The following is a 271,715-nucleotide window of genomic DNA, read 5'->3' on the forward strand; positions in this document are numbered from 1 at the left end:
ATGAGACCAGCTTAACACACGCTGCTCCCATTTAGTTCGTCCCATTCAAAGCTCGCGAACATCGCAAACATGTGCCTGTTTACACTTTTAAAAAGTCTTGCCCACACCGAGCATAGTAGAGCCTTTTGAAACAGACTGACCGTTTAAAGGCGGCAGACTACCCAGAACATGTTTCCATTGAGGAAGTTAAGAACTCGCCAACTGAATGTAGAACAACCTCGAGAAAAGAAAAGGCGGCCGTAACTCCCCTTGTTTCACAATTTGAAAAACATTAAACATTGAAGCAGAAAGAGCAGGTGTTAAGGTGATCTCTGCCCCTTTGAGGCTTTCTAGGGTCTGCAGCATGACCGACTCTTGTCCCCGCAAAACACCACTTTGCGTCTCAACCACGAGAGCAAACATGCCTGCTGTCAAGTGGGCGCACCGTAAATGAAATACCTTTGTCGTGAAGTTGGAAATACGTAGGTCAAACAGAGAAATGTTTGAATGATAGGCTACGGCAGCACTAATACAAGTTCTAGAAAGGCAGAGACTGCAGTCGAGATTGCACGTGCACGTCAAATTTTGGCGCATGCTCTGTTGTTGCTATAAGTCGGAATAAGTCGGTGCAAGGAAAGAGTTGCGTGAGTGTAGCATCCATATGATGAGAACCTAAAGAACCGTACTATTTGAACCCCACTCCGCACTTAGGCACTGCGACAGCACCTTGTGAATATTCTCTGTTTTTCTCTGCATAAATTTGTTGAAAGTGGCCCTTCATGGGTGTTGTCGTTTTCGTCCCTATTACGTAGATATGCTAAACCAACCTGCCCAAATTTTCATCCTAACTGCCCGAAAAGTATACATGAGACATCAATCGGCTAAAATGAACGTCACGATATGTCTTCTAATCAAGGCGGTCTGTCTCGGGTAGTGCCATTCAGTTACAAGTAAAAATAAAGATTACCTGCAGGAACCAAAAGAAAATTCTGATATTTTCGAAAGTTCTGCAGGACGCAGGCCTTACTCGATGGTTCAAGCTTATGAGAGTGGCTTTTACTGAAACATGACTTTTTCCCCAAATTTTCGCACTCCAATGTGCAAGTGCCGGCTTTACAGAAGTACGTACGGTATAAGCGTACGACGTGGACGCAAGGCGAATACGCATCAATAAAATGACCTCTAATTGTCATCATTTAGAAAGCGTCTTTTTTTGACGTTCTGAGATTCGATGCATTAGGAACACACCTATGCGTTCCAGCTGCTGTCAACGTAGTATGAAGTCGAAGACAATGGAAAAGCTCCGTCGAGGAGTGAACGAGGAAAAATAGACGGAGAATGTTCATTTCAGCTGTGACAATAATGCTTCCAAACGCATGCGACGAAAACAATGACCGGAGGGACAACCCAGCTGCAGAGAAGGAATGTCACAGCAGTATGTCTTTAAAACGGTCATGATATGCCAAGGACTGCATGCAAGCCGTGAGAATGACGCACGTCTCACTTGGGCACATCTGCTCGTCGGAAAATCAGAATCAGAGTTTGCACTTTGAACGCCGAAATGACATTTTTCACATATGTAAATAGTGTGCGGATACACTTTATTCGCTTGAAAATCGTTCGTAAAAAGCAGCCACCTCACGAAATTTTCCCAGCTGCTCATGGCGAATATGTCGTAGCTGCGACTTCTGTGCTCGCCGCACTGAAGCAAATGATTTTATCTTCTTCTGGTGTGACACTTTACATTTGCCGCCAGAGCAACTGGAATATATTTGCAAACACCGAGGGTAGAGAAGTCGCAGTGCCTAGTCTTGTCTAAAGAGGTCAAATTACGAAGATGGCATGATGAAAAAATAGTAACAACAATAATAGTTGCAGTTCATCAGATTCATTTGACTTGTCGACGTAATTTGGACTGGACCTGTGGTCATCGGCTTGTGGACTAGTCGTTCTGCTGGTCCTGTCGGAGAACAAAAAAAAAAGAAATAATCAAAACTAAAATACAAGAAGAAGCGTATCAAATACGCACACACAAACATGTCCCCGTTAATTACAGGCTTTTAAGTTCATTCTCATCAAACGCGACTTCGGAAAAAGTTATTTTTACAGGAACTACATATATCTACCGGTGTAAGATGCGTTCGCAACGATACTCACAGCCCGAAGATTTGCGCGTGTAGGTCTCCCAAGTCATCTGGCACCTGGAATAATCAAGCGCTAGCCCTTCCACAATACACGCCTGTTGGTGTTCTGCGGTGACCTTGAACGTTTAAGAGCAAAGCTAACGGAACATAGTGCAGTCCAAAACCGAGCACTTTCAACGGACCTCCACACCGCTTCTCCGCAAAGCCAGCCCGCCAGTTGAAAACGCTAACTGCGCTCACCGACCCCACGCGGCGCTGCGTGCGCCGGCGGCCGTCGCTTGCTTCGCAGCCGGTTTTTCCACCGTCCTCCGCTTCTGTCTGCACACCCTGGTCACAGCGCCGGCGTCGCTCTCTTTCCCGCCATTTCTTGTTTATGTTTTACTGTCTCTCTCTCTTTTCCTGATTGGGCAGAGCAACCCGCTGCGCCTCCTCTCCCGTCGCGACGGGTGCTCTTGGCCTCCTGGAGCAGAAATGCGAGCGACGCCGCGAATGTACGCCTGGAACGTTGCAAGAACTACCGGCATCTGATGCCGTGACGTCACGCGGAGCGGCGGAAGTGACGCGTTACGCCCCACCCATGCGCGTGCGCCGCTGCGCACTAGGGGCGCCCGCCGCCGTCCGCGTTTTGGGGATTCTTTGTGCCATACTTCGCATTCCAAGCCCGCGGGAGCAGCTGCCGCCTGTGCCGGAGCGTGTGCGAGGAGCGCCGGGCCGTGCGCGCTTCGCTTGTGTGCGTGGAATTTTCTTGACGTCGTAACGCCGCCGCGGCCGCTCGCCTTCCCCTTGCCTGAACCGTCGACCGGCCGTCCGTCCCAGTTTTCTTGTGGCCGTCGATTTCTTCTTCTACGGCCGCCGCCGCCGCATCTGAAAGAGAAGTTTGTGTGTGTGTGTGTGCGGGGGCCACCGTTGACGAAAGCAAAAGCGATAAAAAGGGAGAGAGAGAGCTCTTCTGGTGTGTGTACGCGCGTTTTCTCCGCCACTGGGAAAAAAAAAGAAGTTAGCTCTGGACGGACCGCTGGACTTTACGTGATCCGTCGACGACAACTCTCCACGTTTTTGAATTGAGTGCTGACGCTGCTTTTCGTTCCTTCAGTTCCAAATCGCTCTGACCCCACTCCGTGGCCGATTGTTGTTCAGTGCTCAGTGGCCGGCTGGCTTTATTTTCCCCCTGTGTTCATCGTTCTCCGTCGTGAGTTTTGTGTTCTACTGGATCTACCTTCCGAGGAAAACACCTCGACTGTTGTCATCACAGGCGTCACTTTGGTGTGCTGCCACCTTCTGTATTCTTCATTTCGCCGCGTCGTACAGTGAAGGACCGGTCCTCCTCTGGTTACCGGAGTTGACGCCTGCTATAAGTGAGGTGAGTCCTCAACGTTTCTCTTTCTTTTTCTCCAAATCCCGCTTGCAAACTTGGGGCATCCACACCCGCTGTTAACAGTTCAGTTGGACTTCGCCTTGACCGAGTACTTCGCGTTCTAGTGACCGTTGCAGACATTCGTACGACTCAGTAAAAGACTGGGAAGTCTTTCTCGTTTGTTGGCCATCGTCTGCTAAAAAAGCGCGGTCTGTGGCGTCTGCTAGCGGCGCAGCCATCGCTGGGAGGTTCGCGCCGGAGTCTGCGCAGACTGAAAGGCTTGCAAGGTTCGAGCGTGTTGCCGTCGTCGGCTGTTTATTTTTGTCGCTTGCCCCCCCCTCCCCCCTCCCTCTGCGATTGGTTGTCGCTTGTTCGCCCGCGCGCGCTCGCGGTTACAATGGTGCGATAACCACTCGGCCATCGTGACATCACCCGCCCGTAGCTTGCCAGCAACGGGGCGGCACAGTGCGAAGAACAGTTTGCGCGATACGGTAATCGGGTGAGGGTTGGCGAGTCGCGGGATTGCGGTGGAAAGAGAGAGAAGACCTTGACTAGAGTTCCGGTTCCTCGTGCCTCCAGTCGTCGTAGCACCCCGCTGCTAATCTGAGAGAGAGGGTTCTTTTATTTTGCAACGCAAGTCTGGGGCGAGGGATATAGCTTCTGCTACTGCCAGTAAGCTGTGCTTCGGGTCGACCACAAGATTTGAACTGCACGTGATCAGCGCGGAGCGTCCGCTCAACGGGACGTAACCCAACGGTCTCCAACATTAACCCTGACGATTACGGTACACCGTCGCGCAAAGGGCCCTCAGAGGCTGGAGTTTCAAAGCGTCACTTTTGCCCTCGGATCATCAGCTTGAGGAAGCTTGCCCAGCCATGTTGACCTAGTAGCGATCGCATTCAGGGCCGGGATATTGTAACGATTTTATTCCAATTCGTTACCTGTTCGCGTTTCGTCTATGGTCCCTACGACGATCTACCTACGTTATCACCGCGATCGTACAGTTGTGAGCGCTTGATAAAAAACGAATGTAACCGATCTAAAGGAATCGCTGCAGTCTGTCGGCCCGGGCTGCTACGGAGAGTGCAATGTTTTACGGTTTGATCGCAACACAAACGTTGTAGTACACAGAAGATGTTGTCATGGGACCCCCTCAAGGTAGCCGATTATCTATGGGATAAAACGGCCTTCCTGGGCCCGTTCTACGCAACGTTTCTCGGGGCCCTCAGCCTTGCGCGGGATTTTTCACCGTAATTTTTCACGCTGACCGTGAAACTTCAGCCCTACGGTGCCGTTGTGGTATTCACCGTCGTACACTCAGGACGGATGTGGTCGCATCGTTGTGTACATTGTTTTTCGTGTTTTTCTATACAGTCGCTCCCGACCGTACACAAAAGCTACTGTTGGGGTCTTGACCTGCTAGACTCATATGTGTCGCCGCGGCGTCGTCTCTCGGTCGGGTTGTTTGTTGACCCGTTGCCTGGCAACCGTGGGCGATGACTATCTGCGCCGCCAGCCCGCCCGACGTGCTGTCTTTATGGCTCCCCCAACGTTCGTTGGCGGCTAGGCTGGAAGTGAGGGTCCGAGAGAGAGGAGGGAGGGAAGGGGGGGGGAGGACGAGTCTGCTGCCGTCTGCACCCACGCAAGCCAACTGCCTCGGCAGCTGCGCTGGCGAGGTTGCGAGAAAGCGCCTCTCTGCTGGCCGCACTACTCTGTGCGGGACACGCTCGCTTTAGCCACGGTATTTTTGTTTTTGTGTGCACATTTCTCTTGCAGTGCGCGTTGGATCTCCCTCGTTGCCTCTGTTTGCTTTTGAGTTGGTCTAACCCCCCCCCCCTTCTTTTTTCTCTCTTTCTTTTTTCTGCGGGTTCGTGTTCCCGGTTGCTTGAACCCGCGCAGACGACCTGTGGAAGACGGCAAGAAAGGCTTTCGGGAGTGCGCTTGTGATGTCCTTGTGAGCAGTGGGTATCGGGGTTATCCAGTGATGACGTGCTGTTTTATTGCTCGTGGAATTATCGCCCGTGGATATCTTTTTCAGCTAGCGTGGAGTTGTTTGGTGTTCCATTCGTGGTCACTTGTCACAAGCGCTACGTCTGTTTCAGTTAGGAGCTGAGGTAGTCTTGGCGGGATACGTGTTCGTCAAGCCATCTGTGTCCCCTTCGACAAACGTTCGGGTATACCGTTCTACACCAATCTTTCTGCATTCTCTGACCGTCGGAATGGAGTTGCCGCTTTCGGGAGTCGAATGCGCGACGTCGTGTCACGTAGTCAGGAGCCAGCAGCTAATGGATTGTTGTAACAGGTTTAGTGTTTCTTCAGTAGGACCCTCCTACATTACGCTGTTATTCATTTTTTCTTTTGTTTTGCATGCGAATATTTCACTGGTTGGGGTCTCGTTGACTGTAGTGCGCCAGCCGCGCTGATTCAGTGGCAGTGGCGTCCCATTGCCGAGTATGAGGTCCCGGGTTCTATACCCCACCGGTAAGCGGATTTGCGAGGAATGGCAGAGTAACGCTCGAGTTTAACCCCGAATGCTCCAGCCTGGACGTCCCTTAATGCCGGACTAGAAAGATAGTTAGTTCTGGTATTATTATAATACACTAACCGCATATATTGAAAGAGAACAGGAACGAATACCCTTTGCGCGTAATTACATGGAAGTGTGACGTGTATTAGCTACGCTGCCGGTTTATAAGTATTTAACAGCGCTAAGTGTTACGTTCTTGATTATGAATTAAGCCGCTCTTGGAAGTATAGATTAGCCTGGAATCCGAACAATGCATTGGAGCAGTTTCGAAATTGTTCGCGTTCGAATAGATTCTGATAGTACTTCGCAATGTTTTAAGCTTTTATCACCGGAGGTCGCAACAGACGTGCAGCATGACATCGTCTGCTTGTTCGGTTCGTTGCTTAGCGGGATGGGGGATCCTTCCAGGCTGCCGCCTTGAAATTCATAAGTCACCTGACCTTGCAAACTTCCTCTTTAAGAGAGAAACAAACGCATTTTCTTTACTGTTCCGATAGTCAGCCAAAGGCGAACAACTCTAAAGGCCGAACACCTTTTTTTTTAAAAACCCTGCCTCGTTCCTCTTTTTTTGCAGCTGCCATTGAAAACGGTTGCTGCACCTATGTCAAGTGTCGCTTTGCAAACACCCGCTACTGGAGGGGGCCTGACCTCCCTATACCAGCAGATAGTGTGCAATAGAAATTGTCGTGTTTATGATAGATAGGTCTGTATTGTCCCCGCTGAAGCAAACTGTGGCGAACACAGCGGGCTTACAATACGTTCCTGGAAGCCAACACAGATGGCGGAGAGTAAGGACCTTCGCACCTTCGTTATGTAATTATTCTTGGATTTCTTTTATTTTTAAATTTGCCGCGATGGTCCGATATCGTCTGGCTTTAGTTTCTAATGACTACCAGCGCTTGAACCAGAGCTGGCCGTAGCCACCGAGGCATTTAAAGTTTTCTTTGTATTTCATTTATTGAGATGATTGACAGCTTTTATTGGTGCGAAGGCATCGTTAGTCAAAGAGTGCCACGAATGCGACAGGCCGTAACAGAAAATACCATTATGCCAATATTAAGGTGGTGGTCCTGTGAATAGACGATTCTGGTTTTATGACACCATCACACGCGGATGATGCGCTTAAACTATAATTTTGTTATTACACTTGCCTTCTCTATCACATTTTGGTTTATGTGTATATCTAGATTTCTGTCTGCACTGTGTCCCACTCTAGCTGCTTGTATGTCTTCTAGTGTCTGCTGCCTGTGCGCTAGCGCAGACACGGAAGCGGGGGTTGGTAAAGTTTCATTATCCACGTCTTCGCTACACATTGTAAACCTCACGTACATGTTGTGCGAAACTCAAGGGTGCTACTAAAACAAGAAAAGTATGGCTTCGCATGGCCCATATTCGGTGGGGATTTCATGAACGTGTGACGTAGTACCTGACCTACTGTGTATGTTAAATCGTACAACAGGTGACGACGTGTCATTCACAGAGGGTGATTAGCTGTGGTTAAGCCCGTGGATGCGATTGCAGCTGCTTCTCAGTGCATACAGTTCCTGCAGCATGCAGTTCTTGCATATAAGGAAACCGAGTGCTCCCACCTCGGTGGGAAACTCTCGTGCACACCTCTAATGAGGAGGCGAGGTTGGGTGCTCTATGGCAAGACTATTATTATTACTTCCGTTTCGCGTCCAAGTGCTGCATCGACCATATGCGAGTATCGCCATTAAGGCACTTGATCAGATTAAATGTGAACCTGTGGCAGTCGCTCTCCGGATGTAATGGCATTAAGGAAACTTTGAGGCATTTGTCCATTAATGTCATTAACCTTGCCTCTAGGTGCGACTCTCCTTCAAAGCGAAGGCACGTCCTTTGGTGCGCGTGGTCATTTAATTGTGTCGCCGCGCTATGCTTAGCAAACGGGGAGCTGTTTCGAGAAGGCCGCATGAGCTGTCGGCCGCGTTCGCATAGCGATATGGCGTCATATGGAGGGTGCCATTAGTGAACGTATTCTGCGAAACTCATTTGTCGTGCATTTTTAAAAAATCTGAAGTGTCGTAATTCTGTTGTGATATGCTGTTTTATGCAGAACACTTTTGATATATGCATGTGCCGTGTGTTTCAGCGAATAGTGAAAAATTCTCAAACGTTGTCTATGGCAGATAGCACAGTTCTGGTTCACGAGGTGGCCTGCTCGAAGCGGCGGACACTACATGCAAAAAAAAATGACATGCATAATTATTGCGACTCGAGCTCGTAGACGTGAGGCGGACGAGGAGGAGACGAAAAGCTTTATGCAATATTTACATATAGCCGATAATAGCGGGCAATAGCATACAAGTAGCGAAGCCGAAGAGCTCGCCACACCGACGGAGCGGCTGGGGACAACTCTTCCCCTAACAATGGGCCGACTCTGCCTTAAATCCCTTTGGGAGTCCCATACTCAGCAGGCCGAGGAAGGTCCGATGCGGACGTTCAACCACGTCGCTTCCCTCTTTCGTCGAAGCAGGAGATGTCCAAGCTGCATCAAACCGGTCTCCACGGCAAGGGTCAGAAGTTCTGTGGAATTCTGAAGGCTGCCAGTGGATTCGTCGCGGTGCCCTCAGTGTCCCCGGACAACAACTCAGCTCGACCCACGGAAAGGGTTCGGCAGTTTCCTGGAACTTTGGCGGTTGTCACCATGGGCAACCTCTTCAGAAGAACGAGGTGGGCAGGGGGGAAGCGCCCGTTGCCTCCATGTAGGCGCGCAGTGTAGCACAACAATAACCGACCAATTTTATTAAAAATCGCTAATTAACTTTCAAAACTAATTACCTTACGGCCCGTATTGCAAAATGCAAAGTATAGCCGTGGAGTTCGCAAGGCGGAACCACTAGGAACGAATTCTCAGGATGGCACGAGTTTCGAGATCTCAATTTGCGACCCCTGCGGACAGATGTATTGGCGTTCCAGTTACTTTTGTGCTTGAATGCATAAAACGACGTCTTGTTCGGAAAGTCTGCGGCTACCCTTTACGCACGTCCTCGATAAGTCTTTTAGTAGAGAGTTCTCCGCGGCGATCGTATCGCCAACGCCAACCGCTTGGGCGCCATCTGGTATGTGGAAATCAAAGCACTTTCGCGGCAGCGCCTTTTATTTAGCGTGACAGCCTCATAGCAGACGACTGATGGCGGCGATGACGACAGGAACGTCTTTGTCCTCACGGAGAGCTGACACTAAAGGAAAGCAGATTTTATCACATATGTTTTGCCGTTGCGACGAAGAGCAAATAACAAGGCCGAATTCGTATCGAAGGAAGCGACCTCGGCGCCGTCGCCATGTTATTACGCTAGCCACGCAGTGCCCGCCACGCTGGATCCGAAAGGTAGCTATTCAGCGTTCTGCGCATGCGCATTTTGAACCCGTTATTTGTACTTAGGCTAATTTGTTTCGCCACACCAAGCAAGCAGCATGTTAACTGACCACCGGCAGGGTCCATGTGACGGCGGCAGCACAATAAATAAAAAAAAAAACATATTAAACTGAAACCACCGGAAGGCAGCCTAAAAGGTTTAAGTGACATTATTGATTGTTACTGAAGCACACATTACGCTTGTCGCATTTGTCTGAGAGGCCATGCAAGCTTGGTAATGTTGGACAGAATGCTGCTTCACTATACGGAAGTCTTTGCAGATGCCACTTAATATCAAATCTAAATTATATTACACTTCTTTCTGGATCGGCGCGCATTATTTTGCGTCGACACCAACCAAGGGCGGTTATTTTCTTTTTTTCTTGTATACAATGATTTCCTGTTTGAAAGAAATATAAACAAACACCGATGCGTTGCCAGTGAAGCGCTGTGGGAAGACTCTGGTCACCGCTTTCCTCCCGATCGTTCCGACCTGGAAAAACCTCGCTGACGCACCGGCACCTAAGTCGCCGCGCACGTGTATACGCTTTTTTTTTTTCATTAGATCGAGCAAAGCCCGGCCTCCGAGATTCAAGATGTTTCGATCTCGAAGGCCACTCGAGGGAATGGGCAGGCGGTACGCGAGCTCTCGCGCTTACCGACCGCTGCGTTTCGCCGACGTGATCGGTGTGGGCGAGCCGTCGTGGCTGCCGCCGGCGCCGGGCACGCTCAGCGCCATCTTTGATTGAAGGAGAGTGAGAAGGCGAGCGTCCCTGTCGTCGTCGGGCGTCTGCTTGCTGCGCATGACAAAAAAAGGAGGGCCGCTTTTGCCGGGACAAGAAAGAGAGGGGCGAAGAGAAAGGGGGCGGGGGGGGGGGGGGTGTTCGCGACACTTGTTGGAAGCGGATCCCGGAGTCGGACGTCCCGCCAGAGGTTGAGGAGGAGGAGGCTCTCGGCTGGCGCGCGGCGCGCTCCCGGTGCACTGCATGGGGTGCTGCTTTCGCCAACCCTTCTTTCTCTCTCTCTCTCTCTTTTGGTTCTTTCTCGAAGCGCGGGTCATTCCCTCTCCGTTTACTCTTTTCCAGCACTTCGTCTAGCCTGGGCTCTCTTGCACGGACGGGGGGGTGCGCTGCTTCCGACCGGGCCGTTCTTCTTTCATTGTCTCTAACTGTATTTAATTAAACACGCCGCGGTAGCCAGTGGCTATGGCGCTGCCGAGGTCGTGGGTTCGATGTAGGCGGAATGCAATAACGCTCGTTGTACTTGGATTTGAGTGCACGTTAAGCGAACCCCAGGTGGTCAAAATTATTCCGAAGTTCCCCACTACGGCGAGCTTCGTATTCATGTCGTGGTTGTGGCACCGGAAACCCCAGACTTTAATGAATTTTGAACTCTTCTTTAAAGAGAGGGTGGTGCATGTATGTGGCGCCAGTTACGCTCTTTCATTGGCATGATATTTATGCGCATCATTGTCACAACACGAACAGCGATAAACAGAAAAAAAAAAACACAGTATCATCGCTTCTAACGCTCGCGTACAGAACCTATAGAGTGTTCCCACTACATAAATGTTTATAAAATTGGATAATTGCAAATGAGGCATCGGGTGCCCCATTCCAAGCACGACACTTGTGTACATGGGCACAGGAACCACAAAAACACAAGGGAACAGGCATACGGCTGCTTTGCTGGGTTGCTAATTCGAACGGGTCGAATCGTCGGTCTTCAAAGCTGGGAATCAATAGGGAACAGCTTCGTTGTGCTGGCATGACGTGCCCGATGGAACGTCGTGCATGAATGTATTTTAACGTTTCTTGCGCCCCCTTTACCGTATGACAATGCACGGTGCCGAGTTAGTTTACTCATGCCGAGCTGCCGTCCCCTGGCGAGGAGTCACATGACAAGAATATTTTTCTGCAATGATATGTTGGTTGGCGGCATGGTGAATTACTGAAAGCAATAGTGCATGGAAAATGACAATATATATACCTGCCATGTGTCACGAGGCGAGTAAAGGATTTTTTTTTTTTGGCCCTCACCCTACCGCTGTCATTCTTTAGTTTGACGGTCGCCATAAAGTATTGCTTGGGCTCGACATGTTGGTAGTGTTTCGCTTGTCTATTTTTTTAAGCATAGGCATACACGGGTTTTATGAGACATGTTTTTCTGTCCATTAAAGGGAGACTTGAACATTATCGGCGTCCGCCAAAGCCTATTTGTTCTCTTTGAATCCCGTTGCGGGCAACCTAGGTGTTACTGCCAAGCGCCAAAATTGTTTCAGGAAGTTACTGCTTCCGAACGGAAAGAAAGTCGTTTTCCTTAGCCATTCCGAATCGTGATCTGTTCTCAAGGACGTTCTTGATAAGCGTTCCAATCTGTTCTTTCCTTTTTTTTTTTTTCGTAGCAGCTTGCATCAAAAGTAAGAATAGAGTTATATTTTCGTGCGTGTAGCCTGCGTGTTGTGGCCCTTACAAGAATTGTAAAGCATTTTGTTGTCATTCTAATGGCATTTCGTTGCCTTCAGTATGCATTCTGCTGGAGCGTAATTGAATATTAAGCATGAAGGCAGCTCGCGACATTACGAAGCGACTCTGGTGGTGTGAGGAGAGCAAAGTTCGCGAAATCGTAGAATAGAGAGAGAGTGAGCTCTAGGGCCACGTCAGCTCGGGGCTTTTGACCTTATGTATCAAGCATCGTGTTCTATTGTTTTCGCTTCTGTGGAGAGACTTCGTGTGGAGAGACAATCCGCGATTCTGCGTATGTCACGTGTCGACCGCGTGATCCGGGCGTGATATGAAGACAGTGTCAAAGCAAAATGCAATTGACTCTCGGGGAGAGACAGAGAGAGCAAGAAAGAAGCGAACCAGTACAGGTGTCACACATGCTGCACGAAACTGTAACCTTGTCGGCACTGCGTTGGTTTCCCGAGTCTCTCTTTAATTTCTACTTTGTATCCATAGCAGTAGAAGCAGTCGCGCGAGAGGGTGCGGTACAAAGTTGTGTACAGTGAACATGTATTATAGCCCACCGCTGCCAACATATTGAAGCAGCTGCATCACATGAGTTATATGTGACAACTCGTGGGACGTTGTGGTACCTGGTACGTCACTTTGTTGACGTTGTGGTACTTGGCACGTGACTTTGTTGACGTTGTGGTACTTGTACCGAATAGCACTCACTCAGTGTGTGGGTTGGCGGGCAAGGGCCGGGTGCTGTAGGCAAGCTCAGGAAAGAGCAGGGAAAAATATACATATATAAATTTAACTTAGACTCTCGCAAAAGCACATCGTGAACTTTATTTGGTCTGATGAAAGTTTATTACAGGATGTACAGTAGACACAGCAGGAAATGTTTAGAATTGGAACAACCAATTCGTAAAGGGAACGTCTACGAAAAATGCTTCTTTTCCTCCACCTTGACATTTCTGCAGTTCTTGCAGTAGTTCTTGAAGCCGTGTGAGAAATCGTGTTTATTTCAAGTGGCCCGCGACACTTCGTTTGAGCGCCACTCGACGCAAAGGTAAAACGCAATATTGGTGGCGCATTTCAGGAGATTGTGTGAGGAATGCAACTGTTCCTGCTGCTGCAGTAACGGTAATTACCCAGATGGCTCGTGTGTGAGTGCTGGATGAGTGGGCGATTACTGCACACGTTTCGAATAGAACACGTGGGCTTGCAGCAGCTTCGCCTCGTAGTTCCGGCGAGTTTTCCGGCTTGTGCGCGCGTTGCACGGACATTTTCTCGCATCGTGAGTTGCTGTGCTCTTTAGCTTCTCGTTGAGCCTCTGTGCTTCCTTTAATGACGTTGTCTATGAGGTTGCTTATCAAGCTGTTTTTGGTGCACTTGCTCGTGACAGGGCACAACGACGCAACGCTCTTAGGAGCGTCTCTTTTCGAGCATTCTGAATCATCGATGTACGGTCGGTAAAACGTGCCAAAGCCACGGTCTGATTATGAGGCACGGCGTTGAGGTGTAGTCCGGATGAATTTTTACCACGTGATGTTCTTTATCGTGGGCCCTATGAACGGTGCACGAGCGGTCTTTCTTTTCCTTTTCTTTTTGCATTTCGCCCTCACTGAAATGCTGTCGCCGCGGTCGGGATTCGATCCCGCGACCTCCTGCTCGGCATGCGCAGCGCGATGGAGTAAGCCACCGTGGCGGTTGCGTTCAGTTGGTAGCGCAATTTTTTTTAAGGCCGCGGTTCTCATTAGCAGAGGATTCCATCAGAATTTCAGTGGGCTAGACCAGAGGTCGCTGCCTTTCGTCGTCGGCAACATTAATTAAAGTACTTTGTAATCGACATCGGCTGTGTCTGTTAAAGTTCTGATTGCTCTGCTTCCTAGATACGCTCTACACTCGAGGAATGAGAAAATCGTCCACCCACGGCAAAAAAAGAAAAAAAGCTGATTCAACACAGTTGGTAGAATGAACGTTAAGCCAGGCTTTCTTGAAAGGTTTAATTCAATTTACTCAAATTACGGGCGCAGCCTTATTTCCAGGTACCGTGCGAGGAACCGTTCACGTTTTTTCTCACATCGCGTCAGAAGCTTCTTCACCTTGCGCCCATTGGTGCACTGTAGATCGCAACTCCGTTTGACGTCATCAGAAACTGCACACACTTTTTCACTTCGACATAGAAAGATTTATAGCCTAATCAAACGGAGCGCAACCACTTAAATAAAGCACAGACACCGGGTGCACATTTGTGAACAAACAGGTCGAGTTGCAAGCGAGAAGGCCGCGCGACGATAGTTTGGTATTTCGTTTTATTCTTCGCTGTTCACCGCCTGCCACAGTCATCATTGCAAATTAAGTTTCCTAAACTTGGCCACGTTTATAACATTCTTGCCTACAGCGGGATTTCACGCCAGTAGAAACAATGCTGTGCCGCTTACGCTTGGACGTCGCATTCACCAATGCATATACGGTTTTGATTGGAATGACTGATAGCGCCAACTGTAATGCCTGCGGTGCCGAGGAAACTATAGAACATCTACTGTGCTACTGCCCATCTTTTCAAAACGAAAGACATGACCTCTGCACAGCTCTCAATCAGCTAGATAGAACACCGTTCACCTTGAAGAAGATCTTGGGACCATGGCCTCGCATATCGCAGCTACAAAAGGCCACAAAAGCTCTGCTGCGATATTTGAAGGCTACTGGTTTGAGTCAGCGTTTGTGATCCGAACTGAGTGACCGAACGATATACCCAGTAGACTTTCTCTTCTTCTTTTAATCTTCCTTTCCCTTTCCCCAGTGTAGGGTAGCCAACCGGGCTCAGTCCTGGTTAACCTCCCTACCTTTCCTTTATCATTTGCTCTCTCTCACGCCAGTAGAGTTTCAGGGAAAGGGGGAAAATATGTGTATTCCGCCTAGAATGCGACGGCAGAGACACACGGCGGCATATTAGTGACGTCACGCCCGACACCCAAAATGCAAGACCACTCCTTTACATCCTTCGCTCTCTCTCTCTCTCTCTCTCTCTCTCAGTTTCAGGTTAACGCCGCGGCGGCCATGATTTAGGGGCGCGACGCCGCGGTCGTTACACACGGGAGGGCCCGCGAGTGTCTTTACTCCTGCTGCCAGCGTTCCTAACCAGCCCTTAAATCTCTGCTAATTGGTGCCCGGTGTCAGTAATCGTTTGTCTCCTTCGTTGCTTTTCCTCCCTCCATCCTCTTCCTTCACGTCTTTTTTTTTTGTGCGCCGGCATTTTTCATTGACCTTTGTTCGTTGGTGTCAATGCGAGACAGAGTGGTGCCGTTCTCGGAGGCCGTGCAAATAACGCGGGCCGATCCTGACACCGGCACAGGATGTGCGCCCTCAAAATCGTATAGGTACATACTGAACGCACGAAAGCAACGTTCGCACGCACACGCGCAATCATGGCCAATTGTTGCATTTATAACGCTATATATTGTTTGAAAAATGATCTATTTGAAAAGTCGGGAAGCCGTTTGAATTCAGAAGGACGAAGTTTAGCCAAGTCCATGCAGGGAGCCGTCGTTCCCGTGCTGACTGAACCGCTATACTTTTACCTACGGCCGCAGACACTTAAGGATTCCACATGTCAACATAATAATAATATTAATACAGAAAAGAAAGAAACATCGCTTGGAAGGCTTCCTAAATAGGTAACAGCGCCACTGCTCACTCTAGTAATATTTGATGGAAGCTCTGCAGATGCTGGTGCCGATGCACAATATGCATCCTGCCAAGGATGTTTGAAAACTCGTTCGGGACCCGCGGGTCGGTGCCGATACATGCGGTCGCATTAAAGCCGCTATGGTATATTACGAATATTGGCATCCTGTTGCGACCTAGATAGCCTAACCGGTGATGTTCGCGTGTGTTTTTGTTGTGCGAGAAGAGAACATTGCGAGGGGTAGTGTGAAGAGAGAGAGGGACAAACCACATTTATTGAGCTGTTAAGTATATCCTTATTTCATGGAGCCATGTGCCGTCTTGGCGGAGCATCACGTGGTGCTGAGCGGAGACAGAGTTTGTGACGATGTTGGGCGCGCGGACGCTTTTTCGGCGTCAGCGAAAGCTCGGGCAGCCCGCTCACGCGCCGACGACGCTTTTTGGAGCTGCCGCTGATGTGCGCCATTAGTACTGGCGCAGTGGGCGGATCCCGTCCGTGTTCGCGGCACCGCGCTCATGGCGGAGAGAGAGAGAAAAAAGCGAAAGTGGAAAGAAGGATTCGAGGAAGTAATTTCGGCGCCCGTTGCAACAAACGCTTGAGTCATGACGGCGGTGGTCGGTGGGGCTCCGCTTTCTTTTTGGAAAAATGGAAAGAGAGTGAAAGGTTTGAAAGGAAAAGCAACGAAAGCGGGTCAAAGAAAGAAAGAATTGGCAGAAAACCGTCGCGGGAGGACGGCCGGTCGCCAGCGAAGCAGGCGCGGATACGGCGGGCGAGAATGTGACTGAAGCGAAGGGTTGGTGGCGTTGAGAGAGGGAGAGAATCAGCCAAATGAAAGGGGAGACGAAGAAACATAGACAAACGACTCTCTTAAACCCTTCCGCTCGCTCTCGTGGGCGCTCGGGCTTGCAGAGCACCCTGCCCCGCTGGTGTGAATGTCGCGTGTGTGTTCGTTCCGTTTCGGAGAGAACCTTCTTTCGGACGCCCGAGTCAGGGAAAAGCGCGTAGGTTTCTTCTGTCCCATACGCGTGGTTGCACCGACTTTCTCTCTCTCTCTCTTTCTTTTATATGAACGTCGTCGACCTTGAAACCGTTGAAAAATGTGGTGGCCAGCCACAAAGCGGCGCGACATAATTAGCTATATAAACAGCTTTCATACGCCCAGTTTCGGTGTCACGTGGGTGGCAGGACGTCGCGACTGACGTTTTGGCACTCGCTGCGGCTCTCCCTGTCGTCCGCGGGGTCCGATGTAGCTGCCCGTGACCGCGACACCAGATGGTGGTAAAGTACGGGACTTCCTACACTGCATGTCTTCTCAGCAATTTGAATACAGTTCGTATGCAATAAAATTTAATGCATAGTTGCGCTGTAGCGAAGGCACTGCTGTGGCTCGCGTTGTAGCTGAACGCAGGTCAGCTGACGTTAAGCAGGAATGGGAGGGAGCTAAGACATGGTCGTGTATCACCTCAGCCGGTGCATTTGCAGATTAAAAAAAAAGCGTCCCGATGTTTGTCGTTGCACTTGTCCTCTGTGGCGTGCAGCGGTGCGGTGTTACACTAGCATGTTTTTTTTTTCTCACGGCCTGCTTGGTTCAAAACAAACGATCGCATGTCCGTTGCGCGATCTGTTCTGGTGGTCAATTTGCTGCTGTAGGGCAAGCTGCTTTTGCCCACAGACGTCCAGTATACATTGGCGAGCGCGGTTCGTTGGGACCCGCACTTTTGTTTCTTCAAGCTGAGAAGCTTTCTTCCTGAGAGACATGTAACGGTTTCATTTGTAGCTTCGGGGCATCCTGTTTCTCGCGGATAATGATTTTCTTCCGCTTCACGAAACGTTCCTACTTGATGTGAAAGCGTATCTAGTCTGCGCAAGATGCTAGCAAATGTTTGCTCGCCTTATCACTAATTGTCTTGCGTAGACGGTAGACGATGACGAAACGTCCACTAGTCCTCTGCTATAGTTGTCCTTCGTAGAGGGAAGACACTAACGAAACGTCTGTTCTTGACCTACTAGTCTTCCATAAACAGAAGACACTATCGAGACCTCTACTAGACTTACGGCTAGTTGTCTTCCATAGACAGAAAACACTGACGAAACGAAGCATCTACTAATCTGCTACTAGTAGACTTCCCTCTACTCGTCAAGATTGTCTGCGTCGCTCAGCGCTGCAAGCAAGCCCGCCTTTACTCGAAGTAGCACCAACTAAAGCCAGTTCTGATAGCCCTACTCAAAGCTTCCTCCAAGTTTCCCGTTTCCACGAAAACTGAGTTTCTTTCGTTCTTGCGGTGAGCGCACTTTTGCGGTTAGCGCGTATTCCCCCCCCCCCCCCCCACTCGCCCAGTTGACGGGCGTCCGTGCATTCCACGCGTACCCGAGAGCACCGAGTCTAGGCGGTTGTGTTGAGTGGTCTGCGTTGGCGTTCCCGATAGATTGCACGCGTACACGCGCCGGATAGGGCTTCCGCCTGTTCCATTGTTCGCGGGCTCCCCTCTTTGAGCACCGAGGCAATCGTCGCGAACGCCCCTCGCTCTCTGCCGAACGCGGCCGCCATTGTCTGTCGTCGAGCTGCAGAATCGCCCCGGGCAATATGCCGCCGCGTCCTCGCACCACTTATCGCGCTGATGGCTCGAGTTATTGTTTATAGTATCTGCATTATCGGGCTGCCACCTCCGTTTCGTTCTATTCTTTTTGTCATCGCTACATTATCGGGACTTTTCGGGAGAGAGAGAAGTACGAGAGAGGAAAGGCAGGGAGGTTAACCAGACGCACGTCCGGTTTGCTACCCTGCGCTTTAGGAAGGGGTATAGTGATGAAAAGGGAGACAGGAGAGAGAAAGCACGGTTTCGCTCAAATGTGGAGGTTCGCGCCGAGCCTACAAATGGTCACCAGGACCTGTTGACTTGAAGTACTGCAGTAACGCTTTCGTGGCTTTCTGTGCCATCGAGGCGTACTGCCATGGTCCAAGGATCTTCATTTCCGAAAATGGTCTAGAGTTCAGCTGGTTCAATGCTGCCCGGAGATCATCACGCTCGGCGTCGTGCTGGTGACAGAGACATGCGTTCAGTCGTTTCTATGGTTCCACAAGAGTTGCACATGGGCGTATCCCCCATTCCAATGCGGGACAAGTAGGCCTTCGTAAATGCCACCCCGAGCCAGAGGCGGCGCAAAACTGCAGCCTCAGAGCGGGAAACTTTTGATGACACTTGTAGCTCTAGGAATGGATCAAGTCTATGAAGATGACACTTTGTGAGGTCGAGGGAAGACCAATATTTGTTCCTTCGTAGCTTTAGCCACGGAATGAAGCTTTCTTGCAGCGTCGCTTAAGGCTCATTCACGCTAGGCCAACACGACAACGATTTCGGTCTGCCGGTTGTCGCCGACACCGTTTTTTTTCCTTTGTGTCGGCGCCTTTGTCACGCTTTACCGACGCCGACAAGCTGCCGACGGTCGGCGGAGAGAGGCGCAGACACGAGGGAAAAAAAACCTGTCCCCGACAGTCGGCAGACCGAAGTCGGTGCTGTGTTGGCCTAGTGTGAATGAGCCTTTTTGGGTAAGGGGATTGCAACTGCTCGGGCTTCTACATGGGCGGACCGGGCGGCTTCGCCAGCGAGGTCATTACCAGCAATACTTGTGTGTCCAAGTGGTCACTAAAATACAGTTTCATTGCCTTTAGCGATAGCCTTATGGTGCTCCTCTCTGATATGCCAGCTGCTCATGAATCCTGCTATATAGGGCAAAATGCAGACTCCGAAGTGCTGCCTTAGAGTCGCAAAAGATCACCCATTTCCGATATGCGTCGTCGAGATATTTTGCAGCAGCACGCAGGACAGCAAGCTCTGCTGCCGTTGATGTCATGTGTAACAGTTGGAATTTCGTTGTAGTTTTCGTAGCCGGAACGATCGGCCAGAGGGGTCAGAGAACTTCGAGCCGCTCCCGCTTTCCAGCAACGAATCGCTTCAGCTTTGTGGAGCTGACAGTATAGGTAGGGTGGTTGGTCACCCTAGTATAGCCACCCTAGTATAGGTCCCTGCGGACAGACCAGCGGCGGCGCCATTGTGTGACACGTTTGTCGAAGAGTTTGGGTATGCCGCTTGGCCGCGGACCACGACGACGGGACCAACAAATCCGTGGCAAAGTGCGTGGCTAGGCCGCTGGCTAGCCGCCCAAGCAGCGTGTCAAACGAAACAACTAATCGCCGGACTATTCCAGTGACGAGGCACACCAGCTTTTGAACTCTGCTGTCAGCTAAAGCCCCCTCCGTGCCCGTTTTCACCGCAAAAGGGGCGGCGCTTGGATGGTTGGGCTTTAGTGTGAACGGGTTGCCCCCTCCTGTCTCTGGGTCATTGGACCGTGTTTTGCTGAGAGCACTTGTCACATCGTGTTCAGTAAATAAAGGCGCCGGTGGGATTGTGCGTACCCTCACCCTGCAGGTCTTCGGCGACTTCGCACGTTCCGATTAGAGGAAGGTGTGACCGTCGGTTTTTTTCTAGCCTAGGGGTCTAGTGCGGATATTTCATTTCATTTATTACACCCTCAAGGCTTGTGAAGGCTTCACTGAGAAGAGTGGGTTACAGGTAAATTCAAACAGCAAGTATTACAAGAGAAAAAATACTACATATAAATGCAATTTGACAAATGATTGAGTAGGAATGTAGTGAGCAATTACAAAAGCTATTAAAGAACGACAAGATATACAAGTACATGAAAACGCATTCTAGCAAGTATTGTTGGTTAAGGCATCACGAAACAAGAAATATCGCTGATGGATACAATGTTTGCGGGAAGGTGGTTCCACTCTAGTAACGTCTGAGGTACGAATGACTGGACCTTCCCAAATAAGCGAACTTTCTCGGCTCCTTTCGTGTGCTTCCATTCATTCGCGCTTGTCTGTTGAGACGTAACCTTCTCCCGTCTTCCTCATGTAATTATTTGAACTGAACCCTAGTGCTCTTCGTTCTCGATGCGAACCTGCCACAACGTCCCCTACATGGATGAGACGGATGACGGCATGGGCCTGCTACCTCCTTTTGATATGCCCGACTCCAGCTCCGAGCTGCTCGTTAGCCATAAACCAGGTTTATCCCATACTTCACAGAGTTTGGGGTCCGTTGCTGGGATATAACATCGCGCGTCGTTTCTAGCTGTCATAAGATAAATCAGCAAAGAAAGAGACCTAGGTATGCATGCTAGTTTACGGGTGGCTATACACGTATGGAACATTTGCGACAGGAACAAGTTCAGCAAAAAAATGAAAAGGCCAGACGGAGTACTCGATTCCCACCCATTTGTAAAGCTTCCGAAACTAGATCTCGTCACCTTAAACCGTCTTTTCGGTGCACCGGACGCTAAGCTTTGAAATGCCCACTCTTCGTCATTTTTTTTTCATTTCTCGTGGAGGAACGTTGGAACGTGTATTTTTTCCAAACTTCCGTAACGAACGTCGTTCGTTCGGTTCCCGCGAGGTTAAGGGTTAGGACAGGCGACGAACCACCAACCTGCTTGGCGTTGAACCGGAATATTTCATTCTCCGGCGGACCTCTCCCATTGATCGTCGAGCGAGATACAGATCAATGGGTAGCTTTCTCTCGCCGCGAGTACGGCGATGTGACAAAGTGTCGCCGTACAGTCGTCGCCGAATGAATAAGAAAGCTCTCGTTCTGTCTGACCTGCCACGCTTCCCTTCCAATGCAGTTTTCCCATCGGACAAGCTCTTGTTTGGCGAGAATCTTTAATCGGGCGTATCTCACGCTCTTCAGCGCAACCGTCGCCGAAAAGCTCTCCCACCAATAGATCCTTTCTTTCACGCCCTGACCAGTGAAGCGTCCAAGACTGCCCACGTTCTCGAAACTCCTTTTTTTTTTTCGAAGACCCGAAGCGCAAGCTGGCATTCATTACTGTCCGAGTCCGATGAAGAGAAGACAGCCCCTCGGAAGTGGTCAGTGATGAAATAATAGCTTCACAGGGCGCTGTAGAGTTATAGGTTCGAAACAAAGTGCGAGAAAGACAAGGAAGAAAAACGAAGCTGCTGAGTGAGTCAGCGAGAGATAGATTCCGGTCTAAGATCGTCAATCCCCCCCCCCCCCCTAAACCTGTCCGCTGCTCGTCGGTTCCCATTGATCGGCAACCTTCCAACTGCTGCTGCAGCTTCTTTCGCTTCGGCTCTTGACTACGGTAACAGTGTTCCATCGTGGGAACCCTGTAACCTGGCGTCACTGACGGGTTCCTCAAAGCGGCTTAGAAGAAAAATTGCTTCACCGCCGTGGTCAAGACACAACCGGGAATAAAATAGTAATGTAAAAAGAAGAAAAAGAAAGGATGTGGACCTCGATTGGGATCTGGACGGGCAGAAGCCTTTCAGTATAATAAGAAGCAGAAAGAAACCTATCCGGCCCCAATAATAGAGAGATGAGTGCTGCTCCATTGGAAACAGGTATTACTTGCGCGGCCAGAAAACTCGCGCTCGCGGGAAAACGACTTAATAAGGGAAGAAGAGAATGGATCCTGTGAAGCGCACGGGGATATGTATATCGTATATGTATAAAAAGAAAAGCTCTACTAGCCCCGGATGGGACAGAAACGCTGTAAAGAGGAGAGAGCTTTTAAGAAACGTGCGTAGACGTATGTAAAGCAGCTCAAGCCAGAGGCCGGGCGGACGGATGGCGCCCGGCAGTCGCCCCACCACCACCGCCCGCCGCCGCCGCCGCTTCTATAGCAGTTCGAAGCGTAAACAGGTTTCTGCTAGGGCGTGTAGTAGTACGCTGTCCGAGCCGGTTTCGGGAGCAAACCTACTACCCTTCCCCCCACCACCCCTCCCGTCTCCTCCACTCGTCCATGCTTGCAGTCGTTCCTGTCCTCCTCCTCCTTCTTCACCACCTCCTCAACCTCTCCCCTTCGCTCAGTCCCCGGCGCTCTTTTGGTCCAGGTGCGCGCGCGACGGCTGCGCTGCGTTCGCGCTACGACCGCGGAGAGCGGGCGACGCGAACGCGATGGGAGCGAACGAAGGAGAAGAAAAAATTAAACCAGCCACCCTCTCCCCCGCGCGAGATGGAGTAGACGAGATACTTACTCCCTCGGAGTAGAAACGGGCCCCGTTTCTCGGGAGTGTCTGTTCGATCTTCCGCTCTTGTTTCCCTGCGGCACGCGACGACGAGCCCCCGCGGATCTCGGGGTTCTTGCGCCAACGCCGGGACTCTCTTCGCGTGGGCTCGGAAGGACTCTTGCTCTCGCTGTAAGGGCCCGGTGATGCTCGCGCGCACCTAGGGTTGCATGGCTTTGGCTTTCGTAAGATGTGCGCCACCGGAAACGTGCTCCCTGGAATACCTGCCCGCAGCAGTTGATTTCCTGTGTGATAAAGTGACCTGCCTTCTTATCATAGCAGTTTCGAAAGAACGCTTTTGCTTGTGCCGATGCTTCGTTCTCGATTAAACATTGCGAAGAAATCGCGTTTCGTAGTCTGCATTGTTGAAAAAAACGCTTGGCGTATTCGCTTGCCTGCTTGTCCCGAAAGAATAAAAAGGGCCGTCTTCGGTGATTATTTCTGCTCGGAATTCATTCACTGTGACAGCAACAGGCTCTAAAAGTGGATTTCGCCAACTTCTCAATAGCAACATTTTCCTTGCTATGCACACGACGTTGTACTCGTTCACTATGCCTAGCTTCTGTTGTGGCCTCCGTGATAGATGCGCATCGGCCCCACCACTCTGCTGTGTAGACCGTGCAATTTGGCGAGAGCGAAAAGTTGCGCGACAGCGTCGTGGATAAAGTGACAAGAACAAGTATTATTACCTGATATCACTTAAGCACTGCCAAGATGTCAGTTTGCACAATAAACGCCACGAAAATCATCGAGATAAAACAGTTTGGCCAGGGCTCTCTTCTATGGTATAGGCTACAGCCAGAGGAACGAATGCCGAGACGTCTGGTTATCTCTGCTTAACAAAACGAAGAACTCGTTAATCTTTTCCTGTTTTAATCGCTCTCTGCCATATTTTCATGATTTATTTCTCTGTAATACAACAACAGCCATTCAGGTACCCTAAAGCCAAATTACTGTAGAATAAGTTCATTATCTGAGATAGCCTTTACCACACTTATTTGTTTCCCTGTTTTACTTTGTAAACATATTTATCTTATTTTTCGTGTGCAAGGCTTAGTACCGTAGTACATATTACTTTATAATCTGCTTCCTTGGTATTTCCTTTTCTTGTTCCGTAATAACTTTTTTGGCATATCACCCAAACTGGTATTTGCCATTTATGAAATAATCATGATCGTCATCATATTGGTCGACGTTCCGTGTTTTGTGAATATATTGTGCAAACGGTAAATTTATAGAGCCCTGACTGCCTCATAAAGGTACGGAGGTTCTGGTGCCAAATTACTTCACGTGCGTGCATGAAAAAATTTCCAAGAGCACGGGTGTCGGGCACGCATCTTCGGTTGGGGTACGCAACAGTAAACCGTACATTTTCCGGGAGTAATTTGCGTAAAGTGCTGCGAGGGAGATAGTTAAGGCTCGCACGACGTGGTGTCTTGGAACCTTTCAAAGCGGTGTAGTTTTTTTCCTTTTTTTATACCGGGCATGATCCACACGTGCGAGTCATCGCTTCGCAGAAACGTCACGCAAACGCACTTGTTAGATTTTTAATACACCTCCAGGGAAGGGAGACCGATAGCAATGTCGTCAACGTAAACGAGGCTTAAGGACTGTGTGAGTCACAGAAAGTTATTAACTGCAACGCACTAGCAACCTGGAAAGATTTCACGCGTTCAAAGGAACATACGGGATCCCAAGGCACGTGGCGTTATTATTTTCGGGGAATATTTTGTTTTTAGTTCAACTGCGTGACCGCAGATTCTGCCATGGAAGCTTTAAGCGAAAATATGTGGTAGTTTTAACCGGCAACGTTCAACACTGGTCATGATGCATATAACTCCTGGGTACCGAGGCCGACCGGAAGTGGTTCGAAGAAATAAGTATTGTAGGAAATACGTAGCGTGCCAGTATGTTTGCTAGGATTTGGAGTTTAGACCTTCAATAACTACAAAATATTTGTAGCTGAAAATTTCGTCACAGTGAAAGTCGGAAATATCAAGACTCGTCAGTACTCCTAAGATGAGTCAGTACTCCTAAGTGCTTCAGGCACCCAGGCGTTTCAAGAAGGCGCGCGTCTCCCGAACGCCGGATCGGGTTTCGCACCTCCGCTAAACGCCGCTCACGTGACCTCGCCTCGACGGACCATTGTGTGCTAAGTGGACAATTCATAGCCTCGTTGTTCTATGCTCTAGGCTGGCCACCATTGCCTTTTTAGACAATGTGCTTCGCTTCACCGGCACTTGGAACATCTCGTAGGCCTGGCCAGAGTGAGAAATTCCACAGCTCCGTTCAGTGCAGGGAAGGCTAGCGTTCTGGTTTCGCTGAGGCGACGATGCAGTTTGCGCTACACTGCAGCGAGTTTGTGAGTTTCAGTATAGAGAAGCCTGCGGGGGAGGGGGTGCGCTAGGAGTAGACAAAGAAAGGAACCCACCCACTGCCCCCCCCACCCCTACATACCTTTCCTCAAGGACAGTCTTTCTATTTCGCCACGTAAGTAAACCGTTTAGTTTTGTTCAACTGGGGCTTACGCCGGCCCGGTTCTTCCGTTGGGATATCCGAGGCCATTCTCCTGCTTTCGGCATATACCACGCCGTAGCAGTCCCTAACCTAACCCAACCCGGCATCACATGCGTCAAGAATCTCACTGCCACATATGCCAGCGCGTATTTGCATTAGCGTTAGTGGTGCCACCTATCGAATAAACGACGGCGTTGAAAGGGAAAACGCCATTGATACACAAATGCTGTCAGACGCCGGGTGCAGTGCGGACTGACGTTCCGGTTTCACTCAACCGCAGTCACGCGACCGCCAAGGGAGCCGTGAGAAGCGTGCCTGCCTTCTTTCAAACTTTCTCTCCTAAAAGCGCTCTGCATTCCCTTTTCTGGCAGGGCCTTTTTTTTGCAGAGCCAGATACGAGTAGAGCAAGGTTTGTATACGTCCTCCCGTTGAGCGGGAACCGTCTTGCATTGTTGAGAGGGTTTCTAATGTTACCACCAGCGTTTCCTCAAACAAAAAAGGGAAAGCCAGTGGGGACCGCGGTCGAATGGGCCACGCCTGCGTCTTGACCACGCCTGCTTCTGTGTTTTCATGCGTTTCGTTAGAAGGGAGGCTGGAGGACTTGCTCATATGGCGTGTTGACAATTGTTGTGAGGGTGCCGCCGACGGGCCCCACAGAACGACGTGTTTACAACGCTTTCATGTAGTCTATCCCCAAGACACCCCTTTAGGGACTCGTGGCGTGTACGTTTCCTTAATCGGGAGTACGAGGAGCTGTTGAGTAGGGACGGTCAGTTATCCTTTTCTACTTCCCAGTGAGTATGAGAAGTTCATATAAAGAGTGTTTGTTACGCTGTGGTTCACCCTCCACCCGTGCCGTTTCTTTTCTTGTTTCTCTCCCCATTTCCTAGATGGCCACTTTGGTTGTGGGGGAAAACATGGACTCCTTAAAAGGGGATGTTGTTATTGTTCAACCCCGCTCCGTCTCACGAGAGCTCGAGTTTCGTTGTAAATGCTTATTCTCCCTCCTCATCCTTTTCTTTGATCGAGGTCGACTGCTTCTTATTTGAATGGAGGTAGGGTAGTTACGACTCTCAGTCCACTTCTTCCCAGAAACCTGTTGACATGCAAATACGGACCTAATTTTTTTTTGCCTGTGGGAACGGAACATGAACCGGGGTGCTTGAGACGCCCGGGATTCTTTCGATGGCGTGCGACTCCTCGAGGCGCGCTCCCCACTACTTGAATGAAAGGAGAAAAGAATTACATAAAAAGAGGATAGAACGAATGGATGAAAGGGGTAACACGTGCCTGAAGCTCGCTTAATGAACTCAAGCGCTCGAGCTAATGATGACAGCCTGTGCCACGAGTGCGGCCGTGCGCCCAAATCGTACTTCCAGAAATCAACTCCTCGGCCGTCGTGTACCACGTCGGCGGCTTCTTTGAGAGCGAAGTTCGAGTAATGCTGGATAGATCGATTATCGCTTCCCGAATTAACGTGTCTTTTGTAGCCATATTAATCTAATTTTTGCTTGACGTTAAGCACGATGCCGACGCGGCTTTGAACCATATAAGATTGCGTTTTTTCGAATGGGTGCCAGTACACGGGATTGTTGAGGCGTCCAAAAGTAACTGAACCTCGCCATCTTCAAGAACAGTACTAATATCTATCGGCATAAGACATAACAAACATATTTTTATCAACTTCGTTTCTTGTACTGCAAGTAGAATCTATTACATGCTGGCGTGATCCTATGACTGAATAATATAATCGTGTATATACCGAAGATTATCCTCTGATACACTGATTTCATAAAGGGTGCCAGCCAACCACTTGACTCTATGCTTAGCGTGTTCTTTTCCTGTAATTGACGCACGAATGGTGCATCCACTTACCTTTGCTAATCATTCTTAGATGTTCGACTGACCCCAACGAATCTCTAAAATCTAGGCACATTTGTCGAATAATTCTTGAAATTGCTTACTCGACCTGATAGCTCTATTTCTTTGAGAACAGTTGGTAGTTTATTTACTCACGTGTTCATATTCAGCATCCTTGGTTTACCAACCTTGAAAGTTAATCTTTCAAAACAGATTTAGCACATGTTGGATTTCGGTATTCAACGTAAGCGTGGTATCTACTCATCTTCAGTGACGAGAATGCAGCATCGTCTATTGTTAACGAACTGTTTCATATCCCATGACCCTCTGCGTCGCCTCATTGCAGTATAGACCAGAAACTCCTTTATTGCGATAGCAATTGTATGCACACCGGGCGAATCGTTGAAAGAAAGAAAGCGTGAACATGGGAACGCGTGGCTCGCGAGGAGCACATTCACTAGCGGCAGTGGCGCCGCGGGCGAAGTAGCGCATGCGCAGTGAGCCCGAAGCCCACGCCAGCGCTTTTGTTTCCGCGCTGACCACTTGCCTGGTAGCGCCGGCACTCCGCTTTGCTCCTCACCCTTTTCGCCATACCCTCCTCCGCTTTCCGCCTCCTGGTTACGCTGCAGCCTGCTCTCGGCTTTCCCCCTTGTCCTAAACTTAAACTCATAAACACTTCTTAATGTTCGTAATAAGTGCTTACAGTTATGTATATATGTTTTGTTTCGCTTAACTAAACATTATTTGTAGCTAAATTTTCTGTGTTTAGCACTATTTACCTATATGTTCTTGTCTGATCATTGATTTTATAGAAGGTCTCACTCTGTCTTGTGACTTTGAGACCTCCTTCTGTATTTATATGTCATATGCAATCTATATTACATGTACTTCGGTAATAAAATCTTGAGTCTTTCATACCTCCCTCCCCCCCTCCCCCGCCCCCGCTGCGCTCGGCGTTCCCTTCATCTTTCGCTGTGCTCGTTCGCTTGGTTACGCCAAGGCCTACGCTGGAACTCGCCGCAGGAACGGACGCCTAAGAGCTGCGCTCTAAAATAGAGACGACTGGGCAAGTTTTAATGGAACGGCAAGATATTCACCCTACCAGAACCGTAGGAACGCCCATCTTGAAGAAGAGCAGGGGTTCAAAACGGATGGGAGCGTTAACTTGCTAGCTGTGTAGCCAAGCAAGAGATGATTAGGGTATCGGTGGCAAGGACGCATTTGAGAGATTGGGATGAGATCGTCACAGCTAGGCATCGGTAACTTACGAGATAAAGTAATGATAGCCAGAGCGCTATGTTATACTATACGATAATACATAAATAGATCACGCGTGTTAAAGGACGTCTTGTCTTCATCTTGATTCAAAGGGGATGCCATAAGCGATCATCATCGCACTTAGGCGCTCCCTTTAGAAGTGGGCTCTAGTGTACACAGAAAGTCAATCGACTTAATACAGAAAACGTATGAACGGCACTCGTCGAACATCAGTATTCGAGGCGTATTGAAAAGGCTACTGACTGAAAGATATTCTGCGACAGGGCGGCACTGGAGCCGTTTAGCAGTTGCAGGACGTAAAAAAAAAGTGCCCCGACGTGCTCCCGTGCTGCACCTGCTGCGGTGACATCAGCCTCGAGTGCAAAGCGAGGACAACTTCGTATCGTTCGGGACGTGCTTGGCATCCCCGTAGAGCCCTCCGGCCGGTGTCACGTACTCGGCTGCCAGACACGTTTCCAGGATAGAGCAAGAGACCTTATGGCGTGCGTATTCTGCTGGATGCGCCGAGAAAAGCGTGTAATATGCGCCGCTCGGTGCGGTGCTGTCTTTGACAGAGGATTAAGCACTCGAGCCCGACACCGGCAGTGTTCTACGCGAAGTCGAGGTGTATGTTGGCCCTAGGAGGAAAGCATATCTCTAATAAAACATAAATTAATCTAGAGATGAACCAGGATTAGTGGGCATTTAAACAGGTGGCAGACATTGCGAATTCGTGCTTTCTTTTCTTTTTTTCGCATAAAGGCGGAACAAAAGCTTTGAAGGGTAGAAGCTGCATCGAAGGGTTTTATACCAGGGGCATTGCGTCCAGAACTAACCTGAGATCTCGGACAGAGGTCTTCCTCCGGCAATGAATTTGTATTTGACCGCTGTTGCTGAGGACGAATTTGCGCTTATTCGAAATTCGACTCGTACTGACGTTCCCTCTCCAGTTCGCCAAAACGAATGCGCGACCGACCACTGCCTGTCCAAAAGATAATCAAAAACCGACCTCACAGCTTCTAGGTTAGCCTCACGAGGCAGTCTACATCCGCTCTGCACTTTTTGAGCATCTCTCGCCAGTGCGAGACGCATTTGAATACGTGACGCTGTTGTGGCGTTCCCATGTGTTGACCGACTCTTCCCTTTCTCACTCTCTCGTTCTACTCCGTCTCCCCTCCTTGTGTAGTGTAGCGAACCGGGTGCTCTTGGTGTTAGTGCCAGTTACCTTCTCTCATGTATTGTTTAAATTCAAAGGTAGGAGGGGGGGGTGCGATCGTTTACGTTCACACTTATCTCGAGTAGCAAAGATCGTGACGTCACACAACGCACGCGCACGCATTGGTACGGCAATCTGTCATGATGGTGCCACATTGAGCAAGCGACCTGGCAGCGGCAACTTTGAACTTTCCTTCTCGATATTCGACTCCCGAATGACAGCCGAGAACGTGCTCTGTTTTCTAGCGCCCGTCAGAACACAAAAAGAAAAAAAAATTAAAGGGAGAGCCTTAGAAAAGGAAACAAAAAACTACAACAAAAAAATAATACGAAGGATAGGTCGGTCGAGGAAAGTGGAGCGGCGCGGGACCTTGGACTGTCCGTTACGTCATCGAACGAGACATCTCCGCTTGTACGCTCGCTGAAAAGACTCCCGTTTAGCGAAACTGTTCGCATCAACGAAACTTTGACATGACCTCCGCACGTGTTTGTCCTGCTGCATTTGCTTTTTTTCCCTCTTCTACACGCGTTTTTTTTTTTTTACTTCCAAGCTCTCCCGCCTGTAGTTCGTTTTGTCTCGTTATTTCTTGTTCCGTCAGTCACACCTCGAGTTCATCCTCTTTTTGTTTCTGGCCGTATCCGTTGTCCATTGTTTTGCGAGGCAGATAACGGGACATCCCAACAGTGTCAAAAAAAGACGAAAAAGAAACCAAGACACCGGGCGTTAAGCCACGTTCGTTCCGGCGGTGCCGCCGACGTGAACCGGACGGTGGCGCTGCGTAGGGCTTCCCGCCACCCGCGCGTGCAGGGTGAAGCCAGGGGGCGCTGCGACGCTTAGCTGCCTCCGACGCCGCCATTGTCGCTGCGGCGGCCCTGAATCTGTAGCGCGGGCGACGACGCGTCGGCCGTGTCAAGCGCATTGTTCGCGCCGCGCTCTCTAACCTCAACCCTAAAAAAAAAAAAAAAAGACGAAACAAACAGACACAACTCACGAGGCGACGAAGCGAGAGAAATGGACAGAATGGAAGAAAGCAAAAAAGGATGGGAGCGGGGTGAAAAAAAAAAGAGCAGTCCTTTGTTTTAAGCGCGCCCGCTCAGTGGACATCGTGCGCGGGGCATGTCCGTTGTGTTGGCGGGGTAAGCTTCCCGCGGCGCATAAGCACAACTCCTTGGCAGCGAATGCCTTTAGAAACCTTACGTTAGATTGAGTAATTTATTAATCTTTTTTTCAATTTAATTGTTATGAAGCAGACGTAAAAAAATTCGTTAGCGTGTAAGCATATGCCGAGTTAGCTCAGTGGCTGGGCCGTTCTGTTGCTGACCATGACGTCGCTTGTTCGGTTTCCGCAGCTGCATTTCGACGGGCGCGACATGCGTAAATGTTTCGTGTACTTTAGGCGCAAAGTGAAGAACCTCAGGTAGGTAGTTGCATCTATTCCGGAGCCCTCCGCCAAAGCACCTTTCGTAGCCCCAGGGTTACTTTGGGTCGTGAAATCCAATCAATCAATCAATCAATCAACACATCAATCAATCAATCAACACATCAATCAACTGAATGCCAGAGGAGCTTTTCCTTTGGGCTTATTTCTTCGATATGCCCGTTGACGTCAACCTACCTATATTTATGATGTAGAGGCTGACCCGCTGGGGTCTATTTATCATTTCAGGTTCCACTGATAGAGTTATTTACGTGAGGGTAGTGTGCTTGTTGTGTCGAATTAAAATCTCGTTTCTCTGGATACCTTCAGGCGCGTGCTATTTAAATGTTGTCGACTATTTGGTTACATGGTTTGCACACGGCATTCTGCGCGGCCTCGCTTATCGCTAAAGTTTTCTTTGCCACTTTTGTCAATATCCTTATCGTGTCCACTTGTAAGAGTGTTGATTAGCTGTAATGATAACGGAGCACTTCTTGCACGGTATGTGGCTTTTTACCTATGCTTGCGGGAACTCACGGCACCAAGCCGCGCCACGGTGACTCAAGTGGCTATGGCGCACCGTAACTGCCGACGTGGTCGTGTGATCGAATCCCTGCTGACGTGGGATGCCGGAACGCCCATCTTCTCAGATACACGTGTGCGTTAGCGAACCACGAATGGTGACAACGGATCGCCCGCTGCGCAGTCTTTAACACTTTTTGATTAGTGAACCCACAATTCAATGACAAAATTAAGACTTCAAGGATCAGCGTGAGCGGTCAGAATGATTAGTGGCTGGCATGATGTTGTGAATAGGCTTGCCTTTTTCTTTTCTCTGTTCTGTTTCCATTCGTGCGCTTATAAAAATTTTGTGCGCTGCACCTCTTTTCATTTCGTCATTAAACTCTGTGTACATGATTTCTGTAGCATGTGTACAATTTCCAATAGTTTTTGTTTTTATAACATGGGCCGATGCTAGAATAGGCGCAACCAAAAGCATGGTTGGGCCGATTATGATAACTGCACGATAGACTCTCGTACGTACTTTAAAGTAGTTTACCTAGCACGCTCAGACCCCAGAGTCCTTGTAATCAAATGCGTGTGTTATAGGCTGATTCCCGATAACGTGATTCTATTAAAGTTCCTCGTGTGTATTATGATGACCTGTGAACTTCTTTCTTTGTATGCTTACGTGTTTACTGTTTTGTTCTGGAAACGCACAAGCCAAGTTATCATTGTGTTTCAAACTCGGGACCTTTCCCCCCCTCCTCCTTACAGCCAACGACATCCATTTAGACACTGTCGACGTATGTACCCTCTCTCCAATCTACCTTCAGTACAGTCTTTGTTTCTTTATGTGCCATCTCTTTTATCGTTTTGTGACGCTGGGGGTGAACTGCGCTCTGAGTTGCTTCACCCTCTTGTCTTGGGAAACGGTGTAAGGTGTCCTTGCGACTTTAGCTCCCTTGCGCAAGAACTGCTCTATATTTCTCGCACGCGACTTCTCGACACAGACACACACGGGGCGGTACAGCAGGGCACCGTGCACATTGTACGCTGAAAACGGACAGCGAGCGTGTTTCGACATCCAACGTGAACTCGAAGGCTCCACGCGTTTATACACTTGTCGCAGCGAGGACCAACGCGAGCGGACGCGTTGGGATACGATGTAAGGGGGGGGGGCTAAGGGCAACTGCTCGATGAAAGCACGCAGATATTCAAGGGACACTAAAGTGAAAAATGATTTCTTCTGCGTCAGTAAATTACCGTTCTACGACACCAAAAACACCACTCTTACAACGATAAGACGTTTGGTAAGCCAGAAAAAGCGTAAGAACGAAATAGGGGTGGCGACGCCTACTTAAGTTCCCGCACCTGGGGAGCTGTGACGTCTTGGAATTTGATGGCATCTTCTGGGACCTACTAATTATATATAGCGGTATAGATTGACTACATTGTGTTCTAAAGGAACCAAATATTAAACATGGGAAGTTTCGGGAACCTTTATTCAGCCAACGCGGCCCAAATGCGAAAGCATACTTTGGAATCCCTGACGTCACACTGACGTACCGGCGCTGGGGTTTCGGCACGAAATTCAAACACTGATACTTGGACCTTCATTTTCTCCTGTAATAATCAAACTATATTTTTTTAAGTGACTACCTCCGGTGTTCTCAAACAATGCTTCATTAGTCTAAACTGATTTATTGTTTCGCTTTAGTGTCCCTTTAAGAATACGATTTAGCTTGAACCCAATTGCGACGCGGCCTATCCAAGTACATGAAAAACGCAAAAACAATTTGCTGAGATAACCCCTGGCCTGATTTTAATGAAATTTGTTGCATTTGAGAGAGAAAGTTAGGTTCTAGTAACTGTTCTGAGCGGAATTTCGATTGAGGGCCTGAATTTTGTTTAAATAATTTTCAAAAATTCGCAAGTTCGGAAAAAAATAGAAACACGAAGTTTACAAAATTCATAGCTCTGCATCAAGAACAGATATCGCGGTTCTGTAACCGGTATCCATTAGATCATTCAAAGCGGGCAGGTTCAATATGTCAATTTACATCTTACGTGAAATTATGTAGTGTACAAGGGTTCTGCAGAAGCTGTATTTCTATATTACAAGTTTTTTTTAGATTCGTGTGCAACATATCCGTTTTGTCCGCTTTAGATGTACTATTACATGAAATTCACAGAATTATGATATCATTTTTCACTGTTGACTTCCAAAGTTGTACACTTGATAGTTTCGTTTTCTGAAAATTTTTAATTTTTGCCAATTTTGAATAAAAAAATTGACATCCTAATAAGAAATTCGAAACCAACCGTCACTAGACTTTAAGTTTTTCTTTTAACTGCAACAAAGCTCGCGAAATTTGGTGCAGTGGCTGCCGAGAAAAACTAATTCTCCTTTTACATGTATTTAGATAGGAGCACCCGACTTAAGGCTTCCTCTTAAGACTATGCACGATCTATTTAAATGAAAGCATCACTTAAAAACATGTGCTATAGAAGACCAGCCGCCACGTTCAGTGCTTTGAACGCTTCCTTGTATACACTGACGTATTCGGCATTTATACACTAGGTGCTCCACTGGCGTATGTAATGGCCCGGCACGATGGCTCAGTGGCTACGGCGCGTACTGTTGAGCAGGAGGTCGCGCGTTCGAGTCCCACCTGAGGCCGGTGGTACGCAGTGACACTCATCTACTTGGAATCTTAGACTTGGATGCACGCTGAAGAGCTTCAGCAGAAATAATCATCAGCGCTCCACTGCGGCGTCCCTCACAACCGCCGAGTGACGTTGCAAATGCAAAATGCAGCCTGTCTTCACGTTTAGTATATGTGTGCATTATTTCATTCCTGTACCGTCCTCATCTGTGCGCGTCCTGTGCATTGCGGCTTCCAGTCGCGACCTCGTAAGACCAAGAATACAAAACCGCGAAAATCTGTAAGGTGCGACTTCTCCGAAACACACGACAAAAATGCGAAAATGGCACACGGAGCCCGACAGTGTGCAAAGAAATCGTCAGCTATCGGGATTCCTGCGGTCTACCGGCCTTCACGATAGAGTTTAAGAAGGTCGCCCCCTACCGCTCTGTAGTGTACGCGGTTTGTTCATGATCGTCTATTCCTCTCTCTCCCCCTTTGGCTCTCTTTCTCCTCCTATCGCCCTACTTCCCCCGTGCAGGTTAGGCAACCGGAACTACATCTGGTTAACCTCCCTGCCTTTCTTTGCATTCTCTCTCTCTCTTTCTCAGCCATCGGGTTCCGGCTTGATCAGTATTAATTTCTGTTAGATTTTGTTTCCGTCTCGTGCTTGTCAAATATTTCTGCGGTTTTCCACGAATGCTTTTCGGTTGTGGCTGTGGCTGTATTCCTTTCGTTTTCTTTTATGCAAATGCGCGGTTTCCTTCGATAAGCTTTGTCGGAAGTGCGCTTCCTTTTTGTCTTTGTGCCATGTCATGTATTTTCAGCGTGAAAGTCGCGACACTCACACTGTCTTGTTTCTTTCTTGTTGCTGCCTTTGTGAACCGGTACTAGCTCTGCAGGAGGCACATATGACGCAAGAAAGGCTTCAGACAAGATTTCGCAAACCACTGCAAACACTAAGCATAACTCGCTATCACGTTCCAGTGACAGTCATGGATAATCTGCGCGATGAACTTTTTAGGCCTGCGGCGTTCAAAATGGAGCTAGCCAATCTTCGAGCGTTATCAGTTCATGGCGCTTTTTCTTTCGGCGACAGTCCGCACAGTTCCGGCGCAACACGTGCTCGCTCGTAAAACCGCACGGCGCGCTTCACGCCAAGTTTCGTTTTTTACCGACCCGCTTCTTGTTCCGCGGGGAAATCAAAGCCCAACCGGACGGGTTTTCGGTGCGAGAAAATTGGGCTGATTGTCTTTTTTTTTTGTCCTTCTTGTTGATACCGCTAGTCGTGGTCGCCCCATATGCTCGCGCGAGCGTGAAATGCGCGATTGGAAGATATCTGCGGGAGCCCCGTAAATGTGTATATGTACGGCTGGTTGCCAGACGCAAAAGCTTCGTCGTATGTACAAGACGCGAGAAAAAAAAGCACCGTTTGTTGGTGGCTGGCGCCGTTATGCACGAGAAAGGAGGAGGGGGAGTTGCTTTTGCCTAATTGGCCTGGTTCTGTTGGCTTGCTTCGGTTAAAGCGGAGCCCGCGGCGAGACCTTCAGATGAGGCGAAGTTACCACGCAACTTGCCGGCCGCCATTTCTGGGTGCTCAGAATTAAGAATCCGGGTCTGAAAAACTATATATACGTGTCGTTTGTGCGCACCTCCTAGCGAGTGAGTACTTTGTCCTCACAGGGTGCCTCTGAAGTTTTGCGTAGGGTCTGAATTTCGCGTAGGGTCCGTCGTGGATTGCTTCCTTTGAGGACTGCAATGGAGGTTCTTCGGGGCTCACAATACTGGGCCAGGTGGCAGCGCTTCGTGCCCAAAGCAAGAGCTTGCGAAGATGCTAGCCTCCGCTGTCGCGTTAGAGCAGGATTAGCCTATACGCACGGACTTGCTCTGTTTTGTTGTTGTTTTGAAGTTCGAACAATTTGATTTCGTGCATTGCGCGTGATGTGATGAATTGGTGACACCGATGATGTGGGACACTTCGTGTGGTTGTGTCCGCCGTTCGAAATCGAAAAGAAGGGGTTACTTCCCGGCGCACAGAAGTGGGGTCTTCCGCACGGGAGCTTTCAAGACTGGTATTGTTTCCAGAAGGGCCGGGAGTAGTAAGCGAGAGAGCCTGTTGACTTGATTTCCTCCGGATCAGTCGAGTTGACGGACGTTTGGCGATACACCCGCGGTAATACCACGCGCGCGCGAGAGAGAGAGAGAGAGAGAGAGAGAGAGAGAGAGAGAGAGAGAATATTTAATGGCAGAAAGGTGGAGAGGTCGGCCTGAGTGAAGTGCCTCTAGCCTGCTACTCCACGCTGGGGAAGGAGTTTGGGGAATAACAGAGGTAGGATGTGAAAAGGAAGAAGGGTGGCGGTATGCTGAGTATGATGAGGGCTGCACAGCATGCTGTTTCTGTGCAATGCGCACATGTACACTTCACACCAGAGCACAGTCATCTTCGCGAGCAGAGGTAGAAGTTACTGCAGTGTACCGCCAGAGTTTCTCATCTGGGCAAGTGAGCCAGGCTAACCCCGGCTGCTCCAACACCTGGGCACCCCCGTGGTAGGCTGTTGCGTTGAAGTGTCGCCGAAGGAAATCAAACTTTTACAATGACCTCCTTTAGCGGCCTCTTTTTGTTTTGTTTCAATAGTTATCTGCTTCTTCTTCACACACAAAGGGAGAAGAGGGAAAGGGCGGGGCTTTAGTATTCACGAAAGCAAAGTTATTACGCTAGAACTGCTCGTGTAGGAGCAGCGACCACCAGCCAGTTACGCACGTTGGACAAATCATTATCCGAGGGGGCACGGCCAACGTCAAACAGCTCTTGCGAACGAAAACCAATGTAAATTTGGTCCCAGTGTTATAGTATAGGTTCTAGTTGTCTGGCTACCTAGAGACGCTATCGAAGAGCACCCCGCAAAAAAAAAAGTAAAGAAAGAAAAGAAAGAACTGGTTCAATAACACTGCGTCGCGATCAAACTAGAGGCGGCTCCACGATTCTCTTGCCTCGCATGTTTAGTCACGCGCGATTTACTGGCCGGCCCATTTCTATTTTGTTAGAAGCGGTGCAAAATGCGCCTGGCAGGTCCGCCAGCAATAACCTAACCTACCTAGATCTCACGTGGAGCGTCCGTTGCAGGCGCTGTTCTATTACTATCAGCATCCATCCATTTTCATTCGCGGAAGAAGCCAGCCAACGTTTAACGCAAAACCCGGTCCTTTTTTTAAAAACGGAGAACCTACCATTAAGTGCCAAATTGTGGGCGCCTTAACCAGAAAGAAGAAAAGGGAGCAGCAAAAAGGTTTACTTTTTAATGAAGAAGCGTCGTTTTAATGTTCCTGCTACACGCCTAGCGGTCAATGCCTCCCCTGGTTATACTCAGCCGTGGGATATTTCTGGTTTGGCTGTATTACCATTTATGGAATACCCGAAACGTTAAGACGTCCACAGCGGCGCTGGTGGCGTCATCTTGCAATGTTTAACTCAACCAGAGTGCACAATGCCACTGTAATGACAGGCTATGCGCGACTTATCGGATAGCGTCTATGAAGGCGTCAGCAGCAACAATATGTATTGCCCCGCGAAAATGCTCGCTTCCTCTGTCTCGGCCGATTTGGATTAATTCGTTTCGCCTCGGTCATTCGGTGAGTCGATCAATGCAAGAACAAATCAGGAAGACAGTCACTCAACTTATTGCCTGTTTCCACTTCCTCACCCTTCGCATCTCCTTACGCGTGTTGCGCCGTTATTGTGTGCCCTAATCTTTTACGTGGAAAGAAGAGAAAACCGTAAGTTTTATAGTAGTCGTACTCGCCTTGCTAAACACGACGCTATTAATAAAGGGAAAATCAGACATCCACCCAATCGTAGCTATTGCTACAAAGGAAACCCCCTGACGGGCTCCTCGAAAGAAAAGCCTCGCAATCGAAGAAAAAATCCGTCCTGGTCCGGGACTCGAACCCGAAACCACCGCCTTTCCGGGGCAGCCGCTTTATCATCTGAGCTAACCAGGCTGCTAGCAGATGACAGGGCGAAGTCGAATTTGTCAACAAATCGAAGCAAAGGCAAGAGTTTGACGTTAAAGTTCTGCGGGAACCCGCAAGGTACAGAGAAGTAATTTCCCGTTATTAATTACTTCTCTCCACCTTGCGGGCTTCCGCAGAACTATTACGTTAAATGCGACGCGTTCGCTTTGCGAAAACTCTGTCCTACAATGCCCGCCCGACGGCTCGTGTCAGATTGGGCCCGGAGGGCGTCTAAAGACGAACCCGCAACCCGGCACTGATAAGAAGTCCACTTCGATAGTGAGGCTCGATCCTCTCTCGACGGCGGAGGCTGCGAGATAAAGCGGCACCGTCGCTGCGCGAGAAGTTGTCGAAACCCGTGTACTTTCTTATCTGGAGCTTATAGCCTGCAGCTAGCCTGCAACGAGCGGCCGCTGTTTTGCGAGGAATTACGCGGTGCACCGATGCGAGTGGGAAGTCTCTAGCGCCACACCTGCTGCCTCTATACGCTGAATTTTAATTGGTTGCGTACTACGCCACGAAATGTTTGTTGTGGGCCTGTGCTGCCCGAGTCGTTCCTCTTTTTATTTTCATTATACCATGGCAACATTTCTTTATACGTTCCCCCCCTCCCCCCCCCGCCCTCGTGAATCTGACCTCGAAGTTGTGCTAGCGTAACATGGCGTGGAGTAGGCCATCTATCGAAATGTGGTTCACTTCCGGAGTTATATCACGACGCAATTTTATGGAAAGGCGCGCACAGAGCATTGCCAGCGTCTAAATAATAAATCCTCGCTTTTAGTTGCGCTGGGTTCGGAACAGCTGTTATACCGGTGCCGCCCCACATTTCCTCAGTCATTGTCGAATGCACCGAGACGACCGGAGAATCGTGTACTAGAGCGTACATACACTACTGGAACACCGGTCCCCACCAATTATCGGCCCAGAATGCAGCGAAATAACTTTTGTGCTTAGGATTGTTTTGAGCTCATTGACGACGAGGACAGGTGAGTGGACACACGCAGTCGCATGTGCTCGTCATCAGTGCGCTTAAAACAATGTTAAGCATGTTTTACCAACAAGACTATAGTAAACACTTGTTGTCTTTTGTGCTTTTTGAAGACGACTCGCATTTGTGGGCGCCTTGATTGCCTGGTGCTGTCGGCGCACGTGCGCACATTCGCCGCGTTCCTTTCGCTCTCTAACTTCTTCATATTCCCGCATTCCCCAGCCAGAGAGTTCTTTTTGTAAAAATTTTCGCCTTCTTTTATTTTCTCTCTTCCCTGTGCGAGTACATGCGATTAGACATTGAAATCCGTGATGTCGTACTAATACAGTCGCTGCTGTTGGGGGCGATGGCTCTAGGGGATTGCGACAGATATAGGAAGTAAGGGTAGTAGTTTTAGTGGCCATATCAACTTGTAAACATTCGCTTACTAATTAAATTAACCATCATGGCGTCACGCGCGCGCATGAGCGGCAAGAACACAGCGCGCACATAGGTATGAGCCGTCTGCAGATCCCTTTCGAGACCGTGCGCGTGCAACTGCGCGCTGCCATGCAAAGTGCGCACTTGCTGGCGGAGTCGAAGCCTCATCCCTACCTCCCCGCTTTCCTCCCTTCCGCGCGAGAGATTGAGCCGCGATCGTCAACTCCCCTTGCGCCCGGTCCCAGAATACGCAGTTGCTGCCGGAGCGCAACGCATCTGCCCCTCCCTTGCTTCCCATCCCCGCGCGGCCTTTCGCGCGACGGAAGACGGCGCGTTTGCTCCCCGCCTTCCTTCTTCGCGCGCGCCAGATTGAGCCGCGATCGTCGGCTCCCCTGGCCTGCTTTGACTCGCACATACAGCATACGGCGCGCGGCGACGGTGTTGCAGCCCCTTGGACTTTTGTACGGAACCTCACGGCAACGGCGAAGGCGCCAACGCGCCTGGCGTGTCCATATAATTGCCATTGCAAAAAAAGAGTCATTGCAATCCAAGCGGCGCGTTCAGTGTGTCATCGCGCAGTGCAGCGTTACACACACGGTCGTGCAGGCTCGAAGGGCGCACTGTTTACGTGCTTCGAATGTGTTATATACAGACCGTTTGGAGTGCAGTATACCTCGCTCATCGCTCCATGACTCGCTGCCAAGGCGAGCGACTTTTGTCCGGGCAGGCTCCGGTCTTGTGAGCAGCGACCGCCGCGGAATCGCTGTCACCTCCTCCCTCCCTCTCCCACCCTCCAAGCCGTCTCTCGCCGCAGATCGCCTTGCCGCCTTCGTTCGTGGTAATGCGTGTCGCAACCTCGGCCAACATCGTCTATAACGGGCGCTGTCCTCTGCCACGAAGCGATGGCCCGAGGCGACGGCCTCTCGCGGTAGCGTGTGTTTATCTGCGTCTCTCTCTCTCTCTCTCTCCATGGGTTTCTGTGTGCACACGCCCGCCTCTACGTTTGTGTTTACGTGTGTGGCAGCATGTCATGCGTTTATATGCGTGCTCGCGTGTAGGCATGCAACGAGGGTTGAAAGCTTACCGCGAAACCATCGTTAACGAAAGATGTCGCGAGTGATGAAAATTATACATGAGCAATTTTACTTCTTTCGAAAAGGAAAACCCAACATTCGGTATCGCTGTGACCAGGCGAAAAGGCGTGTACCTGTCTACACTCCCGGTTGTTTACGAATTTGGACCCGTCCTACGGTCTTACGAGTGTTGCGTCACGTTTTACGAAAAATGCATTCTGTTCGCTAGAAATCTCGAAAGGTAATGTACAAGGAAAAAGTTGTGGCGGTACTTCGGCCGGTAGCGTGGTGGCAGCGCAGGTCGTCATATGTGGGGGCCACTTGCTTCCGAACAAGTTTATGAAATAAAACTCCTAAAGCAGGCTAAATAGGCAAATCCAAAGCTGCTGAAGAAGTAACACAATATGTTGCTTGTCAGTCTCTGCTGCTCCAAGATTGCGGCTGCGTCTATGCTGCCTCTAAATCTAAATCATCGTTGATAAAAGTACGCATGTCAGCCCACGCAGCAGATGTGTGCGCTGGCATTTAGTTCCTCTCCTCCGTCAGCATATCTTCAGACCCCAGCCGTGTCTGCAGGACGTTTACAAATGCGGAAGTTCACAAGCTTACTGGTATGCAAACGTTACATTTGCTGGCCGACAGTACCACTGTCTTTCGAAAGCTTTTTCAGTGCGAGACGTCAGTGTTTTCTGAGGTGTATTCGTTTTCCGTGGGCAGAACAGCTCCTCTGTGCTCATAGGTTTTCGATCAATCCTTACTACAGATTCGACATTACTCAGCGCCTTGGGTAATGGTGTTCGCGGCTCTCTCAAAGACGTACGTCATCATTTGTGTTGCCGCACCTGCAAAGAGGATTGTGATCACAGAGAATGTGATGTTGGCAATGTCAAGTTGCTAACAATGCGAGTGTTTCCGCAGGTTCATCGAACCCCGTGGGCATTAAGAATTCAGCAAAGGAAGTTAACCTCATAGGAATCAGAAGTGCTAGAATTTTCCGTCAGACCGCGTTTTTTTTAACCTTTACTGGCAGATGCATATTTCAAAACGTTGCGTCGTAGGGATTGCGTTATAACTTATAAGAGTCGGATGCCTTAGAAAGGTTCGTCACCAGCAGCACTATTCCAGTGCTGTTTTAATTGAGATAGCGAGTTAATACTTCGTGCCTGCACTTCGTGCAACTTCTTGTGTGAAGCTTCTTTTATGTCATATGTTCCTCCGAGACGTCACCTGATCTTAGGTTTTACATGAGGTTGCAACTAATACCTAACGTTTGCTCTGGATTGTGGCATCGTGTCGTGAATCAGTTGTGAAGTTGTGTGTGCCGTACCTGTAAACACGGGGGGAAAAATGCCGGAGGGGTGAGGTTGTACCTAATCTTGGCGGCAAGAGCCCTCATTCGCGAACTGCATGCCAGATGGCGCCACAATAACGCCGCCGCAGCAAACCAAGAATCTTCACCTTGCTAGCGCAAGTTCGCCAAGGTGCACGCAAAGCGACGACTGATGACAAAAAGCTTGGTCTCTCATAGATTATAACATACGCTTTGCATATACATGTACTTTTTTTTTCTCTCAGTAAGACCACCTTCAGTGCGTTTCTCTTCGGACAATCTTAAACGGACTGGACTGTGGACCTTTCTATCAGTCTAAAGCAATGGTACCAAATGGCAAGAAAAGAAACTGTTTTTTTTTTGCGCACTAGTGCGATTCTTTAACTGCACTGACCTGCTTGATCTTTTGTATTCCGTGCGTACATCCCCATTCTATTACCCAATTCCCATTACTCCCAGTTTTGGGTAGCACACCCGACACTCGTTCGATTGACGTCCCTGTGCGTATGCGCATGTCCAACGTGTACAGTAACCCGCCGTGGTTGCTCAGTGGCTATGGTGTTAGGCTGCTGAGCACGAGGTCGCGGGATCGAATCCCGGCCTCGGCGGCCGCATTTCGATGGGGGCGAAATGCGAAAACACCCGTGTACTTAGATTTAGGTGCACGTTAAAGAGCCCCAGGTGGTCGAAATTTCCGGAGTCCTCCACTACGGCGTGCCTCATAATCAGAAAGTGGTTTTGGCACGTAAAACCCCATAATTTAATTTTTTAATTAACGTGTACAGTACTGGAGATCGTGAACAACTAAATGCCGAACCTTATCGTTCATTATGCAGTTTCTACGGTATGATAGATTACGGGGTTTTGCGGGCCAGAACCACGAGCTGATTATGAGGCACGCCGTTGTAGGGGACTCCGGAAATTTGGACCACGTGAGGTTCTTTAACGTGCACCCAAATCTATGTACACGGATGTTTTCGCATTTCGCCCCCATCGAAATGCGGCCGCCGTGGCCGGGATTCCATCCCGCGACCTTGCGCTTAGCAGCCCAACACCATAGCCACCGAGACACCGCGGCGGGTCCCTACGGTATGATAGTAAACCTGTTTGCGTCAGGACCCACATCGTGCTTCCGTTACGATTCGGTCTAGCCTGTAACTCACCTAATTCAACTTCATGCTCTTCACGCAATAGTGTCATTGTTGGAAAGAAACAAAAGAAGGAAATTAGAATGTTTCCAATGAGCCGTTGTTCGCCTCTCTATAGAATGTCGCGCGTGCGGGAGCGTCGCGGAATCGGGCTTTCGTCGAAGATGCGTCAATGCATTTTGCGAGCGACGTTTGATTACGCAATGAGATGCATCTTTTGTATTGAAAATGCGCGCGAAAGAAAGCGAGAAAGTGCGGCCTCGGGAAGGAACGGGCGTTGGAAATGCGGGAACCGAAGGATACTGATATGGCTATATATCTCGTAATTACGAAGTAGAACGAAAAAAAGAAAAAAGAATAGAGAATACCTAGGGACAAGTTCGCTGTGCTTCCTTGAATCTCGGCGATAAGAATGCGCATTGAGCAACACATCCACGCGCTATTGTGTTCTGTTACACAGAAAAAAAAAACTGCCCACATATAATGCAAGGCACTCTTTTTCTTCGTCAAATCTTGCATTTACGCTAATCCCCTGTGTGAACCCCGACGCTCAGAAAAATGCTCGCCCGTCATAGCTTTGCAGCTCGCAGAAGTTAGGAGCAATCCATTATACGTCGTTCGAACGTCAGTTCTTGCATTGCCACATTTTTCTTTTCCTTATTATTTCTTGTGTCGTCATTGTGGCTGCCGGGGGGTGATAAGAAGCAAGAAAAAACAGTTCGATCTACGTTCGCATTGTTCCTACAATCGACGTCATTACGATGTTCGTCGCCACTTGCCTTGTGACGCTCGCGTTAACCTCTTCTCGAGCTTTCCTTTTTTTTTTTCTCTCGCGTTCTTTTTTCTTTAAACGTGAGGGCGGTGAGCTTTGTGTGTATACCAAATGTCAACGCCTCTGTATGCACCGCCGTGGACAGAGCGCTGATACCGAAACTTTAATTACGTCGCACGGCAAGGCGATCGCGCAGACGCGAAAAAAGAAAAAGAAAAAAAAGAGGCCATGAACAGCGTTCCGTGTCAGTTTGCTTCCGTCACTGCATTAGCAGTTTGCTTCCGTCAACGCACTTCCGGTGCCAGTTCTCGAGAAGGTCTTGCGTCGGTTCGAATTTGCATTTAAGGTTTGAAATGTCGTAGGCGCAGCAAATCACTGAGATGACAGCAACGAAAGTTACAATTATAGCACCGACCATCGACTGTACGAAAGGTCGTACCGTGGCTTGAAGACAAGGATGGCGCGAGACACCCTCTGCGCATTCGCAGAGAGCCGACGATTGCGTCCCCCTTTTAGTTCCTCTTCTATTCGTGGGTTACCTAACAGTTCGAATCGTGAATCATAGCAAATTCGCTCATAATTATGTCGTTCTGATTCCCTCCTTCCTTCTTTCTCTCTTTCCTTCTTTCCTTCCTTCTTTGTTTCTTTCTTTCTTTTGCATATGAAAGTGATGTTTGCGAGCGAATACGGTGACAGCTGCTCCTTGCCTTAAAAGCAGGAAGGGTTGTTCACGCGTACTCTTACACCCGTAATGCATATGTGCAGTAGTTTGTGCTGAAGAGCGAGTTTGTTGCGGTGAACGCTGGCGCGACGGCGTTCCAACCTCAACAGCCAGAACAACACAGCAACGTCAGAAAGACACTCTGCAAACCAACAGTCCATGCAAAGACGGTGATTCATGTACGAGACTGCCGCATACAATGCAACAGCGTGCAGGCACTTACAAAAAACTACGGGTATGCGAATACTGGTTTTTGAGACCGAATCGAATAGTTGCCCGAAGAGAATAGAATCGAAAATCGAGTACTTTTCGAATAGTTTTCATGTATCGAACAGCCGTTGTTACAACTAATCTAAAACGGTGTTCACATCCCAGTAATCTTATTAGCAAGTTTCTGTCATTACATAGTAGGTTATGAAGCGTTGTTTATTAAAAGCACAAACGGAGCATTAGGAGCAAACAAGTAGTTTCTTCTCATGCCCAGGGCTCTTCAGACAGTGCGAATGATCGCTGTGCAGCCTGCATAGTATGGCTACCTAAGTGACAAGGCCTGCCCGCTCCACTAGACGCAAGTTCTCATGGTTTATATCTATACTATGCCCGCTATATTATTTTGGTGCAGTTGACATTTTGAAATATTCGAACGGTATTCGAAAAAATATTCGCATTTATGGTTAGTGACTATTAGATTCCAAGACTGAATCGAATAGGACACTATTCGATTGGTTATTCGAAAGTTTCGGATATTCGCACACTCCTACAAAACACACGCCCGCACACCAGCCCGCACACCTACGTACACATGCATTCGCATGAACAACGAACTTCTTTACGTAGACATGTGTAGAATTCCCTCATTCGTTTTCTGTGATGTAGTTATTCCTTTTTCTTTAGAGAGAACTGCGGACATGATTTTCAGAGGGCGATCTGCCCTAATTATCAAGTGATAGTGTTTGTTTTTGAACCTGCATTAACAAAAAGGACGTCTGGGATTCGGCGTGTCTGGACCGTTATAAAGCGCGAACAAAGGGTTCAAGGCCCGCTTTAGCCGCTCAAGCAATGCGAAAGTGAATACCCAAATTGCTTTCAAAAAGGCCTTAGTGGCTAAACACACAATCCCCGCGTCAAAGTTCTCAGTGCCACTAAACGTCAGTCGAAAGCGTTACCAGCTACATATTAAGACGCTAGATTCGAGTTCGCACGTGAGGAGTAATATTTGCTTCAATACGAAGTCAAGTGTTATCTACCATATCTGGCATGGCGCGCTTCGGCCATACCTGGCCCTTGCGCCATTAAACATCAAACATCAATCAATGTGCCATATCGCTCACGGCCAACGTTGCCGCCGAATAGTACCCTAATGGCACCAGAACCACGGACCACCATGACAGCCGGCTCAAGATGGAAAGGGGGGAGTCGTAGGGAAGGCAGTTCTTCCCTTTCCAGCGTACAACGGGGGTGTGTCAGCGATCCTTACAGGAACCGAAAACGCATACGCGACTTCGCTCCCCCCGACACACGCTCATCACCCTTTAGAAGAACACGAACGCTTCTTGGCCAGCTTTTTAAAGCCATGCACCACGTAAGCCGGCCCGCCGAACCATCGACGCTGTTGCATATGTCATCCTAGAAATACAGCCCGGCAGGGAACACTTGTTTGCCGTAAACCTCACCCGCTTAAAAGACCCTCGAAGTCACTGCCACCTCTCGCGCTTCATCTCTTTGCCAGCCATCATACCAGTTGGCCCTCGCAGAAGAAGCTGTATAGTATGCAAAGATGAATAAAAGAAAAAGCGAGAGAAATATTGAGAAAGCGATAAAGAGCATGGTCTTCAGCTCCCTCAACCCGTGTTGTGGCAAGCCCAGACCGGGAACGGAGCCAAGGTCTGAACCTCGCCACCCGAAAATAACTCGTTGCCTGGCCGTCACTCGACTGGCAAAAGAACTGCAACGAAGCCCTTCTACCCTCGGTCTTCCTGTCCCTAGGCCTTGCCGTCTGCATGTCCCTGGCGCTCTGGGCGCGTCGTCTGCTTCGCTTGCGCACCCGTGCGTCTGCTCCTTCGTGTGTGTTTATTGTGTTTATTTTTTGGAGCCATCTTTCATTGCACATTCGGAGGCCATTGCATGGTCTGAATGCAGCGTTTCTCAGATGCAGCTTGCGTGTTGGAGAGGGAAAAAGGGGAAGGTTGCTGTGTTCGCCGGTATACGCTGTCCTTCCTCTGCCTTACGCGCGACGTGAGACTCCCGCAGTGTCTTATCGTCTGTCTATCTTCGTTCTCGTTGACGTCACTGGACCCCGTGTGGGATAGCAGCGTCTTCAGCTGTCTTTTTTTTTAAGGTCTGTTCCTTTTCCCTCCCTCCTGGCTTGATGTTGTGCATGTCTGACGTGCACAAAAGCTGTCAGTTGTGTGCGTAGGCACTTTGGGCTCGTCTCGGGCATCGTTTCCGCGTAGTCCACGCGTTGTCGTTTCATGAGTTAACATATTTCTGAGAAAAGCGTCGAGCGGGTCTCGGGTCGACCCGTGTGGCAGAAGGCAAACCCGATGAGGAGATGGTGGCGTTCTGGAAACCATGAAACAAGCTACTCGCTTGAACCGACTCTTACAACGTGTAAGCTCCCCCCGCTCCACCCACCTCCTTTATCTAGGCGGGGGAGGGTGTGGAGCACTTATGTTGGTACTCGGTTAACAATATAAGAATTGAGTATAAGCTCCTACAAAACCACACTGCACCTCGCATCGTCGCCTGCGAAAGCAACGAGCCCTACTGGAACCGCTCCAAAGCATAGGATTCGTCAACATGAACTCGATGCAAATGGGTAGCTGACCAGGTCCGACCCGACCACATTTATAGGCATCTTGCCAAGTAGGTCGGGCGAGTCAACCCACCCTTGTAGGCGATTGACCAAACTCGCTTCAACGCCCCGCTCGGACAGCCCCGCTAGTGTTTACATGAACCCATGACCGGTTTCCGGCCCGACAAGCCGATTCGAACTGGCATTTTGTGTTCGTGTAAATGTAGCCATACAGTTCCCGACACACTCCAATACTGAAGGGCCGGTCTTCCAATCCGCCGCGACGTCGCGGAAATCAGCGAACCTAATTGGCTGGTGCACCTACATCTTTTTGCATTGGACAGAAGTGTATTTGCATTCCCCCTGCTTTCCGTGGTTATCACCGAGATTGTATAGGCACCGCTTTCGTTCAGTCCTTGGTAGTGGGGTTGTTGTTACCTCTCAAGACGCGCGTTATGGAACAGGCCCGATCGAGCTCGAACCGACTGCGGCAAAGTGCATTGACCTCTCTCCCTCGTATCCAGCGCGCTGGAAAGCCACAAGCGAACAGTGTGCACAAGTTCGCTTCGGCGGGGCGACCGACACCTGGCTCCGACTCGTGCCCACAGCTGCGCATCAACAACACCGCTCGCTGCCGATGCCTGTGCTGTTAGTGGCGGTTCGGGCGTGCTCTGCAATCCACGTACACGTCATCGCTGGCGCTGAAGCTCTCTCTCCCTTCTCTTTCATCTCTCTCCGTCTCCTGCTCGGCTTGTTGTTGGCTTCCCCCAAAGAGCTTCCTAGAATAATTACTATAGCAGGATACAACTTGATAAAAAAAACTGCAGTTGGCAACTAAGACACACGGACCGCGTGGGCTTGTGTTACTCCGCCAGCCAACCACAGAAGCAAACAAAATCGTTGTCATGCGACCTTTTCAAAATGGCGTCGTACGATACCTCCGGAGCTTATAGGCGGAAGCGATGACGTGTGCAACAGACAGAGTGTATGGAGTCTGAGCATTTCGCCCTTCAAAATTCCGCGGTACAGTTCATTTCACTGTTGAGCCGTTTTACTGATGAAACTTCTCTGCCCACAGAACTGAAACTTGACAATAAATACTCGCAGCGAAGCAAGCGTTTTATATCAGTTTAATAAAGAATTCAGCTTTCGCCGTTCCACTATAATAGACGAGTGAAAACGTATAAAATTACGCTCTAATAATTTTATTTTTGTGTTTACCGCTTTATTGGGGTAACAGGGAAAGTTTCAAGTACGAACTATTTGCAGCCTCGCGGAGTAACAGTGGCTAGCAGTTATAAGGGAGTAGGTGGGGCTTCACTGCAGACTTAAGTTGTATCCGACTATAGAAAGAACTCTGGATGCTAAATTGTGTCTTATGTGCGCGAGCTGTTAGTACGGTGAATCAGCCAGCGTGGAAATGATGTGTATGGTACACATAGATTTGCCCCAAACATTGTACTTCTGGCTTCGAACGGCTTTGTTGCTTAGCAAGTTGATAGAATGTAAGACAGACGGACAGACGTACAGACAGACGCACAGACGGACGTACAGACAGACGTAGAGACAGACAGACGGACGGACGGACGGACCAACAAAAATACGTTTACTGCCCGTGATTCCTGTGGTATGACGAGAGATGGCAGCGCACGAGTTCTCTCTGGTGGTATTCGTCAATTTATCGAATTCTTTCATTAGGCGCTGACAAACGCAGACGGTTTTCCTCGAGCGTCATCTGGCCCGCCATTGAGGTGCCACGCCAGCGACGGCGCTTCTCAGCTTGTTCATCATCATTTTCTTCAGCGCAACGCTAAACCTTGCTATCACTTTCAATACTTCGCCTTCGGGCGAAACGGCCAATTTTCTTCATATTTTTTCATCCTCATTATCCGTTCTTACGGAATATTTCTTAGCTTGAGATGCGCTATTGCAATTGTGTTCCCATACCTAAAGGTCCTTGAGGCGCAGTTCAGTGTCTAAAGCACTTGCTCGTATGAGAGCCCTTGAACGTACATGTCTGACACTGTGTTGTGGAACAAAGCAACGCATGAGTAATCGCCGTGCCTTTCGGAACGCCGCTGTTTTCCTTCTTTTTTTTTTAATATGTAAGCCCTTCTCCGGAATGACGCGCGACTCTAAAAATATTGGCTTGGTTGGAACGCGACCGAAAAAAACAGCTGCAGACCCCGACGCCCGCTATTGTCTGCCGCGCAAATTTTTCGCGTTGTGCTTTTGAGTCAGATTTTTATTGCGCCCCTATTTTTTTTTCTTGTGCTTCTTCTTTCTTAACTCGCCCCTTACATCCACTACCTTTTTGTTCATTGTTTTATTTTCATTTTTAAATATTTCAGAAGTCATGCCTGATGGCAATCTACGTGAATGCGACGCAAGTTCAGCGTTACGGGGAACTATGACACGCTTAATAAGTTCGTGTAGGCTTATTGTGATGATCTACGGACGCTCAGGGCAATCCGGTGCACCGTGGATGATTCACTAATCTTCTCAAGTCACTGTTGTTGTATGCTAAAGTACGATACTGACTTTTATAATTTCAGATTTGCCGCAATCTTTTGCGAATACATAATCTATTGCACATTTAACCCTTGCGCTTGTTATTGCGTATGCGGCTTAATCTACATCACGAAACAAGAGATTCGTAATTTTTGTGATGCTCGTTCGAACGCGATGTGTTGACACGGTTTCATAAACTGTAAAATAACTTGTGTAAGGTTATCAAACAACTTTCGCCTTTTTATTTCGGGCATTGCAGTGCTCCCTCAGGTAGGCTGCTTGCATCACAGCCGTCAGGTTTTCGGTTCCAAGCCAAATAATAAGACCTTTTTTTCTATTTTACGTTAATTCAGCTTCCATGCCGGAGGTCTAGAAAAAATCTGTAAAAAAGGAAGGAAAGGGGGGGGGTACACGCAAATAAATGCTACTGCATTTAATGTTGCATTTAAAATGTATTTCCATGCGATTGTTTGGCGTCACAGTGGAGGTAAAACTTCTTTGAAAAAATTCAGCAGAGACACTTGAAGACTGCTTACCTGTGGGAATGCGAAAGCATTATAATCGCTTAGGTGAAATAATTTCGATGCATGTTTTCGACATGCATTGAAGTTCTTTCTGCTGAATCAGTGCGTGTGTGTGTGAGACTTGTGTAATGATGAACGTAGTAGGCGCAACTTTAGTCAACCATAACCATGGAGCCACCTTGGCGTCGGGGAGACCTGCTCGTCTCACAACCCGGAGGCCCGGGTTCGATTCCCACCCAGACCGAAGTTTACCTAATTTTCTTTTCGAAGGCATTAATTTACTTTGTTTACAGAACCTGCCTGACAAATTTGACGTCAACCCGAGCATTTTTCACGTGTTTTTACTCTTCGCGCCGTCGGCCATTTTTGGTACCATCTTTCGGTCACGCCGACGACAACGGCGGACTTTCGCGTAACGGGGCATATAATGCTTTCGCATTAAAAGGACCTGCTATGAAGGATATGAATGCCTGAACTTCGATGTTAGGCATCTATACACAAAATTAGGGAATGTCAAAGAACCCGAGGTGGTTGAAATTATTCACGAGTCCCTCACTACGGGTTGCCTCATGATCAGATCGTGGTTTAATTAGGGAAATTGAGGAGCGGAATGTAGTTGGGGCGACAGGAAAATGCTCTGGCATTTAAGACTATTTTGTGTGTACTGGCTGATCGTAGAAGCGCGTTCTAGAAACCATAAAGACTGTTCAGTGGATTGGATTAGTGCACAGTCCACTTGTGTTCGGCCGCGCATGCGAGTGCTTGCACGTATGCCACAAATATAATCACCACCATCATCATCGCGTTTCCGTGGCACACAGGTGACCAGGGGTGCGGCCCTGGGTACTGTAGGATTCCGCCATGTTGTGGTATTCGAAACCTTGTCAGCTCTTATTGGCTTACAAGGCTGCTACAGTCTCTCTCATTGGCTCGCAAAATGCCATCATGGCGGAATTCGACAACGTGGGGGAGTCTGACAGTGTTTGAATAGGACTCCTGAAAAAAAAAAACCTCTCCTTTCAGGTCCGGGACGACTCGGCCGTTGTGCCCCTCCCCCCCCCCCCACCCTCACCCATCGTCCTTTTCGTTTTCGGTGTCGTCGCTGACTTCTTGATGTGTTTAGATTATTGCCAACCATGTGCGCGTCGTATACCTGCCATCGCAGCAAATCTCTGTCAAGCAGCTACACAACATCAAAGCGGGACACAGTATGTGTGTGTGTGGGTGTATGGTTTTTCTTGCTGGTTCATTCTCCGGGAACTCGTCTCGTTTTGGACGGAACCGCATGTCGAACTTACCCTTCTGAGAAACTGGCTACAGGCATACCTAGGAAAAAAAAATCAAGGGCGCTGCAGCGGGCTCAGAAACGTTTCATAAAGTCGAGAGGGCGAGCCGAGCCGTGTATAAAGCGATTGCAAATCCGAGCAGTGTATTCTTTTTAAAAGCTGTTCGGATTCACTCAGAGTCACAAGAGCCATAAAACCCGAGCACTTGGCATTCAAATGAGCACCGCCGTTTTGCGAAAGCAAATGTGTGTATACAAAACTGGGGAGCCGCAGGTAACAGACAAGGAAAGAAAAAAGAACTAACGGAAATCCGAAGAGGACAGCTTACGCAGGGCAAGCCTTGTTGGCAGTGCCTAAGAAAAAAAAACACGATTCGTGCACGGAGTGAGCGTCGACAAGTTATCTCGGCCTCCTGTTTGCTTTACGAGTGCCGCGACGTTTACATATACGCGTGTATATGTTGGATGCTTTGTATACATGCGCACTCGGTGGGAATCAAGCGTCACATGATCTCGGCGCGTTTCTCATCTTTCTAGTCACTCGAGCGGGCCGCGTCCTGACGTCGGTACTCGTCGAGACTGCCGTGCCTGATCTCGCTCGCATTTAAATTTGGGCATATCTCGCAAAGGGGGATGACACAACCTGGAATATGCACCGACTTGGGCTTTAAGAGCATGATGCGCGACCACCTCGGAGGTGCAGTTACACTTCGTTACATTTTGTATGTCCCTTTTTTTTCTCGTTCCTTCTTTTTGTGTCACATGGAATCTTTGAACCCGTGTGCGCTTGCTATTCATTTTATTTGTTTATTTCTGGTATACTTACGATACACCATAGCCAGCCTTTCAATAAGCACCAGTGCTTTAGCGTTGGACTGGACCGTCTGCTCGCTATGAGAGGGCAAATACGATCTTGTGTACGCTGCGTATCAGCCTTTATGAAAGAAAAGGAAAAATCTTGGCTTGTTCCACTGAGTGCGAGTCTAATTGCACCGCACCCAAGCGTCACTTCTTTTCTGAGGGCTGACTTGCACAGTCACACTGAATGGCACCGCACATTTCCAAAGAGAGTTTCGCATAAAAAGAAAATATATCTCTTGAAGCTTTCGAGTCGTCACTTACAAATGGGACGGGCCTTCTACAAACCGAATCTGTCGAACCAACTTGGAGAATTAAAAGCCGAACTTTGGTTGTCCGTTTTGAACCATGTCCACGTGCAAAAGAAGAAAACGCGTCCCGCTTGCTCGTGTTACTCTTCTCCCGTACGGGCTGTCAGCATAAAATGAAGGTTGTTGAGGTTGTTGTGCAGTGTCCAGTCTGTAGTGTTATATGACGCTACAAAAGAACTAAATGACATTTATATACACGGGAGAGACAGAGCTAAACGAGGTGACACATAGACTGAGTCGTTTCTTGGAGCAGACGACACAGCATTCGTGTCGTCTGCCAGTTCATTGCGTCGTGGCTTTTCTTTATGGGAGCGCAGTTTAGAGCTCTATGGTGAGACGTAGAACGTAACGAAGCTGCTGGTAATATTGGGGCACACCTCGACTAAGGACACGCTGATCGAACAAGCAATGAGTCCAGCGACGTGCCGTACTACCTGCGCGGACGAGACTGTCGTCGTCATTTTCTCGTGTGCAGTGCGAGTTCTCGGTCGTCCTCGTCGTGCACTTTCTGCCTTCGCTGTGCTTCGTTTCACCTTCCGTGCCTACTACATCAGAGAAGTGTTGAAACGTGGGAAAAAAAAAGCGTCGTGGTAGATCCGGTACGTTCATAAGTTCTCGCCCGAGCGGAGCGGAGTGTCGAGACACGATGTACCAGGCGGTCGCCATTTTTTGTTTGTTTGTTTGTTGTTCTTGTTGTCGCTGCTGCTGCCTGCCACGGATAGTAAGATACGCTAAAGAAAGTGCATGACATCAGAGGCGGAGGAGCTGGCTTCTGCGGAAGCGCTCCGCACCGATGCCCACCGACATTCGAGACACACCGCACCCCTTCGCGCCTCAGCCGTAGACGACACGCGGGCTTGGCCCTGCCCCCCCCCCCCTCCTCCGCACATCCTCCTCCCTATCCACCTCCCATATGCCAGCAAAAATGATGAAACACAGGCGACGTGCCAACAACTCAGGCAGCCCCGAGCTAGCCTACGCCGCTGCTTGGCGAACTGGCACATTACCACCGTGCTCGCATGGCGTGGTGGAGCGCGTGTTTTGTTTTTCCTCTTTATTTTTTAGGCTGTTGCGTTCCCGGGGGCGGCTTTGCCTTCTCGCTTTTCGAAAGGGTTGCGCCGAGAAGATCGAGTAGACCCCGGTTATACGTGGCGTCGTGGAGTCGGCTATCTCGCTCTTCCACGTTCCCCGCGCGAGTCGAAATTCAAATTGCACGCCCAGTGCAAAGCGGAAGGTTAGCGACGGAGACATTTGTCGCCGCACCGAGTGCGTCGGATCGCCGCACACCGGAAAACGAAAGCGACATTCAGGTTACACCCGCGCTCAATGCTGCTCTCCTTGTACTATGTAGCGGATGTAAAAAAAAAAAAAAAGTTGAAGCGGGTGGTGGCAGTGACGGAGGGTGGTCCCGCTCGAGCTTTCGAAACTGCGGGCAGTATCTCGTGTCCGCTTTCCAAGCGCTACCACTCGGTCTCTTTTTGGTTCGGTGTTTGATGTTTGGTAAGGTTAGCCGCGCCGTAACTAATCAGTCGGCCCTGGGAGGGAGCAGGTACGTTTTTTTTTTCGTTCCGCCACGAATCGGATATGCTTAGGATATTTGACTTATTCAAAAAAGAAATCGTTATATATTCTTAGCCAAATTATGTTGGTGAGGCAACATTTGAAAATTATGTTTTTTTTTCTAACGAAACGACACTTCTTGTTTTGAAATTCGAAAACCAACCGCGACATGCATGACGTTGCCTGCGGTGTTGCGCATTTCACTGATTGATTGATTGATCGAGCGATCGATCCCCAGAGTAATTCTCAGGTCAGGGGAGATATTATAGCAGTGGAGGACTCTGGATTAAATTTGACTATCAGAGGTCCTTGAGCGCGTACCTCGAGCACAGACGCTTAAGCATATGGAATGATTGCGGCGCCGCGACGGCCATTGGCAAGTGCTGACTCAGCAGCAGAACATACATAGTGACTGAGTTCCGACACGTGAACAAAGAGCGCTTCGTGTGGTTTGGCATTACGTATCGTGTTCCTGCGTGTCTCTGTTAAAAAACCTATATTTTAGTGTCTCTGTTCCTTCTGGCGCACCCTATTCTTTGTGGTTGCTTTAGTTTAGTTTTTGCGGCGTGTCATTTTTTTTTCCTGTTTAATCGTTGAAGTCATTAGGGTATCGTCAAATGTATTGCTCGGCCGGGCCGTTTTTAGTAGTGACGTGACACTTCGCACTACTACTTACCATGTTTCTTTTTTTATTTTACGTTGAATGACAGTACAAATTCTCGAAACCTTCGTGAAAAATAGTGACCATCGCCAGAACACTTTAGATATGTTATTGGGACACTTCTTTCCACGAGCCAGTTCTCTCAGTACCCGCACGAAGCGGGACCGTCATGACGTCACAGTACGGTGACCGGCTCCTTGCTTGTGGTCACCGTGGCTGCCAGACTAGTGGGCAGCCACAGTAAACTTGCGCAGCACTCTTGTTTGTTTTGTTTGATTTGATTTTAACCGAGGAGCACCATCGTCAATTGCTTCAGAAGTTTAAACTAATAAAGGCGTGTAAGAAGTGGTAAAGAAAGCCGTAAGATCGTCCAAAGTCACTAGCACTACTCACTAGGACTGAAAGAAGAACTGTACTAGCCGCCGTTCCCATGGCAACTGAAGGATCGCAGCGCGAGAGTGCCCTCTAGTAATTTTTATAGGAAGGTTGGTCGCACGTGAGACACTCCGACGGACGAACCGAGTCGTGCCCTTATCTCGCTCTCGGGGGTAGGGGGGAGGGGAGGGCATACGTTCGGTTCCCACTGTGACCCGATGGGCCTCGAGTGAGTACTCGTGTGTATGTTACACGCGTCGCTTCGCTTCGCCGGTTTCGCTTGGGCAACGTCCCTTGCCAGTTCACTTGCCCCGCTCTCGTGCGGGCAAAAGCAGCAGCAGGCTCTGTAGCAGTCTCCGTAGCAGCTTATACCTTATCTTCTCGCGTAACTGGCGTTACGTGGCATAGCCAAGCTGCCGCCGATCGTAGCACGCCACGCGCGAAGGTAACACCCCTGCGGCGGTGGCGTCGGCGGCGTCGTACGTGGTCGTGCGGGAGCGCTGCTTTCGCTTAACCAAACGCAAGATACGTTTGGTTTAGTGTATTGGTTAAAAAAAAGATGCAGCAAGGAGATGAGGCGGGGTGGTCACGAGATAGAGCTGATATTAAGTATAGGCGAGATGGCGATACAGTAGCGCGGAAGTAGCTCGCACAGGCCGGCGACTGTCGTTACCACGATTTAAAGATGTCGCTAGAAATAACCGCCACCATCATCGTCACCGTGGAGCGGTTGATGCCGCTTTCTTATCCGTAACCTTTTCCAGGAAGCATTCTGGAAAGAAAATTCACCGACGATTTACGATACTTCCTAATGCGAAATTCCAGCGCAGCTTTGTACGTGTTTTCATTTCGCGATATATTGAGGCAAAAAATTTGACAGAGACGTGTAGCAGAGTCGCGATCGTCGAAAAAATTCTGATCTGCGCGTCGGTTTTTTTACATGACTCGTTGAAGGTTCCAGTGCAGTCGACGGTGCTGCTTGGCCTCCAGAAAGTACTGCACAATTCGCGTCGCGCATACAATCAGATTGCATGGCAATCGAAACAAGCGCGAACGAGACCAAACCAAGCAAAACCAAACAAGCTCGACCGAGATCCGACGTGAGCAGACGATACTGAGACGTAACTGAGACTTGTCACGAGTACGCATCCAGCGGTTGGGCAGGTCCGCATGACACCAGCTTCCCGCGCGCACGTCACGGGAGGAGCCGCTCTCATTGGTCTTCGCCGTTCGCGGCTCGCGTCTTTCATACCACGCTGCGCGTTCGCTCTTTCATCTTACGCTCGTTTCTCTTGGTTACGCCGCCGATACCGCCGATGCTCGCCGCAGAAACGGGCGACAAAGAGCTGCGCTTTAAAATAATCAGAATTGCTGTACCGAAATAAAATGAGCGCTCAATGCGGCAAAGTGCCGGCGTGTCTCGGGAGAGGGAGCATGCGCCTCGACTCCCCCCGCCTCCACCACTTCAAGCGACAGAGTTCGCAAGTTCACAACTTCTTTATTGCACGAAGGGTTACACATTGTGTATTGTATAAGGCGCCGGAAACAATAGACGTGGCAACCAGTTTTCACCTTCGGCGCCCTGCCATCGAGGGCACAACTTCCATCCAACCGTCTCTCTCTCTCATCTTGGTCTCGGGTGTCGAGTGAGTCCAGCGCCGCACCGAGTAGCGCCACCCAACTACACGGAACGGCGGTTTGACAGAGCCGTCTCGTGGGGGGGAGGCGCTCGCCTCGGCTCTCTCTCGAGTCTTAAACTGGGTCAAGGGTTTCCGGCTGTTTCGCTCCGGTCCGCTGCGCCGCCGATCGCCACCGCCGCCGCGGACGGCGACGCCTCCCAACCGAGGCGCGCGCGTATTAGATGGACGCGTTTAGAGCAGGGCTACGCTTCGGTGTTGCTCTTGTGCGTAGTTTTTGTTTCTTTGTTGGTTTTCTTTTCTGCTCGGCGTCGTCGAGGGTCACTCGCCCGGTGGCGACGTCCCCTTCCCGCGAGGCTGGGAGAGAGGGCGTCGCGGCAAAGCCTTGCCGTCGTCTCGGCAGTGGGGAAGAGCCGAGATCTCGGAGGACGGTTACGGGGCTGTTGAGAAAGCGCGATTCGCTTGCGTGCTCCGTTGTTACGATTGATGATTCGTATCTCTATTTGCCCTATAATGATCTGCGAAGGCATTACGTTGCATAGGGCCTGCAAGTACAGACACCAATATTTTAAAAATACGAAAAAAGGAACGTGACAAGCAAGATGTATCGGGGATGTAATGCGAAACCCTGAATTTCAGGTAACATCATCACCACCACCGTTATGATATTGTCAGCCTATTTTAAGTCCGGTGCTGGAGGAAGGACTTTCCCAACGATGTCTAATTGCGCGGTCTTCCTTTTGCCGACTCGCATCGCACGTGTACGAATGTTATAATTTCACTGCACCACTAAACGATCTGCTGTCCTTGACTGCGCCTCTTACCTAGGCACCCGTACTTATTTTTTTAAATGGGTGGTGTCCAAATCCATGCTCCCAGGTACAGCGGTCTTTCAGTAACAGGGCGGATCTCGAACGCTGAGCTTTACTGACTGCAGGAGCCGGAACCAATTGGACAGCCGGAGAAACGTCATGGCCGCCATATTGTAGACATCTGTAGATAGACGGTATTTGCTGGGTTCACTACCTGACCTGCCCAACTCCAGTGCGTCGTCTTAATCTCTAGCGAAATGTCAGCTGCACCCGTTTGCCCTCTCGTCCACGCTTCATTCACACTTCTGTGTGTTCCTGACAGTTAACGTTACGCCTGGTCGCGGGATCGAATCCCGGCGACGGCGGCCGTATTTCGATGGAGGCGAAATGCGAAAACACCCGTGTACTTAGATTTAGGTGCACGTTAAACCCCAGGTGGTCGAAATTTCCGGAGTCCTCCACTACGGCGTGCCTCGTAATCAGAAAGTGGTTTTGGCACGTAAAACCCCATAATTAAAAGAAAAGAAACGTTACGCCTCTCATGTTTCATTCTGTTCCCTCGTCTCGCGTTCCTTAGCGTTTTCTCGAGATTACTTGGTGTCCTCCAAGTGTTCCCGATTCACATATAGATTGACACGACACAGGAATGACAGGTGACGCCCAAGACCTCACGCCCACGACATGTTTCCGGCTACCGCGATCGCTTCCGCCGCACGCAGTCAGCAAAAGCACGGCCTCCGAGATCTGCATTTTTGACGCAGATGGGGCCATCGCTGGGGCGTGGATTTTATACACCACCCACCGGTGAGTCTCCGGGAGACGCTTTCGTCCGGCCGTTCAGATAAGCGAGCTGATTATGATAATGAACGGCACACCGCACCGTCGCTTTAGTTGCATGGCTGGCTGGATTGAGCTGTGCGTCTCAGCGTTTCTTTTTCCCACCGAATCTCACGCCTTTTCGTTTGGGCGCGATAGGAGCAAGGGCTTATATATATAGCAGGTGCGAACACGTGCTTCGAGAGCACTCTAATTCGTGCTCATCGCTGTCATCGCGTTTTTTTTTTTTTACCTCTTTCTTCAGCAGTTCGAGACTGACTGCAGAGAAAAGACAGAAAGGAAAAAGAGAATTAAGCGAGGGACACCGCGAAATTAGTGCTTAATCACGCCTGCCTGTGTGGCTAGAGTTACGCAGCGACGCTTCGAGCGGTGTGGTCAGTGAGCAGCCCGTCCAGCGCTGAGGGAGAGCCGAGGATAAGCTAAGCGTTCGGCGTCATTTACGTAAACCGGATGCACGCGTGCACACGCATATTCGCGTCATGCCTTGGGAGGCTGCGGGGAAGAGCTTTAATTGCGCGCGGCTAAGCCGGAAAGTGGTGATTAGCAGCGCGGCAGACCCTGCAGCCCAGCTCCCCGCTTGAAGCAATTATGAGCGACCCGTGCGGCGACGGACGAAGGGTGATAAAGTCCCCCTCCACCCTCCACCCCCCACCCCCCCCACACCCCGAATTCTCCCTGCGCGCATCACGCGATGTTGAAGTCACGTTATCAGCTGCTTCAACGGCGATGTCCGCAACTTTCGTTGGCTCAGAGATTCGTTACCAAACCGGATCTCGGAGGTTATGTTGTAGTTCCTCCCCTCCCGTTCTCGATCCTCCCTGCTTGCAACATGGATGTGTAAGTCACATTATGGAGCCTCTCACCGCCGAAATAGAGAACTTACGTTGCCTCTGAGATCTTTTACCGAACTGAAACAGGTAATGTGATTTGTTCTTTTTAAAGTTGCAAATCTCTACAAATCATTGCATAGTGTCCGCGCGTGTACTATGCGTGACAAGCGTGCGTAGTTGTTGCTTAAGTTGAAATAGTTCAGCTCAAAGCAAAGCGCAGAAATATCACTAGTGCGGAAGTCTGACACGTTACAGGTCGTCATACATCATCATCATCACCATCATCATTACCCGTAACTCGGTACACTTTACGACGAAGGTATACTGATACGTATGCGGGCCAGAGATGTCCGACCCTGTCAGGCGTTTCCGCCACTGACCGGCATTAAACGAATGCCGCTACCGCGAATTTTTGTCGCCATTCGTTAGGCATTCCTTCCGAATTATCAAAGTGATCGATCGAGCACAAATTTATCCGTGCTACGTGTCTGGTGTCCTGTCCAGCTCCATTGTTTTTTCACCGTTATCTAATCTTGAATGTCGTCTATCGGTGCTTAATCACTGATTCATTCTTTTGTATCGTCTCTAAAGCTTTAGCAACAAGACTGTATTAATCGGATGCTCTGATATTAGAAGACAGCCCTCATTAGGCGGTTCGCTAGCTTTGTAGCCGTTGAAGAGACATCTAATTGCTTTCAACTTGCTTAGCAACTTATTACTGATAAGGACGGCGGCGATCCTCCGGTTCGTTCGTTCGTAGTAGCCATGGTGCGTGGTGACGTCACTAACATATTCGAGACGTTTTCATCGCTTAAAGCAATAAAAGAATTCTCAGATGAAGGCAGGCAGATGGCAGGACAGAAAGTATGCTAATTGTCAGGCCGCATGATCATTGTGTACACTTTCTCAGTGCCGCGAGTTTCCCGCGTGTTATGTGTATCGGGAGGGGTCCACTCCTCTACGCGTCCGAGCGGCAACCGCTTGGGTTTTCTTGTCGTTTCTGAGTGCCGAGACAAGCCCGCGTGGTGTCGAGTGGCGACTCGCAGTGAGCGCCGTTGAGGCGTAGTACGCATGCGCAGAACGCATTCGGAGTACACCGTGTTGTAAACGCCGAGTTCGGCTGCCGCCGACGGTCATAATTTCTTACCACGCAGACAAACATTGAGCGGGACTGCGGTACCCGGTGTTGCGGCATCGGCTCCCGAGTCCCTTGCTGGCGAGAGACGAGGCCGATGTTTGAGGTGGCCTGGCTAGAAATTCTGCGTACCTAGCGCTTTTCGCTGAGGCCGTCACTGACTGCGTGGAAATAGGATAGGGAAACATATTTCTTATTTTTATTTTGTTTTGTTTTTTTACGCACCAGAACCACGATCTGATAATGCGGCACGTCGTACTGCAGGGATGCGGATTAATTTTGATCACGTGGGGTTGTTTAACGTGCATCTAAATCTGAGTACACGGGTGCCTTTGCATTTCGCCTCCATCGAATTGCGGCCGCCGTGGCCGGGATTTGATCCCGCGACCTCGTGCTTAGAAACGCAACAACAGAGCCACTACGCAACCACGGCGGGTGAAAGGAAACATAGTTGCAGAAACAAGGAAAACAGTTTCGTTTTTCAAAAAGTACATTTACTTTTAAGAGTAAGCCCATCCCTTTGGGTTGTAGCATACCGAATGTTTACCTCTGATTGGCAATTGCATCTCTGTGATGGACCAATGGCCCTACCGCCTTCTTTCTTTGTCTGTTTGAGCTATATTAATCCTATCGATATCGTGTCCCTCAGTCTGGGCTGAGATTAGAATAGCTGATAAATTAATGAGGCTGCGTACAATTATACTTTAAAGGGAGTCTGAGCTGTAATCAGGTTCGCTGATAGATCAGTGATGCTCCGTACAGTAGGTAAGTAGTCTGGGCTCTAAAAGTCATTGGGGCAGTCGAAGAGTGAGACACTGCTTGCTCTATCGTTCCAGTTGTAATTGGTTTGTTTTATCAGTCATGTTTCGGCATAGAGATGTTTACCTATGAACATATTCTTTCGTCTGATCATCGCTGCCGATCATCACACGAGAGGCTTCACGTTCTAGCAAAGAACGGAGAAGCAAGAAGAATCGACGACAAGACTTCACACTGGTTAAGTTCCAAAGACTAATTTCCAACTAGCCTAGCTCTCTGCCTTGATAACTGACGTAACTAAGTACGGAGGTGATGGAAGTTACGACTGGAGAGTGACTTCAGCTCAAGCTTCACCGTGCATACTACCAGCGGATGTGCTCTCAGAAAATTTTCATTCGTGCGTCAGCACTTGCTGTCTTATCATGGTCTCTGTCTTATCATGTCTTATCAGTCCGCTGCAAGTGCTACATTGCAGCCAACTGATGCAAGCATTGCTGATGTACGGAAACGTCCGTTTTTCTCGTGAAATCGTAAGCAAGGATATCGCGCTTACCCTTGCTCTTCTCTTTCTCAAAGCTTGCGGCAAGATGGAACTGTTGTCCGACACGTTCATTTTAACCCTCAGCACTGTTACTTTCCTGGTTTGTTAAGAAAGAACTGCAAATACGGTATCTTCTGCGCCCGTCGCGGTAATGTTTAAAACATGGCGGCTATGTCACTTCCGGCATATGTACTACGGCAATGCATGGCCTTCGAGATTGGCTGCCATTAATCGCTCGGGGTGACATCAGAGACGATGCGGGCAAAGGGAACTTTGCTGTTTTCTTTCAATATTATTAACACTTGCTTGGAAAACGAGGCGAGTAACAGTGCCGAGCGTCATATTCGGCGATGTAGACCAGAACATTCGATGTGGCTGAAAAATTTGAGGAAGCACAGAGCAGCCGTCTGTCTGAAATCTCTTTTTGTGCGTGATTTCAAGAGAAACATTCGCGTATTTATGCAATGTTCCTGCTGGGACGCTTTCGAAGATGGTTCGCATCGACGTTGACATTTGTCGATCATCTCCAATCTGCGTGCACAAAAAGCTGCACTCTCGAAATTATCACTCGCAGAACACCGCGATTCGCTGCTTGACGCTTTCGGCCCGTTCGAAGTTGAAAAGGGCATCCCGCCGGTCGCGGAGATATCAATTTATGCCTTGGGACAGTCGTTTCTGGAGAACCGACCGAGAAAAAAAATGGTGGTGGCGGAATCTCGGAAGCCATAACTTGAGATAACGTCAGCGTTGTATTGCTCTTGCGGAGAAGATAAGCCGGGACACCATTACCTGGAATTCACTTACCTCACGTCTCCTAAGCCGTCGCGCGCAGCTTTATCGCGGTTTCTTATCCTTCCAGAGGTGCGCGGAGTGATTCACACGTCTGTGTAGTTTCGGGTGCCGGTGAGTGGCGGTGACGCCCTCCTTTGGCATGTAGCCTCTCGCGCCGCACCATGCCTACACACGCAAACACACACGCACACGAACGGACGCATGAACAGACGCTCTTATACGTGTCACGCAAACGTGATCCTTGCAGTCGTTAGTCGCACTTCTGTACCTTTGTGTTATCTGGGATACATCGTTGTTAAGTGCTTGTGTGCACACACGCTGCACATCGTGTGTCGACCGTGACCCCAAGGGAGCGCAAACAATCACGCAGGACACCTGGGTCGCCATCTTTCGTATGAAAGACCGCGCAACTAAGGAGCACGCACCACGTTGAACGCCGAAGCTGACCTTTGACATCTAAAGTCCTAGTTTGCACAATGGAATTTCGCCGTGTTGATCCAGCGTTATCCGTGTCAGCCAGTGCAATGCAATCGGAGCCGAGAGTGAGCCAATAAGAGTTGACAATATGGTGAATTTTGCGATATGGCGGAAACGACATCGGCCACAGTGGCGCCCGTTCATGGTCGGACATTGGATTGCCTTGGACCAGTTGTTTCCTGCAGTGGCTAGACTTGTGTGGGGCAGGCAGCTGCCATGCGACACACGCACAAGAATGAGCTGAGGGGTCTTCTTGTTAACCCAGAGTGCTGAATAGAGCTTTAGAAGTAGCGCCCCCCTAGCAGCTTTGAGCTCTCAAAAACAAAACCCCGTTGGTACGACTTTCCGTACTTTTTTTAATCCATTGCATTAGTTTGTATGCCTTGTCGATAGCATCCCCAAACGTAAGGTCCCCTATCTCTGAAATTCCCTATTGTTCGGTGTACCGTCATCAACGAGACGGTCTTTACTCGTTCGTGCGTTTCATATAACACTGCTAAGTCTATCTATCTATCTATCTATCTATCTATCTATCTATCTATCTATCTATCTATCTATCTATCTATCTATCTATCTATCTATCTATCTATCTATCTATCTATCTATCTATCTATCTATCTATCTATCTATCTATCTATCTTATCTATCTATCTATCTATCTATCTGCACACATTTGCGTGCCTTTCCTGCGCTGATGCGGCTTAACCAGCAACACGTGGTGACGCTCCCTCCTAGTCATCGACACGGTGGCGGCCTGGCAACCTTGGGCAGCGTGGCGCCACTCTCCATTCGCGCACGTATGTCGCAAGAGCTGTCGCGTCGCGCCCACCGGCTCGTCATTGTCGTAACACACTCGAGAACAGGCGCAACTAGGGAAGGAGGTGGGGGAGCACGGTGTCGAAAGCTGCAGCGCCGGGTCCAAGGCTCCGGCTAGCACTGACGTGACGGGCTGTAAAGAAGGAAAAGTACGCCGCCTGCACGCAAGGCCGCTAAAGGCCAACTCTATTGTTTCGTACGTCTTTGCTTCGAAGCCTAGTATTGTCCATTTCGCGAATCTGACCTTTCCCCCCTTTTTGGTGTCTCAATTCCTTGGCTATTACTTTTTTTTTCCTTTTCTTTGAAGTGTTGCTTTGCTATAACTTAGAACTTGAAACAGGGGGTCTCTTCATAGACCTGCTTTATGATATCACCGCCGCCTTGATAGGCGACAGCAATGATCATTTCCCGTCAACAAGCAAACTAGGGCTTGGCGGTGAAGCGGGCGTCGATTTATAGGAAGTTAGCAGAACATTTGGCTTCGGGTACCATATCATATGCAATGTCTCTCGCATCCCGTCCTCATCTCGCTTGTCATATTCATATATTCGTGAAAAAAGTGAAGGTCTGGGTAGAAAAAGATAGTGCTAGTGTAGAAGGAGGGCGGTAACGCTAGTGGTACACACCTCCACCCACCGCCTCCTTATGTGTCCCAATACAAATGAGTTTATTCGCGGCGACAGCCGCTGAGCTTCAAGGGTTACGCTGTGCAAGGCAAGCACTTGCTTTATCGCTTTAGTCAGGCCATTGATTTACCGCCCTTTTTTTAGTATCTACGTGTCCGAACGTCGTATTGAATGTTCGAGGCTATTTAGAGTGGGCAAACGACGCGCTCATTTGTATTTGTTGCACAAAACGTCGGGTCCTTTTAGGAGGGGATGTCCCGTTTCAAGTTGGCATCCGACTCGCTACTCTCGCCGACTCGTTACACCACTCTCACGAAATCGGGGAATTCCAAGCGAACGCCTAGATGAGGTAGAACGAAAGAAAGAACGCGAGAGAACGAAAAAAATAAGAAGGCTCGAGTCATTTCTCTGTTTGGCCGAGAGTAACGTGGGGGGAGAGAGGAGGGGGTGCTCACTTTAACAAACGACTCCACGCACAAATCTAACGGGCCCGGCCCGAGCTACCGAGCGACCGTACGGGCAACGTTGCGCAAGGGTGAGCGTAATTGATTGCCGGGTACAGGTCGCCCCTCGCGCGAACGCGCTATCCCCGGCCGAGCCAACGCTCTGCACTTGTAACGCTTTATAACTTCTGAAGTCCGCTCGCGTGCGCGCGCACACACACACACACGCGTGCCTTGCGACACCGTCGCGAGCCCATCGGTGGTGCCGGACCAGCGTCCGGCGACGCTGCCGTAGCACCCCCAATCTTCCTTTCCTCGGCACCACGACGACGCCAGCCCGGAGGAGGAAGAAAAAGAGCGGGAGAAGGGCGACTTCGCTAGGCAGCGCTGGCTGGCGTCGTCTTGTCCCGACGCTCCCAGGCGCCTGACTGCCCGGGACCCGCCGGACCGAGCGGTGCGACGCGGATTGATGCCGCATCGATTTGCCATTAGCCGCCGCCGCGGCCCGCTCGCTCAAGGCGGCGCGGTGCCTTCTTCTCTCGTTCACCGCCCGGCGCGGTGACGGCGCTCGACGCTACCGCCGACGCCAACTCGGCCTTTCCGCCGCCACTCGCCGGGGCTTTTTTCCTTTTTCCACACCCGCCGAACCCAGCGTCCCGCTTTTCACTTTCCCGGGTTCCCCCCCCCTTCCCTCGCTTCTCGACGCTCCCCTTCTTTCCCGATTTCTCCCGGCGAAGGGAGCTGGCGCTTCCTTTCCGCGTTTCCTCCACCGCGTCCTTTTCCTCCCTTCGGTTCGGTCCGGAATGGGACGGTACGTTTCGTGGAGGGAAGAAACTTTCACCCTTTTCTTTAATTTTTCCCTCTTCCCTTTAACTCCCTATTTGCTCCTTCGTGGGCCGTGTATGTGGACAGCCTTCATCCTTTTTTTTTTTCGTATCCGCTGCTTGCTGCTTCGCCTGTGTCGTTTTTCTTTTCTCGGGGACGCATTGCTTGCCGTCGTTCCCATCTTCGCGCCAGTCTTGCGCGGTCGTGGTCGTTTCTTGTATTGTAGCGATTTACTACCGACAGCCTGTTGGTGCTCGCGAAGCGAAGCTGCATTGGTCCGTGCGTCGATCGCCGGGAAGCGCTTAATTCGGAGCCACTCTATCGTGTTATTGTAAGCGCTGCTAGAGTGATCCGTCCTTATGCGGTGACCTTTTGTTACTCTCATGTGGAACTCAATCTACGATGAATAACGGACACGCTGGCTGAGGAACACAGCTTTAACCTCAACGCGTAATGCAACGCAACCTCCTACGCCTGGCTATTCTAAACAGCCTGCTTCTGGATTCGCTTGCTGTTGCACCTAATGAATAACCATAGTCTCTGACGGTGCGGCACTTCTTTCGGCGGTTAGCGTTTTCCCGCTTTTCTTTCTCTGTCTCTCTGTTTCGCTCGCGTTTTTCCGAATAAATTTACACACCTTGCCAGTCGAGAACTTCACTAGTTGCACGGTAAGTTCCTGTCTTTGTTATTTTATTTACTTTATTTTTATTCATCATAGACGAATGTCTCATCGTGTGGCGGTTGTAAGGGGCCCATGTTCGCCGTCGGCCTGCACGGACTTCGCATTCTTCGCTTTCCTTGTAGATCAGTAGAGCGGTCGAAATGAGTCGATCACGACATTCGCAATTCATTCCTCCGCTGTAGCGTCGTTACATTTCCAGTTGTTACTCTGCACGGCTCCAGCGGTGATCGCCCGGTAGAGGCCTCCCAGCGTCGACTACTTCTCACCCGGCCGTCGACGTCTAGCGAAGAGAATAAGTCGTTAAACGTTCTCTCTCGGTCCTGCGGCCATTGTTTCTCGAGCCAGTCCTTTCCTCTTCTTTGGTTCTTCAGTCGCACCCACTGGCCTGCTGCAGAGGTGGTCACGAGGCCTTTCGGCTTCTGGTTTAGTCGCGAGCGACTTGGAAAATCGGGTGACGGGGCCAGACACAAAGACCTCTGCGGGAACCCGACAACTGTCCGTATGCCCGCCCTGTCCAGAAGGTCGACCTCTGGTCTACGGCGGCGATCCTGTAGCACGCATACTTTGTCCTCGGCACCCTCTTTCAACCTGCGCTGCCTATGGCCCCAACATCCCTCCAACCTACCCACCCCTCACAACAATATAAAAGGTCGGTGCAGTTCCATTGAGACGGGCGCCCGGCAAGGTCGTTGTGAGTGTTGTGACCGCAGACCGGAGGTGTTTTGAAAGGAAAAGATTCGAAAGGAAAGCACGTGGGGCTTCCAAACACACACACACACACACACACACACACACACACACACACACACACACACACACACACACACATATATATATATATATATATATATATATATATATATATATATATATATATATATATATATAATGCTTGCAATTGTGGGAAGGAGCCGATCTGTTTATTCGAGGTGGCACATGCAACTTGAGTTCAACTTTTCAGGTAAGGTTGCGCGTTAGTTTTCTTTTTCTGCCGTTGCTACTTGTTGGTCTGTCTCAATTTCTTCTTCAGGCTCAACGCATCTTGCTCAGAGGCTGTGAGCGTGTTAGGATTGAACGAAACGAAGGAAACGCGCCAGACCGAGTGAAGTCTACCAAGAAATGAAAAGTGTAGCAAAAATAAAGTGTCTCGAACGGAAATAAAAGCAAGGAACGAAAGAAAAAGAAACCAAGCCCGGTGGGGTGAAAACGGCACACCGCATACAGGACGCCAGCTTCTGGCATAGACGAAAGGCCGACCCGCGATGGCTGAATGGGAAAACTCGCTTCTTCCTTCACCCCTGTTGAATTTTTTTGTGCATTTGCGTGCGAAGCTAAGGAAGAACGTATAAGAACGTCTGCACAGGGCTGCGTCTTGAAGCGAAGTTGGAAGTTGCACGCGACTGCATCTACCTGCGCGCTAGTTTCGTGCGTCCTTGGGAGGCATGACAATGCATTTTTTTCCCGTGTCGATTTTTTTTTGGTATCGTAAAAAAAGGCAGGTAGGGTATGAGAAAGTCCAGACGATCTCTTGTCTGGCAGTTTCCCACGTTTCTTTTTTTGTTCGTTAAGCCTCCGACCAGGCCTCGCCAGAGCGACTTACATAAAATTTTGCGGTATTATTAATCGCGGATGCGGTCGGCAATTAGCACTACCTGATGAACGGCGGGGAAAAAAGGAGTACAGTAACTGGAGTTGTATATCAACGCATCGATGCTATATGTGCGGAGTTCCTATAGGAAATCATTACAGGGCGGGGCTTTCCTACTGACTGGCTCCAAATCTGCAATTATTACACTCCCTATAAAGTCAGTAATTTAGAAGCTAATTAGTAATGACTTGTTAATTTGTAATTAGCGATTATCGTGCAAATCTTGGTGACCGCCACTGTTATCAAGCTTGTACTCAGCAGAAGTTCGTGTTTCGAATATCTAGCAAGTCATCATCGTTTGCTGACTGACTTCATGCAAATCATGACATAACAACATGCCCCCCCCCCCCCCCCCCCCGATAAGGCCATTACTGTATCGGGTATTTAATGAACGCTTCATAATTTATATTGCGCTTGACGAGTATCGCGCTACCTTTCGTTAACGACCGCCGTTGCTGCCAAGCTTGGCAGGCAAAAACAAAGAAAAATTATCGCCTTATCTCGTGCCGGCTGTATGTTTAATTAATTACCCGAGGCAGTCGTCACAGAAACACGCGGTGTGTACACACACACATGCGCACACAGGCCACACGCAGTGTTACTCGCTTCAGTGGGGCCTCCGTTCGCTAAACCTCCTCCGTGGCACCGAAGCTGCCTGCCCTGTTGATCGGCGGCGTTGCCCGGCAGCCCCCCGCACAGAGCGCGACGGGCCGTGGATCGATTGGCGGTGCGCTATTTCGCGTAATGCGGCCGGCGCCTTTGGACATTACCGCCCTCGTCTTGTTCGACTGGAGGCCGGCCGATTAGACCGAGCGGAAACCCTGATTTATCGGAGAACCCGCCGAGGAACCGGGCCGCATCGCCCGAATGCGACTGGGGACGAAAGACTGCGTGTGCGCAGACGGTGGCTGCGATTGACAAAGAGAGAGAGAGAGAGAGCCCGAATGAACTAGATGTGAACTAGATGCGCGCGTAACTGACGTTCAGGTTGGCCGGTTAGGGATTCCTATAGAGCATGGTTACGGCACGCTTTTATTAACAACGTGAGGGATGTGGAAAGTAAAAAAAAGAGTTCTAAGCAGCTAAATGGAAAACGTTGCTACAAAAATAAAAACGGTGATAGCTGTTGTGATGACGTCAGCAACGATTACGACGGCACGGTGGAAACGGCGATGACGGGACGATGATGGCGTGACAACTATGACGACACGACGGTGAGGACACGACGACTTGCCCGTTGTTGGTCCCTTGGTCTTTTCTTCCAGTGTACAGTTTCGCATCTCGGACCGTGCACGAGATGCGGACCTCTCCATGTTAACGGTATAAATCGTTTCCAATCAATCAGTCAATCGATCAGTCAATCGATCAATCAATCGATCAATCAATCAATCAATCAAACCTGCTGCTCGCCGTTCTTTCTATTGAAAAACAACACATCGGCACCATACGGAGGCTGCCGAATTCCAAGGCTGTTTGACAATCGTCTGCTTGCGATATGGCATACCTAATCCCAATTTGGGGAGCCTAACGCATATGCCGATGTGGCTAAGCATAACTATTTCTCCAAAACGTCTCCTTTTTTGCCACCAGCACGGAACGGCTTAATTACGCGCATTTCTGGTGTGCTTTCGTTCAATCAGCGCGCGTCGAAGAACGCTCGGTGTACTTTGAACCGAATACTCCCGAGCTTCGCTCGGCGCCTTTTTGGCGTAGGTAGTACTGCAGAGGCTTCAGACGATTAAATCTCTCGCCATTTATCGGCCGTTTCAGAGGTGCGAGACTCCCTTGGGAAAGGAGCGAACCGTAAAAAACGGGAAGATGAGGAAGGGGAGGGGGGAAGTGAGGGAGGCGGGATCAGAGAGGGTGAAGAGGGAAGGAACTGACTATTGGTAAGCTTTCGCCTATTCCGCCGAAGAGAGTTCAGAGTGCTAGAAATGCCCGGGAGATGTGGCTGCACAGAAGGAGCAGAAGAAAGAAAGAAAGAAAGAAAGAAAGAAAGAAAGAAAGGAAATAAAGGACGAGCAGCCGAGTGGGAGAGCTTGAGCGTAATCGAGCGAGCCCACTTCGCAGCTGCTGGAGAAACGGGATTCAGCCGGGCCTCCCTTTATGTACCCTCCGCATCGCTCGCTGCTCCGATTGCATCTTGTCGATTTTCGCGGCCAAATGGATTCGCGGTGGCATGCGGTGGGCTGCGCTGTCGGCTTTGACTTCGGCGCGGATCAACGGATCGGTTTGTCTTTTGTCTTTTCGCTCCTTTCGCGCGCCTCATCGGTCGGTGCTAGATTAGCCCCTTCCGTATACGCTTTGCCCAAAGCCTTCGATGGTTTCTTTGATATTTCTTTGCTTTATTGTGTATGCGTGGGTGCTGCGTGCCAGAAACGCTGCTTAAGAACACAAAGAATAAAAATATGAAGTACAGCCACATTATCCGTATATTACACTTCTGAAGTCACACAAGCAGTCCATCCTTCCCATAGGCATGAAGATTAGTAGACTGGGAAGAACCCATAAAGGAAAAGCGAGCGGTGATCTCAAGTTTTAATTCGCGCACCAGCCAGTTCTGACGTGATATATTTTGGTAGCCTTACGATGATGACACGACATTACGATTTCAGCAAGAAAGCATTACACTTTCGACAGTAACAGCAGTGACGACAATAACAACTCTCGCCAACCTCTCCTGTCCAGAAAGCATCCCAGTTAAGCGACACCAACTCCGTGACGTCACACTGACGGTCTAAGGCGCCGCACACAAAGGAACATCGACACACGTAGACACTGAGTGCCGTTTCGTGCTGCCATGTGTAGCTCTGCGTGCGCTGGTTTTATAGACCATCGCGAACTACCAGCAAATTAAGCCATGACAGTGAGGTCACCAGCACCCCCTGTCGGGGAGCGGAATTCAAAAGCACAAAGCTTGATCCTTCAGTCTTTTATCTAATATATTGCACTTGATAATTTACCATTACGACCGTCTTCGCTGAACAACTTACTGTACCAGCACCGTACGAACGAGGTCCTGCTTTCAGGAGCTCCACCGACTTCATCTTTGACTTCGATCGTTGAACGTCGCTGTCTGTTTCTGCTTACTTGTAATAAGACTGTACATTTCTACCACTAGTCACTGGACGCAGTGTCATTCCTTGCGGCCGTGAGCCCCTACCCGACCACTATATATATATATATATATATATATATATACTGCGCTAGTACCCAGACATGGCAGCCACGATGACGTCAGTGCGTTGTGTTATCGCATGCACATCGTTTTATTTATTGATGGTGACTGTTTTTCACCGGTTTATCATTGTTATCGCTTTGTTCGTTCGACACAAGATGGGCCCATCGTGCTGTCATTCATGCTGTCAGGCTTCTTGATTACACGCCCTGTCGACGTGCTTGTACGTAAAGATGGCGGCCGCGATGACGTCTGTGCTAACTATATATATATATATATATATATATATATATATATATATATATATATATATATATATATATATATATATGCCACTTTCGTGCACTCGAAATTCTCGTTTTCTTCAGTCTTTTCGTGACAGAACACGTACATTGTTCAGGGGGGCTCTCATATCAGTGAGCGATGCCGAAATGGCGTGCCGGGCATCCCGGGCCCGGCCGCGCGGCGCTTCCGTCTGCCGCCGCTTAAAGCCACGCCTGCTCGCTTCGACAGCGCAAGGGTTCCCGACTTCACAGAGAGTGTCGTTGACTGCCTGGGCCAGCTGGCTTTGAATGTTTCTTGGCGTGTCTCCTGGACTTGCGGCTGCGCGATGCTGGGAGCATTACAGAGGAAAGCAGCCGAGGCGGCCCTTGCCGTATCTTAATCAAGATCGCCACGTACCCTTCCCCCCTTTCCCATCTTGCGACTTCCTCGACCTCTTACTCAAGAACTCCTCCGTGTAAATCTGCGCCGTTTCGCATGCTAGTTGCGACGTTTAAAGGGCCACTCAGTGGGAATGCTCGGTTAAGCTGCAGTAAGTTGGGCCGTAAAAGTGTTCGATCATTGAACTGTACCGGTACTAGCATATGAGCCGGAAACTTCGAAGTATAAAAAAAGGCTGAGGAGAGGTGAAGGACCCCGCAGCGCGCCATGGAACGCAAGATGATAGGCGTAACATTCGAGAGACAGGAAGACACCGGTGTTGATTGGAAAGCTAAACGCGGTCAGCCGTTGCTCTGCCTGAGATTACGAGGAAGTAATGGAACTAGGCGTGCCATGTAATGCGCAGACTCGATAATCCGTGGCCGATGAGAGTTGCGGATTGGGTGCCAAAAGAAACGAAGCGCAGTCGAGCTCGCGATAGAGTTCTAGGTGGCGTGATGAAAGTAGGAAATTCGCGGCCATCGGATGGGCTGTCAGCTGGCAAGGGGTAATTGGAGATAGTTTGGAGAAGGGCCTCGTCGTGCAGTGAACGCAAAGAGCTGATAAATGATCAGTAAGTTGCGCTGGTATCTCAAAAATGGCCACTGTTACCGCGATCAACGATTACAACTTTGTAAGCGAGAAAAAGAGGCGAGAACGAGACACGGCTCTATAGCGACGTCGCTCTGAAGTTGCCGCAGCATATCGCCGTTAGTTCGTGCATTCATAGCGACGTAATAGGCTTAGTTTGTAGGGGCACGACTATCGCCTCCAGAGCCGGTGTAGATGACGGCTCACGCGCATGTACTCGAGAAAAAGAACACCCTAGCACGCTGGACCTGAGCGGCCGCTATCGCCACCACGTGGCACCATGGCTAACCAGCCTAAGTTAAACAGGGGCCTTAGCTTAGCTTAGCTTTAAGTACACGTTAAAAAATCCCAGGTGGTCGAACTTTCCGGAGTCCCCCATTACGGCGTGCCTCATAATCAGATCGTGGTTTTGGCACGTAAAACCCCATAATTTAACTTTCTTTAAAGAAACCCAGCTAGTCAAAATTAATCTGGAGCCTTCCAGTGGCGTCATCTATCATATCACCATAGTTGATTTGGGATGTTAATCAGAATGAATGAACGAATCAGTGACATTGGTTACTCAATCAATAAGCTAAGGCGCCTCGCATATTGAACGAGGCCTCGCAGAAACTGAAATTAGCGGTTACGCCTCCACCACCACCACCATCTGAGTTACTGGGGCGAATCTCGAAGGCTACGCTTCTGCTGGCTGCATGCGCCGGAAGCGATCGCAGGATCTCGAAACACGTCATGGGCGTCCTGTTTTGGACAACAATGAAGCTTTTCTTGAAAAGCTGGTGGCGTCCTCTGTGAGCCTGCTGCGGCCCCAGTAAGTGAGCTCTCAGCTACAGGGATCGTTTAAGTCCACCTATTCTCTCTCGTCTTACACACTCAAACACATGCACGCATACGCACACAAAACGTGTATTACACACACTCGCGCTCGCACGCATGTACGCGTGCTGGGAAAACTAACATGGTGGTGTGGTTAGGCATTCGCGCCCACCGTCACACGGCGTAGCGAGCGTAACCAGGATGTAGCGTGCTACACTAAAATGACTGCAGCCTACGCAAGCGATCGTTCGGGCAATTACCACGTTAATTTACCTATGTACCGGAAATGCGTTTCAGTGCTTGTAGTGACTACCCACCGATATTTGCTGTTCCTTCCTTAACTCACTCGACTCATACATACATATCTTGCTTCTTGTTTGATGATTATTATTTTTTTAGGACGCCGCAGTTCTGAGCTCTTTTGGCGTGCGTTTCGCTTCCTGTGTCTTTATATTTGTTTTCGCTAGCTAACTTCCTGTTTCCGATTTCTTTAAGTTTTTAGTAATCATTTTTCAAGTGAGCCATAGGTTTAACGTTCCAAGATTTGTATAAAGCGGCGCTTCTAAGCAGCACAGCTTAGAACATAGTCATGAAAAAAAGAAAGCGGCATGCCATGTTGAAAATTTCGCAATTTCGACTGCATTTAGAAGTTTACTTGCGATAGCGCCTGATAGTTTCCCATTATCTGTAATTGCAGCGCTGTTATTGTTATTCGGTGAGTAGCAACGTGCACGTCACACTTATTTTCGAAAACGTTCATTTGCTGACGGATCTGAGCGCTTCCGCCTGCCTTCCTTCTCTTGCGGCATTGTTGTTATAGTATAGGCCTTAGAAAACAACGGTTTAATTTTCCTCAGCCATTGGCTAGACCATCAAAAGAGAAGGATATTGAACTGTATTTCTAAAAGTCGATCGTTTAGACGTGGGGCAGTGATGAATCTGCCATGATTTGCGTTGTTCTGTAGGTATTGAGCTAAAGCCACGGTTATCCCATTTCGCCCGGTCGATAAGTCTGCTTACCAAGATATCCTGTTTTCAATCTTAATGAACGAAAATTGCACCATCGCGAAGAGGGAATGGAGTCTTTATTTCGATTTTTTTAGAGGCTAGAAAACTATTACCGCTTGTCGTCCACAGTTTCCTTCCGCGACCTGCGGCATTGCTTAATTGCTTGGGTCGCCTCAGAAGATCGTTGTTAAACTTCACCCACGATAAAGCTGAATCGCCATAAAGTGACATTTAATTGTCGTGGTACGCAACTGAGCATGTGTGGGACGGCGGCTTATGCGTAAGCGCATTGCAGATCATGCGGTGAAACATATAATACTGCGCCGGATTGCGTCATCTTCTGCTCTGCGATTTCCTGCTACCTGTCCGCTTCCTCGAGGCACGGCCACCTGTTACCGCGCAGGTGGATCGCTTGCAGGGGCCCGCGGGAGCGCTAATAATACACTGACGGCGTGGCGGGTGCAGTGAGCTCAATCAACCACGCTTTCGGGCAGTTTTAGCGCGCCGCTTTCCGCGAAGGGCCACCGCGAGAAGAGCTTCCGCGAAGCGCTGTCTGTGCGCACGTGGTGGTGAACGTTGCGCAGTCGCAGTGGGCGCTGAACAGTTCAGCTCGGCTCACCGTATGAGGGCGGTTAGGCGCACCGTGTGTACTGCTGTACGCTATGTTCCTTTCTGGGCTATGTGTATAAAGAATGGGTGGATTCGGTGGAGATTCAGTGGCAAATGAAAGAGAAATGCGTTAGATGATCGTAATACATTAAAACGCTGATTTTTATTATTTAGAAAGCGTAATTAGTAACGCGACAAGAACGTCCGAGGCCGCAAACATCAAGGCTAAGCAGGTGCATGTACTATTCATCATTTCCCCTGCGTCTGCTCGATCGTAGCGCCAGCGTTTCCTCGAGTAGATACCGTTGAAAAACTATATGATTGTTTCGTGGCCTTCTATATCCCACACCGTTTACCATCTCGGAGACCACGATACACCTTCGAGCGTGGCGTTCCGATCGCGATCGAGATGCCCGGCTCCAGCGAGGATCCCTGGCGCCCGCCTGATAGCGATGAAGCGTGCTCCTCTATAATAGCACCGTAGGGTTTCTCACTATATCACCTATAGGGAACTCTGGCGCTGCTGCGCTGTGATATGCATGGGAACGCCAGTATATTGTGACTTCGGTTTGGCATCGTTCTCGGAGAGCCAGGACACCTTGAAGACGCACCTGGCAAGCACCGTTCCGTCTCTCACAATGATTCATTTTCTACTAAAACAGCACGTAAAAAGCTGTTTTAGATTTATCATTACACAGAAACATGTTTTTGTTTAACTATGAGAGCTTATTGCATGTACAATTACATGATTCGTAAAGAGTATCAGCGGGCCGCTAAAGTTGGAGGCCAGACGACAAGATTCGCGCCCACTTTGAAACAGTTTGTCGTCTGTTCTTGCTTTTCTTCGCTTGGTCATGCATTATAGGAGAGTAAAGATGTAGTATGCGTGAATGGAAACATTTTATGAAGATTTTACTTTAACAACGCGTTATTTGTGTAGCCATATCCACGTTTTAGACGAAGCCTCTTACAACACCAGCCAACACGAGCCTCGCAGACACATATACCGTCATTCGCGTGACGGCACAGCGCCCCTCAGGAAACTCCCATAGACGGTGGCGCCAGATTTCCCTCTAGGTGTTATAGTGAGAAGCTCTATGAATAGCACGGACGAAAACGACGCCGACCGACACGGCGCCGCAAACGACCGACACGGCGCCGCAAACTGACGTCCCGCCGGCGTCACCGAAGCTCGCTCGGTTGCCCTACGCTCTGGCGCGTCTCACCGCCGCCGAACTCAGCGCGGGTCACCCGCTCTGCCATCATCGCCGCGGACCCTGGAGACGCGCCACGCGTTGCCCCACGTCGCGGACAGGCATCCGCGCGAGCGAACGAACCTAGGAAGCGCTCGGGTAGCTAGCGACGCTCGGCCAGCTAGCAACGAATGAAATAGCGGGGCGAAGCGAAAACAAAGAAAGCGCTAAACGAGAGAGGCAGGCCCGAGAGAGAAGGGGAAGAGGAGGAAGGGGAGAGAGCGGTACACGCGCGCGCGCTCTGCTCTGGGCGACGCTAGTCGCGGAGCCGATTCGCGGAAGACCGGAAATGAATGTACCGGTGCATGGCTAAAACCAGTTCTATCGGGTTACAACGCCACGGCTGCCGCCGCCGGCGTGCCAACGCCGCGCGTGCGATCCGTCTTGCGTCCCAGTGCTTGCGTGCGTGCTGCACGGACCTATCAGCGCTCTCGATGTTAGCGGTGCAAAAGTTTAGGTGAGGAGGAAAAGAAACCGGCAGACGGTAAAAGCGCCAGTCAACGCCCACCTAACGAATTTTCGCTCTGGGTCAGTAAAAACTCAATAGCCTTGTGTCAATGGAAACTCAACAGGCTCTCATTAAAGAGTCAATGAGAAATAATCGGTAGGTTTTGCACGGGATCACGTGCCGCGCGGTCACCCGGTAGCAAGTGTCGGTGCAGCGACGACGCCGCATGCAGCTTACGCGACTGTTTCCTGTCCCGCTGTGTGTGGTTAACGCGTCCCCCCATTTTTTTGTTCTTTCGTGAGTTTCTGTTGAAAGGCAGTGAAAATTAGGTGGACGATTGGTGCCGCTCCCTCTGAGCTCACCGAGCAGTGTGGGTGTCGGTAGGACGCGCCGTTTAAAGCTAACCAAAAACTGCTTTAATAGACGAAGTGATGCTGCCAAGTGTTCCACGTTGTGTAAGTGGTATAAAACGGGGATGCGTACGTGCGTGTATTCATACATACATACATACATACATACATACATACATACATACATACATACATACATACATACATAGACGCACGTGCAGTGCATACGTACGAAAGCGGTAACGCTATGCATGAGCCGTTGCACGTATCGCTGTTTGCGTAGCGCACAACGCTTGAGTGCAGTGGGGTCGTGCGGGGGCCCGAGAGCCTGCGTGCCCCAAACTCCTCAGTCTTACAAATAAAGTTTTTATGATGATGGTAACTGTCGTACCCGTGCAAGTCTTGTGTTGATAACCACGGGAACTGACAAACCGTTTGAGATTTTATGTAAATGTTTCCATGCTATGCGGCTCTCTTCAGCTCGGAAGTGCATTTTCGTACGGCACGTTCGTCTCCCTTTTACAGCGTCATCAGAAGAATGAATGAATGAATGAATGAATGAATGAATTTATTTCCATAAACATATACAAGTTTATGGAGGATATAAGGAAGAAAGTTGCAAAAAAGTAACTTGACTAGTCCTTAAACCTTCTCGTGAAAGCAGCAGCAGAAACCAACACAGGGCAAAAACGGATCCGCTTCACCTACATGGAGCGCAATTCCGACGTATTTCCGGCGCGACGTCGCACAGCGCTGCGCGTCCATTCATTTCGCACGTGCGGTTATCACGGTCGCTATATTAAGTGTTTCATGTGGTTATCATTGAAAGCACCTGATCCATGGTACCAGTTCCGGCCACAATAGACATCGTGTGTGGGGCTGCGCGAAATGTGCGCGCCGACGCCGAGCGACGCCTGCCTATACGCCGGAAATACGCTCTATGTGGTTGCGGCTCTGCTAAAATTTTCTAGACGACCTGAAGAATTGCGACATAATGCCTCAACTCTCACGTTGCGTAAAATGATGCAATCTAGGTGAATGTACTTGTAATTGTAGCGCGGTCAACTGTACGGCGGGTCGTTTCAGTGACATTTATATCAGGACATAATCGTGCGATGGAGATTAGATAACATGGTTAGGGACGAGCGCTGACCCTCCTTATCTGCTTCTCCGCTGTCCTCTTGTTATCTGGTGCCGTGTGTGTGCCTGTTTTTTTTACGAGAATATTGTGCACACGGAAGCCTTTGGATCGTGCATTTAATATCCTGTTCGGCACAACTGCCTACTTTTCACTTGGCACGGTTCTTTAGTGAGACAAGTTATAGCGCTGCCATACACAGTCTGTTACACCATCACAGTTTCCCACGTGGTGTCACAGTCTCGGACACATTGTCACAGGAAAGGGAGGATTTCACGCACAGTGGCTTCGTCTCGACACTCGACAAAGATTGAACATGCTGCACCAAATGCTGGCATCCTTCAATTAAGCTGCCTCAAACTTTTAGACTAAACCCGTACGAATTCCTCGGGAAAGAAGGTTCCGCGGTACGGATACCACACCCGGAACGACCGTTTTTTCGGGTTGGCCGCTCTATACCAGCTAGGCAGTGGCATATTGCCGACGGAGTTAGCTCGTAGTCACTACGGACATTGAGCAAAAATCCATGGGCACTTTGCTGGGCTAAACTGCGATAGGCGAAAGCCTATCTATGACTGTCTCTGTTGCTGTTGTATGAACCGTTCTGCGAACTGACGTCGCCGTGGCCGCGAGCATGGGATGCATTGCAGAAGGGTTGAAATCCGGGCCAGTTGGTACATAGTTGAAAGAAAAGACCAGTCACAAAACACAAAGGACAAGAGGAGAGGTTCACACCACAACGACTGGACTATCAACTGAGCTTTATTAGAAACGTCGTAGTCCCAGCAATGGTGTGCAATCAGCAATGGGATGCAATCACAGCCATATGGCTGCAAGGTTTGTTGCCGATGTGCGCGCATCCCCACGCGCATGTCCGCGTTCTCCCACGCGCCCACTCGCACAGCGCTACTGGCATGGCGCCTCCTCTCCTTGCTTCCCTCGCCGGTGGCGCCTCCTCTCCTTGCTCCCCTCGCCGGTGGCGCCTCCTCTCCTTGCTCCCCTCGCCGGTGACCACCGCTTTCCTGCGTCCACCACGGAGTGCGCCCGGACACTCACGAGCCACTAAAGCCTTACGCCTTAAAAATTATGCAGGTCCAACGCATACACGCGAGAAGCGAAGCTTGCCTGTGTTAAACTCCCCCACAGCTACAGTTGTGTCTAATTTCATCGTATTTAGCGTGTGGCATCATGCAATGTTTATATGCTATCGACCGCAAAGGTCATTATTCTAATCTCACGCAAATTTTGCTTTTGACGCACTACACCGCTCAAAAACTATGCCGAAATGAAAATGCCAAGTCAGACGGATGCACAGTGCGATACGAGTGCACAGCGATGGCAGGAGGGCGAAGGCGGTGCGTGGCGTGTAAGGATGGAAGATGCAAATGAGACAAAGGCAGGGAGGTTAACCAGAGTTAAAGCCTCCGGTTGGCCTGTCGGCTAAGATCAAAGTCTCGTAACTAGGGAAGAATGGCGATGGCATGTATACGCACAGCGAATGACATATACATTGCTGCATTTGAGGTTTATGTAACCCTTCAGCTAAAACTGGACATGTATATGTTCATTCTGGAAAATCATCCACAAATGGGCACACGTACACCCAGCTGTGGGCGCATAGCGAATGGCTGAATCAATAAAAAAGTGACGTAAATCGAATAATCCACCGAATATGAGGCGCTATTTCATTAATAAAGTCTGCGTGCCTTTGAGATACACATAAGCCGACATTACGTGTTCAGGCTTTATTACGAAATCGTGCTTTTATTACGCACAACGGAGACGCCCTCACTGGCAGTACTTTGTCGATCAGTGCACACGCGTTATATGTAACCCCATTCGCTAGTAGTTGCATTCGGCGCACATATACACTTCGAGTATATATATATATATATATATATATATATATATATATATATATATATATATATATATATATATATATATATATATCCGCAAGAATATCCGCGGAGATGGTGACCATTGAACGCAGCCATGTCTAACCCGGGAGGGTAACCAAAAATTTGCGTTGCGCTGAAAAAAAAAAGAACAAAAGAAAACACACAATAGCATACAACACGCATCCGTTGTGTGCCTACGCTTTCTTTTCTTGTCTTTCTTGTGCGATACTCTTTTTATTTGCAGGCTAAGTAGGCGACGAGCTGTACACGTGTGCTCTAATGGTTCTCGGTGTGCAAACAGCATGGGTAATGGTCGCGTATGGGCCTGCGGAGGGAGGAGTGCCTGTAAGATTAATTTTATTTCCTTTTCTTTTTATGAACCAGCCCGGCTCGCCGTCCTGCATTTCCTGTTTCGAACGCGGACTCGGGTGGTTTACCTGGCTCACGGGCCGGCGTATAGCTCGCCTCTTGCAAGAAAGTGGGTCTCGTGCAAGCTTACCGAGGCGTGTGCATACGGGGCCTCGTCAGTTTTGCCTTATGATCGTTCCTATTGTTTTCTTTTTTGCCACAGCCCCTTCTACAGTGCGCGCGTTGTTTCCTTTCTTTCTTATTTTTTTTTATTTTGCGGCAGCGCGGCGGCGGAACTGGGCCTTCGCGAGATTAGGCGTAATTAGGGTTACGCAAGCTGCTTTCGTAAGTTTTGCGCAGCCATCGCTGGCCACCGCGGCTGGTTACGTATACCTGTTTACAACGTTAGCTTGTGCGTGTTTACACAACAAACGAGATTTCGTATTTGAAAGAAATTGAAGGCTCTCCGACCAGAACTGCGACTGAAAGGGTGCGCCATAGTAGTGTCGGGTACCTCTGCGACGTGCGTGCTCGTCAATCGTCCCACGATGACGGAACTTTGCCTGCAACCTACGTGCCTTGGTGAAGCCCATCGGCTCGCTGCGGCGCGGTATAGTGACGCCATCTGGCATGCACTCGGTGAACGAAGGCTGTTGCCTCCGAGATGTCAGTGCGCAGCAATGCGTACTTTTTTCCCCGCAGCCTAATTATTTCTCGCATGATTAGACGCATAAAATACAGTAGGCTTCAGACAAGATGACAAGACACCGTTGCAAACACTGAGTATACACTGTCGCAAGTAAGACGTCAGTTGAGCGCGCATCTCGGAGCCACATATGACGCGCGAGAGGCCTCGGACAAAAGGCTTCACGAACCAGGGATACACAATGCGTAACTTGCTAGCGCAATAAGTGCAGGAAAGGGCATTTACGCCGGTCCAGCTACAATAGCCTGTATGCATAGCGGCGCCGAATAAGCGGTGATACACGTTACTTGGTGTTCGCAGCTCGATTATTGGCGTGCTACAAGTGCACATGCATCGGCAGACGTACTGGACGTTGTCTAAAGGACCAGTTACACACCAGCGTAACGCACGCGCACCTGCGCGTCAGACACAGCGTCTTCACGGGCTTGAACAACGGACTCGCCGCCACTTACGTCGGCTGCGTCAGTTCGCCTCCGTGACGTCACTGGGCCTGACGCGCGCGCACACGCTATGCTGGAGTGTATGTAGCTTGTCCTTAAAGTACAAAACCAAAGAGAGGGATATTATTTGCTGTTACCTGCTAGAATTCGCCGCTGAATGCAGCGTGTGTTGTGCCCCGTCAGACGTTGGATTTTCGTTCCCGTTTAGAAGCGAAACAAGAATAGTAGGAAGCGGTCGTTTTCTTCCTCTCCACTCAATGCCCATGTTTAACTCAATGCCTCATCGACGGAGTGGCTGCAAGAATCTGGTGCTTCGACCTTGCGCTTGTCACGAAAGCTGAAATAGAAAGAACGAAATGTAGAAGACCAAACGATAGGGGCCCTGCTCGGCAGCCGTCACGCGCTGAGGGATGTGGTGGCAATACAAGACGACGCCGTAATCGAAACGAAACGAAAGTTGGTCAACCTGCAGAAGACGTAGACGACACAACGCTTGTATCGTCCGCTAGCTCTCTCGTCCGTCTCCTCTTCGCGGTTTTCATTGCGGATGTTACCCACTAACCTCAGGCAACGAATTACGGATCATCGTATTTCTTTGGCACAGGTATTCTGAAAAATGCGTGCTCACCTAACATTCAACATTCAGTACGCCGTTGTCGTCGGACCAACTACCGCTCTTTTTATTTGAATTTACGTATTTCCTTTGAGGGAGCCTATATACAAGGTGTCCCACGTAACTCGTGCCAAAATTTAAATATATCCGAGCCCCACGTAGATGGACAGAGCCAAGGTAATGTTGTTTGCGGTCGCTTGGAGCAAGTCAGGCTATATTTTTTTTATTTCGCCTGATTACATAATTTGTTATTATAAGTTAACTTTTCAGATATTCTAATCCAAGCGAAACTGTCAACCACAAAATTGTTGGTCGTCCCAAAAATTACTGATCCACCTTTCTGTTGCAGTTTACATGCTACATGAGTTATTTCCATCCTGAAATAATCCCAGGAAAGCCCGCGAGAAGTGCCGGCACTTTTCTGTTTTCTGTCTGTCTGTCTAGATAGAAACAGATGCATACACAGCCCCCGAAAATTATGTGAAGTACTAAAAGAATGCGAACGCATTAAATGTAGTTAGATGGGGGCAAAATGCGAAAACACCCGTTGTACTTAGATTTATGTGCCCGTTAAAGCACCCCAGGTAGTCCTAATTATTCCGCAGTCCCACACTACGGCGTGCCTCCAATAAGATCGTGGTTTGGACACGTAAAACCCCATAACCTTTTTTTAAAATGTAGTTAGATGTGTGTCCTATAGCCTGTTTTACTGAAGCGTTTAGGTGCCGCCATCTTGGGCTGTTAACGCTGCTGTTTTCTGTCTTTAACGACGAAGTGCGCGCTACTACACTCGGTTCGCAAGCATGAAAATAGTTGTACAAATGCGGTCAGCGTTTCATGGCAGTCTTACGTCCCTATATGTCTCATAGAACATAGAAATTGTTTGTGCAACAGGCCAAGATGGCGGCGCCCATGAATCCTGGATAAAATCGTCTATACTTCTCTGTGCATACACCTTTCTCAGCACCGTCCTTTCATCGACAGGCATCACGCATGGCCTGTTGCCCTCGTGACATCGCTGCGTCGACGCCTCAACAGAGCATCCGCCTGATTTGGTGTTTGCTCTAACACTGTAGCGACCCGTGCGGTGTATCAAGAATAACGTCGCATGAGATTCCGCACGTTCCAATGGGATGGAAATAATCACAATTGTTCGCCTCACGTTTTGGTGTCTAGCATGTGATTACCCGTTTCACTGGACCTTCGCTTCACGGATATTCCAGCAACTGCGTTTGGATGGGCGGTTCTTTCTTTCTTCTTGCTCTTTTCTCGTTCCTGGTCCGCCTGTTATGCGCTCAGCAGCTGGTCACGTTGTGTTAGCTTCCGTCGCCCCCGACGCAACAGTCATTCAACCCCCACCACGAAGATGCCATTTGGGGATCGCCATTTACGTCTCACATGCTGCGGCCGCTTCTAACTCTTTTCGTTGTGTTCTCATTCTTCTTTCGGCATATCGCGAACGCGTTAGTCGCCGAGCTAGATCTTTACTCCGGATAATTTATCGCATCCGGCTGTTTACGGACGCGCCTGAACTCACCGTGCCCGAGAGGTTCGGAGAAGCAATAAAGAAATAAAAATAAAAACGAAGGGAATAATAAAAAATATCTCGGTGAGGCGCTTTCTCGTGGTCTGTATTTTTGTCCTTCTGGCGTTTTTTTTCTCTCTCTCTATCTCATTTTGTCTCTTTTGTGTACTGCAACGATGATGTGTCGTCCGTGCAAAACGCACGCGATCACACACACACAAAAGGGGGACGAAATCGCAGCGAAAATAACGTGAGAAAGAAAATGAAAACAGAAAGGAATCGCCATTACCCAGGCGAAACCACTCCTACAAAAGTAAAAGAAAAACAATAAAGTAGCGTGCAATAAAATAAGCAGTGACGAGGCCATCAGGCCAGGCTTCGTCGTTCACTGGCTCGTCACAGTTGCGTGCAGTGAGCCTTAACCGGGACGCCGCACGTGGAGTTGTATCGGCACCGTTCTCTTGGGGACTGCTTTTACGCTCGAGCCGCCCATCTCCGCAAGCCGCACCGCACACGCGCGGTCTAGCGAAAAGTTGCACATATCGGACAACTGGAACACAAATTTCTGTTTACACTGTACACACAATGTAACCCGTACACAGTGTAAACTGAAATTTGTGCACTCGTGCACAAATTTTTCACAAGTGTTCGTTATGTGCAATTTTTCTCACGGCCGCACGCGTGCGGTGAGGCTTGCGTCGATGGGAGGTTCGAGAGTTCGTGAACAGGTATTTAGAGCGTTTGAAATCAGGTGGTCTCGTTCGAGGCTTGTGAAGCCACAGAAACTGGGAAATTACGAGGCCTCACCATTTTCCCGAGGCATGCATAATGCCGTTCAGGAAGCAGCAGGGCGTACGAAGTGAATCTTTGCTTATAAGGACCTAAGATTACTGCTATAAGGACCTAAGATTCCACGTTGCTAAATGGTGTGTCGTAGACTAGGGCGACGCATGGACGATCGATCAGGCCATCAAGCAGATGCCAGTAGAACGAGTCATTTGCGGAAACAACCTTCTAGAAAGTGACCACCTGATGAAGCCAAGGAAATAATATAGAGCGGGAATTTGTTACCGGTTTAGTAAAGTGAAATTTCTAGTCAATTCTCAATTAGAGTTACATTTTTTCGATAAGCTTACTGTTTTTATGAAGGAAAAAGGAAGCGAAAGTGGAATTCCGCATTCATGTTTTCACTAATCTATTAACCAAAAATGTATAACCATTTTCTTCTTCCTCGGCCATAATCCGCTTTCACCCTCATTCAGAAGTGATTCTACATTTGAACGATATTAATAAGAACGAACTTGTACATGCTTCCTTCCAGTTTCATTTCTATTTCCTGTGCTTGAAGCATTCGACGGTTATTCGCGAAATTTCGCTTTTATTCATAATGTATTCTACATCTCAAATAAAAATGGAACGTTCATTTCCAATATGCCTTCCTTGACTTCATTATCTGTTTGCTTTGTATGGATCTTCTAGAGGTTTCCCGAACCTTACAAACCCATTTTTGGCACGACCGCTCTCTGCATAATCGGTTTACATGTGTTGTCGATTTTGATCTACTCATTTTCTTTCTTTAAAAATGTTTACCTAAGGTATATCTCGACGGAATGCTAATGTGTAACGCTCTTTTCTTTCCTTCTTTGGCAGATACGGCATCGTGGACACAGCGGAAAAGCAGGCGTTGCTGGTTCGTTGAAACGTACGTATTAATCGATATTCCCTCCATGTCTCTCTATAGTAATTTATAAAAGCGAGATCTGCGACCATGTCGTCAACAGCTTCAAGATATAAAAAGATGTTATAGATATTCAAGATATTATAAAGTGTGTGTGCGGGAGGATAGAAACGAAGAGAGCAAAGTTTCACAGCACATCATCGGGTCCCTGAAGCGTGGCAACTGGAAAACGTAACCTTCCGAATATGTCTATGCAGGTACAGCTTTATCACTACTATGCCTTTCTTACTCTGTCTGCACAGCGCATCTTTGGAGCCGGAATACGTTTACATCCGCACGTAATTTCGGCGCTAAACGTAAACAGGGAAAATGAAACCGTTCTTCCATTCTAATGATCAAGCTATTACGACGAAATTAGCGGAAACGGTGTGCTTTCTGAAAGAGTACTTTTATCACTTCAAGCCTATTCTGAATCGTGTCTTGGTGGGCCCCTTGAATGTGAGCTGTCGTATTCATTTGGCTTGTTGCCACAGCAGCGACTGCACCGAATCTCCCTGTCGGCGGCGAATGAAGGAGATCGAGAGAGAGAGAGAAAGCGGGCGAAGGCCTTCGGCGAAGAAGCCGTCGCCGCGTTGCCCGGTCTGGCGCGCGGTGTCCGGAAATGCTTTTGCATCGAGCGTGAGCGTGAAAGGAGTACCCCCCCCCCCCCACTCCTCCTCCCGCGTATCTTCCCCAGCGGTTGCCTAGTGGAAGCGAGTCGTGCAATTCTCCCCGACTGACTCTCTCGCTAGCGAGGCTCGACGCCGCCGCCGCCGCCGGGGTTTGACCTTCAATACGGCTAAAACAGAGGGAGGGGGTGGGAGAGAGAGAGAGTCTAGTGGCAGGGCCCGTCTTTGCGGCCACACGCGTCTATTCGTCGTTGCATTCAAAGCCCGCCGTTTTTTTTTTCGCTTATCCGATAAGGAGTTATCGTACAGTCTGAGCGCACCCAGCAATAGAGAGTAGGGTGTTGTTTTTTTTTTTTTTAGCGTGTCCGGTATTTTCGGTAGACGCAATGGCGTTTGCGCGACACTGGATTAATGGGTGCTGGCAGTGACATCTTGTGACGCTTCGTCTAACCACGGTGCCTTATTGAAACGCTTTCGTGCTCCATGAGTGTTGACGAAAAAAAATTAATAAGACAACGTATTCACGATTACGCCGCACTTGATTGATTGATTGATTGATTGAAGCCTTTATTAGGAAGGATGGCCTTTGGACTAAGATAGGGGTGAGGGATTAAGTGAGAGGAAGGATACCCGCCTCTTTAGCGAAGGCAAGCAAAGCGGCGGCGTCTCCTTGCGGTGCGACCCGGTCGTCGTATGACGCCATCATTATAAGGTCGGGTGTGCTTGTCCCTGAAGCTGGCTGTGGTAGAACAGGACCAGATCAGATGCTTGAGGTAAACGTTGATCGCAGGGCACTTGGGGAATCCCACTTGTGCTCCTCTCCACTTGCTCAGAACGTCCGGTGTAAGGGATGCCTTAGCTATTTTTCTGTTGATAAGAACCTGGGCTGCTCTGGGGAGTGTGAAAGAGTGGAATGGTGCTAGGAATGAACTCCCGTAGTGTGGAGCCTTGTCGTGCCCGAGTGGGTGCAATATGGTGATCTGGTGCAGCGACGGATGACTGCAATAACAGCTCTGTGTTTGTCTCGTTGACAAATGCGCCACCAGGTGGGGCCCCGCTGCTTGTGTTTACGCCTCCGGTCATCACCCGGACCAACTAAAACTTTCTTGGCAGTTTTAGCTCGTCCGTAAACTTCTTACCGTTTTCGCATCGCCTGGTTATACCGCGGAACCGTGGGCGACAACGCTGGTGGCGACATCTTGTGACGCAGAGTTTAACCAGTTTAACCAGAGTTTAACGCACAACAGATACTGCAGTGACCCTACCTCATCCTGCTTATAACTGCCGGCGTAAAACATGGGCAGTTAGAACTTATGAACACCGGCGCGGAGTGCCATCTAGGAGGCCATACATGAAGACTGCCTACAAAGTAACAAACCGCGTGTCAACAGGGACCTTGGCTGCGTGCCTCTTCCCTCTGGCTTATGCATGTTTACGCTCTCGTGCTCGTACGTGCGCTCTCCGCACGTGCTTCAAACGCGCCGTGCTAGCGCGGCGACGACGCGGGCATTGTTATAGCGTTGACGGTGACGGGTGACGCGTCGCCACCGTCGGTGACCCTAAGCGCACTGCGCGTTTACGGACGCTCCTTTTTTTTTCAATTCGTTTTATTCGCTCCCTGTCGTTGCTAGTTTGCTTCCGCCCTCCTTTAACAACGTTGGAGCTTCGTTTTTCTCGTGTTGCGCGTATCGCACTATATACGTTGAGGGCTGCACAGGCCTTCGAAGCCGCGGTCATTTCTAAAGCTCCATTCGCAGGAGTAAACTCCTTTCGTCGTATTTAAAGAAAGGCTAGGGAGCGATATTTAAATCAGTTGCGGCTGGCTTTGAATGCGTACCGCGAAGAAAACAACGCTGGAGTGCCGGCTCCTGTGTTTCAAATTTCGAGACGAACCCTCAAGGACTTGTACGTCAGTGTGACATTGAGAATTTCAAAGTATTTATGCGTGTAAATCGTGTGTTTTGGCGCTACCCGAGATATCGAAATCAACCATTGGTTGAGTCTTATCTTTCCTCATAATGCAACGTAGTTGTTACGTGTCAGTACTTAATTAACTATAGACTGCGAACGAAGCAGATAAGGGTAAGTAAGCTATTGCCACTGTATATGTATATAGCGATGATACACAAAGCAGCGGAAAGTCAGGATGGAGTCCGCACAGTGCAATGTGAAGGATCAGGGAAAAAGAAGAGAGAGAGAGCGAGAGAATACATTTATTTCTTGCAATGCTTGGTCGGCATCGTAGTTCGACAGCGCATTCAGATGATAACAATGCTTTGATCTGGGCGATTTCATCTTGTTGACATCGTTCTAATAGCGCGGGGGACACAAAGGGAAGAGGAACACACATGAGAGGACTGTCGCTGATGGTCTGTTCACGCCTGTTTTTGGGGGGGTGGGTGGGGTGGGTGTGGGAAGAAATAGCCAGGAAAGGACAGGAATTATTAAAATCCAATTTCTCGTGACAGTGAAGCAAAGAGGAAACAAACGGATTGAAAAGAAGTAAAAAAAAAAAGTAGGCGAATTGTGTACGCCGACGAGCAAGCGCTAAAAGTGAACGGCATTTCGCTGCGACCGGAAGTTAGGCGAGTTACGAGGGCTCAACAACCGGAACTTCTGTTCCCCAGCCACTCAATGGGCCGGGGGCGCTTTTCTCGCTCGAGGATCTCGAACGTATGTACCTACGTGCTTTAACGTTTTCTATATGTATAACTTTCAGTTGCTGCATGCAACTTCTTTCGATACTTTTGCTCTTTCTTTTGCTTGTCTTGCCGGGTTTCTACTTTAGTTTCATGCAGTCGAACCATAAGTGTTTGGTGTCCGCGTGCCTTTGGGTGCCAAGCTTTCCTGCAAAGCACCGATGCTGAAACTGCGTTCCCCCTTTCCTCCCTTTCTCCTCCCCCCTCTCTCTCTCATATATATATATATATATATATATATATATATATATATATATATATATATATATATATATATATATATAATTTCGAATACTCCTCGCTCACTTCCGGTCGCTGTGAACGCCGGAAGTGAACCCAATAGCCCAGCGCGAAAAAAAAGGCCACCGGCTATAGACGCGCCATCATGCCCGTCGTGACGGATTGGGAGAGCTTATACGGATGCACCTAAGAAAAAAAAAAGAAAGAAGCATTTAGAACCCGAGCACACATTCGTATCGTTTATATTTATTTATGTTCTTGCGTAGGGGTGAAACGCGCAAACCCTGTGGATAAAGCATTCGCTGCCGGATCACAAAGGAAACAGCAGAAGGCTTTTTAGATTCAACGTCGAACTGCGTTATGCTGCTACTGCTGCCCTATCAAAAAAAGTGATACACGTTAACGACTCTTTTTACTGGTGCTGAACTGCGGCGCGCAGCAGTTCCTACAGCACACTGTATTATTCAGCCAAGGTCAGGTGGCCGCCGCCACGTATTCATGGAATGATTGTCATTCATGTATTTGTTTAGCTGTTCACACGTTCCCTCTTACAGTTCTGTGAAACCTAAAATGTTATATCGCAGTTTAGTGCGCTGCGATATGTTGGTGACCTGTAAATGTAACGGGTTAACTCGCATAGAAGCCTGTTTGTGCCGTCGGTGAAAAATGCGTTGACTCCCTGTGCCCTAAGGGTCGTAGGTTCGATTAGCGGATACGTTATAGGGGCTCCAGTCAATCAAAAGAATCGTAACCGCCCAAGTCAAGCGTCTTTCCGAGGTCATGGGTTCGAATCCGTACGCGGTAGTCACATCTCGATGCTGCTAGTTACACAAAACGGTCGAACGTGTACTTAGATTTAGGTGTGCGTTAGAGTCACCCAAGGTGTCGAAATTAATGTGGAGTCCTCCACTTCGGCGTGCCTCATAATCGGATCGTTGTTCTGGCACACGAAATGCCAGAATTTAATTTTGTTTTCGTACCACAGATGTTGTTTCGGAACTTTAAACGAATGTTATTCTTAAATCAAATATTCGTGATCTCTGTTTGCGCATTCAACAAATTTGTTGTTTATATTTAGATACCGGTTGACGCTATATTTCTTTTTTCTGTGCAAGCATATTGCAATACATTAAGGTCACTCTCCCAATGGCTAGACATACTTATATAGTACGCATAAATTAAAAAAAAATGACCGTCCAAGCATTCCGTACACATGGTTAACCAGCGAAGCTGAAACTTGCGGTCCCGGTGTTTATCACTGGGTTAATACCGACGGTTCATTAAACCACGGCTTGGTAGGCTGCCGGTTCCTCGGTACGCAGTTGCTGCTAGCACTCGGATGCACGAGCCTGTTCTTGCAGCCGGCCTGCAGCATCGGCACGGCGTAGACGAGCTCGTTCCCGATTCTGCTCGCGTTGCTGATCGAAAGCTGCCTGCTCCTCAGGAGTACGTATGACGCGTGGCCCTACCCATTTCATAGTCATAGAGAAACTGAGTAATACTTGTTGGGGGGCTAGTTGGTGCATATTTCCAGAAGAGGGTTGTAGCGCCGAAAAGGACAACACATAGAGAAACTCCTGCGCGCGATCTCGGCTGCGACGGAGAGCAACGACGTCACTTACTGGCGCAGCCAAATGCGTGCCTCTTTCTTTTTTTTTTTTTCGCGCATGCGCATGTGGCTGCGCCGGAGCAGTTTTCGGCGTACAGGTGACAGACGGACGGAGGCATCGGCTAGCCATATACAGCTTCGCTGTAAGAATAAAAGCAGCTGCATTGACATTGGTCACGCGCGCATGTTTAATGCGCAACCACTTTCTTTGCCAACCGAAGGAAAAGAAAAGCGAAGATTTGATCCAGTGGGCGTGACATCGTCTTATCAGCAAAATTGTGCAAATTCTTTGGGCTCTTTGTGATAAACGTAGGCAACTTGCAAACTGCAGAAGTCGTTACGCTGAGACGACAGGCTATTTTTTTTTTTCGCTTCCCGATCGAAGGGCGATCGCACGCTCCCCGATTTCGAGAATGCGACCCCGCGTCCCCGAGATTGTTGCCGCTAGGGGGCGGAGTGATCGCTTTGTTTGCCTTTCAGGCACACACGGCCGCTCTGCAAGATGGCTGTACGGCCGCAGAAAAGGCTCATTAAGGCCTCTCTTTCTTTTTCTCAACTGTCCCCGCACGCGCCACCAACTTCCGTAGCCCGCGAAGTGATTAGCCTGCGCCTAACGTGCAGCAAAATAACATCTAGCCTACGCAGACAACGACCAGAGGTAGACCGGAATCGTCTGCAACTACGTCCTTCTGCTACTTCAATCAGCGAGCGACGGGGCGTGATTGGTTGAGCGGCGGGGAACGTGCTTAGAGCGCCATCTAGGGGACGCTGTTGCGGGCGGGCGGCGATCGAGCAAAATGGGTGGCATACAGCTGATTCGAAACGTGTGGAGATGTATCTGCGCTCAGCACACAAATGACCGGGGACGGTTTTTTTTCCCCTGTGATCTTTTTGTTTTGTTTTGTTTAGCCGGCGACGAATTCGAAATCAATGTGCAAATGACTCGAAGGGGGTTGGAAAGTGGCGGTTCGTTTCGATTCTCATGGCGCTACTAGGCACGCCCCTCTGGGGAATAGTGGGGTTCCGGACAATTAGTGCAGAGCGGGCGCTCTCGCTCGAAACATCCTTTCTTCTGAGCCGCCTCGAAATTCTGTGTTTACAGAAGCACGCGGCCAGCTTCTTTCTTTCCGTTTAGCTCTTTGATTTGCCTCACGTCCCCTTGCCATTGTTTCATTGTTAATGACACGTAGGCGTTCTGGCAAAAATAAATAAATAAATGAACGTGTGTTTCGTTGCATGCGTCCTTGTCATATTGGACGAACACTCTGACTGCTCGCAAAAGAAATCAAATCTCCGCACATATTCTGGTAAGGAACGCCATCTTCTAACCGCGATGCGTTCTAACAAATATAGGTCTATGACAGTTCAGTTGAAACTCACGTTTTTCGTGAACCTGGCCAAGCAGAGGGCCCATGTCTGTGTAGAAAGTTACTGATTACTTCTGTCACTGACGTTCGCACGATTTTCCATGCGCACCAATGTTCTATCGCTGACTCGTAGGCATGCTAATAAAGACCGCCGCAGGATTTTCGTGTTTGTTACGGTTTTGTTACTTCTGCCTGTTCGCTTTTACGTTTGTCCTTTTATATTTTTTGTCGCCCTATCTCTCAGTTTTTTATAGTCACGCATGTGCATTCTTGTGGTAAAGAAGAAAGTCAGCGGCCGTCTTCGTGTGTTCATTGGTATAGATATGGTCTGCGTCGACGTTCACGCTATAACGCTTAGGATCAGGCAACAAGACGTGGTCGACCTCATCGCACGCGTAACTTCTTCACGCGGGTGATGAAGGCAACCCTGCGCTATTGTCCCTGCCTAAGAGCCGAACCAGACGGAGAGCCATCGAAAGGAAGAGTCGCCAAAATGGCTTCAATATACGATATGTTTGCTGAGAACTGCGACATTATGGCACTGGCGCAGACGACGTGCGGTGAAACTTTTTGGGTCTCAATTCACTCCTCTGATAATCCGTAGCCTTCGGCTAAAACAAATGAATGCGTAGCTTTAAAGGAATAATTTTCCACTTGGGATTGGTCTTGTCTTGATATATAGCGTCCCGTTATCATATCTGCATGTTACTTCGCCAAACAACTTTCATCCTCCTGTGCCCTCTCTCCGTCGTTCCTCCAAACACCCCTTCCCCAGCATGCAGTGGCAGGCTAAATAGATATCACTGAGACCGAGCTCTCCACTTTTCTTTCATTAATGTTTCTCACTATTTTCAGTACCGAAGAACACCTTCGCAGAGAAAGGGTTCGTACTGACTGACACTCATTCGCTCGCTCACTCACTCACTCACTCACTCACTCACTCACTCACTCACTCACTCACTCACTCACTCACTCACTCACTCACTCACTCACTCACTCACTCACTCACTCACTCACAAACAGCACGCGTGTACACCGATTCATGCACACAAACACTTACACACAATTACACAAACTCGCACAGACAGGCCCGAGCTCACGCACATAAGCCAGTCGAGGTACATATATTCACGCACAAACACAGACGCGCACAGACACGCAAACACAGGCACTCGTGCGCAAGCAGTGGAAGCTGAAGAAAAAAAGAAAAGAAAGGCCTAAGCACGCGGCTACACGCACCAACCACGGCCTCAGCTCCGTGGCTACTTTGCCAGAAGAGTTGCCGGGTGTAAGAGACGCGCTGTCTCGGCAAAGCCTTGACGAATATAGCCGCACCCGCCGCCACGCCACGAGCACTCGTATAGGTTGCTGGGTGGAGTGGAGTCGGAGAAGTGGGGTGGTAGCACTGGGGGGTGGGGGGAGGGGGCAAAGTAGCGCGGCTGATGTGGTAACCTGTCGTGGCTTGCCTTTCTTGCTGCAGACCGGAGGCTGTTACCCGCGGCGACCTGTAACCCCTCGCTGGAGCACCGCTGTCTTTCACTTTTAGCACCGGGAGGAGTTTGATTGTTTGTTCTTTTGTTTCGTTTTCCTCGCGTTCTTCATTGCCTGTTTGTTTGTTTGTTTTCTTGTTTTTTTTTTCTTGGGGGGGAGGGGTCTCGGTTCGCTTTTCTTCTCGTTCCGTTTGGGGCGTGAGCGAGGGAGCAAAAGGAGAATGAAACACAGCGTTATATTTGTGCGTGCGTGTTTGCCGTCCGCATGGTACCGTCCTCCTGCGCTGTTCCGGTCAAAGGTGTTGCTTTACCAACTAGCTCGGATGCAGATCTTAGTGAAATGGAGTACATATGAAGCTTTCTTTTTGTTGTTGTTGTTGCGCCTGATGTGTGCATTTTGGGCGAACCGGTCCCAGCAGCCTCTTTGATGTTTCTTTTCTTTCTGGGTCGTTTCTTGCCTTCAGATGTCGCACACAGAATTCCGGGCGACGGAATGTACCATCCGTTGTATTCCTTCCTAAACACGGAAAAGAGAGCCTTGCTCTTCAGAGTACGTCAATAACCAGACCACCCGTCCCCCTCCAAAAAACATAATAATAATAATAATAATAATAATAATAATAATAATAACTTTACAAGACAAACGAACTTATTGCTTCGTGTCCTAAGTGGTCAAAATTAGCCCGATGCCTTGCTCTGATAGGTCATCTTGGCACTGCAACAGCACTGATCACGAACGTAGCCACCTTCTCTGATAGTATAGGCTCTAAATGGGGGCTGATCTGTGATTTTGATATCGGTTGCTCAATCAATCAGCCAATCACTGTATTCTCTTCCTGCCGGTGTTTCTTTTTTTTTTTTTCGTCAGGAAATTTCGTAATACCCCAACTTGCCCGCTCGTCAACATCGTGTGTAGGTGGTTGGGCGAAGGGGGGGGGGGGGGGGGCGGGTTGGTAGGGTTGTATCAAAACACCGTCGAAGGTCTTTGCTTGAGAAGCTTCGAGACACCCACTCTCGCCTCGTCTTTCTTGCAGCTATTTCTGTTTAGCCTTGTTTGAAGCGTGCCGTCTGTGTCTGTGTGTGTGAGAGAGAGTGAGTGAGCGAGCGAGCGCCTGGAGGCTCAGTACTCGGTGCAGTTTTTTTTTTTTTTTTTTTTTTTTGCTACGCGCTTTTCAAAGCTGCTCACGCTGGTTTCGTTTCGCCGAGCACCTCTCGCCTACTGCCGGCGTGCAGCTCGAAATAGGCTCTGCCCGTCTGACTGCTCGCTTGTGGCGACCAAAAAACTTTAAGCGCGGCTCGCGGCCTCGCAAGTGATTGTGCTTGGCTGCTTGATGTGGAGCTGCGTCCGGTTTACCTTTTACCATCTTAAGTTTTCGCTTTCTTTCCTCCCTGTATTAGTGCGCGCGGCGCGTCTGTGCCCGAGTGTGCTTGTGTGCGCGCGTGTGTGTGTCTGCATGTGCCGTTTGTGTGTGCGAACGTGCGTGCGTGCTTGTGTTTTCGCTGCCCTCAATTATTGGTTTTAGGCGGCAACGGCAACTGAGATTGCGCTGATCAGATGCGCGTGTAGTCTAAATAGCCGTGGGGGATGCTTATTTTTCTCTTAACCTTGTATGCGTTCTTCTCTCTTCTTTTTACCTCCCGGTTGGGACGCAACGCATGAGAAAAATCGCTTACGAAAATAGACCTCGAGTGATTAGATCAACACGACTGCGCAGAGCAACCATAAGCAGCGCCTCTGTCGAAACCGGCTTCTCCTTTTTTTTATTTATTTGCCCTTGCGAGATATGACTGAGACAGAAGAAAGGAGGCAGGAGACTTCAGCTTTTTTCACCGAGCTAACATTGGTATATAAAAAAAGAAACATCGCTTTATCGACACGTACAGAGACGTCTGTAGAAGTCATTGTAGTTAATACAAAATCGCTAATATAAACCTTTTTTTTTTTTTTTTTTGCAGTGTGAGCGTTACGTTTCAACGGAGAAAGAAAATAAAAGAAAACCTGTCTATCTTCATTCCGTTTTCTTTGAACAAAATATTCGAATACCCTAAATGCCCATGTAGATATTACATAGAAGGGCCCAATGAATTGATGCTAATTTGCGCACGTATTCAAACTGATAACGCAAATTACGCTCTCATAGGTCACTTCAAGGAGCCAGCTGCCTAGCATTAGCCGATCGTATTCTACGCGCGCAAATTCTCCCAATCTCATCGAAGCACTTAATCTTATGGCTGCGTTCACCTTACCAGCCATTATATTAGTATTAGAACAACGCACCTCTTGCGAGCTCTGTGTGTTACATGACCTGCCCAACCCCGCTTCCTTCTCCTAATCACGCCTAGAAGCTATATATCCGTTTCCAATTGAATACATACAGACGTCTTCCTGTCTCTTAAACTTAGCTCTGCAATTTTTTTTTCGGTTAATCGCTGCGATTCTCAGCTGACCTTGAGCGCACTACACGCGCGAGTAAAACCTACGCGCGGCGCTCATAGCTCGTAGGCTTTTTAGTAGGCTTTGCTGCATTCATCGGCTCAGAAGGCAGTGAAGGCACTTTTGTGTTTTCTCAGAACTTCTGGTTTGCTCGAGCGACTTTAACTGAAGTGCTGTCCGTACACTTACCTACACCTTCTCTCTCCCTTCTTTCTCTTCCCCTTCTCCCTTCCCCCAGTGTAGGGTAGCCAACCAGACTATTGACTGGTTAACATCCCTGCCTTCCTGTATTCTTCTCTCTCTCTCTTGCTGCATTTGCGCGTCGTAACCAGAAGCGAACGCCCCCTGGCGTTTTCAACTCGTTGCCTCACTCACCGCGATAGCAGCGCGCATTACTCGCCCGCCGAATAGCGTACTATTGGCGGGTCAGGCGTGCGCCTATGGGCGCGCACCTGACCTTTTTATTCATGGCCAGCGGCCGGGTGTGAGCGTCTCATCGTGTAGGGCGTTATATATATATGTGCGTCTCCTTACCGCATAAACTCGCGTAGTACCCGCACTTCTTTATTTATACCCCCGCCCGATATGTTACGTGTAATGAGGAAGTGGCGACTTCAGCGTGAATAAAAAAGAGAGCATGGTTTTGGCTTGTTTGGCTTTCGGATACAGAATTGTCGACAGAATCCACCTGATTTTCTTTTTCAATTTTTTCCCCACTTATTTCTTCTTCTGCAGAAAGATTCGCAGACTGTTGCACAGAACGGCCTAGGACGACGTTGATGGCATCAAGCTAGCAAGAGTTGAAATACGAATACGAATAAAGCATGCGCGACGTGCGCGAAATTACTTTCAAGTCTATAACACCTCTCTGATTTACAAGCTCCGCGATTTCCGCTCCAGAATAGCAAAAAAGAAAACGAAAATCGCGGTCTTCCATTTCTGCAGTATCAACGGTTTCCCACCAGATCAGTCAATACAGGATATTTAGATACTGCTTAACCAGTCCGAACTGATCGAGTCTTGTTATACGGTGTCCCTTCAACGACCTGTGAGCGGCCTTTTCTGATTCTGGGACTGAAAACGACAACCATTCCACTCTGTGAAGAAGGAATGGCAGCGAAAGCTGGCGACAGTCAAAGCTCTCAAACGACAAGCAAAGGGCTTTCGCTGCCATTCCATCTTCGCATAGTGGAATGGCTGCCCGAGTTCGCGATTGTCGTTTTCGTTCAGCATCGCGGGAACGTTGTTCTTCGATGGTCGTTTCGTGTCGGCGCCGTTTACATTCTCCTTGCTGTTCCTTCCGGCGCTCCTCGTACGCACGTTGTTCTTCGGGTGCACGAACTACACGTGTCCGCCCCGTCGATAACGCAGCTGTTGGATGGCTCGCACTCCCTTAATCAATGGCTCATACCCCCGTAGACGCGTGCTTCTAATTACGACGACTGAAGAGAATTCGGCGCTCGAATGATGAGCGGCAACGGAGCCAGCTGTAGGGGGAAGACGACGACAAACGCGCAAGCAGTGGCACTAGCGCGTTTGCCCAGTTGGCGCCGTGAATTTTTGTCATTTTTAAAAATTTTTATTCATTCAAATAACCTTATTGTGTGCCCTGCGATTTGGTGGGGTGGGCCTGGACCCCGCCTAAGTTTAAGCCAAGTGTTGTCGGCCCTTGGCGGCTCTTGTACGAAACATTTTTTTTTTTTCGAAAACATCTGTTCTTACCCGTGTGCCGGGAATAGTTCAAGGGCGCGTTACGGTTTCCCGAGCCAACAGGGCCATGTGCCATTGAGCTTGGACCCTTTCTGCACTGTCACCAGGATCGGCCCAGGTGCTGATTTTTTCTGTTGCCGGACGCCCGAAAAAAACTACGGAACGTTAGTCATATACAGCTTTCGCTGTAATTTTTTTTTTCGTTCGAGTAGGTGATGCGGCTTTCTCGCGAGCCTATGCGGTACATTCTCGCGCGCACGGCGGGTCCCTCGCGGGACTCGAAATCCGCGTGTCTCGCGAGTGGGCGGCTGTATACATTCGTCTGCATCTCTCGCCGTTGCGGGCTTCCCCTCCCCCCTCTCCGATTTTAAAGGTCAACGCCATCACCTGCAGTGTTTGCGCTTCCCTGATTTGCAAGAAGAAAAAAAGTTGGAGTGAACGAAAACAAAACGCCAAGAAGGCGTGGAGAATGGCTGTCTTCACGGTATACAAATATAACTTCCAGCAGGTGGGAGGAGGGTCTGTGAACTCGAGCGAACGCTGCGAGCATATTGTTCAAAAAAATCTAACCACGCGGAGGCGGTCCAGCGTTTTATTTATCATCCCTTCTACTTGTTGAATCTCTTAAGCCAAAAACCCGTATTTTTCTCTTTGCCTTTTTTTTCTCGAGGGAATGAGTCTCGACGTGCTTCTATACATTGCCGCTCAATGCGAGCTCGAACTAGAGGGCTTTGAAAAGGGTCGCCAGAGTGGTCTCTGAAGGACGGTGTAAATTTGATCGCCGTGTGCCCGATGTAGAGAGTAGAATCTTGAATGGCCGTGGATGGTCGGGCCTTAGATTAATTTCATGTATTGCTCCTAGCTTATAGATATGCCACTTAACTATAGTTTATTCTCCTAAGGTCAAACTTGCAATTCTGCTTTGATTAATCGAATAAATATTTTTTTCTTTTCTTTTTCGTCTTAGTGAACGGCAGTGTCATTCAACTCGGTGGCTGCTTTCTCTTGGTCGCATTTGCATCTGAAACTCATGCATGGTTTTATTTTGCAAAGGCAAGAACGTACCAAAGTATAAAACGAACCAGTGCCACAGCAGACCGACGTGGTAGCAAGAAAGGTCCCCGTATACACCTGTGCCAAACTTAAAATACGGACACTTCTCACGTAAGAGAGACAAAGAGCAAATGCTAAAGGAACGTAAAATTCGTATAGTATCCAAGGTGACCGTTGTTATACTTAATCGTTGTTGTCGTTGATGATCGTTCAAGAAGGCATTGCCATTTGATGCATATACTGTCGTTATTCTTCAAGTTACAGTTATACGATTAAGAGCGATTCTTTTAACGTCTTAAGATCTCGTCAGCGCGGCCGTTACAAGGTGCTTGCGCACTAGCTTCTCTGACTGGTTCCGACTCCGCCCGCTCTCCCAGCTTCCCACAGCACCGCCTCCCCCGCCGAGACGTCCCCCCACAGCAAGCCCAACCAAAGTCGTAAATTTGAGGAGGATCTTGGGGTACGGGGAAGCCGTCGGCGGAGGGAAGCGCCGTTCCGTTCCTACGGCAGAGCATCTGGAGTATCTCAGTTCACGATACAAACTAAAGAACCAGACAAACACAATAACAGAACACCAGTAAGTACAAATGTTTCAACAGTGACGTTTCTTGCGAAGGAAAGAGCAGATGTACCAAGGTGTCGTACACACCGTCAACTTTAGAAGCCTCTAATACATATCAGGACCAATGTTGTTTATACGCTAAATTTGCCTAAACTTATTCCTCGCCCTCATACATGTCTGATACACAGACTTCGATAAGGCGTCGCCTTCACGCGCAAATACTTCCACATCATTGGACGGACAGACTCCCCTGATTGTTCAGTGTGTGGCGTTGTAGAGACTATAGACCATGTGCTCGTTATGTGCCCTGAGTATGCGCGCGAAAGACTGGCAATGGCAGCTACCTTGAGACATTTATACGATAGACCACTGTCGGAGGACCTCTTGCTAGGCGCATGGCCACAGAGTTGGCAGACGATAGAGACAATGCGTGCTCTTTCACGTTTCTTAGGCGACACGGGCCTGGACTCACGCTTGTGGTAACATTTATGCAATGTGTCCTTCACCTCGTTTCTCCCATTATCATCCCCCATTGTGATCCTTTTTCTTCCCCTCTTCCCCTTGCCTTACGTAAAGTAGCACGCCAGATGCTCCATTTTCCGGCCGACCTCTCTACATTTTCCAATCATTAAAATACTTCTTGCTTAAACTTCGTCCCTCCGGCTTCAAATGGCTTTGCGAGTTTGCAAATTTATTGTGTTCAAAGAAATATTGCGTTATAGAAGCAACATAATTTGCAATGGCTATGCGGGTTCGCAGAAACTTATGGAGTGGACGTGTTTAGAAAAAATAAAATCAGAGCCGCTTTTCTTGAAAAAAGATGGTTGAACGCGAAGCTTTCCCTGAATGCGAACTGAATCAAAGGCCAAAGCCAACGACCATGCATCGAACCCCAAAAATGCTGAGTAATCCGATGCTATGCATATGTGATTGGATTGCTTGTTTAGGATGGTATTTTTTTAACGTTGAAGTTGAATGAAGACAGTTCGTTAAGTTGTATAGCCTTTATTTTAGATCATGTAGCCATTGATCAGACGCACACACACACTTTCATGGACGATTTACGGACCCGCCGTGGTCGCTCAGTGGATATGGTGTTAGACTACTGAGCACGATGTCGCGGGATGGAACCCATGGCGGCCGCGTTTCGATGGGGGCGAAATGCGAAAGCACCCGTGTACCTAGATTTAAGTGCACGTTAAAGAACCCCAGGTGGTCGAAATTTCCGGAGTCCTCCACTGCGGCGCGCCTCATAATCAGAAAGTGGTTTTGGCACGTAAAACCCCTTAATTAAATTTTTTTAGCGGTCTATTTACGGGCACGATCCCGCTCGCGCTTACGTTCGCGTACGGCAGCCTCTTCTGCCGCGCGCTGCACCCACGGCCTACCCATGGTGACGGCTGGGAGTGCATTAAGTGAAGCGCGTAATGCGATGCAGATATATACAGTTCGTCTGGGTTGCGTGGCATTCAACCATTTTTCTTTAAGAAACGGGCTTTGATTTTTCTTTTCAGATCCTTTGACGAGCCCGTGTTCACGTGCATTTGCTGTCTCCGATAAGCAGGGAGGCTCAGTTAATCGCGACAGGGTTGGTGTCGGGCCTAGCAGACGTAACTTGCGCTTCCAGTGAACTTTGTGCGCATGCGCTACTCTAGCTGAGCTCGTCGCTTCGCACCGTTATCAGGCGCTGACGGGCCGGCCAGTCGACGCTGGCGCAGTACTGCGAATGTGAACTGTAGTGTTCTACGCAAGTGTGTTAGTTGGCTTTCCCGCAGTGCGTTTTCCGCGCTCACGGACGAATCAGTGAGACATAGAAAGCTTCGCTTTTAAAAGAAAAAGTACGCTATTGCTTCTAAATTTAGAACGTTAGGCAAAGTGCAAGTAAGTATAACCCCGCAACAATGCGTGCTATGACATGCACAAAGATGAAACAAATTCGTGTAAGTATAACCAGGATTCCTCTGGAAGTTGAACGAGAACGTCTTGTCTGCGTCAGTGCAGTAAGCGCTCTCTTGAGCAGCCACAAGTCCCCTTGCCGAACCGTTGGTCCCCCCGTGACATTACTCGTTCGACCGATGTTCATTACCTCTTTTGATACGTACACTAGAGCTGATTTTTTTTTATTCGCATTAGCTTATAGACGGGGAAAATGAGCGGATAGTTTCGCAATAGTCCGCGATCAATCGACGTACAAAGCAGTACTCGAAACGGCTGTCGCACGGGCGTCCGGGCCATCGCGTCTTGCCGGTATACGCTTCACACACATCCACACCGAAGACCCGTTGCGTCCACGTCGGCCGAACGGCCGGGGGTAATTTCCGGCACCGTTGACGGGACCGATATTGAGCGGCCAGCGCGCACGCCCATTGAGCAAACACGCTCCATCGCAGCCAAAGCTTGGTCCTTTTGTGTGCGCCGTTTCGACGGTGACGCAATCCCGTTCGCCGCAGCCCCGTGCACGCTTGAAGAATGCGCCAGAGCCGTGGCCCACGTCATGGCGTGCGAGAATGGAGCAGGGCCCGTCGGACGTGCCAGGAACAGGCAGCGTGGTCGTGGAGCTGGCAACCCTGTGGTGACGTAGACGGCTTTGTTGGGAGCGTGGCTCTGAGGGAACTGTTGCGCCACTTTCGGTGTAATAGGCCTTTTTTTCGTATTTCCTTGGCGAGTGCGAGGTGCGACTGCGATATGCGTCGACAGCGAGTCCGTTTGCGCGATGAGGATCGGCAACTTGGACAGGCGCGAGTTTTCCGTAATCAAGAATGCTCGGTTTTGCGGTCGTGCCCCGCGAAACACTGAGATCTGCTTTGAGAGTCCTTACCTCGTGCATAGCAACCTGATTTGTTTTCAGAATCTTGAGAACTCTGCTTACGTTGAGCATTTGCTTTCAGCACTATTTGAAAACGGTGTGACATTCATCGGTGAACGTACATTGCTGCTCTTTTTAATGCACAGTGAGCATGAACTTCTGCTACTTAACGTGGGTGCATGTGGGACGCTTCTTCTGGTTAGCTTTATTTAATTGTTTTTATTACATGTGCGCCGTTTTGTGGGCTTAGTATGTTTGTGCTAGTGACGTAGGGGGGTGCTGTACGGGAAAGGGGTAGCTATAGCTCTAATGCTAGCCTACCTTCCCGTTCGTGTACATTTCTTAAACAACGAGACCAACGGCGTCAAGACCTTGCAGACCAGTCGCCATTCTAGTCGCAGTTTTGCACTGCTTCGCTTTTTGCCCTTGCACGAGAGCTCGGCAGAGTTTCGCTTCTGCTACAATGCTGTACTTTTATATAATGGGGCGGGTACATCTTGGTTTATGTATTGCGTACGGGCACCTTACCACAGTTGCATGTACTCCAACATTCCCAGACAGGCTGTGATTCTCTTCATTTTAAACGAATGATCATTCGTGGCGTACCTTTACCTTACTGTTGTTCGAAGGACTGCAAAGCCTGCTGCTGCTCGTCTGCCCAAGGACAATTGACTCGAAGGCGGCATTGCACTCACAGTTGCACTGAGCTTGCATCGCCCGCCGTAAGGTCTAGAAGGACGTTTTGGCTCACTGTGATGTTGTTGTACTCATGCCAGGACATCGTCCTGTTCAGCAACGCCAGAGATGAATTACAATAAATGCTTGAGTACCTGAGCAGAGAAATTGCATGAGTATGGTTGAAGATCAATATGCAGAAGACAAAGGTGATGTTCTATAGCCTTGCAAGGAAACAAAATTTCATGATCGCCGATCAGACTCTATAGTTTGTACAGGACTACGTTTATCGGCGTCAATTACTCACAGGGGGCCCTGACCGTGAGAAGGGAATTTACAGAAGATTGAAAATAGATTGGGCTGCATGCGGCAGATATTAACATATCCTAACTTGGAGCTTACCACTGTCGTTGCAAAGAAAAGTGTACAATCATTGTATTGCATCGGTGGGAACATATAGGCCGGAAACTTGGAGTATAACAAAGAAGCTCGAGAACAAGTTAATGACCCCGCAGAGAGGGGGGGAACGAAACACGTTAAGCGTAACGTTAAGAGACAGGAAGAGAGCGTTATGGATAAGACACCAAACGTGGATAGCCAATATTCTAGTTGACAGTAAGATTAAAAGAATGGAGCCGGGCAAGTCATGTAATGCGTGGAGTGCATGGATAACCGATAGGCATCAGATTTGCAGAATAGGTGGCGATGGAATGAAATTCCTTTGAAGACGAAAGAAAATTAGGTGAGGTGATAAAAGTAGGAAGTTTGTTTGGCTCAAGTTGGCATCGGCTAGCGCAAGGCAGGGACAATTGGAGATCGCTGGGAGAGGCCTTCGTCCTGCAGTGGACATAAAGATATGATGATGGCGATGATGTGATGTTGATGATGTTGAGGGCGGGAGGCGCTCTGCAAGTCGCATTTCTCTTTTCGTTGAACTCATGCGAGAATTATCCGGGGTCACGCTGCCTTACCAACGCTGACCGATGGCTGGCAGCGACACGGTAAAGATGACTGTCTTCTTTGCAATGCGGTGCTCTTCCAGGCACTGTGACATTACACGCAATCTTGGCGTTTTGAGCCAATCATATGAGCTATAGCCGACTCCTCAGCCAATCAGAACTGACAATATGGCGGCATTTGACGCCCTCTGGTGCTAGTCTTTGAGAGCTTCAGTGGGACGGCTAGCTCGGATGCTATGGTTGCGACCCCAACATGGCGTGCCCAACGCGGGATGCCAGGGGCCAGCTTGTCCCGGCGTCCGTGGTCGGTCAGTTTGTCGTCTTATTGCGACTCTCCTGTTGGCGCGAAGCCATTCTGACTGTCGCGTACGGCTGTGTCTGGCACGCAACTCCCGGATGTGCATCGGCGCGATTGTAGACGCAACTGATTACGCGGTATTTACGAGATACATATCGTGCGCTACGTCTTGCACACCATTGTTTATGTCGCGGTCTTATCTACACGCCCGGACACCTACTCAATACTCGAACGTAGCAACCCGTAAAAGGAGACTTGATCGTAGTAACTCTGCGCCGGACAGATGCACCCGACGACCTTCTCCATCTGGTAGTGGCAGGTTCCCATTTAATAAAGGAAAGACTTGGATCACATACACACAGACATTCATATAGTGGAAACGTTCTTTTTCAGCATTACCATTTTTTTTCAGTTGCACTATTTTTCCTCAAGCAAACATTTGACATACGCTTAAGGTCGGCAGGCTAAAGCCAAGCGCGCATTCTTGTATGGGCACAATACGCGCGCTGGAGAAGGTCGTCGTCTGCACGGTCGAAACGGGAAAGACGTGCAAGAAAGGAATGGACAGGTGGAAGTCGGCCTTATTTCCCGACTCCTCCCGGAACTTGGAAGTCTTAAGAGGCGGCCGGATATGGGCCTCGGGTCACGGGCAAGACTCCAACGCTGCATTACTGAAGCATATCGTGCACTCTTTGTCATAATATGAAATAAAAATTCACAAGTGCAGGGAGAAGGAAACCGGTGTGTCGCAGCCGAAATCGTTCTCCACGGCTCTTTGCTGCATAGTGCAGTGAGTGGGGTTCACGGCCGCTTTCTGCTACCTTCCCTGCCCCTCGCGATAACCTGCGGGACCTTTTCCTCGCGGCTTTCGGCGCTGATCACGACTGCTCGTCGTCGCCGGTGTGCGGAGTGAGTGCCCTGATGCCGCACCTCTTTGACAGGCCGGAAAGCCGTGCTTTTCCCCTGATCCTCCCCCCCCCCCCTTCTGCCACCCCTTATTTTTTTTTCTCTCTCTTTCTTTCGCCGCATTTCCTTTCACCGATTTCGGGAACGCCAGGTGGTTTCCGAATGCCCCGGATTCTCTGCTCTTTGCGGCCCTGCCGCTCTGCCTAGGCCGGCGTGCCGTAGTTTGCCGTCCCGTCTCCGCTCACCCTCGCCTTACACGGGCCCCAAGCTAATCGCGTACCCAGATACTCCTTTCCCCTAGAACCGTTGTGAAGCTTGCTTCCGCCGCTTTGGATGTCCCCCCCCCCCTCCCCGCCCCCATTCTCTTTTGTTCCTTCCGACCATTCTGTTCCCCCTCCTTCTCCCTCGTTTACTCTCTTCAAACACCCTCTCTGATCGCCGCAAGCGACCGTATCTGCTTTCACAGACCCCTTCCCCTCTTCATATTTCCCTCTCCACTTTGAGCCCGGTGATCGCGGTGCGCCCCTGGCCACCGTTTTCCTCTCAGCTTCCCTTGTCTCCCTTCGAACGAGAGAGAGAGAGAAAAAAGGAGGCGCGCCGCTCGCGATATCCGAATTTTTGGACGCGCGGAATCCGCGTTTTTGGCGTGCCCCGCGATTTTGCGCCGTGCTATCCCTCCTCCTCCCCCCCCCCCCCATTGGCCGTGAATGGGAAGCGGGTGGAGCCGCGCTCGCGCGTTTGAGACCGCTGGCGTGCCATATGGCCGGCCTGTGGCTGGTGGCGCGTACGTCCTGTGTGCGCGCTGTTGTGTACACCAGCCGCGGCGCGATCCCGTGCGTGCGTGCCTCTTCTTGGGAGTGGGCCTTTCCCTCGGGGAATTTCCCTGGATGCCCTCGTTTTTTGTCGTTTGGCATCTCTCCGCTTCGTGTGTAGTACATTTCTTACACGCGGCTGTTTGTGTCGTTCGGGCAGCTGGCGGCGACCTGTTGTGGAGACGCGTTCTTGTTATCGTTCGCCCCCCCCCCCCCTCCCTTGGGCGCTGCGTTTGCGCTGGCGATGGTTTTTAGCGTTAATACCAGCGTTGCTCGGGAATGTTTCCTTTTCTTTTCGTTGCCACGAGACTTAATCAGCGTGTTCTTTCCGGGGTCGCGTACAACTGGGTCGTCGCCGAGGGTTCAAGGTTGCCTCCCCGTGGGTCGGGTTCGCGGACTCTGCTAATGGGGTGTACACGCGTGACGACGTTCGGACTCTGGTTGAGCTATGGCGGGAATGCGGAGCTCTCGTTCGACGTGTCGAGCGCTTCTGGCTTCCTGCAACACTAAGCTGCGCATTGCACTGAAGCCGTTTCCTGGTTTTGCCTGAGGAATCCCGCGAACGCGGTTGCACCTCTCTCTCTTCCTCTCACCGCTTAACTATACTGGAACAACCTAGTAGAAGAATGATAACTCTGTCTAGTTTGTTCCTTCAGTGTGCAAAGCATTCGAGATTGGGTAGTTTCGGAGTGGGCTAGTCATTTAGCAACCTTAAGATATGTGTCATAACTCGGAACTTATCGTCGCTACACTGCATTGCTTGTAACTAACTAGACTAACGACTGCGTTGCTTTCTAAGTTCGTCCCTGCTGCTGTAGTTAAATCCTTCCGTGTGGACATCGATACTACCTTAACTTTTGTCTCTCCCACTAGATATCGCGAGCGCAAGTTGCTCTGAAAGTGCTACCTGCGGCGATCGATATCGCAGGCTACGCATTGCAGGTAGTGCTGCGCACTTTCATTTTCGTTAATTGTGAAACTTCTAGATCCGGGTCTCGGTGTGCTCGCTACAGCTACCACTGTCAGGCTTCCTCTATATTTGGCTTAATGAGATGTCCGTCAAATGTCTCCCATCTAGGAAGTTCTCTTTGTTGCAAGTTGCAGTTGGAAAACAGAGAGGAGAAGTGCAGTCGCAATCGTTACTTTGACTGCCACAATGGCCATCTGGCGTTATCAATAAACCGCACGTGCCTGTGCGTCAAAATTGTATCCGCATCTGTTCTACTTGCAATGCGGCAGCATGCTCTCGTGTTTGGCTCCAAGCGCTCCTGTGTCAGAGCACGTTTACTCATCCATTGCACATGATGTAAAGGATTGTTGAGAATAGATTCTCCGACGTTTTTCATTGTTGCGATGAAAAAAGAAAAAAATGTTGCAAGGAAACGACTCTTCATAGGCTCTTCGCCAATTGGCCCTCGCAGCAAACGTCAACTAACCTATCTCCCGGTTATTCCAAAACTATCACCGGTTTTCCCGTGAAAAAAAAATGCCTTTACTGTGGTCACTCCGCAAATGATCAACGTATTACGATTTCTTTTCCGAATGTCCCGTCTGTGCCCAACACTTCCTGTTTAGAGTCAAGCGTAGCCATTTCCAAAGGTCTCATACCAAGTCTGTAGGACAGCATCGCGTTGGAGCAACAACGCCGCTTTAGTAGCGGTTCTATATGCCGCGGCTTCCAACCCCCGTCGCGCAAGCGTCTACACAACTGCACGCTACGCACTGGTGCCGAGTCCTATCGAGCAGCTGTTCAGTATATATTCTCTTTTGACTCCCCCCCTCCTCCAAACGTGTGACGTCATCCGTGTCAGACATGAAAAAAAATAACGACAAAGAGACTGCGCATGAACCGTAAGCCAGCAAGAGTCGCAGCGCGTGGAATGTGAAGCAGCTGTTTTCACGTACACTGCGAAGGGGACGCGTTAGGAGACGACGCCGCTATTCTGCAGGGCGGCTCAAATCAACCCCTACTCCCTCCCCGAACCGTTAGAATACCAACCCTCCTCACTGGAGCGTATGCACGCCTTATGCTTGCATAGCAAGGACCTTTCTTTCTTGAAAACACACACACGCACGCACGAAATAAAGAAAATGCGCGCGTACTATCGCGTTTTAAAAAGGAAGCCGGGCTGAACGGCTCAGCCGGGTAACGTAAGCCGTATCAAGCGGAAACGCGCGTGGCGAAATCGACGATGTTTACTTTAGGGAGATTCCCTCCCTCACTCCCCCATCTTGACATTCCTCGTCTCCTTTCCCTAGCGCAGCGGGGCGCTTTTGTTTCGCTCCTGTCTTCTATTTTATCGCCCTTTATTTTCGTCCGCACGCGACTCGGTGCTGCGTCCGGAGTAACGAAAGCCCCGCGCAAGGCTGGACGTCGCAGCCAGCGGTTGTGAAGGGAGGGCCCCGTTCGGGATGTCAAGTCCCGCCACCTGGCGGGAAAGGGAGCCTATATTGGTGTGGATGTCAGGGGCGAGGGAGAGCGCGCATTCGCACGTTCCGGAAAAGAGGGAGGAGGCGAGTCGACGCGCACGAAAATAGAGAGCACGTAAGCTCTGTTGGAAATGGGGACAAGTTCATGTCAACCCCCTTCCCCTCGCCGAAACTCCCAAGCTACGCCGGTCTGCTTTTGGACAATGAGGGCATGTGAAGGGGCATCACAGAATGGACATTCTTTGCCCACGAACCTCTCCCCTCCTTTCTGCAACACCCCTCCTTCCCGCCCCCCTTATGAAACTTTGCATGAGGCATCGGAGTCAGTCAGTCTTGTCTGTGTAGCACAATGGCGCCTCGGTGAAAGAGAGGACTTGCGGAATGGTGATTGTGGGTGGGGATTTCGTGCCGTACTGGGAGGGGGGGGGGGGGGGGGAGATGGACCCGCGGTGCTTTTAGAACGGCATACTCCCCTCTTCCCTGTTCCCCTAGTCTTTCTCCAGTAGTTTTGTGTTACGTTGCGTGGAACCCAGGTGCGGAGTCACCTTTACGACTTATGTGTCCGTTGTATGCGACTGGTCTTTCGGTTTAAGTAACATCCCAAATAGCGGCACATGGTTGTAGCTTTATTCGGAACGACGCTTTGTAGGCACATGAAGCTTGGTTCGGTGTAAGTCTACGGGCTTGGGAGCTTTTTCAGGAAGCTCATTGAGGCGCTGTTGCAGTGACAGGCCAGCCGAGAGACGACATACTGTAGGAATGTGTTTTTTTCTACGATTGATGGTTGCAAGGTGATTAAGCACAAACATCGCGATGCACGGCAAAAACTTAAGGCCGATCAGGGAAAGAATTGCAAGCTCTTAATATAAGGGAGTTTTAGAAATAGGGGGACCGTAAGTTAGGGTACCCAATCCGCAGGACGTAGGAAAGAACGCAAGGAGATCACGAAAGAACGCAAATGGCCGAAAGTTAACTTACGCCACTTAGGCTGTGGGGAGTACAGCCCCGTTTTTGGGTATGCTAAGCTTCTTGGACACTTTATTTACAACGCTCTATATTGTTGACCGAGCTATGACAGCAAGTTCGCGCTCTGTTCGTCATTGTGTTTTACAAAAAAAAAGGTAATTAAGGGAGGGAGACATCGGGCTCCTTGGATTCGTTACCATATTTGGCGCTTTTATTCCCTTTACCCCTTTCCCCAGCACAGGGTAGCCGCCGGTACTTACACTGGCTAACCTCCCTGTCTTTCCTCCTCTTTGTCTCTGTCTCTCTCTTGGCGCTAAGCATGGGAAAAATAAAGAAAACATTAATAAATAAATATATAAATAATAATTAGCGCACTGTCGATCGAACGTTTTCTTGTTCGGAGTTGAAGAGGTCGTGTCTCATTCTCTCTTGTGATGTTTTTTGACTGGCTAGATTTGTCAAGCTTCACAGCAGCGCATCAACTTTGGCACCTGCCCTCTCAATCTTAACCTTTAGTTTCGTTTGGAAGTTAACAGTGCAATATATATTGCGCAGAGCTGTGGCACGTGCTATCAATTGCGAGTTAGTTTTCTTGGGAAATGTTTCAAGAAATAGCAAAAACACAAATACATAGAAAACAGCGACGCTGAAACGAGAAAAAGAAGGGGAAAGGAGGGGATGAGTTATAATGATATCAATCTTTGCTGTTCTCACCTGAACTGCGCCTGAACCGAAGATTCTCGAATTCTACTTCTAGCTTGAATATAGGTATGTTGATAGTGTTACAAATGCCATAAGCTGTCGGCAGCGCTTACATAGGAACACGAGCAGAGGTTAGGGGCTTGCGAATGTCCACTGTCGCTGACGTCGATGTCAGGCCGATGCCAAGGCGCTTGCGTCTGCTGCTTGTAAGAACTCTCTGCTAAAATATATTTAGCCCTTCCACATACGAGTCGCAGCTTTACTGAAGAACGGAACCCCAAAGACGTCAGCGGTGGCAGCAGCACCGGTAGTGCCATCTTGTGGCGGTTTGTTTAACCACACGGTGTCAAAAACATTTTCGTGTTTCATTGTGTTGTCGTCGGAGTAAAAAAAAACTAGCCAGTCTAAGATCATGATTTTGTTTCTGTCGACGCTTTAAGGGAACAGCGCTGAGGCTGCTGCTGCTGACGTATAGCTCTCCCGTTCCCGTGGTGCGTGAGGTCTGCGTATGTTGAAATGTTGAAATTTATAAGGCATAATGTAAAAAAAAAACAAGATTAAAATACCACTAATATAGCGCAAGCAATGCACGTACAGGTAAATGATTTCACGTCCACAATCTATAGGACAACTTTGGAAAGTAGATTGTTCCAAATGTTACTTGTGGGAGAAGAAAAGAAGGTATTTTACTTGACCGCTGCTGTGAAACGTCGGTGGTGACATGAATGTTAACATGTGAGGGAAGATTGTCATCCACCCGGATGTAGCATGAAGCTTCAAAGTGAACCCATTCGGGTTTCTCAGCAGGAAAAGTTTCGAGGTTAAGGAAAAATTCGTCTTGGTCCGGGATTCCGACCCGGGAGCAACGCCTTTCCAGGGCGGTCGCCTTCCCATGATTGTTAACACCGGTAGGCCAGCAGATCGCAGCGAGAGGGCGATTTAACTATTTCCGTACTGCGCCCATTGGGCATCGTTAGCCCCCCTAACGATGGTTTTAGACGCCGGTTTCGAGACTTTCCGCGCCGCCCACACACACACTGTGCTATTGGACGTGAAAGAGGAGTGCTATTCTTTTTGTTTTCTAACAAGCTCGCTTATTCACTCCTGGCGGGGATTTTTGAATGTGCTCCAAAGGTTTTTGCGATCGTCAAAGCAGAAAGAAAAATGGCCGCCCGCTATCGATGTTTCGAAACGCCCCATTCGAGACCTTCGGCGAAGCTGACGGACACACTGCGCCATTGGACGTGAAGGAGGACAACTATATTTCTATTTTCTAAGCAGCCCGCCTTTTCCCCGCAAGACGTTAATTTCTTAACGCGCTCCAAATTTTCGCGATCGTCAAAGTAGAAAGCAAGATGGCCGCCTCTGGGAGCGGCGCGCGTGCTTCGAAAGATCGCAGCTCTGGCGATTCCACTGCGTTTGCAGCTGGCCTTATCGATGGTACGAGCAGCAGTGAGTATGAGGATGCGGTCTTCTCGTCGTACTTTGACTCTAAGAGCGATGACGATGCAAAACAGTCCGGAACATCGGCGCCCGCAGCCCGGCACGCCAAACGGTAGAGCCTGAACTTAAATTGTTGTTGTGGAATACATGTTGAATGAATTTTTTTTTTCGGATATAGTGCCTATTAGACGTCATTATGTTCTTTATAGCTCATAATGCTTGTTACATTTTTTTCTTAGTAGATACAAGCGTGTCTTTAAAAGTTTGTTCAATTTTATCCCGCAATCTTGATTCTGTTTATATCTTTTTATGACATGCATCTCGTTAATAAAAATTTTATGCGGGCAAGTGCATTCATTCTGTTTTCTGTTTCTCTATTACGTGAAATACTGAGTGTAGTAGTTCGTTGAGAAAGAAAATCTGGCATAACCCTACAAAAATGCCTATTTTGCCATGGTACGGAAAGAGTAAATCGACAACTCGAAGCCCGAGGGCACGTGCTGACGCGGGTACACGTGTAAAAAGGTTCATGAAAGGGAAAATTGTTATCCACCTGAATGTAGCACTAAGCTACAAAGAACCAGGGCAAAATGTTTCAACTTGGAAGCTTTTCCTTCGGAGAAACCCGTACGGGTTTCCTTCGTAGCTTTGGGTTACATTCGGGTGGATGACAGTTTTCCCGTTCGTGAACATTTCTCCACCTTGCGGGGGATTCCGCAGAACTGATTTTCCATATGTTTGCATGCGAGTCCTGTTTTTATTTTTCTTCGCCGAAACACTATACGCGTGTGCTATAAATGCTTCCAACGCTCTCAAGCTGAATAAAGCGCCCACAGATGTCGCCACCACCCGTTGCTACTGCCGCACGCCTCTTCGGTAACCCGGCATTCCGGTAACCCGCTAACACGTTTAGGGACAAGGAAAAGAAAGAAAAAAAAGAAATCCTCTCCATTGTCACTCTGCCAAAGAGTGTAACATCAGTAGCGCCATTTTCCGCGTCACTCTGTCCGCTCCATTGGAACATATCAAAACGCTTCGTTGCGTCCGAAGCTAGCCGCTTTGTGTGACTCTTCTTTTTTAGCGTAACGGTGTCCCGTCCTCCCATCTCTCTTCGCCATCAGTTCCGTTCACGGTTCCGCTCCCAGCTCGTCGGGACGCATTGTTGCCTGAGGCGTTGAGTGGCGGGCGCACGCTATTGCACTGGAGACAAGAGTGCTTGTGTCTCGTGAATGGCGCGGGGTAGAGGGGGAGGGGTTGGAGGAAGGGAACAAGCGCGACGCCGTCAGGCAGTGTCAGAATGCAAGCTGACGGCCCTTTGTGAGAGAAAGCGCGTGATGGTCACTGTCGAAACAATGCCAGGGCCTGGGGAGGGGGGCGGCATGTAACGGCGCATTGATCGCCGTACATTGAAGAGCACGTTCCTTTTTTTTTGGGGGGGGGGGGGGGGGGGGGGCTCAGCTTCCCCACTGTGCATTTTTACACTTGCGACACCTACGAAGCCTCTTTTAAATGACACTTACGAAGAATGTTGAGTCAGTAGTCATAAAGTTATACAGGTACAGCGCTCATGTTTTAATTTTTGGGAGGCGGTTCTGAAATGACTCGGAAGGGATGCGTACAAGTTGTCTTTATTGTCATTCTCTGCAACTCGTAATCTCGTGAAATGTGCATGTTTATGCACTACAACGTTCACGAGCTATGCGGAAATGCGTGCAGCTGTTCACACGAATGCACATTGTGATATGTTGGATGCAGCGATGTCACTGAAACAAAGGTGATGCTTGATGCTCGTCGTGAGAAGAACGGTGACGACAGGTGCGTGCAGAGCAAGTACGATGCGAAATACGGTGGTAAGAAAAGGGATGCGAGAAAAAAAAAGAGGTATCCTGACCCAATGGTTAGAGGTGTGTGTTGTTGGGCCCGGCGGAGACCGAGGTTCGATCCCACCTTCCTTTCCCAAGCCCAACCAAACGAAGAGACAGACAGCAAAGCAAAAGAAAGCTTAGGGTAAATTATGTTTAACTGAATTGCAAAAAATAAAAAAAAGGATAAAGGAAAATTAGCTATAGTTTCGTACGCTTTCATTTCCCCTTTAACATTATTATTTATTCATTTAAGTTAAACATAATTGACCCCGTACTGCTATTTCTTTTGTCCTGCCAAGTTGCAGCAGGCGAGCTGTGCCTGCGGCTGCTCGTATGTGTTATGGCTATTTCGCTTATGAGGGTCCTAAGTGCACGCCGAGGTTACATGTATGAAGGTGAGCAGGCCACCGTACCTAGGGAGCCCCGTTTGAGGGCGGTGACAGCCTTTGTAAATGTACTTGCTGTCGCCAGCTAAATTGGCGGGTTAAACTTTCCGACGAATTATACGATGTGGGAGACAAAATGGCGAAATACCAGTCGAGAGACCACGTTTCCCGCAACCTTTGGGGACGTGAAACTAAACTTAAAAAACAAAAAACTTTGGCTTCAGCATCCGGAGACATGCAGCGTGTAGGAGCGCAGTACATGGCATGTCTGCATTTTAGTTAAGCAGGCTAGTAAGCACCGTCTTCATTGCAGCACACTTCGAGAAACACACTTAATGTATTACGTGCAAGGTAGAAGGCAACGACATGCTGTTATGCAGTTCGCCTTCTTGGCGCGAGCTAATACTACCACGAGCACGCCACCGTGCCTTATTACTTGTTGCTGTATACGTGTCGCACGATATGTAAAAGAAGAAAAAAAAAGTTTGATGCGTTAAAATAAAAGAAAAAGGGAACTAGTATAATAAATATGCATGCAGGTTTCGTGTGCGCATTGGTACAAAATTAAAGAAATTTAATAGATCGTGTGCCAACATGGGTACATCAGAGCGTGACAAAAAGAAGAGTAGGAATGCGCCGCGACTTCTAGTGAGATTGGGATCCACAATGGCTACTCGCCAAATTTGGCGGTAAAGAAAGGTCAAACTTTTGCTGTTGTCACTACCCTAAAACAGCGCTTGCGTGTAGGCTCCCTAACCGCACCAAAGGCGGTTGGCCCTCCAGTGAGTGGGATAAACGGCCTTTAACATTTTTAAATAGAAGAATGCCCCGGTCTGTATTTTGCGCCAATCGGCGGCCTCTTCCACGCTAAGTTGTGGATGAGGCGGCGGGTATTTCCTGCGGACTCCGCGTTGATGAGCAAGGATATATTTGGCATTTAAATTGATGGGATCTTGTGAAGGATCGTTTGAGTGGTTGGGCTTAGGAGAGGACGCCATCGCTCGGTTAGTAGACCCTCGAGCTACTGTATAGTTATACGATGAAATCGGTACCGACGATTTCGTCGTATAACTTTGCCATGCATCGCGACGACGGGGTTGATGCCTCGAATAGTGGACGCGTTTATTGGTGCAAGTCCATGACGAAAGGAAAGAAAATAGAAAAGAGAGAGAAGTGACAGAATCCTTAGATGTAAACACTTTCCTGTAGCGTATATACAGCCTAAATTTACGGACAGAACAAAGAGAAGCAACACGACAGACACGGCTGTTCATGGTTATGTTCATAGCGATCGCTGGACTTCCGCGACGGGTGTGTTTAGAAGTTACACGTAACCAACCAAGAGCACTCGCGTGTGTGTATATATAAACGAAACGCAAGCACTACTATGTACACGCCATTACAGTGCGGCGTGAACGCCTGTGTCGCCGTGTTCACGTAACGTTACCCAACCGGAAATGGCTTCGGCAGCAGCTGTCCTCCCATCGGAGCTCCCACAAGGTGCCGGGCTCCCAATTGACCCCCCGAAGTTTCCCGCGAGAACCTCAGTAGGAACGAGGAGATGGAGAAAGAGACTGTGCGCGAATTTTTTTACCCTTTAACTTCTCATCTGGCAACAGCGAAATCGCATTGAGCTTCGTAGGGCGTTTATTCTTTTATATTTTTCATTGCATCGAAGGTGGCCTTCCGTATCATCGCCAACCTTTCGACGTTTCTTGCATTCTCGCTTTGCTATATAGCTTGGGCTGTAGCTACTCTCCACGTAGTTAGCTTCCCGTCACGATGATCGGTGCAGGGAAGAAATCTTTGGTCCCGTGCCCGCCCCCCTCCTTTTTTTCCCCTTCCGTTTTCTTCATTGCGTTACGAAGTGTACTCTCCAGGCCTTGAAAACTAAACGGGGAGCCCCCGATCCAAGGCTGGTTCCGGCGCAACTTCCGGTCGGGCGCCACCGGAAGTGAGGAAGAAAGGAGGGCCGCCAGGTTGCACGAGTCTTCGTCAGGTCCCGCGCGCGGGATTCGACAACCTGCCGAACAGATTCTTTCCGGCGTCGTCTCCGTGCTCTTCCACATTGTTGTTTTCTTATTTCTCTTGTCACACGCTAGGGAAGGTGTTCTTCCCCCCTCCCCGCCCCCTTCCCCCACTGAACCCACACGCACACACCTTTTCATCCTTAAACGTCGTAAGTATCGCAAGTGCTCCTTCTATATATGAAACGAATAAAACATATCTAGAGTGGGAAGAAGGTTTGAGGCGGGAAACCGGTTCAGCGAGCCTTAGGGAAAGGGAAAGGTGGAGGATGTGAAACAGACAGCCGCCTAGCGGACCGTCGGTGAGAAAAGGGGTATCCTGGGAAGACAGGAAGTTGGAATAACGGGAGAAAGGTGTTTGGGGGGGGGGGGGGGGAAGGGGGGTACCGTGGTGGGTGGAAAACCCTTCGCTCGCTTGCCCGCTTTCGCATCCCGAACGGCGCATGACCGTGATCAAGCGACCCTGCCACGTACGATGTGCGTGTGTTGCGTGCTACTACGGAGTTTTACTACGGAAAGAGTACTACGCGTTCATTGATGTAGTCGTGAAGGCGATAGTGGTGCTGTGGGGTAGTACCCTCCCTTTCCTTTTTCTGCCCCTTCTTCGTCGTCATTTCTCTTTTGCTTCTCCATTTTTAATAGTTTCGCTTCTCTGTATTACACCGGCGGCTAGCTGCGTCACGGTGAATGGGAAATACTCGGGGCGCCGTACAGTGGCGTTCCAGACGTTCCCCGAACGCCGAGCTCTCGCGTTTCTCGCGTTCGTCGCGCGTTCAGCCAGTTGGCGACTTGTCTGTGCTGGACGCGGGTACCTTTGGATTTGGGATCACCCCTTGCAGTTTACGTCAGTTCTTTTTGCGAACTGTAACTGAGCGAAGTTTGATACGTTCTTGTGAAAGTGCCATCCGCGGTGACGCAGTGCTTCGAACAGTATTCGAAGAAGAGCGTTTCCCCGGTGACGGCTGCAGGGGTCACGAATACCCTGCCGTCCATCAAGTGTTGTTCTCGACGGATTTGATGCTTTTCTGGCGTGAGTACTCTGTGATCTACCAGTGGCGTGCCCGACTTTTTTGAAGGCCATTGCCTTCAAAAAGTGAATACTGAATGAATACTTGTAATGAATACTTGTAATGAAAAATGGAGAAGATAAGACGGAATGATGTTGGAATTATGTCGGTGTTACGAAGGTTACTGTTGTAATTCTTCTGAATACTTGTAATGGGAATGACGCTTAAACACCTCAAATAGTGAGGAATGACATTGGGACGATGCCGGAGTTACAAAGGCCCCTGTTTTGAAAATTCTCGAAAGTTTGTTGCGGAAATGATGTCGCTACGATGGAAATTGTGGATTGATGTATTGGTTACAAAGGTCACACTCGAAAATTTTTGAATTATTTCTAATCACAATGGTGTTGGAGTGGCAAAAATAATGGCGCGATGTTTGAGTGATGGAATTAGAGGCTTCACCATTTGAGTGCGATAGAGGGTGAGGGCTGGCGTGTGACTTATTCATTTTCTTTATATTAATCGTTGTTTTTGATGCCGAGTGAATGAAAGTGGTGGCTTGGAAAGATTGTCTTGCTAATCTGAACCGCTTTTTCTTTTTTCATCTATATTTTTGTATCACTCTGACTTTGCGCCCCAGCGATTCACAAAGTAGCTTGCGTAACATTTATTCGCACGAAACTACAATACGCGTCGGCCAACTAGAACGCCCGTCGAGGTTACATAATAAGCTACCTTGAAGCCATACCGAATCGCATCGCACGCTTCCTCACGTCGCTGTACGATCATCATCACAGTGCTGTTGACATTAAACAATTGCTCGACGTCCCGCCCTTCTGGCTCACCATCGCCGGATTGATCGAGCTTGCTTGTTTGATTGTGTACATTACGAATTGCCGCACTTGCGTGATTCTGATCACTTGTCTACAACATGCACAGATCTTAGCGGCGTTACGGTTTTCTGTTGCAATATACGGCGTCTACGTGGCAATACAAATGCGTTTTATCTCTCTGTCTGCTGCCATCGACGACTGGAGCGAACCCGATGGCGCTTTTAAGGAACTCAACCCCGAAAAATTACAAACATTTGCTCAATATAAACACTTCAAATGCTAACGTCATGCACCAGATGTGTACTCTGCATGACGTTGTTCATTTCTAGTGTTCTGCGTGCTGTAAACACTTACTTGCTCGTATCGGGTTCTTGAATCCTTCGTGGCTATATTTGATCCTAATGCGTTCTTTCCTCCCCCTCCCCCCCTTCCTATATTTATGACCATTGTGGGGCCGTTGAGGGTTAGGTAAATATGGAAGTTATGATGAAGATTAAGATCTGTTCTAGCGCAGCGCCAAATCTTGAATAAAGGTTGTTCGTGTTGTTGTCCTGCCACTACACGTTGCGTCGTGTATGCTTTACGTGCGTGTGCCTATCCCGTTCTGCGCAGGCACACGAGCGACCAGTAGCGCTGGCAGTGTTGTGACAACGGGCGCATCGGCAGCTGCTTTGGCCGTCCATGCCTTTGCCCTGAGGACTGCAGCTGCTGCCTCGTCGAGGTCTGGGCGGCGGACACGGCAACTTCCACGGTTTCCCTGTAGACCTGCAGGTGAGAAGAAGCTGCGTAGTTGCCTAGCTCCGTTCGCTGTGTGTATAGATAGGCAACTGCCTGAATACAGTTAGCAACTGTGTAGCGTGAATCTAGTTTGCTACCCGCTCCATCTGACCGAATTCATATACACAGCTCGCAACCACGCAAGCACGACAATGGTGGACAAAAGGAGCAGTGTCTTTTCCAGTTGTGTCCGTCTAATCGAGTCAATCCTTGTACCTTTCAGAGGACCACAGAAGCTTCCCGAACTCCTCAGACGTGCTCTGTTGGCGATTTCATGTTTGATTTACGGACGCCGCCATCTTGTCATTCTGCAACTGGCGCCGAAGCCAAATTAACACGGTCGTGAGACACCGAACCGACCAGTACAAACGTACACGTCTTCGTGCATACGAATCGACTGTATATATAGTATCGTGCATTTGGTTGTTACGGATGGAAAACCGCAACGATGACAGCCCATGATGGCGGCATGCTCAAATGCTTTCGTGATATAGTAACTATAGAGACAGCTGTCGCAATTCTGTCTATGGCTTCGGATCGTGCGTACACCTCGCTGGCCATGCGCGAAGCTCGAGCCAGTAGCATCGGGCCTGGGATGGTTTTGATTCTTTGCATTCCATGTCAGCGGTCAGCCCTTTTGCGACGAGGGGCTGCGGCCGCAGTGGCGCCATTCGCGCGTATACTTATCGGAGGGAAGCATATTCTATCGTAGGCCGTTGTTTTCCGAATGTAATTGTCGCCACCATTCCCCACGTATTAGAGATGTGGAAACTAATGTAAATGTAGACCTTGTGGTTGTCGTTGCTAGTACAGCGGTACACGTTGCCTTTGTGGGATAACAGATTACTCAGGCAGCACAATCTTTTTTTGTTTCTGCGGCGCACAGGTGTGGGTGTGCATGTGAGTGTTTGAAATGCGTGGTACGTTAGCTTTTGTAGCCGGTTGTAGCGCGTCCTTTGATTCAATCGCGCAGCTTGTCGCAGTCCGCCGCACAGACCCTTGCAAACGACGCAAGGGTCTGTTCCCGTCGAGCGTTCGAAGAGGCCACCGCAGCACAACCGAATATCTCCTTTTTCATTTCTTTTTTTTTTTTCGACTTCTCTCAGAGAGATAGACATATTGGCAGCGGCCTCACGTACATTGGTAGTGTGCACATTGAAAGCGTCTTCGTAGCGGTGCCCACGACCTGGCTCTTTTTCGTGGCATCGACCCGACGGGTTCCGGCAGGGCGATCCCTAGGAAAAAAGAATTTAAGAGAAAAGAAAGAAAGAAAAGTTCGAACAGACTCCCCGCTGTGCCTGTGCGCCATTGTGCAAGACTCGAGAGAAGGCAACGTTTTCTTCTTCCTCTCGCTTTCTCTTTTCTTTTTTCTTCTCGCTCCTTTTAAATTGGCAATAAGCCGCCGGCGTGCGTCAAGCGGAACCATCGGCGGTGCGGACAAACTTGACCGAGCGTATGCATGCATATGCGACTAGTCGACTGGAACAACAAGCTTTCTCAAAAGGCCACGCCGTTTGCCTAGCCAGTGCATCGGCGCGTTGAGGCGTATGGCGAGAAGTTGCGGTGGCGTTGTGAGGTCGAAAGGGCCTTGCAGCGCGGTTGGACGTGAGACCTTTGTGCGGTCCCGGACGTTTTCTTTGGTGCTTGAGCCACGACTCCGCGCGCGAACAGGCAGGATGGTTCGGGTCTGCCGTTTCAGTTAGATTCGGTTGTGCGGATGAAGATCGAGGTGTAGTATGCAATACCTTTTCGCACCCGTAGCCAAATTAGCGGGTTCTAGTTCGAACGCATATCAATACACGAGGCGAGGCTCTTTGAAGAGTTGCCATAGAAATCCTGTTGTATGTCTTTTGCTTTCCAATATACTTTCTGCTGCGATGTAGTTGCGTATCATGCGTGAAAATTGTTATCGAAATTTTATTGCCTCTGAGGTTACATTTTGTTGCCTTCAATATACTATTTGTAGAGATAAAGCTGAATATGTTGCGGGATTTTTTACAAGGAAAAGTAGACGGTCGCGCCCGCCTTTGTATTTTTAATGCATTCCGTGAACAAACGATCAACAGTTGTCTCGTGAGCCATCAAATCTACGCGCGTTGTAATTTAAAACCCAGTAGTGTAGGTAAGCGCACAGTTCGAGTAATAAACGTACAAGTGTGGATCGAACACGTAAGAGAAGGAAATGAAGATACATATATTAACTGCAATTTTGAATATAACTCGTACCATATCGCCGGAAGCACGTTCCACACTTTACACCGCATCATTTTGAGTCAGCAAGCACTGATATTGTAAAGGAGGGAAAGATATATATATATATATATATATATATATATATATAAATAAATATCTAATTGTGAGCAAGGATTTATCCTGAGAATTCCTGCGACGAAGTCTCAAGCGTTGTCAAACTGGCATCGAAACAAACAGGTTCACTTTCAATGTTGCGGGACGTTTCAATGACCTTCAAAAGTGAGGGAGACAAACTGTGCTGGCCCAATAATCAAAGTAGTGCAGTTGCAGTTTACGCCGCCGTTGTACCTCTCCGCTATCCAAATATGCACGTAGTGCTAATATTGGTGCGCTAAATAAACGACATCAGTTTCGTAACTATATTTGTCCGGTGAACGACCTGCAACAATCAGGCCGCTTAAAGAAACGTGAGCCAGACGCAATTAATTTTATAACGGCATAGCGTGGACACTACTTCCATATTGTATAGCTTATGAGTGGGCGTGACAAACGTTCCTTCCTTTTTTTTCGCACCGATGCCGCGCTATATCGCAGTTCTTTTTCCGTGGCGTCTGAAAAGACCATTGACACCGAGGTCGTCTTACCATGCTGGACGTCCCGTCGTTTATACGTTGTCCGCCTACCCGCGCGCCCCTGGCGAGAAGCTCCAAAGCCGGGTGGAAAGGGGAAATAATGAGAGAGGGTCAATTGCGACGATGAGAGAGAAAGGGAATCTGTGAAACCAGCTCGCCCTGAACACGGGACCATGTACAAACGTTCCCGCTGAAGTAACACTGCGAACTGTGACCTTAGGAGCAAGCGCTGACGCCTCTTTCATAAAATCGTTTTTTTTTTTCTTGACGTTATCTTATATTACTTCCCTCCAGCCATTTTTCTTTAAATCATTGTTCCTTCCGGCATGCACGTTGATCAGTTCGCTCATCTAATTGCGTGCATCTTGAAAGGGCTGTCACGTTACGAGGTGAGCCCTTATGTAATTTCTTGAAATTTCGTTGTCCTTCTTGATAGTTTGTTGCTTTGCTGTAGATTTTCAGTCGAATCCAACTCAATTACAACTTTGTAATGGCGATTGGAACGGGTCGCTTTTTTAATAGAGACAGAGAGAACAAGTACATAAAATATTTTTTTTGCTGAACACTGCCCAACAAATACAATTTAACTGAAGCTTCCCCTTCGTGGTATACAAAAGAAGCGCCTAGTATTCGGTACGTGTAATGCCGTGGGTGTCTAGGTGTTTCTTATTGTTTCTTCGAACCATGCCCATCATTTTATTTCCTTTGCATAGTACTTCTTTCACCTGCTTGTGCCTAAGTGTTTGACAAAGCTGCTTTGCACATAGTCATCAAAGTGGTGACGGAGGTGGGGCCGGTCAAGCTCATTAATCGGCGGCCGTCACCTTCGTCACAAGTTGTACACAGTATACATTTGAGATAAATGCCGCCAAAGTGAAACAAACGGAACGGTGACGACTTAGCCTGCGCGAACGGGGAGAGAAGGTAAAGGGGATAAGTACAAAAAAATACAAAAAAGCCAGAGGGCGGTAAATTAGTCGCCCTGTGACAAATTTTCCGGGCGACGGATTGCAAGAAGTGCACTGTAACTTCGCGTATAAGGTTCGAGCGTTCCCGGATTAGGCGTGCGCGCGCTTGTTGCGTAATTTTGTGTGCGTTGGCGGCATCGAAATCGCTTCGTGAACCTTAATTCGGCGTTCTCTTTCTCTCTCTCTTTTCACGTGGGAGGAGGAATATTAAAGTTTGAAGCTAAGCTTTCGTACAATGGGGTGTAGCGCGCACGCCATTGCAGAAGAGTCCCCCCGCTCCCGCCGTTGGTGGCAACGGCCGAATTATGTTTCATTTATTTTATTTTAATAACTTTCTTTTCACCATTGGGCTGTACGTAATTGCTTAACAGGCGTGGGCAGTCGAGATAGGAGTTTCGTAACGCGCGGTGTTGCGAGGGAAAAACAATTTGCAGGGCGCGTAAATTCGGCCTTTAAGAGCGGAGCGCGATAGCATTCGAAGATCCCCGACTGCTTCTCACGCTTCCCGGCAACTGCAGTTTATGTAACCGTAATGTTTACCGGGAAATGATGGCGGCGAACGCTTTGCACGAAGGCGAGCCTTCTGGTAAAAACGCGGCCTCTTGCATGGACTGGGGATGCGCAGAGGCGTGCGCCATCTGGAGGTGTTGCAAGGAACCGGGCGCGCCGCACTGTGAATGGTGTAGAAACGCTGGCAAAAGGGGTTTGTGTTTGAGTTTCCGCGTAAGGGAATTATGTTTTCTCGTACATTCAAATTACAATCCGACGCTATCATGTCTGTAGGTTGTGTGTAAGTCGTACTGTACGATATTTCCGACGCATTTTACTTTGAGAAAATCAATTAGTTCAGTAACTTCTTTGCGTTATACGGAGGAGGGCCTGCTTGGCTGGGTATGCGTGGATCGGAATACTCTTTCGTGGAAATACGGTCGACGCGGGACGTGGGACGCCGACGTCCTAGTTTAGGCGACACGAGGCCCTTAACGTTAAAAACTAGGAAATGTCGCTTCTGCGAAATCGACTTCTCGAAGTGGTGGCTGTGACGTATGGAAGACCAAATCGCTCGCAGCGTTTGTCGTACGCGCATACGCTAATTTGCGTGCCCTTTGATGCATCGTTGCTGAGCGTGTCCTATACGTTTTGTTCACTCGATGTTCTCTCAACATCTGCGAGCGTCAAAATGCTCGTTCGTGGTGTTCCGCTGTACCTACATTAAATGAAACAGTCGCGAACGCGGGAAAGGAAATAGAAAAAAGAAGAAACGATCTCGTGTTCTGTACGAATACTTTCGAAACGAGAATATGTTTTCGCGATTCTCGAGTGTTTTCTATAGCCTCTCCCGTCGCACTGCAGCATAGATTAGATGAGATTTGGGTGCGAGATCAGGCGGCTCGGTTGGAAGAACTTACTTCCTCCTATTCTATTTCACTTCCAAATGGGTAAGGCGGTGCGAATGTCCAAAGTTACCTGAAGAAAAGAAAACGCTGTTGGAAACGGAAGAAATGAGAAAGAAACAAATATTAGGCAGGCGTTTACGGGGGTGAGGTCGTTGCCGTAGTTTCTGTGGTCAACGACCCGTCTCAACACGGGACACCGCACCTCTCTCGTCAGCCTCGCGTATCAATAAGATGACGAACGTACGCTCCCACTTGGCTGAGGCCGGTCAGTTAACGCCGAATTTAAAGGTTCTTTGTTCCTTTGTTTTGTTTCCTTTTTCTTGTTTTTTCACACGACTTCTCGAAGTTTATTGCCCGCAGCAACGGCGCTAGTATGCAGACAAAGCTTCCGGTATACTCTAAAAAAATGATTTTTCTTTTCGCTGGCCTCGGCTCGCTATAGACGCAGGCGTTGTTGGCACCGCGGGCCTGCTTCTCGCTGCTGTATACCGCCTCCCACGTTTGACGATCCCTGACACCGCGTAGGCGTCGCTGGGTGCCGTGTTGCGATGTTCCCGGTAGCTCGCGTCTCGTCTCGACAGGCGAAAAGGGAGCGCCTTATACACACACACGCTGACCGTTGCCATATAGCCTCACATCACGTGCGCGTCACCCCCACACACGCATGCGCCCGCATGGACGAGCGGCGAATCTCGCCAGCGAATGCGAAGCGCGATATTGGAACGAGCCCTCTTTTGTTTCTTTCTCTCTGGCCGACCTTTGATTTTTTCTTTTTTAATTTTGTTCTGCACCGTTCTTGGCAGCAGGCGCGGCGACGTCGCGCTATGCTATTGACAGTACCTTCCGGCATCTTGCCGTTGACTAAACTCTATAGTCTCTCTCTCTCTCTTTTCTTTTCTTTTTTCCCGCGCACCTCTTCTTTGCTTGTTTTCGGCCCCGTGCGCCCGTGGAGACGAACGCGAGCGTCGTCACCGTGAATGAATCGACCTTAATAACCGCGCGCCCCGAAAGGCGCGCTATATTGATGCAGGTCCGTAGATGAGACAGGTGACGACACCGCTCTTTCAATGTATATTACGCGCCTGCGCGGTTCGTTTCTCTGCGTTTGCATGTGGCGTGTCGAGAATGAGCTTGCTCCTCCTTTTTTTTTTTTTTCATCTCGATCGCTTCAGCGCTTAAGAAAGAAGAGTACAGGCAATGGCGCTTGCGCACCTTTCGGGGCGGCCCTGTGTGACGCGTTCAATTAGACGGGCGCGCGTACCCTGTCGTGGTTACACTGAGGCGTCCGTGTAGCTGGGTCTCATTTATAAAGGGGCTTCATTTGGGGCCAGACGCTTAGTGCTTCGTGGTGGTTTTGCTTCGCTGGAACTGTTGGCGCCAAACACTCATTGCCGGCCTGATGAAGCAGGGAGTTATAATTTGCGATCAGGGGGGCTTGGGACTGATTACGAATCTATAGCGGTTTGGCGCGTTTGTGCTTTGTTGTTAAGCGCGCGCTTACAAGAGAGCATGCGCGCGTCCGCGTGTCGTGCGATAAAGCGCCGTGCGATAACAGTGGCGAAGAAGGGTGTCTCAGAAGCCGTAGATCGAACGAGCACAGGCAGCTGCCTGTAGGAGGGCAGACATGATCAATCTGCATAAGGTGGCGATGGTCCCACTCGAAAGGTTGCCTGCCACGTGGTATAGTGCGAGATGAGGGTGGAAGCCTGCTAACGAGAAAGTGTCAGGTTGCATCACACCTGTGGCAGGTAGACAAGTTGTGCTCCGAATGAATTTGTTACGCGCGGTGATTGGATACGTTGACGTCACCGCGTGGCCGCCGTGTTCGGTTGTCAGCACGGTGAGAAGCAGCGTTCGTGACGTCACACTAGACCTACCCGTTGGAAGGAAACGCTTGACGATGATGGAAGGCTGAAAGAGACGCGAAATATATGCGGCTCTTCTGTGTCGCGGGCGGCAGGGATGGACATATGTACAAGTAACGAAATACCACTTCCGGAGTAAATGAATACCCGAGGCATACATACGTCGAGAACAGCGTCGGGGGCACCATGTGGAGGCGCCGAATTTAACCAGAGTGCACAAAGCTGTTATTCCAATGATGGGCTGACTGCACCTTAGCTGGCACCATACCGTAGCTGATGATGCCTCATCAGGCAACGTTTCGACGATGCGACTTGTATTCGTCAAAGCGTCGAGGCCTTGGATCCAGACAGGATCGGCGTTGAATTTGACCCGTATTGATCGTTTCCAGCCAATTCAAGACGCTGTGTTGCAGGGACGGGAGATTTGCTCTGCACAGCTGCGGCTAGATCGGAGGGATCGAGTGGGTCCAAAAAAAATCGGGCAATGAGAGATCGGTCGGCGACTGCGTGCATTTGTTCAAGCAGAATGTCGTCGTTCCAATTGTACGATATTTTGACCGTGTGATGGTAGGCTGCACTTAGAAGTCAATGTTTACGGTGAGTAAACTTGAGTTTGTAGTTGACGTGCGTCATGTCCTCATTTCGCGCCGCCTATTCCCCTTCTACTATAGGTGTATTCTTTTGAAATCAGTATCGCCTTGAACTAGACTCACATTACATATCGTAAAGCCGTTGGTTCCAGTGCGACAACCGTGTAAGGAAGCTCAGAAAATTGGGCACCTTACGATAAAGTTGCAAATACTTGGCCGGTATACTTAAAAAAAACACAACGAAGGCAGTACCCTGTGATTAACTGTGAATTAGCACGATCTGCTTTGTTCTCATCCATGGATGTGATCTAGAGGTGTCTCTCTAGAGGTATCTAGAGGTGTTCTCTTCTATGGATGTGTTCTAGAGGTTTCTCTCTAGAGGTGTCTAGAGGTGTTCTATTCTATGGATGTGTTCTAGAGGTGTCTAGAGGTGTTCTCTTCCATGGATCTGTTCCAGAGGTGTCTGAAGCTGTATGCATCCGTCGCACGCGTAGGACCGAACCCTAGCAACGCGCGCGGCGGCGGCGCCAGCGAAACAATGGCACGGCGCAGACACTGACGAGCCTTGACTCTTTAGCGGCGTGTATTGGGTTTAGGAGAGCTTTTCGCTCGACACCGTACTGGAGGGAGGAGGGGGTGTGGGTAGAAAGGGAGGGAAGCGGTAAACGGGCGGAAGGGGGGCAGGGGGAGGAGGGGTGTCTATTGATTTGCCCGTCTCTCTTTCCTGTCCCACTCTTCACAATGGCCGGATGCGGCGATCCTCGTCTCCTGCTTCTGTTTTACGCCTATACATCCGCGCATGTGCTCGCACAAAGCGCCTAGCTGCGCAAACCTATGCGTGTTGTCAGCACGCGCTCGCGTCAGCGTGGGCACGCAGGAAAGGGTATAAATAGGGGAGGAGAAGCGTGGCGGGATAACACTTGTCAAGCGAGATAAAGAAAAAAAGACACCGTGCAGACCCAACGCACATTCTGCAATCTACGCGAGGCGAAGCTTTCGTGTGTCGGTTAATTATGAAAATTCCGCAAAACTGTGCCATCTTCTGCAACGGGTCCTGTTCCGTATATCGTAGCGATCACGTGCCTGTCCGGCCAATCGGCGAGGCGCGGAGACACCCCCAAGATACGAGACCCCAAGAACGCGCAAATAACGTGGCCTTCGTGATCGGCCCTGCCCTCGAGCCACCAAAACTTTTGAGTTTGTACAGAGTGTCCGCAAAAGCTTTTAACGTTGGTGAAGACCGCAACGCGTGGACTGAAGCTGTAGAGGTTTTTTTGTCACGTTGTAGCGAGGGTGCGGAAGTAAACTCTGGCATAGGTGTGAGCCACGAATCTAGCTAGCCCTTTTTGAACGCTCAATTACAATACACTCCCAATATCGTTTCACATACGTTACGCTAGGTAAGACTGGAACATATTTGCGTTATAGTTCCGCTTACTAAGCGAAACCTATGTGGAGCGAATGTTGTTGTTGACTCCTCCTTTCGTGGGGCATGCCACTGCTATACTATACTTAGCACTCCAGATTCAGTTCCGCGTAAGTTACACTGAAAAGAACGCATCTCGCTCTATATATAAGTTACACTAATATGTGGAGCATCTTTGTAAAAAATGTTTACTTGCAGTTGAAACTTATGTAGAACGAGATTAAGTGTGTGGCGGGCGCGCGCAGTCGTATGGGTCGTCGAATCTGCAGAACTCGCGTGTTCCAAGTCGGCGCTGGCTATGCACGTATCAATGTGTGCTACGGAATAATCCACTGGCGTTCGCGTACATTCTAGAATGTACGGTAGTACTCGCGTTGCGCATGCACTCCGATTACGCAATGATCTTTCGCTATAAAATCGGGGGACAACGTTCGAGAGGAGCGATAACTAAATAACAGCGACAATCCGGCGAAAAAAAGAAAACGGTCACCGGCAGAAAACAGTAAGAATGCGTGACAATAGGCGTGACATTATTACTCTTCTTCAGACAATTACGTGCGCAATTCACGAAATGCCAACGTTTCTGCATACGCTCCCGCCTATAACGCTCCCCTTTTGTTGCCGTTGCGAAACGAAACGCCGGTGGCTTCTATACGGATACGGATTGGAATACGGATATGAATACGGATAGGAATACGGGTGCGATTACGGATACGATTACGGATACGAATGCGTATACGAACGTTTCGCTCGCGAGGTTTTGTAAGCGTACACGAAAGGAAATCGCTCAGCTCTGCGTTTTACAACGCGAGGCATACCACAAGATAAGCGCACATACAGTTAAGAACTGATCCGAGGCGGTCATTGAAATGTAATGCTTTAGCAGTCCACTTATGCCGGCCTGTACGTCTATATAGGCTGCTCTTGGGCGTGCGTCGTCGGAAGTGTGTGTGGGCGTCCTGATGGGCAAACCAGCACCGGCGTTTCTTTTTTTTTTCGGGGTGGGTGGGGGGGGGCGTCTCTTCGCCGCCTCCGCCGCCGCACGTTTGTCGTTTCGCGCGACCTAAACCCCGCAATTTTCTGTTGCCACGTGGGCGTCGCGTGCCTTCTTGGCTTGGCCGGCCTCACCCTGCAGGCGTGTCACCTGTCCGCCTTTGTTGCGCCGCACTTGCTCGAATCTATAGGCCTCCCGAAACCCGGGGACGTCGACGCGACCGCATTTTAGTGCGGAAGCGCAATCCAGTATCGCATCGAACGGTTAAGGTTGTACATCGATGCTTGTGACCTATACGTTTGAGGATCCTAAAACAACCGCACCCTCAAACCGCCGTCTCGAATCAAAGCCGACTTCTAACTTAGGTGCGGAACAGCTCGTTAAAATAAAGAAAGTATTAGATTAGGTACGATTTCTTTTCGTAATGTTTCGTGTCTTCACTCCGATCTTTATCCACCCACTCCCACTCCTGTTTCCCCCTATCATTTCTCTTTTTCTTTAACCTCTTTTTCGTTTGCGTCGTTCCTTTACAAAGCGCAGCCGTAACGACTCCGTATCTTTCTCGGACCGCGCGCCGACATTTCAGGCCACGCCAAGACCTCACGACGCTTAGAGCGTATAGAAAGCTAGCGAGTGCCCTCAACGAAAGGCCTGGCTGCTGTCTCTTCGCTGGAGTACATATATATAGAGAGAGACGTATGCGTGCAGGGTGTGTACATGTAGGTATCTGTATATGTGTAGGCGTAGAATGTACGGCAGAATAAGGTGCTATATATCTTCGAGGCGTGCCCCCTCTCTGGTCTGACAATTGCTTTTCTCGCCGCGCGCTGTGCACGTCTTTTTTATTGCTTGCCGTATAAGTATTGTGTATGGTGGTCGTGCTCGCATCCTCATTTAGGCACATCTCTTTCGCGGTGTGTGCGTGATATCGCTCGCTGCTCCAGATTTTTATACCGGACCGGATGCTACTACTATATCGTGGAATGAACTTGGCGCAGATGTAGTCGAATAAAACGAGTTGGAAAAATTCATGGGTCTCGTGTAGAACTGTGATGTGCTTTTGATGTGCTTTCTATTTTATGCGCTAAACGCTTTTTCTTACGTTCCATTTTCTTGCCGAACATGTATGCATATAGTTACCCTGTTGGTGCGTTTTCCTTGACAAGTATACGACTTCGATATGTTGTTATGTATTCACATCTATTTCTTGTATCGTTTGTGCACACACACACACGTGTGTATGTGTGCATCCTTTCGGTTGACGTCATCGTAGTCGCCATCTTAGGGTACTAGAACGCCGACAAGCTGCGTAAGCAAGAGACGTGATAGTACGCAAGGCGTGTCTTGCACCGAGCAACATATCGGTAATAAGTATAATCCGGGGAGAAACACTCTATGTAAAAAAAAAGCAAAGCGATTTATGCGTGATCGCAAGATGCGCTGACTTCACCGTGGCCGCTATTTCCGAGTTACTAGCATGGCGAGAAGCTGCGCCCGGGACGTCGCATGAAAACTATTCGTAAGAAAAGTCATACTGTCATATTGGAAAACAGCGCAAAAGGAAGCAGGTAAAAAAAAAGAAAAGCAAGCCCGAATGCAGGTAAGGCGAGCCATAAAGAACGCCGGCTTTGGCTTTAATTTGTTCACTACTTCCCTCGACCTGCGCATCACCTCGCAACTGCGGACGTCGCATGCGCTTTCGCAGCTTTATTCGTCGTTCCTGTATACGCCGGCTCCGCGTGATTTATCGGGACCACCTTCCGGGCGGGTGCAGGCGAGGAGGCGCTCTCGCACAACGTCGGCAGTTTTAACGCGACAGCGTTAAGGGCACCGCGCCGCAAAATATCCGGCGTCGGCGTCGGACGTTGCTTGGCGTAAAATTATTCCGAAACACAGCCACACAGGCCCTCCGCGTGGCGCAGATGCGGTACTGAACTGATTGAACTCCTCAAAGTAAAATATGTCAGAAAAATCGTTAAGTACGACCTAAACACAACCTTCAGACATGATGACGTAGGTCTTTAATTTAAACATACAAGAAAACGTAAGTCTGTTAGGCAGAAGCTCAAACGCAAACCCCTTTTCCGAGCGCTGCGCCCCGCTCGATTCCTTGCACCACCATCGCGTTCGGCTCCGTGCATCCGCAAGGAAGCTGCGGTTGCCGGGAAGCGTGACAAGCAGTAAGGGATCTTTGAAATCTATCGGCGTTCCACTCTTAAAGGCGAAGCTTAAGCGTCCCCCAAATTTTGTTGCAAGAATCGCGCAAATCGCACCCACATTCGCGCGTCGAGGGAAACGGGGAGGCAGTATAACAACGACCGAGGCGCGTGCCCGTCTCATCCGTGTATCGCCGCGCACCGATTTGGGGCTGTCGAAAACACCCATATACAACGCTTTCGCGGTGGATGGAGTTGCAACTTCGGTGGATGGAGAGACGCGTCGCCGTCATAAAGAAAAACGTCTCCTCCCTCTTTCTGTCTCTCTCTTATTTAACGACTCCAGAGGCGTCGACCGGATATCGTCGCACTCGCGTGAGGAGCCAATGTAGGTAGGAAAAAAGAAAAACGAAAGTATGAAAGAAACATGTTGAAATCTGGGCCGCGCTCGAGGGCGCGTTCTGGAAAGGGTGCTATAACGTGTATTCTCCATCCCGGCGAGTGTTTTTGCCTCTCTTGTGTTGTTGTCGGTGATGTATAGTTATAATGTGCCTCGCCGCAGAAGGGAAGGGGTGAGGGGGTAGTGGCGAGGGGAAAGGAAGGAGTTGTTAAAGGTGTAGCGGCTGCTACGGTGGACAAATTTTACGAGCACTAGCTTTCGCTCGACGCGTGTCATTTGTATTTAAGAGTTTGTGGCCACGGTGGCGAGGGAATGTTCTTGCGATGCTGCTGGTTGTGGGGCGGAGCGGTGAGGAGGAGGAGAGACAGGAAGGGTGTATCGTTGCAGGGAGGGAAGTCGGGAGTCATTTTACGTGGGTATGAATCCCGTGGCGCCCGCCGCTGCTGCCGCAACTGTCTGCTCACGAGTCACTTCGCTGCTTCTCGCCGTCGCCATAGTCACGACCGCAGAATACTCGAGCAAACGACCAGTGAATCCTCCGACAACTTTTGGAGAAAGGGCGGCTCGCCTCGGCTGTCGTCACATATAGGCGTGACAAGGGGGGGGGGGGGAGGGGAGGGAGGGGAGGAGTAGGCAAGGGGTGTTATACGTCCGCCGGCACTACATGCGTCATCTGGCGTAATGATTGTTGTCGTCCGTGGTGCAGTTTACTATACTTAGCACCGTCGTAAACGAGCAATATTTGACGAAGTGCACCACTAGGCGGCGGCGCCATGTTTAGCTGGCTGCGTTTACTGTGCGACATATCTTTGTCTCTCTTCTGCAGCTGGTTTTAATTGTATTTTGGAAATAATTTTTTGCTCATACACGCCTTTAATTATGGGGAACCGGTAGCCGTGACGTTTCACGTCTAGTAAGAAGCGTCGTGCGTCCATTGAGAAAGGAGGGAATGCTCTGGGTTTGCGTGCACAACGCATAACCTGGTATGGAATGCCTATTCTTGGCGAAGCCATCGTAGTGCAACTACCTAGAACAGACACACGAAGGACAAGACCGGGTGGTGTTGTCCGGTCTTGTCCTTTGCTCTGTCTGTTTCATCTGCGCTGCCATGCCTTCACCAAGAATCAACCAACTTGCCCAACAACGAGTCATCTTGAATTGTCGTTGGGTAGACCGGCCTCAGAAAGGGCAGGCGCAGGAGAGTCGCGCAAGCAGAAAGTCAGCTGGGACAGCTGCGAACGGCTGCGAACATGAAAACCGGCACAGTTCCTTTAGAATCGTTGCAACGTTGCTTTATGGCAATGTTGTCATCTTTTCATCCCCATCGTCCCAAAGTGTCCTTTCTAATGCAGTGGAACAGTGTCTATTTGGAAGACGCTGCGCGGTACAGGCTCGCTGTCCATGATGCTGAAAGTTGCGCGCATTTAAAAAAAAATAAAGAAAAGCTGTTAATCTGTATCTCTTTTCAGTTAAGAATTCTCGCATACGTAACTAGCCTTCGCCACTATAGAGAGATTAACTGCCGCTTCCCTCGCTTCAAATAATAATAAAATATGGCGCTCCGCACAACGGCCAACTTTACTCGATGCTCTTGCGCAGAAAGCGTTCAGACTGCGATGACAGGACCAACTTTAGGCGATTAGTATTGTGCAGTGTGTGTGTGTGTGTGTGTGTGTGTGTGTGTGTGTGTGTGTGTGTGTGTGTACCGCGATTGCCCGACGGCTTCATTTCGCGTTGTCACGATCCGAAAAACATGCTCGACGCACCAAGTTGAAAACGTCTTTCTCGTCGTCGTGCTTAGAAGCGTGCGGATTCCATTAAGTGAAACGAGTGTTCGCTGATGATGTATTAAGCGAGAAACCCTTCCCTCTGGTGCCGTTCGTTGCCTCAGCGAGCAATTCATTTCTCGTCGCTGAAACAGCTTGTTTATGAACGCTTGGTATAGGCCGTCCCATAAATAACGAAGCTTTCAACGCTTTCCCCCTCGCCCTTCGCAGTTTTCTCAGTTTCTTTTTCTTTCCGCTTTTAGCCGCTTCATTAATTCAACTACCTTTAATGCGAGGCTTAACGGTGCGGCGTGCTTAAAAAAGAAAAGCCGCAGTGTCCAAGATGGAATAGCACCATGCAGCTTTTTGTGGGGTCTTGGCGTTGCTGCTATAAGAGCCGGTACCCCTTGTTCTTACTTTTGGAGGCACTTTTCTTCTTCACAAACACGGAAGCTTCTAAAGCGAATCTTAAAGAAAATGCTAAATACACGTTGCACAGCGTGAGAACAAATACAATTGTGCTCATCTCATTTAACTGCGTAGTATTCAGGGTGTCCTAAGTATCGTGCATCAAGATTTAAAGAATATGCAAATGCCGCGTAGCTGGACAGAACCGAGGTAATGTTGTTTGCAGTCGCTTAGAGACACTCAGATTATTTCTTGCATTCCTCCTAACTATATAGTTAGTCTTAATTAATCAACTTCTCAAATTGCAGGTGAGCAAATTGTAAAGCAACATGAAAAACTTCCGATAGAGCTTTATGTTGCTCAGTGCGTGCTACGTAAAAGTGTTTTTCCGAGCCTGAAAGAAGCCCGCAAATACACGCAAAATTGCCTCGCGACTGGCCGCTCGAGGCGCTTTGCGTGTATTCGCGGGCTTCCTTCGCACTAGGAAAAACACTTTTATGCCGTACGTATTATCGAGCAACAGAAAGCTATATCGGGCAATTTTCTTGTTGCTCTACAGTTTTCTTATTGACACTTTTCACCTAATTATAATATTGGAGAAGTTGATTAATTAACGAAGACTAATTGTGTAATTAGGCATAATACAAAAAAAGTAATCAGAGTATTTCCAAGCAACGTCAAACGACAACATCATCTTGGTCATGTCCAGCTCCGTGGCATTTGCATTCTTTCAAAATATAGGTGCATGCTAGTTGGCATACCCTGTGTAATTAACCGGATCACGAAAGATTTGCGTTACCTGGCGCTCTTTGGCCATACTTGGCCTTTGCGCCATAAAACCCCATGCAGCATCACGTTCGAGTCGCATAGCTTCCGACATGTGCGTTGCATTTGCATATGTTTCGTAGCTCCAGCTTTTATTGTTCGCTTCTTGCATCGCTTCCCATCTCTTTTAAAGGTACTATACGTCATCGTTTGAGAATTGTACTCCAGTTTTCTTTCTTTTTATGCAAGCTTGTCGCACAGCTTCCTGTTTTATTGAAGGCCTACGTTATATATTGTGAGTGAGTGCTGCGAAGCACCTGCTATCGTGGGAAAAATATGCAAATGCCACGTAGTGATAACTAAGTATTTCACTGCATTCACTGTAACAGCCGATATGAGAATAGTTACGATTCGGCTAATCCACGTCGGCGTATGTAACGCAGCCCTCATGTACAGCAGATTTCACTTTTTATTAGCGCTGCAGCGTTAAGGGCCTCACGTCGCAGAAAATATGGCGTCGGCGTCCTGCGTCGATCCTTTCGCGAAAAGATCATTCCGGCCCAGGCATACCCAACCACGTGGGCCCTCCGTGTAGTGCAGAGACGTTAACGAACTAAATGAATTTCCCGAAGTAAACTGCGTCAGAAAAATTGTAAATTATGACTTGCACACAACCTACAGAAAGGATAGCGTCGGAATGTAATCTGAATATACGAGGGAAAAAAAGCGCAAGTTTGTTACGCGCAAACTCATACACAAACCATTTTGCCAGAGTTTCTACAATTCATAGGGCGGCGCGCCGGGTTCCTTGCAACACATCCAGATGGCGCTTGCCACCCAGAGGCCGCGTTTCTACCAGAAAGCTCGCCTTCGTGCGTAGCATTCGCCGCCAGCGTTTCCCGGTAAACATTACGGTTAGATAAGCTGCAGTTGCCAGAAAGCGTGAGATGTAGTCAGGAATCTTTGAATACTGTCGTGTTCTACTCTTAAAGACGAAGCGTCCTCCAATTTTTTGGCTTCTCTATTGCCTTCAACAAACGTTAAGAAGAGCTTCCTGAAAGCTACCGGATTTCAGTTTATACTTTTTGTAAGGGAAGGCACATCGAGCAAAGCTAGCGCGAGACACTTCCAACGGAATTTTTTCTCTAATCATCGAGCTCACCACAACGCAATTGAAATCACAAATGAGTTAGAACCAGGCGAAGACTGCACATGTTTTATTCTGCGAAACTCTAGAAATATTTTTTTTTTTGTTGTGACTCCAACCAATGTAAATTCGCGAGCTTTGCTTTTTGCGATATGCTCGTTTTTGATAGTTCGAACTTCATGTTGCAAGATGCTGAGGTGTTGCAAGGGATCGTAATGCTACAAGTCAATAGTGACGCATACATCATAATGCTCAGCGCACTTAGAAGAAGAAAAAAATACGTGTAATAAGAAATCTGAAGAGACATCTAGAGACGCTTTCGTTGTGCCTGGGCGATACCGAGGATCGTCGCACGCACTTTGTGCTAGCGACGCCAATACATCCATAGGTCGCGGCGGAGGGCGCCCCCTGGTAGCGGTGATGTATGTACGCCGCCAAGAGCGCCGGAGTCGGCAAACTCATCTGTCAAGACGAGGGCGCGAACGACGTTATTATCGGGTCGTGGCATCGCTCCAGCTGGTTGCTGCTGCTGCTGCTGCTGCTGCTGCTGCTGCTGCTGCTGCGGCTGGAGCAAAAAAAATATATGAGGGCGGCTCCCAGTGGGGCTGTCGTCGGTCCCCCCTCCACGCGTCTCGTATATTGCGGGAGCGGCAGGAGTGGCGCGTGGCGCCATCTGCTCGCCGATGCCGCGGCATTCTTCGCCGGCTTTGGTGACCGGACAGAGAGGGATGCAGCGTACTGTCGTTTTCCACGTTTAAGACGCCTTCTTTTCTTTTCTTTTCTTTTCTTTTTTATAGCTTGCCATATCACTGTGTACTGTGTGGAAAGGTTGAGCGTTGATCGTGCGCCGTTTATCTGATGTCCTCTCTTGCCTCGTTCCTGTTCTCTTACTTTTTGTTTGCTTGTTCAGCCGCGCTTGCGTTGCTTCGCAACGTTAAGCACTTGCATGACATTGGACGGTGTTTTAAAAAGAAGCACAGAATACAGAAAAAAACATGGCACGTACTAAGGACACCATCGTCTTTCCTATCCTGTCGTCTATCATGCCTTCTTATAAGGTGTTTCTTCTCTTTCATTTCCTAAGCTCTGAATATGTATCAAATATTTTTTGTAGAGGTGGTGATCCCCAGGCCAAGTGGCACCTTACTTATGATGCGGATTTTCCTGGAAAGTTCGACCTATACCGTCCTTACTAATGCATAATGGCACCATCTTTGGCAGGCTGCTGTGTTCATTTTCATTCCCCCAAACCATGGCCTCTGAGATTGCGGGCAATCTCGGATTCCGTGCCTAGAACATACAGCATCACACCAAAGCAACTAGAGGGAACTATGGCGCCGCAATAGATCCGCTACCATAGGAGTAATAGTTGGTGCGTGGTTTTGTCTAATCTAGTAATCTTCGTGCTTGTTGCTTAAAACGATCTTGGTTGGTGCTCGGTGAGAATTGCCGTTCTAAATTTCCAAGCACTCGTTAATTTTCAAAGCACAGCATTGCAGTTAATCTCTGCCCCCACATGCGAAATCTTTGCGAATTGTCGGACTCGCAACGCAATAATACATTGAATAGATAGCACAAGGATCCATGATGTCATGCAAGCTACGTTACCCGGCTACCATACAACCTAATGAGCATGCTCCCGAGTAATCCGCGGTCACTTTGACGTCACCGCTTTCGTCACACCGGGCTTGGCAATGGAAATTTCAGTCGAAATAGCATGACGTCTTAAAGCAGAGTGCAGAGGCCTCCTTTCCTGGGAGGCGTTGGCCAGTCCGGCAGTGTTGGAGAGTGTGTGACGGAAGTCACATGCTATCTTTCGCAAAGGAGCACGGGGATTGGTGGTCCGAGCATCCGTGTTTCCATAGAAACGGCGCCCGTGAAGCTCTCGCTGCTCTCGACTTGCCTCCGAAAACTAAGAGAAGTTTCCCGCACTGACCTTTCTCGAAGCACGTTCCCGTTCGCGAGACCTGCTGTGTTTTGAGGGCGGTGTGCGAGCTTGAAAATTGTGTTTTGAATCAGCGATGCTGTGAGTGTCAGCCGGCAACACACTTTCTCACGCAATCACGACGAGGGCCTCTTTCGACTTCAACGTGCCACAGAAAAAGCACAGGGGTGCGTCTGCTTCTACTAGAACAGTTACAGGATTTTCTCAGGTTTCGTTCGAATGCACGTCAGCAGCGGACACGGCCTTCGGCTCGTCTCAATGCAAGTTCGAAACTTCCGCCCCTCTCTTCCTTCGAGCTCATTGGAGACGCACAGGGAAATCACGTCAAGATGGCGTCACTTCCGACTTCAAGAAATGTTACGTCAAAGCCTCTTCTGTTTTGTTTTTTTCCTCCACGGTTGGAGGTTGCTAATCGGCCAAGTCACGAAGTCGTGTCGAAGCCGAATATGGACGAATCTTGGGCAAATACTGCCCATGGCCGTCATGTTACTTCAGCCGCCATACTTACGACTTCCGCTTGCACTATAGCGCGAGATTTCGTTCTATAAAACTGCCTACCGCTCGTCTACAGCGGCTGCACGGTCGGCAACGGAGCAACGTCTGCGCGTTTGCTGTGCGTCGCGCTTTGGTGTACGGGACCTAGCGCGCAGAGGGTTCCGACGTCCTCGCCGAGCGCGGTTCCGAAAATATACAGCAGGCCTCGGCACGCGGCCGAAGCAAACGCGTGTGCGCGCGTCGTTGCACCTGGGACGGCAGACTTGTCCCTCGCGTCTCGTTATTACTGTGCAGTGTTGTGGAAGCTGCGAGGTGGACCAGGGCTGTGGTCGTCGTTGTTGTTTACCGACTGCGAAAATATAGTCGATAGCCGCGGCGTCTGCTTAACGCTGTCACGAACCGCCGCGAGGGAAGCACGTCGCCGGTGTAAATCGCACGGCCAACGCCTACGTCACTGCCCTGTCACATTTTAAGCGGCAGCGCACGCTGTTCTAGATGCTATGTTCGTTTGTACGCGGAACGTTTGGGAGCGCTTCAGCCACGGCGCGCAAGCGGGCATGTCACGTGCTATTTTTTTTTATCTCGCGGGCATCTGCAGTAAGCGGAAAAACGCTAATACCTAATAGATAGAAAGTTAGAAACTGTAGGCGTAGCAACTACGTATATAGGAAAAAATTACAGAACACAACCGACCCTACGCTACTTCTTAGTTGACTTCCTTTTTGAAGTGTTACATACCTTCAGCTGAAGTGTTCCGGACACTCTTCAGCTTATCGACTAAGTATTGATCTTGTGCTCCGAGCAATGTTACGTCAGTGTGTCCCCCAACAATCGTGTTAATTTTACCAAAACTGCTTGGGCGTGTACCCCCCCCCCCCCCCCACCTCCATTGCGGACAGTCATCTGTTATTTTCTGCGCTGGAACGGACGGAAACGCGGCCGTGCTGTTTCTTGACGTCACGCTTTGTACCTTAGGTAAGTGCCCAATGACCTCTCTCTCTCTCTCTCTCTCTCTCTCTCTCTCTCCCAGCCATCTACTTAACCACCAATCCCCTCATTGGCGCGCCCTGAGTGTAGATTGGACAGTCGCTGGGCGGTTTCATCAAGAGAGTCTGTCTTTCCGAGAGCGTGGGGGTGGTTTGCATGATGACCAGACGGCTCGGCGGCTCGCGGTCGGGGGTCACGTGCGAATACGTCACTCTTTGCGAGAACGCCGCCGCCTCGGCAGGCTCGCCGAGCGGGTTTGCTGGGGTCCCTCGGCGATAAAACAAACAGCCCCGGAAACGCGGAGCGCTGGAGCGCAAACGTTCGCACGGGAGGCAGGAAAGCTGCGGGGAAGAGCAAACAGGCAAGCGACTGGGCTGAAGCCCGCAAGAGGTCAAACAAACACTGTGGAAACAAAACGGGCGCTGTCCTGCGCAGTTTAAAATACGAACGAAATAATGTTTGGGCGAGCGTTTTTAATGGACTTTACAATGTGTATAAGTGTGTGTGTGTGTGTGTGTGTGTGTGTGTGTGCTTGTGTGTGTGTGTGTGTTTAGTAACGGTTCCCGCGCGCGGTTTGGTAACGGTTACTAGAGGTTTTCGGCGTGTCCGGTGTTCCGGTAAAAGCAGGTGGATGGGCGTTTTACCTGAGGGGCGGAGGCGTGAACGCGAGCTTTCTGCACGGTGCGGCCACCTGGTGGTGCAGAGCTCAATCAGACACAGAGCTAACTAATATTGCAGTAGCCAAGTGCATTTTACTTCGCTGCTGGCGTAAATTTTCGGCAATGGCCCAATCCTGTTGCCGAAAATTCACATAGCAGCAAAGTAAAATGCATTTGGTCACTGCAATGTTATCTGTGTCTGTCTGGTTCAACTCTACACCACCAGGTGGCCGCACCCTACAGGAAGCTCGCGTTTGCGCCTCCACCCCTCCGGTAAAACGCCCAGTCCGCCTGCCTTTACCGACACACCGGACAGACTAACCCCCTATTCAGAAATGCAACCTAAGTTGAAGCCCGTGCTTGAATTGATCTAAGTGACGCCTATCGTGAACGCGCCGTAGGAAACGCAGTGAGTGTCTTTGGGCACGTTAACGCCAGGCGTCATCTAAATCAAGTCTAGGATGGGCTTCGACTTAAGTTGCATTTCTGAATACGGGGGTAAGACTCTCTAATAGAGACTTTTAGCCTGTCCGCTATTCCGGTAAACGGGAGCGGTTTGGGCGGATTGCCGTATTTGCGGCGGCGTAAACGTGAGCAGCCAGAGCGGTGCTGCCGCCTGGTAGCGTAGAGTCCAACCAGACAAACACAGAGCTAAAACTGCAGTAACCCACTATATCCTGCTTCGCTACTGGTGCAAATTTGTGGCAGCAGCGTAATCGTGAACACGATTACGCCACTGTCGAAAATTTACACCAGCAGCTAAGCAGAGTATAGTAATTAGCTTTGTGTTTGTGTGGTTGAGCTTTGCGCCACCAGCTGGCGCCACCAATCTGGCCGCTCACGTTTACGCCCCCGCTAAACCAGCAAACCGCCCGCGCTTGCCGGAATACCGGACGCCCTAAAAGTCTCTAATAGAGACCTTTAGCTTGTACGCTATTCCGGTAAACGGGAGCGGTTTGGGCGGATTACCGGATGGTCGGGGCGTAAACGTGAGCGGTGAAGCCGCCTGGTGTTGTAGAGCTCAACCGGACAAACGCATGGCTAAAACTGCAGTAACTCACCATATCCTGCTTCGCCACTCGTGCAAATTTTTGGCAGCGGCGTAATTGTGAACACGATTACGCCACTGTCGAAAATTTACGCCAGCAGCTAAGCAGAATATAGTAATTAGCTCTGTTTGTGTGGTTGAGCTTTGCGCCACCAATCTGGCCGCTCACCTTGACGCCCCCGCTAAACCGGAAAACCGCCCGCGCTTGCCCGAATACCGGACACGCTAAAAGTCTCTAATATCGGTAGTTACCGTTTCCACTCGGTTCATAGCCGGAGCTGTGAAGTCGTCTTGAAACTGGGTAGCGTATAGCTCGACCCGATGCGCGCATGTTGAAGTGCGCGCGATTTTTCTTGCGAAATTTCGCGACACAGCTCTTCATGTGCGCCACTGAAAAGGTTAGGCGACTGATTCGAGCGTTTGTCTGGTCTTGATTGCTGCTCCTACCGGTAAGCGAAACCGTGAATCCGGTTCGTCGAAAAGATACTATAGTAAATTATTTTGCGGCGCCGCGTAGCCCGCTAGTACATTTTGTTGAGTTTTATGGTCGCGTTCCTTAAGTTGAAGAAAATGAAACGTGGACAGTTGTAAACGTTTAGTTCTTTTGTGACCTTTGCGCCTTGTCTAGGGAAGACTTGTAAACAAGGAGATTTAGGTGCGCGTTAAAGAACACCAGGTGGTCCAAATTTCCGGTCCCCCATCTACGGCGTGCCTCGTATCAGAGCGTCGTTTTGGCACGTAAAACCCCACAATTTAGTTTTAACTTTTTAACTTGTAAACAAAGCTGGCAGTTCCCTGCTGTGCGCGCAGAATTCTACACGACTCTTCCACCAATATGGCTCTGTTCCAATGCTCAGGCGCGTGCAAAAAGTGTGCACCTACATCTTTCCCTCTCCTGTGTTTTCCCTTTTTTTAATTTTCCGTTTCCCCCGACGTATGCTAACCAGCTGTGTACCTGCCTTGTTATCGTCATTGTCTTCGGTTCTCTATCTTTTCTTTTTGTTAATCTAGGAAACACATGTTATGTTCTATGGAATGTATATTCACTAAGTTTCCTTCGGCGCCATTTTCGTAGAAAAACGGGCTATTCTTTTTTTCTATGCCTTCGTCTGGGACCCTTTTCCATTAGGTCAGCGAAGAATAGCTAACCGGATGCACTTCGCATTAAACTTTTTTCGATGTCTCTGTTTTTGTATCCTACATACACATCGTTTACGTAATCACCAGCCAGTGTCGCGTAATCCTCACCAACCTCCTTTTCTCGCCGCATTTTTCTCTCTACTGCTCATGTGCACTTTGCTCAACAATAAATGTCAATGTTCACTTTCTGCTGCCTTGGGCACCAGTTCCACAGAAACCCGCCGTGGTCGCTCAGTGGCTATGGTGTTGGGCTGCTGAGCACGAGTTCGCGGGATCGAATCCCGGCCACGGTGGCCGCATTTCGGTGGGGGCGAAATGCGAAAACACCCGGGTACTTAGATTTAGGTGCACGTTAAAGAACCCCAGGTGGTCGAAATTTCCGGAGTCCTCCACTACGGCGTGCCTCATAATCAGAAAGTGGTTTTGGCACGTTAAACCTCATAATTTAATTTAATGTAAGTTCCACAGGAAGCTATTCCATGTTCTACATTTCCTTTTCCCCTCCCCTACCGTGGACGCCAACAGCGACCGTGCTCGTGGCTAACCTCCTCGCATTTCCCTCTTTCTCACTTTCTCTCTCGCTCTCACTGCGTGGCAGAAGTGTTGATCACTTTCGAATGACTTGTCTCTTCACTTTCCGTAGCTTTCGACCTTACGAAAGTTCCTATGATGTACCGCGTTGTTTCTGTTCTTCTTTTGTGTGTGTGTGTGCGCGCGTCGAGGCGCAGTTGAATATCGCGTATTCCTTTTTTACCAGGACAGCGTCATTTCCGTAGGAGGGGGCTATTGACTGCCAAGGACCTTTCCGGAAGGTCCCAGCGCGCGCATTTCGCGTAGAAAGAGGCATCGGGCCTTCTAAGCGGCGGGCCGCTTTTGCCGTCCATAGAGGCAGGCGCTTGTTTTGACCTCAACGGCGCGGCGCGTTGAACGCACGCCCGCTCCTTGGCCCTGCTGCTGCTGGCCCTCGCCAAATCCGCTGACTACGCGGCGAGGGTGGAAGCTTGCGAGCGCGCGCATCAGCGATAACAAACAGAAAATAAACGAAACAAAAATAGCGCGCGGAAAAGAAGAAAAAAAAAGATAAGTAGCAACTCGCTGACCCGCGCAGCGATAAGCCGACACGCCATCTCCCATACTTTCGAGCTCGAGCGAGCTGCGCGCGAGTTCTTTTCTGGTTGCGCCTCGATACTTGGTCGGTACGACGCAAAGTATTCCGCGCTTGTTTTGCGAAGAGAGAGAGAGAGAGAAATAGAGGAAAGCGGCGAGGACCGTGACTTCGAGAACGCTGTTCCTTCGTCGACGCAGGGCATGTAAGGTTGTGTGCGGGACCGCCTGGCTACACTGTGTTGTATCGCGCTGTGACACGCATTGACGGGATAATCTGCGCTGGCAGCAAGTTTCTTGTTTTTTGTATTTTTTTTGTTTCTTTGGACGGGGACGCCGCGAGCAGTGCAGCGGTCGTTCATTGCAAGATTTGTCTGCGTGCGCTTTCTGGCAGTAGAGAGAGAAAGAAAGTCGAAGACAGGGAGGTTAACCAAAGATTATCTCCGGTTGGCTACCCTGTACTGGGGGAGGGGCGATAGGTGGGAGAGAGAAAAGGATAAAAGAAATGAAAAAAAAATCTGGCGGTAGGTGGGAAAATAAGCCTAGTAGGAAGAAAAGAACAGTTAGATTGCTGGTGGCGAGGAGGAGGGGGGGGGGGCTTGAAGAAAAGAGTTTCGCAACGATTGCTTAATGTCTTGTCTTGCCGGCATTCGCTTCTCCGTTACGGCTTAGCCGAACAGCATCACAAAGTTGTACTTGTAAACTCGGTATGTTTTGTACAGGACCTTTTAAGAATGTTTATGAAAAGGAATGGAGACTCACCAAATCGAACATCGCGGATTGGTCGGGGTGATATGCTTTGACGAGCTAGCTTATGAATAGCTTTTCGTTTCTCACCCCTTGTTCTCTATCTTAAGAGTACAAATATATAATTTGTCTATTATTAGCATTTCTTGCAAGAAAATTTTGTAATTCACCCGAAGGTAGCACGAAGCTAATAAGCAAACCATGCGGATTTCTCAGAAATGTTGAGGCAGATTACATTTTTCCCTTTCATGAACCATTCACCACGTTGCGGCATTGCGCGAAACTAATTTACCGTCATCAGCTCTGCGTTTAAGGGGGCGGGAGGAGGGGAGGAGGAGAATGGGTGACTCGTATGAATGGATGAATCGTGTCCGCAGTACGTGTGCACTTGTGATCGATCTTGCTTCGAAGATGTTAGCTCTTCGCCGTAAGCCTCCAAACGTCCTAGACTACACCCGCGAGCAAACGTGTAGGACCACAGTTTCGCTGAAAAAAGAAAACTATTTCCTTTGTAATTCAGGCGAACATACTCAAATTGACGAGCGAACGGGAAAATCCGGAATGCCACCTTTGGAGTGCCGTCCTCAGTTTCGAGTTACGTTGACAGGCGGATGAGAAATCTGGCTTTATAGAGGAATGATCGGTCAAGGTTCGCAGTCCGAGCGAGCACGAACTGTCGCTACTGTAGGGTTGTTTGAGAGGTTTGAGAAGTGAGAGACTTTGAAAACGCCGCCCTCTACCGCTCTGTAGTGTACACGGTTTGTTTGAGCTCGTCTCGTCTTATCTATCTATCTATCTATCTATCTATCTATCTATCTATCTATCTATCTATCTATCTATCTATCTATCTCCTTCCGCTTTCTTCATCTTTTTATCCCACTACTCCTTCTCCCCGTGCAGGGTAACCAACCGGAACTACCTCTGATTAACCTCCTCGTCTTTCTCTGCATCCTTTCTCTCTCTTGAGAGCGAGAGAAAGAGAAGGAATGGCACAGAGGTTAACCAGGGCTGAGCCCGATTGGCTACCCTGCACTGGGGTAAGTAGAAGGAATAGGTTAGGAGGGAAAGTTACAGGTGATGTGAACTGCCACGATTTGTTTGAGAAACAGCATAAAGCAAAGCCACGTGGTAGACTGAATACGTCGCGTTGAATTTGGCTTGGACCAACCAAATGAAAGAAGCATATAGGCTCAACTATTATTCCTTTTAGCATTAAAATGTTGCTGGAAATGATCACTGCGTCCACTGCATGTTTATAAAGTATTTGATAGTTTGGAAGGATCTTGATGCTCTTACAGCGCTCAGGCCTAGATCATGGTCGTGTTATTGGAACTATTAACTTGACTACCGAAAATAATTCGGCTGTGCTTCAAGCTGAGTTGCACCAACAATTGTGACTTGTACCGCCAACTGTCGTATAACCTTTGGTTTCATACTGCTAAATTTTATGTAACGAGTTGACTTCCACTCCTTTTCATCCACTCCTTTTCAATATGTTTAAAATTTCCGAACCTCCCTCACGCAATTCTTCATCTCAGAGCCTGTGAAGACCTGGAATAAAATAAATTATTTCGCTATTTCTTTCAAGGAGCGGCGCTGGTGATCTTCTCGTGTTAAGATGAAGCCGGGAAGCCCCCAAACACAAAAGCAAAAAGAAAAGCTATATGTCGAGTGGACTTCGCTTCCCGCGAGAAAGACGTTTAGGACTTGTTGGCTGCCCGACAATAACATTCAAAATGCGGGAATGGTAGGGGGGCGGAGGGGGAGGGGGCTGAGTTGCGCCTTGCAAAAGGATGCACGAAAGCGTTTTAAGGAATTCCCCCGTGGGTAATTATATGCGCTCGACCAACTTCACACGCACGAAGTTCCGCGAACGCGCACGCATACGCCTGGGTTGGACAGATGCGTCGGACGAGGACTGCCTCGATTTGCGCCCCTACATCAGGTAATGCCGCGACCTGGACTCGACATTCTCAGCGCCAAATTGTGCGACCGCACTTATTTATCCCAGCGCCACTCGGGAAAACATAGCTCTGTCACGCACCCAGTGGCCGAACGTCGCGCAAGGTGACTCATTCCGCTTGTAGCGATCATCTGTCGGTACACGGTGTGCTTGGTGAAGCTATCTGCAGCTGCCCGATTGGGGCGAGTTGACATCTTTGTAAGGGTCCCTCGGCATATCATGTTGTGTGGTAACGCGCGCACGCACGAACACACACACGTACGTACGTACTTATTTATTAGATCGCGGCATACAGTTGAGTGCAAATGTCTTGAGACCGCGGAATATGCAGAAAAAAAAAAGAAACTCAAGGAAGGAAACCTGAAAGTTCCCGAACGTTTGATTTTTTTCCCTCAAATGCTGCTACAAAACCTGCTAATGTGGATCAACGCAAGCTGGTTTTATAGATCGTTTTATCTACGCACACATGCCAACATGCACCCACCCACAGGCTCGCCATGATGCCTATCTACATATTTGTTAGAACTCGAGTTTTATGCTGCGTTCGTACCAATAGAAAGTTTTAGAGCTTGTCCGCAAGCGTGTTACCGTTTGCGGTTTACCGGGCTACCGGAGACTTGCATGGCAGAGACCTTGATAATGGCACGTTGTGGCACAGAATTCAATTAGAGAGCAGTGTGTTCAATGGGGCTGGTTAGTTCTTCTTTATAATAAAAATAGGAACAGCGCAACATAGGAAGAGCAAGTAAAGAGCACAGGACAGAGCGCTGACAGCGCTCTGTCCTGTGCTCTTCACTCTCTCGTCCTGCGACGCTGTCCCTGTTTTTATTCTGAAAACGAGAGAGCACACACGGGTAATAAATACTGCAGGAACGTATCATTGACTACTTAACCACTGGCGTAATGCGTTGGAAGCGACGTAATTGTTAACGTGTAGTCATTTTATTATTTTTCTTCGTTGATAGCACTCACGTGACAATTTTTTTTTTCAAACACATTGTAGTTGATCGAGCCGTCGCAACGTGTCGCTACCGCCTTTGCTACTGGCGTCCACGGCTACGTTAAGCCGCAAACGGCAAGACGGTTTGCGAACAAGCTGTCTAGTGTCGCTCGAGCAATTGCGACTTCATGGGCTCTTTCACCGAGGCTCACCCAGGTCTTGAAGTGGTGCTCAAGAGCGCCACCAAGTTTTCTGTTTGCTTTCAATTCAATTCAGTCTTTATTTTCTCTCAGACAGAGAAGGCGACAGCACTAAAAGATCGCAAACTTGACAGAGGTCCTGCCCCCTTCATCAACATGGCAGTTGATAAAGGGGGCATATGTTTCTGTCCATAGTATATGTAGATCGTCATCCCCACTATATCCATTCTGAGTTTTGCCCACACCGCTTTCCCAGCGCGCAAGCGCGTTTGTTTTGCAAACACTCGTGTTTGTTTACAGAGGCAGCGGGTTCCGCTCAGCTCCGGCGTTGCTACAGGAGCTGTCTCGATCGCTCGTTCTTCAAAGCAATGTTGCCTCGTATTCCGTGATTCGTCTTCCGCTGCCTGTCTTGTGACAGCGCGCTTACCCTCGTTTTTCTTCATCTTTTTTTAAAATCTGAGATGGACAGCCGAGCGTGCAGTCGCCTTGACTGACTATTCCCATGACCCGGTCTGCCCGCACTTACGCGCACGCGCCGACATGCGCAAGCACAAACACACACACAAAAAAAAACACGGAAAATAACACGCACACAAGTACATAGGCGCGTATTAAAATGCGGACACACGGGAGCACACAACACGCAAACGCATGTACAGCCACAAATACATACATGCACAGTCAAAAACGCTCACCAAATACCACAGACAGGCATGAACTCCACGCGAACACTGCCGAACATACATTCGTGCAATCAGTCACCAACACCATGCATTGAACACCGTCACACTCAAACGCAATCTCTCTCTCTCTCACGCACACACGCACGCACGCACGCACGAACACACACACACACACGCACACACACACGCACGCACACGCGCACACACACACAAACACCTGAGGTGATCTGCATAGCAGCGCGCAGCAAGCGCGACTGGACGGAAGAAGGGCTGACCTTGCTGCACGTCCGCCCCCGCGCGCCGGACACATGCGTGGCGTGTGGTAGTAGACGCTGACCTCTGTTTTTTTCACGTGCGCCCGCCATGCAAGCGCGGTTCTTCGATAGCGCACTCGTCCGTGGTTTTTTGTTGCACCTTCCGCGCTTCGTCTCGAGCGTCCCGGTGCTTGGGCCCTGTCATACGGAAAACTGAGGCGCAGTGATAATAACAATAAAGAGCTCTGGCATAAGTGCTAACTCTTCTCTGGGCTGGACAAATCACCAGGGGAAAAAAAGAATGCTGTGTTTTCCACAACGCTGTAATAAAGCTTGCTTGCGATCGCCTCGGTCGCCTCGCAGTTGTCGTATTTTTCCTCTCCGTCGCCTGCACCGAGGTTCTAGGGAAGGCTGGCAGTCGAAGGGAAGTCCCGGCCTCTCGAGCCCGATGCGTGCCTTGTTTCGGACTCAGTTCTTTGGCGTCGCGTCACCTATCGCTTTCGGTCGACTGACACTCAAGAGAGATTGCCCTCGAGTGGTTCTCTACAATTTTATTCGTCGCCGATTCGACCCGTCGCAGTGCGCCGCACTATCCTCATCATCGTTCTCCGAAGGAGCCTCGATTCTGCAGCCTCCACTGTCGGCAAAAAAAAAAAAAAACCGGTGGTGGCGAGCCGGCATGCTATAAGCGCGCACGGCGTTGGTGTAGCGGGGGGGGGGGGGGGGGGGGTGCATAGACAATCGGCTGGGCTACCGGTTTTTCCTTTTCTTTTTTTTGCTCTCTTCTAAACATCGTCGCCCCTGACCCACTTCCGTCGCCTAAGCTGAGCCGTCGCTGAGCCGGCGATGCCGTCAGCTCTCTGGGCAGACGGGAGTGCTCGCGCTCGCTGTAATCGCCCTTGGTGCGTCGGGCAGAAGAGGAGGAGGGCTCCGTTGCTTACGAGCGCCGCTAACGCTCCACCATTTGCAGCGGGCTCATTTGCAATCGTCGCCGGCTTTGTGTGTCCTGGCGCGCGCGCAAGCCACTGCCGCCGCATCGACGGGCGAAGGCTTCGTCTTCGCCCGTTGGTGGTCAAGGTTGACCCCGCCGACGGTGGGGACAACGGTGGGGACACGTCATCGCACGCGATGTCGCGCGAGGCGACCCCCCCCCCCCCCCCCCGCCCCACTCCCGCTATTATTCGCAGGAGATTCTGCGGAATACGTTCGGTTGTATTAATACATTACGCGTCTGTAGTACCGTAGAAACCACTACTGCCGCATTTAACACGAGTCTTGATAAGCCGGAAAAGACAAGCAAGCGAAATGTTGGTGGCGACGCCGTCTTGCAATCCCCGCACTAATCGCCGTGACGTCACTAATTTTCACTGCGGGTGCTCGCGCCTGCAGCTCACTTTTTTTTTGTCCGTATAGATGGGCTGCGTTGTATTCGAGAACTTCTGCTGCGCCACAACGGACGAAATACAAGAACACGCTTCGAAATTCATGACGTCACACTGACGTATGCTGGCGCCGCAGCTTCGTCGGGAAAATTAGGAAATTTAACTTCGGCCATCAGTATTTCTTATAAATCAGTGTTAAGTATCTTGCGCGACTCCATACGTGATTCATTATTTTTGTTCAAGCTATACTGCAGTCCGATGACCAAGCATGGATGCTATTACGCTGTGGTGGTTGCCACAGTTTTCTTTTTCTTTTTTTTTGGAGGGGTGGGGGGGCTTAGTACAGGCGTGGTACCATGGTTAGGTACCACTGTTGGATACGATGCAAGACGAGCGCGACCAACTACATCAAAGCAGCTCCTACTGAACGAAGGAGAAACGAGGTCGCGAGCTCGGCCAGTTGGTATACGTGGTTGATGAAAACCAGCGAAACGCACAACGTACACTGGCAAGAAGACAAAACGCACGAGGTTAGAACTGACGACTGAATTTTTAGTATTCGAAATTACAAATGTGTAACCTCCGGCAGTTATCCGGCGTTTGCGCGAGAGCCGTCCCAAAACCAACGCAAATAACCTTACCGAGGAGCGTGTTGGTTTAGGCAAGTTGGTAAGATACATTAAAAAAGTTAAACTTAGAATTATTGATCGATAACAGAAAATTAAGCAGTTCGAGGTGATCGCCCATCCTTTCACCTTTCTTGTCCTTGTAGGCAACTGCGCGGTTAATCTGTTACCGTAATCAAGAAACAAATCACCCGATTTGCTATCAGTCCAGTCTCGTGTCGTTGCCGTCGTGCTTATCTGCGATGCGTTTTTCGCTGGTTTTCAGGCTTCAGTCGCGAACGAAGCTAGGCCGTGATGTAGGTGGCGCGTACAACCGTATAGTGGAAGCGGCGGAGCTATTACCGGGGCTTCCAAGGATAACGACGTCATGAACAATCGCTCGGTTGGCCTTCGGCGCGTTACCGCATCGCCGCGTCAAAGAATAAGAAAAAAAAAAGAAAGATAAGCGGATTTGCGCGGTTGTTGGCCGCCAAGCTAGACGCCGTGCTTGCAGAGGCCTTCTGAGGCGCAGCGATAACATCGACAGCCACTTCGGGGCCACCTCTCCGTCTCGTTAAAGCGGTACAGCGCCGTGAAAGTTAGTGAAACTCGCGTCTATCAAGCGAGCGAGCGTGTAAAGTCCGTCGCTTTTTGTGTATCTCCTCTGCATGTACTCATCATCATCATCATAATTTATTCTCTTAAGGGCCCCATGTGGGGTATTACATAGAGGGGGGGCGCAAAACAATTATACAAACATCGAAGGAATGGTCATGTACAAAGCAACAAAAAGCAACAACTGAAAAGACACTAAAAAACAGGTTTTTGCATAATTAGTTGCAAATATGGGTGGTTAGTAACTCTCGAAATTTCGAAGGGTTTCGCTCCACAACAGCGGATTCCAGGAGCGAGTTCCATTGTTCTCTTGCAACGGGAAGGAAGGATTTGTTGAAAGCGTTTGTACTCTCCCGTAGATGCACCAGTCGAGGTCGGTGGACAATCGCTTTCGGAGTACGATCGCCCTCGTGACCTTTTTAATGACGTGTTCGACCGGTATCCTAAGCGGAGCGCTCTGGAAGTGCTACCAAAGTCACGCTATGCAGCCCTAAAGCTTTGTCACGAGAACAAGTGGATCTTGTAGCGTTAATTTGGCTTCGTTATCGCTGTTCGAGCTCCCTTATACTCGCAGTAAAGCTTAGGTGACGGTTTCAGCGCTATCGGAAGCACTGGAACCACTAGTCGAAGGTGTCATAAGTGGGACACCGTAACAATTCGTGTTTCGTGTTCTGAGTTATCATGGACTGATGTTTGAGAATTCTCAGTTATATCGAAGTAATATGCACGACAAAAGGAGACAGCCAGTGACTTAAATTTTTACTTACACCTCATTTTTAATAAAAGGATGATAAACGATGCCGCATGGAAGCATCAATAAGCTAGTAGCGGAAATATATTCCCGCCTAGTCCAAGCGACAAATTGGTTACTCTTGAAACATCGGTTTTACGACGCTGAGCTGGGATCATTAATCGGAGGACCGCTCTCCTGCAGTCTGAAACTGTACTCGCGATTTCGGACACCGTAATGTTCCTCCGTGTTGGAATTTTCAACCAATTAGAGAGGACCTAGCAGCCCAGTGAGCCAATAAGAGCCGACGAGATGGCGAATTCGACGATCTGACGGAATTTATCAGTGTTTAGTGCGGTGCCCTTCGATATCTGCCCTGGGAAGCCCAAGCAGAAAGCGCTCTCAGACGATCCTGCCGGACTACTTGGCGGAGTAACACACCTGCACAAGCTCCGCCTGTGCAGCTTTCCTTTCTTCGTCACAGAAAGTTAGTCGTACTTTCGCAGCAGACTTCTGGAATGACTCGGGACGACCCCTATAGCTTCCACTTTGCTGCGCAGTATTAGTGAGACGGCGTCTACAGCAGCCAGCGTCTCGAACAGAAGGGCTTAGCTTCGGAAAGTGATCAGGCACGCTTTCTCCCTATCGGCCTTGGTATCGCGGCGGTCGCGCGGGGTCTGCGTGCGCCCTGCTGTACTCACGCATTTTATTCTGTTGGCTGCCGCAGGCGCGTTACCCCGGCGATCAAGTCGCTGCGCTACTTAGAACGCGCGGCGGATGCTCGTGCAGATCGAATGAAGCAAGAAGGCTATCGCACTTTTGCAGATGAGAGAGTTGGTCGTTCTTCCTTAGGCGAAAGTATAAAGCAATCGACATAGGGCATCTCTCGAGCGGTTTGGCTTGTGCGCTTCCTAGACAGGTGCGGAAGGACGCGGTGTATGTACAAAAAAAAATTATACGCGGTCTATACCCGCGTGACTCAGAGGCTGACATCCTGCTGCGAGGACGAGGTCGCGGGTGCCATGCCCGGCTGTCTCGGCCACATTATGATGGGGTCGACGTCGCAGCGTTCTCTGCTTGCCAAAATCCTTAAACCTTGTGCCTGAGCAAAGTTTTTTTTACGCGTTTTGTGTCCGAGTGTTCGAATCGGTGCTGCCCGCTGTGCTACATGTACGGGCGTTGCTCTAATCTGGGGCCATCTTTTGTGACGATTCAGTGAATTTTTTTTTTCTTTTCTCCCTTTATCATTGGCTCGGACGGTGGCAGACCCGCCGTCACGGTAGCGACAGTCCACTCGGCACCACGGTTCGTAATAACGCGAAATGAAACGGATCGTTACAATGGACCGGCCCAGCCAGGCTTTTCGCCTGGCAACGGCCACAAGACGTCTCTGGACTAGCTACCCACGCGGCCGCTGTTTTCCGAGCAGCGATGCTCAATGCCATTTCGACTGTGAAACGGGTCTCGAGGAATGAACTCCGCCGTAGTTTCAGTTTGTGGCGCCCTGCGATGCCCGCGTCTCTCCATCAACGTCAGCGTCGACTGATGGCTTCGGCGGCGCTCGATACAATGTGCAATCGCTATTGCCGGGGTGCTCTCGCGCTAAGAAAGCCCGCCCGACGGGTCACCGAAGTGAACCTACAATTTGGCCACGCGCTCACGCTGTTTTCAGGTCGTCTTCGCATAGACGCACGTCGGACGCCTCATCGCTCGACTTCCCACGGCTGACAGCGGCGCCCTGATGGGCTGAGGAGGCCGAACGACGTAACGGGAGTTATTCTGCGAGGGGGAGAGGGGGTGGGGGTGCTGTCAACGGAGGAGCACCCGCGATGAAGCCGGAAATGCCGGTTGTAATTTACGGCACGTATTGCAATTTAGGAATTGTAGCTTAGCGCCCGGACAGTCCTTAAAGCAGTAAGGATAGTAAACTGACCTTATAACGTTTATATCCGTGACTTTTATCCGTGATGGCAGCGACATAAGCGTTAACGCACAGTCCTCTTGCAATTTCTTTCCTCGACGAGGACATTCACGCGACACTCGCCGTGGTGACATAGTGGCTTTGGCATTGCGCTGCTAAGCACGGGATCGCGGAATCGAATCCCCGCCACTGCGGCCGCATTTCGATGGGGGCGAAATGCAAAACCGCCCGTGGCTGCGTGCATTGGGGGGCACGTTAAAGAACCCTTGGTAGTCATAATTATTCCAGTCCCCCACTATGGCGTGCCTCATAATCTAATCGTGGTTTCGGCACGTAAAACCCCAGAAGCCATCCATCCACATTCACGCGGCGCAAAAAAAATACATATTTTTAAACTCGTTTTAGTCGAAAACGAAAAGTCACAAGATGTCTCTACCGGCTTTGTTAATGCCTCCCACAGTTCCAGCACACCGTAAACCATAAGAAGTTCACGCACAAACTGAGACTCTTCGCGTGTCGCCAAGAAGTCACGGCGACGTCTCCGCCAGTTCACCGCACCCACATACACGCCGGTTCCCATCGGCTCCAGGACCGTCGCCAGGGCAGGACAAGCGTGGTCCTCCCATCGCAATCACGGCCCTGCCGGGCGGCCCGCATTGCACTACTGCCGTGCCTTGCGGGGAGAAGGGGCGGTAATTTGAAACGTGATTAGGCGACGGGGGCATTCGGCGGAGACAGCGGGCGCCCCGGAGGAAGCAGAGAGAAGGAAGGCGTCGTCGCCGGCAAGAAGTGAAATTTGGGAGAGGAGGACATTGGCGGAGCAGGCGGAGCTGAAGTGGAGGGAGGGGGGTAGCGCATCTTCGGCGTCGCCCGCGGCGCGATCGAGCACGCTCGTCCGCGGTGTGGGAACGGGCCCCAGAATCGCACTAGGAAGTCCGGCGGCCTCTCTTTTTTGAGTTTCTCTTGGCTTTTTTGGTTCGCTCGGTCTTCGGTGTGTTTTGTAGCGGCGCAGTGGTCGCTTGTTCGCGTGTCCTTTGTCGCCCGCTTGTTTGAAAGCCGCGATGACTGTGCTGCTTGACTTGAAAAAAGGGGTTTCGTGTTTGGTTGTGTGGAGAGAGAAAGAAGGGGAAGAGATAAGAGGGATGGAGGCGATTCTGTACAGGGCGTCCAGGAAATCTAACCTTACATCTCAGTCGATGCGTCACACGCCTTAACGAGGACTTGAGTAGGAAGCTCGAAATGGTGGTAAGGGGGTAAGAGAGGAGGAGGAGGGGGGTGTTGTGGACGGCCGAAGCGTGCTCTGCGTGCGGAAACTACGGAGGTATTCCTATGTACGACTGGCGGCGGCAACGGCGATGGGTTGTAGTACTACGTTCAACGATTCTGTGTCGTTAGCGTCCGCCAGGGCGGGTGAAGGATTCGGCGGCCGAAAATTGCCCCAGGCGTGCGCAGCGGTGTCTCAAGGCGGCTTCTGCGGCTGGACGTTAGAGAGGAAGAAGTGTAAAGAAAAAACAAAACTGGGCGCTTGTACTCGTCTGCCCCTGTGTGTGTGTTCGTGTGTGTCCAGTTTTGTCGGCACTCGCTACCCGGTTTCGGTAATTTTCTTTCTCTGTCCTCTCCTCTTCTTAACAGCTTCGGCTCTTTATAATCTCTCGGTGGACGGGTCAGGAGCGGCCGTTTTCTCACGGATCTTGCGGACAACCCCGGCTGTCCCCTGGCGGAATATTGAATGCGACGGAAGTGGTGTGCTGTGGAACGCGCACCGATATCCGGTGACTCCCTGTCTTGTATTTTTTTTTTCGGCGGCACGCCTTGTTCGGTTTTGTTTGCTTCAATAGCTCCTATTTGCGCTACGCGGCCGAAGAAGCTTCAATAGGGAGATCTGACGATAAGCCGCTCCTCGGGCAACAACAAACGTACACAAATGACAGTGCTTCGTCGTTATATACACCATTCGATATCATTCGCGGCGTGTATGGTCACACTATCGGTAATACCTTGGCAATATTGGCAGCAGCAGCGAAGCGTAGGCTAGTTGGTGGACGTTCATATGTTGCAAAGGGCCGGAGCTCTGTCGCGCACATGTTTTATATATATTTTTTTTTCTCTCCTTATCAGTCTTTCTGTTTTCTTGCTTTTTTAGTTCTTTTAAAATGCATATACACGTTTGCTTAACTCACCAACAAACTCGCCAGCACTGGTTCAACACTCGCTCGTGATATTCTTCGTCCTTGCGTGCTCCCGCGCTGTCCTTCCAAAATGAAGTGGGCAGTGCTTGTAACATTGCCGTTCAATGTTTCCGGCTCCAGAAACACGTTTGGCATAGAAAATAAGCGACAAAAAGAACGCGCTTTCTGTCTCCGCAGTTTATTTTTGCCGTCGGCAGAGATATTGGCAATACATCGGCCCATTGTTGACTGCTACTACGGGCCTACATCTTGTGTCGTTGCTCTTTGGATCATTGCCAACATTAGGCCAGCACTGAGACGCTTTTTTTTTGCCAACATTGGGCTACGTATTGAATAAGTGCTGGCGTTCGTTGCCTGCGTTAGGCTGAAATTACAAAGCTCTTTGTTCGTAAGCTCTGTTTGCCATTGGCTGGCTTCCTTCGTTTACAGTACCGTCAACAGGGCATGGGCAGGACATGTAATGAGGAGGGAACATAACCGATGGTCATTAAGGGTTACGGACTGGATTCCAAGGGGAGGGAAGCGTAGCAGGGGGCGGCGGAAAGTTAGGTGGGCGTATGAGATTAAGTTGGCAGGGACAACATGGCCACAATTAGTACATGACCGGGGTTGTTGGAGAAGAATGGGAGAGGCCTTTGCCCTGCAGTGGGCGTAACCAGGCTGATGATGATGATGATGATGATGATGATGATGATGACAACAGATAGGATTGGCTGGAATTTTCTCTTACGATCAATTCTAGCGCAAGGACGCTTTTTTTACGAATTCGGGCCTTGATGGCAGCACAGAGGGGCAATGACAACGCCGGATGAGCAGCCGCAGTTCAGTGAACCGTACGATGTGGCACAAGCGGAAGTTCTCGTTTATTGCCCGGTCCGTCGGTATAACTATTACTGCACGTGCAGACCACTTAGCGTGCACGCTCAAGTTAGGCGGCAGCCTTCCCTCGGGCTACTCAGTCTACCCACCTCGCAATTAAAGTCGCCTTCGCCACGTGTATCGCGGGAACGAGCGAAAGCGCCCAAGGCGCACTGTCGAACCCGCTAGCCGTTTCATTGTGTTTCGGAGCAATCACTCGCAGAAGGCCAGGCTTTGTTTTTTTTTTTTTCGACCGCAGCTACTTCAATCGCGACCTCATTCGTTTCTTTGTCTGTGCAAACACAAGTGCAACGGTCTGATTACGGCGTAGGCTTTGCAGAATACAGCGTTGAGCCCTTTAAGTCGAGCAGCGTAGAACCGTATAGCAACCGCTCGGCAAATTCGCGAATGCAAACACCTCAGACGTTTTCTTTATTTTTTATATGTATGTACCAGACACCTGCCTCGCTTAGTCACGAACGCCTTACGAATTAGACCGGAACTGCGCAGTCGCCTCGTGGATAATTTCACAGCAAAGGCTTAAGTCTATGAAGTAGCGCAGCTTATCACTGCGAACTCTTTAGTTTCCGCTGATCGTGTACATGGAGATGAGAGAATATAAACTGTTAAGGAGTTCAAGATCGTCTGTTATCGTTCTTGCTCTGAAATCGAAAATGTGCCTTGACGCCATTGTATCACCTACTCGAGAAGTGTCAGTAGCAACTACGACTATCAGTGCTGGTTTTCGGATCTTAGCGTTGCTGATTGGATTGCTACCTCAGCATTAGTTGCCAATAGTACTCAGCGGCAGCGATAAGTGCTATCGTAGTTGGCGTTTCCGCCATTCTTAATGCCGGTGCTATCTTACTACCTTAGAACAAAAGAACATTTGGGAGGTATACAGACGCGCATAGACGGCGGCGCAAACTTGGAGGTTAATTTAATCCCAAAGGTAAAGTGAAAACTTGTCTCTGTCAACACTAAGACAAGTATAAGACATATTGACCCCCCCCCCCCCCACACACACACGCATGTACACTAAGAAACATGCTACACAATAACACATACACGAAGGCAAGAGTGCTTCACGCCTTTATGGTGGCGATTTGGGCTTGACGGTGATCCATTACGAGTAGTATCCGCAACGTGCTATACGTGTGCTGCGCTTCCCTTGTTATTACTTCTGTTCTCGATGGTATTGGTACTGCAAAAACAGAACAGCAAAAATAATGCCCAACGACGATAGCAACAAGAATAACACAAAACAATAGCAGTACCACCGCTGCTGCTGCTGCTGCTGCTGCTGCTGCTGCTGCTGCTGCTGCTACTACTACTACTACTACTACTACTACTACTACTACTACTACTACTACTACTACTGCCAGCACTACCTACTGCTACACCTGTAATTAAGACTGCTGCTATATGCAGTGCTGCAGTGCATCCTGCTATCACTATGCTATCGCGGTTACACAGTGCAATCACCACAGCGGCTGCCTTTGTCTTCAGATGCGCACGTCAAACTGGTCGTGTGCCCCTGCGTCGTGGAGTACACACTCTCGTGCGTGTGAATCAGCGCCACTAGCGGCAACAACAAGGAGACCGGCCGGCCGGTCCTGCTCGGAATAAAGTGGTGGAGATGCGGGGAGCGGGGGGCACAGGAAACCAGTTTGCGACGATCGGCTTCGATATTTCTTAAAGGAGGAAGGACAAGAACAATCAGGGCCGCCACAGTTACGACGCCCCGCGCATGGCGGCAGCACCATCGTCGCCGACTACGAAGTGGAAAGGGAAAGAGCGAATCTGTTTTATTAGAATGGTGCAGCGGGGCGGAAGCTGCAGGAGGGTGCCGATGAATGAGGTTTCACGGCCGGTATAGGGCAGACGCTGTGAAGCCTTCGGCGGCAAATCGATCTACTTAATTGGGTGGGTCGGAACAACATTGGGGTACTTAACACGAGCTGTCTTAACAGAAAGTGACCAGACGGATTAATGCGTCGATATCCGCAGGAGCAGCATGATATATTGCAGCCTCTCCGAGGCTGCAATACGTACGAGCATAAGCCGTCGTAGACGGAGACCATGTCAACACGAGGACGTAAGGAAGAGGCGTGCTTACATGCACAAGAACAGCACAGTCATTGGAGTGCTCGAGCTTGGTAGGTGTCTAGCAGTATTAGGAAGCGTGCGCAGGGAAACCGAAAAAACTACATTGATCCTTTTATTGCGGACGTTGTTCCATTCAACGGAGTTTTGCGGTCCTTGCCGAGGAGTTACGGCAGCATTTGAGCCGCGCTTTGATTCCCGTGACTAGCACTTACGCTCGTCAAGGCAACTCTATTGTTAACTCTGTGGTTCTCGTAGCGTCGTCTGCTTGGCTGTTTACGAAAGCAAGCGACCGACGCGGGTCGGCGGGTCGGCGGGGAGGCATGGAAGTGCGTGCAGCGCGAACGAACGCAATTTGCGGACACGCTTGACTCGTGCTGATTGGTCAACCCGAGTCATGACTTCCGTAATACTGCTCGGATTTAAGGAGACAGACGTCAACGATTGGGTGACAAGGAAAAAAGAGGATGAGGGTTCAGTCGCTCTTTCTCCCTGCTTTGCCGCTTCGCGGTTTTGTTCGCTCGCGTAATTCGTGCTTTTTGAGTCCTCTGCGGGGCTCGAACGCTACCACGCCAATCACTAGAGCGTCTCTCTCTCTCTCTCCCACTCTCCACCTTACTTACTCTCCGCTCGCTTGGCTAAAGTGCTCCCGTACGGCGACCGGGAACAGTGGGTCTCTGTCGGGCGCTTGGAGGCTGACTACATCGTAACGGCGGCCCCAGCATGGGGGGTAACGTCTTGGGGCAAGCCTCCCGTTTGGCTCTGCCCGTTGAGTTGCGTGCACCGTGGGCCGCAGTTTCAAAGTTTGTCGGTGGCGTTGGCAGATGAGACGCTGCGACTTCCGGTCACTTCCGTGTCAAATGACCTTTTCGGGGTTGCAGCTATTCCAAACTTTAGCCACAGCCGGGAATAAAATCGCACAGATCATATAAGCTATAACGACTCACAAAGTTGTAACGACAGGTGAGGTAGCGTTTCGTCTGGTACATGTAAAGACGGTCAGCAAATCAGAAGTAGGGGACTGAAGTTAGGGTCCCCTTACTTTGATGCACTTTATGCATCAGGCTGATCTACAGGATATATTGGCGCGTACGCGTACGTATGGCGTCGTGTGGGATGACTAAGATCATGAATAACACTCTTGGAACTCCTCCGCGGTTGATATGGTGAGTGGATTGACTTAATACTTACATGCTACAACTTCGGATACGACCTTGCTCTGGCAAAGTTCCTAGTCATTCTGTCTTTGCGCAAACGCTTGAAAGGACAGTTAAATGCAGCATTAAACTAAGCTGAACGATAAACAAGATACATTATGTAAGGTATTTGCTTTAGTTTCTAGTTTTGTAATTTACACTTTCGAAATGCCAAAAGCTTCAATCTTATCGGGAGCGGAGGCCTGGCAAGATAGCAAGAAAAATACGCGAACTACGGGCTTAACCGAAGGACGGGTTTGATCCCGCGCTAGCTCCCTCAGGCGTCATGAGGTATGGGTAGTGTCTGCTCGGAACTACAGAGGAGTTTATCGATAAGCAGCTGTTTTCTTGTATTGTAAGGGAACTGAAGAGTCAACGCGATCAGTTATAAAAACACTTTTGTGCACAAAAACGGTGCTAACATACGAAACTCTGCTTTATATATATCAAAACGTTTATTTAAAAAGAAAAGTGCAGAAAGCTTTAAAAATCGCAACATCAGGCTGACCTTCCGGCTCTGTGCTTTTTAACGGGAAATTCAGTAGACTAAATATAAACATTAAATCAACTAACTTTAGATCAGTCAATCAATCAATGTTCATCTTCGGGTTATGCGACGAAATGTTCGCTTCACTGACAGCCAACGTTTTTATTATTTTTTCCCACGGAAACGCAGACAAGTCCGGCTCCCTACAGTCTCCCACAGTTCCTACAATCAGTTCCTACAATCTCCCTACAGTTCCTTATTCTCCTTTTTCCTCAAATACGAGAACCTTGTGCATCTTGACTTGGAGTTAATGAAGGGAAAGTCAGAGATCCACCCGTTCGTAGCATTTGCTGCAAAGAAAGCCCATACGGGTTCCTCGAAAGAAAAGCCTCGCAGTTAATTCGTCCTGGTCCGGGACGAATTTTTCTTCAACTGTTGCTACGAACGGGTGGATGTCTGATCTTCCCTTCATTAATTACTTATCTCCACCTTGCGGGTTTCCGCAGAACTATTATGTCAAACTTTGGCTTGGAGTAGCGGTATCGTATAACTGCGCAGCTAGGTCCGGAACTATTTCGTATCGCGGAAGGAAAGGCGCGCGCCGTAGCGCGCGTTTCAACTTCGTGCGGACGCGGCGCCAAAAGAGGCCCGGAACTTCGCAGAGATGCAGAGAGGCAACAGGTGTTTCGCCGACGGTCCAGAGCCGGGCGCACTTAAAGAACTCCCCTGGTTCACTTTTTCGTTCTTGCTTGGTCTTTTTACCCTCGATCCCGGCACCCCCGCTGTAATCCAGTTTCCACACGTGACCCCGCTGCTCAGTGGTTAGCCTTCTTTTTTTCTTCTATCGCGACTTCAAACGGCTGGGGAGCAATCGCGAACGCTGTTCCTTTATGTGCTCCGTTTTGTTAGAAAAAAGCGTGCAACGCCGTGGAAGCTACAGCTCGCATCCACCGGCAGTCTACAAACATCCTGTGCACATCTTATAGGCTTAGACAGCCTTTCTGCAGATAGTTTTGCTTTTCCTCGCGCATATGTTGCCCTTCAGACAACGACAGTGAAAGACAATAAGAACGTAGGTATTGCGAAAGGCACGTTATGGACATTGTGCAGAATTCTCATAAAAAAATAGACTGATGTTCTTCGTAGAGAAAGAAAGATCCAGCTGACTTTGGCCTTTATAGCTCTGTAAATTTGCGTGTACATTACGTACAGGAAACGTGCGATTGTAAGTGTAGAAGTGCAAGTTTATTCGCCGCGTATGGACAACGGTAATGCCTGACTTATGCAAAGCCGAATTTTTAGAGTAATGTACATAGTTTCTGTAGACTGGGAAAAATATTTTGGTGTCGATACAATCCATACACTTTCACTGCACACCGACGATCTTTAGAAAAAACTACAGATCATCCGTGGTCATTATGTGTTAATGTTCGTGGGCTTCCGGCGGAGTGGTCAAATAAATTGTTTATTTAATCGGGGACTTCAGGAGTTGGGTTGGACTAAAACCGGTTCGTTTAGGTTACCTTAGGTTAGGTTGTTAGGTGGTTAGATTGTTTAAACTGTGGCTGGCTCGCACAAGGCCGGTCATTCGGATGTCTGAGCCGGGACAGCGGCGAAGTCATTAGCCATTGGTCAGATTGCACGCCCCGAAAGCTTTTTTTTTTGTTGTTGTTGTCCCCGGATTTGGTGCCCGATTGGTGCAGCCTTGGCTTCCCCGTGCAGTGCACTCATTTTATAGCGGCGAGAGGGCGCGCAGCTGACGGTGCGTAGCCCCGTGCGCACCAACTGCTCCATCCTCGCCGTGTCCCGCGGTGATCTCATGTGTCAACCGCCGACAGGCGTGACCCCAATGAGAAAGAAGGGGGGCGGGTTTTTTGTCAGCTGTGCTACGTAAAGACATCAAGAAGAAAGCAAAAACACCTTCAAGTTATCGGGAAGAAACTATTATGCGTGCGCGTTCGGCGACGCTTGGAAAGAAAAGAGAAAAAAGAACGCTGGTGGTTGTCCGCCCTCTGGACGCGAAACTACCCACGCGGGTGACTTCCCAGGAGCGTCCCGCCGTGACAGCGTCTTGGAAGCAGGAAAAAAAAAGACCTGTCCGTCCGTCGCTCTTGAGGTCCACTCACCGGTGGCCGTCTTGTCCTGTCTTGCCTAGCGGAGCTCGACTTTGTCCTGCCGGCGGAGCTGCCAGCCAACGCTTTCCTGTCCGTTGCAAAAGATTGTTTATTTTATGTGCCTCGTGTTTCCGCTCGAATCCTTGACTGCCTGTGTATTGCCTATTTGTTTCAGCGAGGCTATAGAAAAGCAATGCACAAGTGGAATCAACGGTTACACGTTCGACGGTTACACGTTCGACGGTTACACGTTCGACGGTTACACGTTCGACGGTTACACGTTCAACGGTTACACGTTCAACGTTCAACGGTTACACGTTCAAAGGTTACACATTCAACGGTGCCACGTTCAACCATTAGCATACAACGGTTACATGTACGGACTTCCTAAGGGCTTCCCCAGGACTTCCCAAGGTTGTGCGAACTTTATTAAGCGTTCACACTCTGACGTATGAGCTACTCGTATTTGCATACATATCCGAAGGCTTTTATTTCTTGGTGCAATATTCGGCGTTACTTCTTCATATCACGTTCTGGTCCGTACGAATTCACGGAAGATCAACACGCCAGTAACTCGCGTAAGGGCAAGGGAAGGCCAGCGTTCACATTTAAACATCACGCACCCGTGGTGGAAGCTGGTAAGAAATTACTTCCGGGACCCGTCAGTCGCTGGCAATCAGAGCACCTGTTAACATTTTAACTATTTTTGTTCACGGATTAGGTAACCGGAGCCGAAGACAGCTGTAGCGAAGTCGCTATAGCGACATGCTGTGACGCTTTGACCGACTACAATTCGTTTGAAAGATGTTGATGTGTTCTCGTCGAAGAAAAATGGCAAAGTTATGGTGCGTTAACAGGAGTACGCACCTTATTCAAGAAACAAAGAAAAATGAGCGTAACGTTGTTTCGACCGATGACTTGAAAGCTAGCAAGTAGCCAGCCTAATATCAACTATGCATATAGGTTATGGGCGAAGGTGAAAACACAAAGCAATATACCGATACAACATGTCTTCACATGTCAACATGAAGGCATGTTGACATGTCGTCATGTTGACATGTGTTGTTGTTCATGTTGACAGGGCAATGAGGACATGTCAACATGTCTTCATTGACATGAAGACATGTCTTCATGTCAATATCTGGAGTACTTTCGTACTCAACATATTGCATTGTATTATGCTCTGCCGGATTCGCAGTCAGATCCCCTTGAGTTGACACGAGTCGTTCTTACATAACCGAGAAGAGGAACCGAAGCGCTTGTTTTCCTTTTTTTTTTGCCGCATTCAAATGAAGCCAACAGAAAGTGAAGCCAAGGAGAGCACGGGCGGAATTAACGGCCGTTATAATTAAAATGTGGAAATAATGATGCATAGGAAAATGAGAGCGGACGAAGAGATGTCTTTCCGCCTGTGGCAGCCGAACTCGCACGCTCTACCAATTGAGCTACGGCCCGAGCGGCTGTCCTTCCGTGCACTTTCATGGGTATTGGCGTGTGTGTGTATACTAGATCTGGCAAGGGGAGCGTTAGCCAGCAGCACTCGCGGCCAACTTGGCCATACCTCTCCGCCTCGTGTTTCGCGTACGCGTCGCTTCGATAGCGCTGCACGGAACTGACGGAAGCGGCGTATGAGGCAGCCCCCCTCCTCCCCTGGAAGAGAGTGCGTCCGACAGCGAAGCGTTGTGTGCCTCGGCCCTTCCAGTTGTCTGGGAGGGTTTCTGCCGGTGGCGGCGCCCCAGGCGGCGACGGGGAAGAGCGTAAGTGGTGCGGCGGTGGCCACTTTTCCGTGACCACCGCCGCGGCGTTCTTTTCTTCCCCGCTACTGACTGCGTACGTTTCTTGCTTGCTTCTTTTAGCCGCAGGGGTCTACTCCCCCTCCCCGTAGGTGCCCTGCACTACGGGCGATGATGGGCATCTGCCCGCCGCCTTCTAGTCTTCGCGCTTCTCGGAACCGATGACCTAAGAGAGACGGAGGTAGGAAAGCAACCACGGGGGGGTGAAGTCACACAGCCAGGCCTCGCGGCGCTAAACGTCTCCCTTAAGCTCTCCTATTCTTCGCTTCTTTTTGAGGACGACGAAATCTTCCTTGGCGACTTCAGGTCGATTTGGAGGCTCGTGGGACCTGGGTACCTGGCCCCCCATTCACTGACGATTTCCGTCAGAAGTGAGGCCATATGAGGCCTTCTAATACACGTAGGGCACCGAAAAATGAGTAAGAACGAAGCTTGAAACGAGAAAGAAGATGCACGAAGTTAACGTCCAGCTAGACACGTAACAACAGTAACAATGAGGCGTAGTGAACGCAAGACGGACGAAATTTAGCCCAGGTGCGCTCTTTCAAACTGCGCGCGCCTAAGACCAGAACCGGAAATGTGGCGAAACGAAAAATCGAGCCGATCCGAGAGATAGTGTGCCATCTAAAAACGTGGGCCGATCCCGAAAGGTAGTGCGGTCTAAACAACGTACTACACTAATGTACGCTAATGTGCACACTACACTAATGTACACAGTGCGGCATCACTTGGTGCTTCCCGTTCACCGTGACGTCACTGGACCGCGGGAAGTTTGAACCTCTGCGCCATGAGCGAAGTTAACCGTACGCGTTCAGTAGGATGAATCATAGCGGGCAACTTGGAACGGCTGGAAAGTACTGGCTAAACAATAGCGCTGAGTCAGATTTATGAGGGAAATACATGCAGCGTCAAAACACTGCCGTTCATCGAACGACGCGTCGGAAAAGATGGACTGTTGCTACTTCGTTTCTCATTCTCGTTCTTAATTTCTCATAAATAATTCATTCACTCAAGCGCGTCTTCTTTGTCATTAACGCTTACAACAATTCACCATGCCCGGAGGTTACGAAGAGAAGCTCACAGTGCGACAAATTATATTTCAGGATGTTCCCAGACATGTCAATGAAAAGGCAGCATACAGGAGCCCTGAAAGTTGGGCCAGGTGCTACGGGTTCACTCTTTCGTATTGGTGCCACGCAGGACACAAGTGCATTGTGTCCTGCCTGCTTGTCCTGTTGTCCTTGTGTCTTCTCTTTCTTTCCGTGAACGTCCACGCAGCGTCGTTGTTTATAGCGCCGAGTTCGGGGTCCATCGCTACTTAGTGAAAACGCGTGCCTGCGCATGGGACGTCTTTAGTGCGTGAAGCGCGTGAGCATTGCCCGCATTCGTCGCCTAGCGACCGCTGCGCCATCGCGCTCTGCTGAGCACTAGCAGGAACCACACACGCAGAGGCAATAAAGGAAAAGAAGGTGCGTTTCTCTGCCAGACACCTGCGTCTTCCGCAAAGCCACCTGCATCACCGGCTGCTGACTCTTGGTTTCGTCTCCAACGAAGCGGGAAATTCCGAGGCGGAGGTCGCCGCCGCGGCACTTGCATCCGGTTTGTGCGCGCCGTACAGATTTAGTATTGTTATTTTGTTAACAGCGTTAGCTCAGGCCTTTTCACACCGAATGAACGGAACAGCTGCATGCTGTGTGCTGTCCTTTTAGCACCTTCTGTTTGCGGATTCGTTGTGTTTAGGACCAGGGCCCTCTGAAACCTTGTAAAACCCTTGATTGTTAAACTGTCGTTTTCAATTCCTTGAACGGTCCTAAAATTCACGGGGCGCTTAAATGCAATCACAATTTTGCTTCCGGCTAAGCTTATATATAGTGTACATGACTACGCGAGGTTTATGCAACGCAAGAGTTAAGCCGATCCAATCCGATTAGCATCTTTTTAGTACAGAGATATAGACATTCAGATTCTCAAAAAATCCTCTAAATGTTTCATGAGGGACTCGAAACTCCTTAAAAACCCTTGAATCCTTTCCAAAATAACCGGTACGAATTCTGGTGCTGGCTTTGCATAATTAGTGAAACCTACTCTCTCAAACATTCTCCAGCCGCAGCGAGACAGCAACCATCCTGTATGCTCAAGGTTCGCGCGTAAGTCACGTGATATCACCTGTTCGATTTCAACTTTAGAAGAATAAGTTGAATTCGCATGTTTTCATTATGGTTACGGCTTGGGTAGTCCCATTCACCTCAAACGACCGAATGAATGCTCCCAAGCGTGAAGTGACTCCTTCATGCAAATGGAAGGCAACAAGGTACAGCAGTCTTGACATATGCACGTTCTGAAGAATAGTGTAGGCTTGAGCTGATTGATTCGAAGCAAGCCATTTATGCGACCGGAAGAGGAAACTAATTGCACATGGATCACAAAGAGGATGTCAAAGCTGTCGCGGTTCACAGCTTTAGGTTCTTGCTTGTCAATCGTGGATTAACAGCATCGCCTACCACTCTCTGGCGCTGGATAAGGCATTGGACACCGCCATCACTAATAGTGTCCTGGGACACCAGTCAGTAAAAATCCCCGACGCGCCATCTTCTTGTGCTCTTGAGGCCAGCCACGTTCAGGACTGAGGTGACTGTCCTCTTCAACTTTCTCGGGTTCCGCGACAAATCTAGGACCAAACTCCGGTAGGCGTTGTCTTTGTCGTGATCGTAAGTCGACAGTGTCCAGTAGTTTCGTCCGACGTTCCAGAAAAGCTCTATGCCCTCACTCTGGGTAGTGTGCACTGCGTTATGACTGTGAACATTGTTGGTTTTCTCATCGAATTGGAGGCCACTATTCCGATGACCTGACACACCGAAACCTGGTCACGAGCCCGTCAGTTATTGCAGGGCAAGGGTTTGTAGCGGAGTGTTGACACAGTCCCGACTCTGCGGTACGGCATCCTCTCCTGGTAGTTGGCGATTTACCGCCACATTCGTGTCCTTTCTCTCTCTCTCTCCTCTCTCTCCCTCTCTCTGACTCACTCGGTAGTACTCATCAAGTGCGAGCCACGTGTTGTCTGTCTATCTGTCTCGCTTTGCTTCGTTTTGTCTCGCGGCGTCTCTCACCGCCTTTTCGACGGCAACACCCTCGCCTTCGCTCCATTGTCCGCGCTCGTATACACGATCGGGTACAGAGCTAGACAGACGCCACACTTCAAAAGGCAAAGGAAGGAGGCATGGCGTAGCCCTCTGCCGCTCTGCATCTTCTTCACTGCCTCTCTATCTCTCTCTCCCCCTATATTCCCGTCTTTCTTTCCGTGTCCTATCATCTCTCCATTCCGCTTGTTCTTCTATCATGTCTCGGCGTCCCCCCTTGTTCTTCTATCGTCTCTCACTTCCCTCTTTGCTCTTCCTATCGTGTTCTTTCGCCCCTCGCAGAGATAAATCACTGCCATAAAAACCAGTTTCGGCTGCGCCGCCTGCCCGCGTCCAGAGAGAGGGGAAGAGAGGAGTGGCAGAGAGTTGAGGGTTAAAACGTGGAGTAGTGTGCGTGAGCCTACAGGCCCTGCAGAAGAGGCCTGGGCCAAAATAGAGGGGGAGCTCTAGGAGAAGAGGAGGAGGAAGACAGGGGAGGAGGTCGGGGAGACCGCGGGGCAATCCACTGCCTCGGTGAGCTCAGCTCGACGCCAAGCCAAGCCGCCGAGGCTTGGCGTCGACTCGGCAGGCAAGCAGGCGGCCGGGCGGGCGCGTCGGTTCTCTTCTGGTTTTGCGGCGGACTCCCGCCTTCTTTCTTTCCTTTTTCTTGTCCTCGCTTTCCCTCCCCCTCAACGTCGTCCGCCGCTTCCAGTTCCTCAGCGCCAAGCCGGCGGCGGCGGGCGGGCAGGTCTCGAAGGTCCCTGAACTGGGGGTCACATCGGGGCGGACGGCAGCCACAACGGACAGGCTTCCCTCGCGCGTCGTGCGGCTTGGCGGCATGGCTTGGCCCGCTCGAGCGTTGGGATGGCGGAGGGACTTGGCTAGCTGACTGGCTAGCTTCCGCCGTTGCTTGGTCGGCGTGCAGCGTAGTCGGCACGCTCTTTTGTTTGCCGTTTATGTTCCGGAACCCTTGCTTTCCTTTCTATTCTTTCTTTTTCTTTTTTTTTTATTGAGGAGGCGCACCTCCGTCTTAAGGTTGGTCGGGCGGGCGGCTGAACCTCCTAGCATGCTTTTTGTTCCTGCCTGTTGTGATTTCTTCAAACATTCGCCCTATAGCCTTCTTTCTACACAACTCTTGGAGCTCTTTCTCCTTCGAACTTACTCCCCCACTCTTTTGAACATGCCCTCGATTCTAGGTACACCCTTGCCTGCCTTTAGCGGTCGTCGGTGGTTCCGACCGTTCTTTGTGGCAACACGCGGTACCTTGTATATATGCACTGCTGTGGTTTTCTTTGATACCTCAGGAAGAACTCGAGGTTCCATTAATTTTTTTTTTAAAATCCTGCGTTCTCTGACTGAGGCTCGGTATACCTGCCCACCTTGTGCCCACAGTTGCAGGCTGCAGCTCTTTCTCTCTCTCTTCTGAATGCTTATTCTTTGTCTTCAACTGTAGCAGCACCCTGTGGTTTAGTGCCTTGCCCTGGATGGAGTGCCACTCGCGGTTAACTCAGTTCCGCCCTTCGCGTTTCCTGGTCAGTGTATTGTCGGAAGGCGCGTCTCTCGTGGTCTGAACGAGTAACGACTCTGGACGAGTAATGACCCTCCCCCCTCCCCTCATACGCCGCCTTGTTTTCTCTTTCTGCACTTATTGCCTTTTGTTGAGCAAAATGGCAGTGCAGTTGTCAGTTCATGTTTTCTTCCCGTGTAATTCTGGTTACATAATGTGAACGTAAAAAGAATTGATATTTCTAAGCACATAAATTTAAAGTTATCAAGATTTCCTTTTTTTAAATATAAGCATAAACTGAACATCTCGTCCTGTTCTTGCTAAACTCGTTTTGACAGGAAATAAGAACGTCTGTTACTTGACAAATCCGCACACAGTGCAAGTTCTTTTTTTTTTGTCTTCTAGAATAAATTGTAGGTCACAGAGAGAGAGTGAGAGAGAGTGGGAGAGCTTTGACCTCAATTATAGGTCAAGTTTAATTAAAGTCTCCTGGTGCCTAGAAGGCTCCCTTTGTCGTCACGATGGCTTCGTCGCCATCGTTAAACTTTGTCAGGGCATCCACTTACGTTGTCTGAAGACGCGTGACACATAATGACACACGTCAAACGAAGCTAAATACGGCTTTGACAGCTATTCGAACGCATGCGTAGATGGCGTCCATACTTTTGGGATCTCTTGTCCTCTCTACCGCTGTTCGAAGGTGTCTCTATACCTATCTTTACTCACCATTTTCTTAGGCAGCTGACTCCTCCTAGGCTTCGATTTGCCCATGTAACACAGCCACAAACCATTAGTGGTTATCTCCTTTACGCTTTACGGGACCTGCCGACTCCACTTCGTCCGTTTACCACTACCGCTTTCCGTTTCTTCGCTCCAACGTAGTTGGGAATGTCACGACCTAGCCCAAGTCATCAGGCTCCTAATTTTCATCGCTCGTAGCGTGGCCCATGTTTCTTCCAAAGTTTCTTTGCTAACCTCCAATTTTCATCTCCGTATGTGAGTACACTGGCATGATGCACTCTGCCTTACTATTTTCTTTTTCAAGTCCGACGGTATAAGCTGCTGTTATGACTCCAGAATGAGTGTCCCAGGCGCTTAGAGATGTCTTTCTCGTTATCAGGTCCTATGTGCTTACTAAGCCCACGGAGAAGTACACAGTATAGAGCCGTTCAAAGAGAGACCCTACTCAAGAGGTGAACAGCCTGTCGAAAGTTGCACACGACGCGAATGATGGCCCGCAACGGCAAGACGTGTCACCCTTCACAAGAAGCGTTCGCGTATAGGCCCAGAGTGTACAACGGGCTCAAGAAGACACCCCGCCGTGAACCCATCCGGATCTGGTTGGTTGATTTCCAACGACTGCGGTTTTCATCGCAAGAGCCCCGTACTCCGCTTGGGCGAAAGACCTCCCTCCGTCACCTTCTCTCTCTCTCTCTCTCTCTATCAATTCTCGGCCACCTCCTTTCCTTTTCATCTCCCTGTTGCTGACGGTTTGCGGTTTCTCTCTCCTTTTGGTTCCCTCTTCCCTCCCAACTCACCCACGCACCCGTGCCTCGTCGAGGCAACAGACCGTGCCGTTAGCGTTGTTGCACCAGCATCGGGAGCGTCAGCGGTGTGGCCGCCCTGGAAGGGCTGGATTGTGATGGAGTGTTTTGTCCGCGGTTGGCTTTTACCCTCCATCTTTCTCTAGCAGCGCTTGCGTTCGCGTGAAGACGCGTTAGAGGGCCTCTAGCGCATGCGAAGCAACCGCGCGTGGAACTTGGAGCGAGAGAGCGAGTCTCGGCCACAATGCACCAGTCTTCACTGCGCTGGCGATTCTTCTTTTCTGCCGTATTTTCTTTTATTTCTTCACCTTCAAAGTGATCATTTCTTTCTTGCTTGCTACGCTTTACACTGCACGCGTGCTTCGTCTGCGCATAATCGTGCCCGAAAGAATTTGCGAGGAAGACGGGGAAGGCTTAACCGGCTGCACGTAATCACGCTTTTAGCGGAAGTCCGTCTCGCACTGCTGGGAAAAGGAGTGCACTAAATTGGGACGACATAAGATTATACGTGCTTAGATCTTGGTGCAGATATGAAAAGAAGAGAGAGAGAGAGAGTTGAGGTCGATATACGCTTTTATTTTATTTTGTTGGTGCGTCCTCCGATGGGGGCGAAATGCAAAGACCCCCGTGTACCGCGCTTTGTATGCACGTTAGAGAACATCAGCGGCCAATTTAATCAGGAGTCCACTACTACGGCGTGCCTCATAATCATATCGTGGTTCTGACACATAAAATCCCAGAATTTTGTTTTTGTGCCTCTTCTTTCGTTGCGCATCAACAAGGCACGCTTTTAAGAGACCCCCATAATATTTAAGAGTGCGACGGGAGATCGCTGTTCGAAACGAGCGTTCAGTTTGCGTTCAAACTCGCCTCACGCAATTGGCCTAGGCCGCCCCGTCGTCATCAGCCGTCGGCGCAACCTGGGCCAATCGCGTGAGGCGAAACTGAACGCAAACTGACCACGCGTTTGGAACAACGATCTCCGATGGCTCCCCAAGTTCGTTTGAACTTCGCCATTTGGTCTTTAGCGGAAAAGGAAAAGCAGCCAATATGACGCCTATTGCAGATATATGCATGCATGAATCAAACAATCTGCCGGCTTTCGCCCCAATTTAACCTGCTGCGAGACTCTCCATGCTGATTAGGTGTTTCCCCTCAAGACTGTACACGACTCTACAGGACGACGCTCTTATTACCCAGGTGACTTTGCTTAGGCAACGTCGCCCTGCTTTAACGCGCCGCTGCTGATACTACTACTACTACTACTACTACTACTACTACTACTACTACTACTACTACTACTATTACTACTACTACTATTACTACTACTACTACTACTACTACTGTTTCTGCTGCTGCGTACTGCTTCTGCAGCTCTTACCACAACTACTACTGTTAACCTTGCTGCACCCATACGACTACTACTATATTCAGCTACTAGTACTACTACTGCTGCTACTGAAATTACTACTGAATACCACGTATAAACTGTACCAACAGCAAACTCGGTTGAATATAATTATAATGTCACCAAATTCGTGCCTCTTGTGATGGTATTATGCGCTACAGCGAAAAATCTGGAAAATTCACACGAGGGGGTCACAGGTGCTCTCTCGTCACTGAACAGGGGCTGCATAACGTTAGTGCACTGTTACTGTCCATCTAGTGCACGATGCACCGTGACCTGATATCCGTAAGGGTCATCGCGCCACCCCGGCAGTTCTTATTGACCCCCAGTAGCAGGCTTAGCGACCTCCGTCCGGCGTTTCGGCCGGTCCCAAGACACATCTGCCGCCCGCATCTGTTCTCCGAGATATTTATTCATCGCGTCACTCTTACCGCGGACCTCCTTTCCTGGACCGGGAGGGTGGGTGCCTACGCTCTTACACTTCGCCTCACCAATTCCATGCAGTGCAGCGTAGGCCTGTGGATTCGCGTCAGCAGGCCTGAATAGACAACCAGGGTAAGATACCCTACGTTGTGTGCCTTCCGCGCGACGCCAACTCAACGGAAGCTTCGCGTGAACATCTGTGGCACACGACAGGCGACGCATTCTACAGTTTGCTTCTAGATTGTCCGTAATCTTCTTATCGTTTGCGGATTATTGCGTTACCGGAGCTATGCCAGCCCAGTAGCAAAGTGACTGTACAGTAGCAAAGCTTGTAGTGACGTATTGTGAGGCTTTGTCCAAATGCAATGGGTTTGAAGCATCTTTGTCTCGTGAGCGTTCCCGTCGATGGAAAATCGTGACATTACTGCACCTTAACCGTTATGTAAGCTACCAACGCTTTACAACAGCAGTTAAGTAGAACGACAGGTCATTGCATTGTTACTTTGTGTTGCTCTCTATCTGTGTCACAAGACGTCCCTCTCAGCGTTAATACTGCTGGAACACGTCTCCGCGCTGAAATACGTTTTACGAATAAGCTTAGACTCTCAATCGGCCCCCCCTCGGGACACACAGCCGGCTATCGTTGCCGATTGGAGTGACAAGAGTCCCAAGCCTTCGACGTGCTGCACGGTGGTGGTGAGACGCAGTCATTCCTCCCACATCACGCGGGCCGGAGCACCGGACCACTTCAGCGTTGATGGCGCAACCTGAGGGTGGGTGGCTCCCGCGGCAGCAGCAGCAGCAGCAGCAGGAGCAGCTCTAGTAGTACTGTTCAAGCGCGTAACAAAAAGAGCCGGTCGCTATGGGTGCGGCGGCTGGCGCTGTCTTCTACTCTCGCCTCCGCTCCAGAGGTCAGCGGGTCGGCGCCGGGACGGGACCATCGTGATGGCGGGAGAGGGCGTGCGCCTTCCACGCACGCCACGCGCGTCTTCTCTGGGAAGTTGCGTGCAGCGCGCGAAACTTTGACCACCGTGCCACACCATGCAACTTCTCTTCCGCGCAGTGATTGCGGGCAGTGGATAACTTGAGCTTGTCGCCCCAGACTTAATCGTTACCGTTGACGGATTGCCGGAACCGCGGACGGCACCAAAGTTGGTAGCGACATCTTGTGGATATTTGAGTCCGCTACAATGCGTTTGAAATTTTTGTGTCCTGTAAGTGTTATCGCCGAATGAAGAATCATAAAAGAAATCTACGCTATCGATTATGACGCGAACCGCGCTTTACATCAGCCGGTTGAGTTCAGTAATATATATATATATATATATATATATATATATATGTGTGTGTGTGTGTGTGTGTGTGTGTGTGTGTGTGTGTGTGTGTGTGTGTCACTGCAGTAGTATGAAACGAGTTTTGGCTTGCGCGTAAAATTATTACTGTTGACCGATTAGCGAGTTACCGGAGTTACGGAAGGCAGTAACGACATCTTGCGGCGCTGTGTCCAACTACACTGCGCTTGAACCATTTTTATATTGCCCGAGTGCTCTCGTTAATGCAAAATCGTAGCATCGCTGCGTGCTAACCATTACGTATGTCGATGCCAATGTTTTACACCGGCACTAAAGTAGAATGTCAACGTCGCCGCGTAATTTGCTTTGTGGGCTTTCTGTTGAAACTCCGCTGCCTGCCTTTCTTGTGCCCCGCACTACTCTTAGATTAATTATTAAACTCGCGGGATTTTGCGCGCCGAAAACGCGATCAGATAGCGAGGAACGCCGCCGTAGTGGGCAGACTGTAGATTAAATTTGACTTCTCGGTGTTCCTCAACGTTCACCCAGTGTGTGATACAAGAGCGCTGTTGGATTTCGAACCCAATTCAAGCCCAACAGCCGCAAAGACGCCATAGTATAGCCAGTATACTCACTACCGCGAGATGTTGAGCACTGCTAAGAGGAAGAGATCTGTTACCCAAAGCGGTAACTACATGGAACCTATTCCCGACGTATTTTTTTTTTCGGTGTTCACGCGTCAGCGCGTCCTTTCCACACTGGGCGAAAAACAAGACCTTATGGCAGCGGACATGCGTACTCTTGATGCGTCAGCGCTAATGGGTAGTAATAATATCCAGCGCACTTCGGCCGGACTTATGAGCGCCAGCACGGCGGCCATCAAAACAGACCCGAAGCGCGACATGCAGTCTAAAATTTATTTCGAACTGTGAGGAGGACCAGGACACGAGCGAAGCAAGCAACGACGATTGCCTGAGCTGGGAAACGGAACGTCGCGTGCAACGTTATCAGTGGAAGGGGTTAACTGAGTGGGGTACCTCTGGCAACAACGCTACTGCGATTAGATTACGCGGCAAGTAAAAAAACAAGGCTTTTCCGCCCCACTGCACGCAACTATGCCGGAGGACGGCAGTGCCGCTTGGCGGACAGCCGCCTCCCGCCGCAGCGGCAACCGTCGGGCTTCTCGAACGCGCAGCGGCGACGAACGGCAGCGCGGGGGAAAGAAACAAAACCAGTTTGTGCTTCTCGCGTGACTCATCGCCATCTCCTCGTTATTGTTTTTTTATTATTTGCCGTGACGTCGCCACTTGCTGCCGCGTCGAGACCTGGGAAGAGGGGGAGGGGGTGGCTCTGTTCGGTTGACCAGCGGGCCTCTCCTCCCGCCCGCCGCCTACGGCGCCTTGCGCGCCCCAATCTCCGAGAGCGATCTGGTTCGTCGCCGTTACCGGCGCGCCGCACAGGTAGCACACGCAGTCACACGCTTGGCAGTCGCTCTGCGCGATGTGGCGCAATGTTTGTTTTGCACTAAGGGATATCGAAGAGCAACGAAGGATTTCCTGACAGGACTGCTGCATTGGGGCCTTAATAAAGGAAGGTCGCTGTTTCGCCCGAAAGGCGAAGCATTGATTGCGGTTGCAAATCGGTGGACAGCTGTTCGAAAGAAGGGTAGTAGTTTTATCGGCCGCATAAGCTTGTAGAGATAGGCATACTAGCTAAATTAACAAGCACAGTGTCACGCGTGCACAAGCAAGCACGAACATATCTCACTCGATGACCGCGGAAACTCGCGGTCGAAACGCAGGAGTGAGGAAGCGCCGCAGCAGCAGCGAGCGAGTTGACCTTCGTCAATGGACAGTGGATTAGGAGGTACGCCGTAGTGGAGGTTTGTCCATGATAAAAGAGACCAAGCTGTGCCATTCAAATTTTTAAAATAAAAGTTACGATTTCATTTTTGGCCAAGTACTTTTCGAAATCTACCCAGTTACCTTTCTTTATTTGCTTTGCAAGTGTGACTTTCTTGTGTTCTGTGTCCCCTCTTGCGCTGGTTAAATCATCTTGCACAAGAAAGCTGGTCTGCATGGCGAACCTGCCGTAATACTTCAGAAGCAGAACAAACAAGAATTGTGGCCGGGGCCTCATAGTAGCTACTCTCCGAAACCAACACTTCTGTCACGCCGACAGCTTCTGCGCCCATTCAAATCGATTAGCATGGGTCTTTTTGCACACGACTAAAGCGCGATTAAAGCAGGATCGAAGTCAAGCGAGCGCAAGGGTGACACGCGTACCAATTTGGCCCTGCATTTTTTGCCAGCACGCGCGAAGTGCTCGTGTGACAGGTATGTCAGGGCAGTTCCCATACAGTGCATCTCGCACGACAGATGCGTACTGCTTTCCTATATTCATAAAATGGCTATGTTACCTTATAAATGAACGCACTGTGGTGTTTTCATCTTGCGCACACCGCGCCTGCTACTCGTTAGAAAGCGAACGTGCGTGTGTTTCAGAGGTCATCCAGTCGCTACAATACGCTGCTCTCCTCTCATATAACTACGTTGTTGTTGACCAGAAAAAAATGCTTTTTTTTTTCTAGGAGAATTCTAAATTTCTCACCCGGCAACACACACATATGCAGTGAGTTTTAACGATGTTATCAGGGGCGGCTTTGGTATGCCACGCCTTCACAATGTAAGCGCCAGTGTTCATTGATGGCACGCTTGCTGTACGATTCGCCTTTACCTCTGAACCAATCCGTCCGTTTCAAAAGACGCAGAAAAAATGCAGATAAGTGGTTCGTTGTGAGGAAGAAAAGGTTGAGGCTATCTTCTGAAACTCTTGAGGGAGCGCGGCTCAGCGCCAGCAGGAAGCGAAACTGAACGAGAAGGTGATATGAGAGAAGATGTCGCCGTGGCAGTAGCAGGGCTGGTTGGCGGTTTTCTTTTTCTGCACCCTCTTCGCCAAGAATATGCGTCTGACGCACAGTCACGGTCATAGATTGCAGATAACTCTACACGTGGTCGCTGGTTATTCAGCGTCGCGAAAAGACTGCATTACATCCCGTATCCAAGAAAAGAAATGCAATGGACTATTCCTCAATCATTTGAACAGGACGTAAACTCTCTGTAGAACAAAACGTGAGGAATGTGGCACACGCCCAAGCCCTCCCGCAGACCTGGCTCCCCCATTGTCCACCACTAATCGCTTTTCGCGCGACGCCGGCCAAATGGAAGCTTCACGAAAGGATCAGCCGTGCACAATAGGCAAGGCTCCCTTCTCCCTCCTTCTCAGAACTCAGAACAGGCAACCGACCCTCGCCACGCTGGCGCAGCCTTCCCACGGCTTCTAGCCTGGTGACGTCAGCACAGACCACGTGTCGCGTAGCGCTGCCATGCCCTTTCACCACATGTTCACGGACGATGAAGATAACAGTGTGCCGTACGCGATGCCTCGTGCTCATTTCAAATGCGTAGAAAAAAATGTCGTAAAAAAGTTGTTTAAGGGCCCTTATAATGTTGCTCCCTTTTCGACAATGACGCTGATATCGGAAGCTGTCGTTGATCCACGATCCACGTGGGTCGTGCATCAATAGCGCAATGGAGACGGAGGACGAGGGAGCTAGCGCCTGTGTCTACTGTAACTGCAAGCGTGGCGGTGGTTCAGCCTATCAGTCGGCATGGGAATGGCGGTTAGTACGTGTATTTGCCAAAATTTCGTCCTTCCGGCGTTGTGGCTTTTTGCAAACTTACCACTTTCTGCAAGATTTTACCTCATAAATACATGACTCGGTAGTGACTATGCACGTTCAGTGGGGGTATATATGTTATAGTAAAGGACGATTGGAGAATCGGGGCGCAAAAATAGAGAACATAAATAATATATCTTAAAACAACGGGTTTCTTTCGGGGTGAACGGTTTGTTGGCACAAACTGTGGGTCCCACGGACTGAACATAAGCGTAGAAGAATGGCAAGACTGAGTACCTCGGTGGCGCCTGCCACTTACAACCCCGTTTCCAAGGGGACGCTCGTAATATCGTCCATCCACCAATATACAGGTGGAGAGGATGAAAGATGAGAGGTCTTGGAAACCGAGTTCACGGTTCGTGTGTCAGACATTCTGCAGTAAAAGAGAGTCATTTTGTGTGCTACGTACAGGCAAGGTAGACGTGTCGTCACTGACCTTCGTGTTTCTCCTCTCTGCCGCAGTGTGGCGCCCATATCTGTGTTCAAGATTTCGTCCCCCTGGAACTCCGGGCCCGGCCTGACGGGCGGGGGCGCCCCTCCGCCCCAGGCGCCCCTGTCGGACGCCGGATCGGACGACTCTAACTCCAAGGATGGCCCGTCGTCCGGCGGGGGCCGCGGGGCCAACGACGTCTCCAACTCGGACGCCGAGGGCGTCTGGAGCCCCGACATAGAACAGAGCTTCCAGGAGGCGCTCGCAATTTATCCGCCATGCGGAAGGCGCAAGATCATCCTCTCGGACGAAGGCAAGATGTACGGTGAGTGGCTCGTGCTTCACTACGTTTTGTATATACTTTCAAGCTCGCTCCACAATGCCCGTTCATGTAGTACGGATGGGGGCTTCGAACTTTTGCCGTCTCACGGCTCCTAGGACGCATAAATGCCCGGCGTGTAGGCGTTGAATTAGTATGTGGCATTTAATTCAAGAGAAAAGTGCAGCGCCTTAACTGTCTCGCTGGGAAAGGACACCTCAACAGCACTGCACAAGGCAGGGGTGAGGGAAACAAGAGGAAGGAGGCCTCCCCATGTAGAGCGGCAAAGCCGACCGCCTGAAGAATACCTAGGCGTTGAAGCGAACGGCAAACGCACACCGATACAAGCGTGAAGCACAGCAATGGCGGACACTGAAGGCACTGAAGTTTCAAGTTAGTGATTGCGTCTCTCTCTCTTTGAGCTGTAAGCGAAATATCGGTAGCGCCTATCGTGTAATCTGCGGGTTGGTCCAGAACTAGAAAAGAGAGGAATAAATACACTAAAGGCCAATTTATAAATGCTGGAAACGTGTCAGCCGTCAACTCCCGAGTGAACTGCGAGTGCACTATTTTGAATAGCTGTACTCACACTGATAAAATGTTGAGGCAAAACGTCCGTACGGTCTCTGAATATTGTTGAAGAGGCTGTTAAGGATACCACGGTTGCAAGCATCGACTACTACGATCAGGCAACTCGTATTACTCGTGAAGGTGGACGGATGATGTTCATTGTTTAGTTCAGTATTTACACTCTCTCGCCACTTTCCACGAAAGGCTCGCTTACCTCTCCGCAATGCGACAGGTGGAATGGTCAGGCCCAAGAAACGCCTGCTCAACGCGAGTTTACGCTTGGCTGGTATGGCTTCAGAATGCCTGCTATAAAACAGCGTGTGTCGACTGAAACCATAAACAAGGCAACAAATAAATAAAAAAATGACATCAGAGCCAGCAGTAACATAACGCATCGGAACATCGTTTCCCAACTCTAGCACAAGGCGACGTTGAAGCAAGAACAAGAGACGTGTCCGGCAACAAATAAAAATGAAAAAAGAAAGTGAAACAAAACAAATTTACCTAACGCATTCCTGAGAGCTCCTCCCTCGCGGTCTCCCGATTGGAGAGTCGGTCGGGAATCGTCGGCCAATCGGAGCCGCACACCTCAATCGAACCGGAGAGGCGGGCGCGCCTGGGATTGGCCGACCAGACCGGCGGTGAGTTCCAACGACTGAATCGATACTACGCAACGAGAACGTCTCCGGATACAATATATATGTGTATATATATATATGTACACGCGCGGGCGCACTACGCACGCACACCTACGTAAGGCCGAAACGCGCGTATAGACGCCCCCCCCCCACCTCTTTTTCCCGCACCCCTCCTCCGTACCCAATCTCTTCCATTCTCCCAGAAACAAAATCGAGGAACACGAGTCGACGTGACTGCGGAGCTCGCCCTCTCCCGTTTTCCCGCGGCCCCGCTCCCTAAAGAGGGAACAGAAACATCCGGGCGCGTATGTTCCGGTGTGCATGTATACGTAAGTCTTCGGCACCCGCTCGCGTTCCGAGCGAGCAAATCGGGAATTCTTTCCCTCGCTCCTATTCCCTTATACTGGACGCACTTGCGTTGCGTGATCGCAGGAGCCGGATCGCTGGGCGGTGGTATGCTTGTGCGATTGAATGTGTGTGTGTGTGTGTGTGTGTGTGTGTGTGTGTGTGTGTGTGTGTGTGTGTGTGTGTGTGTGTGTGTGTGTGTGTGTGTGTGTGTGTCAACGTGCGTCGGGCGTTCCAGTATGCAGGTCCCCCTCCTTCTTGCTGCTCGAGATTTCGCCAACGGACCGACGACAGTCAACCGCCGGCGACACCGCTCCCTGCGGTCTCGGAATATTTGTGGTCCCTCGCTAAAGAGGTCGTCGCGTACACTATAGTCGCGGATTGTTGTGCTTCGCGACGCGTGAACGCATGCTCGCTCCCCGACCTTGTGCGTCTTCAGTAGCTGGTTTCGAGGGTTTTTGAGTGCATTGCGCGATCGGTTGTTCGTTGAAGGTATGAATAATGCTCAAGATAAGATTGTGCGGGCTCGCTGTGCTCCAAGCGGTAGGTTTAAGAGAGGGCAGCATTGATCTCCTAGCAAATGGTGGACGCCCTACGAGTGATACAGTGAGAGAAGGGAAGAAGGAAAGGCAGGGAGGTTAACCAGACTGGGCCCAGTTTGCTATAACCTACACGTGGGGAAGGGAACGGGGAGTGAAAGAGAGAGAGGAAAACATGAGTCTATACCGCACTTTCACATGCACTACGTTAAGTGCAGGATGTCTCTAGTCGGGCACTCACCAATGTACGCTAAGTGCAAACGTGAAGAGACCATCAGTCATCTTCTGTACCCCTGTTCTCGCTTCGATAACCAACGTCAGACTCTCCAGTGTGCCTTGAATAGACTGGACCGGAAGTCATTTACAGAAGCAAAGATCTTGGGAGCCTGGCTATAGCCTGGCCTCACAGTTCATTAGCTCCGAAAGCAGTTCGAGCGCCTCTTCGCTACTTGAAGGAGTGATACAATGGAGTGCAGCAGGCCAAATTGTGTAATGTGTAAAGCTCCACCGCACTTACGGCGTAGGTGTAACCTGACGTTTGAGTGGGGAAGAGGCGTCCACTATCAATACCAGCCATCGCCGCATCGGCGATGGCTGGTATTCTAACAACGCGGCCAGTAAGGTGGGTGCAATAAAAAGAGAGAAAGAGGGACTATTCGGCATATATGCAGTATTCTTATTATGAATTATTAACTTACTTTACTCGGGACATGTGCAGGGCACGTCATTACGTGTACACGTCACGTGTGCATGTCAGCGGGGATGCTCGGAGTTAGTTTGGGTTGCAGTACAATGCCTGCTACTTTAGGGGCGCGCCACTCGGTTCTTGGGTGGGATCGTCAGGAAATTCAAATAAATTTCAGTTTTATTTTATTTCTGTCTATTTCAACAGACACATAAGTAGCCAGGAACCCCAATTATGTGAGAACGCTGGATGGGCAGCACCACAACGACCTGACGACAATACAGGTCATCGCGTCAAAATGAAACTAGCAAAACGGCTATTGAATAACGTAATGCTGAAGAATCATCACGTAATCACTATCGTGTAGCGCTTACAAATTACAAGGATAAATTCACTACGTTAATGGTCTGTGATGACAGGGTAGATCTAGATTAATACAGGTTTCAGTGCAAGGAGGAAACAATCAAGACTTTATTACCTCTGATGAGCGTTTCAGACTGTATTGTCAGGGCCGGTTTAATTTTTTTTCGTAATGTTGTCCTAATTGTATTCACAAAAGTGCATAGGCGCTCGCACTTCACCAAAGAGTAGTTAGTAGGCTTTCTTCTAGTGCTGGGATTTAGGTATCTTGGCATCGCTCTAGGGAATCTGTTAATTTTTTGTTTTGTTATTTTGCTTTAACTGATATGTCGAGTACATTTGCAACACCTCTGGTGGACCTTCTGGGCGTCCTGGCTTTCCGTGTTTTCCGATTGTTTGTAACTATCGGCTTGCTCCTTCCCTAAACGTTTTTTTCTGTTTTCTTACCTGGGAACAGGGTGCACATTTTACCTGACTTTTCCGGAGGCAGTTAACTGCCAGTCTGTTAGCTTCTGTTTCGTGTTGTTTTCCGGTAAATAATAACAGTAATCTGTAACAGTCCGGACAATCTGTCGGGCAAGACGCAGGGGATTGAATCTAGGGTTGGAGGACGCAGAAACACCACGACCTCAGTCAAGAGGGCGTTTTTCATGCCTAAACTGACGCGGCTTTACCGGGCGCCTCTGCGTACGAGTCAACGCGGTACACCCGGTGAACAATACGAGTATATTTAAGCACGTTTCATGCAACGTGAACAGCACGAAGTAAACCATAAACAACAAAAAAGCGACGTGCTTCGACGTTGGTGTCCCTCTGCGCCCAGTGACACGCCGTGTATAAGCAGAATGCCAATTACGAGAGATCCCCGTTCCTTTTTTTTTTTACGTCTTCTTGCCTGCCACTAAAACGCTGTAGTGTATGCATATAAGGACACATATCACACGAGGGACACCCGACACCGTTCAGCGTGGCGATGGGTGCGTGGTCACGTGGCTACGAGGATGACGCGTGACGTCACTTTAGAGCCGGGGAGAGAGGAGCGTGCGTTTCGGGAGGCGAGCTCCCTAAGTAGTAGTGCCCCCGCGTATATTTCTCACCCTCTTGCGTGACGTCCCAGCTGGCCTTTTGTGCTGATTTGTGTTTGCGGGCGCACGGCCGTACCTTTAATATAGTGGCCCGCACGCGGGGTGAGCCTGGGTTTGGCGTCGGCGTATGATTTTGCGCGCTCGAGGGACCGATATATGCCGTATATATAGTTTCGGTTGCTCCCCTCCCCGTCGCCGCGGGTCGCTGCGGGGTTTATTGTCGTTTTGGGAGCCGCATGCTTCGATGGCTTCACGCTCGCTGAGACCGAAACAAAGGGGCGTGCCCGGACCCCTCGACAGCCTTTTGTGGTGGGACGGCGGCGTAGGTGCTTCCCTTGTCCGGCTGTCCGGGCTTTCCCGCACACGCTCTTTCTTTTGTTGTTTGTTTGTTTGTTTCTCCTTTAGACCTAACTACGGCGGTTGGCTGCTAGAACCACGCAACACATTTGTACACATGATTGCAGGGTTGGTGCGCCTACTTAAACTCCTTGAGAAAATAAGCGTGCTCGTTGAATTCCTTGACAACTCGGGATCGAGGGCCACTTTTGAACATTCTGAATGGCAGTGCCATGAATTCCGTATGTCGGGAAACCAGTCGTAGATATTTATCCTTAAAGAAAGTACATTACGTTTTACTACAATTTTAATTATCGCCTAATTCTGCGACAGACACGCGGAAGCTGTTGTAACCTTAGAAACCACTGTCAGGGATAAGAAGCTCGAAATACAGGAGGGAAAGCGAGACGAGAAAACACTAGCGCTAATCGCAACTGCAACATGCACTGGTGAAATCCTCGCTTGACAAAGCGCGGGCGTCCCGTTTGTTTCGTCGTCTTGGTCTGCGTGCCGACGCACGTTAAAGAACCCCGGGTGGTCCAAATTTCCGGAGTACCCCCCACTACGGCGTGCCTCATAATCGTATCTTGGTTTTCGCACGTAAAACCCCCGAATTTTTTAAAATCTGTCTGCTGCCTTTTGCGCCGTTTTGATGCGAAAGCATCGAATGGCCCATAGAGCGAGAAAGCCGGCGTCTGTCGTCCGTAGCAGCGAAACGGCGCCTAAATTCCCATTGGCTGCGACGCTACGTCACGTGCGCGCCTCGATGGAGTAGAGCGGGTACACCTGCTGTCGCGCGAAGTGCTGCGTGAGCTAGGGGAGAGGGCATCGCGACGTCACGCTGGCTATAGTCTGTGTTATCCGCGCGTTCCTCGTCTGCGCAAGTTCTCGCCTGTGTTCTAACGTCGCCTCGGTAATCGCTATCAAAAATAAATGTATAAAACACCGAATAAATTAGAAAGCAAAAACGTTGGCGGTAGTGAATTCCGAACCTGCGATCCCATGCTCAGAAGCCGGGTGTCTTACCCACAGGGCTGAACCCCAACGCCTTCTGGATAGCATACTGCATCTGCAGTTCGATCCATGACGTCACGCTACCTTGCCCGACTGCCATAGGATCCCATAGAATCTGATGGGGTCGCCCCTGAGTAAACCGCGGTGATTTAGACGCCACCGCTTTCGTCGCGCCGAGCTTGACAGTGCAAATTTTGGTCCGAGTAGCATGACGTCATAAAGCAGTGTGCACAGGCTTGCTATTTAGGAGGCGCTGGTCTTTGCCCGGCTCGAAATGCTATCGTCACGGACCGAAGCGCACTGGCCGTGTACTGTCTAGGAGGCCTTGGCAAAGCGTCTCACCGCGCTCGCTTACCCCCGGGCAGTTCACAACTCGAAGCACCGCTTCAGCAGCTTTCAATTGGACATTAATGCTTTTTTCACATTCACAACTCGCAGGAAGTGCTTAGGTGTCCTCGGAATTTTTTTAATCCTTGACCACGTTCCACCTGCAGACACGCGCTTCCGTAATGTAAAATCCACTTCATCAACAAGTCGAGCAGGCTTGACAACCATGCCGCGCGAACTTCCGCTGCGTATCAGTCAGGGCTTAGTCTCTCTTCAGTGGAGGAGGGGGGGACACCCAAAGGGCGGCGCGAAGTAGAGCGCGCACACACTCACATATATATATATATATATATATATATATACGTTAGACGGTAGAGAACGTGTTTCCGCGTACGACGTTTTCATTGTTTCGGCGTTATGTACATGCTCGAGAAGAACGAAAGCCAAGCGGCTCGAATCTTGTTAATCACTACCATAAAAAGCCCACAGACAATGAAGCCAAGGAAAGCACAGATAAAAGCAGCTAGCTGGTGAGGTTGAAATTGAAATCTAGAAAGGAACGAGGAAATGGAAATGAACTGGTAAACTAAAGAAACCAATGTGAACCTTCACTAATTCACGGGCAGGTATGGCTTCACGCCTAGGTGGCTCATGAAACAGATGATCTGCCAAGAACGTTAGTCGGACAAGAGTGGTGACCGTCATGTGCACTGCTTCGGGGGAAATACATGCGGCAGTAAAAAAAATATAAACCTGCTTTCCTGTTTTCGCTTATGCCGTATGAACTGATTGATCGCGATTAAACGATTAATCGACAAACTGGGGAGTTAGGATTGCATCGCACGGGGCACTGCTGGTATAACAAAATAATCTCCAGAGCTTGTTCAATGGGTGCTGCAGTGCTATACTTGAACATGTACCACCGGGGGCTTAGGGGTTAGTCTGAGTTCCCCCCCCCCCTCCTGACTTTAAGCACCGGTATCAGTGCCCACCTGATATTTGGTGTGGCATTTTAACAACATGAAAGAATTCCGCACGCGACATGCTTCGTTGTAGGGAAATACATCAGATAGACAACAGAAAGGTGGTGGGTTACACTGATATGCAGCCAAAGGCGAACATGTTTAAAAATGTTTTATTGACACAGAGTTAAATGAGTGTCCGTGATAAGTAGTCATATACAGTTAGGTACGAAATATTGCACGCATACTCATAACTGTGGACGCAGCTTGACCAACATGAGCTGGGTGCTATAGGACCTACCGTACATTTTGTTGTTCCTTAGAGGGCTCTTTCACGAATAGATGAGGACTTTCAAGCGTATATATAATTCTCTTACCTGCATATGGGCAGATGCCTTGAACACTGCGTCGCGGCACATGTTTATTAGCCTCTCTTTTTTTTCTATTTACTTTGTTACTATTCATTCGTTTCGCATCGCGAACTGTGCTTGCCGAGGCACGCTATCCTCAAGTCTTTCCGCAGCAGCCCATCTATAGAAAGACAAACGTGCTTTCTCCAAACGACATCTGTAAAGGCGTTGCAATCGCGAAATGAGAGTATATGCTGGCCTATAGAGCGCTCGTGCAACTCTCGTGCAGACGGCATGCGCGCGGAACTGCCGGCACAGCACGCTTTTACACAGTCTATTGTCCCGATCTAGTTTGCGGGGCGTTGCTTCCACGCTGCACACAAGGCAGGAAGCCGTGCTTTCCTTAACGGCCTCACGAGAACGCGGCACGTGTCGATGGCGCGATGTGATACGAAACTATGCAGGCGCTCCCTCGGGTAAAAAAAAAATGCGGAACAGCTAGGCCTGGCTCGCGTGCGCGCGCTGCGACGTTGTTTTTTTTTTTTTTTTTTTTTTTTTTTTTGCGCCGGTTTCCGCTGACCGGGTCTTTCGCCGTCGCTTCCCGAGGATCGGAGGTTATCGCAACACGCCCGCGCCGGCTTTGCGAGGCTCTTAATCCCGTTCCCTTCTGATTTGCGTATGCCGGCGAGCATGCGTGCGTTGTACCTCTTTCCACCTCTACCCCCCCCCCCCACCGCCTGTCTTTCGCTCTCCCTTTTGTCCTCCTACGCCGTTGCGTATGCAGCCCGGCGCTGCTGCCCTTTGACGCCTTCGCTTTTGCGTGTACGCGTTGCCTCGATCTACATCTCCACTATAACTTGGCTGCAGGCTGTTGGTGGTTTTTCTCGCGACGCCTGCGCCGAAAATATGTTATCAGCCTTCGTGGTTGCCTATATTCCTTCGTTGCACAGATAAATTCGTTATAAAGGGGTCTTCGCCGTAGATGCGTTGACAATATATACGGCAGATAGGAATTCGGCCGGAACATACGAAATCCTTCGACATACGGGTAATTTCGTTGTAGAACCATTCGACTGTATTGCTATTTTCCACTGACCTCAGCTATACGTATTATCTGAACTTCAGCGTTCGCAGTGTCTTGCGCATGCTCGCTCCATTGCGTTGGCTAGTGGTTATAACTATTATAAGAATGCGCGATTTTTATGATTTTATGTAATGTCCCTCTCGCCTAACCGCTCGCTCTATTCACGTACGTACTTCTTGTTTCAGCGTCCCATCAATTTCACACTCCCGTCTGCGCAATACAAGCCCCGCCCCCTCCCCTCCTCCCTTCCTAAATCTTTCCAATTTTCTTTCCCTTTTCGTAAATTAAGCCAGGCATAAAAACGGTTTCGTGTGCGTGCGGCCTAACGGCGACACAACCATCAGTTGCCCGGCTCGACTTGGCAAAAAACTTGGGACGTTAGCACCTTACAAAAGAAAACGCTCAGTCGCGCTTCTGTCGCCGAGAGGATGCTTTAAAGAGAAAGAGAAAGCCGGACGATCAGATGGGACGAGAGAACTGCGACAGGACGATGCCTGAAAAGGAGACAAGCCGAGCATAAAGCCGTAGACGCAGCCAGCAGGACTCGGGGAGCCTAGCCTACACGAACAGAAAAAGAAAGGAGCGGTGCAAGGTAGGGAGGACGGGGGTGAGAGGGTAGTCGGAGGCTGTAGTCAATGAGGAGTGAGAGAGAGAAAAAAAAGGTACTTTTAAGCTAGCGGTATGCACGAAATAAAGGCTACGTTCACGGCGCTACCACAGCGAACTGGAAGACCGAATGGAGGCCGGGAATGAATGAAAGAAACAACAAAGGGGATGAATAAAGCGTTGTATTGTAAACAAGCTACACCGAAAAGAAGACATCGCTGGCAATGAAAGAGGAACGTACGTAGCACCAAAAGAAAAAAAAAGTGATGACAGAGGTGTACAAGCGAGCTACGCCAAACGCCGAGAGTGAGTGAGAGGAGGCAGAGAAGGATGGAAGGACAACGAATAATAAAAATAGGAGATAACATATTCGAACGTGGGCTACGTCAAATATACACAAAATGAGAGAGGGAGAGAGAGAGAACAGATGGAAACAATACCGAGTGAAGTCAGAGGTGCCGCCAGACGGCGGTGGCTGTCTGCGGGCCGAAGACTCACCAGGCACAAAAAAACGATGAAAAGAAAGATCCGGAGCGGACGAAGTCGTTCGAGAGACGAAAACGGTATTCGCAACAATACAAAAAAAAAGCGCGAGAGATAAAGAGAGATAGTGCGGGCGAAAACATTCACGGCGTAGAAAAGAAAGCGATTTGCTCAGAAAAGAAGAAGCTAAGCAAATCAGAAATCTTCCCCCCGGAACGAAAACGGTACCATAGACCAAGGAAAGAAAGAAGCAGAAACAAAAGCGAGACAAACGATATGGTCGTCGAGCAAGAAGTGAACAAAATACAGGAGGAAGGCAAACTTTCATCACCGGCCTTCGTCGTCTTCTCGTATAACGCTCGCGTCCGGCGTCTATAGCGCGCCTAGTACCGTTCGCGGGGCCGTTTCCATCCCCCTCCCCTTCGAAACCCCTCCGCCCGCAGGCTGCGTATATTCGGCGGCGCGAGCGAAGCGGCCGGGCGATCGAGCCGAGCGGACATTCCACGCATTCCTGGTCCCAGAGCTATAGCGCGCGCGCGGCAACCGGCAAAGCGAGGCGAGCGAGCCCTTGATGAGCGCAGACCCGGAGCCCGGGACTAGCGCAAGCGCCACCGCCCGTCCCGGCAAGCAGGCCCCGGAGCGTAATTGCACATTCCTCGCATTCCACGCTGTTCCGGACGCATCGCGCCAGCGCCGCGCGCGTCGTATACGTAGGATCCCCCTCCCAGCTCCTCTCCTCCTCCTCTTTAGCTTCAACGGCGGCAGCGGCGACTACGACGTCATGAGCGGGAAGCGCGGAGAAAGGATCCGCGGTGACTACGTGACGCACTCTGCCTCGTCGCGAGCGGCTTCGAGCAGCTCCCGCTTCGAACCCCCTGTCTGCCGGGGAGGGTACCGTTAAGGAAGGAAGAGAGGGGTGTGGTGAGAGAGGGAGAGTATGAGGGATCGTCATGGTGGCGGGGGAGATGGGTACCGTTAGGAAAAGAGGCACCGGGAAGCCGGACTGAGCTGAGGAAAAGGAGAGAGTTGTGCTTCCTCGCCTATTTTCCCTTTCTCTAACTTCCTTCCTCTTTTTTTTTTCCTTAGCTGCACCCGGCTTGAGCTCGGGTTGGGACTCGAGCGCTGCGCTTGGTGGGGAAGGCCGGGAACGGCGCGCTCCCGGTCTCTTCCCACCTTTGTCGCGGGGCTTGGACCGTCCCCTTTTCGCACAGTGTGCGACGCTGTAGAGGGGAGTCACTCTATTCTTCGGTCCCTGATGGCTCTTCTTCCGACTTTCGTCACCGGAGGGCCAACAACTCTGTTCCCAGTCTTGCCCAAGCATTTGGGAGACCGTCGAGCGGTTCTTGTGATGACGTGCTAGCTACTGTTGGACTTGGGGACGTATTCTTGGACGCTCACTTTGGGCGATATCACTTTCAGTGCGCGCGTTTTGGCTGGTTGAGCAAAACCGGATGGGCCGATTAGCTGGCGTCGAGATAGTGTCGCCGAAAGTGGTCTTCCGAGAATACGTCCCCAGGTCTGCGCACTTTACAGCAGGCCACCTGCAGTGTGTCGCTGTTATAGGGCTGCCGCTTCTGTCTTCAAGCGTTCGTACATCGTATGCTTAATCATGATGAGACATCTGCGAGTCCTTTGCGAGATGGTACACATATATGACTGCGTTATCTCCATCGGCGAGTAATATCTGCGCCAAGCCGCAGTGTGGGCGCGGTGACAGTAGACGACTGCGGGACATTTTCAGCCGGTTTAAGCGTGACCGCGCTGTCACCGCGTCATCATGTCCCCTCCTCGAACTTTCGCTCATGGCCTTTGAAATTTTGCCCCTCCCATTCGCTGATAGCATATGTGTTTATTAGCGAAAACTTAGATCGACGTCCGTACATTTCTTTCTTTTTCTAGACGTCGCTCCACATTGAGCGGACGTCCAAACTGGATGCCCGTTCACGTCGCTTGTGCACTTTAGGAGACTGCGATGCTAGCGCATACGCTTGATGCTTGTGTAATGATGAGACGGACGATAAGTTCGGTAGCCATGTGCCGCAGCGCCATCTAGGCTCGTTCATTGAAGGGAGGCAAAGTCAGGCGTCATTTTCCTAGGAAACTGGCGTGCAGGAACACTACAAAGGAAGATAGTAAAATGCAATGACTGCTCTTTGTTACGTGTTTGCTTCTTTCCGAATAGGATATTTCGAATGCTGAAGTTGTTTTAGAGTGTAGCGACTTGGCACACATGCTTTTATACTGTAGGCTGGCGTTGCGACTAGTGGGAATATCATACTTGTACTTATAAAAATAAAGCAGTACTATAAAGCTGAAACATGCACAGGAACGAAAACAGCTTAGACGAAGCGCATCTATCAAGCCCAGTTTGCGCATTACTTCTAGCGCATGGCGTTGTTGCCTGCAATTGTACACACCCTGTTTGTTTTAATAGACAGTTCATCGATGCTCATCGTCTGTGCTGTTTCCGTCCCTGTGTTTCTTGTTCTTCAAATTTGCAGCGCTGCTTTATAAAAGTACAAGCTGACACGCGTTATGCCGCGTTTGCAACATTACAACGCGATTTTTTTTTTTATTCGGAACATCACGCGAGACTCATCCCACTTGTCTCGCGCTTCGAAACGCCGTGAGCTCAACTGCCAAGGGACGAAGTCGATCGGAAAAGCTAATTTGTAAATGACACGGAGGCGGGAGTCCGGGAATGGCGAGACGTCAACAACTGCGAATGAGTGCCATTTCAAAAGGCGTCGAACTGCTCTAAACAGGCTGATATACTATATACAGGCACCTGAGGTCCATTCCGCTACAGCGACGTGCGGTCATCGCGGTCTTACTGCGCAATATGCAAATAGTTGTAACAAAATGGATAAGTGGGCTAGTTGCATCGACAGCTTTGTATGTGCGCATTGTACGCGAGCGTGTCGAGTCAAAAGTCGAGCTGACCCAGCCCGACCCGACTGTGCTTATGTGCATCTTGATAAACGATATGGGCAAGTCGACCAATCCCTTGCAGACGGATCGACCGAATTCGGACGCTGGCTCGGCCTATTCCGATAGCGTTTACGTGAACCAGATGTGTACCGCATTTCGGCCCGACAAACCGAGTCGACCCACCTATATAGTGTTCGTGTAAACATAACCAGTATTGCACGCTGTGCCCTCCGAAATACATGCACAGCTGTCACCACTCTTACCTATGTGCTTTTTGCGCACAAATTGGCAAGCGGACATGTTTGTGCAATAGCTCAGTTCGCGCCTCCGGTTCTCAACGACACGTTGCCGCAGGCGCACGAGTACGGTCCACACAACCGGTGGTTGGCACAGTTAGATTGTTCGTTTCATGTCCTTCGTAGAAGGCCAAAGTAAAGCCCAGACAGAGAAAGGTGGCCTAAGAGCGACGACGTGTAACAGACGGACGGACGGGCATTCAGTTTCGAGCTCTTCCACTGACATCGTAGTCAAAGACAACAAAAATAAATAAATAAATATAGACACACCAAACACAGAACACCGCACTTTCTCCGTCTAGCACGCCCTTGTCGTACAGCGGCTGCCTCCATTAACCGAGAAAGAAAGAAAATAAACGGAAAGCTCTGTGGTGCTCACAACGAAATGCCTTTGACTTCCTCAATTCCCGGTACCATCTCGTGCGTACAGAGCGTGCAAATTCCGCCGCGGGAGCGGCGGGCGGAACCGCCACTAAATATCCTTCGCGTAGTCGAGTCCTCAAGTCTTCTTCTTCGCTTGGACGGCGAGCTGCGCTTTGTCGCAACGGTCCGCGGCGGCGGCCATTGGATTTCTCCGCCGTGCAAACGCTCTGCGCGCCCTCTAGCTTATTTTCCTTTTTATTCGCGTCTCCTTGCGGCGTGTGTCACGCGACCTTCGAACAACGACACGCGATATGCTCGGAAAAGAGGAGGAGGGGGTTTCTGCGGGCGGCATTCCGTTGCTGTGCTGGGACTCGCCGTTATGTACGCGCAGTCTCAACAACGCTCGTCGTTTTTGAGGAACATGTGGCCCGCGTCTCTCGCGAGGCGCGTATACACGCCTGAATGCGAGAACTGTGCGCTAGCGCCTGTCTCGACTTGTCTTTCTCCCCCCTTCTTGTTGCGTGTGTGTGTGCGTGTGCGCGTATCTGTCCGTGTATATATGTCTGTCCGTTCGGTGGCGTGTACTGCGTTGATGCGAAACATGTGCTGCTTGTAGCAAGGGCGTTGTCTCTCTTTGGAGATTTTTTTTTTTCATGGGCTGCTCGCCTGGCTTTATTTCATCGTGTCAATGGACGGTTTGCAAAAATACTGTTGCGCATGCGCGAACGCGGTTGTCACGAGCGCCCTCTACGTGGTTAGGTACGAGAAGCAGACGAACAACCGACGCAGCCTTAGCGTGCCTTGAGACGCCGGTTTGCTGTGGTTTTGATCGCGGTGTTTTCGTGAAAAGGCCGGCTAGTTCTGTTCCGTATTGTGCACAAATTGCTTCACAGGCAAACGGAGAACGAGTTCATTTAGGTTTCCGCAAACCATTTAGGACGGCAAACCATCGTGCTCATTTTTTTTCTTTCGCACGAGGAGCCGACTATTCCCAGTAAAAACAATTCCATTCAACTCCCTATACAATAGCCATTCTCCCGACAGAAGTAGCTACTGGTCAACTATAAATTACTCCATTTTTTCGAGAGTATTTCGGACTTTGAGTACGATCGCTCTACTTGGGCGCACGCATGTTTAGATTGTACACCATTTCGGGCACATTTTGGTCATGCAGAGATAACGGTAATCGATTTTGTGTTTCGATCAGCTTATTCATGATTTTTCGGCCTCCCCTGTGGAGTATGTTCTCGCTAGCTTGGGCGTGCACTCTAAGATTGACTTCCTTTAGGGTGTGCTCAATGGCTGTGGCATTCTGCTTCTGAGCACGAGGTAGCGAGTTCGAATCCTGACCGCGGCGCCTGCATTCCGATTGGGGCGGCATGCAAAACGCTCCTGTACCGCACAAGTCTACGACGTGCCTCGTATGGCCGATGTGATGCATTGGACCTTGAAACTCGATTATGTGGTTTGATTTTTTTCGGTACTGTAAACGATAGTCGTAGCAGCACTGAACGAGCAATCCACCATATAATGTGTTGCGTCATGTTTCCTGATGCATTGCACGTAGTGGATAAGCCTGTTGAATAAAATTTTAAAAAATGTATCTGCTTGGAAATTGTAGTCAGATGGTGTATTTCAGTGTAAAGAAACAGCTATAACGGCTGATTTTTCTTACGCTACCTGGTGTAATACTTGATGATATTTGGGGTGTTTTGATCTAAGGAACAAACTAAATATTGTACAGAGATTAAATCACAGATGAAGTAGAGATAACGATTTTACACCATTGTTTCTTTCCTTTCTTTTTTAGTTCCCGGTGCTAGAACCTTGTGATTCTCATTCCTCGAACCCATTTCATCATGCTCAACAGCTGGGCTTCTTTTTGCGCTATAGAACTTGTTGCCATTTTTCATTACGTTTTGTTCCCGAAGCTATATCTGAGCTTCAAATCTATGCGAGGACAGATGTGGAATTTTAATTGAAACTGCGCCTTGTCTTCTAGTCACTATCAGCAATTTATCATTGCTGCAGGCGCGGAGAAAAAAAATAAAGGGGGGGCGGTCTAAAAAAATAAACAGACAAGATCATCTCACAGCGAACCTCAGTGGGTGCTACGTGACCGAAGGACAAGTCACGTGTCGTCTGAACTAAATTCCTTTCGTAATGGTCATTTTGTGGTTACAGCGTTCGGTGCGAGCTGATTAACTAAAGCAGATGGCAGGCCACGCTAATTTGATTTATTATTATTATTATGTGAAACTGTGTTTCTCATGCTACGATTACTGCTTTCGGTTACGATTTGAGCTGCTACTCCGCAATTCCGCACACCAGCTCCGTGTCGGACATTCGAGAACTCAGTATCCTCAGAGTATGCTTGTTGTTGACAGTAATGAACCTTTCCTTTCTTCAGTACTTCAGTTCTTGTGCGCATATATTCGTTTCAATAACATTTTTCAGTTGTAACTAAGCGCTTCGTCCTGACCACTCTTCGTTTCTCGTCTCTGTGCACTTTTACAGTTTCAAGATGCAAGTGACCCAACTAACCCAGTTAACCATTCTGCTTCAGTACTAGTTGCCGTAACCCACGGTGGAACTGTAATAGGCGGTAGATGCGGATGTTTTCCCTCAATAAAAGCGAGTTCCCCAAAAAAGATATTTTGTTTAACTTCACTTAGGGTTATCGTGCTCCTCATGGGAATGAGTGCGTTTATTCAGCCTGTTCCAGAACAACCAGAATACACGCTCTAGTAGATGGAGTGTAGCTATTTTAAAGGGAGCTAAATGTGAGACTAGTAGTACTAGTAGTTGTGGTAGTGGGGGTGGATTACAGATGCAGTGGCAGCTGAGGCCATAGTGCGCGAAACACAGACGAGACATCCAGGTTCTTATTCCTTTTAACTCCAGCAAAAAGTCGTTACTGACACACTGTTCTTGAGGCGAACTTGATACAAATCGTCGGTAATTTTGAATAAGAGAAATCTAAGACCAGGTGGGGATGCTAAAGTATTTGCCCGGGCATTGCATGTACAGACGGCCACGATAGCTTGCGGGACGTGAGATGTGCGAAAAAAAAATTAATTGAAACTTGGATGCACAACCTGGAATTAAAAGTTTCAATCTGTAGCCATTCTTCGGGCCTACACCATTATCATCAGTCTTTTTTTATGTCCACTGCAAGACGAAGGCTCCTAAAAGCGATCTGCAATTACACCTGAGTTGCGCCAACTGATTCCAGCTTGCGCCTGCAAAAATCTTGAAAACTTATGACCCCACATAGTTTTCTGCCGTCCTCGACTGCGCTTCCCTTCCCTTGGCACCCATTCCATAACTCTAATAGTACACTGGTTATCTTGCCTACGACTTGCACGCCCTACCCAGCTCTATTCCCCCCCCCTTCCCTTAATGTCAGCTAGAATATCGTCTATCCCCCTTTTCTCTTCGTTCCACACCGTTCTCTTCCTGTGTCTTGACGTTACGTCTAACAATTTTCATTCTATTGCTCTTTGCGCGGTCCTTAACTTGTTCTCGAGCTTCCTTGTTAGCCTCCAAGTTTCTTCCCAATATGTTAGTACTGGTAGAACGCAGTGGTAGAACGTACACTTTTCAATGACAGTGGTATAAGCTCCCAGTCATGATTTGGTGATGCCTGCGATGTGCACTCCAACCCATCTTCATTCCGTAAATTTTCTTCTCATGATCAGGGTTCCCTGTGACTAACTGACCTAGATAAGCGTAATCGTGTACAGAGTTTATAGGCTGAGCGGCGATCTCGAATTCTTGTTCATTTGCCTACGTAGTGGCCTGCATAGTGAGCTATGAAATGAGAAGCGTCATGTCTTAATTAGCAGATCATAAACTCGCATTTGTCGAGGGATCCTTTCCCGTAAAGTTTTGCAGGCAACTTTTCATCTGTATGTATATGTAGTACCCACACATGTCAGCCTTCAGCATGCCAGTGAATCAGCGGAAGCTTTGCGACAGTTCTGTCCTTTCTTTCCTGCCTGTAATGCGTTGAGTCAGGTGAATTATTTACCTGATGATATTGGAAATGTTGGCAGCTTTTGCCGCCGGCTTTTGCCACGACATTTCATCATCTTATGAGCATTCATAAAGAAGCTAGCAAAACACGTAAAAAATAAACGAACACGATCACGAGAGTTTTAGCGTCAACGCACTTGAATCGATGACGAATGCAGTGAAAGCGTTAAGACAACTAGAGAATCGTTCGCCTAACTGCAGAGCTGACGAACTACTAGTAAATAAATAAAAAAAGATAGAATATGTTTGTAAAAGAGAATAGAATCACTGTTAAGTTGAGGGGGGGGGGCGGGAGGCGTAGAGACGCTTGCCCAACAAATGAGCAGCTTAGAACTAGTTATCAAAGGGAACATTGGAAAAAAATATGTATTAGACGAAATACTGATAATGTTTCTGATGCTATTTTCAATGATTGTATTTAATAAGTACAATGCGTATTGAGCAAAGAGCGTTCTCTCGTCTGCTTTCTTTGCTAATTCGCGATGTCTCTATTGCTGGATGATGCAACCTGATAATCAGAATGTTTATTGGTATCCATTTCTACACGGGCCGGTGACAGATATTCACCAATCTTGCTTGATTAAAGGACACACGGAGGGATAAAAATTTAAAAACTCGCTTTTTTTCAGCCTTTTTTGAATGATCAGGCCTTCCTTGAGAATATTGAGTGCTCCAAATGTTTTTCCACGTTTTCGTTGAGTGAGAAAAACCCGTTTTTCGGAACCAAGTGACGAGAGGCCACGCCCCCCTTCTTTCGAACTTGCATAACCTGGCAATCGCTCATATTTCTTATGCGCGTAAATTTTTTTCAGTACCGACACTGGCAATTTCTCAGAGTTTAGCAGATTTTAAAAAAAAGTAGTCTGGCAACCCTAAAGACTCAAGGTGCGTTTTATTGAATGCAGGTGGCCGGAACACACAGAAAGTGTGTTTCTCGTAATGGAGATGCTCAAAACTGACATATTTGATGCTGTGCCCATGCTCAACAAAGGCTGCATGGCCCGAGTTAACGTCCTGTAGGCACATGGCATGGCGCCAGGGTGCAACACTGTGATGTGGTTGAGTGAGATGGACCGCCGCCGACTGTATTTTGCCAAGAGAGGCAGAAGGCATGACAAAAGAAGCCAGGGAAACAAGAAGACAAGCGAAGAAGCGAAAAGTTGACTCTGGCGATGACTATATATGGCTGGTGGCTATTAGGCAAATGGTTCAGTGCATCTTGTTTTTGCAAAGAAATTAAGTCAGCGTGTTTTTTTTTTTTGCTTTTGACCCTGAATATCTAGAAATTACTGTTTTTGTTACATTTGCCCCACTAATTTAGCAGCTTGAAATGACAGACGGGTGATACTTAGGCAGCATAAAGTAAACAGCAATGCGCAGCTGTTGAACCAGAATGGTACACATATACCCCAATTGTAAATTTTTCTTAAAAAAAACAACAACAAAAGCTTGCTGTGCTTGCGGAAAATCGTGAAACTTCTAATCTTTGAAAAATAATCTTAGTTCTAGTTCCAGTGCAAGAAGAAGATACAATCGCGAATAAAATGAAACAAACCCGAATGCACTACGCAGTGTAGTTACTGAGGAAATGTGTCTTAAATAAGGCTCAAAATACATGGGATGTATAGGGCGTACCATGTGCCCTTAATCAGGTTTCACTACATCTATCGCCATCTAGCCTTGTGCTTCTCTGATCTCGATCGTAACTTTGGTATTTAACACCTCTGTCGCCATGTTGTACCGGTACCGTTTCGTACACCCCATTTTTTTCACCAATACTCCGAACGTCTCTTACTTAACTTGACTGCTGACCACTTACTCCTTCCACCTTCTTTGAATCTCAACGCTTCTGGAAGGTGAACATTCCGTGCGGCTCTGACTGGGTGGTGCAGCCATTTCCCGCGCACCTAGCGGTCGGTAATTTCACTACGCTCTTGTTTTCTTGTTACGTTGTTAGCGCTCTCTTCGACATTGCCAATGACGAAGTGCGATTACAGAATGTATGAAACGTGCGCAGTCTCCTGCTGTGTACGAACCTAGTGCGCAGCTATTTTGTTCGTCCTCGCACTTGGGAGCGGTTGTCAACGGGCATTATGCAAATCCCTGCGCCTCACTTAGAGCGAGAAAATGGCAAGGGAGAGAAGTCAGCAGGCGATGTGCGACACTCCCTATTTGGCTTAACAAGCGCAGACTGGCGGGGGAGCCGGTCGTGAGTTTTTGCGCAACAATAAAAACGAGGCGTCTTAATAGCGATAATGGGGTGGAATGTGGACAAGCGCCCTAAACGAGCAGCGGAAGGTCTTTTAAGTTTGCGTGTCGTAAGCGAAAGCTAGAGTGCCCAAACAGGCCGTGGGTTATGAAGAAGGCACAAGCGGCACTCCAAGAAAGTCATCAAAGTCAAGGACCGTAAGCAACCACATGGGCGCGTATTTTCGACGCATTTCCGGCGTCGCGGGAAATCGGCGTTGCCGTGTGGTAGTCCCGCTCTTATAATGGCCCGGACGCATGCCATGATAACAGCGTAAGTGTATCCCGTGGTGATGCCCATGTAACGCAGCGCCGACAATGCGTCGGAAGTACGCGCACATGTGGTTGCTTACGATATGACACGTAGTTTGAACAACCACATGCACCCCACGTGTGGTACATTTTATGTGCTGTGGCCGTCGCCCGTGTGGTTGTTTATATTGCGTCCCCTAATGTATTCATGCCGCCGTGTGGTGCTTCTCGAATTGCGTATTAGTCGCATAAAGACATTTCGGGTGGACTAGTCGCTGGACGCGCGAACGCTCGCCGCGCCGAAGAAACGCCAGAAATACGCGTCGTGTGGTTGCAGCTTAGCGGTCCAACGTCTGCGCGTCGACGCCGCGTCTCTCTCCGTACACAAGTCTTAAGACGACGGATACGCGCAATGCGCAAATAGATCGACAGACAAAGAGGCTTAGAAATGGGGAGGGAGGGAGGTGCAGGGAGGCAAGAGACGGGGGAGTGGTGTCGCAGAGTCCCTTTTGCTAGGCGGAAAGCAAAGAAAAAAAAATGAAGCGTCGCATGTCGCGAGTTGGATACGCTCTCGCGGAGACGACCGGCTGTGGAATGCGCGGAACGCGGGGATCCCTTGGAAACGGATGCTGCTGCGAAGCCGACTATAGAAAGGGACCGCGACGCCGCTCAGCCAAGGGAGACAGGAGAAGTGAGGATGCGGATCAAAGCGGCTGGCGTCACTGCCCGCCGGAAAAGACGCAGCCTCGGAAGCAGGAGAAGAGAGTGGAAGAGACAGACGCTCGCGTCCTCGAAGAGATGTAAAGTGTAGCAAAATGAACAAAGGAGGCAGAGAGTGTGGCTCCAAAAAGCAAGGAATATAAGAAACACAGAACTGAATGATAAAACAAAAAACCTAAAGCCGTGTTGAGCGTCCTATCCTTTGAGGGTGACTCGGAAGAAAGAGAAGTCGGTGGACGGTTGCAGAGAGAGGCGCGAACCGCTCGAGCTACGAAGGAGGTCCTCCTTTATTGAATGAAAGAAAAAAGAAAAAAGGGACTACGAAGGAAAGAATGCGTACGCAGTTCGCCCTATCGACTCGCGCCTTTGTCGACGAGGCCAATGGCGACCGATATCCAGAGAACCGGATCATTCGACAGTAGGTAACTGGCGCCTTGCCTGATGTTTGGTTCCTCCCCTGCAGTCAACAGCTAGCGCTGGGCTTGATGACCATTGAAGAACTTTCGATGGCGCTATACTTTGTGGCTTTCTACAGTGGTTTTTTCACCGGGCCTGGGGTCACTTTCCCGATTCCCCGCATTTTCAGGCTTGCCAGGCCTGCAGTGTAGGTGAAAAAAAAAAAAAGAACACAAACAAAACGTAGTGCTTAACATTGCTATGTCTATTCTATCAACCTGCCCTTATTTACTCTGTTTCACTTAGTATATATTCGAACATTATTGAGCCTTGAAACTTCATAGCAGCTCATATAGTTGGAAAGCTCAAATATTGTTTTTAAGTGAGGCACCTACCTTTGGCGAACAATATAAGCCCTGAGCCTGCACCCACTATTCCCGAAAGGCTACCTTGTTCACTTGGGGGCGCTTTGACGAGAAGTCAGGCGAATCAAGACGTGTCAAGATGTCGGTATGTTGGGTCGAGGAATAAGCTTCACATGTTCGCCCACAATAGGTTACATGCAAGTATTCGTGCTTCTGTGACTTCTTTAGCTTAACACCATGTACGATACGGGTACTAAATGAAGAAGGGGACTTCATAATTTTGTTTTCTTTTGTTTTGGCAAGCTCGGGCCGTGTTAGCTATCGATGGAGCAGCAATTAGGCCTGCCGACTAACCCCTGATATTATTATAGTGTTACCAGGCTTCGTTGGAAAACCCGAATGCTCGTGCTAACGGCTTTTATACGCTTGGCGCAGGGCGCAACGAGCTCATCGCCAGGTACATCAAGCTCCGGACGGGCAAGACGCGAACGCGGAAGCAGGTGTCCAGCCACATTCAGGTCCTGGCCAGGAGGAAAGCCCGGGAGATACAGTCCAAGTTAAAGGTGAGTCCGAACAACGTGACGTGCTTACATCGGAGATTTTGCAGTGCTGGCTTCGTGAGCTATAAGCCCGTGCGGCTTGCTTCAATGACGAAGAAATAGCCGATTGAGTATTACAGTAGCCTGCATTACAACGCAGTTATTTCTTCATTCTACAGAGAGCCTACATGTGTGTGTTTGATAGACTGGAACAAACTAGTAATTTCTATAGATATACTCGACGTAGACAGAATGTGGAAAGTCTGTGAGTAACCTTCGTCAGGTTATAAGTAAATGCAACGAGTGTACATACTCTACGAGGTCGTGGCTTTACGCCTTTTCACCAACTTGTGGAATGTCGGTAAGCTATGGCACTATATAGAAGAAACAAAAAACAAGCAATAATCTGTAAGGAGGCGAACTGTGCTTCTAACAGGTGCACAAAAATTCATTAAGCTGCCTGCAACTGTTCGTATAGCGGCTGCTTTCGAGAAAGCCAGCTGCGGCGTCGCTTGAGAAACAGTGTGAAATGGAATTTGCGGTACACTTAAATAGCGCTTCATAGCGTCTGGCCGCAAGTCTACTGCATGATTGGCAGGTTGGTGTTCATGCATCATTGGCGCATGCGCAATTCCTCTGAAAAAAAAAGACCTACGTCATCGTAAGCTTTGTTTACACCCAGCAAATAAAAGAACAAATCAGTTAATTATGTGTATTGCATTTAACATTTAATTATTCATGCAATGCTTACGCGATTAATGGCTAATCACTAGTACACACACAAAAATATGCGAGAGATGTGCGCGTATTCATGAGAACTCTTCTGAAAGCTGTGAGGTTTCAAGTCTGGATAAATAAAAACCCGTAAAAAGCCAGTAGGCAGAAAACATTTTCGTAGTCCTAACAATTCTCTAGAACTGCTTCGGTTCCTCCTTTCTTCGGATCCTCGTTACACTCCATTAACGGTTCCCGAGGGAAAAAAAAATTAACCACACTCGAAAACTGACTGCCGATTGCTCCGTCAAGAATCGGGGCTACAGTGTCGAGAAAGCGCCGTGTATCGCCGTACTGGCAAACTTTACGTGCACACGGTAAAATGTTTAAACGAACAGAAAAACTACGAACCAAGTTATTAACACACTGGTATCGACAACCACAACGGAACATACGAAAAGCGACAAGAGACGCCCGGCACTGCGCCACACATGCGAGGGTAAAGTGTCTCAGCATATGGAGCCAAGTTGTGATTGATACGACTGGCCAGGCGAACGGTTGTATTACATTTTTTTCTCGGAAATTAGGCCTAATTCGCTCGCGCATATAATATCGGTGCGCCTACACCAGCGTGTGTGGCGAAACTGCACACAAGTGGTGATTGACGGTTGCAAAGAAGCGAACAAGAGTAATTTCGATCACGGCGACGAAATTTTCGCTTCATCCCGCAGGGACCATATCTGTCGCTACGAAGAAAGCTTTTTCTTTCTTTCAGGTTAAATAGAAAAGTCATTTGCTAAATGAACACACACATAAAAAAAACTTCTGTACTTCCCCTCTTATTATTTTTTTTCAGATTGGTATTCTTGCATTATAAGAGGTTGCTTGCTGGCTTTTGACTACGGAAACTGGCTGGACCTGTGCTCGAATCGGCACACACCTTCAATTCCGCAGTCGTGGAACGAGTCGCGAGCGAATTTCCAACCCGTTTCAAGGCTTCTCTAAAACGACACGTGTAGTCGCCGCGGTTAAGCAATCGGCTTTGTTCACCCGCTTAAACCTGGTGGTTGGTTTAACCTTCTCCAGTGAAGCTCGCGAACGAGGCTCCTTTTGTTTACGGTTTCTCGAAACGGAGAGAAAGGCTCTGCGTAAAAGAACGTTTTGGCTCGCCCGCATCCGTGGCGCGCCCGCTATTTTTTTTCCATGCAGCTGCGTTTGGACCGCGGGGCAGTCAATCATCCGCGCCAAACAAGTGTCTCAGTCTGGCAAACCATTAGTTTTCTATAAATATTGCAGGCACGAAGCTAAGCCTGAAGGTAAAAAGACGCGAGACGTAGCACGTTTTCGTAACCACTCTTCGATGGCACGCTTGCGTCGTTGTCTTCATACTCGAAAACATTAGTTTTTAACGATGGTTTCTTCTTTCCCTGCGTCTCTTCGTCGTTTGCGTGAAGTAAAAAAAAGGAAGAAAGGGAAAAATGAGATATTGGTGATCCAGCTTTTAAGCTCCCTTGAAAAAGAAGTAGAATAAGACAGAAAAACTTTTTTTGTTCACTTGCGATGCGCAATTCCTGACGACACTGATGCGGCAGCAGTATTTTTTTTTTTTTTTTTGCGCTCGTACGCAGTTCAAGGAGCCCCGAAAAGACGCAGGCCTTTCTTCACGAGCGTAGAAACAAAACTGCGCGCGTTTTTTTTGTTTTTTTTTTTTTGCATTCTTGTTAGGCCTAGCGTCTCTGTTGTTTGAGCTGCTGGTTGAGTTGACGCGGAAGTTTTTACGCCTTGATTTAAGACGTTAAGAAAGACTCACCCTCCCCCGCCCTCCACATTTTTGTTTTGCTTTCTTTCTAGAGCAACTTTCACACGTTTGCCAGTTGGCGTCGTGCCGTGACAAACTCAGTGCGTTCTCTCAACGAACAGCCCGACTCGCCCGGGCTGATCACGCGCGTTGCCGCTCTTACGCCTTTTTTTTTTTTTTTGTTCTTGCGTCGCCTCGTTCTAGGTGGGTGCTTTTACTACACGACCCCTCTGGCACGGTCGACATCATTCATACAGACTCAAGGCTAAACGCACGTGTCACCGGCTGTCGTCGTGTCTTTTATTGTTTTACTTTTTCCCTTTCTCTCTTGAAGCAGACCGTCGCTTAAATAGGAAGCAGCAAAAAACGTAAACAAGAAGTGTGGGTATCTGATGGCAGCCTATCGCAGGCGTAATTTACAGCCACTTCCAGTAGCTTATCTGTCGGTATGCGTTCGAGATATATTGTGCAAGGCAGCTGTACTGAATAGATAAGAAAAACAACGAATGGATTGGCCTTACAACGAAACCCTTTTGTCAGTTGTAAATATTCTCCCGTCTGCATGCACGTGGACACTGCGCTTGCGATCGTGTTGGTTTTCCCGTCATTTTATTTTGGTTTCGTTTTCTGAGCGTCTCTTGTTTGAGGAGCGGCGCACACTTTAGGCCTAACGCCACCTGTCGAAGGCTGTACTCATTCAAGTCGTTCGATGAAAAGCAGCCGAGGAACGGGGGGGCACAATAAGGGAACGACGTGGCAGAAGCACGTGTGCCGAAAATGCATTTATCGACGCCCAGGCGTGTCGTAGCTATAGCAGTGCACGTGATCGTTTTCGCTGACAGGTCGTACTTCGTGGCCCATCGTTTTCTGGCTTCGGGGCGTCGCGATGCATTTCATTAGTACACCGCCGGCTAAAATGAGCTTATCGTGTACCACACAAACATGTATATATTACAATATTACAACAGCGAGTTTGAAACGAAGTTAGGCAGCGTTGCCGTTGTTTCGTGCGCGCTTAGCAAAACAAGTGGCTACGAAGAAGAAAACATTTATTTTGTGGCGATGCTTCGTCCACATCGCCATTCGAAGTTTCGTTATTTTCGTGCAGCCTTTAAAAACTTGTTTATTTGGCACGATGTGCCGGTTGCTTGGTGCTATTTTTCCTCGCCGCTCACATAATTAATGACTGACAGCTGGTGACAGTGTGTTGCGAGACGTCGATGGAAATGAAATGAGCATGATTTGTAGTGATACAATCCAGCACGCTGTCCGCGATTTAAGTAGGAATTATAATTTCAAATTCACAACGAAAGTATCAAAAACCAGTAAGTGGCGAGGCCTGGCTGAGAAATCTTGGTACTTCGGATGTAGTCTACGAGATTGCTGAACCTAAGTCGGCCCTTATTAAGTACAACGCAGTTAGTGCTTAAAATTGCAGTTGCTATATTATTAGATGCTTGCACTTTGTTCTATCCTTCACAAATCAAAAGCGCATGCATGGTTACGGCAACCAGCCGAACTGCGTATCACGTGTAAAAGCGTAGTTTCGTTTTCGATCCGGTTGGTTTTGTTTTTACTGGCTAAATGCTAAAACAGGAAGCCACGAAAAGACCGAGCTGTTATCGCAGAAATACTTTAACACTTCGGGAAAACATGAATCGCAGGAACATCGACTTGATAAACAAAATAATAATTTCTCACAGTTACGGCCGCGCTTGTTGTCTGCCTCCCTTTAATGTCGGCGTATAATCGCAATCGCGATCACCTATCACCGTTTTCAGCATGCTTCCATATACGACTACATCCTCACTGCAGATCGAAAAATTCTGATAAAAAATATTACACGGTGTTTTGCGCTTCCGGTAATCTGACCGGTAAGCTTGCCATTGCATTAAAGAATGAAAATTGGTTGTCAGTCCTTTTGAATACGTACATGCTACTGTCGAGATCGGCGATGACACGACAGCACATACTGCCGATCCCAACAATGTAAGCTTATACGCACAGCAAACTACCTGGAGAAGAATATTGTATAGGGGGTAACCAGTTGGCGTCACGGATGCCATAATACATGTCTGCTCACGGCGTCCACAGTGTCAGTGGAGATTAGTTGAAAATAGGAGAATGAGACAGTTTCTGTGTTGTATTTCTTGCCTATCGGCAAAAGAGGAAAAAAAAAACAAAACAACCAACGCCATTATAGGTTAATTTCTACTGTCGAAGCTGCACAGCTGTAGATACATAGAACATGGTCGTCACGCTCAGTTCTGCGCACTCTAGTTGAAGCTGAGCGTTGCAAGGTGGCGCCACCAGCGCTCTCTGTCGCGCCTTCCTCTCCGGTATTCAGCCAGCGTGCCGTAAATGGCAGTGTGAATACGAAGTCAAAAAGTCTATTGCAGTTTTGACCCTTTAAATGTATCAGTGTACGAAATACTCGAACACACCCGAGGAGGTACACACTCGAGCAGCAGCGATGGTGGCTCCATCTCGTGGCGTTGATGTCAACCAGAGCTCACAAAATTGCCGGTAGACTCGTGTAACGGCCATAATTTTTTCTTCGCAATTTTCGACGTGGTGCTGCGCTTACACGGAACCGAGCCATTTGGTCTAAATTTTTGCGACGGAGCATTACGGCTGATGAAATCGGCCGTAATACTCCGTGATCGCCTTCTCTCGCCATCTATTAGCGGCGCACGACAATTCGCTCATGCGGACGCGCGGCATCAGCGCTGCGAATGCGATCGCCTCTCGGTTGGAAAATTCTTTTTTTTCTTCAAAATTTGGGCTGCCAAGCGGGAGGTGCAGCCTTTACACAGGTTTATACGGCATAGCTTCAACGACCATGTTTTGCCTACCTGTTGGCACTAGGCTGTTTAGCAGTAACAATCATTAGCACATAGTGAATTTGTTTTCTTCTTTCCCTCACCGAGAACAATGGCGCAACAAAAAGAAGCGGTTTTTTAACGCGCCGTGATTGAAGAAAACGTCACAAGGTGGCGCTACTAGCGCTGACGTCGACGTTTCTGGTGTTCCTGTACTCCGGGAGCCATCTTTCGTTTACGGACGGGTTAAAAAAATCTGCGAGTTCTAGATTAGGGGACGCAAGCGGCTTGCGTACGCAAGAACTAGGGGCGACGGTCCTGCGCATGCGCAGACAGCCTGGGCCTGCGCATGCGCAGAACCGTCAACCCTAGTTCTTGCGTACCCTAACCTAGAACTTTCTCAATCATCTGTTGACTCGCGCGTCGATCAGCGAAAGACCGTACAGATGCAAATTCTATATACAGCCGCTTCGTGGCAACCCTATCTGCGGGTAGATAACTGCTGTTCTTCGCTGCGGAAAAAAAAACAAGCGCTTGCGTTGTCTCCCATGCATCAGCACGCGCAAGTAGCTTTCGCGCAGCCCCTATCTCGGGAGCCGTCCTTTATTTCAAAGGTATCTTCGCCGCGCGCTCTGTGCGGCGGCGTTCTTTTTTATTTTCTGTCTTGCGGTGGTGTTTCAGGACACGGCGGCGAAGGAGAAAGCGCTTCAGTCTCTGACGTCGCTGTCTTCGGCGCAGATTGTGTCGGCCACGGCCATGCAGAACAAGGCCGGACTGGCCTCCCTAGTGCCGCCCGTCAGCTACACAGGGGCGCCGGTGAGTTCGCGTGTCTTGTCTCTCTTCGTGCCGAGACCCAATTGGGGCGAGCCCGCTCGGGATGCGTGCGCGGTGGGGCTCACGAGGCATTCGGGAAAAGCCTTGGGGATAATTTAAAACGTCTTGCACCTTCTGGCACGTGGTTCGGCGCTGAAAGGTGTAAGATGTAAAGGAAAACCATGTAACGCTTAGATGAGTGCATAGTTTCTTTTTTTTTCTGAGCGCCCCGCAAGTAAGGCCCTTGTGACGTAAGCGGCCGAGGCCGACTTGAGGAGAGTCGCTCGAGGCCGTGCACACGTGGCTCATAGCGCATTTGGTAGTCTAGGGAACCAGCGACAACCTAGGGAGGGTTAGATAAACTTTTAAATTATATTTAAAGGTTATTTATACTTTTAAGAGTTATGCACCTTTTGGGGCAAAATTTTGCACCGAAGGGCTTTAAATATACGTGAGAACGATAGAATCCTTAAATGATCGTATAGCTTTTCTGACAAGACAGCACCATGCTATTGAGGATCTTCTGAGGTAGATGGCTAATGTTAGCTTTAGGAGAATCATTCAAGAGCGTGCACTTGTGGCTTGTAGAACATTTGAGAAATTATCGGATGACCAGGGCCATCCTACGATGAGTTCCATGTACTTTTGACAGTGCTGCACCTTTTAGGGCATACTTTTGCACCGAAGAATGTGAAATATAAATTAATACCATGGCATACCTTGAGGTGCATACCATTTTTCACAGGACAACACTGTGCAGACATCGTCAAGAAATAAAGTTGCAACAAGGTGACATAGATTAGCTTAACTTAGTTCTCCGCTCTACTGTGTATTATGATAACAATTAAGTTTCATGTGAATAAGGAGTGCCAAAAACAAAATAGAGTCAATGTTGTCGCGAAATGCTGAGAGTGTAATGTGATATGTCTGCACCCAATATCAGTGTCTGAGGATGCCTAAAAGAGATATAGATTAATATATTTGGTGTGAAAGTGAGCTGCATTGGCTTCATGAAAGTTAAGCTGTACATTTAGCGAAACCTGTTTGTAGGCATTTTGCAGGCTATAATAACACTGAAGCCTCATCACACAGCATCCAGCAGGAAAACGTTGACATTTTCACTACTGTTATGCGTAGAGCCTCCATCGGAAGACCGCAAACATATTCCGAAAAAATCTGCCTAGATTTTTCAAAATTTCATTACTCATTTACTAACCTCAAGTGGCTCCAAACTGAATAGTGCCTGCAGAAGCAGATTATGCTGGCTGCATGGTCCTGTGCAGTTGACTGAAAAAAGTTCATTCAGAAATGAGTAAAGTTGTTAGGAGTATAGACAGTGCAAGCAATAGAGATAGGTTCATGGTAATCACACAGTTATGGCGCAGGCATTGTGGGGAGAAAAATTGCTGCCGCTCATGAAAGCAAAGCAAAAAACAACAAATGTGAGCGTAGACCTCTAAAGCCTGCATTATACTATAGTTGACACATGAACACACTGCTTACAAGTAAGGTGGCTAAAACACTTAAAAATGTTCCTCTCGAGGAAGAATGAAAGACCCGAAAAGGCCAGCCATGTATATAACTCTAAAGCATTCTGCATTGGACAACAATAAATGTGAAAAAAATTGCCATTTACTACGATACAAACCATTCCTATGAGGGCTTCCATGTAGGGCTAACAAACACATGCAAAAAAGAAAATGTGTCAATGTACCTGTCCACCTGAATGTGTTAATATACCTGTGTGACTTGAACTTACTTGTAAATGTATCTCGCGTTCTTGTTTGATACCTTCACTAATACAAGGGAAGAGGGAAGGCTTGTTCAAAGCCAAAACCAACCCCACCTACACTAGCATCCGGAATGTGAGGAACAATGGCAATCAAATGGATGTTTCTTGTATCAGCGCTGACAGCAATTGTGTGGCTGTCTACTGCAGTGACCTTTTGCCAATTTTTCTGAAAGGAAGCTCAACAGATTAGGTAGACTGTATCTGTAGGGAAGAATCTCTTTAAGAGAAATACAAATGTGCTTCCCGAGCGTTGACAGCAGTAGCTACCGTACGTGCACATTGTTTTGTTTGCACGTTGCCTGATTGTATCTGTGGATAGAATTAGAACAAATCAATATCTTGGCAAGACCTATGTGCTGCTAGTTGCCGCAGAAATATACATACTTGATGTGGAATGTACATGGTGCAAGACAAATGTAGTAATTGTAGCGATAGTGGAATAGTGCAATAAAATAGTGCTATCATAGTGGTTTCTGGTGCTCCTTATCATTCTCTCAGGTGTTGCGTGTAAGTTGGGGCATGCACATGTGTTGCGATAGAAACCAGCTGTTTCTCACTGTGCTTTGGTTGCAACATATGCATATTGCTAGGGTAAGCGATCCTTTTTACTCAGTATTCAGCTTCAGGCTGTACTGGACATCGATTCACTAGCCTGTCCACAATTCTATGATGACTATCGGGGCGGGAGTTACATGCTTGGAACTCATTTTCTGTATTCAATGAAAGGAATTGCCAGTTGCTATAGTATCGAATTTGCCTTTAATTGCATTTGTTCACTAAAATGTAATATTTCATTCTAAAGAGCAAGTGGACACCGTTATGGGATGCAGCAATTTGCTGTTAACAACCGCCAATTTTATTTTCAGTTTTGGCAGCCACCAATCGGCCAGCCTGGAACCTCTGAAGAGTAAGAATTTTTATTTTTTCTTGGTTATTATAACTTAAGATTGAGAGAGAGGAGGTATGCATGATGGCATTACAATACAAACTGGCGTCAAGAGTTCCTAGAATTTCATCGAAAATCCACCTGGTCAACTTATACCTAGAAACTTTTCTAGAGCCTCGGACTTCTGAGTATCTTCTTATAGTCAAAGCTGGCGCATTGTTCTATGTTCACACAATTTTAAATTAGATACTGTTTAAGGGGTCTGATACAGTTCTACATAGACAACAGTTCAGCACGTCTCAGTTCTGTATTCGAGTAAAGCTCACTTTCCCATGAAGTAGCAGCACTTATTCAAGGACTACACATATATTTTTTGACCTCGTGCGACTGTGCCCAAAAAGTTCTAGCCTTTAGCTCCTATTTAGTGAGTGCGTCTCGCCTGACATTGGCAGTGAATAACTGACAGACCTCTTACTCTCTCTCTCTCCTTTATGCAACACAATAATACTTTGTGCAATCTGGCTGAAGATGACGTCACTCTTTTGTTTTACCCTTGTCTGGTGCATTGAGACACTGCACCTTCCCATTGCATTATAAGCAATTTCATGTCAATGTGAGGTGCTAACAGATTAAGATGATACAATGCATTGCTGTCACTTTGCAAATCTAACTTCTTTCTGGTTTGAAATTATTTTTAATAGTCACCTGTGAAACATAGCAGCCTTCCTGCTTTTCAGGTGGATTTGGGGAAGAATCTGAAATTATGTGAATGATGAGTAACATTGTACCCTTAGGCAAGAAAGGTTCATTAATTGACTTTTTCCTTAGATATTTATGGATCGAGTTGAATTGTAAAGTTGATGCCAAGCAGCAGAGAACCCGTATCTGCTTAGCATAAACCCTTTGGCTAACACCATGTGTAAGATATGAGCCTCCGAAATCTGGTGAAGAGTGCATTGGCGTTGCAGTTAAAATAATTTCCACCGTCTAGAGGGAGCCTTTTGAATAACATTTAACTGGAAGGTCATTGCATATTATTGTACATATTAAAGACCCAGATCCCTAAAGTGGTGCCATGTTTATGGTCAATTATAAGCAGATGACTTCACTATTGCTCAATTTTGATTTCACAATTTCAAGAAATAAATAATTTGGAAGGTGAAGAGTGAATCTTTCTGCTTAGCTACCTGTACATCATGATTTGTCTGTGCCTCTTCAGGTAATTCACTTAAACATGCTGAAAAGCTCTATGCTTTAAGTTATATTTATTAATCTATTGAACTAAGAAATAACAAGTGCAAACACTGCAATAAACATAGCATGCATTTACAACTGCTTCCTTAACTCTTATTCTCTCTGTCATTGTCGCAGCGTCAAGCCGTTCGCGTCGCAGCCCTATGCTCTGCAGAGCCCCAAGGTTCCCCCCGTCAGCGCCGGCGCGGGTGTTGACCTGCTGCCTCCCCCGCACGGCGGCATGACGCCCTCATGGGAGGGCCGCTCCATCGCCACCCACAAATTGCGCCTCGTCGAGTTCTCCGCCTTCATGGAACTGCAGCAGGACACAGATACGGTAACCACTGTGCCCCTTCCGTGTCCTTTTTTTGCTCAACTGCAAGGAGTACACAATTACACAGTAAATAGCCTTGTCCATCCCATTGTAATGTGGCCCAGAATTCCAATTGACGACACAGTAAATAGGAAACGATGTATTATTATAACGCAAACTAGCAGTACTCAAAGGTCTCCTCAAAGGTCATGTAAAAAATTTTGTTTATACAGTATGGTGCGTGTAAAGTGCCCACAGGAGAGCGTTCTGCAAGAACGTTTAGAATGGCTTTGTAGTATCTGAGACAGATGCAACTGAAATGTGGGGTCGCAGTGTGAGGAGGTGTTGTACCCTCTACATAGCAGAGGCCTTCTCTCGGTGGCTTGACCACTGCTCACAAGCTTAATTTTCCTGCCTTTTTCTCAAAGCAGAGCGCCTATGTGACAGTGATGTCACGACCTTCCGGCTCCATTTATTTTCTACCTTCTTTGATGGCTGCATGACATGTTTCCATATGTAGTTTTGCCCACTGCATTTAGTGTGAATTTTGAAGCCGTTTGCGCTGCTGCATGCAGTTCTTACATTGTAGGCTTTACCTGCGTGTGATGTCATATCGGTAGTGGGAAGAGAGTCTACTTCAAGAACGAGTGCTCTCGGGGTTTTTGCATTTTCAGTGGTTCTCGTAGTGTGTGTGGTGTGATATTAGCAGACATGATTATCATTATGTGATCTACACACTGCACTTGCCTATTTGTAATTCCCGAGCTCAGTGAGGTGCCCTTTAATATAGCGTGGGCTTGAAGTAGACCATATTGGCACAGTGTCGTTAAATTCTTGCATGAGCATTGCAGCATTGGGAATGAATACCATATTGTGTTATAAAAGAAGGAGAAAGTCCTGCAGGGGTCGGATTGTGTTTTCTGGAGTGTGCAGATGCCTGCGTGCCGGTCAAGTTCCACTTGCATGTATCCAATGTGATAGCCAGTGGATGATCAGGTCACAGGACAGCTTATCCATTGGGCACCATTTGGCTTTCCCATTGACCAGAACTTTTTAGAAATTGCAGACCTGTACATTAGCACTCGTAAGCACCTTGCATTGAAAAGCTGGCTCAGATTGAAAAGAAAAGGCTTTGGCATGGCAGCCGCATATGTTGTGTTAAAGTAAAACTTGCTTAGCAAGCTCTCCCTCACTTTCCTAACCATGGTTGCTGCTGTCGTCTTGCCATGTCATGTTGTCTTGCTTATGTTGTCTTATGTTTTTCAACCTGCTGAACCTAGAGGAATCGACAGGGGTGTGGGGGGGGTAAAGGGGGGGGGGGGGCATGATGTCACAAGGCAGTTGCAGCACATCAGTCAGGTGTATGTACAAGATAGCATCTGTCATGCACAAAGAATACGAAAATGTACATGTGCTCTTTGGCTTTAGACAGTAGGAGAAAGTCTGCAAGGGGGGCTCTTCACTGTTTAAGGTTGATTGATCAACACGGGCCTGTATACTGTCTTGTGAGCCACCAGACTGGTGGACTATAATATGAGACAGCACCATTCTCCTGGGCCGGTTGCATTGCCAGATAATCGCATGAAAGGCTTGCAGACAGCAGCTGTTGAGGGAATTTAGTGACTTTGCTTCAGATAGATTCTTACTTCTGCTTTTATTACACTTACTCTAAGTTCTATGCTACCCCTGTGAGACGCAAGATGCTATAGACTAATCGCCCTCACCTATCACTGTTTCCAGCATAAGACTTCACAATCGCAAAACTGCAGAGAGAAAAATTCAGATGAAAATATTTTTCAGTGTTTTTCACATTACCTCTGTAGGATTGGGTACTTATTGGTATGCTCCCCACTTCACTAAAAAAATGCGTACCACAAAAATTGGTTGTTGGTCCCTTTAAGCCTTTTCCTTTTGTAACACTTTGCCATTCTTTAACGTACTATCAAGCCACAATGATATCAGCTTGTGTTTTAATTCTAAATGAAGGGAAAAAAAGCAAGTGCTTTCCTATCATGGGATCATTATTAGGTAAGGCTTTACAAAGAGCTGAAGTATTAGCTGAATGGCTTAGCTGTGCTACAAAATAACACAGTCAATGTTTGTTGTTTATAGTGGCGAGCATTCACAATGGTCTTCACTGAAAACATTGACGCATTGGCCGAAGATGTCATTTAATGTGTGAGCACGATGAAACGGTTCTATTGAATGTTTTGTGGTGTCTATAATCTTGCCCTTTCAAGATATGTGAATATTACGGTTCATTGTCTAGTAGAATAATAGCCTTGGTAAATAGTAAATAGAACTTTGAACTAATTTAGGAAGGCACAAAATAGAAATTTCAAAGTAAATCCGTAGCTTGCACACCTCTGTTTGCAAGTACTCTTGTAGTGAGCAGAGGATTGGTATGCCAAATAGGGTGCAAGAATGAAAGATTTCATAAACGCTGACTGCAGCATTGTACATTTCACCAGTATTCGCTCAGGGCTAGTTCATTTTTAAATATAAAATGATTGTGCCCCCTCTGAAGGCAAGTGAGCATCTAATAAGCCAAATTTGGCCAACTTTTTCATCGTGTAAAGGGCCAAAGACACAAAGACTGCAAAATTCCTGATAGATGTCTCATACTCGTTAATATCTCGACAAGGGAGGTAGCAATTACAACGGAGTTAGCTGATACTCTTGGCAAGTCTTTTAGAAATTGGGAAACACAGCTCGAGGTAGCCGCGAACGCCACAAAGCCGACAGTGGACAAGCAGCGTCACAGTGATGACGCTGGTGCTAGTACGCGAAATTAAAAAAGAAGCGAAGGAAGCTCTACCTTAATTTTCGGCACAAATAATCAATGATCTTTAGTCGATTAACTGAATAGACTTCTATTCTATGTGACTAGAGTTAGAATATAGTGTTTCTGTGTATGCTTTCTTTAGTATTTTAGGGGAAATGTGTGCAGCTTCAGCTTGCACATTTGAGATTTAATCATTCTTTCTATTACAGTGCAACAAACATCTTTTTGTGCACATTGGTGGCCCACCTACCTACACAGATCCACTTCTAGAGGTGAGTCACTTGGTAGTTGCTTGTTAGAATATACAGTTGGGAAATTGGTTGTACGGTGAGTGTAAAATGCATGCAAAACATTTTCCTTTGGAAAGTGTGGAAGTATACCGCCTTGCAAAAAATTACTTCTGGTTGGTCTCATTGCCTACTTTCTACACCCATGTGCACTGCATTACATATTCAGGTGGGAACAGCCTGGTCCAAAAGGCCGAAAATTATGAAAAAATTGCATTTTAATACTGACGTTTTCAAAGTCTGTAACTCTCTTTGAACTAATCTATAAAGTATCTTGGTTCATGGGTGAATATTTTCGTCTTGTGATAACAAAATTAACTCAGTAAACCCATGTCTCTCCTATCTTGAGTTGTTTCTGGTGGTTTTCTTGCAATTAATTTTTTTTACTCCTTGCAATCTGCCAGCATTGATATTACAGCACCCAGAGCAAGTAAAATAAATTTCTTTTGCAGTAGAAAGTTGAATGTAAGAGAAGTGTTCAAATACAAGCAGATCTTGCCTTCAAAATTAATTTATTTTGCTGTATTTCTTGCCACATTGTTCCCTTATTGCAAAAGGTGAACTTCAATGTATTATAATGCACTTATATTCCTCACTTCAAAATGCTTGCACTTTTGCGTTCTTCACCTTCTGAGTTTTAGACCCATGCATTAAAATTATATTCTTATTTTGCCATTTTGGGACGGTACAGGCCTGAAACAATAGTGTGTGATTTCTAATTAAGTTTATTTAACACATGAAATAATTGACCTGGGCTAAAAACAAAGTATTTGAAGTAATCATAAAGAACTAAACAAACATGCATAATTTCACGAAGATTGGATGCAATATAAAAAATTCCTCTCGTAACTAGGCTGTTTCAGCAGTTGAAGCTGGCACTTCAGTGTCAATAATGCCAGCAAAGTGAGAGCCTCACACTGATATGTTCTCTTTAGCAATGGACCACATTGTATGTAATGCTGTTTCCAGCTCAAAGACAAGCGAAATGAATATACAAGTTAGGGTGCTATTGTTACCAAGTATGTATTGTTTGATGCTGCAGAAGATATACTGTGCACCGTAATCAGAGAGGACATGACATGGTATATGAAAGGACACCATTGGTGCATTGAACTTTATAGCATAGATTACAGAGGCCTGAGAATGGGTTAATTCCTTTTTTTTTTACTTTGAAACAGACACCGGACTGATGCAGATATCACAGTCTACCAATTTCTGTTGTGCTCTGTCTTGTCTATTTCGTTGGTTCAATTTTAGTGCTAGAATTAGAGATGCTTACTGGAAATCTTTAGGGAGCAACTCTCACTTTTATTCTTGCATCTTCTTGAAACATAGTTATGTTACAGCAAATTCTAGTAGCAACTCCAAGCACTTCCAGTGTAGGAATGTGTTTTTTGGAGCTATACTGTTGCACTGACGCAACAAAAATGTGCCGGCTTCCTGCTTTAACGTTAGGTCAGAAAGCCCAGTCATTCACTTCATGGGGCAACTGACTGCTCTTCTATAATCGGTTATGTGGACGAACTCGAGGAGCACAGTAACACTAAAACCAGTTTAGCACATGGGCTCTCTTGCTTCCTTTGCTCAAGTGAAGCCTGGTTTTACTATCTCTGATTTGGAGCAGTTCCTCTGTACCAGAAAAATAATGCGCACCTGTAGGTTCATTGATTGCTCTGAATCTGCCAGTGGAATTTTACATTAAATCTGGACGCTAGGGACTAACGCTACACATGTAGAATCATTAAAATCAGTTATAACATTCACCCGCCACAGGGTCAAGTTAAAGTTATGTTAAAGAACGCCAAATTAATCCAAATGAATCGGGAGCACTCTACATGATCCCTCGAAGTCCACCATGTTCACAGGACATTAAGCCCCACAGTTTAAATTTTTGAGATCATATTTTATCTTCGTAACATATATTCAACCCCACTATTACAAACATGAATATACTGAAGTAAATCTAAAATTTGATTGGCCACGCTTTATATAAATGAATATTGTGAAGCTATAACAAGACTCAAAAGGCAAACTACGAGGCAATATCGGTTACAGCAAAGGGAACATTGTTCATTCAGCAGCTCAAAATATGTATTCTGGGAGCGAAAACGTCATATACGGTCGACTTCCGTTAATTTGACCTTGACGGGGCCAACTAAATTGATGGAATTATTCGGTGGGTCGAATTAAACAAGATGCCATAAAAGCGTCAAAAAACACTGCTGGTTCATTTGGCAGTATTTGCCCAATTCCAACACGCCCTCAAATCACATGTGTGCCCATTTTCTGTGTTAAAACAGTAAACTAACATAAAAATGACATTAAATCTCTTAAACAAAGTAGAAATCCAAGGCGCACACACATTTTTTACCATGAAAAATTGTTGCACAACAGCGGCCGGTTATCTACAGAATAGTCTTGCCTAAGCTCATTGGTTGTACATAGCAAAATTAGTTTCCTGCAGAGCCTTCTGACACGGACAGGAAGAGATGACGACTCACGCTGGACTATCAACTCAATGTTTATTATTGATTTCCTCCACTTTTTACAGCACAAGATAGCCAATGCCTCTTTTTTTTGTGTCTGTATATGTGTCATGCCGATTGTCCAGCTCGTTAGGTTGAACTATCACCTTTGCACAAGTAGCCCTTTCCTTTTTCTGTTAGTAATATTGATGGTGTGCTGATGCAAAATTTCCCACTTCTGTCAATTGCCATGGCTTCTAAAATCTCATGTGTCAGCCTGTCTTTACTTTTTCCTAAAACTTTGTTGTCGTGAAATTGAACGGTGAAATGGTGCTGGCGATAATGCAAAGCGAGATGCCCTGCGAAGATTCCTTCCAGAGATGCTGCATGCTCTCTTGTCCTGTCAGTGATACACCTGCCTGTTGCATCATTCCATGCGATTCTATGATCTTGCGTATCATACTATCGCAGTTTGATGACGTACTGAACGTTGGTGTCAAAAAACGTGTTTTCCGGGAACGTACGAACCGGTAAAAATTGAGCGTAACTCTACTGGGTTATTGTGCTCTCGATTGCGAACATTGGAGACTGGAAAACGTACACAATGGGAACGTATCAACAATGTACTACTGCATTTGATATACGGAAGGTATTTTCGCATCAGAAAAAAATACCTTCAACTGTTGCGGCGAGCTTTAACTAAGTAGCATTAAAAGATACAGGAGGAAGGCCCCTCCAATGACATTGATCTTTTTCCCTCCATCTGTCCTTTATTCTGTTGTTGATGGTTCTTTCATTGACTCCCATAGGCGGTGGACATCCGGCAAATTTATGACAAGTTTCCCGAGAAGAAGGGGGGCCTTAAGGAACTGTATGACAAGGGTCCTCAGGATGCCTTCTTTTTGGTCAAGTTCTGGGCCGATCTCAACACAAGCATTCAGGACGAAGCTGGCGTCTTCTATGGCGTCACTAGTCAGTGAGTACCACACGTTGCTTGTGTTTGCCAGGATTTGCTTGGATGGAATCACCTGAAAGATGCGAATGTTGTCAGGAATGCCTTCATTCACCTGCTGTATGTGTTTATAATTGGTTACACTGAAAGGGCAATGAAGCAAGGTATTTATTCATGTTAGATCAATACGTGCATGAAATGGCAAATACCTCAGTTTTGTCGTGCTTGGAGTGTTTTTGTCAGCAGGTTGAGTCAATTACATTTGAGTACAAATATGTTTTATGTAGTCTTGTGTGTAACCTTGCCTTTTCATGTAACAATATTGATAACATTTATTTCATTTTTTTTCACAGATATGAAAGTAATGACAACATGACAATAACTTGCTCCACAAAGGTCTGCTCCTTTGGGAAACAGGTTGTTGAGAAAGTTGAGGTATGTATAGTTATTACAGCTCTTAAGCTTTTATTAATGTGTTCAGTGGGTCTGTGCGTGTAAGTCATTGCAGTGTAAATCTGATTAGTTCCTCTTGTACAGCATGATCTCCATATTAGAACCTTTAGTGTTCTAATTATTGACTCTTTAGGCTAACGATTGACAACTTGTATATATAATCAAACAGCTGATTTTTTGAAGAGTGCAACACAGGAGGAAAAAAAAAGGCAGAGGACAGAACACTGTCCTGTGCCTTCTTTCTCCTGTGTCATGCCGCGGAAAAAATCTGCTGTTTGACACAATATTCCAACCAGGCCAAATTAACATGCGGCTATCGTGTATACATTGAACCTCATTATAACGAGATGGGATATAGTGAAATAATGGAGATAATGAAGTAGATTCAGTTCTCCTTGAAATCTCCGAGAAATCCATGTATTTAAATCCTGCTTATAACAAAGTATAATTGTTCTGCGAATGGATATAACAAACTAGGTTCATCTCCGAAACCGAAAATACCGACTCTTGTGCACCGAGCATATCTCTTTCCACCGGGTTCCGCAGTGGTTCAGCGTGGCAGTTCAAAATTTCCGCATTGAGCAGCACTCGTCTTTCTCACCGCCATGCATAGCTGCATAAAGCAGCACTCTCTCTCATAGCACCTCTCGATGCGGCATATAGCTGGTGAAGCTAGGCGCATCCTCCGAGATCGCAATCTCAGAGGCTACGTCTAGCTGTGTTGTGCCACATATCGATGACAATGCTTACGAGCAATGTGCGGAAACGCAGTGCCTCCATTTCTCTCTCTCTCTCTCACTGCGGGGTGCCGCACTGGCTGCTGCAGCTAAGCATGTCCTCCAAGATTGCGTGAAACTGGCACGGGGCAGCCAAGTCAAGCCGGCGCACTCCTACAGCAGAGCTGTAAGCTGCAGGAGCAATTGAGCTACGAGTGGCGGATCAGATAGTTTTGCTTTCACGGGGTGAACACGTGTCTCTGGCGCTATGCCAAGCTCTGTCGGCCGTATGCTTCAACGGGTTCATGTAATCTTGCAAAAGTGGAACTGTCGCCCAATAACGCCCCAGCTGCTCGAATACAACAGACTTCACTCACGTCGCAGCACGGTAGCCCTTCAACCGCTTCACTGTTTCGCCGGTTTCGTGACAATATGAGCGAGCCTAGTGGAAAGCGGAAGCAAAAGATGTTCAAATTGGAACAGGGGAGGCTACTGTGAAACCCGTCACGTCTGTTGCTAAAATGTTGCTTGTTGTACATGCCAGAGAGTCTCCTGCTGTTGTTTTATAATAACTTCATCGCACATGCGGATCCATAGGGATTTAGTGGGTCGTGAAGCCATGGTCATTTTTGCATGTTTAAACTTGTGCACACCATTGGGCATAAACTGCAGTAAAATGCAATAGTCGATCTAACGAAGTAGTACTAAAACTGCGGTAATTAGGATTACACGGGACCAAAAATAAATGTCCAAATTAACCGAAAGTCGAATTATCGACGGTACCAAGAAAACAATGAACGCTTACTACGTCAACACGCTTTTATTTACTGAATGACTCAGCAAATACTCCTTCTATTTTGCACAAAAGCAGTGTGAAAGCTGCAAATCTCGTGTCCGATCAGCGCTCGGAGTAGCGAAGGCCTCGCGACTTCCTTTGCAGCAAGGCCGCCACGCGCATCGTCATCTGAGACATGCTTTTCACTACCGCACGCACCTCCCGTCATTTTCGCCATTGAGGTGGTCGCCAACAGGTCGTCCATCTATCGCGATGTAGCAGGTGCTCTTCATCCTTGACAGCTTTGCACCGAGTTAAAACGGAACTACTTTTCGCCACAACCGCTGCGGATGAAACTGCAATTGCCATCGATGTGATCATAGATGGCGACTACACAGTTCTGAAAGCACGTGGTCGACACGGTGTTATGCACGGGGGTAGACACAAAAATAAAGGCTTTAAAGGCACATACAGGGATGAAGTGCTCCAGCGTTGTGGTGTTTCGCATCCGATTTAACTTATGCTTATGATGATTATATACGTCGCTTATTCGCCGCGCTCTGCACTCGACTAGCTCTAAGAGTTGTCCGAGTCTACCGATGTGCAGCGAAATAATGAGAGCTTGATTGCATTAAATATTGCATATGCCTACCAGGACCGCAGGATGAGTCCAAATTAGCCGATTTTCCTTATTACGAAGGTCGAATTAGTGGGGTTTCACTGATATGAAGTAATTTCAGCTCCCCCTTCAATTTAGATCTAACGAGGTTCAAGTGTACAATGGTTTTTCTTATTCGCTATAGTGGGATTGGGTTTATATTTAATATGGACAGTTTTATCACACTGCAACAAAAATCTAGTTTTTAGGCAGCCTTTCCTCACATATAGCCCACACCACAAGTTTGATAAATCGAGCTGCAAAGCTAGAGTCAAAAATGTTTATAAAGCTTGTCTGCAATTTCAGCTCCAAGGCAATACATTCACTCAACCGTGAAGCCACTTCCATGGGCAACAATTGCATAATGCATGCACTGTGCATTGCTGCAAAGCCAAACCACACCTTGTAAAGCAGGCTAATTATAATAAAAAAACGAAAAAGAAAAATGTTTCTGCAGGCTCTTTTTATGTATAATTGTTTCTACTTAATTGAGTAATATATGAGTATGGTTGCATTGAATTCTCTCTTAGTCACACTTATTTTGACACACTTTAATTGGTGATTCAGACTACATACAGGGGCAAGGTAAATGTGCAAATATATAGTGTATCAGATTATAGTAGCAAAACATGGATGAGCATATAGCTGAAGTCATGTAGGCACTATGGCATAAACAGTGACATTTCATTTCTGTGTTCCTTCGTAACTCTATACATAAGTAAAATAAAAGTTGCATGCAAAAGAATGTTTGAATGTTGAAGCCAACAATTCTCATGGGAACCGTTTCCAATTTTCCTTCATCCTCTTTTCAGACTGAGTATGCAAGGTTTGAGAATGGCCGTTTCGTGTATAGAATTCATCGATCACCAATGTGTGAATACATGATCAACTTCATTCACAAGTTGAAGCATTTGCCTGAGAAGTACATGATGAACAGTGTCCTCGAGAACTTCACAATCCTTCAGGTGAGAAATGAAGTAACTGCGCATGACTAAGTACCTCCGTTGTGCTGAAATTTGATTAATTTTTTTCTTACGACGGTGACTTATTAGTTGGATATGGCATATACAGGGCAAGTTCAACATTGAGGTTCGGTGTGGGCACATTTACACAATTAAAAACCTTGTTACAATAGCCATATTACTGGACATTGAAAAGTGATAATATGGACAGCATTGATATACGTTGGCATTGGTGGCTGCATCAATGCCTGGATTGGCAACTGTCCAGCAGAACTGCTTGGATGACAGGTAAATCTTGAGTAAAGATGGCATCACTACACTACACAAAATATCGCCTGGAATACCACAAGGCAAAGCTTAAGCCCCACACCATCCACCATGTTTGATTGGCTTGAAGAAATGTGTGCTGCCCCCCATGAGGCTTGTACGTAATGAATTACATGTAATTAATTACTTGTCATCAGATAACATTTTGGTGGTTTTGTAGTCTATTGACTATTTCTTTTACTTGGTAACAGTCACTGTAATTTAATTATATTTATGACTAAACAATTACAGCAGACCCGTTGATTTGGCTCCAGTCAATTCGATCCCGACCGGCAGTCACCCATGCATTAATATGGGCCCAATTCATGAGGCACATTGCAGTAGGCTTATTATAGAGCACTTCAAAGCATCCATACACTGGTGTTACGTCATAAGGGGATGACAGGCCTAGCAATGACGGAGATGGCAGTCTAGCTTAGATAGCAGATTGGTGTAATTAAGCAAATGGATGAAGAGGGAAAGGTGGAGTTGAGCAGGTAATGTAATATGTAGAGAAGATAAGTGGTGTTCTATCAGAATGAATACCAAAGGAAGGGAAACGCAGTCGGTGGCCGCAAGGGATTAGGTTGTGTGATAATTAGGGAATTTGTGGCCACCAGGTGGAGTCAATAGATACAAGACATGAGCAGTGGAAGATCATAAGGAGAACGAATTGCCCTGCATTGGAAGGCTAAACGTAAGGAAGTAAGCTGTGGGCAGTTGCAGATGGAAGTGATGGTCGTGCAACGAGGGTGCACAGATTGTTGCACCACTCTCTTCTTGACTTCATTAGCTGGGCAGTGAAACTAACTATGGCATCCTATGTGGCACAATTTTATTCCGAAGTCTACTGTCTCCCTCTAAAATATTGTCCCAATTTCAGTGCTGTCATTGTTTATGATGCTCTCGCCTGCCAGGTTTCTTGCTTTTGCAGATAAATATTTGTCAGTGAGCCTTTTATGTTTTAAATGGGCTTATTTATAAGCATGTGTTATATAACTACATTGTTGTATGTGCATTTTGTGCTTCTTTATATTCATCATGTTTCTTTCCTTTATTTCTTTTGCTGCTTGGCTTGTATTACCCACCACTGCTGCTTAGGGGCTGTGGTGTTGGGCTGCTAAGCACAAGGTCACAGGATCGAATCCCAGCCATGGCAGCCACATTTCGATGTGGGCGAAATTCGATAACACCCACGTGCTTAGACTAATTTAGGTGCTCAATAACAAATCCCAGGTGGTCCAAATTTCCAGAGCCCCTCACTGTGGCGTGCCTCATAATCAGATCGTGGTTTTCACATTTAAAACCCCATAATTTAATTTTTATTGCCTTTGTATATGTCGGATTGTATTACCTTGCATTTATTTTCAAATGCCAAGCTAAGCGCAAATTCAAGCTAGGAGCCAGTGCTGACTGTAGAGGTCTCTAGGCACTCCCAAGACTTGTGCGACATGCTTGCACCTAGATACCTCCGAGTTGATGTTGAATACGACGTTCACTTTGGCTTGACACTTAAGTTTTGCTTCCACAATCTGCATATACAGGTCGTGACCAATCGAGACACCCAGGAGACCCTTCTCTGCATTGCATACGTGTTTGAAGTCTCCACGAGTGTTCACGGAGCCCAGCATCACATCTATCGTCTCGTCAAAGACTGAGTGCCTCAGCGCACGACTTTCGCCAGTTTCTCAGTGCCTCTCATCCACCACAGCCTCCCACTCACAGATGCCGCGAAAGAGAAAGAAAGGTGCCTGTGCGGTCGGGACATGAAGAAAAGAAAGAAGAAAAAAAAAAGAAAGTGCATCATCTGTAAATAGCAGTGCCACCGTGATGATTCGTCCTCGGTTCAGCCTTCTGCGATCCCCGCTGGTGCTTCTTAGCTCTTTCTTTATTGTTGTGCACGTGACGGGCCTTTGCAACCCTTCCATTCCTCGGCTTTCGACTGCTTTTCTTTTGCTTGCCACTCTCGAGTTACGAGCACAAGTGCTGCTAGATCGTTTACCTTATCCTTCCGCATTTTTGCTAAGTTTTGTATAGCATTGTATTACAATGTGAGACAATATGACAACTTTCTGGGCGAATGTTTTCCTAAGTGTGTTTTTTGTACCATGGTTAATGTGCAGGAAAGTCTGTGTCTTTTTCAAACGTTTGAATGCCGAGGTCATGCAGCCGGTCAAAACATGACACGTAAAAGAAAGGTTGCCGACCTCTATACAATAACAGTGGTGGAACAGCCATGTCAATTGCACAAGGAGCAGTTCCGTGCACCATCCTGCTCCAAAATGAGGCTTTAGCAATAAAATTGCACCAAGTCTGAGCAAAAAATGAAGCACGAGAACAAATGCCTCCATCCGGTTACGCTGCCTCTGTAGCAAAACCTAAAGCGCATCACTGTCGTCATTCTGAAAGTCGTAGTGTTGGGCTGCTGAGCACGAGGTCGCGGGATCGAATCCCCGCCACGGTGGCCGCATTTCGATGGGGGTGAAATGCGAAAACACCTGTGTATTTATATTTAGGTGCATGTTAAAGAACCCCAGGTGGTCAAAATTTCCGGAGTCCTCCACTACGACGTGCCTCATAATCAGAAAGTGGTTTTGGCACATAAAACCCCATAATTTAATTTTTTTTTTAAATTCTGAAAGTCAAGAAAGATGCCATAGCCACAAATATAGCCGAAGTTGTTGGTTCGTATACTGTTTTCATGCATTTGTTGCATTTATTACAAGTGGATGTTCCGATGCGCTGGCACTGTACGGTCTTTTTAATTTAATTAATCATTTAATTTAATTTACGGTCTTTTTGTTTGCACTGTTTGCGCTGCAGTTTGATATTCCTTGCACCAGTTCAGCACAGAGCAGATGTTGGATCAAAAACAACCTTCAGATACTATCTGGTCGCACGCTGTCTAGCATGGTTGTTGGTGGTTACGCTCAAGTAATATCTTGTTACATGTGGTATTCAACCACATGTGTTGACGAGCTAGTACTGATTTGTAAAACAATCAGCATTAAAATGGGACAAAACGACCCAAGACACTGGCTTGCGTGTTCCTGTTTTGTCCTGTTTTAGTGCTGCTTGTGTTCCAAGTCATGTATTCAACTGCTGGCATATACATTACATATTGAGTAGGAACCTTCCTTGCAACCCTGCACAATTATGCTGGATAGATTGTGCCCGTTAGAAAGAACCTGTGGTTGTCTTCACTAAATTCATTTTGTCACGCACATCCTAAGTGATGTACTTTTTGAAATGGCCTAGTTGCATGGACATCATTTACGGAAACAATGTCAAGTCAAGTTCTGTAATAATTTTCACGGGGCAAGCACCGGTGTGCGACTGCATAATCAATATCAGATGCCAGTGTGATGCAATAGGTATTGGAACCCTGAATTTGCCTTCTAACCTAATGATCGGTGATTACAAAAGTTACCTTGTGTATATCTCATTTGAATAGACAACTTTAATGCGCCTTTTTAAAAAAAAGTAATCTGCACTTGTTTCTCATGTCACATTATGCCAACTCCACTTTAGAAGTCGGCTGGGAGTTTGTATGGCTGCAGTCGGGAAAGCTGATACTTTGGGGCTGCAACACAGCCTGCCTGGGAGCCATAACTAAATAGCCGGCCATCATTAAGTTAGCAGCTGTTACTGAGTTTGGGCGAGGCCATGAGCCAGCAAACAGACCCCTAGTATTTCCAAAAGGTGGGAGAACTCGCTTCTACATTTTCGCTGTCATTGATGTATCAGTCGTCAAATTGGCACATATCTGTAAAGGACTTTTTTTTTTCTTGCTCTATCAAAATGCGCTGAACTTGCAACATAGCTTCGAAGTCTAAATGTCAGAAACAGCTTTATACTGCGATATGCAGGCATGGAAACCCATTCAATTAAACACTCCTGAAACTAATTGGGTAACTTTTAGCCTGAATGACCCATTGATGCACATGAAGCTGGCTTCTCTATATAGAGTATTTTAAGTAAACTAGAGACCGTACCTCACATATATATGTGGACGTTGGACACTGAACCAAAAGTGGTCGTCACCTTGCCAAATCAGGTTTCAATGCAATAGCATTGTAGGCAGATTTCAGCCATGTTGGAATGTCGCATTCCTTCGGGAAAAAATATGAGCTGATCACGAAGGCATTGCAGTCTAACGCAGCATTTCAAAGTACCAGCTGTCGTGAGGGAAGAATGTGAGAAACTGGCACAAGCACACAGTCCAGACATTTCAAAGAGCAACGTTTGCATGAAAGAAGCACACACACAGTCCTGGCCTTATAATTGGAACACTAGACTGCTGTAGTGGAAGACAGTTTTGATCTCGTCATCAGTCATAACACTATAGGTGGACTTCATCCACTTTGGATCCACCTGAAAGAAAAACTCGAGGTGTGTTGAGCGTATGCGAGTGCATGACATTGGCACAAAATTGAAACGTTGTAAGAGATACGAGGTATACAAATGTCACTTTGATAGATGATAGTCCATGGTTCCCCATTATGCACATGCGCGCAGCTGTAAGGTATCACAATCGTCACATTCAAAGTGTACTATCACATCCTTACAGTTTTTGCTGCACCAAGATCTGCTCCAAAGCTGAAATGGCTGTTCCACCACTTTGTAATAGTGACAGCGAAGTCGATGCTGAACTGACTGAATTGGTAGTGAATGGCGAAAAGTTTTGTTGTACTGGTGCTTTGTTAGTTTCGCGTTGGCATTTGCGAGCTAAGGACACAACAGTACTCAATTTTCACATGAGGCTGTGCTTTACAAATGAGAGGAAACAAAATGGATAAGGTGGTTGCACCTTTGTGGCAACATTATTTTCTATCAGGTTTCTGTTGTCAGTAATAAAATAAATACTGGAGACAAGCAATAATATATGTCTTATCTTTTATGGCAGATTTTCTTTCTCAACAGTAGTCGCGATGTAAGGTTGCATTTGCATGCAAGACTGCTGTAACCATTTCCTTCCAATACGTGGCACCTACAGTTGTCCTTTTTCAAAGATATCTTCACTTCATTGTAATGAAACAATTTTTATTTATACTTTTTTTTGTGTAAAAAATGGCCTAAGCGTTACTCCTAGCATAATCCATGCTGAAATGTGGAATAGAAGTTTGTGTGTGAGTGGTTCAACATATACATGTGTGTTTGCAGTGGCACTTTTTATTACTACTTTTTATTTGTAGTGGCAATACATCCTTGCAGACTTTGCACTTGGGATTTTTTTTCGTGGTCTGGCTCTAAACTCTCTGCAGTATATTCATTTTCACTACGAGTGCATTTTATTATTTTTTTTAAGCAATGTGTTGATATTTGTGCTCATCGTTTATATATTTGTTGTTCCCTTTGTCCTTAGTGTGGTGCAGCATTATTTGATGCAGCAAGGTCACTCGCTGCTATTTTGTTTATGAAGCTGTTGTGTTGCAAGATAATGCATGACAAGACTACATAAGGACTTGTGATAGTATGATCACCCGGTAATGCCAGCACATGAAACTTTTCTTGGGTGGACTTTCGCAGCTCACTGGTAAAACTGCAAGCAGTATTGCCAGCCTATTAGATTCTGCTGAACCAGCATTGTTGATCTGCCATAACCTGCAGGTAATCGTGCGAATCCACTAGGTACATCCCCATGTACTCCATGGAAAAAGATTTTCGCCTCGAACCTGCCATAAGCATTTTATATAACAAACAAGGTGACATTCAGTAAATACACAAAGTAATATATTGGACTAGCATTAATTTCTGATAAATGATGCCACTAATACTAGAAAGGCACATCTAAAAGGGTGCAACTATTTTTCAATGTTAAGAGTAATTGCTAACTGTGCTTTTTCGGGGATGCTTCCACAACGTTGAGTGTGCTGAAAGAAATGTGTAAACATACATTTCATTGTAGCCTTCAAATTAAGAAATTGAGGCACCCAATCGATGTTATCCTTCTTTTTTTCTGATGTATAGTTCACTGAGACATTTGCAGTCCACTGAAATCTGCCAAGTATTTTTCCAAATTTGCTAATTTGAGACAAAATACAAGAAATATCTGCTAAATGTGCACTTCAGCTGCTAAACAAGGTGATAATCCACTGGATATAGCAGAAAAACTATCATAATGTTAACAGTGAATTGCTGAGTTGGTTTACCAACAGGAACTATTGTTATAATACTACAGTAATCTCTGTGTTTGTACTTATGAAGTTGTGTAATGTTATGACCAGAATGTATGAGCTTTAGATGCTTACTTTGGTTTGACAGGGAGGCACTATGTGATGGAAGGCTTTTGCTGCAGTCGGCTGCTTCACTACGCAACCTAACGCGACTCGAAAATGAATTTAACTGAAATGAGAAGGCTGCACAACAGTTCCATTCATTATACTGAGAAACTAAAAAAAATATGGACTTTATTCCATCAAGGTATGACTGCAGTGATTTGCTGCATCATAACGATAATGCTGCACTACCGAAAGTAGAGAAGCAGCTTGATATGTTTATGTAGTTGACATAGAGGAGCAGATTTTGATGTGTAACATTGTATGATCTCAAGTCATTTTTTTTTCGGTGTTATAGCTTGTTACGTTGCCAAATGGGTGCCCGAAAGCTCAGATGGCTTGCCGTGTCTGCCACTGCCGGCTTGTCTCAGTGCATCTTCGTGATAAACGCCATTTATGGTGACGCGGGCACCTTGTAAAGGAACGCTCGCAATCATCAGTAACACTTTGAGAGTGTGTTGTTTCAACGCATTTGTCTTTTTCTTGGGGCACGCACCATATGCCAAAGGGGTGCTCCCAGAGGTAGCTTCCATCACTTCTTTTCTTTTGTTTCTTAAAGTTGCGCAATGTACTTCAGTGCCATTTCTGCAAAAAAGAAACCACAAACTCGTTACTCTTGTTCTGGACCATTGATCTGCACATTTTTCCATCGTGCACAGAAAACTGAAGCCAACTCTTGTGATTTCTGTGTGGTGCTTTTCATCAAACAACTTTGCAGCTTATATTCATGTTTTGAATGTAGATGATAGTACTTGCCGGCTTTTACAGATACATTTTTGTTTTGTATCTGCCGTCAGTGGCACCTATGATCTAATATTGTGGATAACTACAGTGCGCTCCCAAAAATCTAGCGTAATTAAATGCTTTGCAGAACTTTTACACAAATTTTTTATCTAGTGGAAGCTTGTATGAGCTATGCACATTCTGGACAAGTCTGGCCACTGCACAATATGCGACACAATAGCAGATGCTACTTGTTCTTTCTGTGTAAACTTTTTTGAAACAAAGAGGCATCTAATTTCCCATGGTTGCAAGATGCATATTTTCATATTGAAATTGACTTCACCTAAAAATTACGGCCAAGAATGAACTGAATGCGAGAGTCATAGGTGCGCATTGCACACAGTATGCAACCACTCAAGTAAAGCAAATAATCTTGTAATGACTCTCAGTGATGAGGTCGTATAGAGTATGATGTAGACTGGACAAGTATTGAATAATATTCCTGGCATTTTAACAGTCCCTGTCCAACCTTGTTTGCACAATTGGAACACATGTCTAAGGCTTTTGTCTTTCTCACCTTGACTAAGAAGCAGTACATTGACTATAGAGTAATGGGAATAAGTCGTGGCCATCAGTCAGTGGTGTGTTTTGCACCAACGTTGTACTTGGCACCCCATTTCACTCGTGCGTGCATGCAGTATTCACTTGCCAGGGCACAGTACTCTGAACAGAGCACACCAGCTTAGTATTCAATTTTGCGCAACGTGAAGACATATTCATATTAAGAATATCGCAGCTTGTATGTTGCATTATAAAGACAGCAATTGAAAATTCGACAGAGTGGATACCACCTTGTCGTAGTAATAAATTGGTGCTGCAATTCTAATGAGCTGTACCCATTCGCAGTGGACCACAGGATACCTCGGAACAGCCAGGATAGCAGTTAATTCTTGATAATCAGAAACTAGGCCATCATTTCACTGGGCAGTTTTAATTTCACACATGTGTGGGCTTTGAAGATGCCAAAAGAAAAGCACTGCACCACATGCAAAATCCCAACAACTCATTTAGTTGGCCGTTAATGGAATTCCTTATGGCAATATTTTACAAACTCCTGTCGCATGTTTCTGTGTTCTGACCATTGTGGGGCACTCATGCACGTTGAACAATTTCCTGAAGTCGTACGTTAAGCTCATGCCGTGTACTGCGTATGACACTAACGGTCCAACCAAAATTCCAAAGTTGTGGCTTAGTGATAGCCAGTTCGCGGAGTAATTTACGAAATTAGTTCTGTACAGTAGCCGAGATGGGCTGAAATGGGCAGTGTTCAGGACCAAGTGTTCGCTGCATTGGCAAAGCAGTGCAAGTGCGGAGAACGTGCACAGAACATCGCCTGGATTTTGAGCACTTGTCATCTGCAACAGCTTCACGTACAAAAAGCTTCTAGGTGTGTGAAATTTAAACTGTCAATTTACTTTCAACAAAAACTACTAAAATTTGCATGCCTACAAGACTTTGTGCGAGCATGAAATCATCAGGCAAAATTTCATTATTCTCAAGATTGTCTTCTATGCGATTTCACATTGAGAAGCCTTAGTTGCTGAGGGTAGTTGGATCAGGTTGTGAGTTTAAGCGTACTTATACTTAATGCTGTACTTCTTTCCTCTTCTTTTTTTTGTGTATATATACGTTATTGTACAGTGTTGAGTTGCCTCGGGAGCATCCGAAACATGGTAGTAACTGAGCTTAACTATTTCATAGCACTTCAGGTATGCTACTGGCAAAGCAGTTTTCTTTTCTTCGGCCTCACTGATGTTAATAAGCTCCCTATACTAAACACCGTCCAAGGAGCATATCCTGTTGTTTTTTTCGTAAGCATAGGAGCCCTTCCGATCCTTCTAAGTGACAGTCATCCTTCTTTTCTGATGTCCTCATGGCAATCAGCTTCACAGCCTGTTGAAGAACCACATAATGTTGCATTTAACTTAGGTATATTAGGCAGCTAATTTGATTGTATCAAGCTTCAGCTCTCATGGTAGCTGCAACTCGGTGTGCTTAGCTGTATTAGCTGCAGGGTGTGGCTTGAGCTATGTAATGGTGCTTCGACAGTATGTGGTTAGTGGGTTCCAAGTTTCAAAAGTTACGCTGTCACTTGCCTACATACGCTAGCTGCTCAAGTGCTCAAGTTTTGTTTGGTGCATGGCAGGTATTGTATGGCCATATGTTTGATTCAAGTTAGGCACAGCTCATCGTGATCTTTCCTAAACTTTTTATTGTAGTCCTTTTTATATGCATGCCTGAAAGTCGCTTCATATTTCACAGTGGTCTCTCATTACCATATCTTGAAAAAAAAAAAGATGGCATTGTGCGCATTGTGCAAAGGAATCGGAAAAGTTTTATTTGCTTCTTTTTTTGCCAGGTATCTCGTTAGCATTAGAGTGAGAAATACTGACTTGGCAGTGTTTGTCTATCTGTGTGCTAGCTATTGCTTTAAACGCTGTTGTTCATTTCTACCAGTATTTGGACGACGCAAAGCCCTTTTTATGAGCCCTTGCCCGAGACTTTGTCTGATCTAATCAAACCATTTGACACTGCAAACATTTCTTGGTCATAGACTAGAGCGAGGTGCCTGGTATCGCCACATGGTTTTCGACGAGCAATAAACTCCTCTACAAGGCTGAAACTTCATCACCCAAAGAGCTTTCTTTTTTAAAGTTTCATGCCAAATAGAACAGGCAAAGGGCAGAACATAAGACCTTTCGAATGCTGGTGTGTAGATAGAAGTGCCGCGTGTCTTGCGTCAATGAAACATATTATGTATGCTTGCCAATCCTCTTTTTTTTTCCCTGCTGAGTTGCATTTCTATGCATATGTTTGCCTCATTATATGACGTGCATTTTTTCGTGGAGTGCTTATTTAATATTAATTAGAGGCGATGAACATGTGGCACATTTGTGATGAAGCAAAGTATTTGCCAATTGTGTTTTATATGTACATATATATAAATATATATACGGTTGTATATAGATTTATATATATGTATGACTGCGTAGGGCGAATAAAAGGAACCCTGCATGTCTTGGCATTGTCTGTTTACTTGCTTGGAACTAAGCCGTGGTAGCAGCATGGTTCCAAGAGGAAGTGGGATGGTTATTGCTGAACCAACTGTGAAGAATGACATATGTTCTGGTAAGACGCTTAGGAGCCTCGGAGTGAACTGAGAGTACCAAGTTAAAAATGGAAACAAGACAGTGAAGTTGCCAGAGATGTTTCACACACCGTTTCATACATAGCAGGTAATGCTACAAGGACTATGGAGAATTCTCGCAGCTTGCACTTGCGACCAAAAATTAGTTGTACATATAAAAGAAAAAAAAGTGTGTGTCAGTAAGCAACGTGGGATGCAAAATGGCGAGACACCACCCGGACATGCAACATTGCCTGAATCGTTGCTGATGTGCAAGTATTCAAAATTCTTTAATAGTATTCGTCCTCAGCCGCCCAAGAATATAGCCCAAATGAATTCTCAGCGCAACATGTTTACCCTGCACTTGAACAGGTTAGTAAGCAAATTCTTTTTTTTATTGCGATAACAATTATATGGCATTCCAGGCGCATTTTAGCCATCGCCGTGGTGTTCCGTATAAAGTGCAAGGGCGATAAGATCGTAGGCGCGCGATGTATGATGTATGCAAGTGAAAGCGTGTAGGAGAGAGCCGACGATGATGGCTCAATCTCGCGGGCGCGAGGAAGGAAAGCGGTGAGGAAGCACGCCGTATTCCGTCGCGCGCATGGCATCGGGTGGTGGTGGGGGGGGGGGGGGAGGGAGGCGCGTTTTCCTGCTGCCGCTGCTTATCGCGCGGCCGCCCGGGCCCTATCTTGAAAGCGATCCGCGATTAGTACAAAGTCTACGTGTACCGAGGGCTAATAGCCTCGCGTAGGCTCTATTCCCGCCGCCGAGTCCGCGTTGAAGCGAGAGGCAGCACGAAGGTCAATTCTCTCGCCGCTACTGCCGCGCTTTCTCCTTTTACCGTTTTGACAGCGAGTGTTCGCGGTCATCGAGTAAGATGTGCTCATCGAGTGAGAAGCGCTTGTGCGCGCGTTCCACTATACATGCTTGTTAGTTCGTCAGCGAATAATTAAAACTTTATACGGCCGATAAAACTATATCCTGAATTGGAATAGCTCTCTACTAATTTGCTATCGCAATCGATGCTTCGCCTATGGGGTAGAACTGCGACTTTTTTTCACACTTAGAAAAGGTATCCTCACGTGTAATTGGAGAGCAACGATAAGGCTGAATGAACTTCACATTCCTGACGTGAGATTCTGCTGCCACGCACGCACCACTACACTGCAGAATTTGTTGCTTTGGACAGCATTTCCTCCGACGTACAATTGTATGAAACTTAGATCTGGAGAAATCAGACATCTACGCAACGAATTATAATTAATTACTAGTAATATATTACATTTTTCTGCAATGTAATTTAACCATTACATTCTTTACTCGGTGACGCTCACTGTAATTACATTTTTCAGGAACCAATTACATGTAACTATATTGTTCAGACCATTAAACAGTAGGTGACCCAACATTGCGAACCTGAATTTGACGGGAAACAGCACACCGCCCGAGATCGTGCCATGCACCAACCTTGCCAAAGCACATGTTCAATATTCTCAATAGCTCAATATTCTTTTCGTCATGTTGACGAACAAAACAGGTGCTTGTATGTCTCGATAGCGAAGGCCACTTACAACGTTAATGCCAGGGTGTCACGTACGGACGATTTTTGCAGCTTTTCATGGGACCAGTTGGGAGCGCCGCAGAGAAACCAGGGCCCGTATTCACAAAGCGTTCTTGCGCTTAAAGCGTTCGTGGCAACCAGTACTGATGCAGGCCATATTATTAGCGAAGGCAATCAGCCATTGAAAAACAACTTTCGAACAAAAAGCTTTGCGAATGAATTCGGCTCCAGATGCTGAGTAACAACTATGTGCACAAGTTGTCCGTACGTTACACGGAGGAAGGAAACTAAGGAGAGGCTCTAACGTCACTCTTTGTGAAGCTAAAGTGAAGCCGGAAGTTGGCGTTGCTCATGGCGTTGCTCCGCCTATCGGGCCAGCTCTCCTCTCTTGTTTACATTTCTCGCGAAACCACGCCGCGCTGCGCGCAACCGTGCTGCTCGGACCCGTGCGCTCCGCAGCAACACTAAGCAATCGTTAGCACGTTAGCATGATTCCGCGAAGGAGGGCAACATTTCCCGCGAATATTCCTTCGTCCGTAGCCATTGCCGTGGCGCGGTACATTGCGTACAGCGTTGCATGCGCGTTCATTTCACGAACTTTAGTTCCTCGTGTCCCACCTGGCCACAGCAACATCCGGTAGAGCACGGTCCAGATAACGCAGCGCAACAAAACACAGAGACCAACGCAAACCTGCCCGCACGGCGCCTTTGCCACGGTACGAAACCTACGGAGCTACACGTGTGAGCGCACAGAACAATAACAAAGCCGCCATTGTGGCCCGAAAGGCGGGGCCACTACAGCAAAGAAATAAAAATAACAGCAAAACAAAGGAGAACCTACTACGTCATTTCCTCCACACTTTTCTCCTAGCACGCGGAGGGGGTGGGGCGTTTCCTTAGTTTCCTTCCTCCATGGTACGTTACAACACCGCCCTGTTTCCCAGCCCGCACATAGAGCAAGTTTTCAGAAAACTTCATTGCCGCTGCTGGTGACTTCACGGCAAGAACAAGAGAAGATAACCATGGAATTTTAGAAAAAAAGTAGTTTGTAAAGCTAAGCAATGTACGAAGCGCTGCACATGAGGACGCACTGAATGTGCCACGACAGCTAGTTCGGTGTTTAAATTAAAATTATGGGGCTTTACGTGCCGAAACCACGAACTGATTATGAGGCACGCCGTAGTAGGTGAGCGGATTAATTTGGACAACCTCGCCTAAATCTAAGTACACAAGTGTCCTTCATTTCGCTCACATCGAAATGCGGCCGCCATGGCCGGAATTTCACCCCGCGACCTCGAGCTTAGTCGGTTTAAGGTATCTGTGTTATAAAACTTTCAGAGGAAAGTTTCGTAGGATTATTCGATTACATCTGAATAATTCCTCAATTACTTTCGTGGAGAAGTAATGGGCAATCGTAATCAATTACGTTTTTGAATGAAGTAATTGTAATCGGTTACTTTTTTTCCGTAACATGTACACGTCCGGTACGAAGTAACGAAAGAGGCAAGAGATATATATTGAAGATGTATACAGTTATACGCCTATGTAAAAGAAGCTATACAAGATAACGAAGTTAAAGATATGCAATAAATAGCTTGCCAACATTGGTGCATGTCAAAATATCACAAAGAATATGCAGATCCAACATACATGTGGGAATCTTTGTGAGGCGGTTAATGCTTTACGATTGACGGCGATGCGTACTGTTTTGTTTACTTTCATATGCAACGTGTAATCTCATGGAATCATGTTATACAAGGTGCAATCTCAGGTTTACGCACACGAAAGTATGATAGTGAGAAGCAGCATTTAGGGATTCTGTTCCTCTGGTGTAGCAGTGGGACATGCCCGCTCTGGAGAATTGGCTTAGAACGGGCACACTCAATGGCGCGCACGGAGTGGCAAAATAAAAAAAATAAAGTAAATCGAAGAATCTGTTACATATAATGCGCCGTTCTGTTAACAGAGTGGCGTGCTTTATAGACATGCCTTTGAGTCAGCATTATATGTTCCCGTTTAATGTAGGAAATTATTTTTTTCTTTCGCTACGCAGAATTGAGGCGCGAATCAGTTTGTTCATTCGGCGCACATATAGCGCACAAACACACACACACACACACACACACACATATATATATATATATATATATATATATATATATATATATATATATATATATATATATATATATATATATATATATCATAAGAAGCAAGGAGATAATGGCGCCAAGGACAACATGGGGGAAATTGCTTGTACACGCTAATTGAACTAAACAAATGATAAATCCATGGAAATGAAAGTGGATGAAACAACAACTGGCCTCAGGTGGGATACAAATCCACGTCTTCGCGTTACACGTGCGATGTTCTTACCAATTGAGCTACCGCGGCGCAGTTTCACCCTCCGCTTTCTGAGGTATTTATGTTTTAGTACTAGAACTAACCCTGGGATAGTTAGCCAGTGCCACCACTCACAAACCTTGGCGATGGATGTGCAACGTCCTTTTTGCCGCAAACGTAACGAGAACGTGATCGATTTGGGTGACGGCAGCTGGTCTATAAACCCACACATGCTGCCTGAAGGCATCAGTGTTGCCGGATTCGAGACTCTCGTAATGTACTGACGCCGACCTACAGAAGCTTTTAACGTCAGCAGTGCGAATAGTGATCATTCACCGCTTCAGACAGTGTCGATGTAATAATTGATTCTGAGAATCTACCAGGTAACGTAAAGGTTGTCCATGTCAGACACCCTGTGCGTCTTTACGTGCCACGGCTTTTGCAATGTCACAAGTGCAGCAAGCTGGGGCACATCAGTGCAGTGCGCTAAAGTAGAATAGCTTGCCAGCGGTGCGGTGGACCTCACAATATGGACGACTGCGACGCTGCTTCTCCACTTAAATGCTCAAACTGCCCCGCGGCGCACGAAGCTACATCAATAGATGTCGCTTCATGCGGTGCCGGGAGGAAGAAAGGTCCCGAGCGATGTTTAAGAGATGAGAAAAGGTTTCTATTCAAAGGTGCATGATTTGTGTTTTACAAAAACGGCTCCCTCTCTCGCAGCATACTACATGCCAGATTCTTCGCATGTCCGAGCTTCTGCTTTTTTTCACATCAATCCAGATCCACTTTTTATGCCGCTTATTTTCCTCTTTCACTCGTCGAGGGGATTCACTGGCCAATCACAAACACCGAACCATTCACATTATATCCCGGCCCCAACGTGCCACCTTTTTACCGAACTTGGGCCCACCCTTTGGCCGGCTCTCTTGTCTCCGACGTTGCACAAGAGGAAACCACGTGGAAAACTGTGAACCTGTCGTCTACGCCGTCCCCCGGCAGTCCTACACAATGGCCCTTTCATCAATTAGTCGCCTTGTGACAGGCAGTCCGTGTGTTCACACGGTCACTCACAGCCTAAGGAATGTGGTAGGCAGGTTTGGAATCCCCCTTGTCTTTTCAGCCCCTTTTAAGCTGGCGTGGCTCTGCCCTCGCACTTCTGGTGATATTAAAGGAAGGCAAGGCTGTGGCAAGGAGCATACCAAGCCGTATGCCAAATGCAATGTAGGAGTCGTGTATGAAATTCCCCTGTGCGTATGGCAAGTCTTACATAGGGCAGACGGGACGGTGCCTAAGTGATGGAGCAACGGAACATGAACAAAAGTTTATTACGGACGAACTGGCGCACTTGCCCTGCGCACTGCAATGCCTGTCCCTGTAAACCACGTTTCAAGGCGATAAATATTCTGGGGAGAAGCCACGACCAGACTGCACGCGAACTGATGGAGGCATATCATATACGAAAGAAGCGCGAAGACTGTTAGTGATACTTCCATTAAGCTGTTTCAATCGGAGATATGTGCTTCTGCTAAGTGGTTGCCCCGCTAGGCTGAGTGGCCTCGTTGCTGCGATCTGCGCACGTTGTATTTGCCTATATATTGCCACGTGTTGCCGTGAATAAATCAATTGAAAGTTATCACCCGTGTAGTCATTTTGTGCTCTCTTCCCCTGTCCTCGTCTTTATTAGCGGTCAATATGATATGCGATATGCAATCTGCCGGGATCAGGAAACTGTCCTTCGCGGTAGTCAGAGGGCGGCGTTCTCGTGTTGAAGTGAGCCGTCATTGTTTACACGTCACCGTCGGTGCCAGGAAAAGTCGGAGTCTGCGCGGGCACTCGTATCGCCTGTCAGCTCTGGGGGGTCGAAAGGCCGATGATACGGAACCTAAATAATTCTCCGTAAGACTCGGGAGACGCTGATTTAGTCGTCTTGAGTAAACGACGGAACGTGAATGGCACCCGTGCAAGTTACACGTCTGCCGGTGAAGCCTCCCATGTTCCGAGGGATCACCAGGTATAACAGGATGCGGCACTGACCATATGACAGTGGGCATGTACCGCTCTCCAATGAAGCTTTCTGACGTTGATTTGGAGAACTGAGGCTGTGCCACTCGGCCTCACCTCGGCCCCACTCGACCTCTTTGATGCCAACTTTACTCACTGGGCGTGTGCCAGCAAACGTGTGCGGCTCCCTTCAAAGAGCACCTGACCGTAACTTGTGCGAAATTGTTATGTGCCATTCTAGAGTGACAAAAATGACGCTTTAAATTTCTCCGATGCTCGGCAGGACTGAACCCACGCCACTCGCGGACTTCACAACGGCACCGCTAGATAGCACAGCGGGTGTAGCAGGAATAAAGCCCCTTAAACTTCGTAAAGTAGCGACACTCTCCTCCTCCGCATCACTCCTCCTCGTTTCTCCTCTCTTTCACGGTCCCCCCTCGAACGTGGCGCCACCTACACTGCTCGAACGTAGCAACGGCGCCAACATGCGCTCCTCGCCACTCCGTAGACGCTTCTCGAGCAAAAACGGCGCTGATGCACGGCGCGAGGGCTCACGTGATGCTATTAGGCCAATCGCGACGCGGCGTCGGCCAGAGCGCGTGAGGAGGAGGCGGCATTCTTCAAAGCGTGCCGCTACTTTAAGAAGTTTAAGAGGCTTTAAGCAGGAAGTACAGTCACTGGATAGCTATATTAAGCGAGATGTGGAGCATGCCTGCATACACGTTTCGGCGTTGGCAATACGACGTGCCGCTGCTTTCCTTCAATGCTAATCGTATTACTGTCGGCATTCATCGCGAAACGGATCGTGCCGCATTTTTTTTTAAGTAATTAACTGGCCAACTAGCGAATATAATTAAAACAAGTATTTACGTTTTCAATTAAGCGCGTGGCATTGATGAGCAAGCATTTACAGCTTCCCCAGAATATCCTACTTATTTATATTCCGTGCGCTATAGGTATTAGATGATTCTCATTCTAGCGCTTTAGTCGTAGCGCCCGATGTACGAAAAGTACCACGTGCATGCATGCACGCCCTCGTGCGGGTGCGCCAGTGGTCCCAATTGTCATTTTAAATAGCGTATGCTCTGAAAGTAACCTTCACAAAGCCGGCGGGCTGGTGATTGCCTAATTACGTTATTACCAGCTATTAAATAGCGTCTATGCAGACGACGGGTGCAGCTCGCGGCCAAAGCAGTAGCGATGCAGATGTGGCGAATACTGCCCCTAGGCGGCCAGGCGCATTGCTCGCTCATCATTTGCAACTTCACGAGCATCTCGGCGCGCGATTACCCCGCTGCGCTAGAGATTTGAGCCGTTGCAAGAATGCATGCTAGAACACGTACTCGAGCACAAGCAGCCGTTGCAAGAATGCATGCTCGAATAAGTACTCGAGCACGAGCAATGACCGTACAGTACACAACATTGAATAGAGGAAGGCCGAACACATCTTCCCTGTCCCCTGCTTTCACTAAAAGCGCGCACCGCGGCGCAATAGGTAAGTGCGACACGAACCAGCCAACGCGCACAAAGCGTGTCAACTGCAGTCGACGAAGCTGCACAAGTAACACTTCAACAGCACAGCCACTTGCCCATCAAGACCTGCATGACAAACGTTTTCTCGGGGCGAGTGTAAGTACTATACGCCACGATGGCGCATGAAAACCAAAGGTAACGTTCAAACGTAAGTTGTCTTCAACGGCTATATTAATACCCCGAGCGATTGTTTCCGGTAGTGCCTCACCTTCAAGATATTTCGTGCGTCTCTACATCGGAGGCGTCGATGTAGACAAATCCTTTCTGACACAACGTCACAAACGAGCAGGAACCGCGCGCTGTATTTGTCACGAAGGAGAACGCGACGCAGCGCCCATGGTGTATATGCGGCGGCAAGCCATGCAGGAACGCAATGGCACCAGAGCGAAATGACCGAAGCTTTATCACACGGAGGAAGGAAACTAAGGAGAGGCCCTGACGTCACTCTTTGTGAAGCTAAAGTGAAGCCGGAAGTTGGCGTTGCTCATGGCGTTGCTCCGCCTATCGGGCCAGCTCTCCTCTCTTGTTTACACTTCTCGCGAAACCACGCCGCGCTGCGAGCAACCGTGCTGCTCGGACGCGCGCGCTCCGCAGCAATATTAAGCAATCGGTAGCACCTTAGCATGATTCCGCGAAAGACGGAAAATTTCCCGCGGATATTCCTTCGTCCGTAGCCATTGCCGTGGCGCGGTACATTGCGTACAGCGTTGCATGCGCGTTCATTTCACCAACTTTAGTTCCTCCTGTCCCACCTTAATAATATATGGGGTTTTACGTGCCAAAACCACTTTCTGATTATGAGGCACGCCGTAGTGAGGGACTCCGGAAATTTTGACCACCTGGGGTTCTTTAACGTGCACCTAAATCTAAGTACACGGGTGTTTTCGCATTTCGCCCCCATCGAAATGCGGCCGCCGTGGCCGGGATTCGATCCCGCGACCTCGTGCTCAGCAGCCTAACACCATAGCCACTGAGCAACCACGGCGGGTCTCCTGTCCCACCTGGCCACTGCAACATCCGGGAGAGCACGGTCCAGCTAACGCAGCGCAACAAAACACGGAGACCAACGCAAACCTGCCCGCACGGCGCCTTTGCCACGGTACGAAACCTACAGAGCAACACGTGTGAGCGCACAGAACCGAAACAAAGCCGCCATTGTGGCCCGAAAGGCGTGGCCGCTACGACAAAGAAATAAAAAATCAGCAAGAAAGAGGAGAACGTACTACGTCACTTCCTCCACACTTTTCTCCTAGCGCGCGGAGCATAGAGTTTCCTACAAAATTACTAGAGGGAACTCTGGCGCTGCAGTCGTTGTCCTACCATGGGAATGATGGGAAGTACATGGATTTGTCTGATCTTCGTGCTTGTGGATTCAGACGTTCTTGTGGCTATGTATATTACGCTATATAAATATTATTGTCGTATATTTCGGCGCAATCTATATTCTTCGAAGTGCAGAAGACGCCGGGAACACGTACAGTTTCTATTAATTGCAACGATTGAGCTTGTCCAGGTGGCCAAATCGAAACGCGCCAAGCGTCTCAAGGCACTGGCATGCCTGCGATAAATTCATAAGGGCGTTTCATTCCTTTGTCAATACATGCGTCCGTGGCTTAATGGTTTCAATATCGGGCTTCTGTTAGAGTTCCTGTGTTCGAATCCTGCCGTCGGGCAACTTTATTTATTTTTATTTAATAGTTTATTACGGAATACACTGTTGAAAATGACGAGTTTACAAAGTCACCGAGCCGTTTGAAGCCAAAAGAACGAAGTTTAGGCAAATCCAAGTACTTCCCATATTTCCCAAGCTGGGACAACCGCTCCCATTGCAGCTCCCGTAGACACTAGCGCCAGAGTTCCCTCTAGTAATCCTTGTAGGAAACTCTATGGCGCGGATCATTTTTCCGACGAAAAATAAAGTGCCTCGAAAGCGCCGCTTCTTCGCATATACGCGTCCCCGGGACTGTGCATACGCCGTTTAAAGCTATGAATAAACGATTCGCCACAGAATAACTTTTTCCCCAAAATTGAAAAAATGGTAAGCCTATAAGCCCATGAAAACATCATTTTTCCGACGAAAAATAAAGTGCCTCGAAGGCGCCGCTTCTTCGCATATACGCGTCCCCGGGACTGTGCAGACGCCGTTTAAAGCTATGAATAAACGATTCGGCACAGAATAATTTTTCCCCGAAAATCGAAAAAACGGTAAGCCTATAGCCCATGAAAATATCATTTTTCCGACGAAAAATAAAGTGCCTCGAAGGCGCCGCTTCTTCGCATATACGCGTCCCCGGGACTGTGCAGACGCCGTTTAAAGCTATGAATAAACGATTCGGCACAGAATAATTTTTCCCCGAAAATCGAAAAAACGGTAAGTCTATATAGCCCATGAAAATATAATTTTTCCGACGAAAAATAAAGGGCCTCGAAAGCGCCGCTTCTTCGCATATATGAGTTCCCGGGACTGTGCAGACGCCGTTTAAAGCTATGAATAAACGATCCGGCACAGAATAATTTTTCCCCGAAAATCGAAAAAACGGTAAGCCTATAGCCCATGAAAATATCATTTTTCCGACGAAAAATAAAGGGCCTCGAAAGCGCCGCTTCTTCGCATATATGAGTTCCTGGGACTGACTGTGCAGACGCCGTTTAAAGCTATGAATAAACGATTCGGCACAGAATAATTTTTCCCCGAAAATCGAAAAAACGGTAAGTCTATATAGCCCATGAAAATATAATTTTTCCGACGAAAAATAAAGGGCCTCGAAAGCGCCGCTTCTTCGCATATATGAATTCCTGGGACTGTGCAGACGCCGTTTAAAGCTATGAATAAACGATTCGGCACAGAATAATTTTTCCCCGAAAATCGAAAAAACGGTAGAAAATATCACTTTTCCGACGAAAAATAAAGGGCCTCGAAAGCGCCGCTTCTTCGCATATACGAGTTCCCGGGATTGTGCAGACGCCGTTTAAAGCTATGAATAAACGATCCGGCACAGAATAATTTTTCCCCGAAAGTCGAAAAAACGGTAAGCCTATAGCCCATGAAAATATCATTTTTCCGACGAAAAATAAAGGGCCTCGAAAGCGCCGCTTCTTCGCATATATGAGTTCCCGGGACTGTGCAGACGCCGTTTAAAGCTATGAATAAACGATTCGGCACAAAATAATTTTCCCCGAAAGTCGGAAAAACGGTAAGTCTATATAGCCCATGAAAATATCATTTTTCCGACGAAAAATAAAGGGCCTCGAAAGCGCCGCTTCTTCGCATATATGAATTCCTGGGACTGTGCAGACGCCGTTTAAAGCTATGAATAAACGATTCGGCACAGAATAATTTTTCCCCGAAAATCGAAAAAACGGTAGAAAATATCACTTTTCCGACGAAAAATAAAGGGCCTCGAAAGCGCCGCTTCTTCGCATATACGAGTTCCCGGGATTGTGCAGACGCCGTTTAAAGCTATGAATAAACGATTCGGCACAGAAGAATTTTTCCCCGAAAATCGAAAAAACGGTAAGCCTATAGCCCATGAAAATATCATTTTTCCGACGAAAAATAAAGGGCCTCGAAAGCGCCGCTTCTTCGCATATACGAGTTCCCGGGACTGTGCAGACGCCGTTTAAAGCTATGAATAAACGATTCGGCACAAAATAATTTTCCCCGAAAGTCGGAAAAACGGTAAGTCTATATAGCCCATGAAAATATCATTTTTCCGACGAAAAATAAAGGGCCTCGAAAGCGCCGCTTCTTCGCATATATGAATTCCTGGGACTGTGCAGACGCCGTTTAAAGCTATGAATAAACGATTCGGCACAGAATAATTTTTCCCCGAAAATCGAAAAAACGGTAGAAAATATCATTTTTCCGACGAAAAATAAAGGGCCTCGAAAGCGCCGCTTCTTCGCATATACGAGTTCCCGGGATTGTGCAGACGCCGTTTAAAGCTATGAATAAACGATTCGGCACAGAAGAATTTTTCCCCGAAAATCGAAAAAACGGTAAGCCTATAGCCCATGAAAATATCATTTTTCCGACGAAAAATAAAGGGCCTCGAAAGCGCCGCTTCTTCGCATATATGAGTTCCCGGGACTGTGCAGACGCCGTTTAAAGCTATGAATAAACGATTCGGCACAGAATAATTTTTCCCCGAAAATCGAAAAAACGGTAAGCCTATCAAAATATCATTTTTCCGACGAAAAATAAAGGGCCTCGAAAGCGCCGCTTCTTCGCATATACGCGTCCCCGGGACTGTGCAGACGCCGTTTAAAGCTATGAATAAACGATTCGGCACAGAATAATTTTTCCCCGAAAATCGAAAAAACGGTAAGCCCATGAAAATATCATTTTTCCGACGAAAAATAAAGGGCCTCGAAAGCGCCGCTTCTTCGCATATATGAGTTCCCGGGACTGTGCAGACGCCGTTTAAAGCTATGAATAAACGATCCGGCACAGAATAATTTTTCCCCGAAAATCGAAAAAACGGTAAGCCTATAGCCCATGAAAATATCATTTTTCCGACGAAAAATAAAGGGCCTCGAAAGCGCCGCTTCTTCGCATATATGAGTTCCTGGGACTGACTGTGCAGACGCCGTTTAAAGCTATGAATAAACGATTCGGCACAGAATAATTTTTCCCCGAAAATCGAAAAAACGGTAAGTCTATATAGCCCATGAAAATATAATTTTTCCGACGAAAAATAAAGGGCCTCGAAAGCGCCGCTTCTTCGCATATATGAATTCCTGGGACTGTGCAGACGCCGTTTAAAGCTATGAATAAACGATTCGGCACAGAATAATTTTTCCCCGAAAATCGAAAAAACAGTAAGCCTATAGCCCATGAAAATATCACTTTTCCGACGAAAAATAAAGGGCCTCGAAAGCGCCGCTTCTTCGCATATACGAGTTCCCGGGACTGTGCAGACGCCGTTTAAAGCTATGAATAAACGATTCGGCACAAAATAATTTTCCCCGAAAGTCGGAAAAACGGTAAGTCTATATAGCCCATGAAAATATCATTTTTCCGACGAAAAATAAAGGGCCTCGAAAGCGCCGCTTCTTCGCATATATGAATTCCTGGGACTGTGCAGACGCCGTTTAAAGCTATGAATAAACGATTCGGCACAGAATAATTTTTCCCCGAAAATCGAAAAAACGGTAGAAAATATCATTTTTCCGACGAAAAATAAAGGGCCTCGAAAGCGCCGCTTCTTCGCATATACGAGTTCCCGGGATTGTGCAGACGCCGTTTAAAGCTATGAATAAACGATTCGGCACAAAATAATTTTCCCCGAAAGTCGGAAAAACGGTAAGTCTATATAGCCCATGAAAATATCATTTTTCCGACGAAAAATAAAGGGCCTCGAAAGCGCCGCTTCTTCGCATATATGAATTCCTGGGACTGTGCAGACGCCGTTTAAAGCTATGAATAAACGATTCGGCACAGAATAATTTTTCCCCGAAAATCGAAAAAACGGTAGAAAATATCATTTTTCCGACGAAAAATAAAGGGCCTCGAAAGCGCCGCTTCTTCGCATATACGAGTTCCCGGGATTGTGCAGACGCCGTTTAAAGCTATGAATAAACGATTCGGCACAGAAGAATTTTTCCCCGAAAATCGAAAAAACGGTAAGCCTATAGCCCATGAAAATATCATTTTTCCGACGAAAAATAAAGGGCCTCGAAAGCGCCGCTTCTTCGCATATATGAGTTCCCGGGACTGTGCAGACGCCGTTTAAAGCTATGAATAAACGATTCGGCACAGAATAATTTTTCCCCGAAAATCGAAAAAACGGTAAGCCTATCAAAATATCATTTTTCCGACGAAAAATAAAGGGCCTCGAAAGCGCCGCTTCTTCGCATATACGCGTCCCCGGGACTGTGCAGACGCCGTTTAAAGCTATGAATAAACGATTCGGCACAGAATAATTTTTCCCCGAAAATCGAAAAAACGGTAAGCCCATGAAAATATCATTTTTCCGACGAAAAATAAAGGGCCTCGAAAGCGCCGCTTCTTCGCATATATGAGTTCCCGGGACTGTGCAGACGCCGTTTAAAGCTATGAATAAACGATCCGGCACAGAATAATTTTTCCCCGAAAATCGAAAAAACGGTAAGCCTATAGCCCATGAAAATATCATTTTTCCGACGAAAAATAAAGGGCCTCGAAAGCGCCGCTTCTTCGCATATATGAGTTCCTGGGACTGACTGTGCAGACGCCGTTTAAAGCTATGAATAAACGATTCGGCACAGAATAATTTTTCCCCGAAAATCGAAAAAACGGTAAGTCTATATAGCCCATGAAAATATAATTTTTCCGACGAAAAATAAAGGGCCTCGAAAGCGCCGCTTCTTCGCATATATGAATTCCTGGGACTGTGCAGACGCCGTTTAAAGCTATGAATAAACGATTCGGCACAGAATAATTTTTCCCCGAAAATCGAAAAAACAGTAAGCCTATAGCCCATGAAAATATCACTTTTCCGACGAAAAATAAAGGGCCTCGAAAGCGCCGCTTCTTCGCATATACGAGTTCCCGGGACTGTGCAGACGCCGTTTAAAGCTATGAATAAACGATTCGGCACAAAATAATTTTCCCCGAAAGTCGGAAAAACGGTAAGTCTATATAGCCCATGAAAATATCATTTTTCCGACGAAAAATAAAGGGCCTCGAAAGCGCCGCTTCTTCGCATATATGAATTCCTGGGACTGTGCAGACGCCGTTTAAAGCTATGAATAAACGATTCGGCACAGAATAATTTTTCCCCGAAAATCGAAAAAACGGTAGAAAATATCATTTTTCCGACGAAAAATAAAGGGCCTCGAAAGCGCCGCTTCTTCGCATATATGAGTTCCCGGGACTGTGCAGACGCCGTTTAAAGCTATGAATAAACGATTCGGCACAGAATAATTTTTCCCCGAAAATCGAAAAAACGGTAAGCCTATAGCCCATGAAAATATCATTTTTCCGACGAAAAATAAAGGGCCTCGAAAGCGCCGCTTCTTCGCATATACGCGTCCCCGGGACTGTGCAGACGCCGTTTAAAGCTATGAATAAACGATTCGGCACAGAATAATTTTTCCCCGAAAATCGAAAAAACGGTAAGCCTATAGCCCATGAAAATATCATTTTTCCGACGAAAAATAAAGGGCCTCGAAAGCGCCGCTTCTTCGCATATATGAGTTCCCGGGACTGTGCAGACGCCGTTTAAAGCTATGAATAAACGATTCGGCACAGAATAATTTTTCCCCGAAAATCGAAAAAACGGTAAGCCCATGAAAATATCATTTTTCCGACGAAAAATAAAGGGCCTCGAAAGCGCCGCTTCTTCGCATATATGAGTTCCCGGGACTGTGCAGACGCCGTTTAAAGCTATGAATAAACGATTCGGCACAGAAGAATTTTTCCCCGAAAATCGAAAAAACGGTAAGCCTATAGCCCATGAAAATATCATTTTTCCGACGAAAAATAAAGGGCCTCGAAAGCGCCGCTTCTTCGCATATACGCGTCCCCGGGACTGTGCAGACGCCGTTTATAGCTATGAATAAACGATTCGGCACAGAATAATTTTTCCCCGAAAATCGAAAAAATGGTAAGCCTATAGCCCATGAAAATATCATTTTTCCGACGAAAAATAAAGGGCCTCGAAAGCGCCGCTTCTTCGCATATATGAGTTCCCGGGACTGTGCAGACGCCGTTTAAAGCTATGAATAAACGATTCGGCACAGAATAATTTTTCCCCGAAAATCGAAAAAACGGTAAGCCTATGAAAATATCATTTTTCCGACGAAAAATAAAGGGCCTCGAAAGCGCCGCTTCTTCGCATATACGCGTCCCCGGGACTGTGCAGACGCCGTTTAAAGCTATGAATAAACGATTCGGCACAGAATAATTTTTCCCCGAAAATCGAAAAAACGGTAAGCCCATGAAAATATCATTTTTCCGACGAAAAATAAAGGGCCTCGAAAGCGCCGCTTCTTCGCATATATGAGTTCCTGGGACTGACTGTGCAGACGCCGTTTAAAGCTATGAATAAACGATTCGGCACAGAATAATTTTTCCCCGAAAATCGAAAAAACGGTAAGTCTATAGGCCATGAAAATATCATTTTTCCGACGAAAAATAAAGGGCCTCGAAAGCGCCGCTTCTTCGCATATATGAGTTCCCGGGACTGTGCAGACGCCGTTTAAAGCTATGAATAAACGATTCGGCACAGAATAATTTTTCCCCGAAAATCGAAAAAACGGTAAGCCTATAGCCCATGAAAATATCATTTTTCCGACGAAAAATAAAGGGCCTCGAAAGCGCCGCTTCTTCGCATATATGAGTTCCTGGGACTGACTGTGCAGACGCCGTTTAAAGCTATGAATAAACGATTCGGCACAGAATAATTTTTCCCCGAAAATCGAAAAAACGGTAAGCCTATAGCCCATGAAAATATCATTTTTCCGACGAAAAATAAAGGGCCTCGAAAGCGCCGCTTCTTCGCATATATGAGTTCCCGGGACTGTGCAGACGCCGTTTAAAGCTATGAATAAACGATTCGGCACAGAATAATTTTTCCCCGAAAATCGAAAAAACGGTAAGCCTATAGCCCATGAAAATATCATTTTTCCGACGAAAAATAAAGGGCCTCGAAAGCGCCGCTTCTTCGCATATACGCGTCCCCGGCACTGTGCAGACGCCGTTTAAAGCTATGAATAAACGATTCGGCACAGAATAATTTTTCCCCGAAAATCGAAAAAACGGTAAGCCTATAGCCCATGAAAATATCATTTTTCCGACGAAAAATAAAGGGCCTCGAAAGCGCCGCTTCTTCGCATATACGCGTCCCCGGGACTGTGCAGACGCCGTTTAAAGCTATGAATAAACGATTCGGCACAGAATAATTTTTCCCCCAAAATCGAAAAAATGGTAAGCCTATAGCCCATGAAAATATCATTTTTCCGACGAAAAATAAAGGGCCTCGAAAGCGCCGCTTCTTCGCATATACGCGTCCCCGGCACTGTGCAGACGCCGTTTAAAGCTATGAATAAACGATTCGGCACAGAATAATTTTTCCCCGAAAATCGAAAAAACGGTAAGCCTATAGCCCATGAAAATATCATTTTTCCGACGAAAAATAAAGGGCCTCGAAAGCGCCGCTTCTTCGCATATACGCGTCCCCGGGACTGTGCAGACGCCGTTTAAAGCTATGAATAAACGATTCGGCACAGAATAATTTTTCCCCGAAAATCGAAAAAACGGTAAGCCTATAGCCCATGAAAATATCATTTTTCCGACGAAAAATAAAGGGCCTCGAAAGCGCCGCTTCTTCGCATATATGAGTTCCCGGGACTGTGCAGACGCCGTTTAAAGCTATGAATAAACGATTCGGCACAGAATAATTTTTCCCCGAAAATCGAAAAAACGGTAAGCCTATAGCCCATGAAAATATCATTTTTCCGACGAAAAATAAAGGGCCTCGAAAGCGCCGCTTCTTCGCATATACGCGTCCCCGGGACTGTGCAGACGCCGTTTAAAGCTATGAATAAACGATTCGGCACAGAATAATTTTTCCCCGAAAATCGAAAAAACGGTAAGCCTATAGCCCATGAAAATATCATTTTTCCCACGAAAAATAAAGGGCCTCGAAAGCACCGCTTCTTCGCATATATGAGTTCCCGGGACTGTGCAGACGCCGTTTATAGCTATGAATAAACGATTCGGCACAAAATAATTTTTCCCAGAAAATCGAAAAAATGGTAAGCCTATAGCCCATGAAAATATCATTTTTCCGACGAAAAATAAAGGGCCTCGAAAGCGCCGCTTCTTCGCATATATGAGTTCCCGGGACTGTGCAGACGCCGTTTAAAGCTATGAATAAACGATTCGGCACAGAATAATTTTTCCCCGAAAATCGAAAAAACGGTAAGCCTATAGCCCATGAAAATATCATTTTTCCGACGAAAAATAAAGGGCCTCGAAAGCGCCGCTTCTTCGCATATACGCGTCCCCGGGACTGTGCAGACGCCGTTTAAAGCTATGAATAAACGATTCGGCACAGAATAATTTTTCCCCGAAAATCGAAAAAACGGTAAGCCTATAGCCCATGAAAATATCATTTTTCCGACGAAAAATAAAGGGCCTCGAAAGCGCCGCTTCTTCGCATATATGAGTTCCCGGGACTGTGCAGACGCCGTTTAAAGCTATGAATAAACGATTCGGCACAGAATAATTTTTCCCCGAAAATCGAAAAAACGGTAAGCCTATAGCCCATGAAAATATCATTTTTCCGACGAAAAATAAAGGGCCTCGAAAGCGCCGCTTCTTCGCATATATGAGTTCCCGGGACTGTGCAGACGCCGTTTAAAGCTATGAATAAACGATTCGGCACAGAATAATTTTTCCCCGAAAATCGAAAAAACGGTAAGCCCATGAAAATATCATTTTTCCGACGAAAAATAAAGGGCCTCGAAAGCGCCGCTTCTTCGCATATATGAGTTCCCGGGACTGTGCAGACGCCGTTTAAAGCTATGAATAAACGATTCGGCACAGAATAATTTTTCCCCGAAAATCGAAAAAACGGTAAGCCTATAGCCCATGAAAATATCATTTTTCCGACGAAAAATAAAGGGCCTCGAAAGCGCCGCTTCTTCGCATATACGCGTCCCCGGGACTGTGCAGACGCCGTTTAAAGCTATGAATAAACGATTCGGCACAGAATAATTTTTCCCAGAAAATCGAAAAAATGGTAAGCCTATAGCCCATGAAAATATCATTTTTCCGACGAAAAATAAAGGGCCTCGAAAGCGCCGCTTCTTCGCATATACGCGTCCCCGGGACTGTGCAGACGCCGTTTATAGCTATGAATAAACGATTCGGCACAGAATAATTTTTCCCCCAAAATCGAAAAAACGGTAAGCCTATAGCCCATGAAAATATCATTTTTCCGACGAAAAATAAAGGGCCTCGAAAGCGCCGCTTCTTCGCATATACGCGTCCCCGGCACTGTGCAGACGCCGTTTAAAGCTATGAATAAACGATTCGGCACAAAATAATTTTTCCCCGAAAATCGGAAAAATGTTAAGCCTATAGCCCATGAAAATATCATTTTTCCGACGAAAAATAAAGGGCCTCGAAAGCGCCGCTTCTTCGCATATATGAGTTCCCGGGACTGTGCAGACGCCGTTTATAGCTATGAATAAACGATTCGGCACAGAATAATTTTTCCCCGAAAATCGAAAAAATGGTATGCCTATAGCCCATGAAAATATCATTTTTCCGACGAAAAATAAAGGGCCTCGAAAGCGCCGCTTCTTCGCATATATGAGTTCCCGGGACTGTGCAGACGCCGTTTAAAGCTATGAATAAACGATTCGGCACAGAATAATTTTTCCCCGAAAATCGAAAAAACGGTAAGCCTATAGCCCATGAAAATATCATTTTTCCCACGAAAAATAAAGGGCCTCGAAAGCACCGCTTCTTCGCATATATGAGTTCCCGGGACTGTGCAGACGCCGTTTATAGCTATGAATAAACGATTCGGCACAAAATAATTTTTCCCAGAAAATCGAAAAAATGGTAAGCCTATAGCCCATGAAAATATCATTTTTCCGACGAAAAATAAAGGGCCTCGAAAGCGCCGCTTCTTCGCATATACGAGTTCCCGGGACTGTGCAGACGCCGTTTATAGCTATGAATAAACGATTAGGCACAAAATAATTTTTCCCAGAAAATCGAAAAAACGGTAAGCCTATAGCCCATGAAAATATCATTTTTCCGACGAAAAATAAAGGGCCTCGAAAGCGCCGCTTCTTCGCATATACGAGTTCCCGGGACTGTGCAGACGCCGTTTATAGCTATGAATAAACGATTAGGCACAAAATAATTTTTCCCAGAAAATCGAAAAAATGGTAAGCCTATAGCCCATGAAAATATCATTTTTCCGACGAAAAATAAAGGGCCTCGAAAGCGCCGCTTCGCATATACGCGTCCCCGGGACTGTGCAGACGCCGTTTAACGCTATGAATAAACGATTCTGCAACGAATAATTTTCCCCCAAAAATGCCTCGACAGCGCCAGTTCTCCGCATATGACTCCCCACTCATGCGCGGAAGCTAATTTACACGGTAAATAATCGTATAGGCAGACAATAGTTTTATCGAAAAATTAGAAATCGCTAAATCTATATGTATTGTTTTCCGAGGGGAAAAATAAGTTCGATTTAAAGCGGCGGCTCTTCGCATAGATCACTTCCCGCGCATGCGCTGACGGTTATTTACGCGCTAAGTAAACGAATAGGCACAGAATAATTTCCTAAAAAAAAGAAAGAAATGGTATGGCTTGTAGCCCATGAAGATTTTGTCTCAGCCAAGCATTACAAGTTCTCTCCAAGGCACTGGTTATGCGTGTGCGCCCCTCCCTAAGCATTCACTTACGCTTATTTACGGGATGATTAAACGAATGGATTGGTTGAACGTAGGACAAAGGGGATTAGGATTTGCAGATTCGCGGCCCACCTGTTAGACACGTCTTAAGCTGTTCGCAAACGTGGCAATTAGGCACGCCGCCCCGAGGCGTTTGGTATCTGGTCCATTGATTGGCGCACATTAACAGTGGCATGCTGCACAATGAATACACAGGCACCAGTTGAGTCACGAGTTACTAAAGAATGTTATAAAAATGTTACTAAAAATGTTATGGCTTCAGGATGCATTGTGAAAATAGTATTAGTCAAGTACCATTATAGGCTTTGTTGTCCGTTTGTGAGGCCGCTGATTGCTGATGTCTTCTAATACTTACTTTTCAGAGCTTGCTGTCCAAAGCATCCAAAGACAGTACTGGGAGTATTTTACCCTGTAATGCCGAAACACATTTCTACGGCAAGGAACATTCACAGAATTTGTTCACCTTTATTACTCGTCATGGAGAGTATATTTGTAGTAAGAACAATGTGTATGAGCAAAGATAATTAGCATGGTGGTTAGTATTTGGTTTTGTAAGCTATCCACAACTGAGACTTGGCTCCAGCATATTAATGTCTCTATACTTGTGTTTCACGTGCGCGAATTTGAACTTCAAGGTCTCAAACGGCGCCGTATACAGAAGGTGCCTTGGGCATTACAGCGCCTAATGGTTCCCGAGCCACCCTTAAGGCTTGGTGAAATAGCTCAGTACGCGGATAGCATACGCTGCTGTGAGCATCTCAAGTCAAATTTTGCAGTCGCGCGCGTCGCGAGGAGCTCGCAAGCGGAGAGCAAAATCGCCTTTTACATAAACGCTTTTTTTTCAAAAGCATTCTCCTCTTTTTGTGGACGCTTCATTTCGTAATACAGCAGATACCATACGCGGCCAACAGGTGACATCAATCAAGGTTTTCTTTTTCCTGTTACCGTGCGTTAGTATATTAACCCAGCATAATAAACAGGCTGAAGTGAGCGAAAACCTGCGTTTCGTATATAGGTAGGTAAGACGTACTTCTGGAAGTACGACTAGTGTACTTCCGGAGCGGCCCGCTATTAGAGAGGTTTTTCGCTTTTCCGGTATTCCGGTAAACGCAGGCAGCAATTTTCTGCAGCAACGCGATTACGCCAGTGCCGAAAATTTACACCAACAGCGAAGAACATAATGCTCGGTTGATGCAACATTAGCTGTTTCCGTCTGTTTCAGCACTGCGCCACCAGATGGCTGCACCATGCAGACCACTCACGTTTACGCCTCCGCCTGCGTTTTACCGGAATACCGGACAAGCTAAACCTCTCTGTTGACTGCGAAATCTCGGCCGCGTCCGCCCGCGTAGAAACTTTGGCCACACTGCTTATCAGCGTCGCTGCCGTCGGGTTTCGCTTATTTCTATTAGTTCGGGCACTCAAGTAGCCTCTAACCACGTGGAACTCAAGGTCAGAGCCGCTCGCTCCTCGCCTTGGTGCTCTGACCATACGAAGCGAAGTGGGCCGAGGCATCTAGCCAAGAGCGGCCAGGAGCGAGCGCACGCTAGCATGCGTACATGTGATCTGACCTTAAGTTTTGTGTGGTCCGAGGCTAGTTGGGTATTCAAAAGTGATCGGTATTAGCGCGACCCGAACCCCGATAAGCCGCTTGGCCAAAGTTTCATTCCTACGCGAGCGGGCCCGCCTGAGCGTCAGCAGACGATATGTGGCGATAGTACATACGATTGTCGTACTCACGGAAGTGCGTAAACCTCTCTCCATGGTAATGAACGCGCTAATGCGGTAGCCCGAGAGCTCGCTAACCGGGCGCAATTGGAAGACCTGTCCAGCCCAGACGACGCACCGACCGAACCACTGAAACTCTACAATATTAGAGATACCAGGAGACACTTTCCTCCACCACATAATTCCCGTAACCAAGATGCCGTCGTGCGGCGACAGCTTCAAGCTAATTCATTTCCCTGCCTCTTTTACCTACACCTCTTCCGCCCCACACAATATCCCTCATATTGTCCCTATTGTGGAGCAAAGCCCACAGTATACCATTGCACCTGGGAGTGCCCACACCCTCCGGGTTACTCCCCTTTTCCTTCACCTTCCTCCTGGGAGACTGCGCTGACCAGCTCAGACCCGCATGAGCAGCGACGGCTGATCCAACGGGCACGTGGAGTGGCGCGAGCCAATGGGGCCCTGAACTAAGGGCTCAACCCTGCGAGGAAGTCGCCCAATCTCATGACAAATAAATGTTTTCTATCTCTCTCATCGGAATGTGAAATGCAGGCTCTCGCTTACTTCAGCGTGTTTATTAAAGCAAAACCGTTATATGTCGCATGCGGCATATAATGGTGTTGTCCGTAACGAGTGGCAACAAAAAAATCAGTGACGTCACCGGTGTCTTGTATGACATCAGTGGTAACACAGAATTAAAGTTAGAACAAGTTAGAGTAAGGTGGAGTAAAGTGAAAGGTGAATAAAGTTGATTAAGGTTGGTACAAATTATAGCAAGGTGGACTATAGTTGTGGATAGCAAGGTGGATCATAGTTGTGGACGTGATAATGTATAAAGTCACGTGCCATGGACGTAACCAATTCGATAAGTCATCCTTTCGCATTCAAATTACATAACGATACTTAATTGACTGGATTTTTAAACAGCCTCAATAAATGTACACAGTAACAGTAGGAAGGAGCGCACTAATTCAAACAACCTTATTGATTGATGTCAGCTATCAGCCAATAACAGCTGTCTATGGGAATCTTCTCTTCGACGATATATACAAGTTTGAATGCAAGTCACCGGTATGCCCGCGGCAGCTTCGAAACGGGTGTGGAGAAGGCCGGGTATGAAAATAAAGGGTGACTTCAAGCTCCACGCTTCGCGCACGGCCGCAAATTGTGGCAGTGATGTTTACATCAGCCCATGCTATCTGCAGAATGTATTTTTTCATTAAGCCCGGGGTTTGGTTCAGGGCCCATTTAAGTAGTCCGCTCATTGCGCTTATTGCACAAACATACAGCAAACGCGTACATTCTCGAACAGACTTTTTCCGGAAAAGCTTTCCGGAAAATGTCCGTATCCGGACTTGTTTTAAATTTTGGGGGTGTGTAACCATGTGACCACGCGTTTGCCGAAAGTGTGGGCGATGGTGCCAATGGCCACGTCGTCGCGACGAGCAATGTGGCCGCTCTCACGCAGCTTCGAGACTTGACGTTCGAGCTGGACCGCTCCAGCCTGGGTCGGCGTCTGCGCGACGGACCATGCAAGTTGCTCCTTCTCGGGGGACTGTTTCAAAGGCCGCGGTGGGGAGTTCCTCGCCATCACCGCCGCGTCAGGTGAGCCCGCTGCTCTGGAACTGCAAAAAAAAAATTATAACAGCAGTTTACACGGACCATGGTTCCTAACACCGCTTACGGAGCGCCAACCGCAGCATCTAAACTACTTATCGCACTCCACTTTATATAAGCTAGACACGTTATCTAAACCATCGAACGACACAAAGCTCTGGCGCGAGAGCACGTGCGTTTAGTTGGCATTCGGCGACAAACAGCGCGCAACCCATGTCCTCCTCTCCCACCGCAGCCCTCTCCCGTCTCCGGCGCACGCTTTCTTGAGTAGCGGCAGTCGTGACGGAGACGAAGGCTCTCCCCTCTCCGTAGCTCTCGTGCTGCTATTGCTAGATAGATAGATAGATAAACTCTATTAAAAGAATAATCAGAGAAACCGCTAATGGTCGGGGCCCTTAGTCCAGGGCTCCGCTGGCTCTTGCCATCTTCTCAGCTCTCTTAATCAGCTTGAGCTGGTCGTCGAGGGCCGAGCTGGACAGCAGTGCCTCCCATTGCTCCCTCGTTGTGTTCGTGTCTGGGTGTTCTATGTTGTGTAGTGTGCACTCCCACGTAATGTGGTATAGGCTTGGTGTGGCCAGACACCATGGGCATTCGTCCCTGTAGGCTGTGGGGTGTATCCGATGTAATATGTGTAGGTTCGTGTAAGTGTCTGTCTGGAGCCTACGCCAGGCAGCGGCATCTTCCGTCTTTAGGTTTCGAAGGGGTGGTGGATATCGCAATCGACGCCCTCTGTGGTAGTTCACGATGGCTGAATACTCGAGGTCGACAGGGTCCAGGTCTTCTGCAGCCGGCGTGACGAGTGCTCGGTTATGTACGAATCCTCGAGCTGCTCTGTTGGCTTGCAGGTTGCCCGTGATGCCAGTGTGGCCCGGTACCCAGATGATGGTTTGGGTGGTGAAGTTCTCAGAGTCCTCCTTGAGTATTCCGGCTAGAACTTCTGCAGCAAGTCTTCCAATTTTACCCTGTAGGAAGTTGCGGCAGGCCTGCTGGGAATCCGTGAGGATCGTCAATGGTTGGCTTGCGTGTAGGCCCTCGCGGATGGCTAACGCAATGGCCAGCTCTTCGGCTTCCGTAATCGTGCAGGGGCGGGTCGATGCCGCGGAGGTAACGTGGCCTCGGTGGTCGCATGCCACTGCAACTGCGCCCTTGTTGTTCGTCCCATACATGGCGGCGTCCGTAAAACGGGCCGTTGTACTGAACCTGAACGCTTTTTCCATGTACAGGGCCCTTGCTCTCCTCCTGCCGGAGTATAGGTTAGGGTCCATGTTGCGTGGTATCGGGGCAACGTGAAACCTGTCCTGGACGTGACGAGGTATCAAGCAGGTTTCTTGGTTTCGTGTTGTTATTGCTGGGAACCCCAAGGTTTGTAGGACCTGCCGGACCGTGCGAGTCCGCGCAAGTCTCTGTTGTTGCGAGACGTAATGGGCTTCTGTCAGTTCGCTGAGGGTGTTGTGCAACCCTAGCGCCAATAATTTTTCAGTCGATGTACTCATCGGCAGGCGGAGCGGTCTTCAAAGCCATCCTCAAAAGTGTGTCGGCCTGCTTTATCTCGGACTGTGTGAGGTGCTAGTAAAGCAGGCTGTATGTGATTCTGCTCACCACCAGGCTACTGACCAGTTGGAGGGTGTCCCTTTTCTTCATGCCTCTGTTCTTGGATGTTACGCGGGAGATCATGCGTGATATCGCCTTGACACTAGTTTTAAGGAGTGTAAGGGTGTGTGTGGCCCGCTGATTGGACTGCAGCCACATGCCCAGCACCCTCAGCAATGGCTCCTCTGGTATGAGGCCCCCGTTGAGGCGTACCTCGAGTCTTCTTGTTGGGTCTGTGGGGACTGTGGTATTACCCCGGCCTCGCCAGACTCGTAGGAGCTCAGATTTCTCGGGGGAGCATTGTAGACCCCGTTGGCTGACGTAGCCTTGCATGAGATTTGCTGCAGTTTGCAGCCGTTCTTTTTCAACGAGGGACCCTGTTGTGATCCAGAGCGTTATATCGTCTGCGTAGATTGCGTGCCGAAGACCTGCCACGTCCTGCAGTTTGCTTGCGAGACCGATCATGGCAACGTTGAACAGCGTGGGAGAGATGACAGCACCTTGTGGTGTGCCCTTGTTGGGAGGGTGGTACACTGGAGTCTGGATCTCTCCCATCTTGCGCTCTGCCGTGCGGTGGCTCAGGAAGCTCTGAACATACTTGTACGTTCGCTCGCCGCATTTGTTGGCCAGCCCTTCTAGGATTCCTTGGTGGCTGACGTTGTCGAAAGCCCCTTTGATGTCTCTTGCTAGGATGACGTGTTCGCCGCTTCGGGAAACGTTACTGAGGACTTCTTCCTTGATTTGAAGTAGCACATCTTGCGTGGACAGGCCTGCGCGGAAACCGAACATGGTATCCGGCAGGTGTTTGTTATCTTCCAAGTGTCTCTGTAGTCTCGTGTTTATAATTTTTTCGTACACCTTGCCGAGGCAGGACGTGAGCGATATGGGTCTGAGGTTTTCAATTACCAATTTCTTGCCCGGTTTAGGGATCATGATTATTCGTGCGTGTTTCCACATCGCCGGTACCGTACCTTGTTCCCAGTGTTGGTTGAGAAAGGCCGTGAGCGCTGAGGTAGACTTGTCGCTCAGGTTTCCGATCATCGAATTCGTGATTTGGTCCGTGCCCGCCGCTGTGTTACGGATGGTGGCTGCGATTACTGCTCTCAATTCGTTTTCGGTGATAGGTTCGTTCATTAGTGGGTTGGGTTGTCGTGTGTAGGGTGTTCTACATGGTTGTGTGGGAGTGGGATCTCCATAGCACTTGGTTTTGATGGCATCGATGAGGTCTTGTTGGCTGCTTGGGTAGGTGTGTAGTAACCGTTCCAGAGCCCTGTGTCCTTTGGTTTTCGTGGAGTCCAGGATGGCTTTGAGGATGTGCCACGTCTTGGCCGTGTCCAGCGTGCCACCGAAGGAGTCACAGAATCTATACCAGTTCGCTGAGGCGAGTTGCATGGCATATTCTTCTGCTTCCGCTGTTATTTGTGCTATGCGCGTCTTCAGTTTCCTGTTATATTTCTGTTTTTTTCCAGCGGCGAGTAAGGTCCCTTTTGGCATCCCACAGGTGTAGTAAGTGGGGATTCACCTCTGGGGTCTCTTCCGTTCTGGCGATTTCCTTTGTGTGGCGTTATGTCGACGGAGATTGTCGCACCAGTCTTCCAGGTTCGTGATTGTGTCGGCGTCCTGTTCTTGGGCTTCCCTGATTTTTCGCCAGTCAGTAAGTTTAGCTGTGCCGATCTGCCTGCGTAGGCGTCCAGTCTGTAGTGTTATGTTTAGTATGTAGTGATCGCTGCCTAGGTTTTCGAGTGTCTTGAGCCATTCGGCTCGCGTGGTTTGAGTGATGAAGGCGAGGTCGGGAGTGGTGTCGCGTGTTACGCTGTTCCCTTCCCTCGTCTATGTTCGGGTCTGTGATGAGTGTGAGGTGACACTGTTCAATTAGTGTTTGTAGCTGGAGACCCTTCCAATCCTGCCTCTGGTACCCCCATAGCGTGTTCTGAGCGTTGAAGTCACCTATGATGACTAGGGCACTGTCTTTAGCGAGGCGGAGGGTGTCCCCAAAGAGTTTTCCTATGTTTGCCCACCTTTGACTGGGGGGACAACAAATGTTGAGGATGAAGGCGCTCTGTTTCTAGTTGCCTTTGTATATTATTTCGAGAAGTACATGTAGTATGTCCATGTCGTCTATGGGTTTGTGTTGTATGGTTGTGATGTTTCTGTCTACTAGTGTGGCTACCTTCCACTTGTCGTCTTGACTTGTGTGGTATTCTTCGTAGCCATGTAGTGTTAGTCGGGTACCGGGCTCTTGTAGGGCTATGACCCCCGGTGGCTTTGAGGAATGGGCGATCACTTGTGTCAGCAGCCCTTTCTTCCTCCGGTACCCACGGCAGTTCCACTGCCAAATTTCTAAGTTTTCTTTGACTTGCCTGTATCGTCTAGGCATTGTTGGACGTTGTGGTCGGTGATGTTACGATTTGGTTCGGTGCTGCTACAGGTGTGGCCTTGTAAAGGTTCTGTCGTAGCGTCTTCCGTAGTTTTATGGAGTGAAGCTGGTTCCTAAGCTTGCTATCTACAGTGGCTTCCGTGTTTTATTGCTGCATCTGTGCGTTGTATTGCAGTCTGTGTTATTTGTTCCAATTGGGCGCGTGTAGCGTCCATGAAGGCTTCCATCTGGGTGCGGATGGCATCGACATGGGTTTGTAGGTCAATGATGTCCTTGTGCGGAGCCATTTCTTGTGGTATTTGTGAGCTGTATCGCTTGTTTGAGTTGTCTGTTTTCTTGTGTGAGTTTTTGTATCTGTGCGCGCATGGTGGCGAGTTCCTGTTCCAATTTAACAGATGGTGGCGCCTGTGGTTTTATATACGAGGGGGAGGCTACTGCTGCCCAGCTTACCTCGTGTTCTTTGGTGGTAGTCCTCTTGATTGAGGCTTCCTTGGTCTTTCGGTGGTGTTTCTGGGGCCCCTTGTCTTTGAGTGCCGCGGTGGCTGGTGCTGCCTGCTGTCCTTGTTTGGGCGTCGACCGAGATCGCCGTCTGGGCGACCGAAAGTGAGACCGGCGGCGAGAGCAGGAGCGGGACCTGGACCTTGGGTTGGAACCGGACCGGGATGCGTAGATGCTCGGAGACTGAGTAGTCGGAGTCTTCCCGCTCGGAGCTGAAGAATCGCGGGCGAAGGTCAGCCGCCTTGGTCGACTGAGTGACCTTGGTGAGGTGGTGGAGGCAGGCTTCCATATGGGTGGAATGCGCTTGAGCTTATTGTTGCACTTTGTTGCGGCCGTGAGATGGGCCCCTCCGCACAGGGCGCAGTTCGGAACACAAGTGTGTCCGGCGTCTGGGTTAATGTGGTTGCAAACGTTGCACGCACGAACCGTTGGGTTGGGGCAGACGTCTGGTCGGTGTCCGGTGATTCTACAGATGGAGCAGAACTGCCTTGTCGGCTGGTAGTCTCGGCAAGGCATCTCCCCTCCGTAGTAATACACAAATCTAGGCACCTGGGAGTGGAGTAGGGCTGTCTGGGATTGTCCGAGCATACGGGCCCGCACGATGCGGACTCCGTGTGTGCGGACCCGAAGATTCGCCATAAGCTCTTCTTCGCCGGTGCCTGCGTCGATGCCGTGTACGACACCTTTAAGCAGGCCCTCGGGTGTTGATAGATACACCTTCACAGGGTGTGATCGTCCGTGAAAGGTGAGGCTTATAATTTTCATGAGGGTGGCCGCCGCGGCCTCGTGAGGGGTGCTCACGATGATGTTCGAGCCGTGTCGCAGGCGGACGATGAAATCATTCCCCTTGCAGGTCGGCGCACCTCCGGTGGCTCGGACGATCGCCTTGGCCACCTGGTGGGTCTGTAGTTTTCGAACTATGAGGCCCGGGGTCGGGCGGATAATGATTTTCATGTCAGTGTGCGGGAGTGGAGGCGCGCGTCGGCGAGGCCTGCTCCTTGCAGCCGCGTCTTCAGAAATAGGTGTTCCGGCTCCGCGCTCTTCGCAGGTAGCTTGCGACGTGGCTTTCGCGGTGGCGGCTGGCGCCTGGGTTAGAGCTAGCCCTAACGGTGTGGCTTTCGATGGCGGGGTTTGCCCGACTGGGTCTTGCTCACCAGTGGATTGTTTTTGAAGACCGCGTTTCCGATGAAGGGAAACGACCGTTGCTATTGCTAGTGTACTAGAATACACTCTACTATTACCACTTCTCCTACACACCGTGGAGGAAGGAAAATGTTAGGAGAGAGCATTACATCACGCAGCCAGCCTTGGCAAGCGAACGCTCCGGAAGCCAGCCCTTTGCTCAATGGTTGCCCAACACGTGACCTCTTCCGTCGAGACAGGGAGCAAGAATCGAGATTTACTGAGACGTTTGCTTCTCCGTAGATATGCCACTAGCTTTTCTTTCGGTGCGCGCTTGTTCGGCTGCGTTACCATGGCTGTGCCTGCAGAGCGGGAACACGAAAACCCACCGGGCACCTTCACGTGCGATCACGTGTTGGACCGGCAGGCTTGGCTTCAATCACGTCGCGCGATGCGGGGCCCGGAGCTCCTGACCACCTGGGAGGAATGGGAGACCCTGCTGCGCTCGGCGGACCCGGCCAGATAGAAGATCGTCACATTCCCACGTCATGGAACTCCATGAACTCACAAGTGTGTAGTGGGGGACCCTGGGAACTACGGGCCCGAATCCCTTAGTCAAATAAACTTGCTCCTCACTCCTAACTTTCTTCTTCCTCCATGCCTCACACACTGTTGTGGTTGTAGGCCGTAGAGAGGAACTAGGCGTGCAGGGTTTATTTACAGTATTCACATTTTAAACGAGAGACATTCGACAGTCTAGCGTGACTTGCACATGGAGCACGCAAGACGAAGCATACAACATACGAGCACGAAACTCCAAACACTGACGAGCACAGTCACAGAGCACGATGACGAGCACCTCCTAGCAGTCGGCAAATAGCCGCTTTAAACACTCCGTTCTCCCTAAATCCGTAGGTGAGGAAAACGGCTGTCCAATCGGACTGTCCATAGTCGTTGGGCCGTAGTCGACCAACACCCTCTAGAGAACTTACTAGAGGTGTTGAGTCGACCCGACTTGGAGGAGAGCTCACACACACGCGTACGCACTTTGGATTCCCAGAACCCGAGTTGAGCGCGTCACCGTAGCCAGGTGGTCACGCCTGACCCCAGCCGGCGCCTCGAAATTCCGGAGCTGGCTTCCTGTAGTCGCCACGAGTGTCAGCAGTCTGTGACGAATCCTGGGGCCCACGCACCGCAAAGCACCCTTTTATTAGGGTAGCTCTTCTTGCTGCAGAGACCATCTAGACCCGGCAAATTAACCACCAATACACGGGACGCCAAACGTGGCCAGCCCTACTGCCGTCGCCGATTCTCCGAACGAGGCGCATGGTGGAGTAACGCTGCCGTAGTCTCCAGTTCTCCGAAGGGCGCTACCACCGCGGATCGATCGAAGCACCTGCAGCGGGCTGAGATAGTTTTGCAGAGCACTACCCCTGCAGGCCGATCATAACACACACACATATAGATACGCCGCAGCCAGCGCCGAGTCGTGCAAAAATACGGTAGCCAAAGAAAACAACTGGCTTTAAGCACAGAACAGCAAATGGCACTGGATGATTCTGCATTCCAGATAAATTATTGCAGCAACATGTCCGCGCGGAAAACCGCAAGGTGTAAACAGCTATAGCACAAAGTTATCAAAAACATGAAACCACAAAATTTCAATAAAATATAGAAGTCACTTTAACATGCATATCACCTTTTAATAACTCGTGCCAGGTGTAACTTTTTATTTACACTCGGCACGAGTTATAAAATGGGCCCATGTTGTAAATGCAAAACGCTTTTGCCTACAAAACATCGAGAAGCAGGATCGGTGCTCAGCCTGATTCTAACGTGGTCACATTTTCCTAGTTCTCCTACGGGTTTTTGTAATCGGTCATTCCCATTTACACTTACTGCTGCCAGGACCCTTTCATCTTGATGTCTTATAGCCTTCCGACGTCTTTCATTGGTGTGCAAGTGCCTGAAAGCACTTAAAGACAGACAGGAGTAATGAACATTTTCACAGCTTGCACGGTAGCTAATATGCATGCCCAGAGTGCTTCGTGCGGCATGCTAACTACGGTCCTGTATGCATAGTTGAGATGCAACCTGGCTCGCGACTGTCACTATGGTTCGTACTCTTCGCTGAAACGCTTACGCCACTGCCAGTGTTGCCAATTTAGCTGTTTTCTAGCTAGATCTAGCAACTTTATTGGACTCGACTAGCCACCAAAAATTTAATTTAGCTACAAGTAGCAGTTCTAGCTCCTTTATTCAAACTCTAGCTCCAAATGTAGCTATTTTAGGGAAGTCAAGCTTTAGCATAGCGAAATTTCGGAATAACTATCCGGATGTGAAGAGATACTTGCCCATGCGAGCGAAACGAGAACAAGGTGAAAGCCGGAGCCGTTTTGCTCATCGTCTTGAATTTCCATCTCCCGCATTCCGCGTGCTTTTGCCACAGATATGCTACACATGAAATAACTTGCGTAACGTAAGTACACATAAATAACAGCGCAATCTAGTAGCTTTCCAAGACACAAACCGGACCAAGATAGATCGCGTCTCGAGAGAAACAAGGAAATCGTTGGAAAGACAGGGGAAGAGGCAATACAAAGGCAAGTGCTGGCCCGCCAAAAAGATTCCCCCCTACCTTACACGGTTCGGTCAGGGCTGGGCACCATTCGCAGGACTTTCGCCCCTACTGCAAACGGATCTGCCTCGTTGCGTCACCGGGGTAAAGAGCGCGTGAACAAAAGAGGGGCGATGCGGCTTCTGGCGGGTGTCGCTTATCGCACGGGGGCACCGATGAGCATCGAATCAATGCTCGCGACACAATCGTGCATGTGCGCACGCATGCGTCGGCATTACTATTACTCAAACGCCACGTGACCACAGCACGAGCCTCGGACAATTAGAGTTTCTGCGCGGCGACCGAGAGGCCCCCCGCATGCGATTCCCTCCGCGAATTACTCGCGCCGAGCGGATGGAAGAGGGACCGCCGGCATCGGGATATGTGTGACGCTTCCAACTACAAGCAGCACCATCTGGCTTTAATCCGGTTTCCATTCACTGTGACAAATTCAAACCCACAAGAGGCGCCATTATCGTTAGCGAAAGCACGGCGTGCTGAGGCCGCTTTCACGGGCGGGAGTTGGTGCTTCTACTCTTATCATGTACCAACCCAATTCCAACTGTCTCGCTATCACGGCCGGTCGTGTGCAGACAGAAGGCACTGGTAGAAATTCATGCCGAAGATTGTACGAATTCCCGGGTACAGCAGAAACGTCCGAGGGAAGGTGGGGGGATTTTCGGGTTTGTTGTTGTGATTTATTGTGTTTCTGGGTTATTTGTTCGTTATTCCTTGTCCGGTGCACTGTCATTTGTTGGCGCTGCGACCGTTTTCATGCGCAGTAAGCATTTTACGCCAGTGTCAAAGAAATCAGCGCATTAGCTAGAGCCATGCGAGCGTACTGCGTGAACCTTGTGTTCGAAACAAATTTGCTAGCGTAAGCGAAGCCGTAGCAAAAACGAGCATTTATCTACAGGGATGGAAACTCATTTTAGTATTGCTTTACTGTAAGCGTTCAATGAAAATTGGAATTTGTTACACTCTCGGTGAGCGCAGATCCTAATTTCCCGCTGTCCGCCGTGGTCATAGCGCACCTTTACGTGTTCCGACACACTGTTACACTATCGCGACGCAACTAGACGTGTCAACACCTTGTCCGGAGGCGTGGCATCGAGGCGGGAGAAGTTTTCTGCACATTTACTCACCCCCCCCCCCCCCACACACACAGACACACTGCTATCTGCGCATGCGCCGCGTTGTTATAGCGACGGAGGCGCGAGGTCGGCGGCGGAAGGCAGAACGGCGAGAGCGACAGTTTCGCTCACCGCCGGCCTAACCTAACCTGGTACCCCGTCAATACGTACTATAGAAAGTAATAAAAAGAAATAGAAATAAGCGCAAAAAAAAATACTTTCCGACACCGGGAATCGAACCCGGGCCTCCTGGGTGAGAGCCAGGTATCCTAACCACTAGACCATGCCGGAGACAAGTTGCGCAGTGTTATAGACGCTTCAGATAGGATAACAGTGCCTTAGAATAGAAGGCGGCACATGCGCAGAGAGCAGCAAGGGCGAGATTAGGTGCAAAAAAACCTCTGGTAGTGTTCCTGTTAGAGGGACCTAGACAATGGTCGTGTGGATCGAACGGCGCTCTCCCGCCGAGGTAGAGTATAGTAGAATTCTAGTACTCCAGCTGAGGTGCCGCGTGTGGAAAAACTTGTGGGAGGGCGCTGGGAGCGAACTGGATTGGGGCGGATACGCGCTTCGCGGCATATTCAACTTAATTTCGCTGCGGACGGAGAGAGATTGCGCGCGCACGCTCTTGCAATGGTGCTTTACTTCAACCACGACTTTATAAAGACACATTTTTGCTACGTATACATACATGAGACATGGTTTATACAACATGACGCCTTCAATTTTGCTGTCATCAAATGCGTCGTCTGCTAGCGAGCGCGCGTTTGTTGTGCGGACGCACTTCTCGCAAAAAATCTGTGTTTTTTTTATGGTTTATTCGCTCTGGTGAGCCTCCGACTCTTGTCGGCCGGTACCAAATGTTGTTTTAGCTACGTGAACTATTTTTAGCACTGTTTTCTAAAAGTAACACTAAACTTTTGCCACAGAAGCCGCCTACGTACAACATGAAGCTACTAAAGAAAATGTTATTGATATCGTGTCATTTTAAGCCCTCTTGTTGGTGGAATCTCTATCAGGGACAATGATCGAACACAACATTATAGTGAAATAAACGAGGTTTATCAACTGCGTGGCGCGAAGAGATGCAGATGACCAATGCACTTCTAGGTAAACTAAGGGTACATATATACTAACGACATATATGCAAGAGAAAAATGATCAAATGATCGAAATGCACAGATTGAAAAGGTGAAAACTCCAGACCAGAATAAGCATTTCTTCTAAAAGCTGCACGCTGCAGCCTCAGGCGAACCAGTCGACTTTCCGAAAAAAGGATATTTTTGAACGTTAATATCGAGTTAGGGAAAAGATATTGCCTATGTACTCCAACTGAATCGTGGAGACCAAGAAGTCTTTACCGATCTCCTTCAAAGTTCCAGCAGGCGAAATGAAGTATAGAAACAGTCTAATCGAATGGTATTTGTTATCCACAGTCTATTCGACTTCAGAATTCATTATTAAGAATTCTTGAATTGCTGTTTCCATTCGAATGTAACGCATAACAGCACGTTTGAAGTGTCGAAGGTTAAGGGCCAGTGCAAGTGAGGACTCTTACTCCGAATGAATGTGCTTCTGGAGGGTCGTAGCTGTTGCGCACCAGTTACCGAGAGAAAAACCACACGGGTGCTAATCGATTCTGTTGACTAAGTTCCTGCCGCTTAGTTGATTCAGGCAAGGAAAACTTTTTTTTTAGTTTCGCCATGCCTGCAGCCCATTAAAGCTGGGTGCAAAATGTGGTACCACCCTTAATTTCTTGAACGAACACAGGAGAGCTCCAATGTATGTGAGGCGTGCCGTTCCTTTAAATGCTTCTATTGTCGCTATGGTAGTGCACTGAATAATTGAAGGCAGCCGTTTATAATACAGAAGCTGGTTAGTTGTCGTACAGCTGGGAACAGCATTACATGTAGCTAATATAAGACAGGCGCAACATCTTCATTAAATTTTTTGCAGAGAAGCTGTTAAGGGCTACTTCGCCCGCAGGATCGTGTCCGTGTGCTGACACAAAACTCGAGCCTCCTCCTCCATCATCCGCGACGCCTCTGCGTGTTCGTATCCAGTTTATCGTGAATGCTCTACAGCTCTGAATGTAATATAGGTACCACGGAAAAAACCATACTGAAATTGGCCGCGAAGATGACTATCATTATGCCGGGTTTCATTTACTTGTCACAATTAGGCGTTCACAGCGAAGTTGTAAACATTACAGAATTCCCGTATTCTGTCGATACATGGCCGTCTCCGGAGGAAGTATGTTTACAGAAAACGGCTGTAACCCTTGTTTTATGGAAACTATCCCAAAACAAACTAAATGACCATTAGCCGCCAATATGACTCTCACATTACGCCAAGTTTCATACATTTGCTTTTCATAATTACGTAGTTCACAGCCGAACTTGTAAATATTGTCGAATACTTGTCTGCCATGCGGCGTTACTTGCGCACGTAACTATTTCATAATAGAATAAATCACTCTACAGTCAAAATAGACATGTGTTGTCCGTCCTTCAATAATAATAACGCATAGATTGAGCTAAAACACCCCACAGCTTTGTTGCTCGTCCTTCACAGAGTGTACGTAAGTCAGACCCTAATATAATTTCTTTCGTTTGCACCCCTCACAAAAAGAAAAACCGAAGGACGCCGCTACATTTTTTTCTTCTTTTATTTGAAGAAATCCTGGCGTTTCAAATTTGGCGATACGATTATGAAGCAAACTGTTCAGTTCTCACTAACTGGGGTTCTTCAACGTGCACCAAATCAGAAGTGCACGCGTATTTTTGCCATTTAATTCGTTCCCATCGAATTACGCGACCGGTTGGTTTGAACCCGTGAGCTCGAGTTTAAAAGCGCAACGCCATATCCACTATGCAGCAAAATTAATTAGCACACATATAGAGGCTAGCCGAAACTGTTTTCGCCGCCCGAGGTCCGACCGCAATAAAACAACCCGTACCAACATTCTGTCACGGGAGGAAGACGGAAACAAGAATGGAATGTTGCACTGCAGCTTTTTTCCTATGAGAATACTTCCCATAAATCTGAGTACAGGGCGCCGGATGGGACAGATGTTTTAGTGGAAGTGGCCAGCAGAATTTTGCGTCTGCGTTTCACAAGACCTGCTGATGGAAAACTATATGCGGAAAAATGCGATACATACATGATGCTTGAAGAACAAGTAAGATGTTCTCCATAGGTAACCGCACAATAACAGGATGCGGCAGTAATTTGCACGCGTAGTCGCCGAGCGTCATTAAAAAATGAAATGGAGAAAAGAAACCGGCGTCTATTCCTAAGACATAGATATATGCCATATGCATTTATAAACACTCTCAGGGGTCTGAACGCATATACCAGCGCGCGAAGTAGTACGAATGACCCTTCCGAGAAGTATCGCAAGTAGTTTCCAACGGCGCGACCTTCATGCGGCCCAATCCACTTCGATCGTAGCGCCGCCACAGTATTTCTCGTTGTCGCGCGTCTCACAGCAAAGCATACGCCACCCACGCACCCGCTACTTTGCACCCACTCGCCGCACCAACCGTAAGTTGCGCATCGCCTCTCCGGTGTCGCTCGCGCCGCTATTCGCCGTGAGCTATCACGTGGCACAGAATGACGTCAAATATCCAACTGCGCTGCTGCGAAGACCTTCACAGGGGCACTAGCCGCCCGATTCAAATGGACCAGCCGCATGCCATCACCAATTGCGTAGCACGGCAGCAAGATTAGACTTTCGCTACTTTAAGACCCCAGGCCAATTTAGGCACCTTAGGTAACTGGCGTTGAGCCGTGCTCCTCTAGGGCTGCAGAAGACTGCAAAACATTCCTTTCTTCATACAGAACCACGTTTCTCAGTAAAGTTTTCAATTCGGAGCGGCTCATTCGCCGGTCCTTCGCGACTTCTGTCCGATTTATATTTTAGCACCGCTCGTGGTTTGCTCACGTTCACGACGACCAGCGCCAGCAGATACAGTGCAGTTCCTTACGGTACGTATACCCGTTTACCTGTTTGTTTTTTAGGCAGCCACGATTCATTGTTAGTGTCACAGTCACAACACCAATGTAGGAGTCTGTTTGTCAGAACTAACCTCAACAGCTGCACAGTGCCGAGCCTAATTTGTACATTTTGCTAATGTCAGATTCGCTGAAGTCTTGTATTGGACTCGCAAGGTGTGTGTACAACGTTCAGGATTGATGGTTATTGCAGCTTTTGTGCTGGCATACCTGAAAAATTAGCGCAGTAAAATAAAATGAGTTAGTAAAAATTACGCATGATCACTGCAGAAACTACCGTATTTACTCGCGTAATGAACGCACCCCCAACTTCGCTACCGTGCATTCTCACGACCGAACGGTCTTGCCGTAGTCTTTCGGAAAGACTACAATCTTTGACTTTCGTGCATCTGCAAGCGCACTTAATGCTGCGCATTCTTTCCGCCAGTGCCGACTCGAAGGCATGTCGTAGATTCGAGGGAGAAAAAACGCAACTGGCTCTCTGCAACATTACACGTACTTTACGCTGGGGTAATAAGAGCGCGCGCATGAGATGCGCGGCCGAGTTGGTCGGACGCGGCGCACGGGAAGTCCGCAGTTGATCGGCATAGTGGCCGCAGACGAGCGTAGTGTCGAATTCGCGCGTCTGTAAGGCTCGCGTTTCTGTCTGCCTTGGGTTTCGATGCGTGTGATGGACCTTAAGTCGAGTTATGTGCACCTGCTGCGTGACAGTTTATCTGCTCACAAAACGGAAACGCGCTGATCACACACCGATAAGCTGACACGCCGATGAGCACCGCCGACGCGCACGTCGTGTCTGTCAAAACAGGTACACGACGTGACGATGCGATAACGGCAGACGACCGGAGCTCGGGCACGATCGGAGATCGCTGTTCGGAGCGCGCGTTACGTTTCGCCGTGACGCGTCATTTCTTTATTCTATGGTGCAACCACGATGCGGATGAAGCGGCCAGCGACCAGAGCGGCAAGTCAGGTGGTTTCGATGCGGAGTGAGTTTACGGTTTGCATGCAAATGGCACACGTGTATTTTGCTGCAAGGATAAGTTATCGACCGCATGTTCCAAATTATTACCGTCGTATCGTGGTACTTTTCGACTTTTTCCTGTTTCGAAAATGCCCCCATAAAATTTACCCGGCGTAATGATCGTGAACCCCAACTTTGCTTCGGCATGTTGTGAAAAAAGTACGTGCATTATGCGGGCATATACGGTATATAGTCTGTAGACAAAAGTGGCTGTGCGGGGTATATTTAATGCATCAGCAGAGTTAGCAATGTAGAAATTGTTTAATTATTTCACAATCAGTCCATAATACATGATTTCATGTAGGAAGCGCACAGTGAAAGATGGAAAGGATAGAGACTGGGACTAATGCAGCATCTATCCTTGTTCTTTTGACTTTTTTCTTGTGTGATGTGTTTTGACTCAAACAAATCAATTGGGGAGTATTACATGGAGTTAAGCTGGTGTTCAAAAGGCTTCAGAGGATACTAGTCATACTCAGAACTTTGCTGAAAATGAAATTCCGATTCTAATAATGCCTGCAGATGTTTTTACAGCTGCAGTTTCCAGGCAATTATTCACAAAGTTTAAGAAAATGTGTAGAATGTTCTCTTTTACAGGTGAAATACCAAGCCATTCTCAGAGTGATTTCTAAATTGAAGGCATTGCAGAACAGTTAGAATGTAGCCACAAAAATTTTTAAGATAGTATAAAATCGTCTGTGTAAATTTTGCAAGCACACCTTAAAATCTTGTACATTTGTGTCCATTTGCAGAATAAACTGGTCAAGGTATCCTCACTTCAACCGGGAAGATTGCACATCTTGATACATTTTATTTTAGTTTGCTCACAAATAATGGTAACACAGGTAATGCACTTAAGGAACTGTTATAACTGACTTGGTAAATGAGAAATTTGGTATTTTCCACCTTTTTACAAACTAACTATTGCATCACTGCTTAAGTGTTAAAAATAATTGTGCATGCCACAGTCTGCAATGCATGTGTTCAAAAATATGTTATCTTTTCCAGTTAAGTAATTTATCTTCATTTATTAAGATGTTGCCAAAATTTAATCCCATCCATCAAAAATCTTTGTGGCAGTGGAAAAGTTTTTTTAATGATCAAGAAATTGGAAACCATTATATAGAACTTTGATCTGCACATATCAGTGGCCACTCACAGCGTTTTGAACTACATTGCTCTTGAAATCGCAAAATGAGGCCATCTTGAATCTCTTGGGTAGTAACCGCAAGTGCAAAATGGAGGAGCTGCCTGTATAGACGTACCCGCTCTTGAAAACAGTTTAAGTTGACCAACAGGAAGGTAATACGAAAAGCTCAAGCAGCACCCACAGGCAATTGATAAATAACATTCAACTTACTTTCATAAGTAAAATCATTTTGCTGTTCTTCAACAGTGCAAAGCCCTAGGTCACACTGGTGGCAAAACAGAATGCACAGCTCCAAACGACCTGAAATATTTGATGTATATTACTCCATTGCTGTTATGTAGCTTTCAGACTAAAAGGAGGAAGAGCCTTGGCTGACATGGAGTTGTGCCACATAATTCTGAGCAAGCAGTGCAACTACCTGTAATAAGTCACAGCATTAGCGTTTTTTAAGTACACATTTTGTCATCATGTGTAATTTTGCAATCTGTAGAGTGTAACAAAACAATTGCATCACTGAGTGCTTTTTAGTGTGTACAAAAAAATGCAGTAACAGCATCTGCTTCAGGTGCAGAAGTATCATGGTATGGCTCAATGCACCAGCTTGTCTTGATTCATTACGTGGTAATCTGACTCCTTATTTTAAAAAAAATTCGCATGCCTGACTTCCTCAATCTAGGCTTGTCCACGTCAAATTGTTTTTATATGTGCTAGCCCACGATCACTCATGCTTACAATTCCATATCGAGCATTCACGAAATGTAGGCTGGTGTGCATATGTGACAAACGAAACAGTCTACAGTGTAGTTTCTGAATACCTGAACGTCTATTACTTTGCAGTCATGAATCGCTCTTTTTGTGGCCGTGCGCAATGTACTGAGATGAAAGGGATGCTCTTCTGGAGAATGTGAACATAGTGGGAAAACATTGCAGATCTATTGTAGAAGCTGCAGCGAACATGTGACCCAAATATTACAGCACGGCATGCAGCAGTGAACTTGCAATTCTGCGTCAAACTGAATGAAAAATCGCTTCTCTAATGTCACGATTGAAAGCGGATGGCCTAAGAATGCTATTTCCTGATTACATGCCTAATTTTGACTTAAAATGAAAAATGTCCCCCATCTCAGACAGAAAAACAATTTAATCCTTGCTGTGGATGTAGTTGCATCAGCTATGTGTGGCCTCCAAAATGGCAGCAGGGTGCTGCATAGTGCAGTTCGTTGCAGGCCACCACAAGGAACCCCGACACATATTTCCTCGGGGGCTTTGCTGTGTAGCTTCCAGTGCGCTTCTAATTTATTGCAAGAACTAGTTGCAGGATTTCAAATTTTTTTTTTTGGTATGTGACGATACCGTTTAATAGTGAAGGCCATTCTGTTAGAAAAGCATTAGAAATGGTTTTATGAACACGTGGTACAATACAGCAGTATTTTCTTTTTTTGTGTTGTATAATATTGTATTGCAAAATATTTCTGATCATATAGCGTAGCGATTAATCAAGAAATGAGTGCTTAAATTTATAAAATGTGACCAAAGCAAGGCAATGGCCCATTTTTTTTTTTTTTGAAATACTGAATTCCACATTTTCATCATAAATAAAGGGTGGCTTACTAGCTCTTCTCTTTACTGCTGTATTTCAGGGAAAACCTTCATGTGAGGCGTCCAGCAGTCCAAACATCTGTGGGCAGGCAGTGCTATCCTATAGGGAAAAGACCTGGATTACTGTGGCTACAACAGCTTCATCTTCATTTTGTGGTCACCTTTACTATTGTATTTTGAAATGATGTAAAATAATTATGCATGTACTTTATTTTATAAGTCGGTAAAGCCATTTTTGCAAGATCAGGCAGTAACTGTTTGCTGCATGTTATGGACATTTGCATTGGGCAAGTCATTGCACAATAAGCCTACTCATTACACATAAAAAAAGTTTATGCAGGGTATTACGTAATGCTAAAATTTATTTTTCAGTTCCACATGTTAATATGCGGTGTACAATGAAGCTTGCATTTGGATGGTTGAATTGGCCAGAAATCTTGCTTCCTGTCACACCACTGTAGGATGACAATATATAAATGCTGCTGCAAGGACAGCTGTAAAAGCCTGCACATTCTTCCCGAAGCCATTCTAACAGGATTCTGGGATTTCCTAATTAAATTATTTTCATGCCAAGATGTTTATAAAAGCCAGAATGTATGTTTCCCAAGTCATTACTACACAATTCTGGGAACGTGCAATACAATTCTTGAGCTTGTTCTTCTCAAGATGTTTATTGGCCAACTTTTAACATAAGATTAGCAGTACCTGTAGCTTTCCACAGCTAGAAAGGGTATTGACCAAGACAGGCTTTAGAATTAGCTGTTCAAGGAATCTTTTACACATCAAATTGCTGCTTCCATATTTTGTGGGATAGAGCTTAATTTCTTCCCCATTATAATCGCTCACATGAGCATTCTTGAATGCGGCAGCATATCTCACAAATCTCACCATAGCATTGCACAATCGTTACAAAAAGCCGGAAATCTATTAAGGATCAGTGATTAAGTCAGAGCTCTTTCTGTATATGGGAAAAGACAGACCCATTTTTGAGAAAAGTAGGGCAAGAGTAGTGTAACAATTCTATCTGAATGCCAATATCTTTAGAACTTCGCAAGTTCAGGCAGCATTCCACTCGCCCTATCACCGGTATTCGCCAGTTTGGAATGGTGTAGAGATGAAAATTTCAAGTGAAATGAAAATATTTCGATTGCAGAGAATCTGCCTTGTGCTGTACATTGCGAAGGGCATGAATTGTGGCACAACTGACTCATTTATCGGGAGATTGCGAGAGGCAGTGTGTGGATGATGTGCAGGCGCAATTGACAGCAGCCGCTACAGACAGACTGCTCATGCAGTGCTTTGTTCCCACAAATGTGTACGAGCCCACTGCATGCTATCGGTGAACAGAGAACTGGCACCCTCTTGTAGCACTCTTAACCGCAGAGCTCATCTTATGAGGCAGAAGACTTTTCTCACGCTTTCGCAATATCCTCCTCCTCTGCTTTCCTCATCGCACTCTCCGCTATTGCCCTCTTTCATGCCCAGCGTGGTCCTCATTTGCTCTTTAAATCTTCGCTGTGCTCATTCGCTTGACCACGCCGAGGGACACCAAACGCAAGTACAGGCAATCAACTGGGCTCTAAAAAATCCTTACTCATAGTGGCATTGTTCTGACATGGCCTGTATTGTAGTCATAATTAGATAGGTTCACTCAAAATGGGGCTACGTATATGGAGGCCTCAAATAAATTCCAAATGTGTCCTCCATCTGAGGCATATGCATTTTTGTATCTTCATTAACTACAAGTTTTGGACCAGATCAGTGTTGTAATTTTTGCTGCTGGTTTCTATCAAATCTACGTGACCTACTAGTTTAAACCACAAGAATCATAAGTAGATTTTTGCCGTCTTCACTTTTTTACTCACATTAACTTGCAACACAGGATAATAAAATTCACTGTTGCATCAGGCGGTTACTTGTATCTTGCTTGCGTATTTGCTTGTATCTAGAGTTCATGCTACAAGATAAAAGACGGGAGGCTAACCAAAAGGCATGTATAAGAATTAAGACTG

General features: G+C 48.3%; 1 protein-coding gene, 3 long non-coding RNA genes and 1 other non-coding gene across 6 annotated transcripts; 2 read left to right on the plus strand and 3 right to left on the minus strand.

Annotated features, from left to right (window-relative positions):
* Positions 1-1,563: 1,563 nt before the first annotated feature.
* On the minus strand, positions 1,564-2,570 carry LOC126544592 (uncharacterized). The gene is made up of 2 exons (XR_008615083.2): positions 2,364-2,570; positions 1,564-1,939 (listed from the first exon to the last, which is right to left on the minus strand). It is a non-coding gene; the product is annotated as an uncharacterized lncRNA (long non-coding RNA).
* Positions 2,571-3,393: 823 nt separating this feature from the next.
* On the plus strand, positions 3,394-176,710 carry LOC140213718 (uncharacterized). The gene is made up of 4 exons (XR_011890613.1): positions 3,394-3,483; positions 85,512-85,563; positions 118,099-118,257; positions 176,623-176,710. It is a non-coding gene; the product is annotated as an uncharacterized lncRNA (long non-coding RNA).
* A 122-nt stretch (positions 176,711-176,832) lies between these two features.
* sd (TEA domain transcription factor 1 homolog scalloped) lies at positions 176,833-229,246 on the plus strand. 2 transcript variants are annotated; one of them, XM_055078076.2, is made up of 10 exons: positions 176,833-176,915; positions 198,337-198,464; positions 204,456-204,590; positions 207,246-207,286; positions 208,637-208,835; positions 211,806-211,868; positions 215,158-215,324; positions 215,654-215,735; positions 218,715-218,867; positions 220,715-229,246. In XM_055078076.2, the coding sequence occupies exons 1-10, from the start codon at positions 176,909-176,911 to the stop codon at positions 220,826-220,828; spliced, it is 1,089 nt and encodes a 362-aa protein (XP_054934051.2). In that variant the 5' UTR covers positions 176,833-176,908; the 3' UTR covers positions 220,829-229,246. The 2 variants fall into 2 exon arrangements, with proteins under 2 accessions (XP_054934051.2, XP_072141076.1); XM_072284975.1 differs by having other exon boundaries at positions 204,513-204,590.
* LOC140213719 (uncharacterized) lies at positions 204,599-208,697 on the minus strand. Its single transcript, XR_011890614.1, has 3 exons — positions 208,611-208,697; positions 205,804-205,874; positions 204,599-204,740 (listed from the first exon to the last, which is right to left on the minus strand). It is a non-coding gene; the product is annotated as an uncharacterized lncRNA (long non-coding RNA).
* Positions 229,247-262,132: 32,886 nt separating the features above from the next.
* On the minus strand, positions 262,133-262,204 carry TRNAE-CUC (transfer RNA glutamic acid (anticodon CUC)). Its single transcript has one exon. It is a non-coding gene; the product is annotated as a tRNA-Glu (tRNA).
* Between the last annotated feature and the right edge of the window lie 9,511 nt (positions 262,205-271,715).

Source organism: Dermacentor andersoni, chromosome 10 (genome assembly GCF_023375885.2).
Source record: "Dermacentor andersoni chromosome 10, qqDerAnde1_hic_scaffold, whole genome shotgun sequence".
Taxonomy (NCBI): domain Eukaryota; kingdom Metazoa; phylum Arthropoda; class Arachnida; order Ixodida; family Ixodidae; genus Dermacentor; species Dermacentor andersoni.

What these genes read in the sequence shown, in the direction of transcription:
- sd (XM_055078076.2), top strand. An exon ending in CAGCCTGGAACCTCTGAAGA is followed by an intron (nt 207,287 to 208,636) that starts GTAAGAATTTTT and finishes TCATTGTCGCAG; the next exon opens with CGTCAAGCCGTTCGCGTCGC. An exon ending in TTCTATGGCGTCACTAGTCA is followed by an intron (nt 215,325 to 215,653) that starts GTGAGTACCACA and finishes TTTTTTTCACAG; the next exon opens with ATATGAAAGTAATGACAACA.